Genomic DNA, 244,907 nt, shown 5'->3' with positions numbered 1-244,907 from the left:
ACAGAGGATGGACCTTTTTATGTGAGAAATGTATTGACTGCTAGTGCTAAGCCAAATGCCTGTCAGTAAAAATCCTTTATATGCTGGCTTCTCTTGCTACAGTGTGTGCGCCTCCTCCTCCACTTCTTTGTATTATCTGTGAGGTGTGTGCATGCTCGTGTGTGTGTGTGTGTCTACATGAATGTACCTCAATTTACTCCTCTTCACCCCCATAGTGCAGCTGTGCCTCAGAGGACTCTTGTGAAGTAATTGAATGAGCCGGGGCAGGGGAAAACCTGTGGCAGCGAATGTGGTGCCCGCTGGCCTTATTATCTGTAATACGGCAGCACTTTCTCATACGCTCATGAATACAGAAATGAATGCGGTGGACGTCAGAGGTGAGCGGCGGAGGGGAGAAGCAGGGGCCAGAGCCGTTTTAATCAGCTCCCAGATAGAACAATCACTTTATCCACCTCCACAGCTCAGAGGTGAATTAGTGTTTAACATTCCAGGGCATGCTTTCTGACAGGGGGGACTCCACCCCAAACAACCAATGGACTGCGGAGATTATTGAGAGACACTCTGGTGCTTTTGATGAGTAAATTAGAGCTAAACACGCCCCTGGGACTCCAGCTACTGATATGCCTGATATGCAGGAAGACCTCTTTTGAATAAGAGGCTCTTTATGAGAAAAGAAAATCTGGTGTTGTTGCCTTTGAAGCATTTGTTCACACGTCTGTGCGCACACAGCATTAGATATAACCAATTAAAGCATCTCATGGTTTTCCCTGAAGTCATTAGCAACCCTTTTTTGCAATTGTTGATATGGCATTTCATACTTATTTTACAGTTTGAAGATTTTATTAGCCAGCTCCACAGAACCTCTTCAGATATTACACAAAAAGCCCAAACAGAAACATTTGTCCTCACAGAGTCATCAGCATCATTGTCAAAAGTACAGATGACATCAGGGACGTTCCCAGTCAACACCGAGGTCCATTAGTCTTAAGCTCAGAGCTCTACCACTTTACGGGGCTTTTCACAGTAACCTGGTCTCGTGGGCATCCTTCTAAAGTACACTTTAAAGTCTAGACGGTGACCTCTGTGTTGCTCTCATGGCCAAACAACCAATTTCCCCATTGATCCTCTGGATGCTACAGTCTGACTTCTTTTTTAGAGGCAAACCTTTTTTTTTTTACTATTGTTGCTCTTTACAAGTGACATTACAGTGACATGTTGACTCCCCCTGAGACTGCCTACAAATGGTTTTCCAGGTCTTCCATGAGTCATTGGGAATCAAGAATGTGTGACCCAAACGGCGGCACATAGTTAACTTTGGTCGAACAAATACCGAATACATGGCAGAGAACTCAGAGTCTTTGTTTTTCCTCTGAAAACACAAGATAAAGCAGAACACCTCCTGACTCTGTGATTCAAGTTCCATAAACTTGTATTCTCTTTGGAAATGACAGGAAGGGCCAAGCAGTGAGTTGTTCCATAAAAACAGTAGAAACAAACAACAAATATATATAGTTAAAGTGGCAGTAGGCAGAATATTTTTGGCATCATTGGGAACAAATTCCGTAATAACCTTTCAGCATATTGTATTTCAAATGTTCTGAGAGAAAACTAGACTTCTGCACCTCCTCATGGCTCTGTTTCAGGCTTTTATAAAATCTAGCCTGTGATGGGAGACTTTGGCCAATCACAGATCATTTCAGAGAGAGAGAGGGCGTTCTTATTGACTGTTCATTCAACGGAGGCAGCTGTCAATCATTCGCGAACTGCAATCAACCGTTTTATAAAAATAACTTTTTTAAATCACATTTTCTTTAATTCTACCTACTTTAACCCACAATGAAAAAAAAAAGTGTGAATCAATCTGCAGATACTAACAAACAGGTGGATTAATAAACAAAACCGCAACTAAAAAGAACAGATAGGATAGAACAGAGTCTACTGAGCCATCATCTCTCTGTAGAAATAGTTTAATGTGTTTTGGACAAGCCCATATAGAGTTAAAAACCAATCACTTCATTAAACTCTGGCACTTTTGTTCTACTGTGTCATTGTTCTCTCGCTGGTTCCTGCCTGCTCTCAGCTTCGGGGACAAAGGCTCAAGCCGAGGCTGCGCTGTGTCCACAGCCGGCCTGATTAAATCTGGGTCCCTCGCTGGCTCTCTCCATGGTGCTGAAAGAGCCCTCTATCAGATTACAACCAGCCAGAATAGGACCTCAGCTAATCCATTACAATAATTGATTGACAATGCATTGGAGGTGGCCATGTAGTGAGCACCAATTACAGTCATGTCCTATTGCACTTTCAAATTGGCTTGAGGTTGGCGAAGCACGTGGAGCCAATCATTCATCTGGGAAATACCAGGGGGTTTCTGTACATGTATGGCGAGAATAAAGGTAATCTAATGTTTGTGAAATAACCAAACTGCTCTACAGCTCCCTGGGTAACTCGGTTAATGTTTGACAGAAACAGCATGGCGAGAAAGAGATCTGAGTGCAATGAGGGTTAACTTTTCTGTGTCTGCTCTCGGCATTAATTCTTCATCCTGTAGGTGGTGCAATGAAGTAGCTAAGGACTGCAGCTCTGAGGCCGGACATGATCAGTCTTCAACTCAAACTTCTGGTTATACAGTTGAAGCAGCAGTGAGTAGAAATAGAGCAAATATGATTTAAAAAACGGTCACTATATCCTGACAGTAGTGCATGAGAAAAGTAATCTGAAAAAAAAATCATGTGCCCCTGTGTCCTCCGGTGCACTTAATGGCATCTGCAAGATTTCAAAGACCGGAGGAAAACAACCAGCCACAGCCGAGCTGGAGCCTTGCAGTCTCTGAGCAGCTGACAGTCACTCACAAACTCAGACCAAACGGTCAAACTAGGCAGCCCTGATCAAATATGAATCAATATTCTGTTACTGTAACGCCTATTTCTCACCTCAAATGTTTTCAGGAACATCTTGTAGTGTACTGTTTAGCTGTAAAGGAGAAAGTTTGTGACGCTGCAGCCATGTTGAGATCAGTTGAGGAAATACCAAGCACCACCCACCAGCCGGAGCACAGCCAATAGGAACGCTCTCTCTCTCTGAAATGACCTGTGATTGGCCAAAGTCTCCCGTCACGGGCTTACATTTTTAAAGTCTGAAAACAGAGCCATGAGGAGGTGCAGAAATCTAGTTTTTATCAGAACATTTGAATTACAATATACTGAAAGGTTATTATGGAATTTTTTGCCCAATGATGCCAAAAATATACTGCCTACTGAAGCTTTAAACCATCAGGCCTACAGCTGCTTATAGGCATCTTTTTAAAGTGACTATTTGCAGAAAACTGGACGAATTTAGCACTGCTGTAGAGAAACATAATTTATTTACATCACAAAAAAGCATTTAAAACATTTATATTTTCAACTTGTATCATATAATATAAGCAGTTAGATTGACAGCATGGCCTACACACACACACACAGACAAGAGGAAATAGAGAAGAACATTTAAAAGCCTCCAGCATGCCATAAGGTTTAGGGAGGATGGAGTTGAGCCTGCATTAAAGCGCGTGCAGCAGCTGTATGCTAATGAGGCGCCTATGCTTCCCGTCCGCCAGGGCAGCACGCGCCACTGATCAAACACGCGCATGCGTCGCTATAGCCGGAGAGCACGCACCGGCCCACGCGCCCCCACAGAAATTATCACGGGGGAAAAAAGAGGAACTCGTTAAAATGCCATCAAAGCTTGTAGTCCCAAACAAACCACGACTAATAGATGTGTGCAGACTGAAAGAACAACAAGTACCAGAGCACAGGAAGGCAAACACTGAAGAAAAAAGTTTGGATGATATTTAGATTTTAGAGGAAATATATAAATTAGTAAAGGCAAGGAAAATAAAACATTTTTTTTCTTTTTAAAAAAAGACTACACTTTAAAACTCTACAGAAAAATAGGATTTTTTTTATGAATAATTCTAAAATATGTTCAAACTTAAAAAAAAAAGTTTCTCTCTAGTTTTATCTCTGTTTTTAGAACGATTTATTTTTTCTATAGTTTTAGCCAAATGTGTCATGTAAAACCACATGTAACCAAACTAACGGTGTGCTTTCAGGCAGGTGAGAAGACACCGGCACACACACACACACACACACACACACACACACACACACACACACACACACACACACACACACAGAGAAGCCCATTGAAAGGAAAAGGCGCAGGCCTGCGGCTCAGCTCCGATTGTGTAATTATTTGACTTGGTCATACTGCAGCTTTATGCAAATGAGGGGAACAATGTACGACGATGGAGATTAATTCCTCCCTGGGTCTGCCCCGACTGAAAGGAAAAAAGAATGCGCTCTCTGCCAAGTGGCGCACTGCACAGCCTACATTTAGCCATTATAACGAGAGAGAAAAAAAAAGAAAAGACAAATACACAATATGTGAGATATGCACAGAAAAACCATAGGGGAGAAAAGAAGAAAATAGGCCGCATGTTATGTGTCAGAAAAAAAGTTGTCTTTGTTATAGGCAGACAGGCGGAGGCTTTAGAATTAGTTTTATTTGTTTTAAGAAATGATTACAGCTAAAGAATCATCCTTTACTTCTTTAACTATTGGATTCAATGCAAACTTTAATCTTGAAAGTTTATAAGGAGGCAATTCAGAGTCCCGACATTTAACCTGCATCAGGCTAAAGAACGCTTTTGTCCATCAGTCCATCTTGTTGCTAAATAATAATAATTAATGTGCTGCTAAAGAACATGTAAATCAAGAGGACAGATGGTATTTTGTAATGGGTTATGTATGAATAATTTGTGATGTGTTTTGTTTTTTGTCTGATGGGTCTTACTTGACTGTCTGTTTATGGTAACAGTATGTCTATTGTATATGTACTTTTTTCTCAAACTGAGCTGCCTATGGATGCAAAATGAATTTCAGTGACAATAAAGTTGTATCGTATCGAGTATAAGCTTCTTTGCGCAAAATGAGCCAACTAATCAACAATTACCACCTTGAGAACTTCCCATATTTTGCACAAACACCAGTCCCACTCTGTATATCCATTGCAAGCAGCTTCATTCTAGTTTTGAATATCTGTGCAGCAGCATTTTTGCACCACCAGCTTCGGCCTTCTTTTGTCTGGATGGAGCTCTGATTCCGCCCAGCACGCGTCTAGCTGTGGGCCAGATTGGCCCGTGAGTCGCGTTTCACAGTTAAGAGGTCAATTTGCCTTTCAAACGAAAGAAAAAAAAGACAGGGATATCCAAGCACGCGGGCAGACGTGGCTATTGTGCACAAAGGCCAAGAGGGCCTTTCTTATTACTTATGTATGCAGCGAGATGTCCTGATTTATATGTCGAGTTAAACTACCGAGACAGACACGTGCCCCTAAAATAAAGAAGCACTCCCTCTCCATAGTGTTTATTTAAGACATAATAAAATAAAGGTCTATAAAATGTTGTTGGGGAGGTGTGCGTAATGCGCGCAAAGGTCGTGCGTAAAAGAAGAGAATGGGTATAGAGAAAATAAACTAAACCGTGTGGAGGTAAAAAAAAAAAATCTGAATTGAGAGATTTCACAGTTTGGTGAATTTTCCTCTTTGAACAAACATCACAACAGACATTGAAAAGAAACACAGCTTTTTGGTTTTGTATTTAACCAAGCTTGTCTCAAATTCTAAATGTAGTGAGTTTAGATGTAAAATGAGAAAGTGTGTGACCCTGCAGCCATGTTGAGATCAGTTGAGGAAATACCAAGCACCGCCCACCAGCCGGAGCAAACTTTCTCATTTTTACAGCTAAACAGTACACTACAAGATGTTTCTGAAAACATTTCAGGAGAGAAATAGGCATTAAAGTAACAGAATATTGATTCATATTTGATCAGCCTAGTTTGACCGTTTGATCGGAGTTCACAAGTGATTGACAGCTGCCTCCGTTGAATGAACAGCCAATAGGAACGCTCTCTCTCTCTGAAATGGCCTGTAATTGGCCAAAGTCTTTCATCATTGGCTAGAATTTTTAAAGCCTGAAAACAGAGCCATGAGGAGGTGCAGAAGTCTAGTTTTCTTTTATCAGAACACTTGAATTACAATATGCTGAAAGGTTATTATGGATTTTTTTACCTAATAATGCCAAAAATATACTGCCTACTGCAACTTTAAGCCATCAGGCCTATACAGCAGCTTATAGGCATCTTTTGAAAGTGACTATTTGCAGAAAGCTGGACGAATTTAGGAACACCCTCTGTCTCTCTCTCTGAAAAACAACCTGCATTGAGAGATTTTACAGTTTGGTGAATTTGCCTCTTTGAACAAACATCACAACAGACATGGAAAAGAAACACAGCTTTTTGGTTTGGTATTTAAACAACTGTAAAACCGTGTGGGGGTAAAAACACAACCTGAATTGAAAGAATCAGTTTTTTACAGTTTGGTGAATTGAACAAACATCACAACAGAAAAAGAAACACAGCTTTTTTTTTTTTTATTTAACCAAGCTTGTCTCATCCCTCGTCTTAATTCTAAATTGTGATGATTGTGGCAGTGACGGACATTTCCTTTTTGGCAGCTCGTGCCCCCCCCCCCCCCCCCCCCAGAGAGGAGAGCCACAAAGCCGTGGCACGTGTGCATTTGTATAGGGGCCCATCAGACCGTAAAAAGGAGGAGGATCCCGGCGTGTGCCTCTGGTCTGGGAGGGGCCACATTAATGTAATAAACCAGCCAGTACATCTGCTAAGCTATCTTGCACATCCTCCAACGAAATCCACCAAACCCAAACCTCAGAGCACCTCCCACAATCAAATCCACTGGGATCTTTGGTTTCATCCGATTGGTCGAGGATGCTGCAACAGGGGGGGGAGGAGGGCAGAACAATAGCATCATTCCGGCATAAAAAGAGTGGAGCTATGCCTTGGAGACGAAAACATTTCAGCAACAGAAGAAGAATCGATATATACTAGGGAGGAGATAAAGTAGCTTCTAAGTGTTGCCATATTTTTTAACAAACCTGGATACTCGAGACTTCTTCACCGACCTCCCAGAAGTGCCTTTTCCGCTGTTATACTCGCCAAGATGCCCAAAGGATTCCTGGTAAAAAGAAACAAGAAATCCGCACATGTTTCCTACAGGACTCGGTCAGATGAAGATGACCTCCACCACTTCCAGGAGATACCCACCCCAGCTGCCTTGCCGAGTTATGTGTACCCATCCCAGCCGATGTCCAGTCCAGCCCGCGGTGCAGCAGCAGCGTCGCCGGATTGCGCATCAGCAGCAGCTGCCGCGCCGGTGCCAAGGATGGAGAAGAAGCCGGTGCAGTTCGGCAACCCAGAGTCGGTGTGTCAAGCTCTCTACAGCCCCACCCGGCCCATCAGCAGGGAGCACGACAGAGGGGGATATTTCGAGCGAAGTTTCAATCTGGGCTCGCCTATTTCTGCCGAGTCATTCCCGACACCCGCCTCTCTCTCCGGCCTGGACCAGCTCCTGTACGCGCCGGTCGACCTGAAAATCGGCACCAGCAACAGCAGCCGCAGCGGCACCATCAGCACCATCACCACTAGCAACAGCATCAGCAGCCTCCCGGCGCCTAGCAACCGGGTCGGCGGCGGTACCAAAAGACCCGCATCTGACAAAGCTAAACCCGCCTCCAAGAAACCCAAAGCCATCCGAAAACTCAACTTTGAAGACGAAATGACGACTTCTCCAGTGCTCGGTCTCAAAATCAAAGAGGGCCCGGTGGATATGAAGCCCAGGGCGCCGTCCGGAGCAGGAGGAGACAACAACAAGCCTCTGGGGGAGTTTGTGTGCCAGCTGTGCAAGGAGGCGTACGCGGATCCATTCTCTCTAGCTCAGCACAAGTGCTCCCGCATCGTCCGGGTCGAGTACCGGTGCCCAGAGTGCGACAAGATGTTCAGCTGCCCGGCAAACCTTGCCTCTCACCGGCGCTGGCACAAACCACGAACCACCACCACCGGAGGCGCATCTGCGGTGCCAGGCAACGCGCAGCAGCAGGGCATCAAACCAGAAACGGCCAAAGTGCCACAGATAGGTGTCAAATCAGTCTCCGATGAAGCCAAAGACATGAGTGATAGAGACACCCCGAGTCCAGGTGTGTCCGAGTCCGGCTCTGAAGATGGCACATATGACTGCCAGTACTGCGGGAAGAGGTTTAAGAGACAGGCATACCTAAGAAAACACATCATGGCACACCAGGCCTTGCAAAAGAAAGTGCTGGAGGAGTTTCAACCCCAGGCAGAGCAGCCTCCGGTCCTATCATCCTCCTCCTCTGCATCCTCAGCATCCTCCTCATCATCATCCTCAGAGGAAGCCTCAAACCAAAGCCCTCTCAACCTGAGCCCGGCGGACTGCCTGCTGTGCCCGGTGTGCGGGGAGAGTTTCAGCAGCAGGTCCGGACAGGAGAGACACCTGCGCCTCATGCACTCCTCCCAGATCTACCCGTGCAAATACTGCCCCGCCACTCTCTACAGCTCTCCGGGACTCACCAGGCACATAAACAAGTGCCACCCCTCGGAGAACAGGCAGGTGATCCTGCTCCAAATGCCGGTGCGACCAGCCTGCTAAAAGAAAAACAACCACTAAACTCGTGCCTTTTGATGGATGGAGAGGGAGGGAAAAAAAAGGATAAAAAAAAGTGGCTTTGGGGGTTAAAAAAAAAAATATTGTGATGCTCACTGCCATAACTTTAGTTCCAATGAAAAGGCAGTTTGATGTTTTAAGTGGTGTCTTTTCCATGCCAATCAGTGATTGTTTGAATGCTTCTCTCTATATTTGAATATTTTGAGATTTTTCCTTCTCAAATTAGTTTATCAAGGAAAAAAAAAAGGAATACAAAGCGTTAGTTTGACTGTTAAAAGGGTATTTTTCTAGGACAGCACATGTGTTCAATGATATAGCTTCTAGACCTAAGAAATGTCTTAAAATTCTCAGAAACCCCTTTTTCCCCATTGAAAAGCCTTTTTGGATTCACAAAAGTGATTGCTCCATCACTGCAGCTTTACGCTTGTTTGTGAAACTTACAAACTGTGTGGGGAAAAAGAGAGTGACTGAAGCATTCCCTTGTTTAGTAGAGCCACAAATGCCTTTAGTATACAGATAAGCCTATAGTCCGACATATACACATCCAAATCCCGCTGTATAACTGCCTTAAAAAAAAAAGTCAACATAGACTGTTTTTAATTTTGAATGCTGGCACATATTTTATTATTATTATTATTATTATTATTGAAGATTGTTGCAATATTTTTCATCATATGTTTATTTATTTATTTATTCTAATTATTTTATGTAACTTATTGTTGTGTTTGTTGTGTGATTTCTTCTGTGAATCGTTCTGGCAGTTTACATGTCGTATAGCCAAAATGTTTTTTTTGTTTTTTTCTTTTCTTTTTTGGGTCAAATTCATGAGTTGTGATAATAATTGTCGTGGGTCGGGTTTTAATCTTTTCAATCTCCACAGCTCTTGTTAAAAAAAAAAAGAAAGAAAAAAAACGTAAAGCTCTTACCTTAGATGCAATCTTTTTTAAGGACAAGTTATTTTTCTTAAATGTTGGCTTTTATAGCGCTTTGATTGTATGTGTATATCGTTGTTGTCTATCGAAATAAAAAAAAATATTTTCAAAAGGACACGTGTCTCAAGGTGCTTCAACTTTTTCCAGATAGAGTGAATTAATTAACTTGATTTCTTAACGAAACAAAATCAGCATATTTCTTTAGGAAGTTTTATATTGCTGACATATTGGCGACCTTATTTAAGTTTTTTTTATTTGTTTGATCCTAGTTTTGATTGTCCATGATGTGTTTCTGGAATTGTTTCTCTTCAGGGAAAACTTTGGCAAATTATTTTCCAATAAATGACTGAATGAATACACGTTATAAATATTTACTTATAAATATGATATAGACAACTTGGAGATGTTGGAAAAAAGGCCTCTGATTGTGTAATCTTATTTTCGGGACCCAAATTGAAACAATTATCCCGTGCGTAAAACATCATTTAAAATGACCCTTAAACTAAAACAAATATTTGCAATTCATTTATGAGTTTAATTTTTAAGTATAGTATGAATTTAGTACCTTATTTAATATTTTTTTTTAAATACATTTGTTTTTGTCTATTCCACACATATTTTTCTAAAGAGATAAAATGCAGTTATAATCCATCTTTTATGGACAATCAGGGGGTTTTGAATTCTGGTTCCCAAAGTGCCACTCGAGGTTATCAAGCAAGATAAATAATAGTAAAATTTAACACCCTAAAAGTTTTAACAATGCAATAATTTCTCCACCATCTCCCTCACAAATTATGCGAATCTATTGAGTCTTCCTCCGGAACAGGAAAAAGAAACCTCAGGAGTCTCCTTTGGGCCAAAACCTTTGCCTTCGATTCTGCGTTTATCAGCCTGATGCGCACTAAATCAGAGCTGCTAGTGGCTCAATAGACGCCGCTTCGCTGCTGCTACAGAGAAGCACTTAAGGCCTAATCATAAATTCCCTCCTTAATACCATGTCAGGACATGACAGGAGGACAAAGAGGTGGTGGATAAAACTCACCTCTGGAGCAGTAAAACATCTGTCTACTTTGGGGAGGACTCAAGGCAGCTCGATTTGTGCTGATTTAGGACACATCTGGGTTCAGTTGGCTTCATATCTGACCTCCAGAAACCTGAAAAGCATTAAGTCAGTTGTAATTTAGCAGGCAGCCTTTAACTATAGACAAATACTGTCAGCATGGAGTTCACTTCAAGGCATAATGATGGGGAAATGCTGTTAAAAGGATAAAAAAATCACCCTTACACTGACTTTATCTCCTGTATAGAGTTGTTCCTGCTCATTAATACTCTGTCCAAAGCCCAAAAAAAAGAATAAACCAAACTTTTTAAATGAGTGTCACTCCCCCTTAAGGCATCAGTGACAATACATCAAGACAGAGAGATATTTGAAGTGTGATATTGGACTACAGGCAGCAGTGTAACACATGAAATAATACAATAATCACAGAGAATGGCAGCCTCTCGGAGGGGCTGGGACACCCAGACCCTGCCTGTTGTGTTGTACACTATCTCAGAGTCAACGACTAGAGGCAAACAACGCTGAGGTGGGTGAAAATGAGGCAACATTATAGCCTTCTTTCTCACCCTTTTCTCTCTCACATGCAGTTTATAGGGCTCCAATTACGGTCAAGTGCTTTTCTTGCGTCTCCGTGTGACCCAGGGGAAGGCAGGGGCACCCGTAGGTGCAACAACCATTGCACCTGTACCTCCTGGTGAGGTTCCATTATGTTTTGCCTCCCCTCTAAGCAGGGGCTGAGCAGCAGGGGAGACAGATGGGAGGAGGGTCAGGTTACCCCTGCTGCTGCTATGGCTGGGCCAGGGTCAGAAAGCCCATGGTAACAGCACCATCATGTCACCACACACACACACACACACACACACACACACACACACACACACACACACACACACACACACACACACACACACACACACACACACACACACACACACACACACACACACACACTCTACAAAATCTGAGGTTACACAATTAGCTGATGTGTTGTTGAGAGGAGGGTGGGGGGGAAAAAAGCACAAAGATGCGTAGAATTTCAAATTGATTTAATGAAATGTTTCAATTTTCACATTTCTAATAAAGATAGCAGGACTTCGGTCGTTTAAAAACAGTTTTTGATATGTTGACAAGTAATGATGAAATCTTCAAGCATTTTTTTCCTCTTTCTCTTATACAAAGATTATATTACAGGCATTCATATATTTATATTCAGAGGGCGCTCGAGCCCTCAAATTTGACACAAATGTACAAGGATTTCTAAAACAAGAAGAAAAAAAAAAACACACTAGGGCTAAACACTAGCTCGTTTTCTTCACGTATATAAAGACACACAATCCTTATCCTAACTTCTCCAGCGACTACGCCACCAAAGAGGGGGGGGGGAGCACAGAAGACCCCTTTTTCAACAGACAATCATCTATAACCTACAATCTTTAAGATCCTGGGCGGTTCCTTCAAGTGGATTTGGGAAGAGGAGGGGTGGGGGGAATAAAAACCATAGATGTGATCCAGGCCTATATATCTATACATTCTTCAATAAACAAAAGCACAACAAAAATGGATCTCCTGCTGTTTGGACTCCCCCATTTTCAGCTCGGGGGAATGAACAACGGAGGAACGACGTGTGAGGGAAAGGAAGAGAAAATGACAAGGAGAGCATGGTGGGGGAAAGTAAGGCATAGTAGTGCAACAGATGGGGATAGTGTTGCAACTTGGGTGGAGCCCTCAGAGGATGACAGTGTATAGTGTGTGTGTGTGTGTGTGTGTGTGTGGGGAACACCTGGCTACCATGACAACCCCCGAGCTGGGGCAGGTTGGAGAAGTGAGAGCGCCGGCCTGGCTGGTTGCTAGGAGGGCTGTTAGAGTTCAGCTCTGGCATGCCACCTAAACCCACAGCACCCCACCCCTCCTGTGGCCTCATGAGGTGACACAGGGGAGAGGATCATGGGAAAGGAGGAGGAGGAGTTGGTGCCACTTGATTCCATTCACAGATAAAGACGAAGCACCACCTGTAATAAAGACTAAACAGAGAACCCCGCAATTCCAAATCCATCTGCTGCTGTTTTTTTTCTTGTTGTGGGAAGCACAAGACACTGACCTTTAGAGACACAGGGGAGGACAAACACTTTGTTTTAACGGGGGGGATGTGACGCAGGGTGTCCATGGTTTGTCTCAAGACTATGAAGTAGAAGAAAATGTGATTATAGGGAGGAGAGGTGGTGTTGGACAGCATCTTAGAGGACAGACATTACACAGGCACTGTGAGAAGCGCCCTCCGAAACTCACACACTCATACATACATACATACATACATACATACATACGCACACACACACACCAGTGCATGGAGTTAAGATTCACCTGAGGCTCTGGCGGTATTTTTCCTCTAAACAAGCACATGATTACAACACAACAGCAAAAAATAATAATTCATCAAACAGTCCTTTTCTATATATACACATCTAGCAAACAGACAAATAAAATTTAAAGCAATTTACATCCAAGAACGAAGAGAAAAACATTCAATGCTAGTTAAATCAATGACAGCGAGTGCAAAAAAAACGGTCGGGGAACGTTGGAATGTCGATGTCTTAAGGGAAACTGATAGCAGAGGAAAGAGACAGGAGGAACTTATTCAATTACCGGACATGAGCCTATGTTAACGACATCAGAAGACGATTACAAACGCAGTCTTTCCTCATTCCAGCAGAGTTGCATAAATCAAATCATGACACAATCCATCGGAATTCATTTAAAAAGGAAAAATTAGAGTGATAGAAAAAAAAAAAGAAAAAAAGCCAAACAAATTTCAGCTCAAGTTAGAAAGACGTCATCGATTGTCCACTCTGGGTTCAAAACAATTTAAAAAAAAAAAAGCCTCTGACTGCAACGTACTGCAGGGACTCCGTGCCCAGGAAGTCTGTGTAGTAGTGCAGTGAGTACAAATCATCCTGGGGAGGTATTCCCCATCATGCATCAGTCTTTTTTCTCCTTTTCAGTGTAGGGGAGCTGGTCCACCAACATGGTCCAAAGTGGTGCTAACGAGCAGGACGTCATCCTGTCACCAACTGAAGTGGTTATCTTTGACACAGAAAGGTTGTGGCAGGTGCAGGAGGAGGTAAAAAGGCAGACATATTTAATAAACAGATACCAATCTCTTGTGCAGTTTTAGCATTTACAGCTGTGTCATTCAGTGCTTTGTCACATTAAGTGTTGAGACAGATGAGATTATAGAAACAAAGTGAAGCAGTCTCCCATTCCCTTACTATAGTAAGAACTTGTTTTCCTCTCTAGTGCATCCAGACTGCACTAGAAAATGAGAATAAAATTGACGTTTTTTAAATCACAGATTGCTTTAAGACTTCTCAGTTTAAGTCTTCCTATGCTGCTGATTCTTAAGCTGAAACCACCAGGGTGAACATAAATAGCTTAGTCCATCTCGATTAAGCAGTTAAACACCACAACATATGGAAATGTATCAACAAAATCAATGATTGCCACATAAATTAAAAAATTGCAATATGCTCCAGTTGCATGTTTATATATATGACACAAAATAAAGAAAAAAATACACGCCAAAAACAACTTGCAGTCACAGCTGGGTGTGTGAGGTTCCTCGAGAAAAGATTAAAGGCTGCACTCGGAAGAGGGGGGGAGAAAGTGGGGACGGGTTGAAGAGCTCAGTTGGAGGATTTGCTTATAGCGCTGGCTGATCGGCGGAGTTTTCCAGAAACTCGGTTCTTTGTGGCACGGGGCATTGTGGGAGAAACCTGGTCGACGGAGTCCGTCGTCGCTGTGGTGCTTCCGGCTTCGGTGCTCGCGCTGCCGGTGAATGAACCTGGGAGAGAGATGGAGGGAGAGTTGGTAGACAGAAAGACAACGATGGAGAGAGACAGGTTAGACATGGCAGTGGGGTTCATTGGTTGTTCATTTGTGTGATTGCTGTTTATCCCAGCATGCTTCGTCATGCATGTGGCTGCTCCCACAACCAAGATTACCCAGTTCATAGGCCTTTCACCAACAATCACAAAAAATTACAATGCAAACTGTAAAAAAAAAAAGTGTTAAGATTTGAGTTTGTTCTACCCCCTGAAGTCATTAGAATAAAGATGTGAGCAAGCGAATTTAAATATTTCAGAAATTTCATGCCTTTTTCACATGCTGTGGAAAAGCAAAGCTTGTTAAAAAGAGAAGCTGCCTTTCTTCCCAATGCAGTTTTTACCAGATGCTTATATGATATAAAAAAAATTAGAAGTAACCTTTGTAGCTACGGGCAAAAAAAAAGTATTCAGTTCGCAGTGTGACAGCAGAACGCTTTGAATGAAAACAAAATTGCACATTATGCTCTTGTTGTGAACATGTAGAGCCTTCCCATTGTCAAGTATTGTCCTTTTTCAACAAACTTCACATCCATGATTAGGGGATGGCAAAGAGTAATAAGCCGGGAGGTGGGCATGGAACGCTGGCGAGGACAATCAAGTATTGTGAACGTCGCCCTGACTTTCTCGGTGTACCCCTGACCAAACCCAGACCGCGGGTCCACCCCCCACCCGCCCGCCCGCCTCGGCCCCCATGCCTCGAGTTTAAACAACTTTTCTGCTTTGTCGAGATGGCATCTGGTTGCCTATTTTCTTTCCTATCCTTTTATTTCCTGCCATTTTTTCCGAGGCATCTCAAGTTGCAGCGGCTAAAAGGAACGGCAGATGGCTGGAGTAACAGACACTCAGCAGCACAGTGGACACCGGCAGCATCCAGGGCCGCGGCTCGCTGGGAGAGGAGGGCTGGGCTACGGATGAAACATTGGGTGTGTGTGTGCGTGTGCATTGTGAAGGGCTAAGAGGGGAGGTGAGGGGGTCCGAACATGAATTCTCAAATCTGCATATGAATATATAAAAAAAAAAAAGGGGGACGGGCTAAAAATGTGGGCTGGCCTGATGGACGGAACAAATCCTGCATTCTTCTACTCATTCCTACAGTAAATACTTTTTATAAACTAAACAGCATGTGCTGCAAAGACATATGACAGACAGGAGGAAGGCAACCACCTATTACAGCTAATACACACAGACAATAGTACGGTACAGTTCACCACCCACTCAGCAGACTTCCCTTTTCGTTTAGCGCCCATTAAAAACATGCTGCACTAAACAGTCATCACTCCCACTGTGGCGCTTAATGACTGTGGTTGCATCAGTTTCTAAATGCCATTCTTCACTGTATGGCCTTATGCGAGAATTAATTTTCATAGTACGTTACTGAGTGAAAGAATAACACAGATCCAGAGGAAGCTAATGCATCATTATCGTCATTATAACCCAGCATTTCCGCTCCGTGCTCGAACCCGATCTACCTTACGGGGAGGTTTTAATTTCACATGGAAAGAAGACGGGACAGACTGAGAGAGAAAGGAAAACAAAGAGGGTCTTTAAATGGCCCTGCTATCCTATTGGTCCCCCTCCGCAGCAGTTCAAACAAGGCTTTAGATGACAAAGACATCTTCCAGTGCGGCAGGTGTTAGTCTCAGAGTCTGCCCCAGGCAAACAGGCACACTCCAACAGGAGGAAATGAGGGAGGGTGGTGGAGGAGGGATTGGAGGGGGGGAGAAAAAAAAAGGAAAAGAAAGAAAAGTGTTTGCTGGGGGAAGAGATAAAGGCGCGCCACATGCAGAAGCGAGGGCCAGAAGTGTAGCCGTATTGTACATGCTGCTACTTAGTCAGGTGCTAATTGTCCCCACCGTGCATCACTTTCAATTACCAGCCTGGCCTAAACAGTAGGACACCCCCCCCCAAATAAACAGCCTGGTTTATCTGTCCCCCTTCCCTTTGTCAGAGCACTCAGTAAATAAAGCTTGGTTAGTGCTGAATGAAAAAAGGAGGGGTGTGTGTGTGGGGCGGGGAACAGCCAGGATGAGTGATCAAGCGAAGGGTATAGGTAGGCCGCTGGACGGGAATCAAGCTTCCGGTCTGACTCGGGGCTTACCTTCGCCATATACAGTATTTGGACCTTTAAGATATTTTTTTAATCTAAAAAAGGGAAAAACAGAGTAGAGCATCATGTGAGATGAGCAGTGGACACACAGCATATACCACACTGCAGCAGAACACAACGCTGCTGACAAGTCAGCGATCTGGAGGGATACTCAGACGGGCTTGTGTGGCATCGAGGTTAGTCGTCACTGGAAGGTTTGAAAAGTCAGACATGGTTAACTGATTGGGTTGATGAGTTAATCAACAAGTGTTTTTTTCTCTGCAGAACCATAATGTCTGATGGTACCTGATGAATCTGTCCAATTCACAGATTTCAAAATCAACACACAATTTTGAAATCCAAAGCATGAACGGTTTGGAGCAGTTCACATGGCAACAACAAAAAACATTCACCACCGGTGTTGCTGTTAGAGAGGGGTTAGGATGAGAGAGGAAAAAGATGCTGGGGGGCACCTAAAAGGGTCATGGGAGCTTTTAAGTTGTTTTATCCAAAAGAGAGTTTAGAGGATGGAGAACACACGACGTAACAAAACAGTAAGCAGTGCAGGTGTAAAACACAACAACAAGGGCAGAGCACTGTGGATCAAGTCTGCTTTACAGATGGACTAGCTCATGCAGGAAGCCATGAGGCTGGTTTGAAGTAGCGGGGTGAGAGTGAGGTTGCATTCAGGATCATGGGCGGACGAGGCTGTGGAGGATGCTGACAGTTAGAGGGCTGAGGTCAAATGCCTTATACAGGGGAGTGGTGCAACACTGCAAGGGACGCTTTATTTAGCAATAAGCATGCAGAATCTGTGCTTGAATTCGACTTTGCTTTTACAAAAAAAGGGTTAAATCAAGCCCAGTTATTTGATGATGGTGGGGTTCACAGTGATCTAAACGAATGAATGAATGGATGGATGTCGGTGGGGCTGTGGCTGGGCGTCATGCCTAGTGTGGAAGAAGCAGGCAGAGTCTTACAGTCCAGTTTGGCCCAGGGGTACTCCATGTCCCAAACCATCCCCGGCCAACGCCTGCACGCTGTCATGGAGCATGGATGACATGTTAGTGGCAGCAATGGCGGGATGGACGGACAGACAAATGGACACACACACACACACGCACACACGCGCACACAGAAAAGGCATGGGAGGGCAGTATAGCACATTTCAGAAGGGTGAGAATGAGGAGCAGTGTCAGCCAGCCATCACTGCTACAATGAAACTATAAGCTTGATGGGACAACAGATGATCAGGATGATAGACTACAACGGTAAATGATACTTAGATGCATTATTTATGTGGCCTTAAGCAATAAATACATCACGCCTATCGTTTAGAAAAGCTACAGATCAGCCTTCAGTTGGATACACTTGATAAGAATGCATGAAAACACACATAACTGTGGTAGCTGAGAGTAATTGTTAAAGTCAATTAAACATCAAATTGATCGATAGAAAATTAATCTGCAACAATTTTGACAATTTATTAGTTGTTTAAGTTACTTTTTGAAGCAAATACACCAAACATTCACTGGTTCTAGCTTATCAAATGGGCATTGTGCTGGTTTTCTTGCACCAAATTCACACCAGGCAGCGGCGAAGTGCTGCTCGACGGCAATAATTACATTTTTCTGTGGCTGGGAGGCGTATTCATGTGTTTCAGGTGAGAAGCAATTCTTTTGTAACAAAAGTCAACATGTCACAGCAGTCACAGGATCTGTTTACTGTTTATTAGCTCAGGAGCAGCCGCCGCAGCTTTTCATTGTCATTGCATGACAGCTCGCTGCAGATAGCACCTCGCCGCTGCTCTGGTGTGAATTCGGCGTACGTGTTCTATGATGGTAAAGTGAATACCTTGGGGTTTTGGTCAGATTAAGTTACCTATTAAGTTAACTATTGGTTGCAGGCCCAAGTAGTCACACCTGGTAATATGTGTGTTTTCTTATGAATTCTTTATTTTTCTGTTAAATGTTGTTGGGTTTCTTTAAAATTAGAGAAAAAAAAAAAAATTCTTTCACACTATATGACAGATTCACATACACAGTATATTCTGCTTATAGTCTGGTTGTCTCAGCACCTCAGTGAAGCTACTGTATATGATGCTTATACCGAACAGTGAAATAGTCAAACCCTATACGCCCCGTTTCCATGGCTGCACCGTAAAATAAAATAGATGTATTCTAGATCAGAGTCCGCAACCTTTTTTATATATGAAGTGCTATTTTAAAATGTTTTGTTATCAGTGTGCTATCTCAACATTAAAGTTAACATTAAGTTTAATTAGGACACCACATGAAAATTTAAATCTCCAACGGATCTGTGATTTTATGCCATCCATAAAGGCAAATGCATGCCAACATTAAAAAAAACAACTCCCATAATTAGGACATTGATATGAGAGCACTATATAAGAAGGTTGCCATCCTTATGAAATCATCCACATCTAAGTTGGAATCATTAAACTTAACAATCTTCCACCAATCTTGTTCATCAGCAATAAACTTCAATTCTGCAAAGAAGGCAACGAGCACTAGCCAATCAGAGGCAGAGTAGGACGGGGTCTTCGCAGAATGCAAAAACAAATCAAACTACCGTAAATAACAGGCCACGGAACTGCCGATGGCTGTGAAAGAGGTAATTTGGCATGCAGATGTGAGAGCACTTTAACATTTCTAAAAAACTCTCTCGCACACTTATTGCTAGTGTTCCACTGGTTAAGCTGGTTCCAACCGGATCTAGATGCATCTATTTTGCTGATATTCATTGTTAGAAATGTGCTAACTTTGGGAAACGCCCCTTAAATTAATATACGTTTTTGTAGGTTTGAACAATTCTCATCCACGTTTTATTAGGATGGGTCCACCGATGAATCTGGCAGTATTTAAAAAAGGTCAAAATCAGCAGCGAAGGCGATCTGTGAAATTACTCAACAGCACTGTTATAATGTACAAGAAATGATTGTGTTAGAGTATCGTATGGAGCAAGTGAGTCCTGGATTAAATATCAACAGACAGACAGACACACACACACACACCCTCACATTAATCTACTAATCTATTTACGCGCGTAGATTCCGGAGAAATACAAATTGCCGTTCAGAACGAGTTTCCGCAGCAGCGAGGGTGACACAACAGCCTTACAGACTTCATTATGTTATGGCCTCTCACATTAGCCGCAGCATATGTCCCATGCTGTGAAACATTATTCTCAAGCCTGGCTAACCTCTCTAACCTCTGTCTGTCCGGCCACAAAGGAACCCATAGTTGAAATAGTTCCTCTCTCTGTTGCAGCTCCCCCCTCCTCTATATTCCTCTGTATATTTTCCGCCCCTCAGTCCTTCCCTTTAAGCTGTTTTGGTGCTGGGGATGAGAAGAGGTGACGAGAGGTCAGTCTGGGGAGATTTTACACCTCTGCAGGAGAGATGGGCAAACAGTATGGTAATGTAGCTGACTACCTCTTGCCTGCCTTCAACAGCCTGAATATCACACCTTCCGCCTGAGAATCTGAAGTCCTACACAGACAGACACTAGAAAATTCAGACATCTAATTCTCACATGCCAGCGTACAGGATAACAAATATTACAAACACGTTAAAACCACCCTTAAAACATAACAGCACTGAGAGATTTGAAAATGACAAGACATCTACGGTGTGGTATTGTGGAGCGCTTTCCTTGTCAAAACAGAACGCGTCTCGGTATCCAATCGAGTGGAAAAGTGCAATCCTGTATTGATTTCAGTGCTGTTGCAGATCGATCAGAGCTGGTACGAGTAGGAAGAACAAGATAAGACACGTTTTTCCATTCTATTCATCACGGACTGATAAGAGCGCTGTGCTGACATCCGCGAGCTGCTGTTTGTCGGTCGGCTCTCCTAAGTGTTGGTGAATGAGCTCAAGAAGACGCGCACACACACACACACACACACACACACACACACACACACACACACACACACACACACACACATATATATGAGCTCGGCGGCCGCCATTTAACAAGGCTGCTTATATTCATGGGAAAGTAATTGCACGGAAAGATGCAGTTTGAAACAAGAAGAGATGAACAAAGTAGCGTGAGTGGGGCTTGAGGAAGTGGAGAAAGCGGAGTGTTTGAAGTCGGTCGGATGGCGTGAAGAGCCGGGCCCCGTCGTTTGATATTCATCAGTGAGCGTAGGCGTGGAAGGAGAGTGGAGAGAATGAGGGGGGCGGAGGAGGTGACGGGGGGGCAAACAGGTGTGTTGTGGAGGAGGAGGAGAGACTGATACAGGAAAAGGGGCAAGAAAAGACAATGAAGAAGGGTGAAAGAGCAACACGTTCTCATCCCAACTCGTCACATACTTAGACACTTTGTCAGCCTCCTCGGCATCACTTTTTCGGTTGCATGTAAACACGTGCCTAATGTTGTTGATTAAGCAACAAAACCACTTGGTTAGGTTTAGGAAAAAAACAACATGGTAGGGCTTAAAACTACTATTGTTTTTATAGTGCAAATGTGACTTGACGTTGTGAACAGGGGACACGAACGAACAGCTGATTGTAAAGTGAAAATGAAACGTAACACACGGGACACGCAGCGCTTTCTCGGAGCGTTTCCTGTTGCCGGGGATGGGTTTACATTGTAGTTAACGGAAAGCACAGTGCATCTCATTACGCCACTCAAGGGTGCCTTGTGTGGCGGTATCGACTGCCGTGACAAAGCGTTGGTATTTGATGTCCTGGGAATGAGTACGGGTTGGAAAGACGGGAGAAAAATGCACAAAAGTGATGAAGCAACAGATGGAATGAGAGGGGCGAAAGACATAGAGTGGGGACATGGAGGAGGACAGAGGTGCAGTGGGGTTCATTTCTCACCTGTTCCACTCATTGGATAGCCAGGAGAGGGGGAGAAGACCTGTGATGCAAAGTCTTCGAAGGTCATGACCTCTCTGTGGTTCTGAACAATGGCCTCCAGGTAGAGCGCCCGCTCCTCATAGCTGGTTGGCTCTCATTAAGGAACAAAACACGTTGGCATGTTGGAGAAGAAAAACCTACAACTCAAAATAATCACATTTCATAATGTACATAGCACAACTTGTCAGTTCATAGCCACAGTTACAAATATTTTCAGTGCTGCGCTACATATACATGTACTGTGAGAGTGAGCTGGGAGAGCGGGAGGCAGGGGCAGGGCAGCTCCACCATCAGCAACCCAGCCAGAAGCAAAGATGGAGCAATCAGCCATGCCACACAGCCCCAAATGAGAAAGCAGTCTCCAAAATAATCATACAAAAAAAGAAAGAAAGAATACATCACTACTGGCGTGGTGCTCCAAACCTCTCCTCTATCCCCCCCTCTCGTCCCTCTCTTCTCTCTAATAGAACCCCTGCTGCAGGCAGCATGTCTAGGACCACCCTCCCCGATGTGCTGCCTGCCACTTCTCCGTGCCATCAGGGGGAAAATTGGAGCCATTTGAAATTCAGAGTGACAAGCAGCGACTGGAGCCTGGGCAGCCGGCATGCAGGATGGATGGCCGGATTTGAAATGGGGAAAAGCTCAAATTAATAAATACATAAATGAAGAGAGCCTGCAAAATGGCTGCCGGGCGAGGGGCGGAAAACATTCTGATGGCCATTATCATATCATTATCATAGATATATCGCGCTAAGTCTGTTGTGGAATGGATGCAAGTGCTGGGTAAAATATGGTGCGGGGAACTATTGGAGTGAAAAGGTCTGTCTGATGGCACTTTGGAGATTTAAACGGTGTGTGCGCATGTTTGACAATGAGTCCGATTATTCTCACGGCTGTCTGTTGTGGCCGCGTTTCTTTGATAGACGACACCTAACAAATTGCTTGACAAACACATGCATTCTCACTCTCTCTCTCAACCACACACACACAACTCTAGTCGCTCAACACAGAGGCCCGCCCTCCCCCTCGTCTCATTGTGACTGCCAGGGTGGAGTGGCACTGGGCTGTTGCTGACGCCAAGGCTGAACCAGGCTGAGCTGAGATAGGCTGGACTGGGCCGAGAGGCTCTGGGTCTGGGTTAGATAGATAGGACGAGACAGTGCTTGGGCAGGGGGCCTGCTGTGGGCACATGCCGCCACAGCAGGGGCCAAGGCAGCCATGACCAATGGCTTTGAGGGAACCGTGGCAAAGCGGGGGTGACGGGCACCTGAGCCGGGAGGCACCAGAGGGTACGATGGCCAAGCTGCTCAGGGGGACAGACAGAGCTGGACAGAGGGCAGGCTGAGACAAAGGATAGGGTAACAGAGGAATATAGGGAGCAGGATGGGTTTGTATACTAAATGGTAGTGATGCTCGGTTCCACACACCTTATGAACCTAATAATGACGGTTTTGTAAACATGAATAGCATTTTTTAACCATGGAAGGTAAAAGTTGGAGACAAATACTAGCGAGGGTAGATTAAAGGGGACCTATTATGCTTATTTTCAGGTGCATACTTGTAGTTTGGGTTTCTACCAGAACATATTTACGTGCTTTAATGTTCAGAAATCGCTTTATTTTTCTCAAACTGGCTGAGCTGCAGCACCTCTTTTCACTCCCGGTCTAAAACGCTCTGTTTGAGCTCCTGCCCCCCACTCTCGAAAAGCCCAGTCTGCTCTGATTGGTCAGCAGACCCACTGTTATGATTGGTCAACTGAACCAAACTCTTCGGACTCCGCTCCAGCTCCGCTCGAACTAGCTTAACTTGAGGCTGTGCCAAACTAGCCGGTAGGAAAAATGTGTCACTTGGTGACATCACCATGTTACATAAGAAAAGGCGGGACATCAAGCGAGGCGTTTCCCTGCAGTTCAGGAGCAGTGTTTCTGTGGGGGAGAGTAACTCCCTTTGGGCTTGGTAACTTTACAGACCTTTTACATGCACAAAAAAAACTATGTATCACACTAAATGAAAGTGAAATAGCACAAAAGCAAAATAAGTCCCCTTTAAAACAAACTGAAAAAATTGGGATGTCTTCTCCTCATTTTTTTAGGCATTTTGTAGCAAAATGAGATTCTAGGATAACCACACAACATTTGTACGCTTGTCTGGACAGACCACCAAGTAATCCCTTAAAATAAAAACCTCATATTTCCTGCCTTAAGTAGAAAAGAGGAATGGAAAGACAGGGCCAGGCTCTCTATTTAAGAGATGCAGAGCAGCATGACTTTAAGCATGTAAAAGCACTTCCCCTCTTGAGCTCTATATCCGTCTTCCAGTCATAGCCAGACATGCAACGTCACTGTTTTCTGTCACTTGCTGGAAACAGCACTGGACAAAGAGTGGGCATCCCAGTCTCTGCTGCCATGGCAACTTGGGTCACAGCTCTGTGTGGTGGGTCATATCCAGGCTTTTATGGATGACAGACACAGAGAACGGATGTTTGTAAAAGAACAAAATGTGCCCAGATAGGTGATAAGTGGTAGACAAAATATAGTAGAAGGGAGGACTTAATGAAAAGAAATGAGAGAAGTTAGAAAAGGAATGAAAGACAAGGAGAGGACGAGGGGAGAGAGAGAAGCTCGGCACAGCGTGGGTCAACAGAGCCATATGGCTGTCCATTATCAGAGATGCAGATGACTGGAGGCCTGTTATTGAGATTCCTAAAGCAAATATTGACTCCAGCTGGAGCAGACGCTCTCTCTGACTCTGACACACGCCTCTCCTCCACTACTTCCTTCCGCTGCCCTCTATCTAAGTTAGACAAATGGATTATAGTGGGTGAGAAAAAAAACAAAAAAACTTCAAAGAACAAAATGAAGGGAGATAGTGTAGAATTATCAAGAGGCGAGAGAAAATATATGACAGGCTGGCAGGGAGAAAAGACATGGGGTGAGGGAGGGAGACTAATAAAAGGTATTTTGGAGATGAGTGAAAGCGAGAGCCATAATCAGCTCACTTAAGTAAATGTACGATGCTATCTGTGGGTAAAAAAATTGCTGCACAGAAATCAGACCTGATGCACAGTGAGGGGTAATCTTTGCCTTCTCTCTTTCGCACTCCCTCTCCTTTCTGCTTGTCTCTAATTACTAAGCCACGGGCACAGCTTGTTCCCCTGCATATGCACAGATGCGGCAGCCTCCATGCAGTAACTTAATCAATGGACACGTCCAGAACAGTGACGCAAAGACTATGTCCATGTCATGGACACCAAACCCGCTGACACTGACCTACTTTTGGGGAAAAAATAAGCTGCCTGCAGCTACTGCTGACGAGTGCCTGGCGAAGCTTCATGTTTGTGGCAAACTTCTCCGCAAAGATGGTTCACAAAATGTATGCAAATGTAATGTATGTTATGAGAGTCTTTCTGATTGACAATATCACTGTTTCGCTCAAGACCCCACTATATTTTGTGCTTTAAAACATTCACATAAAGCTAGGGATGGAATATATGAAAAAGGAAAATGCAGACAGGTCTACATTCCCACAGATGGACTGCAACTCAAGTCACCCGTGACATAACTGTCATTTACAGCTGAGCCGGGCGGACAAGCAAGACAAGCCGGTGTGTGGGAGGAAAGTGTGTTGCGCCACTTTGGGAATTTCCAAGGAACCCCTACGTTCCGAGCCGTTGCATTCCTATTAGGGAGAAGAGAGGGAAACCAATGTAATGCCTATGGAGCGTGGCAACCATCGATGATAGTAACGAGGAAAAAAATACCTCCCAGCTCTGAGTTAATGTGAAACAACTTTAGTTAGTGGACAGATGTCTAGAGACATGGGGGTTGTGGTTATGGCGTTATGAGGGAGTATTAGGTATAAAGAGAAAAGGAAAATCCACTCTATTAACTACAACATTTTCACATTTGGGATGATGTGTTTTAGTGGATAACGGCCCTTTACGACCCTGTTTGCCCTCTTCTCCTTGGTGACAAAGCCAGTGCCTTGTGGTTGGGCATGTGGCAGTGGAGAAATGTAACTAAATACATTTACTCAAGTACAGTACTTCAGTACAATTTTGAGGTACTTTACTTGAGTATTTCTGTATTTCTTATGCTACTTTATACTTCTACTCCACTGCATTTCAGAGGGAAATATTATACTTTCTACTGCACTACATTTCTTTCATATGTATAGTTACTTTTTACATTATAAAACAAATGATATGATGCATTACTATACTACTAATCTACCCAAAGCATCTACAATTGGCTCCACGTGACGAACTACAACACTAAAATACTCTTACATGTATTTGTTAGTGATAACAACAGAATAATGTAATATTCTATAACAAAATTACAATTTGAAAGGAGCCATTCTGCATAATTTACTTTTGATATTTTAAATACATTTTGCTGATAATACTTCTATACTTTTATTGAAGTAACATTTTGAATTCAGGACTTTTTAGACTATGGTATTTCTACTTTTACTTAAGTAAAGGATCTGAGTACTTAGTCCACCACTGGTATTTGGGTGTAGGTTTGTATCGAAAAAACACTGGTGACACTAGTACACAAACGGACAGGTCAATTACGCACGAGCACCTAAAATGCAGCTTACATGCCAAACAATTGATGGTGTTATGTGGCTGAACAAACACCGCCGGAGACAGAATCCAACACCATGAAACCTGTGAACGCATTACGTGCATGTGTATACGAGTCTGCCTACGTGTACATGCATATGTATCTGTGGGTGTGTGCGTGTACGTATGTATACATATGCATGCATGCTGTCCAGATGGCAGGAGGGGGGTAGCACTTGGGGAATGGTGGGGGTCAAGCATCTTTGTGGATCAAAGCCAAGGTCAGGGCAGCTGCAGTGGCCCATGTTCAAGGTGAATGGAGGCCTCAGATGGCTCTTCATTAGCAGGCTGCTCCATCCCTGCTGGACCCCATCGGCCAACCGCCACCAAACCCTCATCATCATCTCTCTCTCCTCTTTTCTCTCTCTCTCCGTCCACAGGGACCCGTCCTGAAAACGCCTGTCCACCGGGATCAATTTTGTGCAGCCCCGCCCAGCGCATGCGGACACGTACACATGCTCACACATAGGCGCTGGTGCATAAGTAGGCACAACACACACACTCTCACCCTCCGCCCACACACACACTCACACACAGTGTTCCCCAAAAGAGCCTATGTTGACCTCTGAACTGGTGTCTCTCTGGAGAGCAGCATCCTGACTACCCAGCCTTGGTCTTTGTGTTCCTCAGTCCCCCTGCTGACAAAAGGCCTCACGCCACCACTGGCCTTTGACACACACTCAACAGCCTTTAAATACACACAGCCAGCAGGGATGTTCATGGCTTCAGAAAGTATGCCGTAGCTTAAATTTACTCTGAATGTTTATATTCAGTGTTTTCTCACCACCAGCACATTGTGTGTATCCTTGAGAAACAAACATGTTAATGTATTTTTCTCCTCATAAAACATAATGTGTTAGAATGAGTTGTTTATCGCTTCCTACGTGCGCTTGTGGTCATATGTGCGTCCTTGTGCTAGACACAAACAGAACAGCAAAACTTAATTTATATGGCAATAATGTTTTTGAAGAAATACCTCATTTATCTATGTTTGCTATAGGACTACATCATGATTCCTTTAAGCATAAGTGAGTCCACCTATGTCCAGTTACACACCTGTCAATAATGAGATTCAAAGAGCTTCAGGCAGATCTATGACAGAGCTGAGTTAAAACTCTAGAGGTCACCATGTGGCCAATCTCAGTAAATGTCATCGGGGTCTCGGTCAGGAGACAAACCCAATGACCACTGTGTGACAGCCCATCTGGACTTTGCCAAATGGAAGTTGTGGGATTCTGAGAGCATGATGGGGCAAAAAACTGATTTGGTCTGAATGCCAAGTGACCACCAGTGCTAAATCTGGTGAGGACAAGATAAGGAATACCATCCCCACAGTGAATTGCGCTGGTTGCAGCATCATGCTGTAGGGGATGGCTGTCAGCAGCAGGGATTGGGAGACTGGTCAAGACTAGAGTGGGTTCAGGCCAAGTGTCCTCAAGTAGCCCTGCCAAAATCACATACTGGAACCCTGTGTGGTGCTTTACTTATACAGAACAATGAAAGATTGTGTCGAGATTTTTGTTTATAGTCTTTTATCCTTATTTTTTAGTAACTGCACAACTGCATATAATGAAGACAGACAGATAGATAGAGATGCACACATTGGATCTGTTGATAAGGCAGGGCAGGGCAGGGGGTGAAGGTCCAGATTAGGCAAAGAAGGGGTCTTAAGACGCCCCATACTGACATTTCACTACTTAAGCTCCATTTCTATCAACTTCAGATGACGGGTGAAGGGAGGGTGCCTGGCCCTTTCTCTTTTGTCAAAGGCTGACTTTTATTTATATGTATTCAAGCTGTACAGCATATGACACCCTCTATCCTTAGACCTTTGGTTCGGATAAGGACAAGGCCCAAAGTAATCAAAGAAAAAACAACTAACTGAAAGTTAAGGCGAAAAGATCAGTTTTAAGTTGGGATTTAAAAGGCCTCAATGGAGTTGGACAGTCTGATGTCAGCAGGGAGGTTATTCCAGACGAAGGGGGTATGAGGGGAAAAGGACTTCTTTTTAACTCTGGGGACAGACAGGAGCCCTGTATTCTGAGAGCGGAGAACATGTGGTGGAATATAAGGTTTAACCAGATCAGATAGGTATGAAGGGGCTTGCCAGTTTACAATTGTGTAAGTCATCAGAAGCACAATAAAGTCTGACCTGACATGGATGGGGAGCCAATGAAGGGAAGCTAAAACTGGAGTATTATGGTCAAATTTCTAGTTCTACCTGTAGCATTCGGAACCATTTGAAGGCTTTTAGTACTAGCATGCAACATGCCTGACAACAAAACAGGTCAAACTGGTGTTTATGTCGAGCAGGACCGATGACCAGCATCTCAGTTTTATCTGAATTTAGAAGCAGGAGATTACGTGGCATTTTTCACAGCAGACAGAGACCACTAACTTAATGATGTGGGACTGATCACCCACATTTACAGGCACATACAGTTGAGTAGCATCAGCATAATCGTGGAAATGAATTCCATGACGGCGAATAAAAGGTGAAACATATATATATAAAAGCAAGGGGTCAAGGACAGAGCCCTGAGGTACTCCATATTTTACATCAGCACATTTTAATGTAGTCTTACTATAGGAAACGCACTGCGTTCTATCGCATAAGTAAGACTTTATCCATATGTGTGCCAGGCCAGAAATGCCAAATTGATTTTCCAGTCAGTCTAGGAGTATACAATGATCAATCGTGTCAAAAGCTGCACTGAGATCCAGTAATGAGGTGGTATCCCAGTACATAGTCAGAGGAAGATCATTCACCACTTTATTGGTGCCATTTCAGTGGAGTGACAGGCTCTGAAAGCAGACTGAAATGGTTCAAAAAGATTACTGTTAAATATGTGGGCCGAAGGTTGCTGATACTCAACTCTTTGTAGCACCTTTGAAAAGAACGGAAGGTTAGAGACTGGTCCACAATTATTCAGAGACCATGGATCATGGTGTGCGTTTTTTAAGTAGAGGTTGAGCCACGGCAGTCTTAAAGCTAGTGGGGGCAATGCCAGTCGTAAGAGATAAATATTATAGCATTTAACATCAAAATCATGAGAACTACAGAGCAGTTCAGATGTCCTTTTCTGAGAATTACGCCTTATTAGAAACTGTGCAGGCAATGTTGACAAAAATCTAACACAAAGATTTTGTGTAACACAAACTTTCATCAAGCTAAAATAAAAGAAACACCTCTACCCAACATAGACACAAACGTATAGAAGGTATGTTTCCATTATCCTCAGAGAGGACACATTACTGAACATCAGCCCTTATGATTCTAGGAGTTCAACTTCAACATTTAAAAACCTAAACGCCTATAAAAAAACAAAACCCTTTCCATTCATGGGGAGGAAACACTCCTACGTTTCTCGGGCTTCCACGGCAGCAGCCAAGGTTAATCCTGTTTGTAGAAGCGCTGGTGGTAAAAGGGGCTCTTGTAGTGAAGAGGGACAGTTTAGAGATGAGGTGGAGGGTGCCTCTAGGTGCTTGACCCCCTCCTCTTTTCGCCCCACATCTGCCCATTAACCTGGGCCAATCAGCTTGACCTTGGTGAGGAGAAGAGCTCAGGAGTAGCTCACAGCGCCATTGACTCCCAGCAGTCACATAATTGGCCTGTTAAGAGGAAGGGATGGGTGGGGGGGGGATTGGGTGCCAGTGTGTGCAGGGTAAAAAAGCAGATGTGGTCATTATGTTTTCGTTGAAAGGCATAGTGCCTCACATCCTTATACCACATGCACACTCAGAGCAGTATATCACACAAATACTGTCCGTTCATTTAGGGGGTTCGGTCTCGTGCTTAGGTGGTGAACTAAAAAGGAAAAAAAGTGTCAGATTTGAAAAATGGTTGGTGGCAAAAAACGGGCCAGACACACCTTTGAATGACTTGCATACAGGCTGCTGTTGCCAGTCATTACACTGGCTGCCACAGAAAGTAATGAGAGCAGACAAGTTTCACATGAACATGTTTAAATCAACAGGGGTTCACAGTGCCATCTCCAGGAGGCATTGGTATGGAGAAATGGATTGGACTTCATATGGATGAACTGTTACTCATTATGGAAAAGGAGATAAGAGGCAGAGAAATGTCAGAGTGGCTGGGAAATGTAAAGAGGGGATACACGGAGAAAGGGATTGGCAGAGACGCCAAAACAAGGGATAGAACTATGGAGGGAAGAAGGTGGAGATGGAGAGGAGTGAGCGTGGGGGGAGATGGAACAGAGGAAGGGAAGAAAAAAGGGATAAAGCCGAGCAGGTGTTGATTGGAGAGAGGCCAGGCGGTGAGTGCCAGCGGTACCTGTTGTCACAGCGAGGGCTGAGGTGTGAAGCTCGTCTCAGCAGAGGCCCTCGGAGGTGTGAGGTGATTATGGGAAAACGGGGAGGAAGACGGAGACATTTAGACGGAGAGCCGCGGACAGAAAGAAAGATAGGGACAGAGAGAGTGAATGTGGCAATAAAGCTGGCTGCTGGAATAATGGTGGAGTGGGAAGGAAAAACAGATTGAGATGGATAAAGTGAGAGCACAGAAACTAGCCTAGTAGGATGGTTGCGCGCGCGTCCCAATCACATTTTATACAGCAGCTACTCAAAACCTTGGTGTCTCATTAAACAGCTTTTTTGCTGTAGACACAGCAGCAGGACAGAAAAAACGTCCGAATGTGTCACAGATGCATTATGATGAGTGGAGGTGTTTGCGTGTCCATTTTCTGGGTGTGCATAGACATACACAAGATCAGATGCTCTAGAGGAATAGCTGGTTTTCAGAAGAGTTCTAACAAGTAGCCTAATTAGGAGCGGGTCCAGGAAGCTGGAGCTCAGGAGCCCCCAGAGGAGTCGGGTCAAAGAGTAAGCCCAGGTTAATGACACCTCCTGAGGGGTGAGTTTTCCCCACAGCGAGAGCTTTCTAAGCTCCAACCTCCACACCTCTCTACCGTCCATCTGGCATTCAGACAGCGGGATGGGAAGTTATGGCCGTGACATCACTCCTAACCTGTGACATCATCACTGCCCATCAGTGATTTCACACAGGTTTTGCCACAGCTGCAGACGAAATCTGATGTCTGCTAGCTGGCAGGACCAGGTTATTTATGAGCTGACTGGAGGAAGTAGTCACCCATTTTCTCAAGTCCCTGGCAGCCCACCGTTTCTCCGGGGGACACTAAAAATCGATTTCTGCTCCACAACAAATCACAAGAGACGCACCTACACCAAAGTCAATGTTGACCCCTAAACTATGTTAGGACAGGTTGTTGGGGGTTCACAGAATATAAATGATAAAGCAACAAGTCATCCTCACACCGCAGGATAGCTACAAGATACCTGGTGACATCATAATTTGTTGTAGCGCGGTTTGTTCCGACACAACATGACTGCCATCAAAGCCCACTGGGCTTGTGTATTCAGATGAGCTGAGTCTGTAACCAATCTCCTTTTCAAAGGACTCTGGTCTCCATTGATGAGTCCTAACGCAGCAGCCTTAGATGTGAAACACAATGGGTCGACATGATTAATCAAACACAGGCCCATTACAGCCAGACAGTCACACAGGCCTCCGCCGTGCATTAACAGAAAGTCATAATAAGATGAGCAAAGGCTCATAGGGATGAAGATGAACAGATACAGTTCTGTGACTGGCTGGGTGAGAGTTCTCTCTGAAGGTCTCCTTTGTCACTGACGATGGCCAGAGTGACATGAATGCCTCAGCCATCTGGAAACATTATTAGGTCAGGACAAAGGTGTGCATCTTATGAGTTATCTGAGGTGAATATGCGTCATCTTTTTTTTTTTTCACCGGTTCCTGATATTTGAATTGTTCAGATTTGAGACAGGGGACAACAGCATCTATCTGATCTCAATTTGAACTTTTAATAAAAAAGTAAAAGATGAAACAGGGAAGGGCAAACTGGAGCGAGACTTTCGATTAAAATCCATCTGATTACTTATGAGGCGTTTCATCTCTTCTTTCTTCCAACTTTCATGATGAAGCGTGATAATCATCATCAGGCTACAGACTCAAACTCCTGCCCACCTGTAAACACCTCAAAGTATGGCAGCAATCATGGCACCCTGATGTTCTATAATCTGTTTGAGACATCTAAAAAACCAGCGCGACACTTAAATTGCACGAAGAGCGTGCCAACTCTGGGTCATGCCAAATGGCTCTGATTTTAACCTTACGATAACGCTGCTCAGACGAGCGCTGATGAAATATTAAAACAAAATGAACAGAGGCTTTTGCAATTTTAATGATGCTTGTGGCATGTGCGGCAGAATAGCTGCGATGCCTTAACGCCGAGCACCTCTGTCTGCTTCCCCCGCCAAGACGTGCCGCGCACAAAGTCTCTTGTTCCTCCATTGCCCCCTCTATGAAAGGTTCAACGGGCCAATTAGGCTGCTTGGCCTTATGCAAAATGCCAGGCATTTAGTGGGAATGATAATGATTAGCGCTGGGTTGCATATGATCACAGCTGTGGTGAATGCACAGAGCAGAGAGGGTTAGTTACTGAGGGCAAGAGTGATTTCAGTTGCCCTCGTGTTTTCATTTTGGACATATTCCAATCAGTTCTATTGTTATTACAATGAGATATGAACTCCTATCTTAAAAATATGATATGGTCAGGCCAGGTTGTTCATATCATTTTGTCAAAATGATGTTGTTAATGATGCATTAATATGTCGTTATTGAGGAGCCATGAAGATGATGCAAATACTTTTGTTTTTTTCCATACAGTGAGGACTCAGCCCGAAAATAAGTCTATAAAAGTTACCGTCAGGTCCTTCCTAGGGCTGCTCAATTATGGCAAAAATCATAATCACAATTATTTTGGTCAATATTGAGATCACGATTATTTAACATGATTACTCATTGACTTTGGAAACATCATGCAATTAGAAGTTAAATGCATCAATCTGGTGCACTTTGAAAGCAAAATTAAGAGGCTAGATACGTATATGAAGACCTTTGTGCTCTAGTAAACAGTTTAATCATAAACACATTGGTATGAATGATGATGACACAGCAAAAAAAAGTCACACCCACACAGAATGGTAAACAAGAAGGGGTACCTGGTTCAAGACAGCGAAAGAGCACTGCTGTAAAGGAAAGGGGTGTGCTGCATTTCTAACACAAGACAAAACGAGAGCGTCATTGCAAACGGAATGCATAGTTGTTGGAAGCCAAAGTCGTTATAGAGTGCTCCAGGGATGACATATTTTTGTAGGCCAACCATGAAGTTAGAATCGCCCTGGTTCCCTCAACGAAAAAGACCCCATTGGGTTTTGGATTTATTGCAGAAAATAAGTTCTGTGGCAAACACACATTTATGAGACTTACACGTTTTGTTCAGCAACATAATCTTCACAAATGAATACCACTTAACGATTTTTAAAGTGTGAATGCAATCGCCAGACGTAAAAAGCTAACGTTAGGCTATAAACGAACTACACCACGGGCGTATGAACGCGAGTATACACAACGAGGCTGTGAAGACGGACGAGTCGGCGTGATGGCGTTTAGTAGTCTCATTTAGCCACTTGTTAGCAACCGCCTTTTTTGAGACACATAATTGCTTCAAAATTCACAAGTGGGGTATTAACTGACGTATTTTATATCGTAGAACAAAACGTTAAAATCTCTTAGACTTGTGTTAAACACAGACCTTATTTCAGGCATCTAACTAAAAAAAAACATTGACTTCCAGACGAGGGAACCAGAAGTGCTAAAATGCTAACTCATATCCGGGTTTTAGGACTCATTCTTGTAGCGTTCTATTGTAATTGAAATTTGATTAATTGCACCGCCCTAATCCTTCCCAATCTGAAAGCAAGTTTGTAGAGGTGTACGTCTGAAATTAATGTGCTGGGTGCGGGCCAGGGAAAAGGGGCCCAGCCTCCTACCTGCCGTAATTGTAATGTATAAGGAGTATGGCAAAGGGGAGACGTATATATGTATACACACATAAAGCATGCACGCAGACAGAAACCCACACAAAAAAACCTTGGGCAAAAAAGAAAATGGACTTCTGTGTTGGCAACAGCTTTTTCCTAATCCTCGCCCCTGGGCTATATTGTGCAGTCAAGCAGGCTATTACATGGCAACAATTAGGGGGACTGGAGCCCAACACCTGGTCGTCTCCTATTCTGGCCCTTCAGTGGCAGCTGACTGTACAGTCTCACAGCCAGGTGGCCCTCCTTCAATGACATTAGCTAGTCACTCCAGGGTTAATCAGGAGCCTGCCATCATCCAGCGGGCACGCATGGAGCCCCATTCAGAGTGGAAGCTTTTATAGAGGAGGAAAGGGATGATGGAGACAATGTTGTTATAAAAACTTGTTCAACTGAAGATCTCGGAGAGCCCAGATAATCAAAATTAACTCGGGGGTGGGAGGGGGGGGAGGGGTTAGGGCCTCTTGGATTCGCGGCCCAAGTCCAGTGCACTGCCTTGATTGGCTCAAGCGGAGCTCGCGGCACGTCAACTGTGCATCCTGCAGATTATAATGGACCTTTTCATGGGCGGACAAAAACAGATGGAGGAGCGGAAAGTGCTATACGTCCATGCAGACGGGTGATGATGTGGGGGGGCGGAGGGGGGGACTGGATTTCGTCAAAGTCGGCAGATACAAAAACAAGTGGGTGTAGCTAGGAGCGGCCCCGGCTATATCTGCCTGCACAAAGCCCCATTCCGGAGCCCCCTGGCTTGGAGATCTGAGGGTAAATAACGCTCATTAGAATAACAAAAGCTATAGATTTGTACCCAAATCAGCTAGAGTCTCATCAATAGTAATAAGGGGCTATACATAACTAATGAAGATGTGTACACTACATTAAACAAAGGTGCTGAGAGCTGTTGTGTATCTAAACATAGAGTGTTGGATAAGTGGATGTCTGCAGCACAAAGCTTTTTCTACATTTCATTACCATCATAATCATGTGTAGCATCAATCTAATGTTATACTGTACGACATGGATGCGTTTAGTTGTTAAGATAAGGGGATCCCACTATTAGAATGTTTTGTGCCTGCGTCTGCAAACCGACAATACTTTCCCCTTTGTTCGACATCAAACTCAATATTATATTACAGCCTGTTGCAGTGGAGAGACACAGGAAGATCTGGCCAATATTTCTCAGTGCTTCTCTTTTCAGCCACATCCACCACTTGACAATGAAACACAGACTATCAGTATTAACACATCAAAGGCTGCTTTCCCGTAAGAAGAGGCAGACAATGCACAGCGATGCATACTTAAATGTTTTGTTTTTGTTATTGCTTTGTTTTGCTGTGCCTTGTCTGTCAATGCAGAAAATTCCATTTAGTGCAAAAATGCAAATGCTGCGAGGCACAAGGACATCCTCTAAAAGAGAACAATGGCCACAGGCCAGCGGAGGAGCAGACACTGCCTTTGAACCATTTAAAGAGAGACATTAATGTGCAACTTATAAATAATCAACTAATTCCCTTCTTCAAAAAACAGCCAATTAAGTCTGTGACATTAAAAGCAAAGCAGCTTTATGTGAAAAGAAAAAAGAGCAATCCGAACAAAAAAAAAAGAAAAGAGAATTGAAAATGTAATGGCCATTTAGGGGACAAAGAAACCCAATAATGTCACAAGGTGTCCTCACAGGAGTCCCTAAAAATCCAAGGCCACATCAGAGACCGAGAGATTCCAGCGGAGAACGGTGAGTGACATTTCCCTGACATTTCCCAGCAGCATTCAACGCTGGGCTGTCTGGAGACGGGCGTCAGAAATATCTATGGATATGCTTGCATGTGACGGAGGCGTTAAGGGATGCGGGGTTCTTTCAGGGGACGCCTCAGCTCTGGGGCCGGTGATGAGGAGCCTGGATCCTGGGAGATTGAATGGTAATCACTGGAGCACAGATAATGGATGATTGAAGGCTCTTTCTACGCCGCTGTTGGATTTCAATATCAGAGAGGCCCTAGAATTGGGATTCTTATCAGGGGCGGTGTGTCAAACAAAGGAGAGCCGAGCGTGAAATATGGGGTCCAACTCAGGCACACGACCACGGCGATTAGCACAAGGATAAAAAAGGCCGCACAAACAAAGGAGGGCAGCTTTAGCCGGACAAAGGGCTGTCCACTGCCTTGCAACAAGAGACACGGAAGGAAGAGGGGACATAAAGGAAAGGAGCGAGTACTTGGTGGTAAAAGGAGGACAGGACAAGAGTTGTGCTGAGGCGGCTGAAAGATGAATAGTGACAGACCCAACTGTTAAAGAGTGTTCCAGATTCCCTGCTTCTGAAGAGGAATAATGGACCAGCAGGGATGAAATGCAATACACCCCGCCTCAAAGCCATTCATACACATCCAAACAAACACGCATTACCATTCACGTACACACACACGGTGGCACGAGGCTTCACATCTCTGCCAAGCCCATCACGAAAAAACAAAACAAAAAAAACACAACAAAATTATTCCCATTTATCCCCAGATTCCAAGCGCTACAGCTTGCCAGGAAAGCTCATTAACCCTCCCTTCAAGAACCCTGAGACAAAAGAGGGGAAAACAAAACATAACTAATCAATGAGAACGCACCCATTGAGGAGGGAGGTGGGGGGGGACGGGACAAGAACACGCATCCATTTGGATAACCTGAGAGGGCTAACAGCTTTTGCTTTAGTGTTGCGCTGGCTGGCAACGGGGCGGGGAAAGAAAGTTCATTAATTAAACAGGGCTAGGAGGAACAGATGGAATGGCTAGCTGGATGCTTATCACTTAAAGCAGACAGACAGGTTTTTTACACCCGCGCTAGAAGCAGCAACGCCACACATCAATCACCATGAACACGTCTTCTTAACGGCAATGCAGTCGGCACTAGTCCAGCGGTGACACTGGGGTCAGAGGACAGAGACCACTGACCTATTAGCAGGAAAGCTATTATAGCAATTTCTTTTTTTTTGTTGCTATCTAGCGACGAGTTTTGTAGTTGTTTTTTTTAGCAGTCTTTCCAAGAGTATGGTCTTGATGAGTGTAAAGTCATTCCTTTACATATTAGTAGCCAATCTGTGATGATTATTCACTGTTGGGCCTACATGTTCAAGTGTATGCAAAATATAATAAATGCAATGAAAGGCATGCTATCCTCTTTGTCTGTTCAATCTGTGGGAATTTACTCTATTGAGCCTTAAATCAGTAGAACTAGGAGACTTTTCTTTAGCGGCAGCAGTATGACAACACAGCATATAAAGAAACAGAGATCAGAGATGTATGACAGGTATCAGTTAGCTATTAAATATATCACATTTAAAATGAATTAAACCAATTATGTGTATTTTAGCATGGTATTTGTGTTGCAATGCTTTCTGCACTTTATTTTGAAATATAAGCTTGTGTCAGTAGAAAAAGACGCTCAACCACTTGTAATTTCTATAACTGATGACATGTTTTTCATTTGTGATTTCAATGCCTTTAGAAATGAGCATAAAGGTGCCTGAACTTGAATTTTCAATGCACTTTCAGGATGCATGCTTTTGTTTACATGTAAAAAATGAAACAAAACAGATCTGTATTGTGTGCAAAAATTCAAGAATCTGCATGAGTAAGAAATAAGTTATATATAATATATTCAAATATAGAAAATACTGATATGCCTTAGAATGGATAAAAGGTCAAAATACATAAAACCATTTACACTATTGTGACGCTCTTGTTTATGTTATTCTGCTTGATACCCAAAGCCTGAGTTGGGGATGGGACGGGGAAGACGACACCACACAAAACTGGCAGTGTTGCTGGCTTTCACTTTGCCGCTCGCAAACACACAGATGTCAGACATGAATGCATAACAGACGGCGAGAGAAGGGGAGGGGCGTGAAGGGTGGGGGTTCAAGTTTAAAAATACACAGAGCATGACAATTTTTTGGGGTTACACTATGCTTTGCAATTTTTCCACTAGTGCTGGTATAAAAGTACCTGTTTTGTCATTTTATGTAACATGTAAAAACTAGGTTATTTTGGCAGCTGAAAGCTCCCTGACACCATAACATTGTTCATTAATAGTATATAATCAAGTGAAGGAAAACAATGTGGAAAAAAGTTGAATTAACCCAGCTGGACTCAAATTACACTTTAAAAAGGACCACTTCTATTATTTTGGCAAATACAAAACAAGCCTTATTTCTCAGAAAGGTTGACACAAACAGGACACATTGTGCTCACAAATGCATCCCAAACACACAAAACATGATGGTTCAGTGATAACCAGAGGCACAACAAAATGAAAAAAAGCAGCTTCCGTATACATACAAACACGAAACGCACTAACAGGCACAACAGTTTGACACCAGCAGTGTGTGTACGCTACCCCAGGCGGGGCTCTGGGTCCCTGCTGTTGGCCGTCTGGTTCCACGCCTGCTCTACCTGTGTTTAAAAGGGGCGGCCCCCAATGCTCAGACCTCAGAGTGCAGGCTGGGATGGGCTGGGCCCCCAGGGCTTTCAGGGTGTGGGTGCCATGCAGCGGACGCCTTTTGTTACAGGCTGGGTGGCAAGGGGAGGAGGAACTAATGTGGGGGGGGGGGGAGAACGGAGAGGGAAAAAAAATGAGTAATGCTATGAGTCATTCTGCATTAGCAGCAGGGGAGGGAGACAGGGAAAGGGGGGAGTGGATGAGGGAGGGGAGAAGGGAGAGAATACTTTTGCATGTTGTATGAAGCTAGACGCCATATGCCATCCGAGCTGGGCTGCCTCCTGAGTCAGGGCTCTTGGTTTGACAGGCCTGTGCTTGCCCCCTCCTCACCTCCCCAAAGCTGCCCCCCCTTTCTCCCCTAACTAACACCCTCCTCCCTCTAGGCCTTCCTGGGCTCCAGCAATGGGCTGGGCAATTGCTTTGGTTGTGCATGGACTACGCTCTGTGTATTTGTGTGTGTGTATGTGTATGTGTGTGTGTGTGTGTGTGTGTGTGCGTTGGAGGGCGGGGGGGTACTCAGTGATCTGAACACATCGGACATTGTCGTGAGTCCCGGCAGGAACAGCTGGTCAGCTGGAGAGAAGGGTGGGAGGGGGGGTAGGGATAAGGAGGGGGGGGGGGAAAGAGATGGGAGGCAGTGCGCTACACTGATAATGGGATTAGGTTAAAACATTCAGTGGGGGAGAGACCCCCCCCCCCCTCCTCTTGGTGTAGCCCCCCAAATACTGCGTAAACTCTCAACCGCTCTATCAAAGCCAATGCCAGCCTCCGCCCAAACCACCTCGGCCAACTCCAAGCAGGGACACTTCAACTCAGAAATGGCCCCTAACCCAACCCCCCAACTACCTACCCACCAGACGACAGCCAACTGCCTTCAAGTAAAAGGCTTGTATCCAGTAATACGGAGGCACTAGTAGATTGTTAATATACAGTACATTGCACGACATGTCAAGGTGCTTTATTAAGCAGCCCTTTAAGAATTTTACTGTATATTACTTGGCGCATTTTTACAAGACCTTCTAGTTGGTCAGTCCTGTTTTTCCATAAACAGGAAGTTGGCTAGAATATACTCATATCAGCTCAGACCATTACATGAAACCAACACATAATGACTAGCTTGGCGTCTCACTGTGCCCAGTCAAGCACTGTGTTCCACAGCGATATAGACCGCTGAGTATTATCTATGAGACTGCCGACAGTTATGGCACAACAGCTGGCAAATTAGACCTATCAACGATGCTAAATAATTCATGTGAGACAACACTAACATGGCAGATCCTATTCATGACATCCCATCATGCATACGGGCGCACTTTCATCTCCGCTAGGTGAGGAATCTTACAGTATACAAAAGAAACGCGCCGCCGTCGGACAAAGACACAGTGAGAGTGGGACAATAACTTGCTCAGAAGGGGTGTGAGAATATGTCATTGCCAATGCAGTGACTGTAATAATTATGATGGCGTCTTGGGGTGGGCGGGGGGGGGTGCAACAGCACACAAAGGAGCGCATACAGGATATCATATCCATTATGTTTTCAGTATACACCCGTTGAAATTATGTACATCTCGTTTTGGCGTTCAGGAGAGCTGGGGGACTGTAGATATGCTCACATGAGCCTGTGAGGGAACATGACAGACTTTTCAGGGTTCCACTGAAAGGATCAAGCCTTCCTCTCTTCTTTCTGCTACTGCACACACACACACACACACACACACACACACCACCTAAAAGCCTGGCTCGCATGACTGGCGATGGGCAGAAACAGATTATGGTTATTGATCGCTGCCTGGAGATGGATCTGTGTGTGTGTGTGTGTGTGTATGTGTGTGTGTGTGTGTGTGTGTATGTGTGTGTCAGAGCAGAGGATGGGGACTGAGGGCAGTGTGCAAAAAAAACTATTGATTCCGTCCAGTAGGGAGGCTATGTCTCTGAATCAAGGTCAGTTCCGCACTGTCTCACCTATTAGAAACTTGCCGTTTCCCCAACACACACACACACACACACACACACACACACAGACGGTCTTCACCCTTAACAATACCCCCATCACAAAGAGTGATGGACGCCACATCAAACTCAAGTGCTTGTTGAAGAGAGAAATGAATCCCAGCTTCTGGATGAAGACATTATTCTACAGTGACAGTATGAAGGATCTTCACCGTACAGTAAATGGCAGCAGACGGCAAAGCCATTCGGTGACAGGCTGGGTTCAGGTGACACAAACAAACTCACTGTGTCTCCCAAGCCAATATGTCATACACCGTGTGTATGCAGAAAGTACCACCAATAGAGGAACAAAAATACATTTACTTACTCTACTCTGTTGGTGATTAAGAAAAAAAAGAAAAAAAAAGAATGGTGGTTTTATAAAAACTTAAAAGGGAAAATTTGCCATCTTTTGTGCGAATGTCCAATCAGTGTTGATTCAATGTAGTCAATTGAAGCAATAAATTCCTCAGTGCGTGCTATATTGACCAAGAAAGCGGAGTGGAGCCGTGACAGCAGTGCCTACAAGGGATGTCATGATACCAGAAATTTAGTAGTATTTAGTAGTACCAATACCGGTGAAATTCCATGATTCTTAAAACCAATTTGATAAAACACAGTATGTACTTCAACATACACTCCTTTATTACCGTTTGCATACTGGTTTTTGTTAGGAAGTTAAACAGATCATATTTCCCTCTATTATCTATTTTATATTGCTGTGAAAACATCTCCTTCAAACAACTGGATTTATTCAAGTTTCTCGCCAAAAAATAGAACTGATTCGTTGTTCACAATGTAGCATTATAAGGGAATTATAAGTGTGAGTTTACTGCATCCCAAACACATTTTCTATCGTCCACGGGACGCCGTTAGTCTCTAGCCCTGACTGGAACAAGGAGTACCGTGACGTTTCCAGAAATTTGGCATCGACTTGGTACATAAGTTATCGGTTCTCGTGGCATACCTAGTGCCTACATGTACCAGGATGCATTGCGCGTGAGCTTCTGACACCCAGTGTCCCCGTAGGCCGTATCCTCTTGCACGGTTGCATTTCTTTAGCAGTATACTGTGGCTCGAATAATTACGGCTGATTAAAAAACACACCAAAACACCGTAAAATGCATCCTCGTCGATAATGTCCCCTGCACTCATATTTTGGGATGCCATTTTTCGCTGTTGGAAACGTAGCTAGTTTGCAATACAAGTAAAGAGAACAAAGAAGTTCTGTTTTTGAGCAGCATCTATAGAAAACCCACTGACTATGCAGGGAAGTCCAAACTGAAATAACAGCCTGTTGTTCTTCGTCGCATCCAACTACTTCACTGTCACTACAGATTTTGATTTCTGTCAATATAGCACGCACTGAGGAATTCATTGCTTCAGTCGACTACATTTACCATCAACACTGATTGGACATCCACATAAAAAGGTGGCGAATTTTTCCTTTAAGTTGTTTTAGATTGAACATTTTGCGGTCTCAATTATTCAAAATGCCGCTGTGAAGGGCGGACTAGTTGCAGACAATACACTTAGAACACACAAAGCCAGACCAGCTGCATTTTCCATCAGCCATATAAATAATAGATGATACATTATGAGTTGTCTGCGAGACACTTGTGATATGATGGTCTATGAGGCTGTGGTTGTGTCTTCTCGACAGAAGAAATTGACACAGATTCTAACTGACAATGAGAGCCGGACCCTGTACAAGAAAACAACTACAGAGATTTGACAAATCCGCACAGTTCAGAGATGGAAGAAAATGAGAGAGGAGGAGACGGAGGATGTGGTGGACTGGGGGGGGGGAGTATCTATCTGAAAAACACTCTTATAGCCTATCTGTGTATTTTCTGAAAATGTTGCTGGTGGTCATTTTTCAATATCAAATCCTATTAGCCTGAGAGATCCTGTGAGCGTTGCGGCAGACTGCTGGAGTCCTCTCGAGCCTTGTGACAGATCGAGAGAGGGGGCCACAGCGCCATACTGGCCTTTTATCTGGACACACAGGGGTCATATAGCTTCTCTTTGAAGAAATATTCAACTAATTACCTCGGAGAGTGGCCTCACAGGCAGAGAGCAGACTGTGGATTGTTAAGGCATTGTGAAGGGGTAAACTAAGGATGAGGATTTTCCATCTTACACAAAAAAAAAAACCACACACATCCCAGAAAAAAAAAAGGTTGGGTCATTGTTCCAACCTGTGAAAGATAAAGAGCCGCATAACCGGAGAAGATGGAAGAATGACGACTGGAGAGGGAGAAGTGCAAAAGGCTGGTGTAATACAACAGCAAATCCAATACTGAAAGCATATAAAAGACTAACTCCACCTGCCACTCGAGACTTTCCTTTATGGTTTATGCCAGTGCTGGACATTGTGTCAGTCGGGACATTCCCTTAAAATCTAAAAAACTTGGTTATCACATGGCATACACCACACCAGTGTTGTAGTCTAGACCACCTAAACCGAAACCAAGTCATGACCAAGACCAAAGTGTATCGAGTTTGAGACAAGACCAGTGCGAGTCCCACACTGCATGACACACTTAAGATAAAGTGTGGAACATGCAAACCATTGGCAGTCCTCACACTGATCTGAAAGATCAACATTCCTATAAAACACCCACAGAAAACAAATGAAGATTCAGCGTCACTCACCTCTATTATTGCCTAATATACTGTATATTTGTGTATGTATAGTGTACCATGAGAAATGTCTAGGAAAAATAATCAAAAGGCCTTACAGAGGTGAATTTTATGTGTGGGAATTTTCCTGTATTTTCTATGAGCAATTATAGTAATGAGGTGAACAAATAAAACAGGCACAGGCATTTTAGTGACATCCCCGCAGTTGTGGTCTTGACCGGTTTTAAAATAAAATCCCAAGTCCTATTTGTCTGATACCGAGTGAAAATGCGGTTGATTCAGAGACGAGACCTTCAAAAAGCGGTCTTGAGACCAAGACCGCTTTTAAGTACTACAACACTGCACCACACGTAACATTCTCATTCATTAGTTTATACATCGCTTCTGTCCTCACAAGCTCTCAAGCTAGACAGAGAAACAGCAGAAAAAAAAACAGACATGCAGATACTCATGCTGGCAGTGTGCTTTGCCTGGCACATTCATTCATCTCCTCTCTTGGAGTGTGCGAGGCCTGGCAGCCTATCAGTGCCAGAACTCCAGAGGCAGCGCTTATCTCCTCTCATAGATCATGCTTTTGTGCGGTCTGCTCCTCTGCTAAGGAATGCCAGGTAAGGCTTTTGAGGCCCAGCACAGGCCTGGTACTGTCCCACCCATCCCCTGAGGCTCACAGAGGCAGGCAGGCAGGCCTGTGGCTGGCCCCCCTCCGGCACTGAGAGTCACACTGGGCTAATTCACTTGGCGTCGGGTAACAGACATCTGTCACTCAGGATTCCCCCGGGGACACACAGACAAGGCCTGATATAGGGGTGGGGGTGGAGGTGGGGGGGCCAGGGGATGTGATGCACTGTGCAGGCAGACACATACTTACACACACCAACTGTAAACAACACACACAGGGTGTGATGTAGCATAATTAAAGACCAAAAGTCAAAACAAGGACTTTATAATAATTAAAAAAACAACAACAACTTTGTCGAATATGTCAACGTCTTAAAAACAATAGAAACTAGCCTTCCACCCAAATGAAACCTCCTCGGGGGAGGTTTCTATAGCAACCGCCAGAGGGGCAGCGTGGTTCTGGTGAGGCGGTGCCGTACATGCTGTCCGAGGAGGAGCGGGGCGTTAAGGGAGATCAGGTTTCCCCCTCCAGGGGCCATCCAGACTCTGCCCCCCATCTCACCCCCCAACTCTGCGCTGCTGGCATTCACATGCTAATTCATCTCCATTGGTGATTACACTCCCTTTAAACCAACTGACAACTACAGCTGGAGTCAGGCTCTTAACGGCACACTGTCGGATGGATGGGCGGAGGGATGAGAGCGAGTATGTGTGTGTGCGTGCATGTGTCTGTATGCACTTGTATGCATTTCTTGTTGAGGGTGCTCTTATTTTGGCTCCATAAAACGGTAGGGATAGATGATGACACGTTATCTTCGCTCCTGCCCAAAACAGCCTCACGCAACCACCCATGCTGCTCCAGGCTGTGAAACAGCCCCGGCCCTAATAGCTGTATGTAAATCAGCCAGCCCATAAAGATCAGTGTCAGCGCTCAGCTGTGTACGTTGGCTGACGTGACAAGCACGCCACATGTCTCAATGAATTTACCCAAATGGGCCACTGGTGGTGCGGGAAATTTAAGCTCAGTGGTGTTATACATCTAATGAAATCATCATAAAATAAATGCGTGCTCATAACCTTAATGGTTTCGGCTTTATGGGTAATCAGCGGCTGACTTTTTAAGAAATTGTTACATTCCTCTGATGATCCATGCCCGTATGTGAACAGTAAATGAAGCAGAAGGCATGAGGAGTAAAGGATACAAGCTCTGGTAGAGAGTCAGCCGGGACTTGACAGCTCTGCTGGCGTTGATACAGGTGGCCCGCACCAAGCTTGGCAGCAGCGTGCCAGTGATGATGGCGCCATTAAACAGAGGCCCGAAGAAAGGAACCTGGGGAAGTTAAGAGAGAGAGAACAAAGATTAAGAACATGATGCATCAAAACGTCCACATTGATCTAAAGTTCATTTGTGTCCCGGCATTGTATATGTAAGCACCGAAAAATTAGAAAAAGGGTTGATTAAAAATCTTTTTGTTCCTTTTTTTCCGTTTCTCCATCTGTTTAGGGCAAGGGTTCAAGTTGAAATTGGATTTTTACCTAACTTTGCATGACAAGCACACATATCTAATGTGAATCAATGTTAGGCAAATGAAATTAAAATGACAATCAATACTAAACAAAGCCCTCATATTGAGCTACCGAGCAAATACAAAGGGGCAATATGCATTTTAGCGGCAGCGTGTGAGTGTGTGTGGGTACACGCGTCTGTTCATGCATATTGGAAGGGGGCCCTTAATCACTGGAGCTCAATGGTCGTTGACCTGGAAGTTGACGTGAATGTCAAAGTCTCCAAAAAGGTCCTGCTGTCTTCAACTTGGCAGTTCAGCTAGTATAATAACAAGTCAAATTATACAATAAACGGATTTTAATCAGAAATGATACAGACCAATTAACTTAATCACCTGCTATACAACGAGGATGACATTGTGTAAATGTATAACATCAGAAATCTGAGTAGATAGCTTTACAGGTTCTTGAATGTGGAGGCAGTTAAAGTTGTAGAATTTTGGAAAAAGTTGGAAAATATTGTGGCTATTTCTGAACATCTGAAGGCAGCCGAATTTCACTATCCTCTGGAAGGCCACACACATCGAGTGCAGTACTTCAGAGTAGCCAAGATGAAAGCTAGCCAGGAAAGGATAGTAACCATCTCTGAGAGCACATACCCACAGTGTGGGTAATAATGCACAGCTGGAGTAGGGGAAACTGAGATCCTTCAGAGAGAAACCATAACAGGAAGGACCTATAAAACTCACGGCAAAGTCTGAATAGGATGCAAGAAGAAGGGCCTGCTTGAAATCATGAGCAGAGACTGGAAATTAATGCAGTGCTGAAAATAGCCTGAGTGTTTTTTCTTGCTTATTGTGCGTGGAAACTAAGACATGTTAGTATAAAAGGAAAATAAGTGCATATGCAATAAAAGTAACTTCCCGTTTCCAATGAATTAATCCATCTTGTATGCGTATAGTCAACGATAGTCTTAACGAACTGACTGCAGCTGTTTACCTGTGTTTTCTTCATGATCTGGATGAAATACATGTGGTTCTTCATCGGGTAGATGATAATCAGCACGTCTCCGAAGTCGGTTGGGATGATGCCACGTCGGTAGTCCCGGGAGTGCTCCGACCACACTATGTGTACCTCGTCATTTCCCAGGTGACGCAGCTGCCAACAAACAAAATCAGTCTAATCAAGTGCCTGGCGAGTGCAGGTAATTTTCATCCCTATGGTGATGATGACAAGAACACATATTTAGTGAGATTAGGACATGTCGCTGAGTTTATCCAGTCAGTACCTTCGGCCCACACCCCCCTGAAGGCTGAGGAGTGAACTGAGGTATAAGAAGGGGATAATAAAACATTATTTACTGTATGCGTCCCAAAGATAATTGCAGCAGGTGCGAGAGCAAGGTGACTACTTACAACTAAATCACAAACTTTGTTTGAAAACAATGGTTTAAATAGGGGTCTGGGCTCGGGGTTTTGACTCTTTTTATAGCTTTTTTCATTACAAATTCAAATTGCGAACACAAAATGAACGAAATTGCGCATTTCAAAACCAAATAATTCAAATCCAATTGACTTTCCCTATCAGAGATTAAATTGCTTCCCATTTCCACTCTATTCACAAACCCAAATGAAACTGGGCAGGACAAGAACGTATACTTAAATGACGGGAAATTGACTGATGCTAGATTGAAATAGGTAAACAGCTTCCACCTTTCCCAAAGTAAAATAAAAGGGACACATTATATTCTCTAACAAGTGTAGATCACTTATGCCTCATTTCCATGGCGTGGTTCGGCTCAACTCGACTCACTTTTGGTAACAGGTCCTTTTTCTCTACTTGGTTTTCCATTGCGGGTAGTAGCTGGCAGCCCAGTGATGCTTTCTGGGGTATCATGGACACTGAAAAGTGAGCCTCTACTCAGAAGAAAACATCTGCCAATGTACTGTGGGCCTAATGAGCCATTAAGAAACATGCCCTCGCCACCAAAAAATGCAATTAGCACATTCTATTATAAGCCCTTAATTATGGTAATACGGTAATCTTAAACAAATCCACGGCATGCTGATTACTGGAGCTCGCCAGTTCAGTCTGTCTGTCCAAGGATCAGCAGGTACCAACCAGGTCAGTCACTGGGACGATTTCAGAGAAAATGTTGAATATGCATTCGCGGTAGACAATCAACACTGGGATGTTAATTTGGGTTAAGATATTAGCATTTGGATGAGCTTAATCACAAGTTTAATGAGGATGCTTATGCTCTAGTCAATCATCCTCTGCACCACTCTATTTACTCCCTTGTTAATCACATCCAAATGTTAGAGACTTCTTTTATAAAACGGGATTCAAGTCAAAGGCTCTTGTCCAATTAGCCCTCTTTGACCTCCCACCCAGCCAATGGGCTTCACACATATGGAGACAGTGGACCAGAGGACCCCAGAACACAAGAGGCTCCTTATAAAAACAACCTGCAGCAGCCCAGTTAAGCTTTCGGTGCCTGGGGGTGAATGTGATAGCTAAGGCACCCGTCTATCTTCCCTCCCTTTCACAGACACACACATATACGTGCACGCGGTCTACATGGCCTGACCCCAACCCTGCAGGTCGTTTCTATAACCGCATTACTGAAGCCAGCTGCTACTGCTGCAGCCTGCACTTGCCCTAAAACCCACAATTGGATTGAGGAATTCATGGTTTTCCCTCTTTTCTTTTTGGTTTAGCAGGGTTTTCTCCCCCCACCCCTCCGCCCTTCATCGTCTTCAAACAGGCAATCTGCCCAGCAAGAGCTCCCCCATCCGCCACTCCCCCACAGTATGCCTCTATGGTTACAGGCAGCAAAGTGAGTGACAAAGTGTTATTTTTAAATTGACAGGGAAACATCCTACTTGGACACAGACGAAGCCCGTTTCTCAATCCAATTCTTCATACCGCTTTCTCTTTCTCTCTCTGCCCTGCCATCTTTTTGTGACGCATCCATGCATGCATCCGGCATTGCCAATTTCTGTTTCAGCCTGTGGCTGGTGTGGAGATCCGTGCAAGGTGAGCTTGAGCAATTACAGAAGTTCCCGGTGAAATGGATGGAAGAGGAGTGGCAGCACACTCCACTCTGGGCATTGCAACCCCTCCAGCGCCTCACTCTGGCCAACCAAAGTCAAAATCTTTACTCGGGCTAACTAATTTTTGCGGCCACTAAGCACAGGTTCAGGATGGGTTTGGAATGAGTAGGGGGTTATTTGTGAAACGGAAAGGAGGGGAAGGTCTGTGGAGGACTGGAGGGGGGTTGGATATGAGGAGAGCCTGATGAATTTCCCTTCTCAGCAGGGCACTGCATGAGAAGATTGGCAGCACGGGCAGGGGCCTTGCGGCTCATTTCTTCGTGCTAACTGCTACTGGTGCACTACAGCTCAGAATCCCACTGCAGAACCCAATCGATCGCTCCTGTGGCGGCAGCAGGAATTGGATAAAAGGATCCTGCCGGCATCCGGCCGGCGCCTGCCCTAGCGGGGAGAGCTAATGGCTGAATCCAGGCCCTGGTCACAGCACACAGGGAGGGGGGCAGGGGCTAGCAGAATCATAGTCATTACCGCAGCGGCACATGCCCTCTCTTCACTCACGCGCCTGCGACTCTCTACTCCTCAGGCCTGCCTGGCCAGGGTCACTAATCAATGCCCGCACTTTGGAGTCACACCTCCTGATCACAGCTTAACACAGAGCTGAAGGCTACAACAACATACTGCTATGGGCAGGCAGGACTGTGTAGCCATTTCACCGCATCAAACAGGCAAAGCAGTATTTTCTACTTATTCCTGACATACTCTGGATTTGAGGTGTGAAATTAATAACATACATATTATAATAATCAGAACAGAATGCTACAGGAATGAGTCCTAAAACCCGGAAATGAGTTAGCATTTAAGCACTTCCGGTTCCCTCGTCTGGAAGTCAATGGGTTTTTAGTTAGATGTTACAAGCTTAAGAGATTTTAACATTTTGTTCTACGACATAAAATACATCAATAAATACACCGGTCGTGAATTTTGAAGCCTTTATGTGTCTTCAAAAAGGCGGTTGCTAACAAGTGGCTAAATGAGACGTCATCACCTCGACCTGTCCGCCTTTACAGCCTCGTTGTGTATACTCTCGCTCATGTGACCGTGGTGTAGTTTGTTGACGTTAGCTTTTTACTTCTGATGATTGCATTTACGCTTCAAAAGTCATAAAAGTGCTGTTATTTTGTGAAGATTATCTTGCTGAACAACACATGTAAGTATCATAAAGGTTTATTTGCCACAGAGCTCATTTTCTGCAATAACTTTCTAACTTTCTGGTTGGCCTTCGTCATCCCTGGAGCACTCGATGTCATAGACGGGCAGGAATTGTCAAAACTTATTATAACACAGTTAAAAACAGATCATAAACATTAACCAGATTTTTTACCTTTTTGGTGAGGCTGTCATCAGAATCAGATGGCATACGAGTGGAGACGTGGAAGATGGCTTCCACGGTGGAGGTAGCGTAGTAAGGAGCTGTTACACCTGTGCTGCCATTTCTCTGGAGGCCACCCATGAAGCCGCAGTGTGTGGCCAGGTCCACCTGAGGGATACATGTACAATTCAGTGTGTTCTGAGCATGAGTGTGTGCATATTTAGGCTGTATCTGTGAATATGGAGCGAGTGTTGATTTGAGGGTGTGGTTGTCTGCACCTCCCATCCCAGTCCAGACACAAAGTCTTCATAGGCCTGGCTGCCGGCGCTGTTTGACAAGATGGAGCACTTGTCCTCTTGGCCTTCTCCGATGTAGAACACAGCAATCTTGTGCGTCTCTCGACTACAGAACAAAACATACAGTAGTCAATATTAAAAGAGCAAGAACACAGCAGCCAATTTTACAAACACAACAGAACTTGAAAAACCTTCTCTCTACTCTGGCCACTTCAGATGAAAATGCTTTGAAATGCGAGTCCAGTGACTCAAAACACTACACCTTGCTTATCAAGGTAAATTGTGTGTGAGTGTAATTGAGTTGTTGAATAAAATCAGGAGAGCAGAATGTGTCTGTCTTTTTCCACTATCTCTCCGGCTCTAACGTGATTTAAAAAAGGGATGGCAGCAAAGGCCCCCGTCTACTTTCCCTGTTGCCATGGCAGCACATCATGCTGGGGTAGATTTAGGGCACTTTGCATGCTTGCGCACAGGTTGTTTTTTTCGCCCAACCGAGTCTGGCCATCTGGGAGAATGAAGTCCAGTCCTGAGGGAAATCTTTAATAAGCTCCTGTCATTAGCAATGTGTGGTGTACTTATTGATTGGACTAAGAGACGCAGTAAGAGAAGGACAGCAAGAGTGATAGTGGGAGACTTCCAGGGCTGTGATCAACAGGAGACGGTACAAATTAGAAAGATCATTGGGGAAGAAGGGAGGGAGGGGGCAATATAATCTGCTAGGAGCAACTGTATGATTAATAACCTGGGTTCATTTCACTTACGTAGAAACAGATTTACCATAGGGCTACAGTGACAGTTTGATGATTAGCAGATTGAATTTATAAAAGGTATTACCACTGCCTGGAATCCAAGTTCTTCAGTTCCCGTAAGAGTTTGGAGTTTTTCTTCAACAAATGGAAACTTTTTCTGTTTGACAAAAAACAGTTGTCAATTAAAGGTGATATTTTCAATTCTGTATATAAAAAACAATTCAGGAAACAGCCATTTGAAAAAGTGGTATAATCTACTAGCAAAGTTTTGTTTTACAGACAAGATTGACAAAGGCAAAAAAAAGGCACAGGTGCAAACAGCAATCTCCTACTAGCTGTGTACGTGTTGCACCATCACCATTAAGAGGTGTAAGCTTTTAATTTACGGGGAAGCGCGGCAAAGATGTTGCTCTGCGAGCTAGACCTTAGTGAAAACAGCTGGGCGCTTTTTACCCCACGGAGAGGAGATTAAGACACTGTACTCTAGACTCCACAGTGCTTTTAACTTTGCTCTTTCTCTCTTTGAGTAACGAGTCAACAGCTGAGTTACTTTGAGGATGAAGGAAGTAACTTGGGTCCAAAAATAGTATTAGACTGCAGAGGTTAAAGGTATAATATGCAACAATTTGCTAAAAAACAATGTATAGACGTAGACAAAAATAATCCCTCTCAATCACCACTTAAGCCCTACTAGAAGTGTGAGGCGGTGACTGTTTCTGCAGAGATCCTGACCTCTGTCTGTATTTTCTCTTTTCTTCTTATTTTGCTTTACTCGGGACACTTCTGGGCGTCTGCAAACAGCCTTTAGGCCCCATGCGGGGTTTTAACCCCAAGCTAATAACAGCGCGCAGGGTGTGCAGCCCGTTCAGGTGATCAAATATTGCCGCTTTGTCACGCCCCTTGGTTTCTGACACCGACTCACAAGTCCCCCCCTGTTAGATACAAAGCGGCCGTATTTCACGGATGAGAACGGGTTGTGTTTTGTGTTCCAGTGATCCCCATACTCTTCTCTGTGCTGTGAGTGCAGCTATGATCGTTGTGTGTCTGTAGTTTGACGAGAGCAGCGATAAGCCACAGCCAGCAGACAGGAAACCTGCATTTATTCAAAATCCAGCAACTCTGCACCTTCCCGCAGAGTTGAGTGGAGTTAGTTGTGTCTTTTAGAACGTAACTGCTAAGGAAACAATCAGAAAATAAAGTTTTATTTCTCCGATTTGCTGCTTTGTTCTCACTAACGCTGCTCTCTCTCTTCAGTCACTCTATAGCTCGTTCGACCATCGCTTCTCTCTCTCTCTCTCTCTCTTTCGGCTTGTTGACCTGTGGAGGTGTGGCCAACTTTGAATGCAGTGTGTTTACAAACAGGAACCGGCAACAGTTACATATTATACCTTTAAAACACAGTTTCTGTGTGTTATTCTTTCTGTCTTACTGGTAACATTTAAGATGTGGTTTGCAGACTGAACGATAAAGAAATACACTGAGAGACAAATAAGCAACAGACCCCTGTATGACTTCTTACAACCTCCGTTTGTCTCATTCTTCTTCTAGTACAGTGCACACCAGACCAGTGATTATAGCCAATTTCAGTTGCTAGTGTACCTGCGGTCCCAAGAGTTCATGCCAAGGTCATTAAGCAGCAGCCGGCAGAAGTAGAAAGGAGCTTTTGGTTCCTGGTGGGAGGGTTCCCTCTGGCAGGCGGCTCGAAAGCTTAAATCAGCGTCCCACCTCCTCACTTGCTCTTCCTCCTGCTGAGTCTGACGCAGAATGGCCTCCAGGATGGCGTGCTCTTGCTCTAGGTTCATGCCGTGGGGCGAGGAGGCCGGCTGGTTGAGCCTGAGTTGTGGCTGGGGCAGGCATTCTGGGCTGCTGTGGCCCAGGTCCTCCAGAAGCATATCCAGAATGTCTACCTCTTCCTCCTCGCAGCAGTCAGAGAGGGAGTCCGAGACGGAGCAGTGGTTTTTGTACGGCCCCTTTGTTGGAGAGTTGGGCTGGTTTCTGCTGTGAGCGACAGTAGTGGTGGCAGAAAGAGGGCGATCAACTGCTTTAAAAGCTCCTGCATCGACAGAGTCTTCCTGGGTGGTGCAGTAGAGGATCGCACCATCCCACGAGTATTTGCCCGAGATGTCCCGGACGATGACGCGCACTTGGGAGGAAGGTTGGGGGGGCTGTCCAACAGTGGGGGTCTCGGCGGGGATCTGCAGGTAGGACACCAGCGTGCTGTCGTTGAAGACGAACAGCTGCAGGTTGGGGCTTTTGAAGACCTCGGAGGACAGCTCGGACGACTCCACGTACGGGTTGTCGTGGTTCTCGCTCACGAGGCTGTGGAGGAGGGCCGGGCCGCCGCTCAGAGGATGATGGCCCAGATGGTTCACCAGGTGTGTCATGACCATCCGCGCCGTCAGGGGAATCAGCTCCATGTTCCGACGTCGCTTTTCTGGCGGAAGAATGAGGGCAGGGAGATAAAAAAAATACAATCTCTGAAGGAAAATACATGCGAGAAGGTGTAAAACGTGGTCAACGGTTGAAGTTACTGATGGGTTTAGGATAAAGCTGCACACGGGGCTGTCTTTTATAATACGCACACTTTGCTAACCATATTTCAAAAGCCCTGCATACATGCTATCATCTGTTAGCTCTTCTTCACACAAAGCCAAATCTCATTCATGATTACTAATAGGGGGTACTTTATTCATTTCTCACAATAGCTTGGCCAGCACACCTCTAAGTAGGTAGCATCTAATCATGAGAGACAACTTTGAAAAGCCCATTGAGTCTCCTTACAATGGACAAGCGTTGAGACTGGCTGAGTGCTAATGAGAACCACCGTCTTTACAGGCTGCTTAATAGGACTCTACTTAGTGAATTGCATTTATGTAAATGCACAGATTTCTACACCCAAGTGAAAGGCATGCCGTGCTTTATTCCGCAGTGATGTGGGGGAAAAACAAGAAGATGCACTCTTGCATTGTGACAGTGCTATCAATACCATCATCCCCCATCAAAGTGGAGAAAGCTCTTTAGAAAGCAGGCCAAGCTGCATTAGAGATGCACTGGCCCCTTTGATGTGACTTGATCAATATGAGGTGGGGACATGAATATAACTAGGCCGGCACTCTTTGGTTTGCCCTTTTGATAGTGTTTTGTTATTTCTACTAAGAATCTGTGCAGCTGTGCACCAGAAGAGCGGAGATGTGGTGAAATTTTCCAGGCAAAAGCTACTGTTTAAATTTCTTACATTGTTTCAGTAGACTGCACTTTGTATTCAGGCTCTGAGGACTTTTCAGAAGTTGAGGACACGAGGGAGACAGAGAGAGAGAGGAATACATTGCCTAATGGAATCACAAGGTCACAAAAAAGAAGGAAAAAAAAAAATCACATTTTTATCTAAACCCCATAATGGGACTTCTCTCTAGGGCTGAGTACTAATGCGAACATCAACCCTGTGATGTTTGATTTCCTTTTCATACTTTTAATCAGATTTTGACATTTAATGGAGAGGCTCCAAATGGATGGGCTACTCGGAGTTTGCTTTTCCCTGTAATCCTTTTTGGGATTTTTTTTTTTTGGGCGGGGGGGTTTGAATATGTCTCTCTGTGGTCTGTCAGAAGCACAGTAGGAGATGAAATGAAGTAGTGTGTCAAAAGAAGTAATCGGAGATAGACGTCTGGGGAGAAGCTATGATGTGACAGAAGACAGTTTTTATTCTCTCACACATCCATGCATACATACATACACATACTATCCACCCAATATGTCGTCACTTTATCTGCCAGCCCGGTGCAATCACACAGTAGGTGGTAAAAAGTAGGGCTGTTTCACAAAATGGAGAGGATAACAGCATATGTTAACCATAAACTGGAATTATTTGTGTCACGCTGGGACAACTGGGTCAACTATGTAACACCCCACAGGCCAGAGGATTTCATTTTTTACAACTCTATGATTGTATGATAATGAAAAGATCACTCCCTATTTGTTCATACTGTTGGTGATGTTTGTTTTTACGTGTATAACAAATCTTAAAATACGGCACTTTAGACAGACATGGTTGGGTGGTGTATGTATACAGGATCTGTAAATTATGCCATGTATGTTTGTTGCAAAGGGTCAATACAAATATAATAAAAAAAAAAAAGTAGGAATGCACGATTTAAAATATCTAATTGTGATTATTTTGAGTGATATTGCGATATGATTTGTGATAGTAGTGGGTTTGATAATTTTTTCCTCATTATTCTCATTTCATTGAAAAACTTAAAATGAGTATGGTGTGACTTTTGCAGGGATCTGTACCAAACAAAAATGTTTTCTTAAACCTGCAGTGGGCAGAATGTTTTTGGCATCATTGGGCAAAAAATCCATAATAACCTTTCAGCATATTGTAATTTAATTAAGTGCTCTGAGAGATAATCAGTTGCTGCACTTCCTCATGGCTCAAGGCTTTAAAAAAATCGAGCCTGTGACAGGAGACTTTGGCCATTCACAGGTCATTTCAGAGAGAGAGCGTTCCTATTGGCTGTTCATTCAACAGAAGCAGCTCTCAATCATTCGTGAACAGTCAAACTAGGCAGTGCTGATCAAATATGAATTAATATTCTCTTACTGTAATGCCTATTTCTCACCTCAGATACTTTCAGAAACATCTTGTAGTGTACCGTTAAGCTGTAAAATGAGAAAGTTTGCTCCGGCTGGTTGGCGGTGCTTGGTATTTCCTCAACTGATCTCAACATGGCTGCCGCGTCACAAACTTTCTCATTTTACAGCTAAACAGTACACTACAAGAGAGAAGTAGGCATTACAGTAACAGAATATTGATTCATATTTGATCAGCGCTGCCTTGTTTGACCGTTTGATTAGGGTTTGCGAGTGATTGACAGCTGCTCAGAGACGGCAAGGCTGCAGCTCGGCTCTGATTGGTCTGTGAAATCTTGCAGACACAGGAGGACACAGAGGCACATTATTTTTTCAGATTATCTGTCTCATGCACTACTGTCAGGATATAGTGACCATTTTATAAAAATAACTGTTTTTTAATCATATTTGCTCTAATTCTACCCACTGCTGCTTTAAGTCTGTGGAATATGATGTGTAGGCCAGGACATCTCTGCACCTTGTGAATATTGAATTTGAAAATGTTATTTTGACACACATTTCACCTTTAACAAATATTGTGATTTACTTCTCATCCTGCGATTTGAAAATTGCTGTGGGCCATATAGCGTTTTGGATAAAATTTGGATTAATTGTGCAGCCATAGTAAAAAAGGGGCATTAGGAAGGCTCCATGTCCTTACCCTCGGCTACGGTGAGCAGGTTGCCGAAGTCGGTGGTGGTTGTCTGGGAGGGTGGCGGCTCGAAGCTCTTAACCTGACCCAACATGAGGTCATAGTCAGTGGACAAGTCTGACAGGCTGAGGAGGTAGTGGCTCTGTTGGGTGTGCAGGGTGGAGCCGGACACACAGCAGTGCAGCACCTGAGGAACAGTAGAAAAAAAGGCGTCGGTGATTCAGATGAGCCTGGGTAGTTGTCTACAGAATGACAGTGATAGGCACTGAACTTGAACTTTGATGTGTAAAAGACATCGTCCTGTTATTAGATATCGTCTGGTGAGACAATGCACAGTGACACTCCTGCAGGCCTGCTCTACATTGACATGATCCAGGAGCATATGAAAGGGGAATATATGGTCCATTTACATCATAAGGCAATGGAGGGAGGGAGTGAGGGAGGGAGAGAAGGAGAGAAAAGAGGGGTCTTTATTGCCACTAATCCATTTCTCCTGTGATGTGTGAGTGTATCGATCTACATAACAGATGGCAGAGCATCCGTTGGCAGGGCTAGATAAGGCGCACTGGGGCGGTTGATTACAGCATTGGACAGGTTTACACTGTTTGATTTAATTAAGACTTTATCCCTGCGCTCAGCTCCCACCACAAACATGCACGCTCGGCCTCACACGCAAACACACCTGTACACCGTATAAGTTGCGCGGAGGTAAGGTGCTGCTGCGTACGAGTGGGTGAAACATATGCCTAATGTATGTAAATGAGAGGGGGGCCTCTCATTCAGAGGAGAGCAACTTGGGTAAAGCCATGCAAAGGCTAATCCCATTCAGTACACACATACGCTCAGAGTTGGCTGAGAGACGCTCTGAGAGGCAGGCTGGCCCTGCCATCTGAAACAGTATTGTGTGGGGCAATGTAGACAGTATGTGGATGACTCTACCGAGCAGACCTCTGGGTGCATTGGGGGGCTAGGGAGGAGGGATTGGAGGCTCCAAGCTGAAAAGACCTGAACCAAACAGCTGCTACACCAAAGCCCCAAAGAGCTTCCTCTGTGGAGAGGTGGAGAGACGGAGAGGGAGGGGGGAAAAACCCACAGCTGTGCTTGACAACTAAGTGACTGCACTTCGCATAGCAACAGTTCCTGGAAGGTAACACACACACACACACACAGTGCATACTGTAGTTAAAGGGACACATATCGTATGGATACATTAATACGCTTCTGTATGTACACACATATCTCAAATAATAAAAACGCAAACAGAGTGTGTACATGCACCTATCCTCACACACACACACACACACACACACACACACACACACACACACACACACACACACACACACACACACACACACACACACACACACACACACACACACACACACACACACACACACACACACACACACACACAGAGGGGTGGTGCAGCTGGCTGCCGAGGCAGGCTGAGAGAGCAGATGGAGAAGCTTGAGCAGAACTCCAGTGAACCAATGAGGTCTAATGCAATGCTGCTTTTTACATCGATCTGCATGCTGTTAGTCACCAAAAACAACTTTTTCCACTTTTCTCTTCATCTCAGGACAAACAGCATGACGACCTTTTCGTTAGCCGGGTCCGTGTTTAATGGTTTGGTATTTAATAAGCCTTTTGAAATATAAAACTGTAATTAAAAGAAGGTGAAGCATGACAAAATGAAATGGACACACCCTGCTACCTTGTCAGTGACACTGGCCAAGGATGGAATAAAAGGGAGATATTTTCCATCAGGGAAGCTATTCTCTGCTTTGCCATTGAGAATAATTAGCAGCCAAGGTGTCCGTGGAAATGTATAGATCGCGGTCTTGATATTGCGTTAATATTGTCACACCTCGTGACGCCTTGCTTAATATATTATTTCCAATGAAACCCGGTGGGGCTGTGTCTTTTGTGTGTTGATAGACAACCAATCACGCCTAATTGTCTTTGCTTTCATAGCAGCTGCAGTCGCTCTCATATTAAGACATATTCCATTCAAATCTCCAGGACAAGCGTTTATAGCCCGAGCTTATCAACTGGACAAAGGGTCCTGTTTGAATAATTGGACCATTTCTTATCAGGGGTGACATCCTTACAAAGATCTGCCGTTGACCGCATCTGCCCAGACAGGAGGGAATGAATAATACCTCATTCATTTGCGCCTGAAGCTTGGCCCTCATCCTCAGGGTCAGACCATAAAATAAAGGGTTAGAGGCACAAATACAGAGATTGAATACTGCATATTTTGCCTGTTTTAAAAACATGCAGTAAATGCTACTACAAAGCAAAGTTATAAGGGTTTCCTGCATATGATAAATGCCAACCGCATGCGTCAGCTACGGCGGGGCGCTTCTATGCTGTTTGGCCACTATAATGTTAAATGAAGCATAGTCATGAGGTCACGGTGGAGGTGAGTCTAATTAAAGTGGCATGTCCATTTGGTGGGGTGGGGGTGGAGGGGTCAAAGCTGAAGTTATTGTGTCTGTGGGCGAAGACTTTGCATGTTTCAGGAGATATTGGAAAGCAGTCAGTAATAAAAAGTGGCCAGGTTTGTTTGTTGTAACTGAAACTTTCAGCTTCTCCCAGTTGCTAGTGAGGCTACCCACCCTGTAGATGTAGTCTAGCAGCGGGGCCTTGTGGGATGTGTGGTCCTCCACCGAAGGCATGGTGATGGGTTCCAGCAGCAGACTCAGGGGAATGGCCATGCACCAGTCCAACAGGCAAAGCAGCAGTGATACCATCAACTAAGGAAGTGAGAAACAAGTTTGGTCGTCAAACAACAAAACAAAAATTATATTAATACAGCAAAAAAAAGAGCTGGACAGTTCCTGAGAAACAACAGGTAATAGATGAGAACTGCAAAGACGGAATATACAGAGATAGAAGGAGGTAAGGAGAACAAATCGCTTCAGTGGAAACATTCCTCTGCAAATGCACCATTCCAACATGATAGATCAAGGGCCTTTTAGATCTCAGCCTTGTCCCCTCCTTTCCAACATGTACCTTTTTGTCTGCTTCCACCGTTGAGTGCTCCGCGCTCGGCAACAAAAAGGCTATTGTGGCCACAAAGATCTGTGTTGGGGCAAAACAAGGAGAAAGATAATTGGATGACACACTCCCATTCATCAGCTGAGTCAGGGCCGTGTGCTAAAATGGATGTGATGCCGCGGGATGCGGAGTGTGCACATGCATGAGTAATGACTCATGTAAGAATTGCATTTAAAAGCTTAAGTGACTTGATAGGAATTTCGCACTCAATTTCTTACTTATAATATGTTCTCACAGGCCCCTAATGGCTACTGGCAATTTAACTGTGTGTGTGTGTGCGCGCATGTGTGTGTGTGTGTGTGTGTGTTACCTCAATGATTTTCTTAGGTAGAGTGGGCTCCAACCTCTGGAGATGTTCCCAGTGAGAGATGAGCAGCTGAAACACGTCACAGGCCACTTGAGCCACTGCTTTGTTCCCAAACTGGACAAACAAGCAGATAAGAGGACAGGATAACAAGTGGTCGACAATGCAAAGGATTCCTTTTATAATGAGCAGCGTATGTAGAGAACATGTTTTGTCATGTTGAACCAGTATTTTTCTGTTATACATGTACATTCTTGCTATAAACAGATACCGTATATGCATATGAATGCAGATAAATAAATTAAAAAAAGCTAATAAAGAGCTAAATCGTTGTCAGGTGATAGCCAATGGGTTCCGAGATTTTGGCCAATGTGTTCCTGCCTCTTTTGCTCTCCACATTGTCCTGCATGTAACCAAAACCAGCTCAAACGTGATTGTAGTCCGAGTAGTATTGACCAAATGGAAACCAGAACGTTTCCAATGCGAAAATCTTGTCCCGTTGCCTACAGACCTTGCATTCATATGCAGATGTCTGTTCATAGAGATCACAAATGACCTAAACAGAAACAGAAACTTTAAACTGCTCGAATGTCTTAAAGGTGGAGTGTGTAGGATCTGGTGGTATCTAGCGGGGAGGTTGCAGATTACAACCAACTGAAGCATCTCATGTGTGACAAGCGTGTAGCCGACGCAAATGGCCATATCAAAAAACAGTGTTTGTGTGTGTATGTGGGAGGTGAGTGGTGAAGCAAGAGAGAGAGAGCGGCGGCAACGGGAGCAAGTAATGTTATCGACTCCGGCCAAAAACAGTGTTTGGTTTGTCCTTTCTGGGCTCCTGTAGAAACATGGCGGACTCCGTGAAGAGGACCCGCTCCCTATGTAGATAAAAAGGGCTCATTCTAAGCTAACGAAAACAAAACGTATCTGTGGCTCTCGCAGGACTGTAATTAGCCCGTCCAATCATTTAATTCGGCCTGAATGTAATGATTGGACGACCAGCCTGCCTGCCTACCTGTGTGCACTCTGCCCGTGCACTCATTACGCGTGAGTCTTCCTGAGTCTTCCACAAGCTGCTAGCTTGACAGCTGTGAGTACTAACAATAGTCAATGTTCATTATGATATGTTTACACTCATAATGATCATTTTAAAGGAGTGGCTTTGGAGGGAGGCCTGAATGGACTGGCTGTCAATGTTGCCGACTTTCTCGAGATTTAGCGACTTTTGGCGCTAATGCTGCTAGCTCCTTTCATTGGAAAAAAGATGGCAACACTGGACTCTGTTTCTCGGTTGAATCATTTTTAAAATATAGCGTATACTTGCTAGTTCCTCAAGATTACCAACCCTAGCTTTAATGGTGACTGTTAGCTCATTAACTAGGATGCAAACGGAACAATACGTAGACACCTGATACGTACACTAAGCTATGCCTGTAATGCTGACTCCACACTGTAACTTCAATAAATAACTGTAAAACAAATTGCAGGTCAAAGATGGGGGAAAAAGTTGAGGCACGCACTGACTGTGACAAAATTCAGAGTAATTTCCCTTAAATTTAGTTTTTCACTTACTGCGCATGTAATCAGAATAATTTCATTTCCACTTCAAACCGCGGCTCATTTTCTCCAGACTCATCGCAGGAAAGAATTGAGCTGTTGACAATTTTCTTTCAAATGTGGATTTCTTTAGTGATTTGAAATTCTTTGTGGAGAAATAGAATTTCCCATTTCTTCCAGCTGAATGCCTCTCAACATGTAACAAGGGCAGACAATGTGGGGAGTGCAGAAATGGCCAAACACAAAAAGGGGCCCTGAGAGTTCAGCACCTGCTTTTAGAAAAGAGACTCTCAGTGCCACTCTTCCCCCTAGATCCCCCACCCAGCCTATACCCTCTATTTTGGGGCTGGCTGAGTCTGTGTGTCAAGTTGTACAGGGGAGTGATTACTGCTCCATTAGAGGAGGGGGGGTTGCTCGAGCAGGAAGCTGGGAGATGTAGCTGCTTAAATTGGCCCACATCTACTGAGAGCGAGCAGCCTGGAAATTACGCCACCGCCCCAAACCCTTTTCCATGAAAAAAACCCACAAAAAATACAAAAAAACGCCACCACTGGTTTTCTGCATCTCTTCACTCAGGGAGAAAAGAGGGCTCTTCCAAAAAATATGCCCATGAGTCACATCACTGGACATGATTTATTCTCATACTTTTTTGTCCACTCACTATGTTGAAATTGTCCTGCAGTCCTTTTATGTAATCAACTATCATTTCTGTCAGAGCTAAACACTGTAGGGCTTGTGGGGTAAAACTAAAAAAAAAGAGACTGTGATGAAATCCAGGCTTCCTGCATCAATTTGTTTAAAGACACTGATTTATTCTATTCAGAGCTTTTGCCACAGTTACGATGGTCAACACTGCCCATGATGTAATTGTTTTCAAAAAGTATGGTTGTATTCTTTAAATCATATTGTAATTTAGCGGATATCAAACTGCAAATGCATGAAGCTTCTTTGCCTTGAGGTTTCACTGACCTTTAGTGTTACTCCCAGTACGTTGATGGCCTCTTTCACTTGGTGGTGGATGTTCTGCTGCATCAGCTCCTCACACACCCACAGACCCAGACTGCACACAGCAATGCACCTGAATGACGGAAGCAGAGTGTGTGTAATCTAATATTAATTTGAATTGTACAAAATGTGTGCAGAAACTATTCTACAGTGAAACTTAAAGGTGCTAAATTACAAATTCAGAGCATATCTATGATTGAGGGATTGACTCCACACAGCTCTCAGCATGGAGACAGCTGAGGGGGGGGGGGACCGGGAAAGTAAATCAGCTTCCCAGTATGAACACATGAATAGTTTATTTAAATCACTAGGTCCTAAAAGCTGTAAAATACATTAATAGCCGAATCCAGAGTTATTTCCCTTCCTCTGTTCATGTGAATGAGACCCAGACCGAGGCTGTAACGATGGCTCGGAGGCGGAGTGAAAGGAAATGCTACTGCGCTTGCTCTACGGGCCCAATGGATGCGGAAGATCGCTGGATGATCTGGGAAATTTCATACTCGGAAGTCAAGTTTTTTTTGCTTCATGCGCAACTGAGCAACTTTCATAGAAATGAACGGGGCCCCATGTTGAACGCTGTATCCAGCTCTCTTTATACATCCATGCGGGAGAGCGACTTCATTCTCTGCTCAGGATGCCATTACTCCATTATATCTTCCATCCATCCATTATCTGTACCCGCTTATCCTATTCAGGGTCGTGGTGGGGCTGGAGCCGATCTCAGCTGACATTGGGCGAAGGCGGGGTACATCCTGGACAGGTCGCTAGACTATCACAGGGCTGGCACATAGCTATGGCGCAATTTAGAGTTTAACCTAACCTGAATGTCTTTGGACTGTGGGAGGAAGCCGGGGAACGCGGAGAAAACCGGTGGGTGAGTTTTCAACATGCAGAACATGCAATACAGTTGCTGTGAGGTGACAGTGCTAACCACTGCACCACCATGCAGCCTACTATATCTTTACATAGCAAATAGATGTTTGCTGCTATATTAATCCTCTAAATATTGAATTCAGTACCTTTAAGGGCAAAAATTATAATTTTGGTAAATGGGCTTTAAAAGCATTGCTCAGAATTCTTATATTAGTAAATGCTCTGTATCAATTTGCTTTTTAATTGTAATTACACTCGTATGTAAAAACACATTCATATCAAACTAATAAAATAAACAGACAATGTAACCTAAGAAAACACAAGCATCACCAATATTGCTGATCATACCTGGCCCCTTCACAGTGTTCCTTTCTTGCCGTATCTAGCAGGATGTTGATCAAATAACCCTGAACAGCAAAGACAACATGGTAAGTTTACTACAAGTTCTCAAATGACAATCTAGGCCATTCACTTGGCCATTCACATTCACTGATACCATTCAGTGTAACATAAGACTCGTCGAACGGAATTATTCTCAAGATCCTAATAAAAACTCTCTCGACTTTTCTTCATTCTGCAGGTTACTAATCCATTTACAACATTACAGTGAGCATGTATTTAAATGTCATTACCACATTTCAAATCCACACGTATCCAATTTGGCGTATGTGGACCATTTACCTTGATGTCCTCATTGCCTACAATGATGTCATCAGAGCCAGGCACATGCTGCAGTACAGGAATCTGGAGGTAAAGGTTGGGGAAACACACGAGGGAGCCCAGGATATGCTGAGCCTCCATCCTTGGAGCCTGGAAGAGATAAGGAGAAAAAAAAAGAAAAAAAAGGGCTATCATTCGTTCCCTGAAGCTACATGAAAACAACCCACTTCCAGGAAGCAGGAAAGTCGCTATCCGGGGAAAAAGGATTGGAGGGATCGCGCAGAATTAATTGCATCTTTATTCATGATTGTGATGCTCAACAGACTCTCCTGACACACGGTGGGCGTTGGACAACAAAAACAGCTGATTAAATGCTCAATGGATGCAACTCTAAAGCAGAATGTACATCTTGTTGAAATTATCTGGCAACCAAAACAGTAAGAAACAACACATATAAATGTCCCTGTAAACTGTTCTCAACTAACTGTATCATACAGCTCAGAGACGTAAGACACAGTCAACACTAACTTAACCATGATTCAATCTGTGCATGCTGGCAACCTGGTTATCTTAGTGGTCTGTCAACATAGTCTCTTCTAACTGATCCAAATCTGGCCACACAGTCATGCAAAATGTTTGCATCAGAAGCCTGGGTTCATGCCAATGTACATCAGCACACAATTCTAAAAAACTGTGTATAGAACTTCACCTATTAGCATTTGTTTTAGGGCAGAGGAGACGATGCTGACTGTGTTTAAAGACCATAACGACTGCGAACACATGTTGGTTTCCACAGTGAATCAAACATGACTGAGGGTCATATTAACACTTTAAACGTGATGATCTTATGCGTTTCATGAAAAATGTTCTGTTCAAACTGTCTGACTAATCATATACATTTGTTTTAGCTGTAATTAACTGCTTGTTGCCTGTTAAAAACAGCAGCTGTATGCTTTTGAGATAAAGATTTGTACAGTTAAATCAAGTTTTATTTAGAGCACAATATGAATTTGAAGATATGTCAATTATATATTGTATTATATGTCAATTTTGCAATAAACAAATTTAATTCCCAAAGATGGAGGAATAATCATAATGAATAATTAAATGACAATTATTGATTTCAGTCACAGTTGACCAGTCCTAATGAAGCAAGAAGGCGGGGTAAGTTTTTCCACACTTGAATATTGCATTCCTGATTTCCTTGCAAGCCAAACAAATGAAAGAAGTTTAAAATATTTGTGTTATTTTGTCCCTCCGAAAACTTTTCAAATGTCAAAAAGATGCAAAATTCAAGAAAATTATTACAGGGAGCACACTGTTATTCATAAAACTATCAGTTATGAGTGAGTGACAAACTATGTATAGTGGTCGCACACAACCACAACAGTTGAAGGCAGGAACTGGAACAATATTAGACAGCGATGAAAACATAAATAGAAGGCCTGCACACTTCAGCTCCCTTAAGTGCAATTTAATGGCAAATTCACGACCAATGTTTGGAGATTGAATGAATGAGACAGCTACTGAAGATCTTCAGCTATGAGGAGGAATTCTATTTTTGGATTTTCTTTATTCTTTGTTCCATAACAACTAGTACTTTGCATCTTTAAAACATGAGCACTGAAACGTTATCAGTGTCATTCCAGTTACCTGAAAAACATGTGTGATATCTAACAACTTTTTTTTCTTTCTTGAAAACATTTTTAGATTCCAATTTTGATTCACACAATAAATCTGAATGTTAAGTGTGTGTGTACCTCTGAGGAGTCGGAGCTGAGAACGCGGGCAGCAGCAGTGATGAAATCTCCAATAAGCATGGTGAAGCCTGGCAGGCCGAGGAAGAAGAAACGAGGGGAGCAGGAACGGATGATGGTGTTCAAAACATCCTGATGACAAGCACACACACACACAAATGTTAATAGGAGGCAAACTGTAATATCCATAATGATAAAAACAACTGAGTTGATACGGGAATAAACAGCTATCATCCATCAGAACAAAAACTGAGTATCTTAGCTCTTTCTCTAGAGTTAGATGGGACTTTTGCATTTGGTATGAGCACATGATCTTGTTAGGGTGCTTTCACACCTGTAGTTTGGTTCATTTGGTTCGGACCAAAGGAAGAAAAAAAATGATACATTGCTGCATTTTAGTTCTGGTCCGGTTTCTGTTCACACCAGGTGGCAACCTCCGGGGTCTGAAAAGTGAAGCCAATGCTGAAGTGCCTTAAACTTGCATTCTTTCTAATATCCAGCAGCGGGCGACTCCTCTGGTTGCAAAAAGAAGTCTGATTGTATAGAAGTCTATGAGAAAATGAGCCTACTTCTCTCTTGATTTATTACCTCAGTAAACATTGTAAACATGAGTTTATAATCTCAATTGCTAGTTTCAAGTCTTCTTCAATACAGCATGATGTTCATTTAGTAAATTATGATCCCATTTAGAGTCAAATAGACCATAAAGCAGGGGATACTTTCGGGCGTGGCTACCTTGTGATTGAACGGTTGCTACCACGGCATTGTCCTAGCTGGGAGTTGTCCGTGTTTTCGTTTGAACCCTTTCGCAGTGTGTTTTCAGTTCTTGAAAGTTAATTGAAACATTTTGGTAGCCTAAAAATGTCTTATTCAGCGTTTGGTTTGCAAAAAAACAAGATAGCGACGACCAAAATGGCATACTCGAGGCTTCAAAACAGCAGTCCACAAACCAATAGGTGACGTCACGGTGACTACATCCACTTCTGCACAGTCTATGGTTCACACTGACTTTTTACAAACGAACCAAGAGTGGTAAACATGAAATTACACAGACTGACAAGTAACTGAACTTGTCACTTGATTGGACAGTTTTGGCGATTGCCATCCTGCTTCATTAGGACCCATGTGGGGAAATCAAATTCCGGTGATTGAGAACTTTTCGCAACACACTTTAATGCTTCTGATGTGTATATTTATGTTCTTTGGTGTCACAAAGAGATCACGAAGAACTAACTGATTATCAGCATTATTAGTATCATTAGACTGCAAATTGACCGCATATTATGAATAATGACTAACAGGTAGAGATAGGACAAAAGGAGGCGTCTTGTAGAGTAATGATTCAGGGCTTATTACAGTGGAATCGCTGTCACAGTTTTTTATGGGCTTAATGAATTAGAAAAGAACAAGCAGTGCAGTTTTAACAGCTTTTGACCTATTAATCAGGGAAACTACCCGCGCTGACGTGCATACGTGTTGATTTGCATAAATAGGTTATATGCATGGCCTTACACAGATCAATTATAAGATCACTTCCTGAACAGATTTCACAATCAGATGATGGATTTATTAGTAGTTTAGCTTTTGAAATAATGCAAAAATCTGATTTTTGCTATCTTTAAATCGTGTGGTTGGTTCGTTTGCTTTCACACCACAAACGAACCGAACCAGAGACGAAAACCCACCTTTTCAAGCGGTCTCAGTTTGGTTGTTTGGTCCGCACCAGTGTTTGATTGACAGCTCTCACACCAGCCCAAAAGTACCGTACTAACCAGACAAACGGACCCAAGTTTGTTTTAACCGAACCAAACAGGTTAGATGTGAAAGCACCCTTAGTGTGGGGTGGGGGGGAAGCAGAAATATTCGGTAAATGGGCCACCATGTGACAGGCATGGCAAGTATGTAGAAAGCTTTTTCCTCCAACAGGTAGGCTAAGCATTTTAAATGTGTTCAGGAGAGTACGGCACTCAACAGTATGTGTCACTAAAGGACAGAAAAGAAAAAAAAACGGAGTGGGAAAGACGGACAGAGGAGAAAGAGAGAGAGAGGGGGGCAGCAGATGGATTGTTCACAGAGGAGACGAAGAACAAAAGACCTCAACTTTCGTGAGTCCCATGTACATACACACAAGCAGCAAACCTGTAATTAAAGCAAGAGACAAGGTATTGTTTTGCCGAGGTGCAGGCGGCTCAGTGGCAGATGGGTGCTCTTTCAACATTGACATATGCTGTACTGTGGAGGGCTCTGCACAAAGTGCTCAAGTATGTACAGTGTAATACCATCCTGGACGAGAGCACAGAAAGCTCTCAACAGGTGCTATATCTAGAAGGTTTCTATTTATTCTTCATTGACGGAAGAAATACTCTTATTGAAAAAATAAAAAAAACACAAAAACACATTGGTATGAGAATGCATCATATCACTAAGGCAGTAAAGATTGTTCTTTCTCTTATCTGAGACATGCGCGTGCGTATTTGTGTACAAAGGCAAGGTCCAGGCTAGAAGCACCTGCCGTCTCAGCCATAAACTTGTGTAAATCAGACAGTTCAAACATCAGCCTGCTTCTAGCTGAACCGAAGGGCACCTTAGCAAACACACATGCACACAATTTCCCTCTCTCTCTCTCTGTGTCTGTCTCAAACACATACACACTGTACCACCTTTCTATCTAGGACATTAATCACCTGAAGCTTTGGTAAACAGGGAATGCAGGTGAACAAAAGAGGAATAGAATAAACACGCAGAGGCAATCCAACGTGATGCACCGCATGTGGAAAATTGGTGGGAAGAGCTTTAGGATTGAGGTCCCATTTTACCCTCATTTCGCCGGTAATTGACCTCTGAAACATAATGTGCGGTGCAGACAGAGGTAATTAGCATACAACAAACTGTTGCTTGATTGCCTGAAATGAGCATTTTAGAGGAAGCCACAAACGCAGAATGCAAAGTGTTTTCTATTGTATGTGTAAGTAGAGGGAACCTGGTTCGAGGTGTGTGTGTGTGTGTATAGAAATGAGAATTGAGCCCCACATGTGGCTCTGTGCTGGCAGTAGGAATGGCTCCAGCGTCAACAAAAGGTGCATTAACGTTACTCTGAATAGAGCCACCTCAGAGCCTTTTCATTTGGCCTTCCATCTCGAGGAAATCACGCTCTGTCCACCTGCTGGCCTCCGGGGTGACGGAGTTCAGGTCGGTATTGCAACGCTCATCGGAAAGTTTTTTTTGTTTCCTTCAATAAACATGGATGTTTCCAGTTTTTTACGGGCCAGATTTCCTGTTGCAATTCAACACCACTATCATCACTATGAATATCTGGGGTTTTCCCTTCACGAGCTGTTAACCCAGCTGCATGACTATGAGGTGAGGGGTTTAATCAATAGCCACGTTTGTGGCTTAGGGGTCAACTGTCACATTTTAATCTGGCAGTATATAAATTATTCAATACCTCTATTTTTGCAGTAAGAAGATGCAGTTAAGGCGGAGCTAGTTTTGGTCTGAAAGCACAGGTGAAGTGTCCACCTGTACCTAGCATGTTATATGTTAGTCCATGCAAGATTAACTGGTGTTATAAATGCACATCTATGACTGATACATTTTCTTTAACCAGGTACAAAAAAGAGAAGCTTTATTTGTGTGCACCACTATACTTCACAAAATACGTGTTGCCTATTGCAGGCCAGACAGTAGACCTATTAGATGGATTACTGCTATTGTGTTATGGCCGTGCCTTTGTGAGCCCAGTGACCAGAGGATGACAACCAGGACAATAGCCCTGACCTTGGCACTCTGTCAGATGGAAGGAGAATCCCTCCAAGGAAACTGTCATTTTTCTCGAAGCTTAGTTGGATTTAATGTCGACGATTTACGCAGGGGTTCCCCCTTTTTTGTTTATAAAACGTGGCTTTTTAACGGCACATTTTATGACTTGAAAAAATTTTAAGATACAAATATACAGTACAGAATGTATGTAAAAACCAAAATAAATACATTTGTTTAGCTAACTAATTACACATGTACATAATTGATGATTGATGATCAGCTTGTGATCAGCTCGTGCTGATGGCTACTTTAATCATGTTAGCTGATTGAAAAAATGAGTGTATGGAAAACAGATAGAAAAAAATATACATGTATGATGGATTTGGAAAAGTATGTTTTTTTTCTTTTCCTTTTTTTTGTTGGGGTGGGGTGGGGGATGCGGCGGGTGAAGGCAAAGAGGAAGGAGGAGGAGGGAGTGTAAGAGCCACTTTCTTATGTTAAGCAGGCGTGCGGCTGTCCTCTATTGTGTGGCGTGAGGACTCTTTTCTCCGGCCAATTTGAGCATGCTTCAGTGGCCAGCCTGGCTCTGGCCCCCCCTACGCATTATACAGAGCCACAACAAAAGCTGGAGAATGTTGCCTCGTCCCTCAATGTGCCCCCCTCATTGCTCTACTCTACACTACGTTCCCCGGGCTCCCCTCCCGCTCCTTCACACACTTGCATACACACAGACAGGCAGGCAGGCAGGCAGGCAGGCAGGCCAGCCCACTCTGGGCCCCTGGCCGACGTGTCAGTCTAACGGAGCGCGACAGACGTCAATCCTTAATTAATCACGTATACGCGGCAGGGGCTCAAAACATTATTTAACGACATGGAAAACATTCTAATAAGCTTGTCGCGCTGCCAAGGCGCAATAGAAACCTGGCCAGGAGGGCATATACACACACACACACACACACACACACACACACACACACACACACACACGCACACACACACACACACACACACACGCTTGCATCCAAAACACCCCCCCACCCACACACTTTTATCCCTGTCCTTTGTTTTGGGGGGACTCCATTCATCTCCACTCAGCTTCATCTGGAAGGAATGGAGCCAGGCCAGATTTAAATACAAGGAAGGGTGTGGCTAAAGGGGGTGGAAGATGCCAAAACACAGAGGCATTCTTCATCACCACTGGTTGGCACGCCGTTTTCAAAATCACCATCTGAAACGAAGCCTCGATAATCTTAAATTGCAGTGCACCTACATGACCCCCCTGTCCTCATTCAGTTACAGTCCTCATGTTGATCCTAAATATCTGTAAATAGAACCGGCACTGGACACATTAGATGATAACCAAATATCTACCTGATTTACATCAAGAACTAACAGGTGAATGTAGGAATCACATCACCTAGGAAAAAGTAGATGGCAAATTGGCAACTCCAAACGATCATTTTCCAGTATTTAGACACGGCCAATGCAAGTACATCACAAGAGTTTGACTGGTGCACCATCTAGTGGTGAATAAAAGCACAACTGGCAACCATACAGTAGCAGTGCCACCTGCTGGCTGTACCTGGTCATCGCTGGTGATGCCCTTGTGCATGTTGTGGTAGAGGTGCACCAGGAAATCACTGTTGGGGAGCACATCTTGGTGCCTGGTCATCATCTCACAGATCAGCTTGTAGGCCTGCAGCTTGCCGGCCTTGTACTCGGCTGGCAGCATGGTGGCCTGTGGAGGGGCGAGAAAGATGCTGAGGTCAGTATTGACAGGCTGAAGACATTGACATGTTTAAAGTCCTGGGTGATTTTGAATTTCCGAGCGAAAACAATGGAATTATGCTTAGAGTTTAGCAGTCTCGAGTCCTTTAGTTGATACATGGGCTTGGGTCCAAAATCACATGTTATGCACTGCATACCCAATATGTGTACTATTGTCCAACTTTTGTGTGAATAAACAGTAGTACGTCTCTTTTTGGAGGCAGAGAGCAGTAATTTACGTCGACACTTCCTTGCCAATTGAAGACACCACAGACACCCAGTTTGTAATACTGCAAATATATAAATAATGCAATAGGCATAATGCAATGGGCATTTTTTTCTTTGGTGGAAACCTGTCACCTCCGGAATCAGTTTGACTTAATTTTATTTTATTTGTTATTATTACTGTTATTATTATTTATCTGTTTTTATGTTTTAGCGGAAACAGCATTGGTGGGAAAAAATATCGATTCACCTATGTATTGCGATTTTTTTTTACGATTTTGACATTGATTTTTTGATGCCAGTATCAATATAATTGCTTCATTTGAGTCTATGTGGAGGAAGAAGTTACCGTTTTTATTGTTGTAGTGTGAGTAACGTGATGTTATATCCGTTCTGTATCCGTCAAAAACCATAGACATGTATACATTGAATTGTCACCCAAGTATCTTGATATTATCGAATCAGGAGATCGTCCCAGCCCTAGGAAACAGTCCGATTAGAAACTGCTAATTTAATTGTGTGATTAGTCACAGCATCTGTAACTGCTAAAGCTAACCATTCAGTCCTGTTTGTTATTTGTAATGTAATGTAATGTAATCAGATTGCTTCTTGAGCATTAGAGGATTCTCCCAGGGAAACACCTACCACATACTGTTTACAACAGCTGATGTAAACATATTGGTGAACTTGGAACAAGTGAAATAATTATAGTGTCCAATGAAATTGCTTTGGATTATTATCTTTAGGACATAACAGTCTGGATGTTGAGATATTAAAACTTTGTGTAGATGCTGACAGAAATTCTTATTTTATTCTGTATGCTGTTTACCCACTAAACTATAACACACTTTCTATCCAACCCTCAGTTCCCTGGTTGCTCTCTTGCACATTTTTCATTATATGACATTATTTTGACTGTTGTTTTCTGAATGTTGTCTGCTGTGCGTATGTGTTGTTGATACCCTAAAGAGCCAGGAGGCCAGCATGCGAAGAGGAGGGATGAAGGCCGGCTGGGGAGGAGAAGACTGGTTGTCCACACTGATCCCGAGATTGTCCCGGATCTGTAAGCACATGTTCACTTTTGGTCAATAAACGTTACCATCAGGGATAATCTTTGTGTGAGAAAGTACAGGATAAAGTTTGTATAAAGGCTTCTGTTCTAAAATGCCATATCCATTTACTTAGATACACAGCTGTTTACTATGTAAAGAGCACTTACTGTAAATCTACCACTCATCATTTTATAGTAAGTCATTGCGTATTTACATTTCATGCCAACTATCTCTATGTAAGAGTGGGTATATTTTTTTTTTTCTCATTTGAGATGATGGTTTTTGCCTCTCCACCTTACCTTGGCCAGCTTGTGCCAGAGCTCATAAAGACAGGAGAAGACCTTGGCATGGATTTTTGGACATCGGATGCTGTTGACATCTCCCAGGATACCCAAAATCCTCCTCCACAGGACGAAGGCCGAATCAGCATGCCAACCAGTCAGGGTTCCACCCGCAATTATGCTGACATCATCAGCCAGACACTCACTACTGTCTGCATGGTCAGAGAGAGAGTTTGGGGTGGTTTGGGTTAGAGAATACATTATTTGGTATATGTAGCTGCCGGTACCTAATACAAAGTGAATCAAGTTTAATTTCATAGAGGGCATGGGATTCAGTCAACAAATGCAGAACACCTTTTATAAAAGCATTTTAAATTTAGAAACTTGAAATATAAATAAATCCTCAAAGCCATCCTGTCATTGTTTGAGCAGTTGTTCACCAAATCCTTAGTCTCTCTGTGTTTTTTCCCAAATGTATCGGAGCACTGAAACTGATCAAACACTTTTGGGAAACCGGCACAAGTATGGCACATGCATCACCCATGTGGAAGCAGGTTGAATTGTGGGAGGATAGTGCCATCTAGTGGGCAGCAGAAGAAAGATGGGGAGTGGAGGGGAGTTGAGGCCGGGAAAGGACACAAAAATGGATAGTGTGTGTGTGTAGACGATGATTATTAAAAGAAAGATTTTTCAGCTCTTTGAGCAAAACGCTGTGCACAATTAAATTAGATATAGAAGAATGCACATTTGGTTGCAAGGAGAACCGAAAAAAAAAGGAATTGCATGCAGTGCTTGACGTGGGCCGGTACTAACCGGTACGCAGTATCGGTACTTCTACATTTTACTCTTTGGCGCACTGTTACTTTTTCTTACGCACTGGCACTTCTCAAAAGCTGCCGGGACTCTTTTCTGTCCTCTCCTGATCAGATTCTCTAGGAGATTCATTATAGTGCCAGCGTTTTTGCAACGCGCCTAATAAGCTGTATGAACATAAAAACAATGTATAGAGCATCTGGACGCACGGCACAATATATCTTTTTGAAAAATGATTAGTACGTTGTTCGTCACTACTTTTTTTTAAATTTGTGTATAAATATAATTAATGAAACAAAATGTAAATGTTTTCTGAATCTGCTCTTTTGATTTAAAGAATATGATTTTACAGCGCAAACATTTCCAGAAGAGTTAAATGTTCAGATGAAGGCTGTGATATGAGTAAATAATAAAATAAAAAATATTAAACTATAGCAAGTTTTGTCTTTAAGGTTTTTGGGCATTATTTATAATAATAATAATAATAATGGTCCAAAATCATGTAAAATTGCCTAGTATTAAGTCAAAAACTTTAAAATGTTCTTTGGGGAGGACCCCCAAACCCAGTGTCCCCTACTATCTTTTACTCACTGTATAAATTCCGAATGTAGCCTAATAGAGATTGCTGATATGAGATATATATGATTGCTGAATGTATATTTAAAATGTATTTGGTATATTGTGATTGTGATTATTTCTTGTGAAATGTTATTATTCATTAATATGTAATTTAGCTTCGGCAATAATGTAACCTGAACATTCATGCCAATAAAGCTTATTTGAATTTGAATTTGATTGCTGATACCGGCCGATACACACGCCAACATGTGAATAAGGGGAGTACTGGCACATTATTTTCCACTTCAAGCACTGATTGCATGTATTTAATCGAGTAACTGAACGGGAACAAAACAAACAAACATGGATAAGTGTAATGTTAGCAAAGGAAGTCAAGGTAAGGCGGAAAAATATAGAGCATGGAGAGTCAATGGTAAATGAGGACTCTATGGTCTATATGATGAGTAGCAGCTAGGGAGCAGTACCCAAGTGGTGTGGCATGTGTAAGACAGACTGATGCATGGTGTCGTCCAGGGGGTAGTCCCGCGGGCACTCTGTGTGCACCAGCAGGGCTGGCGAGGAGGGCGGGTTCTGGGGGTAGTGGAAGTGGTTGTGGTAGGACGGGGGTGCAGAGTGGGGAGGGTGGGCACACTCGGGACCTAAAAACGACAAGGGGGAAGGGATAAAATTGGGTTTGAGGAAGGGAACACAGGGACAAAGGAAGAGTGACAACTTCATGATGATCACAATGTAGGACAACACAGACAGAAGTTCACGTGCAGGGGTAGGACGGGCAGAGGGGCAACCACGATCTGTCCATCAATACTGATGGAGGGGGGAAGGAGGGGGTAAACTAAAAGCTGAAGCGTTTAAAGCAGAGGGATCTGGATTATTTTCCTATGAAAATAAAAATAACTGGCACCAACACATATTCAAATTCTGACTAAATCACCGTAGAACACAGGCCACTTTCCCTTCACAAAATGTCACAATGCACAAACACACATACTGTCAGTGGCTTTAAAAGATTAAATGGCTTAGCCAGAGAGGTACTGTAGCAGATAATGACAAGCTGATCAAGTTACCTTACCGGGTCACTGTACCTCGCTTTAACTAATCCATCATGAGTGACTGACACCTCAGCTAGATGGGACACAGCTCAGATGAACCCGCAGAACTGCTGAACTCCTTCAACTCATCTCTGCTTATCAACCGAGCAAGGCTACGAGTTTATCTAGGGTTATTTTGTTTTAATTCACAACAGGGCTAAATACTAAAGGTCTATGTCTAACCCTGTATTAAACCGGATTCCTTATCACAACAAGCCCCCCCAAGGAAGTGCGCCGGGCTTTGAAGCAAATTTTACATAGTGGAACGGTGGAATTACAACTTCTGTGTCTGTCACGTGATGCCATTGGGCCATAAAAGACTTTTCCTCATAGACTTACATTGGGAATGAGACGTCTGTAAATCAGCGGATAACTTTTTTGAGCTAAATCAACTTCCCGGTATGAACACTTGAAAAGCCCTTATTTAAAACATTAGGTCCTAAAAGTTGTCAAAACAACTGATGGCCGATTCCAGAGTTATTTTCCTTCCTCCGTTCATATGAATGAGCAACAGACTGAAGCTGGAGCGAGGGCTGAAAGGCGGGGTTGAGGGAAATGCTCATAGAAATGAACAGGGGCCCGCCTCGAACACTGTATCCAGTTCTCTTTATACAGCCGTGATCAGAGCACAATAGAGTGGTGCAGGAATGAGTCCTAAAACCTGGAAATTAGTTTGCATTTTAGCACTTCCGGTTCCCTCGTCTGGAGGTCGATGTTTTTTTTTTTAAATGGGTTTTTAGTTAGATGTCTGAAATAAGGTCTGTGGTTAACACAAGCTTAAGCGACTTTAACGTTTTGTTCTACGACATAAAATACGTCAGTAAATATCCCACTCGTGAATTTTGAAGCTTACGTGTCTTAAAAAAGGCGGTGGCTAAATGAGACTACTAAACGTCATCACGCCGACTTGTCCGCCTTTACAGCCTCGTTGTGTATACTCTCGTTCATGTGACCGTGGTGTAGTTCGTTTATAGCCCAACATTAGCTTTTTACTTCTGGCAATTCCATTCACACTTCAAAAATCCTAAAAGTGGTGTTCATTTATGGAGATTATCTTACTGAACAAAATGTGTAAGTATCATAAATGTGTGTTTGCCACAGAGCTCATTTTCTGCAATAATCCAAAATCCAATAGAAAAATCCCATTGGCTTTTTGTCGAGGGAACCAGTGCGATAATAACATCCTGGTTGGCCTACAAAAATACGTCATCCCTGCAGCACTCTATAGTCCTATTTTAAACTCAGGGGCAACCTATGTATCCTGAAGGATGCCTGTATTTTTTAAGAGGGTCAAAGTCGGTTTTAGGTGCTCAGATTGAGTTCTTATCAATTCCAAATACCTGCTAGAGCCTCATTATGGCTGAGCAGCAGACTCCCCTGGCTCTGTGGGTCAGTAGTCACGTCCATGTGGGCTGACTGTGTGGACTGAGTGTCAGCTTCCTCATCAAAGGCCTGCCAGGTGACCTCAGCTTCATTGAGGTAGCCGTTGGACGTCTCGCTGCTTATACTCTCACCTAGGCAGGGCGGGTGAACAAGGTGGATAAAGGACATAAAAAGTGTAAGAAGTTAAATACAGAGAAGTATGAGATTGAAGGCGCTGGCTGTGTAAGGAAAACTATTAATCCAGGCACAGCGTGAACTTTGTTTGATACTTCAATGTTTGATTTAACTGATGAATCTTGAATTCAAAAACACGTGGAAGATATACATTAAAACACAGCTACACAGAGATGACAGTAGTTATCATTTTAAAGAAATAATTAGTGATGTAATCTCTAACTTTTCTCTCTGAGTTTGGGTCTTGAGTAGTTTGTGTGTCCCTCAGCATTGCACTCTGTCTCAGGTGGACTGCTACTCCGCCGGATGAGAATCTAGGAATATAGAAACAAACATTAAAGAAGAGATACTTGAATGATCAAATTCCTATTTCATCACTTTGACATTATACTACGGTAGAAGATGACTCTTCTCACCACCGGTGGCTCGCTGCTCTCTCTCGTCCCCTCAGACGTCCTGCCATCAGAGCCACAGGAAGTAGGGGAGTGCTCTCTCTTCTGGGCTGAAGAGCAACAAGGGATATTTTATGAATAGGCAGAAAAAACAAAATTAAGTTATCTTAAAATGTTACCTACCTTTATGTAATTGAGTTTAATTGGATAAGCAAAAATGTTTTCTTTTTTTAACATGCGGTCAAGGACAATAGATGAAAATTAGTCTTCATAGCCAACGCTGGCTCATTTACAATTCTTCTGTTTCTGTTGATTAATGAGCATAGTCCCTATCTAATAAACTAATACAAGATAAATAAAATAAACATGCATTAAATCCATATGAGAATACCCTAAATGCCTGGTTTCCCCTATGTCCTCTCTATAGGCATGGACGTCTAGTTGTAGTTAAAAGTGGGGGTGCAAGATTAGTGACAGGCAAGGGGAGGTAAGGCAGGAACATCTTCATTGAATTAACATCTGAAAGTGCCATTTCCTGCAATATGGAGTCTTCAATCGTGACCAATAAAACTGCTCTTTCACTATAAAGCTCAGTTTATATTGAACTATATATCAAAATATTCTTTTTTCATTGTGGTCTGTACTTTCAGCAGTGAATGACAGATAAAATGTTGTCTCAGAGTGTATAATGCATATATTTCATAGTTTGTCAAGACAAATTGCAAAGCTATGCAACCAGACAGACATTCAGAACGCAGTAACGTAGTTAGCGTATCTCTTTAAGAGACTATTTTTTGATAAAAGCCATTCTATTTCTAGTGAAAAGCTTAAAAAAGCCGAATTACAGCAGCATATGTACGAACCTGATTCTCACTTCTCATATAAACTCTGGACATTGTCCAGAGTTTATATGAGAAAATGGCTTAGTTCATTTACTACATGTGAAAGCTATGAAAATGGCCAGATATAACTATTTTTGATCCAAACTAGCTCAAATATTTAGCGGTAGCAAAGTTGTATGATCAAAAATTGGGGATGCAAAAACACACATTTGCACCCCAAGTCTAATAGCGGCAGTGCAGCTGCTCTGCTTGCTCCATTGCTCAGTAAACATGAATGAAAACTGTCAGACATCCATAATAGATGTCTAATTTCATATATTAAAAACAGCAGATGTCACATCACAACATATATTTCAAAATGCACAATATTGCAATATGTATCCATCAAACTATTCTAGACCCCAGTCTAATACTAATCCACCACTAACTATGGCCTACTGATATCTGACCAAATGCCAAGAAAAACTCATAAAGACTTAACTAATATCAATATAGGTTACTGGATTGGATTGCATTAAATTGTAAAGGATGCAATTAATAAAATGGAAATTTGGCATATGACATTTTCCCCTTTTTTAACAAGTTAAAGGTAGGGTTGGTAATATTGAAACTAGGAAGAGTACACTAGATTTTAGAAATGATCCAACTGAAAAACCGAGCCCAGTGATGCCAACTCTTCTCCAATGAAAGTAGCTCGCAGCATTAGCTCCAAAAGTCCCTATATCTAGCGAGAAAGTCGCCAAATTGGCAACACTGACATTTGGGCCGAATTAAATAATTGGAAATCACAGTCCAGCGACAGCCACAAAAAAACAGATTTTTTTGTCAGAGCATTTGATTTATTGATTACTGTCAACAAATATAACAAAAAATGTATTTGAACAAAACTACCAACCCTACCTTTAACTGATGGCTTGCATGTAGCTCACCTAAATCTCTTCTAATCCCAATGTGAGGCCAAGGGTGTCATTTCAGTCTAAATCAGAGTTGAAACATGTGGGGGATCAAAAATCAAGTTTGTGTTTGTATATACCTGGTAAAGTGTCAGACAGTTGTTGGGTGATGTCGGAGGTGCTGCTGCTACGTGGCAGGGGGCTATCCCCGCCTCCCAGCTCCTCCTCTCCCCCACATTCTGACAGCTGACACTCCTCCACATCTGACAGACGGGAGAGAAGAAGACACGTAATTAGGCAGAGCCACCGGAACCAAACAGAAACCATCACACAAACCTTCACATGTTATCCTTAGGGATTTGAAGACACAATATAGACGATTAGGACATGCACACATGCAGTAGTGATGCAGACATACTCTTGACTGTATTCCTAGATATTGTTTTTTTTTTATTACATTTTTCAATAAGTAAGCACAAGACAGTCTTAAGTTCCTGTTAAAACATAAACCTCTCTGCTCCAGTTACTGACTGTCACAACACAGAAACTGACAGCAAACAACGGATAGTGACGGATGGATGGAAAAGCAGGCGGCGGAGGTCACAAACACACAAACGCATGCAGCTCTCAGAAAACACTTTACCTGAGAGTCTGTGAGAGCAAGCAGAGTTACCAGAAGAGATACCAGGTAAGAAAGAGCTCACAGTGTGGAGCAGCATAGGAACGCTTTTAGCAGCGGGCAAAGCCTCGTATAGATGAACACAGTTGCTGATGGACTGGCTTCGCTTAGCTTCCATCAGGGAAGAAAGAAAGAAAGAAAGAAGAAGAGGAAGAAGAAGAAAGACAGTGGAAAAAGAAAAGAGGTAAAGGGAAGGTCAATTTGGTGTTCAATGAAATGAATGAGTGATAAATTCCAGAAATAATTACAACAATGGCTCGGAGAAAGAATTACCAGAAGAAATGAAAAGATAAAATCCAAACTCAGACAGAGGTCTGACGTCACTGAAACTATAAATATAAAACAGTGAGACAACAAGTTTGTTGCATTTAGTGATACAGAGTGTTTGTGTAGGATTGAGTTTGGACTAAAGCTTGACTGATACTGGATGCTGATATTGATATTTGAGAGTTTTAAAAATAACAATAATAAAAATCATTATAATAATAAACTTAAGCACCTTTTAAAATATAGTAACAAAATGCTCTACACAGGGAAAACAAAATGCAAACAAATGAGAAAAAACAATTAAATAAAATCTAGCAAATAAAATGACAGAGTAAAATTCCAAAATAAATTGTGTAAACTGTGTATTGCTTCTGTTTCTTAAACCCTATTCCCATGGGATTAGTATTACCTGGGGACCTTTAGTAATTTGTAATAATTGCGGCGGTCGTCTGTAATCTGCCATGTCTTTAATTTGTCAAGTAAAAATTCCATCGCACACAGAGGTAATGTGATAATATTAGTCCCGCACGAATCTGCATGTTGTGATTGGGAGTCATTTTTTTTTCCTGCCTCTTTCCCGGTCAAGAATTATTGAAGCTGTGTTGGCAATTATAAATGAAAATTTTGACAGCATTTTGGGTGCAATATTAATAATATTAAATATAAATATGATATAGTATAAGATTTTTTTTTATATACGCGGATGTTACACAGAGCCTTGCTTTTACACCCAGGGAATAATGTCAGATAATTCAAATAAAATACAGGCTTTGCTTTTCCCGTGCACATGGGCGATGTTTTCGCCTTCAATTAGTCTCCCTTTCGTTAATTTGATTGACAGATGGTTCATCCAATCACCTGCCAAGCATTTTTTTGAAAGTGCCTGCCCTTTTCCAAACAGTTTCCCATAACGGCTTCTCAGATGGTCCTGTGAAACAAACCATCTGACAGAGTCAGGTTAGGTGAGATACGGCCATAATCTTCAATCACGATACAGGTAATTTCATATCTCGATAACAATATGGATCACGATATAGCATGTTTTCTGGTAATTCAATAAATGGTCTGTATGACATAACCACATGTTAAAGCCTATTTTTGTACACTCCTGTGTGAATTAAATACTTCACAAATGAAAAGTACTGAGTGAGTATTTTCTTATTTTAAGAACTTGAGTGCAAAATTAAGTTTTAAGTGAAATTATAGAGAAAAAATTATAATAAAAAGTAGAAACAATTTAGAAAAATATGTATGATAGACATTTTTATAAATGACACACAGGTATACCTGTTAACCATCCCAGCAACGGCAGAGTGAGAACTGGTTCAACTGGGTCTCTGGCATTGTAGCAGCTTAATGAGCACCATAATGAATTATCCAGCCTTTTTCTCCATTATCAAGACGAGATCTCTGAGCAATATTAGCTTGTATTTTGCATGCAGAAGTACAGCCAAGTTTTGACAGTTGTTCAGAGCTGAGGCATTGCCATTGTGTCTGGATAGCACTTCAGGCTTAATCTCAAAGAGAGCAATGAAAGAGGACAGTCCTATTCTCTGCTTTTCAGCACACTTTAATTACGCCTTTCAGTAAGAGAGATACATCGTCTCTGCTGCAGCCCGCTGCTGCTTCCCATTTATGCATATTAATGAGCATTAATTACACTCTTAATGAAACTATCAAAAACTGCCGTGCAATTGATGTGTGGGGCCCTCTCTTGAGGAGTGGGGAGGAGGGCTGTCGGGCCTTTGAAGATCAATGTGGGAGAAATCCAATTAGGCCAAAGAAAGGGAAGGGAATTTGAAGCGGTAGTGTTTAATGTCCATCTTTGCTTGCACGTAGATACAAACAAACAGACTAACAGAAAAGGTGCATAAACATGCACATGAGACACATAATAGATGTGTCAGCACACACACACACACACACACACACACACACACACACACACACACACACACACACACACACACACACACACACACATACACACACCCCTTCTAAAGACTTCATCCTTCAACACAACAGCACACATACATCTGCTCCCAGCTCAACAAGCTCGTCATTTTAGGACGTCGGTGGTAATTGGGGAGGCGGAAGGCCAGGAAAGTAAAAGGCATCGTCTCCGTCTTTTATCCTCCACATTAAGATTCTGTCTAGACAAAATGAAGACGAGCAAGACAGGCACTGCAGCTAGTTACTTCCAGCTCAACTTATAATTAGCCTGCCACATTCCCATCAGATAAGGGGTGTTTGCTGTGTCTGAATTGAGGTAATGACAATGAGTGTCCAAAGCTGGCCTTTGACATGCCGTCAGAACGGGGATTGTGCGGTGTGCCTGCAATCGAGCTGACATGGAAACATGTTGACATTGGCCGGTGACATGTGGGGGGGAACAATGGGGGCCATCTGCTGGTCTCTTTGTCTTTGGTGCTGGGCCTTTCAACGACACCTGGGCTAGCGTACACACGGACCTGTCTGAAGGCTTTCACACACAGTCAATACGTCTGATAAACCCTGTGGTCTGACGCTGCTCTGCGGAAGCTTATCAGTACTGTGTTGTTGGCCCGCACAAAGCCAGAGGATTAATATAGAATCATACATACAGTACATATGAAGGGCCTTATGAAAACTTTGGATTATATTTGTGCTTGGTGTGATGGTATAGTAATACACAGCTAATACAACGATCACTAATATCACAAGTACTCACCGGAGGCCTTCTGTCGGACGTTGTTGCGGGCTTTCTCTACACCGGGAGCTCCTGACGTAGTGGCGGAGCGAATCCTCATGGGCTCCTGAACTCCTGGCCCGACCTGCTCCCCTTGGTTCCTCCAACTCAGCGAGAAGGAACGCGCCACTGCCGCTGCCTTCTGGGAGTCCTGGATCACACCTGACATGCAGAGAACAACACTTGCTGAGTACTGAGGTGTCACTACATTACATTTTTTGTTTTTATTAATAATCAGCTTTATAATTGGATTTAGCACCACCGACCTCTACTGACATACAAGACAGTTTATGGTGGATTTCAATACAGATGTTATAGAATACAATACAGTTATGGTATTTTAAACCTTAAAAAACATGTCCACACCCCACACACTGCTGTAGTGGCTGTCAACATCGATGTCTGATTGCCCATTTCCTTAAAACATGTTCCTCAACATTTATGACCTTGGAGACCACTAGTGGTAGTATCAAAAAAAGACACGCAGAATGAAGGGCACAATGATGGGTGGAAGTTGGGCAGTTAATAGAGTGCTACAGGGAAGACGTATTTTTGTAGGCCAACCAGGAAGTTAGCATTGCCCTGGGTTCCCTCGACAAAAACCCAATGGGTTTTTTCCATTGGGTTTTGGATTATTGCAGAAAATAAGCTCTGTGGCAAACACACGTTTATGATACTTGATACATGTTTTGTTCTGAAAGATAATCTCCACTAAGATTGCACTATTCCGTTGAGGAAAAGTGCCTTTAGCCAGTCTGCTTGGTCTGTCAGAGGTTCAAGAGCGTGGAATATGATTCCAAATCACATCAGCCAACTAACAAAAGTCTGAGCAAAATCTATACAAGTGAGGTCCAATGCAATTTATGTCAACTTAGACATTTAAAAGCTTTGCAAATGTTATTTTGACCCACTGCTTATGAAAAATATTATATATATATTAGTATTTGTTTTTAGAACATTGGGTCACTGATCAAAAGAAATGTCTTTTTCATGACAAAGTGACAGACACTGACACAACCGAACCATCATTAAGTCACATGTCGGAAAAGAATGAAGCTCAACTGTAAAGTAACCAGTATTATCTTCCTAAAAGTCAATTTCAAACCTTTTTTTTTCTCCACTCAAATTCTAGCCATCCCAATTCCCATTTTTTTCCCCCATTTCTCCCCCTCACCGCGTCCTCTCTGCTTCTTCTCCTTCTGTTCGCTGAGTTTGTCCAGAGGCAGGTTGGCCATGTCCAGGCCATAAACGGAGCGTGCCAGCACAGCCGTCAGCGAGTCCATGATGCTGGCCCACTCTGTCACCAGCTCCTCCCAGCAGGTAAGAGAGGACAGCACTGCCAGCAGCTCGTCCCATAGCTCCCGGGAGATAAATACGCACAGGTTGGCTCGCACCCACGCCACAATGATGGTCTGAATGTGAGACGAGGGGAGATGAATTAGCATTGACGGACAGGGTTGCGAATCTGAATTTCCAGCCCCTGATAAGATGTGACAGCTGAATGCTCACACTGATGCATCTAATTTGGTATAGTGTCTCTTTGGCTTTTTGTCAACAACCAAAACATCCAAGAAACCCAAACCCAGTACATATAGGTTCCTGAGCAACACGGTTATGGTTACTCATAAAAGGAAAATGCAGAGAATTATGTAAATTCAAAGTTCTGTAATTACCCTAAAAAGTATGGATGCTAAACTTTCCGCAAAGCTGTCTTTTCTTTGGTTTTCCTGTGGCCTCTTCATCACTGCCTCTGTGATCCTCAGCAGTACCTGCAGCATCTGCTCCCTGCAGAAACACAGACAGTAAATCAGAACAGTGTCAACCAAAAAAAAAAGTCGCCGTGATAAAAGAATCATCAAATAAAAACCAGATGACGTTCAAGAGTCACGAAGGAATAACTGTGAATCTGAATATTTCACTGACCATGTCTGTGTATTCATGGTGTGCTCCATGATCATGTGCCGGTAGATGCTGAGAACACCCTTGCACACCTCGACCTGGTTATCCAGGAGTTTAGCTACATCCTGGCATGGCTCCAGCAGGAAAACATTGGATGAGTTGGTCAGGAACACCTTTAGGGTGCGTGAAGACACAGTAAAGTTCAGCAAACAGCAAGACAAAAAGTTAAGTAAGACAAAGTCCATACAGTTATTTCTGATTCTAATCACCAGGTGCTGTGATGTCAGGATAAAAAACATACTGAACATAGAGACAGACCTGTAGTGTGGGCTGGATACCAGCATTGACATCCCTGTTCTGCCCCTCGGTGAGAAAGCCCCGATTGATGGCGCTGCTGAACGAGTAAGTCCTCCCCCAGCTGGACGTCCGTCTGTGGCCGTGACTCTCTACCGCCTGCGAGAAGAAAAGGCAGGCCAGTCAATTGGTCAGTAGACATCAGCTAAGATATTAAGACAGATATAGGACGGAGCTTGCATGTTTGGTAAGGATAAACATCTTATGCTCATAACTTGTTTATCTACGCTGTTTTGAGACCCTCATAATGTGGGTGTTGTACCTTCTGACATGTATAGGCAGGTGTGGGTACGTTTTCACATTCACTGTACTTTTACTTTTTACTAGTAATCTACTCTTAACTTTGCTAAATTTGCCATTTATACCTTTGTTACAACCAGTCTTACTAGCTATCTACTATGCCATTTGCTCCATTATTGAGCCGTCATCCAAGCTGTGTGCGCACAGTTATGCAGGAGAGCCCGGTACAACACCGGTACAAAGAGACAATGTGCTTGTGCCAGATATTAAAGCTGCAGTTGGTAACTTTGAGCAAATATTATACAGTTATTTCTATAAAACGGTCACTACATCCTGACAGTAGTGTATGATAGACAGATAATCTGTGAAAAACAATCATGTTCCTCTGTGTCCTCCTAGTGCTCCTAATGGCATTAGCAAGATTTCAGTGTGCCAGAAGAAAACAACAAATCAGAGCCGAGCTGTCCCTGGGCAGCTGTCAATCACTGCTTGTGAAATTCGGGAACTCCGATTCAAACTGTGAAACTAGGCAGCGCTGATCAAATATTAATCAAGATTCTGTTACTGTAATGCACATTTCTCAACTCGAATGTTTTCAGAAACATCTTGTAGTGTACTGTTTAGCTGTAAAATGAGAAAGTTTGCTCCGGCTGGTGGGCAGGGCTTGGTTTTGGCTCGACTGTTTTCAACATGGCGGGCCGGGTCACAAACTTTCTCATTTTACAGCAGACTAGACTGCTCGGCTCTGATTGGTTGTTTTCCTTTGGGTGTGGTGAAATCTTATAAATGCCATTAGGAGCACAGGAAAACATAGAGGAACATGATTTTTTTTCACGGATTATCTATCTCATGCACTACTTTTTTATTATTAAAATTACCATCTGTAGCTTTAATGAGCTGGGCAATGACAAAAAATGAGAAAATCAGGCAAATACCTTTTTTCAATTTAAGGTTTGTTAGTTCTACTATTGTAACTCAAATCCAGTAACTGCACACTATGCTACTGGTGGCCGTTGGAAAGCAGCCTGCATCGCTCTTTCACAAGCCGGCAGTAATACTTTCATTTTTCTATTAATGGCGTATTAAAAGCATATTTAGTCTGTGCAGAAAAAAATGTAGGCTACACACTGTATAAACATCTAAGTCAGATGATCGCTGGATAGATTCTGATGTATTGTAACAGAATCCTCTCGTTGTGCAGAAGTTGGCTTTCTTTTGATGAAAATTAGCCTATTTCTTTCCTTCTACTTGAGTATAGATTTTCAGTACTACAAATTGAAGTTACAATCACACACATTTTAAAAATCATGTACATTTAAAACATATTTCTAACTGCTGCAAAAGTAAAACTCAACAACGTACCCATTTTAGTTTAAATAGAAGCACCTAAAATGTGTTGTTTTGCAATCTGTAATAACAATCCCATGGCTTACAAGAAACTTCCTATTGTATATTGTATGTACTATGTATTATTTTTAACATCCAAACTACTTTTCTTTATCGGTGCACACATAACAGGTGTTCTTTAAAAAAATGTCTAAGCTACACTACCAATCCTTTTGGACCCTTTTACTTTATAATATAATATATAATCACATAAGTAGTATACATCTATGCTATGCTAAAATGAATATGAATTGTCTGTCTGTATGAGAGGTTTTACCTGTACGTGCATGCTGTTAGTCTCTGTGCTGAGTGTCTGCTCAGAGCGGTCATCCACTGCATCTTCCTGGGTAGTCGTCTCAGGCTCTGCCATGAAGCCGGGCTTGTCCTGCAGGATCCACTTCCTGTACACTTTGATCACCTTCCTGGTTGCTGATGCCTCGCAAGACGGCAGCAGGAAGGCCTTAGGAGGGAGAACATTGGCTTTTAATTTAAACTATTACACTATTATGAATGGCTTTTGAAAAGGTAGCCTGGTAATAGGTTATGTTAACAAACGGCCAGCAGAGGGCAGCATAGCACATCTTATCACTGTGTCACCATCCAGTCTGCATTCTAATCATGACCCAGAATGAAAACTATACAATACTTGCACTGTAATTCATTTTACAACAACATCAAATAAAAAGAAATACTGCTTGGTGACCCCACTGTACCTGGTGGAAGACCTCGTTGACAAAATTCACATTGTCTCTGGTGGACAGCAGGATGGCATGCACCATGTCGTAGACATAGCGGTGCTCCTCCTCAATGCTACACAAACTGGAATCGCTGTGCCGTCGATCTGACAGCGTGCTGCTGTTGGAGTGGCTCTTCTCAGGCTCCCCCGCTGGCCCGTTCGTATCCCCATCTGATGTCTTATCCTTCTCCTTCTCCTGGCTGCTACTGCCTGCAGTGACAGTCTGGCCACCACAGGGACACGGTGAAAAATGAGAGTCCCTTAGTATGCTGCAGGGCTGCTTCTGCACGCTTAAATAATTGGACGCTAGAGTCTCATTGACTGCAAATTCCTTAGTCGTGTTTTATGGTAATTTTCTGTGGGGAATGAGTTACTGTACTGGTCATTACTGTAAAAATGATTCTCACCTCCATGCAATCATAATTCATTTTGCATTTAATTCCCCTCTTTCTCTCCCCATGATTACTGTGACTCGATTTAATGACATGTAAACTGACATGTATTGCCCCAAAAGTCTTAAACTATAAATCTACACTACTGTTTATAAGTCCTACTATATTTTAATAATTATATACATAATGATAAATAATAAATATAAAACATTGAGGGACTTCCATGAGTTTTGTTGGTCATAACTTTTCAGGACTGCAAGGGATTGTGGGCAGTGAAACAGTAGAAGAAATGTAAGCAAGTCAATTCCACAGCTTATGATGTGTACTATAGTATTTAAAAGGGGTTGACATGAGAACACAATACAATCTTACACATTCTCTAATGACACGTGTGGGTTTTTTCCCCCTCAAAAACATAGTCTTTTGTGCACAGGTGTCTTCATACAGCTCAGGGGTTTTGCTGCAACAATACCTTCATAACAGCCTATCGCCTCCATCCTCTGACAGTATGGGAAATCAACAGAATGGTACCGTCACGCTCACCTGGATGAGTTTGGGAATGACCTCGGTGCCGTTCTTGGCGCTCTGCGCCGCAGCAGCACTGCTGACATACTTCTTCTCCAGGAAGAAGGTGACCAGCCAGGTGATGAAGGCCACACGGGGTGCCAGGTACTGGTCCCTGGTGCAGAAGGTGCTCTCGTTGTTCCGCGTCACTGGCACATACAAGGGTTTTGGTCTGTGGTGGGGGAGGTCTAATGGAGCAATATAGTGGGAGGAAGAGTGAACGGTGGTGACAGAGGGAGGGTAAAAAGAAAATAAAAGGACAATAGGAAAAGAGCGAGAGAGAGAAAGAGAGAGAGATTAAAACTCCAGATGTCTGGCTGTGAAGGTTTTTTGCAGTTTTCCAGCTGAATCTAAATTTGTTCAATCAACCATAAAGCCTCTGGAACAGAACATGCAGAGTGGTATTTATCATATTAATATAATGATATTAATATAATAAATGGCATACCTCTGGAACTGAACAAGCCGCATGTTATTTATTATATTAATATCATCGTATTGCTCATTTGTTATACCTTTTTCTGTTTTAGAATCTGCTGTTTTGGAGTCCCGCATCACAACAGCACACATCATACCTCATTCTCCCTTCTTTTTTTTGTGTAGTTTAATTAAATGGTTACTGCACACTGAAAACCCACAATTTAATTACTAACTGAAGCCTCCCCTCTGCACTTGAATTCAATGAGCAGAGGGTATACCATAAATTCAAATTATAGGGTTAGCAAAGTAACTAGAGGTTTAAATCAAGGTCAAAAATCAGAATGGTAACTTACTTCTAAAGCTCCTACCTGTAGAATATAAAGCTTACTAACTTTGTCCTCCCCCTTTTACAAAGACGACTCAGTCACTTATTTTGTACACGACCCAAGCTATATCAATCAAATTGAGGGAGAATATTGTAAAATATTGTTCCAGCAAAAACAATGTTAAAAATGTCTGACTCCAAATGTTAAAAAAGGTTTGTTACGCCAAATATATCTGAAATTTCAAGCTAAATGTTTCCATGTGCTACATGTACAGGTCGTCGTACCTCCTCTGCTAATTTTCGATGAACTTGTAATTTTCCTTCTGTGTGACCTAAAGGGCTATAGTGCTTGACGACATCAAAAGAGCCTGCAGTATGAATAGCATCATATATGGAGAATACAAGTATGCTATTATATGATATGATTTTTGAATACAAATGTAACATATAGTAAGCATGCATTACAAACTGTGACTGAGATGAAACTGAGATGTTACTGCCCAAATAGCAGCTCTTGAGTTTAAGTAGTGTGCACTTTTGCAGTAATAGAATATTCACTTTTAAGAGGCTTCAGCACAAAGGAAAATATAATATAATATATATATATAGTATGTCATCTTACCTAATAAAGGCTTGTAGAGGTTTGTAAGCTTGGTGAAGGAGGGGAATAGATGTGGAAGGTAGTACTTCTTGAACAGGCTGAAGAGAAACCTGAAGCCCGTGTCCTGGTTCTCTTTGTTCCTCCATTCTAAACTGGATGCCTGGCAGACGGAGCACAAAGGCAGACAAGGTCAGGCTACAGGGAGAGGAGATGTTTCCAGCATCACTCAGAAAAAGCAACAGCGTATTGTTTGCCACACAATACTTTGAAGGTTCCTCTAACAAACAAGGAAAACAGGTTTGGACTAGGTACACATAAGATTAACAGGTTAAAACTTCACACACATAACAACTGATATTGTATTTAGTTTTTCATCTAACTGTTGTACAAGACAGGGATTACAAACTACCGTAAACAGGTAGTACTGTCTGGAGAGTAATTTAAACTGTTAAAAAGGATGGATAAAAGAATTTAGCAAATTGTGCCAGCTGCCAATAAAGCCTTTAAAAAGTAATTCAAATAAAAAAAGATAAATCAGGGTCAATATGCATCGATTCGTGACCACTGATCAGTTAGAATCATGACCAACATGTATTTGTCCCTCCGTCTTACATGCAACAACCCTTCACTACATTATCACCCGTGCCACTGCAGTCACTCCAGACTGACAACGGATTCAGCTCAAACGTGATCTCTAAGTGATGATAATCATTATGTAGCCAATAATCCGGATAAAAAAATATATTTTCCTAGCATTATTAGTTATTACCTGGATGACCATGTACTTGAGCAGTGTTTCGAGGATGTAACAGGTCTGGTCATCTGCAACCTTTTCTCCTACCACGGCTGGAACCAGCGGGGTAATCTCCTCAGGCACCACCTTGGCTGCTCAGATCAACGGATACAAAAGTTAAGTGTTTGGAAAGCAAGAGTTCCCCACTAAAAATGGGAACCTACACAATCTGATATCAGTGTAGTATGTTTTAGATTTACCTTAAAGGGATAGTTCGGGTGTTTTGAAGTGGGGTTGTATAAGGTACATATCAATAGTATGAGGTACTTATCAATATCAATAGACAAAGCGTATTTTATTCACCTAAAAAAATCAATATCAGTTTATGTGTACGCTATATTTAGAATGTTTTCACTGCTTTATCTTGCTGTCAGACAGCCCTTTCTGACGGGGAACTGAAGCCGTTATCTATGCTCTCGCCAATGCCAGCAGACTCCATTGAAAAAGACTGTAATTTTACCTTGCGGATCATGGGGGTTGCTTGTCTACCGCTGCCTCAGAAATATTCTAAATATAGCGTACACTTAAACTGATATTGATTGTTTTAGGTGAGCCTTTCTTTTAGGTGGCTAAAATCCGCTGTGCTTCCAGCCGCGTCCACAGCAGTACATTGCTTTGCTTCCGTGCTGGTACTCCTGTCTGTTTCTGCAAAGTGGGAGTGTGCCGATTGTCATCTACTGTAGGTAATACACTGACTATGGATAAGTACCTCATACCACCTCGCTTCAAAACACCCAAACTACCCCTTTAATGACCACTCATCACAAAACAGGCTCTATAAATGTCTCAGAATCAATGTCATTACAAATTCATCACACATGTAGAACTATTCATATTCACCATCAGGGGGGTTGGAGAAGGGGTTGTAAATGATGGTGTCGAGGGTGCAGAGCCCTCTGGTGGAGGGCACAGCGGGGAATCCTGGCACCACACAGGCAAAGATAAGGAACTGCTCCTCAGCACAGTTGTCCCTCAAGGCCTGCAGCCACAGCAGGAAGAGACGGATCCCCTCACAGCGGATCTACACGGGACGAGATTAGGACAAAGAGTAGTGTTGTAGTACATCACGTGGCTGGAAGATGGTGATTTTTCACATCTTGTGGCGATGAAAACAGAACCTTACCTTGAATGAATTTCCAGTGTGTAGAAGCTTTTTCAGAATAGAACCTGGAAGAAAGAAAAATCCAAATATTAATCTACAGACATCTGCTACACGACGAGCATAGACACAACAAACAAAACAAAAGCCGACAGGGAGGGACCCGTTTGTCGTCTCCACTGAGGCAAATTGACCTTGATGGCTGATCCTGACAAACTAGCGGGGAGAGTGGCAAGGCTTCACTTTTCCCTGATGAAAATTAACATCAGTTGGCAGCGACATGCATTCATGAAGGCAATCTGGTTCCGCTGTAATCAAATGAGACATTGCTCTGATTGCTAAATACCTTGGGCGGAAGAGGTCTGTCTGTGTCTGTGTGTGTGTGTGTGTGTGTGTGTGTGTGTGTGTGTGTGTGTGTGTGTAAGGGCATGCTTTTGACATTTTGCAGACAAAACTGTTCTTATGAGGTCCCCGTAGACTGTGAAGAAATTTCGGCTAGTTCTTACAGGGATTTTAAAGGAACAGTGTAACATTTTGGGGGATGGAATACAATAGTCATAACTATGTTTTCATGAGTGTATAATCACCGGAAACTAAGAATCTTTGTGTTTTTGTTAGCTTAGAATGAGCCCTTCATATCTATATAGGGAGCGGGTCCTCTTCATGGAGTCCACCATGTTGCTCCGTCATGTTTCTACAGTAGCCTAGAATGGACAAACCAAAAACTGGCTCTAGAGAGTGTCTTTCGCGTTTTTATGTTACCTGAAGGCCACCGTAGTTCCCTGACACGTTTGTGAAACTGCGGTAATGTGAGCAACAGAGTGCAAAACCGTGGTACCGCCAGCCGCCGTCTGACTTCCGTTGCTCCTAAAGTAGTGTTATTATGGTAAGGATGGGCTCTGAGCGAGGCGAACGGCGTTACCACGGTTTTGCACTTGCCGGCTCACGCTTACCGCAGTCTTGGAAAGGGAGGAGTGAGCGGAGGGATTTTCAGTTGGTTGAGATCTGCAACCACACCACAAGATGCCAACAAACCCTACACACTGTACCTTTAACTTTAGGATTAAGGATCAAATATGGATTATATTAAGGAAAAGTTAGGCTACTCAAGAGGTGTGTTTAAGTCTTGATCATGAAGGTTATTAACTGAGCGATTTGACCAGGACATATTTAAGTGGTAGCCATGAAGAAGTTGCTGAGTCATTTTAAAAGTATAGCAAAGCTGATGTGTTTATGAGTGTTTTTGTCTGCTGCTTTTATTGTTCTCCTCTCATCAGGTTCAATCAATAACATTTCTACGTTGGACACAAAAAGGGATCCTTTCAAAAGCTCTGCTCTCGAGGCTAAGGACAGAGGGAGTTAAAAGTAAGCAGACAGAGGATGATAAAAGGTGTGAGAATTTTTTCTTCAGCTTCTAATGGTCTGTGTCAAACGTCTGTGACCTTGCAATCCTCAGCGAAAGAGGACAAAACCACTACAAGTCATTAATGTCATTCCTGAGCTTCCCGACCCACCACAAGGAATTTGTCCCAGGGGCACTGAAATGCTTTCAGCAATGCTACTGGAGGTAGAAAAAAATGAGAAAGAAAAAGTTCAATTCAATTAAAACTCCGGTATGGCGAGAAGCTATCCAGCCGACGCTGAGCGTTCTTCAAAGCAGAAGTACATTGAAAGCACCGCATCTTGACCAGTGACACGTGAACTGATGAGCGCCAAAGAATATTCTATGAGAGTTCAAGAAAAAGCCAAGAGGCAGCCTTGAGCCTGTGATGATTTGTTGTGTCCAATGACTGACAAAGTGGTGAATTTGTCTAGGGCATCCAACCCCAGATGAGTCTTGATATTTTGGAATTGCGAGCCTGAGGGGAAGGCCAATCTACAACAGCGATCTAGACCTGGACTGTTTGGCTGCCAACGGCTGACAAACAACAGTTATAATTGGGGTTATCGCTTCTTGCAAGGGGGTTTTCCTTTTTTTTTGTGTGGGACTGAAATCATGGCAGCATAATTCAATTACTTATTTGCATTTCAAATGAAGTGCTCATTTGCATTTCCCATTTACATTCTCTTCTAAGACTAATTATTTTCTCTTCATTATGAAAGGCTTAGGCTCGGCTGTGGTGACCATTTTTTGTCCTGAAGTGTATCTTAGAGGTTACAGAAGCATAAGGAGGGAAGACACATGCATACGCAGTATATAAACTACCCGTCAGGTGCAACAGAGGGACAAAGCTTAGCATTCAAGGCAGTGCTAAGTATTTCATATGGTGAACAAATACATACCTATACTGTGAAACTGCCATCGGTTGTAGATTTTCTCAGGCAGATGTTGTAGAATTTTCTGGTGAAAAAATAGAAAAAGGTTATGATTAGGTTTGGTAAGTGATTAGTTATTAGAGTTTATTACATGGCTTTGTTGAATACTTGATTCTGATTGGTCAATTACGGCATTCTGTGGTCTGTTATTTCTTTATAGCAGACTGATGCTATGTATAACAGACCGTTGCTATGGATACAGTTCTGATCTCTGACCCTTTTTGAGTCAAATTATTGATTTCTTAATTAAGTAGCCGTGTAATAAGCCTCGCGTCAGGGTCCTGCATTGCCCCGTCAGGGTTTATTTCACAACAATGACCGGCTCGCTGTACATTATCCCTTACTTGACACATTTCAGCAATAATGATAGCACGATGGCAAAATTAGGTTCTTTTTCATTCGCCATAAGTAAGTACCGACCAACTCTCGGCTTTATTCTGGAGAATACATTTTCTTTTGGAGCTGAAACGATTAGTGGCCAAAGAAATCATGACAATAGAAAGCACATCAAATACAATACTGCATTTAAATGACTATAACATACAATTAAGTATTGTATTTAAACTTTCTTTGAAAGAGTAAATTTAAAACTGGGGGTAAAGAATGTGATTAAAAAAATGTGAAAAATGTATTTACAGTAGTGTTTAAAATGTAAAACAGATACAGTAAATGTGGCTTGTGTAGCTTTCTTTCATTTAGGGCTGCAACTAACGATTATTTTCATTGTTTATTAAATCTGTTGATTATTTTCTAAATGAATGGGTTAGTTGTTTGGTCTATAACATGTCAGAAAATGTTGAAAAATGTTGATCAGTGTTTCTAAATGTCTTGTTTTGTCAACAACTGAACGATATTCAGTTTACTGTCATAGAGGAGTAAAGAAACCATAAAATATTCACATTTAAGAAGCTGGAATCAGAGAATTTTTATGTTTTTTTCTTGAATTACTCGAACCGATTAATCATTTTTCGAAATAGTTGGCGATTAATAGTTGACAATGGATTAATCATTGCAGCTTTAGATTAGTCGATCAACAGAAAATGAATTCATTTGGCGCAAAAATAGCAAACATCCACACAGTATGTGATGGTAAATTGAACATCTTTGGGTTTTGGACTGTTGGTCGGACAAAGCTAAACATTTGAAGGATGTCACCTTGGGATCTGGGAACTTGTGATGGACATCTTTTACTACTTTCTGACACGTCATAGACCAAACAATTAATCGTTTAATCAAAAACATAATCGGTAGATTAAGCAATAATGAAAACAACTGTTAGTTTGCCTCTTTATTTTCTTTATTTGATCCTAAAGAGGGAGGAAACAATAACTGACTTTGTTTTGGTAAGTGGCACTGTTTCGCCAGAGCAGTATACACTTAAGGAATGCAGCGTCCTTGCCCTTTCCCTCCACTTGGCCTAGCATGTCTACAGATCCCTGTGACACGGCACAGCACTGAGAAATGTCATCACCTCGCCAACAACCGCTTTACAACTCAATTAGAGCGCCCTAACCTTTCAGCAGCCTATCATTATTCTTGAATGCAGCGACAGGTTAACTGGGTGCCTCTGGAGAGAGGAAAAAAAAAAGGCTGGGGGGACGGCAGATGTGTGTGCGCGTGCACGCCTGGCTAGTTAATAGTCAGCGCACTGTGAGCAACTGATGCCCCCAGTGGCTCGCTTATCATCAAATCCTAATCACTGACCCAATAAGACTTCATGATTGCAATGTAGAGGTCAAGTCTGTCCTTTACTGCTTTACGTATGCAGCTCTGACCCACTCGACCACACAACCGACTCTGGTCGGCATGATAAAAATCTGCCCCGGAGAGTGAGAAACACAGGCAAGACAAGGATACAGAGCGTGACAAAAACTGTGCATAAAAGAGCTACAATGATTAAGTCCTCTCCAGCTACAGATGCAAAGTGCTACGGCAGCGTCTGAGTGAGGAATAAAAAAGACAAAAAGAAAGATGAGCGGAAATGAAACAAAGCTTCAGAGGGGAGACAAATGAAAACGTCAAGTGACAGCTTTTGTAATCTCAAGGATTTTTTTTTTTTTTTTTATCTTTGTTGATATAACAATGTAGATCAAATCATTTAATCAATGAATAACTTTGAGCGAATACAAATCCTTTGGCAGTTTCTGAAAAGGAATTTGTAATTTTGAAATTATATATCTACCAATATTTAATTTTTACGAGGACTGTCAATTGATTAAAAATATTTAATTAACTTTTTTTTTGTGTACCTTAAAAGGGAGATTTGTCAAGTATTTAATACTCTTATCAACATGGCGGTGGACAAATATGCTTGCTATATGCACATTTCTGTACATATTTAATATTGGAAATTAATTAACAACACAAAAAAATGTTAAATATTGTCCAGAAACCCTCACAGGTACTGCATTTAGCATAAAAGAAATATGCTCAAATCATAACATGTCAAACTGCAGCCCAACAGGCAACAACAGCTGTCAGTGTGTCAGTGTGCTGACTTGACTATGACTTGCCCCAAACTGCATGTGATCATCATAAAGTGGGCATGTATGCAAAGGGGAGACTCGTGGGTACCCATAGAACCCATTTTCATTCACATATCATGAGGTCAGAGGTCAAGGGACCCCTTTGAAAATGGCCAAAATTTAGTATAAGTTTGGAGCGTTATTTAGCCTAAAAAAACGCAAGTTGCGATTTTTAAAAAACAATTTGCATTAACGTGTGATCGTGTTAACTTTGATAGCCCTAATTTTTACATAATAAATTATAAGTTTGCTTGTTTCTATGGTTTATTTAGGCAACCAAATGATCAGTAGTTAAATCTTCATAATACCACAATGCAATTGCTCTGAAAGACGGCTGTTTTTTGCCCTGTGCTACGCTACATTATACTGAGAGATCTGTGGTGGTCCAGAAGTCATCTCATGTTTTGAGTGTCTCAGTTTGTCAACAACATCCTTCTTCCCTCGTCATCCCTCCATCTTTAACTTTCCCTTTTTGTCCTCTGAGACTAAATCCCTGTCATTATCAGTGACAGCGGAGATGTTGAAAGACATACATCACTTAGAGGGGGGCGCTGGATGTCTATCTGTGCTGTTCAATTTCTCCCTGATCCACAGACGTGATGGTATGCGCGTACAGGCGCGTGGCTGCACCTTGCTATTGATCCCGCATGGGATTACTACAGCTTCGTACAGGCCTCCTTCACTCTGTCTCCTTGGGGCAGCAGACACATTATGCTAGGCGGCAACTCAGTGGGGTAGCCTGCTTAAGCCTTTCCCAGTGTGTGTGTGTGTGTGTGTGGGTGTGCAAGCAGACACAATAACACCGTCTTTCTCTCTCCTCACAGAGCACCAGGATCGGAGAGTGGGAATGAGATGGAGAAGCTAGCTCAGAAAGACTCCCCGCGGAGCTGGAATGGTGGCGGCAACAATGAGGAATTTACTGGCTGATATGAGGCGAATGGAGAGACCGCCGGACTGAAGGTTGGTGGAGTTACTCTAATCTGCAGCCGTACTCCAGCATAAAGATGGGGGCATTACTGTGGTACAACTACAGCCTTAACACATTTACATGATCCGCACTTAGGTTTCCAGTCGCAGGGCCTGAACATGACATGGAATACACTTCTCCGAGAGGTGGTCTACAAGGGCTTTTTGACAGCAGACACAGACATGCAATACTCTGGAGAAGTGTAATCATTTACATGTTGTTTAGGTTTTTGATACAACTCAGAGATGATTATACCATCTAAAGTAGGGCTGGCAATCCATTCAAATATTTAATCGCGATTAATCGCATGATTGTCCATAGTTATTCTCGATTAATCACATTTTTTATTTGTTCAAAATGTACCTTAAAGAGAGATTTGTCAAGTATTTAATACTCTTATCAACATCAGAGTGGACAAATATGTTATGCAAATGTATTACTGGCAATTACCAACACAAAACAACAACAAATATTGTCCAGAAACCCTCACAGGTACTGCATTTAGCATAAAAGAAATATGCTCAAATCATAACAGGGCAAACTGCAGCCCAACAGGCAACAACAGCTGCCAGTGTGCCAGTGCGCTGACTTGACTATGACTTGCCCCAAACTGCATGTGATTATCACATGAGGTCAGAGGTCATGGAACTCCTTTGAAAATTTAGGAGGCTAAATGAGCGTAATTTAGCCTCCTTTGCGCCCGCTGCAACCTAAAAATCGCGTTAAAAACGCGTTATTATGGTGTTAACATTGACAGCCCTAATTGAAAAGCAATGTAATCCCCTGAGGCATACAAATCCTACTAACATACAGGAAACCCACTAAAACAATATGTACATCAGTAATCAGAAAATGACCAGTGTGTCAATCACATAACAAAACTAAGGCAAACTAAGATTGCAAAACACAGTAAAAAGTGTACTAGGGAATAAAGTGAAATACTGTTAACATGTATTATCTTTGCATTACAGCATAACATATTTTTGCCTACAAAGAAAATGAGACACCGACGCTAAAAATCACCTGTAGGGTTCATGTACGGTGTGAGAGAAGACATCAGTTACACACCTGCTTTGTTTAAAATGGTTCAAACTCTGCAGAACAAACCAGACTGCTTATTTACATGCTAACCAAATTTCTGAGCCTTGTCCCTCATTATTTCCTGGTAAAGCTCTGGGTAAAGTTAAGCAGACAATGCATATCTCAAATGACTCTAAAATGTAATGAAGTTTAAAGCCTGAAGCACTTTTTTTTTTCTTGTTTTATTTTAGAATCATTTACCAAAATGCACTGAACTATGACCAAAAGTGACAAAGGTGTTTTCATTCTCTTCTGTCGCCAGTGGGTGGCAGCAGCAGAGTGCAAACAAACTCCTCCCTCAGGCGTCCAATAGCTCAGCCATCAGGTTTTCCTCTTTGCTCTATGTGAAAGCCAAGCTGCAGCAGGCTTTTGAAACAGTTTACATGATTAGAACAGTTTTGGACAAAAGAAGAAAGCTAAATGGCATGACAACAAAGCCATACATTTATATTTAAAAAAAAAAAAAAATGCATCAAAAAATGTTCAGAAATTAGTGCTCTTGTACGCGACAAAAAAAGTTATCTATAAAAATGTGCGGCAGAAACTTTAAATAAGTTCTAGTTTGAAGGGTAAACACAAGCACAGGTTAAAGCATAGCCTTATTAAGATTCACTCACTCAGCCTGCACCAAGTGCAGACCTGAGCTACACTTAGTAAATTAGCATTCATGCATTAACCAATAACCCCCCGCTGCTGAACTGTCAGTCATAACTAGGACTGCATGAAGAGGAGACAAGGGGGGAAAAAGAAATCACTTAGCTAAATGGCCCTGGGTTTTCAGCAACATGTTTTTAGTCAACATGTAGAGGAGAGTTTCAGTCATTCATTCCAAGATGTGCATCAAGAGGGATACGATGCCATTACACCAGACAGAGAAGACGGTCAATTGGGTGTTCATGAAACAGAGTGACACTGTGTTATTAATTACCAACTTACTAATTACGGACTATTTACATAACACAGCGCTTAAATGGTGCATTTCAGTGTGGCATTTAAATGAACATGAGTCACAATTAATCGTTTGTTTGCCATGAGCTATGGCAGGTGGACAACAATACGCTTAATTTGTGAATGTTAAGTTTTTGACAAATGCAATTATTTGGAATGTGTAGTTTTTTTTGGAAACAGCAATTAAAAATCAGGATTTCTTCTCTCCCTTGTCTGTATTCCTCAGCTTACTGTGTATGCTGGTTCTGTTTTGGTTTCTGAAGATAGTTGTGCTGTCATATTGGTCAGGATACCCCTTTAGATTTCGATCTCAAGTGGACATCTTGGTTAAATAAAAAGGTAAATCAGTCAAAAGCCTCAGATTTTCTGCAGTTTCCTATAAGACAACAGCTTTTGCATTACCCCTGAGCTGAATTAAAAAGGTTAACTAGATATAATAATCAGAAATACCTATATAAGTCAACGAGCAAGTCAAGTCTTAAATCTAGATGAGGGGCTTTTACAGAGGATTACGAGGGGAATTCAGAATGCTGAGTCAGGTCCGGATGACGGACGACAGGTCACGGAGAGGTCATATCCTGGAGAGAAAGTGGACATGAACAGACTTCCCTCTGAGTTCTGCTGATCCCACAACTATCCCTTAACCTGTTCCACAACCTCAGTGGCACCAGGATCAAACTGCTTTCAGACAGCGAGAGGTCATTTACAGTCATACGGGAGCATAAACAAGCCCCGAAGAGCTCAATGTGGTCTTGTGACTAACTGTTTTTCTAATACAGAACTTGGTCTTGTCTGGTTTCAGTCCTGGAATTACTCATACGCACACACCTGCTGCGTAATTAGAGTCCATCTAAAACAGCTTTTCAGTACCTTTCTCACTACGTGCTTACATATGCTTGCACTTCATCTGTACGGCCGCAAGAGTAGGGCTGGGCGATATGGCCAAAATCTTCTATATCGATATACATCATTTCATATCTGAATAACGATATATATATCGCGATTTCTGGTACTTTAATAAATAAATAGTCTATATGGAATAACCACATGGTGAAGCCTATTTGTATACTCTTGGGTGATAAATACTTGACAAATGAAAAGTACTGCGTAGTTTTTCTTTAATTAAGAACTTTAGTGCAGTTTCAAGTGAAATTATAGAGAAAGAAATGAATGTATATTTCCAGCTATACAGTGACTATGTTTACATGCATGCACACAAATACAGAGTAGTCACATTAGGACAATAGTGTGATTTAACTACACTGGGGTATTCCCACAAGCACAATTCTTATCAATTGAGATTTTCTGAGAAATTTGAGAAGATGATAAATTATCATATTGAATTACCGCCCAACCCTAAGCGAGAGGCGACATAAGAGGCGATTAGAGAGAATGCATCTTGACTGCAATACAAACGGCTGCCAAAGGGAAACAGAGGTAATCCAACTGACAAGGACACACCTGCCTAGTATTGTTGCTCTAAAACTCTTAAACTGTGTAAACACATGAACACAAAGCTCTGACAACAAGCTGCATGGGGAGCACAAGCAAACAGTTGTTTTCATCAAGTCCTGACACAAGTTCTCAATCGGATTTAGGTCTGAACTCACTTTGCCAATTCAGGACACAACAAATTTGTTTAAAGGTCCTGACACACCAAGTCGACGGTTGGCCGTCGGACAGTTTGGGATCGTCGGTGAGCGTCCGTCGGTTTAGTTTTTTCGGTGTGTCCCGCACCGTCGGCTCTCATCTGCCTGTGCCAGAGTTTTTTCGGCCGCTTCAGCATGTTGAATCGGCGGCGGCGCATGTCGGTGAGAGAAATCACTCTGAACGGCGGTTCAGCTTTAACGAATCAGTGCAGGAGAAGAGAAAGGGAAGTGAGGAAAGCAAGCAAAGGAGTAAAGTCAAGAGGTAAAACACATAAGGCTCTTCTCATTTTCCATTTTCATCTTATCTGATCATTCCAATACACGGATATTTTCACAACGACACGGCGCTTTGTTTCATGTATGTATCATAACAACAGCTTGTATATCCGCGGTCTTCCGGTTTCCATTTTTGAATGACAAATACAGACTACTGCAACCTGCTGGTAGGGAGAGTTATTTCCTCTCACGCAGGCGCAGAACGTACGTGGTAGGTGGCCGTCGCCTGTAGTCTTTGCGGTGTGTTTGGCGACGTGAGGCGACCCAACTGGTGGCCTTTGTCGCCGTTAGTTCTTTGACGTTGGGTTGGTGCGTCTAGACCTTAAAGCTTTTCCCTCTCTACCTTCACAAGCCTTCCAGGCCCTGTTTCTCTTGGTGCCCCATCACTCACTGACATCATAGTTTGAGAGAAAAGCAGCGCCTTGAAAGTTTTTCGTATTCTTTCCACTGGCTTTGTTTGAATGTTCCCTTTGTCTCCATGAGGTAGTTATAGGCAGGGAATTGACAAACAAAGCCATTCAATGTAAGTGTATCTAACATACAATTACTTGTCACACCTTGATTACACACAAGGTTTCCACTGAACTTGTTATGCAACTTCTTAAAACAATTAGCAGCACCAATGATGATTTAGGTGTGTCATAATAGAGGGAGGAGAACAATGCTTTGTACCTACAGTACAGCAGTATTCAAATGTGATGTAATTGATCATAAGGGACTTTTCTGTCCAGCATCTTCAGCAATGTTGCATCATTCTCACAGAGATTAGGTCTCCAGTCTATGTCAGTTCTGGTGCAGCAACACAAGCTGCCATGGCGGATGCCTTCGTGGCAGCAGACACAAAGGGATCCTGGAAGGGAACGGCCGATGGCTGCCGATGGCTGCCGATGGCTGCCGATGGCTGCCGGTGGCGATGGGGGTGGGGTGTTCCAGCAGAGTTTAAGGGGGAGGGACAAAAAGATTACCCCCTCTAGATATCCATTACTCAAACGAGCTCAGCATGGGGGATCGTACACCCCCCACAGCAAACCCACAAAAAAGGGGGTCACATACCTCATCATGACAGCAAAGTAATCCCCGCATAGCCAGCTCAAAGCAAACACACACACACACACACACACACACACTGGGGACATGTACTGTATAGGTCAGCCAGATTTGAATGCAAGAAGGGACTCAGGTGATGGAGAGTCTGGGGGACTGTATTTCCCATGATGTGCCTGGAGAGATGAGGACATTAGCTGTGGCTTTCCAGGGAAATCCTTACACAGAAACAGAGGGACAGCGATGCTGAGCTGTTTTCCTATGAACCTATCATACAGCACTAGAGCTGCAAAATGGCTTTTGTCTCAGCAGTTATCCATTCATAGCCTACACTACACACACCGCTCTGAGGCTTTTTGGACAAAGGCTGCTAGGGGCTTATGTTTTGGTTGGTTGACCTCTGTGACTAACACAAATGATACAGATTTACAAAAAGAAAGAGCAGTTTGTGATAACAATGCCACACATTTAAATTCAGCTAACGCTGTCCCGAATATAATTTTTTGCGCTTTCAAGCTTCGCTGAAAAATATTCGAAGGTATTCGAAGCATTACAGAGCGGCAGGTTCTTCTGTCTGTCTGTCTCCATCTCCCCCGTTTCAGTGGCCGGGACAGTGTGGCTGCTGCACTGCTGCACACACACAGACCTCTAAACACAATAAACAGCGATATCTGTCTGAGATAACTAATAATAATGAATATTGAATATGAATAATGAATATTGTTGTCGGATTATTCCTTATTTCATGGGAAATTTTGGTATTTATACATTATTATTACATACTTATATATATATATATAAACAAAATAAAAATAATTTTAAAACAAAGCATTCGAATAGTGATTTGGAGGTCAAATACCATGGCAACGGTCGAAGCTTTGAGGCTTCGAAGCATTCAGGTCAGCCCTAAATTCACCATAGACTTTACATAGTGGGCTGCCTTCGGGTCTAAAAAGTGAAGCAAATGCGAAAGTGCCTTAAACCTGCATTCTTTCTAATAGCCAGCAGGAGGCGACTCCTCTGGTTGCAAAAAGAAGTCTGACTGTATAGAAGTCTATGAGAAAATGAGCCTACTTCTCACTTGATTTATTACCTCAGTAAACATTGTAAACATGAGTTTATGGTCTCAATCGCTAGTTTCAAGTCTTCTTCAATACAGCATGATGTTCATTTAGTAAATTATGGTCACGTTAAAGTAAAATAGACCATAAAGCAGGGGCGTGGCTACCTTATGATTGACAAGTCGCTACCACGGCATTGTTTGGTCTGGGAGTTGTCCGTGTTTCCGTCTTACAACTTTAACCCTTTCACAGTGTGTTTTCAGTTCATGCAAGTTAATTGCAACCTTTTGGTCGCCTAAAAATGTCTTGTCCAGCGTTCGGTTGTACTTAGCTCCTCCGTCTCTGTGTCACTTCTGGTTGCAAAAAAAAACAAGATTGCGACGGAGGCTTCTAAACGTCAGTCCACAAACCAATGGGTGATGTCACAGTGACTATGTCCACTTGTTACACACAGTCTAGGGCTCTACATAGCTGTTGTTGTTGCAGAAAAGAAAATTATTAGGATGCACAATCCACTTGCCTCAAAATACTGTATTAGTTAATCTGTTTCGGCCTTTGTCATGTCCCTGTGTTACATAATCTAACCTCTGGGAAAACACGACACACATTAGTAGTGCATGTCTGCAAGCACAAACGTATCCATTGATATCATATTCACGACCACATATGATCCAACATGTCTAATCTAATGTAGCGTAAAGAGAAAGTCCGCAGAGTGTAGCAGAGCTCAGGATCAAAGCGGCCCTGTATCTGTCCTGTACACACCACTCAAAGCAAGCTTATCTTCTCAGTGCACGGGTAAAAGCACACGTCGTCACAGGCAGGGGCTAAAAGGGGACAAATGAGGGTTAAGCTGCTTTCAATATTAGTTTTTTTTAAAAAAAAGATGACTCCATAAATATGTAGGAGGCATGAATCCAGGCTTTATTTACAGGTTGGATGACTGGATGTGTGCGGACAGGCAGTCAGTGGAGAAAACAGGGGGTGGGGGACATCTAGTGAGTTAGTTTTCTTTTATTTTAAACAGATGGGGAGCACCGATCTTAATGAAGATTTTCATTTTGATTAGGCCTGTCAAAGTTAACGCGATAACGCGTTAGCGGGCTCAGCTCTAAAGCTAGAGTGAAGATACTGGTATCATATGAAGCTAGAAAATCGAAGGAATTCATTGGCATCAACAATGTCATACTAGCTTGTCGCAAAGGAGGTTAAATAACGCTCCAAGCTCACTCTAAATTTTGGCGAAGAAAAACTGTCATGGCCATTTTCAAAGGGGTCCCTTGAACTCTAACCTCAAGATATGTGAATGAAAATGGGTTCTATGGGTACCCACGAGTCTCCCCTTTACAGACATGCCCACTTTATGATAATCACATGCAGTTTGGGGCAAGTCATAGTCAAGTCAGCACACTGACACACTGACAGCTGTTGTTGCCTGTTGGGCTGCAGTTTGTCATGTTATGATTTGAGCATATTTTTCATGCTAAATGTAGTACCTGTGAGGGTTTCTGGACAATATTTGTCATTGTTTTGTGTTGTTAATTGATTTCCAATAATAAATATAGACATACATTTGCATAAAGCAAGCACATTTGCCCACTCCCATGTTGATAAGAGTATTAAATACTTGATAAATCTCCCTTTAAGGTACATTTCAAACAAATAAAAAATATGTGATTAATTTAACTGTGGACAATCGTGCAATTAAATATTTTAATCGATTTACAGCCCTAATTATTAAAATATCTAAGATACAGCAAGCTAAGACGGCCATAAATTACACACCTGAACATTTGAGTCTAGCATCAGCAGACACACTAAAAAGCACATAATGCATCACCCAGACAGAACTGAAAAAAATGTAATGTGATAACATGAAAATAAGAGTCCAAGTTGTTCTAGATATGCCTGACTAGCAAATTAGGAATCCATAGCTAAAGACAGATAACAGCAGTGTCTGGACTGATGCTACTTTAACAAACAAATGAATTGGTCAGTGGGCCTGAATCCAAAGTTAAAGATCCTCTTCTGTGCTGGAATGACTTCCTCTATGCTAGACATAATGCAACGGACACTCCCGCACAGGGCTCCCAAGTGATTAGAAAAACTAGGACAAGACATACTGTACAAAGAGGGACAAACAGACTACCCTCCCATTATTTTTTGATCTGCTGCCATCCTTGCAGCCCTGCCCTGAGCAAATGTAACTGGAGAGCTGGCTGTTTGTATTGGAAACTCGAGCCGCCTCTGCAGTCAGGTGGGAAAACAAGGTAGGGGACTTTAACCTGCATGTGCAACATAGGAGTGTTCAGAAAAACAGAGGGGAGGTGCCATAGAACCAACAATGTGTTGCACACACAGACACCTGATTTGCATACACACCTAGGTTTTAAAAACAAGACATGAACAGAGAGCTATCCTGCAACCCGTCGAAGGCTGGAAAATGACTGAGCAAAGGCTTTTTTTCTCATCTGCACAATCTCCAAATGATTTCCAGGCTATTTGAGGCAAATTCAGGAAGTATAGCCGGAGTCGCATGCAGTACGGCACCATGGAAACTACGTTCCCGCCCCAGAGTTCAGCAGTAAACAGGTTGAAGCTGTAGCAGCTATCAGAGGAAATCAGAGATGGGAGACAGTAACACAGATGACTTACTTCAAAAATAAAGAGGATAGAGTCCAGCTCCTCCCTTTGAGATTTGTTCCCTGAAACACAAGGAAAGTACTTAGGTTTTTAAACACATAGCTGGGAGCTAGACTGCATTAGCTTCATCAATAATGCAACAATAATACTGGCCATTTGGTGAACAATTATTCAAAGGAACTTCTGTTACGCACATGAGAGCACACTCCCGGTGGGAATTAACCCCCTACCCCCGATAGTGTTGGAGTCAGCTCACCACACACAGAAATTGGGCTCTATGCTCATTTATCTGTAAATGTGGGGCAGAGGGAAATGAACCCTTGTCGTAATGCATACCATAGAGAACAGGGAGAGCGTTAATTATTAAACCAACATTTGGGGTGGTGGTCAACTAGTGAGTGTGCAGCTCACAAAAAAAGAAGAAAAAAAACACGTTTGCACTCACCTTTTAGTTTTAAGTTGCTTTCCAGTGTAATGAAATTTTCATAGAAGATAAAATAAATCTGAGAACAGTTGCTTTCAAAGAACGGCTTCAGTTCACTCTTGTCAATGATATCTGTGAAGACAAAAAAAGAAACACCGTCAATAACATCTTGAATGAAAACAAGTTTCCTACATGAAAATAGAGCAGTGGGTCTCAAACTTTTTCCAAAAATTGTACCCCCTTTGAAACATTTTTTTCAGCCAAGTACCCCAAGTACCCCCTGACCAGCACAAAACGTAATTTTGTGCTGGTCTTTGTGCATTTGTGCATTTTTTGCAGCAGTTGACACACTGCGTCAGTTAACGATTGCATTGAAAATAGAAATATTGAAAATAAAATGTAGTTTATGGAACTTACATGTATATTTTTATTTCACTTTATACAGTATAAATATTTTAGGAACTATGCATGACTGATATTTTTAAAATTAAATTATTTTAAAAAAAAAATCTCATGTACCCCCTATAGTACTCCAAAGTACACCTAGAGGTACTAGATCCAGATACTACAACTGTATCTCGATCTGGGCAATAACTTGATATAGCTATATCTTGATATATATCTATACTATAAGTGAGAATAGATTTTGTCTAGAATTCTGTTTATTATAATATTGTGGTATAGCTTCCATTTGTGTTTTCCTGGTCTTAAAGGCAGCATTGCAGTTAATGAGACAATACAATAATCCAAACTCATTTAAATAAACAATAAATGATGCTACTTGTTTGGTCATTATATACATTTTGCTGTTGACTTTCTTTCTCAGAATTTCTGTATACCTTCTCAACCAACAGTCATCCAAATATTTAGTCACGTTGAATTGATTTATATGCTAATACAGTATTTGATTTTGTCAGTATTTCTCAGCTGTAGTAAAGTCAAGCCAATTTTATTTATATAGCTCAAATTCACAAATTTGCCTAAGGGGCTTTTACAATCTGTACAGCATACGACGCCCTCTGTCCTTTATGAACTTCGCAGTTTATGAGGAAAAGCTTTACTAATTAAAAAACGATAACAGGGAAAAAATGAAAGATAGATGTTGTGTGTATAAAGTAACAACATAAGGAAAATACAACATAGACACTCCATATGACAAAATGTATACATGTAATGTGAACATAATATGAAAAGATAGATCCATGCAGCTGTATTAGGATCTATGGCATAGTTGTGTGTGCCAATGTGTCAAGGTTCGTCATTGTACAGAGAGTTGAACAAAACTGCCACTACAAATTTTTCACCAGACTATTTAGTGATACCTGAATGCTTCTGTAGCTGCTACGTGACTTGCTGCCTCTTTAATTCAAAAGTGACACTGTTTAACATCACTTTTGCACAGATGACGTTCCACTTGCTTCCCATTTTGCAGACTACATCTGTTTTACATCGAGGCAAATTGCTTGACTTCCTTATCCTGCGTGACTTCACCACCCCTCACCTGTTATCATTAGTGAAATGATGATGACGGGCTTTTTGGGAGGTGTTGAGAAACAACTTTTGCCTTCCAAACTGATCATTGCCCAATCCTTGAAAGAGTGCAGAGATTTCTAAAAACATCCCTTTTTTGGTTGATGGTGTACAGTATAAATGATTCCTCTTAATACTGTTTGAGGTGGACAGAGGAGAAGCACAATTTAATGTACAAAGACAAACAGTTTTGAACAGGAACTCAGGTATTCACATTTTCCTCAAAAGGTTTTTCGTCACCATTTAGGATGTTAGTTTCTCATCTCAGTTTGGATTAGTGTGAGGATTATTTCATGTGGTTGTGTGGTCTCGTGAAGGTGGAGAGAGGTGATCTGGATCAAAGCCAGGCTGAGGTACGTTGACGGCCACACGAGCTCAGGCTGCAACAGTTAATGAGGGAAATGGGTGGTACATGTGTATCAGTCATAAACAGACTGGCACTGACAAAATCAAAAATTCTCCGTGTAATGAACCCCTGTCATTTGCCACACTTATACAACTGTGGTAATGAGATAGGACTGGTCTGAATAATCAAATATAGGCCAGGAGGAGTCCTGGCACAATAACAGCAATTAAGGTTCACCTTCTGTTGCGATTCTCCCTCTACCACATGGCTAACTGGAAGACTCCCAGAAGCAGACCGGCTCATGGGGAGTGCTGGAATGATGTGGCGTGTGACAAAGACTCAGATGACTTATCTTTGCCCTGAGATTAAAGCAAAGATAATAAAGACGTATGATGAGAAGATCAAGTCGCAGACATGAACTGCTATTAGTTTTCTGCCTTGACGTAGGAAAAACCAGCAAGGCATCATCTGCAGATGCAGATTGGAAGTTTAGAAACTAATACGAAACTAGGAGGTTGGATCCAGGTGTGCGAAAAAGCAATTAATAATATCTTAAAATCTGTTCTCACAGGTAGCCAGAGAGCAATTTCCACTCTGTGTCTTGCACACTAAAGAACACGTCCAATGCTCGAACTCCCTCGAACAAGGCAACACTTCATTAAATGCTCCTTGCTCCTGGCATTAAGCTAATCACATCTGCTCAATTCACATTTAAGCACAAATACCGACACACACGAGTGCACACCCACACACACCCTGGGAACCTTAAGGAAAACTTTAATGGTGGGAGTAATGATTGTCCATCCAGCGACTTAGTCTTACAGCCAGTGAAAAGTACATAGAAGCAATTCTCCCCCTCTGGCATGAGCTGTAACAGCCAACATCAGAGGCTATGGCTGTGGCTAGTATTTTGACTGACTTGTACTTGCCAGACAAACATGCAATGCATACAGCATTTATATGGTGTCTTACAGAAACACTGGATATAGCTGGTTTCTTCCCACTGCTGTAAGCATTGGTTTCTTTGTGTTTATCTCTGAGCTGGCAGCGTCAGCTAACCTAGCTGGCTCGTGTTCAGTATCGGTAGCTGGAATGATAAACTGCTCCTGCTGTACCAAAAACAACACTCCTGCCTGAAAATCCCATGGGCCATTATACTGGAGATGTGCAGTTAACTGTGGAGAATGGACTGGAGCTTATACCCACACAAACACCTCTCAAAGACAAAAACAAAATAACACTTTCTTGCTAAATGTGGCTAAGAAGACTGCCCGAATGTGACTTTAAGGGTACAAATTGATTTTGTTTTTGTTTGTCTATTTAATTTTCCTACACATTATTTCACAGCTGTTGCAAACCCCAAAAATGCTTTTAAAGCTTCGGTTATGCTTTCCGCAAGGACGGCCGCACGGACTTGAGCTGACGTAGAATCGTGACAAGGAAACGCTTGGATCTTTTATACTCTATGCGGGTTCCTCCTCGCAGCAAACAGACATTCTCGAAGTTCTTCATTTTGTTGTTAGAAAAATGTGGATGTGCACTGACAGGCGAAAGCCAGACGCATGGACACTTGTGGCCCTTGCAGATGTGGCAAGCATAAATCAAGCTTAAGTCATGCATCTGAATCCGCAATAAAGCTATTCTAGTAATTATGGACCAAGAATGTGACCCAGGGCAATACCCGAGGGTCGGGGGGTCTGAAGGTCTTGTCCCATCATGTGGTTCAGTTTTTAACACTGAATTCCTGTTACAGTTTCCTGAATGCATGGTTAGCCTGCAAGCTCTGGAAAACAGTGGAGGAGAGGAGCGGAAAAGAGAGGAAATGAGAGGACGGGAAACTAAATTTGGAGGTTGCAAGGGTCAGTATATGTGTGTTGATGTTGAGACAGCGTGGGCATGTTTATCATGCATGTCAGTGAATGGGCTAAAACAGGTTCAAGCCAAAATTACAGCTGACTTGCTTAATATTTTCACATTCAGCAAAATCCCTCAGACAACATAAGAGTTGCTTTGGCCTCCCTGTGTTCTATAATTAGACCAGTCTGTCTCTTTAAGATCCGCTCCAAGGAAAATAATGTAACGCCTTAAGCAATCACGATCTGAACATGTCTAAATAAACAATCACTAAATGGAATTCCTTAATATCAAACAGGTCTGATTAGTGTAAACGGCGTACCTGTGTGCATAAGAGAGATAGAGAAAGAACAGAGAGGAAGTCTGAATAATAATCATGCAGCTCTAATTTGAATATTGTTGCATGCATGAGGAGGTGATGGGGGAGGTGAGGGGGGCTGGTCAATTTCATATGTCATGCTGCATGTCACAGGGCCATCATCTTATGCTCTCCAGCCTTCAGACTCACTGTTCTCCATCTGCTCAAATACCCCTAACCAGCCACTGGAGCATGACGGATGGAGGGAGAGGCCTTAAAGCGAGAAGAGAAGAAGAGATCACATGCCTTCTGACAGCAGGCAAGAATCTCAGGTGGACGCTAACCATCTTGGAAAAGGCTGACAAGACCCTGACTGATCAGCCTCCCGGTGTGGTAGAATTCAGACAAAGACTGAAAATTCAAAGTGTATCTGTACTAACAGGTCGGTGTTTGTCCAGGCTGCATAAAGTATGTCAAGGGTTAAATGTGAGCATTAATCCTCTTGCATGAGGAAAGCCATCTGTTCACTAAATGTTTATAAAGACAATGTATTTAAAAAAAATGACAACATAAACAGCAATCTTTAAATTATTAACCAAAATGTACCAAAACTACAAATATTTCAGAATTCTTGTTTGTCTTGTGTATGCTCAAATATTGGATCAAACATAATAGAATACATCATCCTTGCCGTCATAATACAATTGTTAATGTGAGCTCAACAGCAGAATATGATCATTACACTCCAACACTGTCAGGCTGAACAAGTTGGTCCCTTTGGTTATAACCTCTGATTCACCTGAGGAAGGTGCATCAACTATATTACAACTATAACAAAGAACTATAACAGAAGAATGACATAACTCTGCATGTACTGTCTGTTAGTAATGACATGCTGTGCCATTAATTATCTGCAGGTTGAGTACAAGTTTTTGCTGTCTGGCTTAAAGGCCCAGACACACCAAGCCAACATTGACGAACTAGCAGCGATGAAGGCCGACTGTTGAGTCAACTCACGTTGCCTTTGTATTGGCCGACAAGTTGCATTTGAACACACTGCAAAGATTACAGCCGACTGCCAGTTAGCACGTACGTTCTGCGCTTTGCAGGAGAGGAAATAGGCTCGTTCGAGATGAATCGCGCCTCGTCTGGAAAGTAAGCGAGATCAGGGACGAAAAGCGGCGGTCAAGTCAGGTCGGAAAGTTTCCAGCCGTTTCCAGCAGCCTTCAAAGAATTTACAGGAAGTCACAGGAAAAGTTAGATCGGATCTGTAGGCTACTTGTAGTTTTCAGACCACGTTTGGATTTATTTATATTTGTTTGCAAATATATGTGGAAATGTAAGTGTATCTGGCATTGGATTTAGTTTTATATCTGCCTTGCAAAGCACATTGTAATCGTTTTGATAAGTGCTATATAAATAACCACATTTTATCAACCACACAAGATATGTTTGTTGACCAGGCGACAGCCAGGCGTTTCCCATAATGCCCTGGGTCTTGCAGTCGGTGGAGAGCAACTGTGGCGCCTGGCTCTAAAAAACTGCGGCCGCTTTGATCTCTGAACTGCCATGCATTGTGAGCCGAGCGCCGGTGATCGATTCTGCGCAGGCCTGGCTCATCTCCAATGAGCCTAATTACTCTCCATACCAGCAGGTAGTGGTAGTCTGTATTCGTCATTCAAAGGGAAACCACACCGGAAGACCGAGGTCTGCGGATATACAAGCCGTTGTTATGAGATGTACATGAAACAAAAGCGGCGTTTGCCGACACTCACCACTTAGCTTCATTCAAGATTCAACATGCTGAATCGGCCAAAAAGCCTCCGACAGCCTAGAGCCGACGGTGTTGGACACACAACAAAAACTAGGCCGACAGACGCTCACTGACGCCCCCAAACTGTCCGAGGGCCGACCGCCGGCTTGGTGTGTCAGGGTCTCAAGTCTTACATTTTGTAAAGGAAATGTTTGTCTGAAAGGATGAATTTGTACAATGGTTGTCAGTGTTGTGAACTGCAATATCCAGCGAGGCCCTTCACTCAATGGGCTTCGCTGACTTCTCGGGTAACAGCACGCGGACAGAAAGAGACAGAACCTGTTCTACGGCCCCTGGAAATGCAGGGGGATGACACTGTATCCTCTGCGCCCAACAAGATAACTGCTGTGGCCTTCAATTGACACCCCTCCATCCGCAAGACTCTCATGTCAAAGGCAGGAACAGAGTGCTGGATGAACAGCAGCTGTAGAGAGCTGTGATCACACAGGGCTGTTATGGTGGGAGGAAACCATGTGTCTTAACACTGTCGACTGCAGCTGAATGAGCCGATAGCTTGGCTCCCTTGATTTTCAGAACCCCTCTGTTTGAGGAAACAACGTTAATGCCAACACTCAGTGATGTGATTCACACATAATAGCACTTCTTGTAGAAGGGAGAGTGCTGAAGAACTAATAAAAGGGAAAAAGAGAAGGGATAGATGGGTGTTAAGAAAACCCCGCCAAGTTCAGGAACAAAACAAAGGAAGGGTCAATTGTTGCTCTAAATGTTATCCTAGTAATTCTATGTCTTATTGACCAAAGCTAAATACTCAGCTATTGCCCATCAGCTGCCTAAATTACAGCAAACTGACTATTTTAGAAGGGGATCATTAAGTCCTCCTTACTGTTAATGACCTAAAACTGTATGAACAATGGTCTGCTGACAGTGATAATGTAATGATGCAGAGACCTGCAATCTTCTCTAGTGGAATTAATAAACGCATGCCAAACAGAGCAGCCATGGCAGGTTTGGCGTTGGATGACACTGTTCTCCATTGTGATATGTTTCCTGTTAGCTGTCAGGGAAAGGGCAGATGTTCCAACCCCATGTGAGAGGACCAGCTGGAAAATGATAGCGTGCAACCAGAGCTGAGGGCCAAAATGTGATATTTTGAAGGGCAGAAAAACACAGCATCTTCTCAAAATGTTCTATGGAAGCAGATATCATAAATTCGCTGACATTTCTACAAAAAACTCGATGGAAAAATAGCCCACCCAAATGTCAGTGCAAAGATTATGGCATTATTTTCCAACCTCTGGCTGGATAAACAGAATTCAGACATGTCATCACGTCAGTAAATGTCAAACTGTGACTTCTGGGGGTCAATGGTGAAAGGGTCGCCTGAACTGCTGAGTCCCACATTATATAACCCCATGGCAACCATGGTAAGAAGGACGCCATCCATTTGGTGAGCAAAGCAGCATGATTTTAAGCTTCAACTGAATAATTAGTGTCTCTTTCTGTTGCTTGCTATTCTAATGAACTGATGTTAAACTGAGTTTGCCCAGCGAGCACTAAAAGAGCGCACACAGCAGTGCACACATAGCAGAGCTTGTTAACCAAACGGGGTGAAGGTCATCTAGTCAGCTGAAGCCTATGGTATATTTACACAATCCAAACTAAACTGGCTACTGTTCCCACAGCTCACTGTTCAAACTTAATCAGCACACAACACATGCACTAATAATAAGTACTCACAGCTAATGTTCAAAAGGTGGTGTCAAACCATATTTAACCCTCTGGGCTACTTACAATGTATGCCATTTATACCACCTGTAAGGAGAATCATTAATATGCCGCGTCATACTCTAAAAAGCAGTCTAATCGGGCCTTTGATCAGACTTACACTCATTTGCATTAGCTCTGGGCTAGCTAAAACTGCAGGTGCACTACATTCTTGCCAGAAAGGAGATGAGGAGAGAGAAAAGACTGATATGTTTCTTTGGCAGTAAGCTCAGATCAGACACAGAGGACTCTTTAAGAGCGCCGGCAGAGGGATGCCTGGAGGGTGCCAACACATAGTAGAAGAGATACGGGGGTGGTAGCTAATGTGGAAGCTGATGGATGCAACCATAGATGGCGCTTCCCTCACTAAATGGTTTTCTACAAACAAAGAAGGACCAACTTAAAGAGGCTTTATGAGATTGATCATTTCAAAGATTAGAGAGATGTTTTCATTTCGGATTTCCATCATCTGGGGATATGCATGAGGGAGACCACAGAAGGCTCACTGACAGACGCAGTAACCGGTTCCAAAATGATACTTTTCATCAATTACAGTTTTTATATTTTAATCTCACCCTTTTAAAATGGAATAATTATGATTAGTGGTGATTGGAATGATGCAATGATTAATTGATGAGTTGGCAACTATTAAAAAAATCATCAACTATTTTGATAATTGATTAAAGCTAGCCCAAACTAAAAGATTTTTCAAAACTTAACAGATTTTGAAAATGTGAGAGACCACACACACACACATAACGACATGTTATGTTAAATTTAACAGTTTTGCTTCTAAAATGTGTGGTGAGCAACAATTTGGCCAAAACAGCACACCACAAACTAACAGATTCATGAACAACAAGAGTCCCGACTAAAAAAAAACGTAAATCTCACAATATCTCTTGCGATGAAATGTGAATTTAATGTAAACAAACATGGCGGACAACAGGCAAGAAGAATTAGCAATGTTAGTTTTTCCATGCATTAGCCCATGCATTAGCCACGGCCGTCATGACGGCGGTGGTTGTCCTTCAGTCAGCTTGGTTCTCATTAACTAACCTACTTTCCCACGTGACTGCGTCATCATCTGTCCTCGGGGTTCCCCACACACAACAGGAGATCCGATCGCAAATATTGTACATGTTTAATATTTACGATTTGAAATCGGTGCGGCCAGGATGGACTTCCGAGCCGATCAGGGGATGTAAAAAACACTCTTAGCATACCTCACACCACAAGAATATCTGGAAAGATAATCTTTACAAGTTTACGTTTGAGCCATTTTTTACAAGAAAAAAATAAAAATTCTCTGATTCCAGCTTGTTAAATGTTTATATTTTTTGTTTTCTTTACTCCTCTATGACCGTAAACTGAATATCTTTGAGTTGTGAACAAAACACGACATTTGAGAACGCCATCTTGGGCTTTGGGAAACACTGATTGACATTTTTCACCATTCTTTGACATTTTATAGACCAAACAACTAATTGATTAATCGAGAATAATTGACGGATTAATCGATAATGAAAATAATCGTTAGTTGCAGCCCTAAATGAAAGAAAGCTACACAAGTACTACACTATTGTAAACACATTTTTCACATTTTTTAAATCACATTCTTAACCTCCAGTTTTAAATTTACTCAAATGTATTTAAAAAAAGTTCAATTACAACTGTATGTTATAGAAATTTAGATGCTATATTGTATTTTACGTACTTTTACGTACATGTTTCATGTTTTCCTTGGCCACAGAGAACACAAAAACAAGACAGTTCAGCTGCAGAAAGTGCTTCGTGAGCAATAGCTGGGTGAGGAGGTTGATATTTGACCACAGTAAAACCAGTTTAATCATAAATCTGTTGCTGAGAGGGCAAGTCTGTCACATGATGCAATTTAAAGTGTTGCAATAGGTAACAGGCTGTGTGAGCCTCATTTGAGGCCTTGATAACACACAGCTGCTTCTAATACTGTTGAATGTGCTCCAAGCTGTGCCAGTCTGGAGATGTCAATCATAATTCAGCACTCGCTGGGCCAAATTGATGTTCCTTATGGGGGGGTCGATTGGAGCCAATTCACTTAGTTTTCTCTATCAGTATTGCCAAGAGCCTCATCTTCCACGGTTCGGTTTAGCTCATAAAGCTTTCAGTTTGCAGCATGGCGCAATTGTGAACTCTGACTAACAGCCATGTAGTGGACTCACCACTTTCGAGGTGCCATAGCTAGTCAGGAGAGAATATTAATAACTGGCTTGGCCATGCAATGCATCATCCACTCTGAGCAATGAGAATGATTAACAGACTGCCAGGCTAAAGCAATGGAGCAAAACATGCTGCTCTCTCTGAGCTGACAAAGACACAGCATGGGCTACAATTCATATAAGGTATGCCAGACTGGAATAACTCAACCTTATTTAAAATGTCAACAGGCGTTTAATGGCTCTGAAGAAGAAATGTGAAGCTCAAGATAAATGCTACAGCAGATCGTCATATCGTTTATGATTCAGTACAAACTACAGCTGCATTTAAAGAAATCCAAGAAATTAAATCATTATGAAAAGGGTCTTTCCTGCAATCACTTCTTCATGCATGATATAATTTCATTATGATGCCACTGTGCCAAACTTGGGGGAAGGAGCCGGAGCTTGTGCGGGAGGTGGAGCGCTATCAGTTGGATCTGGTAGGGCTTACCTCTACACACAGCCTCGGTTCTGGAACCGTACTCTTGGATAGGGGTTGGACCCTATTCTTCTCTGGAGTTGCCCATGGTGCGAGGCGCCGGGCGGGTGTGGGGATACTCACAAATCCCCGGCTGAGTGCCGCTACGTTGGAGTTTACCCCGGTGGACGAGAGGGTCGCCTCCCTACGCCTTCGGGTTATGGGGGGGAAAACTCTGACTGTTGTTTGTGCGTATGCACCAAACAGCAGTTCGGAGTATTCGGCCTTCTTGGAGACCCTGAATGGAGTCCTGTATGGGGCTCCAGTAGGGGACTCCATAGTTCTCCTGGGAGACTTCAACGCGCACGTGGGCAACGATGGAGAAACCTGGAGTGGCGTGATTGGGAGGAACGGCCTCCCTGATCTAAACCCGAGTGGTCGTTTGTTGTTGGACTTCTGTGCTAGTCATGGATTGTCCATAACGAACACCATGTTCGAACATAAGGATGCTCATAAGTGTACGTGGTACCAGAGCACCCTAGGCCGAAGGTCGATGATCGATTTTGTAATCGTATCATCTGATCTGAGGCCGCATGTTTTGGACACTCGGGTGAAGAGAGGGGCGGAGCTGTCAACTGATCACCATCTGGTGGTGAGTTGGGTCAGAGGGTGGGGGAAGACTCTGGACAGACCTGGTAAGCCCAAACGCGTAGTGAGGGTGAACTGGGAACGTCTGGAGGAGGCCCCTGTCCGAGAGATCTTCAACTCACACCTCCGGCGGAGCTTTTCTGGCATCCCTGTGGAGGTTGGGGGCATTGAACCCGAGTGGACGATGTTCAAAGCTTCCATTGCTGAAGCTGCGGCGGTGAGCTGTGGTTTTAAGGTCTTAGGTGCCTCAAGGGGCGGCAACCCTCGAACACCGTGGTGGACACCGGTGGTCAGGGAAGCCGTCCGACTGAAGAAGGAGGCCTTCCGGGATATGTTATCTCGGAGGTCTCCGGAGGCAGTTGCAGGGTACCGACGGGCCCGAAGAGCAGCAGCCACTGCCGTGACGGAGGCAAAGCAGCGGGTGTGGGAGGAGTTCGGAGCAGCCATGGAGAAGGACTTTCGGTCGGCACCAAAGTGCTTCTGGAAAACCATCCGGCACCTTAGGAGGGGGAAACGGGGAACCATCCAAGCTGTGTACAGTAAGGATGGGACACTGTTGACCTCAACTGAGGAGGTAATCGGGCGGTGGAAGGAGCACTTTGAGGAACTTCTGAATCCGACCAATACGCCCTCTATGGTAGAGGCAGAGCTGGAAGCTGATGGGGGACCATCATCAATTACCCTGGTGGAAGTCACTGAGGTAGTCAAACAACTCCACAGTGGCAAAGCCCCGGGGGTTGATGAGATCCGCCCTGAAATGCTGAAGGCTCTGGGTGGGGAGGGGCTGTCTTGGATGACACGTCTCTTCAACACCGCGTGGAAGTCGGTGACAGTGCCTAAGGAGTGGCAGACCGGGGTGGTGGTTCCCCTTTTCAAAAAGGGGGACCAGAGAGTGTGTGCCAATTACAGGGGTATCACACTGCTCAGCCTCCCTGGTAAAGTCTACTCCAGGGTGCTGGAAAGGAGGGTTCGGCCGATAGTCGAACCTCGGATCGAAGAGGAACAATGCGGATTCCGTCCTGGCCGTGGAACAACGGACCAGCTCTTCACTCTCGCAAGGATCCTGGAGGGGGCCTGGGAGTATGCCCATCCAGTCTACATGTGCTTTGTGGACTTGGAGAAGGCATATGACCGGGTCCCCCGGGAGATACTGTGGGGGGTGCTGCGGGAGTATGGGGTGAGGGGGGCACTTCTCAGGGCCATCCAATCCCTGTACGCCCAAAGCGAAAGCTGTGTTCGGATCCTCGGCAGTAAGTCGGACTCGTTTCCGGTGGGGGTTGGCCTCCGCCAGGGCTGCGCTTTGTCACCAATCCTGTTCGTGATATTCATGGACAGGATATCGAGGCGTAGTCGGGTGGAGGAGGGTTTGCAGATCGGTGTGCTGAGGATCTCATCGCTGCTTTTTGCAGATGATGTGGTCCTGTTGGCATCATCGGTCTGCGACCTCCAGCACTCACTGGATCGGTTCGCAGCCGAGTGTGACACAGTCGGGATGAGAATCAGCACCTCTAAATCTGAGGCCATGGTTCTCAGCAGGAAACCGGTGGATTGCCTACTCCGGGTAGGGAATGAGTCCTTACCCCAAGTGAAGGAGTTTAAGTATCTCGGGGTCTTGTTCGCGAGTGAGGGGACGATGGAACGTGAGATTGGTCGGAGAATCGGAGCAGCAGGGGCGGTATTGCATTCACTTTACCGCACCGTTGTGACGAAAAGAGAGCTGAGCCGGAAGGCAAAGCTCTCGATCTACCGTTCAATCTTCGTTCCTACTCTCACCTATGGTCATGAGTGTTGGGTCATGACCGAAAAAACGAGGTCGCGGGTGCAAGCGGCCGAAATGGGTTTCCTCAGGAGGGTGGCTGGCGTCTCCCTTAGAGATAGGGTAAGAAGCTCAGTCATCCGTGAGGAACTCGGAGTAGAGTCCTTGCTCCTTTGCGTCGAAAGGAGCCAGTTGAGGTGGTTCGGGCATCTAGCACGGATGCCTCCTGGGCGCCTCCCTTGGGAGGTGTTCCAGGCACGACCAGCTGGGAGGAGACCACGGGGAAGACCCAGGACTAGGTGGAGAGATTATATCTCTACTCTGGCCTGGGAACGCCTCGGGATCCCCCAGTCAGAGCTGGTTAATGTGGCCCGGGAAAGGGAAGTTTGGGGTCCCCTGCTGGAGCTGTTGCCCCCGCGACCCGATCCCGGATAAGCGGTTGAAGATGGATGGATGGGATGTGCCAAACACTCCATGGATGCCTCTCGACTTGCAGTCTGTCTCGCTGTGTAACAGATTGGGGACTATGGGTCTGCACAGAGCACAGTGTGAAAGAGTCATGGTAGAACTGGCAAAGCCTGACCTTACCCCAGTCTGAGCTCACACATTAGAGAGTGGCTTATCTCGGCAGCTTAGCACTGAAGAGCTGCTAAACTGGCGACTTTCGCTCTTCCTCTTCAGGTAGCGCAAGAATCAGATCTTTATCAACACAGAGGTTACATTTGTTTTCCTATCAAATGAGGACATCGCCTTTCCTCAAAGAGAGTGCAGAACATTTTTTTTAAATGGACACCAAACAATTTAGTTTCAACTTTAAATGTACACAATATAGTAATATCTTCCTTGTTCCCTAATTTGTCTTCCCTTCCAGGAAAGGTATAAATGCCACAATTTGCAATGCAAAGTAACATGGACAATGTAGGTGTGCAAGAAACTCTACCTACAGTACAAGTTATTCTCATGTTTAATTCTAAAATGAGAAGTTATACTATACAGCAGTTCAATCTTGCGTTTGATGTTTGTTCATTTATAATACAAAAATATGCAAACAGGTCAAAAGAAAGGGAGACCTGAAGCATTTTATTTTTATTAAAGAAGGAAGACAAAACATCAGCCCTAATTAATGTAATAGTAATAACAAAATAGCCAATGTTTTACCAACGTTATTGACTCTCCATTCTTGGTGGAGAAAAAATTTAAAACATGTAAGTCCATGTTTTTCATCCATTTAAAATTAAAACTAAATGTTATAGCAACACTTTTATTGGTTGTGAGAACAAATTAAAGTGTCAGTAGGCAGAATATTTTTGGCATAATTGAGTAAAAAGTCCATAATAACCTTTCAGCATATTGTAATTCAAGTGCTCTGAGAGACAAGTAGACTTCTCACACACTGTGTGACGTCCGCTGAGGCTCCCCGCCCCCGTCGCAAACTCCAATCAAACGGTCAAACTAGGCAGCGCTGATCAAATATGAATCAATATTCTGTTACTGGAATGCCTATTTCTCACATAAAATGTTTTCAGAAACATCTGGTAGTGTACTGTTTAGCTGTAAAATGGAGAAAGTTTGCTCCGGCTGGTGGGCGGTGCTTGGTATTTCTTCAACTGATCTCAACATGGCTGCCGTGTCACAAACTTTCTCGTTTTACAGCTAAACAGTTCACTACAAGATGTTTCTGAAAACATTTGAGGCGAGAAATAGTCATTACAGTAACAGAATATTGATTCATATCAGCGCTGTCTAGCTTGACCGTTTGATCGGAGCTTGCGAGTGATTGACAGCTGCTCAGAGACGGCAAGGCTCCAGCTCGGCTCTGATTGGTTGTTTTCCTCCAGTCTGTGAAATCTTGCAGATGCCATTAGAAGCACCGGAGGACACAGAGGCACATGATTTTTTTTCAGATTACCTGCCTCATGCACTACTGTCAGGATATAGTGACCGTTTATAAAAATAAGTTGTTTTTTTTAAATCATATTTGCTCCAATTCTACCTAATTCAGCTTTAAGGAAAGTGTATATATAGATTTTTTTTCACCCCCCAGTATTTCACTAGGGTTGCCCACCTAAAATTTGCTCTTTAACAACTCAGTGTAGCAATCTGCTTGGACTTTAAGCCAGAGTGTTTATTTTCTTTTGGCTTTAAACCCAGAAATCCATAGCAGATTAGCGGGAGCTTGGACATTCAGAAAGGCAACATAAAATATAAATCCACTTTGAGATAAAATCTTGATAACAAGTGGTGTCACAGTAAACTGCAGGTCTTGGGCTAGGTCTGACTATTACAAAAGCAGGACAGGTAAACAGTGGAACTAGACAAACTGGTTTTTCGCGTGCCGTGTATAATCAGACATCAACCACCGCAGAACACAGAGCGCTGATGTTTTCATATCTCTAGCTCTCCGGCAGACCAGTGGATAAAAGAAAAAAGCCTTTCATTCAACACCATGTGATATGATATCTGAAAAGTATGTTTTAAGGAAGCTCTGGAACACATAACAGTAATACCACAGACTGTAAACAGAAACCTTTCAAAAGCTTGAAGTACAGTTTAGAAATATAAAAGACATCCTAGAGGTTAACAAAATGTTTTTCGAAGTCATGTGTTACAACATGTACCCAAATAAAAATAAATATATAACCAGTTTGCTCTGAGCCCCTTCTAGAAAGAGGCTAGTGGTTCACTAGAAAGAAAGAAAATACTAGGTAATAAGTGTTTAACAATTAGTAAAAGTCTAACAATAGGCTAGTTAATGATTACGTTATATACTGGACTTTTAATTCCTGTTTAAGTTTTGACCAATTTCTTGCTGCATTACAAAAGGTTTACACTTGAATTGTAATTCCTGTTAATTTTGAAGATTGTTTACCAAGTTGCTGGTGGTGCACAATTTATTATTTCAATAATAAACAATTTAGTAAATGTATATCTATGTAAATGTTAAAGTTAGAATAGCAATGTTTAAGTCAAGCCTGATGCTGCCTTACACATAAAACAATGAACCCAGTCACTTCCACACAGTGAGGCATACAGCTTATTAATTAAACACTAGCATCTAGTATATGTATATGTATATGTATGTATACACACACAGATATATTTATACTGTATATATATAGACACACACACAAGTACACATGAGGAAGGACACAAGACATTGAAATAGATCACGTATTTATGTCATGCAAGCTCCAGACCATTACAGTGTCTGCTCTTTGATGGAGACCGATAATAAATGATTCAGCTGGCCCTCTCCCATAACCCAAACCCACAATGACATCCCTGCAAAATGTGTTAACTAACAAGACCTGTTACTGATTTGACAAATAGCTATTATCACAGTGCAGCATCCACACAACACCAGTAAGATCCAGACACCAGACACTATAAGGTGTAGTGAGCCAGCACCAGTGATAAATATAATGTGCAATTGCTAACTGCTGTTTTTTATCATGGCATAGTTTGCAATTATAATGGCCCAGGACTTATTTATCTTGTCACTGGTACTAGTTTAGAGGAAGCCTTTGCATATGCTACCTTAATAACAGGAATAAGAGAGGAGAGGAGAGGAATTGAATTTAGAGTTTCCTTTTTATTCTTAACACTGTGCCTAACCAGTTCACTAAACAGGTTTATTAATCTGATTGGAGAAAAAAAAAAAGTGTAAAAAGTGTAAAAAATGTCCAAATGAAAATGTACAGCATACCAATTTCTAAACTCCAACTTCTAAAAATCCTACTCTAACCAAAAAAGCTATGTTACCAATGAATTACCCCCAGTGACTATATCTCAGCACTCTCAACTATAGCTGCTTCACAACATACTAGTCTCTGCCCGCACCTGTCTGGTTTTACACAGCAGAGGTGCCTGGCTCCTTACCAAGTTAGCTTCTGTTTCACTATCTTATCTGATAGTAACAGGTAGGACACAGGACGGAACTCAGGCTCTCTATTTAGCAGCACTGTCTCTAATGTAATGTGTTCAGTTTTCTCCTTCCAACTAATTTTAGGTGATGAAAAAAACAAAAACGATTAGCAGCCTTGTCTTTAATTTTGAGATGCAGGCAATCCCAGATTCCCTATCTCAAGTAAAGCTTGATTGATATTGGCAGTGATATCACCAGTTTATCCCAGCTTGGGACAGGGTGGTGGATTTTGTCAGGGAAAGTTAATTACACTGAAGTCTATCTACAGTACCTACAATCTAAGTTAAAACCATACAAGCTGCTAAATGCCAGGACCATAATGACAGAAGCTGTTATCATAATAGGCATCACCAGACAAAGATCTGATAATGGCCGTCTAGTGTCGCCTAACCTCAACAGCAAACAATCATGCTTTGTGTCATAGTGTCATACCGCTTCAAATGCTGTATGTTTATCTTATAATCAGGGTTGTCTCATATCTCGGCTGATGGTACAATTGAAAACAATTTGTAAAGATTTATTTTCACTTTAACATAAGAGTGTATTTGTGCTAATCAGTGTCAAAAAGCTTCATTAATCCACTATGATTTATAGGGAACACAATACGGCAACTTCAACTTCAGTGTGTGACAGCCTGTGAGAAAATAAGCGAAAAACATTCGAGACCATAAAAAGTTAATACGACATGTTTGTGATTGCTTACTCTGGTGGTTTAAAAAACCCTTAAGTGTCGACATCATGCCTACATGGTGTGGGATAAAAGATGATAAGAGGCTGAAGTTATTCACAAGTCTAACCTGAGTGTTTCACAAAAGGGAGAGAATCAGAAGTCGAGTGATCTCAGCCTTTACTTCAGCTACACAGAGGACCTTGTTGAGAGCCCTTCCAGTGTTGTGCTCATTGTTTCCTCCGGTGCTTCACCTTGTGATTTCCTCTTATACCAGCAGCGCTTTCAGTTGACCCTGACCCCAGCAACACTTGCGGCACGCACATGGAGAGAAAAGTAAGGTGTAATGACACTACAGGTGTATTCTATTTCTTCTAAAGATGAGTGCAGAGCTTCCTTTAAAAAAAAAAAAAAAAAAAAAGCCATTAGCTTTGGCTACAAACGCACACACCTACACTCACAAACAAACACACCTGACTGTTGTCACTGACAACACTTGCACATATTCACTGTTGCTCCCATGCAGTTCACCAACAGGTTCAAGCTGGGCTTGTTTACAGCAGTTGAAGAGGACGAAGGGAAACAAACAACACCTACTTAGGATACGGCTTGTTCTGTTCAGTTGATTAAGTGGTGTGGTTATTTGTCCTTCAACCATACAGCACAGCTCAAGCCCTCATGAAAGCAAAACATACTGAATCACACTCCAGCAGCACTGACTGGTCTACAGCTGACCCAGGGTGTCTTCTCCTTATCTGGCTTAACTAACCCCAACAACTGCGATCACGCTAAGCGGTCCTACGATGGTGGTTATCAACTCGGTAAATCAACCCAGGATTTCTCAATCTGGCTATGAGTGCATTCACATAAAAGGGGCGGTGTTTGCAGCATATGATCAATCACAAACATAGAAAAGTCTACGGTCAGCAGAGCAGCATATTTTACAAACCAAGAGCAAACAATGATATCAGAAAAATACAAATAAATTAAACACAATCATAATTAAAAAATTGCAGATGAGTGAATGTGTAAATTAACACACATAATATCACTGCCTCATCTATAGAATGAATTGATCTATAATTAATCTTTGTGTATTCTGTTAAATTTATATGTTGCTTTTGGAATAGAACAGAGGACTAGAAGATTTAGATGTTTAGAACAGCTGGTTCTGTGGCTCATTTCTTCTTTCAAATCTTCTTCTCAAGCAGCTCTGCAGATCTCATGCTAAGGGCAAGAGCTAAGATGCTAAATGCCAGGACTTTAAACTGTGTTGCTTTTAGCCAGGATGATATGATCTAACTTCTTGGTCTTTGTGTAATATTATCATACGATCCGCACACTAAGCTTTGATTGGTCAGTAGGCAGTGCTTTTGTACGAGTTGATCTCTTATCTCGAACTTATCTGCTCCGGAGCAGGTTAGGTGTTCAGCATAAGTTACCATGGCGATTTACCCTCGGTAAGAAGTGAACCACCGTTGTAGGACTGAAAACCCAGGGTTAAACCTGAAGTTACCTCGCTAACTCAGATCCTGCTTCATATAATACAGGCCTCTGGCACTCTCTGACCTCCCTGTGGAGAGAGCAAGTGAAAAACCTCCTTCAGGAATCAATGGCTATTCCCCCAGACAAACACTCCAGTAGTGTGTACAATCAAATTAGTGAGAGATTTTCTACAGTTTTCTACCACTTCAGGCTTATGTTTGGAAGAATTGGGGCAGTTGCATGCAACGACGAATGCAGAATGAGTTGGGGTCAAGCCTGAGAGTGACTTTGAGCAGGAAAGAGTCGTTTTGTGCCTCCATTGAGAGGAGCAGTGAATGATCAGGTGGTTTGCTGGGCTCCTGTAATTAACAACCTCAGCCAAATCCGGCCAGGCATGACCTGCAAATTAACATGCAGCAGCTTTCACACCCTATCCCACAGATCTGCTCAGTGAGCAGAAAACCAATACAGGGCCACTCTGAAAATAGCCCGCAGACCACAGATTGTCCTTTAAACTCCAATACCACTGATACTATGACTTTCAACAAGCTGGTTTAAAATTGGTTACAATTTTGTATAGGCCTAATGGATAATGAATTTGGAGGGGATCTACCACAAGGTTAACAAGCTTAACATTTGTACAAACAATGGTGGGACACTTTGAATTTCAGAGCCACCTAGAAATTTAGGTTGACATATGAAGCTAATTCTCTGTCATCAAAGGTTAGGATAGTCTTGTTTAATGAAATACACTACAGCTGTTCCAGCTAGTTTCCAATCATCATATGAGGGAATTAAGCTCGACAGCCTTATTTTTCATCTAGTGTAAATGATACTGTTGCAAATATAATGAATATATAATATATAATGTATTAGTTGTCTAACTATTAAATTAATCACCAACTAATTTGATAATTGATTAATCGGTTTGAGGCATTTTTTAAGGGAAAAAAGTAAAAATTCTCTGATTCCAGCCTCTTAAATGTGAATATTTTCTGGTTTCTTTCCACATTTTTCACCATTTTCTAACATTTTATAGACCAAACAACTAAATGATTAATTGAGAAAATAATCGACAATGAAAATGATCATTAGCAGCAGCCCTAGATTTACAAAAATACAAAACACTGTCAGCAATTAAATGAGGCCAGCTACAATCCCTCAAGTCCCTGTCCTGTCCTCCACAGCACCCCGTCTCTCATCAATGCTTCCTGTCCACACAGGAAGCAGCAGCACCAGGAGGAAGTCCTTCCTCAGCTGAAAGCACGGTGAAATCAGGGAGGTGGGGGTGCGGGGGAGACATCAACATGCAGGCCCTTCTATCAGCTACTGGACAAACAGACCAGCCTTATCTTTAACTGCACATGAGGGAAAGAAAAACACAGAGGACATGCAGAGCTCTGCATTGACCTCCACACTTGGGTTGTACTAGTCTTGACATTGAAGGTGTGCTAGAATAAATCTAACCATGTTAACATCCAACCGTTGTGTTCGAAGCTTCTGGGAACTATTAAGCTGATACTGGCTGTCGCAGTTTGTGCCACTGTGCAAGAAAATCAATAAAGCAGCAAACATACCACTATGACTGATGCATGCTTGCCAACCATTTGTTTTGACTGATGCATATTTGCATCGGACAAGCATGCATCAGTCAAAACAAATGGTTCACACCCTAAACATCTACAAGGTTACCTTGTTTCAAAAGTGATTCTTCCTCTCCACTGACCTCCACCGCGAGTGCAGACATGCATTCACTGTCAAGCTTTGCCTAAAAGTGTCTAACTGTCCATCAAGAAAGGATGGGCGATGAATGTGGTTCACAGTTCTCATGTCTGGAGGAATTGAAGTTAAGTAAAGGATAATGTACAGCGAGCCTGAAGGGGTTTCTTTCACAACAATGACATTATCCCGCTTGTTACACGGCTACATACTTAAGAAATCAATAATTTGACACAAAACAGTCTGACATCAGAGCTGCACCCATAGCCACGGTCTGCTATACATATCAACAGTCTGCTATAAAGAAATAACAGACCGCAGAACGCTGTGACTAACCAATCACAATCGAGTATTCAACAACGGCGTGCAATAAATCTTTAAACTGTGTAAACCATGTTATTTGGAATATTTTAGTAAATATCAATAGAGATAAAGCTGTAATAATGATCAGCATATCAATGTTGCCTTTACTGCATTATTGTGTAAGTACAAATATATGACAAGTTGATTAGACTAGAGCTGATTGATTAACTATAAAATTAATTGGCAACTATTTTGATAATCGATTTATCGGTTTGAGTATACTTTTAAGAAAAAAAAAAGACAATTATCTGATTCCAACTTCAAAAATTTGAATATTTTCTGGTTTCTTTCTTCATCTATGACAGTAAATTGAATATCTTTGAGTCGTGGGCAAATTAAGACATTTGAGGATCAACGTTTTTCACAATTATGACATTTTATAGACCAAACAACGAATCGATTAATCAAGAAAATAATCGATTATTTCATTGGTTGCAGCCCTAGATTAGACAACATATTCAACTGCATTACCTGGACGCTCATCTTTACGAGATACAAACTCTATGAGTACAGAGCAAGACCTGAGAATAAGTGACCTACTTTGACTGACATTCTGGAGAGAAAGCACACCATACAGTATGTTGCACCCTTAATGAATCCATTGCAGTTTTCATCCATAGCTCACAATTCCCTCCTGACAACTTTCTTCCTCTCCACACTTTCCCAAAGCACCCACTGACCCCATTTTATCTGTGATACAATGAACAGCAGGAGTGCATACGTACGCATGCTACAGTCCCCACTCCCCCAGTACTACAGTATGAAGGTCATCTTGGCTGTAACAGAATAAGTCTACTCAGATAGGATGCATGAAAAATGTATATCTGCATATCTAAAATGTAAGTTATACTATAGAGAGCCAAATACCTGTCTGTATTGCTTAGATTGTTTCTGAGTCATGTGGACTTAGTTGAGCAAAAACAGAATGGACATAAACTATTCAACTTGCGTGTCATCATGCCTTCTACTTTCATTTTGCAAAGTGGATTGGGCATTGACTCATAAGGGCAAAGTAATCCACTATAGGACTCTTTAGAGCATCATGAACGTTGATCAATGAATGAAACCATTAAAAGTGGATTGGAAATAGCCAAGTGCCATTATGTGTAATACAAAACTCTGATGTGCAGCTCAAGTCAGGCTGCTACTGGTGATGTGTTGGTCGCGAACGAGCCGACTCAAAGAGCCGGCTCTTTTAAGTGAACGATAAGAGCCGGCTCCCGTCCGAGAGACATTTTTTTTTTCTTTCTTTACTTAATTCAATGCAGAATGATAGGACGATCTTCTCCGCGCCACGGGCACTCCATGCATTGACTGTGACTGAATGTTGTGTTAATGATGTCCGTGCAACCAATCAGGTGATGACAGACAAGGATCATACCATCAAGCAGGGAGGGGCGGGACGCTGACGGTCTACAGGTACAGAGCAGGAGGAAGAGGAGGAGAGAAAGAGAGAGGAGTGTGGTGCGCGAATAACAGAAAAGATGAGTGACAGTCGGAAACGAAGCAGCATGTAAAATTAAGGTATTCTGGAAATGATATGGTTTAGTATAATTATATTGAATAATTTAAGTGATATATGTGCACACATACTAATCATAGGTTAAAACAGCGCTAAATTTGTCAGAAGTGGTAAAACGAAGAGTCGTTTGAGGAGCCGAAAGAGCCGGCTCTTCTTTGGTGAGCTGAGCCAAATGATCTGGCTCACTAAAAAGAGCCTGAATTCCCATCACTAGCTGCTACAGAGCATATTCATGTCTCTTTCAGGTTATCATATAGTGAGGGAAGACAGGGTTGAAACAGCAGCCACACAACAGCTTTATGACTGTCATAAAAACTGCACTTCCTTGTCTGATGACAGAAAAAAATGGCTTTCCTTCAATGTTTACTACCAGGTCACTTTCTTAAGGTTTTCATAATTTCTAATCAAACATCCCTAATAGGGTATAATTAGAGTAACTTGATAGCAGCTCAACCAGACAAACAGCTTGAGAGGGAAGCTATATGCTCACTTTAGTCCAGCAGTAAAGTACATACACTTATGTTTATGTGTCGAACCACAGTTGCAAATATCACGTTTTTATAAAAAAAAAACAATGACACAGGACTACTAAATGACAACAAAAGGCTGTTGGTGCATCTGCTGCTCTGTGACAAGGAGGCAGCATCAGCAGCTAGCATTGACTGGCTAGTTAGCTTCTGTTAGCTCTTGCATGCATGCTTTTATCACACTGTCTTGATATTATTAAAAAAAACAAATGAAAACGTGTTGTGCGTGGCAAACACTTCATATTGCGATGGTGTGATATAACCTGTCAGCTATAGCTTGCATTGCAGTGACAGCACCAGCCAAGCTAAACCTGACGCCTTGTTTGACGTTAGCTTGTCGGCTAGCTCTCTGGCTAGCTCGACTAGCTCAGCCTGCAGCATCAACATCCACTCACCTAGCAGCGACCGGAGGTGTTTGAGCCGGGTCAGTACATCCTTCTTTGGGTCCAGAACTTTCTGTGTAGATTTCTTGACGTCTCCATGACCCCTGCGAGTGAACATCCCGCTGTCAAAATGCAACCGTGGAAGCTGAAATCACCTGTGTTTTCACCATGCATACACCCAAAGGCTCTCCAGTGTGTGACTGTCACTTTCCTCACCACCACCACCACTCCACTCTGTGTGTCTGTCTACTGCTGCTCTGCTCGGTAAACACTCAGCCGACGGCCGCTAGTGTGTCCTGTTTCTTTATTGTGGGTGTGTAAACACGGAAGCGCAGCCTGACAGAGAGGGGTGGTCACATTATAGGAATACGCCTCCTTGTTTATTCCACCTTGCACTTTACCAGTGGTTTGTTTTCTATATACTTTATTTATATATAAGTATATAAAACCAGCTCAGCTAATTTTAGCCATCATTCTTTTACTTCTATCTAACTATTTATATTTATTTTATCTTATTCTTTTTAATCTTGCCTTATCTTGAATTTGCACCCTGACTGACAGCCAGCCACCCCTCTCAAGTGCACACACTGTACACAGTCACATGATATTGATCTTGCCCAGTTATGTTGGCTTTTGTTTTTTAAAGTTTTCTTTCCTTATTTATTTATATATTTATTTATTTATATATTTATTTGTTTATTTATTTGTTTTTTTTCTTTCTTTCTTTTTTCTTTCTTTCTTTAATTTATTTTTCTCTCCATTTTGTTTTATCCATATTTCATTTTATTTTATTTTGCTATGAGGAAAAGGAAGAAAATAATAAAAAAATAAATAATAATAGCTTCACCTTTCTATATACTTTACTTATATATAAGTATATAAAACCAGCTCAGCTAATGGACTAAAACTCTTTGTGTTTCGGTAGTGACAACATTTTTTTGAATAAAGTTTTTTAATTTAAAAATGAAATCCCAAAATAAATCTATATCTTTCAACTTCTGTTTAAAAGAAATCAAAAAATAGCTTTTAAACAACACCATTGAAAAAAACATATATTTAAGGTGTTATTGTCCCATCTAAAACATTTTAGCTCCATGAACAAAGCAGATACCTGTACATCCAACAAAGTCCAAGACCCATGAATTATGCACAATATATGAACACATTAAAATGCATGATCGAGGACAAGAGATACAACTAAACTGATTACATTTGTTCCCAAATGTTTAAAGAAAAGCATCTTGCTTCTCCCATGAAGTAGACTAAAGCTCAACTAAACCGGTTAGTAAGTACAAAAAAACAAATGGAAATTTAGGGGTTAGGGTTTGGGACAGCCACTCACCAATAGAAAGCACCCTATAAATGATGATTTTGTTTATATTTAGCTTATTACCATCTCATTCAATGCATTGGGTTAAATAGATCATAACATAATCTTACTAAATATCTAAGGTTTGAACATTTAATTGTTTTGTTTATTATATTTTTTATTGTGGGTGTGTAAACACGGAAGCGCAGCCTGACAGAGAGGGGTGGTCACATTATAGGAATACGCCTCCTTGTTTATAACCCTTCCACCTTGCACTTTACCAGTAGTTTGTTTTTTTAGTGCAACTAAAAGAATCATTTCACCTTTCTATTTCTATAATCTCCCTTCTGAAATAAGAAATGCTTCATCCCTGGACATTTTCAAAAAACACCTCAAGCACCACCTGTTCATCAAGGCCTATGATCTCAGCTGACTCTTCCTACACATCACTCTTTTAATTACTGAGCTATAGTTTCTCCTCTGTGTTATTTATTAGTATGATTTTGTGTGCCCCCTTTGTAAAGCGTCTTTTGGTTTCTGAAAGGCGCTATATAAGTCCAATTTATTATTATTATTATTATATACTTTACTTATATATAAATATATAAAACCAGCTCAGCTAATGGACTAAAACTCTTTGTGTTTCGGGTAGTGACATGAAAATGGGGGACAACATTTTTTTGAATAAAGTTTTTTCATTTAAAAATAAATCTATATCCTTCAACTTCTTTCATCAAAAAGACCTTTTAAACAACACCATTGAAAAAATATATATATATAATTAAAGTGTTATTTACATAAATGGAAATTTAGGGGTTATGGTTTGGGACAGCCATATCCCAATAGATATCTATAAATGATGATTTTGTTTATATTTAGCTTATTACTATCTCATTCAATGCATTGGGTTTAAAAAAGATCATAACATCATCTTACTAAATATCTAAGGTTTGAACACTTAATTGTTTTCTTTATTATATTTTTTACTGTGGGACTGCAGTTTGCACCAATTCGGTAGAATGGCCCATATATTGTTTTAGTTTAAGGCCAAGCTATTGTATTGTGAAGAGAGGGGTTTTGTCTCGTTCGAGTCTTGCATTATTACCTCTGAAAAAATGAGAAAGACAAAGCTTGAGTGCATTGTCCTGCAGTGAACTTTAGGTTGAAGCCCATCTTATTTATTATATAGACTTCTGATAAAAGCAGGTTGGAGTCTGGTTGTTATAATAGCTCCCAAGGCGCCCTCTGGTGTTTGAAATAGTTAAACACCATTCACCAGGAACAACAATATACTTTATACATGCATGGAAAGGAAAAGAGGAAGAGATGGGGACTTGTAAAGGTGACTCTCCTAAATAGAAATAGCCAACATGTAGTTGTAGTTTACAATAATATTTATAGATTTGTTCTGAGGCGTCCTTGTCCGCACACATCATTGTTTCATGTATGATACAATTTTCAGTTTCAGGTATTTCATTCATTCATTCATTTATTCATTTTCACTGTGCAATATCATTTTCCACTTGTGCAATTTTGTTAATAGTCTGTTTATTGTCAATACTGTATATACTGCTCCTATTTTTATACTTCCTTCTGTTTAAATGGTTCATATTTGTTACACTTTGTTTAGCTCTTTTTTTTACTGTGTTAGCTGATGCATCTTGTTTTTTGCACTATCCCCTTTGCTGTTGTACACTGCACATTTCCCCACTGCGGGACTAATAAAGGAATATCTTATCTTATCTTATACACTTAACTGGCTACCACTTCACTCTATAGGAGACATTTTCATTGGTTGCTCTTTGTTTTTCAAATGCATTTACTTCAATTATCCTTTATACTTAAAAAAAAAGCTTTTAGTCCCATTCAGATCATCACATTCACTTAGACATATTCAACAACCTTTTATTTGATCGTTCCTAGAATTCTTAAAAGAAGTTGGGAGAGGTGCTTTTAAGTTCAAAGCACCATCAGACTGGAATAATTTGCCCATTTTACTCAGATTGATTACTTCTTTCCATGACTTCTTTACTTGTTTATCTTAAATCTACTATTTGCCTTTGTTTTCAGTTTATGAGTAGACTCAGTATTTTTGACATAATGTAATTTTATTATTATTATTATGTTCATGATTAATTTTATGTTCATTATTTTCATGTTATGTTGGTGTGGTTTGGGATGGGATGGATGGAGAGCCTTTGTGTATGTCCTTGTTGATGTTACTATGTTGTTGTTTTGTTGTTGATTTTATGTTTTTGTTTAATTTATTATCATTATTTATGTGTTTAAATGTTTGTTAACTTCCATGTTTTGTGCCCGAGGACCCCTTTGAAAACGAGATGGTGCATCTCAAGGGATTTATCCTCTCATCAATTTTGAAATAAAATGAAGATGTTTTAGATTAGATGGCTTACTGTATATGTTTGGTATAACTCTGCAACTAAAGATTATTTTCATTATTGATTAATCTGCAGTTTATTTTCTCGATTATTTTTTGATATATAAAATATCAGAAATAAATATACCAAAGCTAATCAGAATTTTCCCAAAGCCCAAGTTGTCATATCCAAACTGCTTGTTTTGTCAAAAAACCCAAAATAATATTTATTTTTTCAAAGTAGTTTAATTAGTAGTAGCTTTTTTTCCATTTAAACTCAAAATTTGACTTTAAAAAAAAAAAAAATGATAATGCATGTTTTAGAACACTTCAAGAGTATAACAATGTTCTGTATGTCAATGTATACAGTGCAGCAAGTACATATTTGGCATGCTTTTCTGATATTAGGAAGAAACTGGATAACCACAGTGTAGTGGTTTCAATGTTTGCAATTCATATGCTATCATTACAAATAAAATGTGTGCACTATTATTTGTAGACTAGACAGTTTTAACTGCAGACATTTGGACTTGTCATTGTGTGATAAGCACAGGTGTAATTAATAACATTTAGCAATGACTACATTCCATTTGAGTGTTTCAGCTACAGGGCTTTGGTATTGTTCATGTTGGTACATGTTGGCTCTAAATGCAACAGAGTCACCATTAATGTTATTGATACACCTGTGCTTTTCCTGCCATGAGAAGTGTAAATGCATGGGGCAAATGTGTCTGTTATCAAAAAAGAAGGGTCCCAATAAATGTAGGTGTTCTATCTGCTGAAGTATGAGTGAGAAATGGTCACTTTGTTCATGCTGTTTCTCATGCTGTATAATTCAATGCTTATATCTTCATCACACCTTACTGTACAGTGGTGGACTCAGGCTGTCTGAGGGGCAGAGGTGAAAAAAATGAAAAGGGCACCAGCACCATGCGGTGGGGCACCAGCGCGCAGAAAGTTTTCTAGCATGTAAGGCAGCATATTTGGCACTGCATCATGTTTTCTCCTTTTTAAGGCCACCCCAGGGGGCACTTTATCATGTTTTCTCCATTTAAGGGCACCCATTAGTGCACTGCAATCACGTTTTCTCCACTGGAAGGGCACCCTAGAGGGCACTTTATCATGTTTTATTTACCATAGGGGCATCCAAGAGGGCACTATATACCGTTTTCTCCAGTGGAAGGGCACCCTAGAGGGCACTGTATCATGTTTTCTCCACTGGAAGGGCACTTTATCTTGTTTTCTCCACTGGGAGGGCACCCTAGAGGGCACTGTATCATGTTTTCTCCACTGCAAGGGCACTTTATCTTGTTTTCTCCACTGGGAGGGCACCCTATCTTGTTTTCTCCACTGGGAGGGCACCCTAGAGGGCACTCTATCTTGTTTTCTCCACTGGAAGGGCACCCTAGAGGGCACTTTATCATGTTTTCTCCACTGGAAGGGCACCCTCGAGGATACTTTATCATGTTTTCTCCACTGGAAGGGCACCCTCGAGGATACTTTATCATGTTTTCTCCACTGGAAGGGCACCCTCGAGGGTACTTTATCATGTTTTCTCCACTGGAAAGGCACCCTATAAGGCACTTTATCTTGTTCTCTCCACTGGAAGGGCACCCTAGGGGGCACTCTATCTTGTTTTCTCCACTGGAAGGGCACCCTAGAGGGCACTTTATCTTGTTTTCTCCACTGGAAGGGCACCCTAGAGGGCACTTTATCATGTTTTCTCCACTGGAAAGGCACCCTAGAGGGCACTGTATCATGTTTTCTCCACTGGAAGGGCACCCTAGAGGGCACTTTATCTTGTTTTCTCCACTGGAAGGGCACCCTAGAGGGCACTTTATCTTGTTTTCTCCACTGGAAGGGCACCCTAGACGGCACTGTATCAGGTTTTCTCCACTGGAAGGGCACCCTAGAGGGCACTTTATCATGTTTCATCTATCATAGGGGCACCCAATATGGCACTTTTGTTATGTTTCTTTCCAACATCCCCAGAGTCCACCAGAGTTACTGTAGTTAATTCCAGCTCAGAACCCTGGTCACATTATAGTCAAAGCCTGTATTAAAAATACTGTGTGTTACTCTAATGTCCATAGTTAAATGCGCCAATTGTTACAATGCAGTTATGAATGAACCAAGGAACCTAACTTCCAGATGAAAGAGACCTGTAGTTTTTTGATATTCACACCCCGCTATGGTGACACTTACAAAGAGAGAAAAGGTACAACAGCTTCACTGCTCACTCAAGCCTCTGCCACTTGACACTTTAAACCAGAGTTTTTGATGAATTAATAGGAATACAAGGGATTTTTTTTAAATAGCAGAGCTCTGCCGCGGTTAAAGTAAACTTAGGGGGTTATGCTAAATTGAACAGAGTTCAGCGTGCTCATGTCTTTAATGGATTTTCAAAAAATAATTTGTTCTACATGGTTGTGCAGACAGCAAACTCCATCTTGGAAAAAAAGTGTTTATGTTCTGAGATGAATGTTAAGTTTGAAGAAATTGGATGCATCCGTTAATCAACCCCAACAAACTGACACTCCGCGCAATCTCACACTTTCGCTTGTCTGAACCTATCTGTCTTATTTTGGAGGCAATTAATTTGGAGGCTAAGCTGGCAAAATTATTTTATTCACACATTTTAGACAGCGACAGAGCTTTGACAGCGGAGTTCAACTCTGTGACTGAGAAATCTTTTCAGACTTAGTATTACGTAAAGTCAACTAATAAAAAAGAAACAGATATATATTCATAACTGTGGCATTGTGCCCCCTATCACAAATCACATTACTACATTTTAGACTTAGTATTATAAGATAAAGCCTATTCATATAGAAGAACAGATATATTTTCTATTTATTGTACTCATGACATGTCAAGTGAGACTCACTGTGAGATTCTGGTATGACCAAATTTACCAGGAGATGGCGCCTAAACCACTGGTGATTTGAGGCAAACAAACATACCAATACAAGCTACACATATCATTGAGTTTCGGTTTATTTTCATGAATAAAAAATGAATTTGCATGGCCTGCAAATATAGGGGTATAATTGCAAAATATATGAATGAATTCATATTGCAATAGGGGGAGAAAAAATCAAAGAAAACGTAAGAAAAGTCTCATAAAGGAGTAGGTTTTGTTTCAATAACTCAACTCTGAGAGTAAAATGAAAGCATTGGAGTCGACTGTGAAGGATCTCATACTCTCAATAAAGACGGACCGTATTTTATTTCATCCGCCACCCCCACATATTGAGCACTGACAATGTTGTGAGAGCGTTTGTCTCTCTTTTTTTCCAAGGTTCTGCACAATGGCTGTCTTGAATGATAGGAGAGAGAACAGAGGGTGGTGAGAGCGGAGGCCAAAGAGGAGGAGGAGTAAAAAAAGAGGAGTAAAATCAGCCTTTGCCCTGCAGTTTGGTATGACACTCATTATCTGAAGTGGGCCATTCTGAGAAAGGAGGAGGTTGCCTGTCACAACAGATGTTGATTACACAAAACGGGGTAGTTTGGGAAGGATGCGTGAATAAAACACAAGCTCACACACACACACACACACACACACACACACACACACACACACACACACACACACAGGGTTATTGTTGGTGCTTTGTCACCAGTCTTAATTGATTGTAATCACCGTTCCTTCTTGGCAAACCTCCCCCTGTTCTTGAAGTGCAGGTTATTGCTCATTATCTAAGATGGCATGGACCTACCATAATCTATCAACAATAACAATAGGGCTGGGTGTTTTTTTCCCTCTCTAATCCTGCACCTGGAAGTATTTTGTGGGTCCAGCTCGTTCCTGAAATGATATAGGCTGAGGCAATTCAACTTTATAGTCCGCCGTAGAGCCCTACGCTGCTTTCCCAAAGATAGTTCTGCGCCGAATTAGACAATTATGGTGCCAACTGTGACATTATTTTTGAATGAGATCATTTATTTTAAAATGGGATTTCCAGAGTATAAACCAGCATAATTTATTCTTTTTCACACAGGCCTAGAATTGCAAATTGCAAGGGCCTGGCAGAGAAATGAAAGCTTCATCATGACCAAATGGTGGCACTGTAGCCTCACAAATGCAGCGCCGGCTTCTCATGGCCAGGCTGTGTCGGACTGATTCCAATCCAAGGTTTGAAAAGCACTTGTCTGCTCTAAATTGTTCTTATAAAGAGCTTGGAAATACTTGACTTTTCTCCTTATGTGGTTATGGATTTCCTTTTTGTACAATTAAGTGCCATTAAAAGCTAATATATCCTGTTAAACCACATTAAGGTGTTGGGGTGGACAGTGGCACCGTTATCCATCCGCGCATTGTGAATAGGAGCCCACTCTCGGAGCATTTTTTGAAATCTATATTGGACCATTCAGAAACTTCAGGATGAAAAGGATCAAAAGGGAAATGTCCACAGGGCTGCTGATTTTTTTTTTGGGCTGGGAGACCACCCACAGCTGCTTGACATAGATGAGCTACGGAGCAACGAAATGATGAAACAAAACCAATCTGTGTTTGACTCAACCAGACGTATAGTATCTCATACAAAAACATTTGGGATTTATTTTTTTAAAATATTTTATTTATATTATTTTTTGTTAAAATATATTGATCAAATTATATTAAATACATTTCATTAATTAAATATATTTTAATATATACATATTTATTTGTATTTTATAGTATTATATTGGAAACCTTGATGCCATTTGTCAACGGCAGGTTCTACAAATAAGACACAAACAAGAGCCTGTAATTTGAGATTACGGCTCCCACCAGGGGTCGTCATGGCGCCCCCAACCACCAAGGTTATCTCCCAATTAGCAAGTTCAAAGCACAACATTTCTAATTGTAGAGCCTCTCTTTTATTTTGAAATGCTGAAAATTTGCACTAAACAGCAAAATGAGAAAATATCTTGCGTTCCTGCATTGAATTCTTCTCGTCTTATTTTTCAAAAACACTACAAATATGAAGCTCTGTATATATATGGATATAAGCAATTTCCGAATCTAGTGTTTGTAATGCACACTGTAGTTTGGAGCACATCTCCATAAAGGTTAATGAGGGGGCACTCTGAAGTAATTAAAACAAGAGCATTATAAGGCAGCAGTTTCACATAAGGCACTCATAGCAGCATAACCCATACTTAATTAAAACTCTTTGCTGACAGCATTCTGTATCTTCTCAGGTAATCTGCTGTGAAATTAATAAGGAGGGAGAATTAAATGACTAATGTTGGCAAAGAAAGGCTATTTTTTTCTCCCCCCTGCAGTATGCATGACAGGGGTCTTCTATCTGGAACGCGTGATCCTTATTGTGCCGAAAAATACTTCTTCAGGTTCTCACCGTAATCTGATTCCAATTTCACTTGTGGTGTGACACCGTAGCGGCGAGCCGGGGGGACGTTTAATTGAAACGCCCGTGCTTTTTAATTGGATTCTGTTTAAGATGTGAAATTACCTCCTGAGTTACAGTCTTGTACCTTTAAATGCTGATACAGAACGGTTTCCAGCGATGATCAGTTAAGGAGCTGAAATAATGCCTCCATTCAGCGAGACGCGTCACCGCACGGAGGCAAAAGAACATTCTTGAATTTAGTCGACAAAACTGTTCAACCTGGAGCCTCGCATTTCAAAGACGGAAATTTATCTGGTGAAATGAATTGTTGTTTTTTTAAACAGGGGTAGTGCTTGAGAGACAATGCAATACTTAAGCATTCTCCTGTAGTTGGTTTAAGGCATCTACTTTTATTGGATTTCTTTATCAAACTCCAATATAAACACTGCTCTTTGTCGTGATACTGTATTTAGACTCGGTTACCAATCACACAGCGGCTGCCAGATATCCATTGCAAGGCAAGTGAACCAGGCATTCATGATATCATAGTTAAGCTGAAGGTGTTAGCATCTGACTCTGACATGTTCAGGTGATGCGTGGGCGGTAGGCAGCGAAGCTTCCTTCACCTCCTCGAGGGTTGTGCTCTTCCAACCTCTTACATTGAGATGTGTGAAATTTCCCATTCTGGGACCCGTGTCAATCCCGCCGTGGCTGCGCAAAACATCCCTGCCTCCTCCACCTACATCCATGACCCCCCCCTCCTCTGATAAGCTTGGAGTTCATCCCTTTCACTGATTAGTTTGCTGGCACATTGAATGCCCATGTCTGCAGCTCCGCGTCACCCCAGCTGGCTCTAACCTGTGTGTGGTTGGATCAGCAGGTGGCTGGCACACTGTCCGGCGTGATACTGAAACCATTATTTATACATAACAGTTCTCTGTGTGCTCAGCAAAGCCATGTTTCCTGCCTTGGGGAAGCAACCACTTTGGTTATTTCATAATTCCAGATTCAATTATGCCTTGATTTATGCTAGAGATGCACCATTTTTGGAATAACTTGCAAAAAATAAAAATGTGCGATTTCAGGATTTCATATTCTGTGTGAGTGAGGATCCTGAAAAATGTGAGGTCATTAGTAACTTGTCCGTCCAAATCCCTCTCTCTTCAGTATATTGTGTGTGTGTGTGTTTGCGTGTATTCACATGTTTGTTTTCCACGGCTGGCCCAAGTTGGAGCCACAGGAGTGTGAAATAACAAGCACAAGAGGGATTTCACGCCTTTACAGAGCTGAAAAGGTATGTTTTTGTCAGACAACTCAGTCCATTTCCATCCCCGACAAACTTTGTTTACTTCCCCACTAGTCGCTGCCTACCTATTTCCTTAAAAAATAAAAATAAAAAATACAATTAAAGGGCAACATTATATATGGGTTCCCACGGGTATGGTGTGTCCAGGTTTGCTTATGCTACACCTTTGGCCTGTTTTATCGCCGTTATCAGTGGCACAAGGTGCATCATTAGAAAAAGACAAACAGCCCAGTTTCTTTTTTGGGGGGGGGGGTGCAGAGACACTGACAGAAAATCAATGGCTGGTTTCCCATGAGCACCTAATTAGCCGGACACTTGTGCACCGTTGGAACACGGGCCGGATCTCTTTGTCTGCCGAGTCGATCAGGTGAAATGCATGAGAGACACCTTCAGAGCTGATAAAGTGTCAGAGAGGTGAGGAGTAAACACATAAGTGACACTTATGGTCCAGCACGCCTCACACCCACTATATGCTTTGGCAGATTTGAACTTTATCGTCCACGCCACCGAGGGCAATATATGTTTATCAAGTAAGCGTTCTTAACTCCGATGATATTTGTAAAAGTCGGGTTGGCTACGACGCAGAAAAGGGTCAGGAAAACAAGTGCCGAGCGTAGAAGTAAAAATAGAAAGATGAGTGCCGTGCAGAAGGCCGTTTTTCTGCATAGCTCCGACTCAATTGGTCTCTCACTGGAAATTCTAAACATTCAATAAAAAAGGGAAGAGGTGGGCTAAAATATCCAATCCTATTCTATAACCTGTTAGAGTGACACTTGCGAATTTCCACTGTGGACAAGGTGGCAGTACAAACGCAGATAGACGAAGGGGAATAAAAGGGCCTTCTCATGACAAACTTTCTGGAAATGTCAGCCTTTCATGCTTTTGAGAAGACCCATTTCATATCTATTACAGCAGGCATTCTGTGTCCGATATTTCAGATTTCCGTCCTCCCCGCGCTGCAAATCCTCTGCCAATCTTCCGCCCTTAAGAATCTCTGCCAGCCCCCGATGCATTATTCCCCCCTGCCTCCTCTCTCTCCCCCCCCTTTTGATGTGACAGAACAAACCGCGACCTATTAGGATTAAGGCTTTGAAAAGATCTTTGAAGCCGCTCAAGGTTCCTTTAAACTGGGGAATGACAATATGAGCTGTGTGGCAGCAGATGCTGAATGGAGTGATTGCTAGTCCTCCTCAGCGAGGTCTGCTGTCACACACAAACACACACACACACACACATGCGCGTGCATGCGTCCATGAGTGCATGCACACACAAACAACCTGCAGCATCCACCCCTTCACCCAAAGCACCGCAGTTGTTTTTTGCAGTACATGTATTGTGCTCACAAATGCAGATTTGGTTCAGCACTTCTTTTTTTTTTCGCAGTGTTTTGCTGTGAATTGTCAGAGTTTTGGCTCCGAGCCTTTTGCTGTATCTGAACTGCTGCCCGGGATGAAAACAAACAAACATGATAATACCTTGCATGTTCTCCTTTAATGATGTGTTTTTCTGTTTAGGACACAGTCGTGTCAAAAGCATCATCGGAGGCAGGATGCTGAAATATGAAGGACGTGGGGGTAAACAGGGAAGGATGTGGGCTGCTGGATGCAGACATGAAAGAGAGAAGTCGTAACCCACTTGTGTGTGCTATAACGGCGTCTGTACGAGTGCGAGTTTCGTGTCTACTTAAAAACATAATGGCATGCTGCGAGAGCAGTTTATCTGGCTGGAAATTAAAGGAGTTCAAGGTGTCCCACTTTGCAGCGGCGAAGATTTCTCAAAAGCACAGAAGAATTTTCATTTTATCTTTTTTTTATTTATTTTTTTTTAAACGATGCCTCAACACTGACAGTGCATCTGATGATGCTGGAATGATGGAATGCCGCGCTGATGCAAAAGGAGAGCAAATTAAGTAAAAATGACATCCTGAATGCTACCTATACACTTTGCTTCAGTCACACATGGCACGGCAGAGTGCGAATACCATTGCTATGCATCTCCCGCAATCAAAAAGAGAATTTAGCTTTCTTTTTATCTAATCACTCCTCTGAATATCCCTTATCATACCTGCCTCGCCCCCTGAGGTAGCCAAGGACAGATGCGATAAATATTCAAACTGGGGTGATTCCCGGAGAGATTTATCGTGGCAAATTTTCACAGGCGATCCTATTTAGATATTCAGCGTCTGTTTTGCGTGGCGTCTGGGGTTAAACATGCCCCGGTGTGAGATGTCAACGCAAGAGACAGTCGCCGCACAGATAGCCGGTCTGTGGAGAAATGAAGCCATGGGACGCAGAGGGTAAAGGCTTCTCGGTGCACAGTCAGAGAGACAAGTTCTCAGGGAGCTGCCACCATGGAGCACATATTGATCTGCCATTGCATCTTATCTTTGAGACTCTAGATTAAAATGCTCAACACTGGCTCTCTCCCTCTTCCTCTCTCTCTCTGCCAGGCTGAAGGCCTTTCTATATCCCTGAGTGGAGGAGCTCTAATCTCCCCATGAAGTAGCGGGAGCCTATCACTGGCAGAAAAAAAATGCACAGTTCTCACTGCAGAAAAAAGGGGGAGCTCAGAAATTAACCGGCTTAAAAAATGCTCCCCATCTAAAGACTAACTTAATCGGGTTTGATCCGCGTCTTTTGATGCTGCTGGTTGTTTTTTCCTTTTACACAATGTTTTGCTCTGTGAGATTCTGACTTTCCTCCCCTCTCCTCCCCCCTTTTCCACTCTTTCTTCTTCTTCAGGGCGCTGTTATCATAATCCAAACAATTGGCTGTTGTAACTGTATGTATTCCTCTTGTGGGAAATGGCTGGGAATCAGATCCTCTCGGGTCTTGTTTAATGTCCTGTCCAAATGAGCACGGGCAGGAATAAAGGGGAGAAAGCCTGGGCAGACAGACGGATGAGCCCCAGGCTCCAGAGCTTTGACTTTGGCCAAACAAACGTTTGTTTTTCAAAGTGGCTTTTTTTTTTATACTAGGATGGATTAAGGCGGATGTGGACCAAAGCCCCCTCCCACACCACCACCCCCTGCCCCATCCGTGGTCTTGTCAAACGGTGCATTGAGAAGAGGGGTCGCACCTGTTAGGGGCAGCCCAGAGGAGCAGGACCAGGATGATATTGAGCAGGGCTTTGTGGGTATCAGAGTCAAAACAAAGCTGTCAGCCAGGGCTCATTCATCTTTGATGTTCATTGATGAGGAAACTGGTGGGGCCTCAACAGGGCATTGTTTCCTCTAAGTGGTGCCCATTGATAGCCAGAAAGCCACGTTTGTTTTTAGTCTCTGACGGGTGGAGCTCATTTTAAAAGGCTTAATGGTGCATTTAACCAGTCCAAAAACACTGCGCTTTGGAGCCCTCCTTGTACCATTGGCTCGGGGGGCTGTCTTCCTGCTTCCTAAATGGCCTATAAACAATAATAAAATGCTAATCACGTGTGAATGGCCAAAACCGGTGGGCATGCATGTATCGTCAAGCGCCCCGGGCTCTTCTAAATGCCTGCTGTGACAAATCAAGATCCAGAAACGAGGGCATTTGACTGCCACCGTGTCCGCTTCCTTCCTGGCCCCGTTCTACACCTCTCCACTCTCTTTTGTCATAAAAACCTGGATAGCCTTCATAAAGTGCATTTCTCATGCTATTGTTCAGCTAATCATATCCTCTCCAACAATTCCAGGATGTGACAAGATAAGATAGGGAATATTAACGCCGTATCGCCTCATCTCAAATTATGAAAACGTGTGGATGGGCGGAGGGGGGGGAGGGCATCTAGGAAGGAAGTAGAAATCAATTTGTAGCGCTTCCATTTTGTATATCGCCTTGAAAAGAAAACAGTAATTTTCCATGTTATCTATACCTCAAATCCTATTAGAACCAGGTTAATTTAGTGCCACCGATTTCAAAACGTTATCACGCCGTCCTATTGGCTGATGCCTTTGAGTGCTCTCTGTTTGTTACGGTGTAACTGTTCAAATTTAATATCATGTCAGATAGCGTATCTGACTGATGCATGATCTTGGTTATCACTCGCTGAATGGGGAATGCAGGAACGCCGCATTAATTAAATTCTCAATTGTAATACGTCTACTATGCGGTCCACCTTTGAATGAAATGAATGTAACTGTGCTGCAGATGAAAACCATTCATTCCGCCATGAGAAAAAATGCCAAGTTGTTTATCATTCATCTCTTAGCTTGACCTTACATGCCTTATTTTTTATCTTTCTTGGTATTCACATTCCTCTATTCTACATTTTTCTATAAGGGCATTGCGTTGAACCAAACTTAATTAATTAGAAAATCCACCTTGTCTATAGTGTTCACCCTAGAAATGTACATTATATTTTTTTATATTAACTAGCGTGAATACTCTATGGTTTGCAAGTTTCAAACATTCCACATGGAGCTCGCATGCTCACAATTTACCACTATAGATTCATGAATATGAATGTCTTTCTCAAGAGCTGGCCTCTATTGTTGTGGGAAAAAAAATAAAAAATCAAGGACTCTTGCCTTGTTTCAGCCCAGAGGTGTATCAGGGATGCACAGCCACATCTTACCTTAAATAAGGGTCTCTGTTTACACCTTCAAAGCACTGGAAGAAGAAGCTCTCACAGAGTTTCTTTTCCTCTCTACCCCCCTGATTGTTTGCAAGCTTGATTCCCTCGGATTCTTAAATGATAGGCTCATATAGAGCCCCGGACTTTATTTATGTGGTATTGGTTGGCTGCCTCCTTAAGCGTGAGGAGATATGCAAGAGCAATCAAATATTTCTATGGCTCGTATAAATGATGGTGGATGGGGAGGGGGGAGGGGAGGGAGAGGAAGTTTTGAATTTTTCACTCCTCATTTGTGGTTCAATTGCCAGAGTGTGTATTGCCTATTTTTCCGGAAAGAAAATAGATGGCTTTGTCACTCAGTATGCATAAACTGTTGGGTCTTGTTTGTTGTACGCTGTCAACGGAAATGATAGCAATTCTATTTGTCTTATGAGAAAGACATTGTTACAAAGTCTGAATAGCTAGTTTTCATGAAAGGGATTGTTTGTCCATTCTGAAGTTATTTTCGTCAGACATTATATGACATATCTCCGCGGACCCTTTCAAACGCTGTCACGATGTGATATGTTAAGAGGAAAAGCAGAAACTTGACACTTTTTTTGTGCATACAGTTTTGACACGCCGTCCTCCATGTAGAACTCAGAGGTAGTAGCGAGCAAAAACTTGATAAAAGTGTCAGTAATTATGAGCTACTCGTCCAACACTAATAATACATCACGGAGATTACAATTTGTCTCTTTATCTAAAATGACAGACTGTCATACATGCAGCCTCGTCCACATCTACCTCGCGGTCTCATATCATCCAGCACTTGAACCAAACATATATTTCTATCAAGGCGCGGGAGAATAGCATCCTCCGTTTGGCGCAGAGGAGGTGTGTCCCCTTCTAGCTTCACGAGAGAGAAAGACGAGTTGGGGTGGTGGTGGTGGTGGTGGGAGGTGGGGGGGATAGAGCGGGTACCTCTCTTTTGTTCACTCCCCTCTCTAACTGGTAGTGTTTGACTTCCCCCAGCCAGGAGTGGGTAATTCTGGAGCCCTGTGTGAGGTTGTTAGATCACTGAGGCCCAAGACAGCACCATTCTTTGCAGACCCTTGACAGCAAATATGTGGTAATGATATTGTCTCCTGCTGGGTAATAACACACAATTCAGACTGCCACATACTGCAGTCGCCGGGGAAAAAATGGAGGGGAGAGAGGGAGAAAAAAAAAGAATTACACTGAAGTACTGGAGGAAAATGACAGGAGAAATGTCTTCAACCTGAAGTGCTATATTGAAAAGAATTCACTCCTGCAGGACACTGCAGTGGAAACAACTGTGTTATTCCCCTCTACTTCTCAGAGTGATGTGGCCGCTTCTATCTGTAATATAGGAACACGGATGCAAATGCCCGTTTCGGAGCAGTTTGGTTGTCTTTTAAAACGGGACTCTTTAATGATCATTATGTTTTCACTTTAAGCAGTCCAGACCCTGAATGCTAAATACCGTGGTTAGCACATCTGGCTTTAAATGACTAAAGCCCTTTGTGCCCATATAACACACTGCATAGCAAGTGTTTGGTATAAACAGCATTTCCCTACTATGGAGACCTTCCATTGTTAACCAGACCACACTGGCAGCTTCAACCTTGACCTTTGTGTTGCTCCACTTGGTACTCGGCTTGTAATTGTCAACACCATCCATCACCGGCCAATCAGGGGGCCGGGACGGGGGCCGGTCCCCCTGCTGTACTGTGAAATTGTGGCATGTGATCCTTAATGTGCGTGAAGTAGACAAGGCCTTGACACAATGCATCAAGCTTCAGGGGGGCTCCTCTGGGCGAGTCTATTAGCCTCCCGCTGTGCCCCTGGCTGCCTGGACTTACTCCTCGGGATAAGTTGGAATAATGGTGTTACGTCTGCATGCCTCCGAGACACCGGCCTCAGCCTTCCTCAGGCACGGGGCTGGCTGTCAATCAAAGCGCTGACCAGTTAGACGGGGCCAGAATATCTGCCAAGAACAAGCACACCTCTTATATATGAAAGAGTTAAATACAGATTTCCCATTCTTTTTTTCGCACCAAGCACAGATTTTCGTCTAAAAAATCACCACAAATATTTATTAAAACAGATTTTGTGGGTGGAAATATTTGGACGGACCTTGATTTCAGCGTATTTCTGCCTGTGGAAATATACGCTTGACCAATGAAATCCTTTCTTCCAACTGATGTCATCAAAATACGGCCATCATTCTGCATAATAATTAGCCATGTGCTTCTGTTTTGTTGCACGGAGAGTGTGTCATTTCTGACTAATGGGCCTTGGGCGTTTGTTTTTTGAGGTAACGGACTGTTAGACAAATGGTATTCTTTCATTCCAACGGGACATTTTTCGGACTATTGGTGTTTCGGAATAATAATGGGCCGTACCCTTCTCAACACCCAATAATGGACAATATATGGCTTGAGATCACCCAGCAACTGGGATATAGATAAAGATGGCAATGTAGCTGATATGCAATTGCTATATATGTTGGTCATAGAACGGGGCTAGCCACAACAGCTAGCCTTAGCATCACATTTGGGGTCCGATTAGTTCCTGTATTGTGTAGTCAACGTTAGCCTCTGAGGCAGTCTCTGTCTGGATAGGTTTTTCTTGTGTGGAGTGGATTAGGGCACTTTTTAGGAGGAAAATCATTGGACCTCATTGAGGAAAATGGAACACGGATAATTTGCACCGGACCTGGTGTGCATAGCTGTCAATGCGGAAAGTCAAACGCATATCTTCTGCATTCCCACAGCACATTTTTGTATTGCACTGGTCAGAAACAGCTTTTACTAGGAAAAAAATGCCAGTGACAGATATGGAGGATATTTGGGCAATCCTCAGCTCCACATGAACCTCCTCCTTCTCATGTTTTTCAAAAAATTATCTTTCTGGTCTCCTCTGCTAGTGTCCATGATCTTAGATACAGACCTCGCCTCTCTGCAGAGACAGAGAGAGACAGAGAGAGACAGAGAGAGAGAGAGAGAGAGAGAGAGAGAGGGAGGGAGAGAGAGAGAGAGAGAGAGGGTGACTCCCTCTCCTTATTCATATATTTGACTGCCAGAGCAGCATTGTGCAATGGGCTAAAATAAATGAGAGCACCGTGTAAAAAGGTAGCCTTGATACAGCGCGACTGGGTGAAAAAGGGAGACACATTGAAACGGAAGAATTCATCTTTTCTATCAGCCCCCTCCGCTCGCGAGTTGAACCAGGTATTCAAATGGGTTCAATCTCAGCCGCTCAGATTTGCATAACACAGACAGATGAACTCAAGTGATTGAATTGGGCTGGGTGGAGTGAAAAAAAAGGAAGAAAAAAAAAGAAAAGAAAATGAATTTCCAAGCGAATTAGGAAATGATGGAAAACGGCAAAGGGTACATTATTTATTTTTCACACTGAAATAATTACGGAATTAACCTTTCCTTCCAATGTGACAGCCCTCTAAACCCTCTTTATCATTGTGAATGTGATGCACTGGTCTCTCTTGGGAAAAAACTTGACTCTTTTGACGAATAAAAAACAGCATTATCTCACCACACCTGTATCTATTTTACTACGAGTCCGAGCCGGTCAGCTGATCTGCATTGGTTTCGGTTATAAACTCCACCTGGATGTCATGTTTTGTTGTCTATAAGTGATGTAACACTAATGCCCGTGCACCTTCCCCGTGACTGGCAGTGACCACCAGTCACAACACTGCAGGAGGGGAAAAAGCAATTTCATGGTTCACTCTGTGGTTAATGTGCTGCTGTAATCTTTAGAGAGGCCTGTCCTTTTTGTTTAAGTTTCACAGAATAAAGGGTTGGACTATCGTAAGCTCAGGCCAATTAATCACTGGGCTAAAAGGTGGTGGGGAGCCATCCACTGGGAATGGGCCATGGTGAAAGTGTGTGTGTGTGTTTGGTTGAGCGAATAAGTTCTTTCAAAAGGATCAGCTGGTGTGTATGTATTTACCTGAGTGTGCAGTATGTGCTTTTTGGAGAGGGAGGGGGTGTACTTTACGGAGTGTACCTTGTGTGTGTGTTTGCGTGCTGTGCTCACGCAGTCAGGTAAGCCTCTCTAATTGCTGTGAGGTGCATTAGCACTCAGCCACCTCTCTCTCTCTCCTTCTCTCTCTCTCTCTCTCTCTCCCCGTGTCTTTGTTTTTCCTCTCAGTGCCAGTCTGCAGGCCAGAAGACAATCAGACCAGAAGGGTCATTTTCTGCAAGAGCTCACCTCCCTCCTCCAAGCCTCGCCGCTGACAGGCTCACGCTCGGCAGGAACCCTAAATTAACACTTGACGTCTGCGAGGCTCAGCCCTGATGAGGCCGCAGAGAGACAAAATGTCAGAAAACAAACACTCGATCATTTTTGCTTCATTTCCTTCCACCGCCGGAGAGACACACTCACCTGGAGGGCTGGAGAGGGTTGCGGTGACATTCACTCCATATCTGTTGCCGTGGATCGGCCCTGGTTGGTACCTATGGGCCGAGGTGAGAGGTTGAGATTAAATAAGAATGGAGGGATGCTGAGTAGGAACTGGTAATTAAGCAGGCTATTCTCATGTACCGTTCGTAGCTATACCTACGAAAAGTAATGCACTGTAATTTGTATACATCCCACAACATCAATTTGTTTGTAATCCACATAATGGTGAATCAAGAAGTATGAAGAGCGACAAACGGCACGCAGGGAGGAGGTCGGGGTGGATGGGTGGGTCAAAAAACACAGGACTTTCACCCAGGAGACCGGTAACTTTCGCAGTTAAGTTACACCACTTCCGGTGTTATTTTAACCCAAACCACAATCTTTTCCTAAACTTTAGTTTTTTTTCCTAAACCTAACCGAGTCGATCTTTTGTTTAACCTAACTAAGTAGTTGTGTTGCCTAAACCTAACTAAGTCGTTTCCCCCACCCCCCCTAAACCTAACTAAGTAGATCTTTTCCTAAACCTAACTAAGTAGTTTTGTCACCTAAACCTAACCAAGCCGATCTTTTCCTTAACCTTAGTAGTTTTATTGCCTAAACCTAACCAAGTCGATCTTTTCCTAAACCTAACTATGTAGTTTTATTGCCTAAACCTAACTAAGTCCTTTTCCCCCCTAATCCTAACCAAGTTGATCTTTTCCTAAACCTAACTAAGTAGTTTTGTTGCTTAAACTTAACCAACTCAATATTTTCCTAAACCTAAATAAATAATTGTGTTGCCTAAACCTAACTAAGTAGTTTTTTCCCCCTAAACCTAACAAAGTTGATATTTTCCTAAATCTAACAACGTAGTTTTGTTGCCTAAACCTACCCAAGTTGATTTCTGTGAAGACGGAAGATTACTTTGAAAAGACTGTGCGCATTTAACGAGCAGAAATTGACACGTGTGTCATGTGTTGCTGAACATTCGTAGGAAAACACACTAAAAATGAGGAATAACTTTTCGTAAGATATCATAGGAAACCGTTATCAAGAAGCAATAGAAGGGAGAACTAAATGGTTTGACACCTGTTAGGTTTAGATCAATTAGCTGAACTTCATCCTCTTTATTTCAGAAATTGGATTATGACCTAAGAATACGGTGTGTTCAAAACGTATTCGTCAAGTCAACGTGTACAAAATACAAACATATTATAGTTGTTTTTTTCCAAAAAAAAGAAAAATTAATTTCTTTATTTCCCTGCACTGGGATTGCATTCATCTCCGTTCTTCCATTACAAAGCAAACGATTTGTTTTCCTGAGCGCATCAACAACAACCCTTGTAATTATTCCTCACTGGGGATGTGCACAACACTAGGACTCAACGCCGCAGAGTAGCATGATACTATTTGAAGCCTACTTCAAACACAGTGCCCCCAGCGAGTTCCGATAGCGCCAGTGTCTATTTTATTATTTGCTTTATCTCTTTGTTGCGTGAGAGTTTATTTGTTTACATGAGAGGGATTGGAGGTTTGGTGATCTGAGCAAATTGCAGCAGAAAGTACTTCAGATGGGAATGACTGTAATTAGCATGCTCTTAAATGTGGAACGCTCTCCTAATGTTTTTGTTTACGCGGGGCAGCTGATCTGTGACTCGGTGCGGGGGCGGCCCACAGGCAGGTTAAAATCACTTGTCGTGCCAGAGATCATCATTATGAGCTTACAATTGGTCAGTGTTGAGGAACAATCAATGCAGCGCCAGGTAGACACTCTACCACCAGCCTATGCACTGAGATTTTGTGTGCAATTTTGTAGTTATAGTTGTGTTTTCCAGAGTGGATGATTTGAAAATACAAGTGCGTTTATGTGTGTATGTTTGTATGTGGTCATGCTCATGTTTTGGCTCGTATTTTTTTTTTTTTCGCGAACTTCCTTTCCCTAATCTCTGCATCTACACTGAAGAATATGTTCCATGACACTCATTAAGAGTCAATTAAGAATTTGCTGGTGTGCCCAGTTATTCAGTCAGTGATTATATTTCACTGGAGGATAATATCCAGGTAAATTAAGATTTCGATTTAATTCAGCCCCGGTTGTCGCCGCATCTCCATTTCACATCATGGAACAATTGAGATCTTATCATGGATTAAAGTGGGGGGATATTACACCTAATTTAAAATATGCACATCTACAACTGCACGCACAGCTTAAGCATCCGCCATGATATTGTAGAGAAAAAAAAAGGGAAACAATTAAGCGCCAAGCGCAAAACTCAAAAGGCTGTGAGATACAATTCATCAAATTGGCGGAGGAATTCAGGGCGGAAACACACCGCCTTAAAGAGTTCTTGAGAGAGATGAAGGGAGGCAGCTAAAGAGAAGGAGACACCAAAGGAGCAAAGAGGGGGACAGGAAGTTGGGGAACATTGAAAAGGGGCGGTCAGGTGACAGTGTGACAAAGTTGTGTTTGTTTAAAATGGAAATGTTCCCAGACTTCCTCCTTGTTGCTGTGTCTCCCTCCCTCAACCCCCCTAGAGCCCATTGCGAAACGCTAAGCTCCGGCATCTGAAGTGGCAACACTTGAGATGGTGAAAGTGACAACATCTTAACATAAGCTGAGGGGCTAAAGTGAAAGTCAGTGCGAACTCCCAAACCAACCTCTCTTTCCACCCACATCCTTCACCCCTGCTCTGTCATCCCTCTTAACCCCCTTCCAGCCTCCACCCCCACGCATGGGCCACACAGTAGCCTTGCTGTGGCTGCTTGGACATCCAACCTGCCTTCAACAACGCGGAAGTTGAAGGTAGAGAGCGTGGATGAGTTCTACTCCATGATTCAAAAAGTGGAAATAAAAGGTGAAAGGTTGAGAAGAAGAGAGGGATCCCTCTCCATCTCCTCTCTTTCTACGTTTCACTGTCATCATCGTTGGTCCTTCCTTCCACTTCCAGTCACAGGTGCCTCCAAACAGAAACTGGAAGCATGTAATCCGCCCAAATCCAGCCTCTTCCGAGGAGTGTAAAACCAGGAATGTTCTGTGGGGGTCACTGGATTAGACAGAATTCATGGTGGTAGCTTGGCTTGAGAGGCGGAATTAGCGGAGTAGGGGAGAAAAAAAGGGAGAGGAGACCAAACTGGTTTTGTATTAAAATGAGCTTACCAGGTGGTCTCCCTCCCAAAAGTGGACACAGTGTGTCAAGTAATCTGAAAAGCCCCCGGGTGTTTGTTGCTCATTGGCCAGAGGCCTGGTAAAAAGAGAGAGCGAGGGACTGAGAGAAAGCGAGAGAAAGAAAAGGGGGGGTGGCGGGGGGGTTGGCTAGGGAGGTGGCACTGATGTGGCCATTGAGGCCTCAGTGAAATGTCTGTCAGGCTTGGTTTACCACAACCACAGCAGTGATTAGGCCCCTTTTGATGACAGGTTTAGTTTTCTGTCCATTGGCAAGAAAGTGAGAATGGACAAGAGGGAGGGGTAGGGGAGCGGGGTTGGGTTGCATTGGGAGACTTTGGGGGTGGGCGTTTACGCACTGTTGCAGGAAAACGGGAGGGGTGGAGATGGGGGGTGGAGGTGTGGGGGGGTGTATATTAATGTCTTGCACCAGGGAGCTCCTACGTAATTTCCCAGCGGGTCGTGGGGTCAGGTTTGTATTTAGTTAGTGGTAATGATCTCGTTAGGGATCTGAATGGACCACCGTCTAAGCCCATTGAGAACAGCGAGTGTGCCTCCCCATCCCCCACCTCTGCCTGCCTTGTGTGGGCTTACACAGCCCGTGAACTGTGATTAATGGACTTCCAGGGCTTAATAACTTGCAAAACAGTATTAAACAAGGGAGGCCCCGGGACAATCGGAGAGGCTACCCAGGCGGAGTAGGAGGTGGCTGTAAACAGTGCTCCGGCAACAATTGCAATGCATGGAATTAATTGAGATGGGCCACTCACAATGCTACAGCTGGCTAGTGGCAGGGAGCCAGGCCTGGGAGAAAGCTCCACTGGTGCTTCCAGGTGGCCCAGACCAGGCCGGGCCTTTTCAGTTTTGTAAGTGTTAAAAAATAGAAGGGGAGAAAGGCTACATTTGTGATGGGGAGACAGTGAGAGGAAGCCATTGAGTAGAGACAAGAAAGAGATTAAAGAGCACAGAGAGTGATAAGCAGATAATAGGGGGCGGACCGCATTCAATGGAACAAGTAATCCTTGACATGCAAGTGCAAATATGAAGCCTTTTGTCTCTTGTGTCTAATTCAAGGCAGAATGCGTAAAAGTGGCAAAGCAAGAATAGTGATCCACATTAACACAGTACACACAGACAGATAAAACACACTCATCTGTCCAAGTGCACACACACACATACACATACACAAACATTTCATCACCAGTTCCCACCCCCCTCTCAACCCTTCCCACATCTCCCGGACGTCTTATATTCTTTTTTTTCCCACCCTTGTGCCCTCTTGTCTGGAAACAAATGATCCCAGCATGGAGTCATGAGTACTGATGTGTTCAGACCACCCTCCACTCTGTCATAGAGCCTGTCTTTTCTCCCAAGCATTGGTGTGCATTTTATGCCGGTATAATGCATCTCAAATTTGTTAATATAAGCAATGGGGACCACTCGTGACGAGGGAAAAGCACTTTTTAATGGACATGGGAACTACATTGGTCTATTTTGCAGAAGACGAAGGCTTCTGTTGAATGGATGGAATTTTAATTGACTGGTTCACTGTCAGTGTCAGTTATATTTTTGAAATACATATTTTTTTTTGTAAATACATTTCAAAGGTTATGTTTCAGTGGTGATATTGTCCAGAAAATATTTTTTTGTTTGAAAACGAATACCAGAGATTATCATTATTGTAACTAAACATATTGCCAGCATGATTTTAGCATCCACGGAAAATAGATACTGGCATGAAACAGCAAAATTGCACAGCGCGGGTTCTATTATAGGTAATTATGAAACAATTTGGAAAGCATTTGATTAAAATATGAACAGGTAGTTTCTCCCATCATGAGGCATGTGAGATAAATGTTGTTGTTGAACAAAATGTAAGCATTGTTTTTATCTCTTAATCTCCTATTAAATGACAATATTATATTGGAAATACATGTATAATTCAAACATATAAGGAGCCGCTTCCTATATTTTGTCTTGCTTCAATAAGAAAAATACAAATGATCCTCATCAAGAATAAAAAATGTAGTTTTAACACACTTATCTTTGGATATATAAGAGGGGAAAAAAGGGAATAATTGTGTGTAGCAGCAAATAGAGGAGGCTTAGCTGTTACTGCTGTTTGACATTCTCTCCAGTGTGTTTGGTTTTTCTCGACAGTGACTCATCTCCAAATGAGTGACACTGGGGTCATCCTAATCTGCTTTTCTTGCAGATCAGAGACGAGTTGGACAAAAGCTCACTTTTCCATTCACTCCAGTGTAGAAGTCCAATATGTCTATGTATTTGCCCAAACCCTTTACTTAATCAGCGGCTGAGAGGTTATTTAGAACCACAGTCGGATGCTCCTTCCAAGTTCCTAATATATATATGTGTGTGTGTGTGTGTGCATGAGAGTTAAAAACACTTATGAGCAAGAAACTGATCAGATTTGACATATTAATAAAGAAATTAATTTTAGATCATGTCATAAAGTATCTTTATAATTGCTACAAATCTGTATTATAAGCAGTTGTTACAGGTTTATTTACAATTGCGTGAAAACATGACGTGTGTGTGTGTGGGAATACATACTGTTGCATTATCTCTCTATCTCTTTCTCTCACCTCACAGCTGTCGCCAGCCACCCCCCCCACCCCACCCCACTCACCCTCTCCTGCATCAGGGTGTGGGTGCGGCGGGTGCAGTGGGGGCCTTGGCCCCGACGAGGCCGAGAAGGGATCCACTGCTGTGCTAAGCCTCTGGCTCCCTGCTCCCTCCCCACCTCCTCACATCATGAATAATGGAACAGAGAAATACATTTATCTTTTAATAGCCCCGGCCCCCTGGCTGAGACCGTTCAGTCTGGCCCGAACCGCCACAGCACAGGGCTGAGGTTTCTGAACTCCACCCTCCTCCTCCTCCTCCTCCTCCTCCTCACCCTCTATGCCACACCACACCACCCCACCCGTGATTGTCTCTGCTCCTTTTGAAGTTGGGTGCTTCTTAGTGTCCTAGAGATGGGTAATCAGGCTTGATTTTGGAAGGGTCAGGCCATCTTTTGAAGGGGGCGGTCATCCCCAAGTTCGACCAAGAAGAGCTACGATCGTGTGTAAGAATCACTGTAATTTCATCAGACGTATTCACGGCCCAGTTCTGAATTTAATAGACTCCAAAAAAAAGTAGATGTAGAGAGCATCTTGGTCGTGCTACGAATATAGTAGTAGGATTGTGTAAGAGAATGCAAATGGCCAGCTGTGAGATAATTGTAAGGTAGAAATATTGTGTTTGCTTGTGTTCAACTTTGATACTGGAAGAAGGGTTCTGTTATTGATTTTAAAAGACAAAAATAAATCAAATTAAAAAAATCTGGATTATTGAGATTATTTGAGAAATGAATGTGGGCTGGGTAGCTCATCCAGTTTTTCATGATGCATTAAATATTTTTCATTTGAATCTCGTGCCTCTTGAAGAAATTAAAAACACATCCTTTTGTATATATTTTTTATGTATTTTTTATTATGTTTTTTACAATGAGAAAACACACACTAACAGATTAATGCACTACAAACAGACCTGATAGTTTATATAATCGCTATTAATATTAAAACTAGATGTGTATATCAAATAAAGGCACTTTGTCCATCTCTGCTGCCACACTTTTTTCTAATAAGATACCGTGATTCCAAATCAGCCAGGCTCTTAATGCGCTACGTATCGGTGCACCATAATGTGGGAATAACACCGTCTTTCTCTATTTAACTAGGATCAGGAGGATTTCAGTCCAGCCTCCTCGTCCTCATTGCTTACACATCTGTATGTGTGGGCTCTGGGGGGAAGGCAAGTGTAGCTGGATACGTTAACCCTCTGTTTGTCTACGCTGATTTAAGGCTCAAACAGCCCTCGCTGTGACACCTGCAGCAACAGAAGCAGGAGAGGGACTGAATCAGCCTGCAGTGGCTCCGATAATCACCCGAGTAGTTCATTTATAAAACAATTATTCACACAATAATTAGTTATTTTTGCTTTTGTGCATGAGTGTTAAACAGTGTTTTGTTTTTTTGTTCACCCCAGCAAGCACTTTCTGTAGGATTTCTTTAATATAATAACATTTTTTATGATTTTTTTATTTTTATTTAAATACTTTTGTGTAGGATTCTTGTATTTAAAAAATGTCTTTAAAAAAAATATTGAATAAAATAATATTAATTAAAATAAGTATTGAGTGTTTCTGTGTATTCAGTGTCAAACAAAACATGATTTCCACTTATTAAGATATGTTTTTATTGTGACATGTTTCTAATGAAATTTTAGAGGTTACTAATGCTAATGTATGTTAGTGTCATGTGTAAATTAAAGGCATCATTTTAATACAAAAACAGATTTAACTATTTCCCCATAGCTTAGTAGGCAATAATTACTTTCACCATGTTATTTGTTTTTAAATTTACTTTAAGGTTTGTGGGTGCAATATACATATATAGGAGTCAACAATACCAATTTATTATAATTTTTACAATTTAAGTCAGATATTTTATGTCACTAACTTGTGATCAGATTATCACATAACTGAAAAATACAGGGAACAAAACACACTCGAGAAACACTGAAGCTGACATCACTTTTTTCAGCCAACAATAACAAGTTCAAGCACACACTTCTTCCCAACATGCCCCCTCCTCCCCCTCTCCCAACACACACACACACGCACACACACACACACAGCGTAACCTAAATCTCTTTTCTCCATATCCGCGCACACACAACCCATCCGGCACCAAACCCCTCTTACCCACCACTCCCCTGCACCCAAAGCCTTGAAGCAGCCCCGGGGCTTGTGTAGTCATGCGTCGGTTGCCCGGCGTTGGGGATGAGGCCTTGCTAGCCGCGGCTGTAGCTGGGTCCTAGCCAGCAACTCCTCAGCTCCCTGCTCTGCTCTATGGAAGGCAGAGAAGCTGAAAGCACCATTTATCATCACTTGTGTGGGCAGCATCACCACGGCAACGCTCAGGCTGGCAAATGCCACTGCTGTGAATACTAATGAGGCTCTTGGCAGGCCTGCGTTGGCGTCAATGGGGCCAGGGTTGTACTCTACGTGTGTGTGTGTGTGTGTGTGTGTGTTTGCATGCGTGCGAGCCAGTGCTGGGCTCTAGGAGGGCTACAGTAGAGGTAAACAGTCCAAAGGAAATCAATTAAGTGTTTCCACAGTGTTTGGCAAGCGCTCTAATCTTCGGCAGCACATTTTAAAATAAGGGCAGAATCTGCCTTTAATACCTCCTCTGCTTCCTGCATGACAATAAACAAGCAGGCAACAATAAACAGCCGAGCACAGCCGAGCTTGACTAAGTCCTCCAGTCTGTACTTTGAGAAAAACACAAGTGAAGTCATTATTCCAGAGTTCTTTAGCTTTCTTCCCCCATGCAGTACGTCTTTTCTTGAAACTAAACAAACGCAATTATTTCCTCAAGGTTTCATATTGTAGGAACATAATGTTTATTAGTGAAACAATCTCAGGTGATTTAAAAGTTGTGTTGTGCATCCCTGAATGGAATCTAAGAAAGGCATTTGCAGCTAACGTAATGAGCAGTGAATTGGGGCACACCTGCCTTTCTGCTATTGACACTAGCTTTTAGTTTCGGCGGGGCCTTTACATCGTCACCTGTCAGAGACGCTCCCTCTCTCTCTGCTTCTCTGTGACTCTTGTGTGTGAGCGATGCTGCGAATAAATTGGACTGGAGCATGCCTGCACCGCTCTTTATTGATTCAGGCACTTTGATTGAGCAGGGATCTAATCAATTCTTCAGTGGTAGTGAGACGCCAGAGTAAAATTATTCTTAGGCAAACCCTTCAAACGACTCGTCATTAATTTGCCTCTTTACCGGCACTTGTTTGCTGGGAACGAGATGCGTTTTGGGCTTCCTCTGTCTATTAGCGGGGTTGTGCTCCTGGGATTTTCATGGGCTGCTAAGCTTAGGGGGTGTGGGGTGGGGGAGGAGGAAGAGAGATAATGTGTGTGTTTGTGTACAAATGTGTTTATGTGAACTGGGGGGTGATTGGGCACACTATGCTTGCTCATCCTTACAGAGTGACTTATTAGTGCTAATTGGGAAGGACAGTTCAAACAAGCACAGAGGAGTGGTTGTCACACAAGCGTGACATGAGTGTAGAGAGGCAGGCAGTGCCGGGTGCTCTTCCCGGCTTCGGCCCTCCCTTTTTTCCCCCAAACCCAGCCCTCCCCGTGTCTCCTCCTCCCTGGCCCCCCGGCCTGGCCCCACAGAGTGGCCACAGAGTGGGCTCTTTGTCTGGACACGGCCATTAGCAGTCAGCGGACTTCAGAAATGTGAGCGGGACAAGGCAGTGGACAGAGGCGCAGACAGAAACACGGCTGTCTGAGACACTTAGGAAGTCAACAGCTGACGGAAGGGCCAACACAAAGGAGGAGCTGCTGAAGCACGGGGAGCGTGATCTGCATAGAATATAGACCTCCCTCCCTCTCCTCGCTTGTGCACTTCGTGGCGAGCGCGCGCAAACAAGCTATGTGAAACCCACGCATTATGCACATAAACATGCCTGATATGCTACTGGAGAAGGCAAACACACACACAAGACTGCACACAGATGTGAATGTGCCACATCAGCGCCTCCATTAGCTGGTGCAGAAGATGCACTGACACCACAGTATGATTGGAAAGGCATTCCTCCTGCCCTGAACCCTCTAGTTAATGATGAATCAACCGGTGGTGCATCGACACCAAGACCCCTTTCTGGAAAATGCTCCATACTTCTATTTAGCACGTTTTTTTTTTTTTTGCTAAAAGATGCTAATTCCAATGATTATTTAGTGCCATAATAGCTGCAATTATATTCTGCACAAACTGATATAAGGTGTAAGCACCAATTAGTAACTGGTCATTATCTTAAGCATTCGGTGCAGGGAGAGTGAAGTAATAGGCAACCATTCAGTAACCCTTGCTCGGGAAAAATGACTGCATAGTGCCTCAGTAATTAGCGGAGCCTGTTTTGCCTTTAGTCTTGAAAGTGGGTTGTATATTCACTAACCTGCATTACAGCGTGCAGTCACATCTCGCTATTATAGAGACAGCCTTGCCATTAATGGGCAGCATGAGGACTGTGTCATCTTTTAATTATTCTCTATTTGGTTATGACAAGAGGACACTTTCAATGAAGTGGCCTTTTCTCTCTGGAAATACATTTTCATGTACCTGTATGGCTGCTGTGTAATATGGTTATTTTCAGAAATGGACACAAGAGATGAAACCAAATATTGGTGTGAAGATGGGCGACAAAAGGGGCGGCAAATAAGCCAAATTTCCATACAAACATGGTGTTTAATGCCCTGCTGAAAGAGGGGTGGTTTCGCGACAATAATAATGGAAAATTCTGGAATATATAAAAAGCGCTGTGTTCAAATGGTATGTAATGGCGATGGCCTGGGCTCTGTGCCGCGTGTGTGTTTGCTTTCTCAAAGCCACGCCAGCGAGGATCACAAGAGCTGTATCAAAGCGTTCGGCCACCATGCGAAATGTCTTCTCGCAGCAGGGGGTTGTGGGATTGTTGTCGCCGTCCCAACTCTCTTTGAATGTCAGCCTCACTAACAGGGCAGTTGGCCTACACGGCACTGCTGACAACACAGCTACTTTCAACTTTTATTCTTTAATTTTTTTCCTCTTTTTTTTTGCCCGGCACAGCGCCTCTCAACGGCAAAGAACATGACAGACATGTGAATTATTCTGTGTTCACTCTGCAGGAAGACGCATCGTATGTGTATAGGTGAACATGTGTTGGGGGTGAACGTCGGGTCAGTGCGTATTATTTAAGGCGACGTATGCCGTGGGATTTTTTTTTTTTGTTGGCGCTGACACATACACGACGAAAACGTACAGCCCAATACGCCGCAAAGTATCCGGGACAGCTGAGCACAACAGCTTTGCACATAAATCAAGCGCACCCCAAACACACTGGGCCTGCCTAATAGATGTTTAACTAAACCCCCTCATTTCAAACAGTTTGACCCCGCTTCGCTAAAACACAATGTGAGAACTCCCCAAGGATTAGGCCCTGACCTCGCGGGGAATGGAGGGAATGGCCCGCACCGGCTATAAAGGAGCCTGCCATTGTGCTGTCCAGGCATGGGGGAGGACAGTGCGAGGGAGATACATGCCAGTGGGTGGAGATAGCCTTGTTGTAACGACATCTTGATGGAGCATCTTTCCCACCCACCGGAGCAGCACCGGCTCTGTATGTATTTTAATGAGGCTTTGTGTCTGCCCACATATAGCCCCTCTACTGACAGGGAACGTGTTAGCAACATGCTCACCCTTTGTCAGAGCACCCAATCACATAATCGACTGGTCGGCTAGATTTATTCCCTTGACTCTACTTTTGTGTGTGTGTGTGTGTGTGTCCATAAGTGCAGGGATGTAAATAGTAAGAGTGACCTTTTACAGACTGCATAGTTGGCATGGGTTGTAAAGCTGCTGGGGTGAACTACAAAACCCCCTGGAGCTTTTGTGAGTGCTTTTACAGACCCCTGCATGTGTGTGTGTGTGTGTGTGTGTGTGTGTGTGTGTGTGCACACAGGCATGGGGGAGCCTAAATAGAAAACTTTAACAAATTCACCATTTACAAGGGGCACTGCGATGACAGAAGTACTTTGCAGATGCTTGTCCTGAAGAGGAATTTGCCTTTCATATTGTGAGATCAAAATAATAATTTTTACTTTTGAAGCACAGTCTTTTCATTCCAAAGCGCCCATATTGAGAACACGGTGAATACGTTCGTCATGTTGGATGTGGGGGGAGGGGGGGAGATGTGGGAGGGGTAATTTTATTTTCTTAAGCGGGGGATATGGCAGGTTTGGAGGATCCAATTGTGTGCCGGGATGCAATTCAGATTTTATTTTCTTAGTTACTGACCTTGATCGAGGAACTGCAGGGTCAGAGCCTCTCCAGTCTCTATTGTGGGCTCCAATAGAATGTTAATGAATTGGTGCGGTGAATATGAATATTAAAACGCAGACCCCCTTTCAGCACCCAGTCAGACTTGCTGCTGCATGTTGAGTGTTTTGGTGGCTGGACATGCAGTGTCTGCCTCACAGAGACCGCTGCTGACTGGAGAAAGGGTGGGTGGGGATACCGAAGCCATTCTATCCATTCGTAGCAGTCTTTTCTTCCATCCCTGAAGAATACGACCAAGTCTCACCGACCGGGAGAGGGAGGGAGTGAATGAATGAATGGTGAAGGTAACTGTATGATTTGTAGGTGTGGGTAGTCGGGTGTGTGTGGAGGAGTGTCACTTGGCCCACATTCGGGTGCTGTGTGATCCTGAAGGTTTTTCTGGGAGAGCACAATGGTCCATTTAGGGTGCACCCAGCGCCCCGGTCCTCCTCGCTGGCCCCCGGAAGTGCTTCATTTTGTTTCAGAGGACAGCTGCACGGCTCCGTTTGTCTTCCCCGTGCCTTTTGATTGGCCTGGCATGCTCGAGAGGAGCATGAGTACTGATTGTTTCAAACAGAACCTGGCATGCTATCAGCTGGGAGGATTGTTTATTGGGGGGGGGGAGAGGCAGGACAAAGTCAACAAAGAGAGCCAGGAGCCAACAGTGGCTCTGGAAACGTCCAGAGACAAAATCTTCAAAGGACACAAGCATCTATACATCACCTCCAAGCCACCGTGAAATATTACAAATAGCGACACAATGCTCATCTCTCTAGCGCCACCTCAATCAATGGCTTTTGTAGTCGAGTATAAACCCCACTGAGCCAGAATGGGCTCCATAACATCAGCAGCCATCGGAAGATGGATCACATGTAGAGAAGTATGAATATGAATTATTACATAAGCAGAGGCAGTCAATCAGTGATGATGGAAGGCTGCATGACTGCAGTCATGACTAGTGGTCACCATGTTCTCAACACACTCTTTACGTGAATGTAAAATAGAATACGGTTGATTGCCGGCTGTTCTCATACACCATTCGTAGCTATACCTACGAAAAAGCAATGCACTGTAATTTGTATATATCCCACAAAATCAATTTGTATGTAATCCACGTAATCATGAACCAGGAAGTATAAAGAGCAACAAACGCTGCGTAGGGAGGAGGTATGGGTGGATGGTTGGGTCAAAAAGCACCAGACTTCTGTCCAGGAAACCGGTTTGAAGCCAGAAGCCAACGTTGATTTATTTGTTACGTAACTTAAGTTACGCCACTTTCGGAGTTATTTTTCCCCAAGCCACTATCTTTTCCTAAACCTAACTAAGTAGTTTTGTCACATAACTTCCGTACTTAAAGTTACGCCACCTTCAGAGTTATTTTAACTGAAACAGCAATCTTTTCCTAAACCTAACCAAGTTGTTTTTGTCACGTAACTTCCATACTTAAGTTATGGCACTTTTGCAGTTATTGTAACCCAAACCGCGATCTTTTCCTAAACCTAACCAAGTTGTTTTTTGTCACGTCATTTCTGTACTTAAGTTACGCCACTTCCGGTGATATTTTAAGCCTAGCTGTGATCTTTTCATAAACCTAACTAAGTTGTTTTTGTCAAGTAACTTCCATACTTAAAGCTGAAATAGGCGAGATTGGAGCAAGTATAATTAAAAAAAGTTATTTCTATAAAACGGTCGCTATATCCTGACAGTAGTACATGAAACAGGTAACCTGAAAAAAATCATGTGCCTTTGTGTCCTCCGGTGTTCCTAACGGCATCTGCAAGATTTCACAGACCAGAGGAAAACAAGCAGTCAGAGATGATCAGAGGTCTGCTGTCCATGAGCAGCTGTCAATCACTCGTGAACTCCTACCAAACGGTCAAACTAGGCAGCGCTGATCAAATACGAATCAATATTATGTTACGTTAATGCCTATTTCTCGACTCAAATGTTTTCAGAATCCTCTTGTAGTGCACGGTTTAGTTGTAAAATGAGAAAGTTTGTGATGTGGCAGCCATGTTGAAATCTCTTGAAGGAACGCCAATTACAGGTCACATGACCGGAGCAAAGCCAATAGGAACGCACTCGCTCTGAAATGACCTGTGATTGGTCAAAGTCTTCCGTCACAGGATTTTTTAAAGCCTGAAAACAGAGCCATGAGGAGGCGCAGAAGTCTAGTTTTTTCTCAGAACACTTGAATTACAATATGCTGAAAGGTTATTATGGAGTTTTTGCCGAATGATGCCAAAAATATACTGCCTACTGCCACTTTAAGTTATCCCAGTTCCGGTGTTATTTTAACCCAACCCACGATCTTTTCCTAAACCTAACTAAGTCGTTTTGTTGCTTAAACCTAAACAAGTCGATCTTTTCCTAAACCTAACTTTAATATTGACACGTGCATCATGTGTTGCTGGGCATTTGTAGGAAACCACATGAAAAATGAGAAATAACTTTTCGTAAGAAATCATCCGAATCGTTGTATGAGGATAAGTTGTTGAATGACAGAAAGTAACAATAAAAATGGATGTTTTCTAATGCATTATTCATCAAGGACATTTATCAGATGGAAGATGGAAAGACAAATTCTACAAAAGCAAACCAAGAGTAAGAAAGAACGAAAAAAGTATATTAAGAATGATGAACTTCAAAACTAGGGTCACACAAACAAACACAACTGACTGAACACTAGCCATGATTTGAATAAATCTAATTACTAGTTAGGTGCTACAGTTGCTATTGTATCTATTTACCTATAAAAAGAAGAAGCGTATTTAATGTCACCAAACTGAAAGGTTGAGCCGAGCTTCACCTTGCATTTGGTATCTAAATGGGAAAAAAGGGGTTATCCTTTTTGAGTTCGGCTGAATAGAACAGATCCCAGAATTAATTTAGCCACGTTTATTTCTCTTTCATGGCCCTGCGCCGAGTCCCTCTATACAAGGATGAGTGAGTTGTGGCCTTGTGCTAACCTCCATCTCCCTGAAAGAGGAAAGGGAGAAAAGGCAGCAAATAAACAAAAAAACGCGTTTTGGAGTTGCTTTTCGGTGCCTCTCCATCCTCCTCGTTTTGAAGCAGCTGTGCAAAAAATGTCAAAAATTCAGAGTGTCCTCTTTTTATATACCTTTCTGTCAAGTATTTCTTTTTTCCCTCAGGTTCAGATGGAAACCAATGTCTGATGACACATCTGAGGTACTCTAAAACGACCCGGAGAGAAAGGGAGAGCGAGAGAAGTAAAAAAAAAAAAAAAAAAAAGAGGAAAGAAATAAATGGGTGTCTGTGTGTTTCCTTCCGTGCATGTGCCTCACTGTGCATCTCTGCGTGTGTGTGCATTTGTGTGTTTGCTAACACACCATCTGAGGATGGTGCAGATGTCCATGCTGTGGCTGGTCTCGCACGCTGTTCAACATGCCTCAAAAAGAAGGGATTTTCCCTCTTTGTTTCAAATTTCACAGGCCGTCCAAATGGGCACAGACATGCTTCCAAAATAAATAAATAAACGGATGTATCAGTGGCCAACATCTGCAGATTATGATTAGCATTTGGAAATTGCGTCCTTGAATGAGATTTGGATGTCAGTCTTCTTTTATGCGCGCGACTCCTATTCTGGGGAACTAGAGGGTACCGCTTTGTCCTTAAATTGGCTACAATTTGGAGGGAGAAAGAAATCCTCTTCTCTCTCTTCCCCTCTGCCCGTTATGATGTGCCGTCTGAACAAGAAAGAGACACTATTAATTGTGTTGAATATGAATGGCTGTATTTGGTTAACCAGTTTCAAAGGAAATTGGCCCAAAGGAACTTCTTTCCCTCTTCTTCCCCCTACTGTCTGTCCCCGCTTTTTCTTCTCTCTTTATCAAGATTTTTTTCTTCCCCTCTCTAATTTTACACTGAGCGAGCTGGCTGCTTTAGTGCGGCTGCATTATCTTATGTATTCAGCTTTCAGCTCCTCTCCCTCTCCCGATGAGGCGAGGCTTAATTGGGCTCCGGCTTTAAAGTCTGTAGAGCTCTCCACTTGCTCATAGAAACACATTCAGGGGCTGCTCATTCACTTCGAGTATGTGTTAGATGTACAAATATTATTTACTTTTATACTCCAAATCAAAAGGCGCACACTTCCTGCCTCTCTACACACAGTCCGTGCAGGAGAATTCACAGTTCAATTCACTTCAGGGTATTTTTTTTTTCTCCCTCTCTCTCTCTCTCTCTCTCTCTCTCTCCCTCTCTCCTTCGTCAACCGCATTACAAGAATGTGCTGCCGCTTCACAACAAAAGTATTATTTAAAAGGCCTGTTTCATTACAATGCAGTGGTATTGTTGATAAGAAAATATTAACAACCCTTTTAAAAGGACAGTAATTATTACACTGCCTTGCGACGGCACAGAAAGAAGCTACCACATATTAATTCTAATAAGAAAAAGAAACTATTTTTACCTCGACTGCAATTGAAACGATGGGGGGAAATTCAGATTTTAATTCCATTTGTAAGGCATAATTCAATGTGTGACATCGCCTAATTTAAATTTCAAAAACATACTATTTTAAACAGACTGTGTATCATGCATGAATCCTTAAAACAAGTGAAATATATTATAGAGCAGAGCATATTCTGCTGCTGCTGGGAGGATTAATAAATGAAATAAAAAACAGACACAGATGGCAGAAGTGGAAAATTAAGGTTTCACCTCTTGGAGATGAGGCAAAGGGAGCAGCTTTGTGCACAACACTCCTCCATCCCTCGCAGCCAAACAACCTCAGCAATTAGCTGCACCATTAGAGCCTGGAGAAGGGGGAAAGGAGCTGATAAGAGAAAAATATGCTGGAGAGAGGAGGAGAGAGAGCAAGTCTGCCAGACACAGAGGAACTTGGTGGCTCTTGTTCTACGGCGAGCCGCGCCGCTGTTATGTGGAGTGTCTCGGCGCCGCACGCCGTCGACGCCGAGGCCATTTCGGGCGGCAGAGGCTGATGAACTGCGGATGAACAATCTTGCACCTCCCTTATAGACCTGAGCTTACATACAAACTCCTCCTCATTAGTTATTTTGTCACTCGTGCCAGGCACAGGAATAAATGAGACCACTATCAGCTGCCGCCTTGATAAGCTGCCTTATCTCATTAGGTTCCACATCAAAGTTAATCAGAGATGGGAATGGTAATTGGCCGACTAGACAATGCCACAGATCATGGGGCTTTTGTAGTGTATGTCATCTCCAAAACATCAGCAGGCTGGGGCTGGAAGATAGGGTGCATCTGTTGGAGAGAGAAGGAGAAGAGGAGTGTGTGTGTAAGGGGGGAGAGTGGGAGTGAGAGCTGGGAGTGAGTGTGCATGATGAAGAGCAGGGGGTGAGAGAGACCGAGAGAGAGAGAGAGAGAGGGGATGAGAGGGGAAAGGAGTAATGGCAGAGGCATAACAAGCAAGCTGCTCAGAATTAATGAGCTTACTCAATAAGAAAAGAATAACCAATCAGTGTGTGTTGGGCAAATATAATTTGGGAATAATTGCTTGATTGCTTTTCTATAGTAGGGCTGATTTGACCACACACAAGAACTGAGAATTAAGATGTCAAGACAAGAATTAATTTGGCAAGCGAGGGCACACAAATGTTCCTCTCGCTCCCCACTCAGGCGGCTTGGGAGGCAGCGGAGCTGCGAGTTGGAGCGCGCTAATGATGAAAACACAGTGGTAGATTGCGTATTCATTTCCCTGTCTCTATTTTACATAAAGAGAGCCACGGCTAATGCCACAGATGTTGGGATATCATACAAAAAAAAAAAACTGTGCGTATGCTAACACATTTAATTGCCATTTTTGCATATTCCACTCCATTGTTGATAGCTAGTTGCAGCTGATTGTTCAGTTTGTGTCCTCATTGATTTCAGTGTGCTTTTTTTTTTTTTTTTTTTTTTTTTTGGAGGGGGTAACTGTCTGGGGACGGTAATTGGTGCGTTTTGACGCTTCCCACCCCCAAACAGTGCTTATTCCTGAAGTCTTCTCTCCTCTCTCGGTCGCCAATTCGCGAAGGCTTAGAGTGTGCCTTTCATTACTCGCTACCTGCTTTGAGAAATCAGTCTCGACCTCACTCACACACACTTGTGTGGAAATGTTTTTGTCCTCTAACAAAGTGCCGGTGGTCGGAGTAACACATTAGAGAATAAGCGACAGGAATACAGTGAGGAGAAGAGCAAAACAACACCCACCCCTAGGACCCTAATGGCCAGCTGCACCCTGCTAATGATACACACACATACACGCATGTGCACACGCATACATACACGCACAACCCCGCTGCTCCATTCCCATTACAGGGCACTGTATAGGGTCTCCCGATGTACACATGGCAGGAGCTTATTAATAGTAATCACGGGGCATGATGCAGGATAGAATCCGACATTAACGCTACATTTGGAATGGATTCAGACCAACCCCCATTCAATTTAGATTTGAATAAGAAATATATCCCGACCTGACCACATGCATATGAATCACCACATATATTTGCTCCCACATGTGTCTGGTACTTAGTTCCAATTAGGCTGAAAACACTGCTGCTGTGACGGAGGCTGCTCACACCGTCTCAGTTATCACCTCTCTGCAGGTTTCCGCGGCTGAGGCTATTCATTTTCAAATGTGTGTGTGTGTGTGTGTCAGGGTGTGTACGCCCGTGTGCATGTGTGCATTGACATTATTTGAGCGCTGAGGTAAGTAAAGGGAATAAATAAGCAGGCAGAGGTCCTGTCATGATGATGTTATTGCCACCCTGGGTTTGCCTGTGGCATTATGAGGACAGGCACACTGCCATATCCCTCACTGTCACATGCACACACACACACACATACACACATACACAAACACACACATGCCTGCGTGCTGGGGATCTAGGGCACATGCTCTAGGTAAATTTGCTTTGATCCGCATTGCACCTAATTGAGTCACAGGCAATGTCTCTATTCCCACATCAAGGAATTTGAAAATGTTAGATTATTTCGCTTGGGGATTAAACCTAATTTTCGTGTGTTACGCATTAACCTATTAGGCTGGTTCATCTGCATTGCTAATGCCCCCGGTGCAGACAGCTGTCACTGCCCTGGAAAGAAAAAAAAAAAACATGATCATGCAATCCTTGAATGAGTGATCCCTGCGCCGATTAGTGGCAGTGAACTTCGCTGAGCCCAAGTGATAAGGCTGCAAAATTCCCAAGTTGCCAATAGCTCCGAAAATTATCAGACTGTAGGCAAAGGAGAAATTGTGCCTTCCGGCTCAGGGGCTTCAATCCAGGGTTTGCCCAGATTGACATTATTTAAAGCTATGGAAATGGGCTCTGGCTATCTGGAGGATTGCTAGAATAAGAAATTTCCCAGCAACATTTATGAATACGCTGACAGGAGGGGATAGGGGCAAACTATATATATATAAATATACTGTGTGCATTCTCGAAAAAGCAATTTTAGGGTAATTTCGTGATTTTATGATCTAATCTAGGTAAATAAATAAACAGATATGTGTGGAGGGAAAACCCATATGGCTGTAATATTCTTAAAGGACCTCGGCAATCTTTACTGAGAAGCTACTTTAACAGGAATCACTGTGTGCTCTGTGTGTGGACCAAGAAGTGCATTGTTTTTCTAACCTGATGCAGCAGAAATGGAAACAAAATCCCTTCAATCGCTTCCTGCTGTTTAGCCAGGACATATTGGCAATGCAACATCTGTGCAACGGGCCTGAACGTGGGGGGTGCACGGAGATTGTATTATATTTGCTGGTCAGTAAAATGATGTTCTTAGTAGATTCGGCTCGGGTGCATATTTTTTGTAACGTCGCCGCAGCGATGCCTCCGTAGTGGACACACACTGCTGGCACATCAGCCCTTTTTAGCATGCACAAGCACTAGTGAAGTGTGAACGTGGCCATTTTGCATAGCTTAACACGAGTGTGCACACCGGTCGTGCGCGGTAGAAGATGTGTGTGCATGAACACAACGCGATTATTTATCCGTCTTCAAGTGTGTATGTGCCCGTGAATGGATGAGTGCGTTATCGTCACCTATGAAAACGCTCGACGTAGGGTGGAGCGCTGCCCCTGAGTGCCTATTCAAATGAACACAAACATCAATCGCCGGCCGACCCCTCACGTTCCCAGCCTTGGAGGGTGACACTGTAGTAGTCACGCACACGCTCCACCCAGGATGCTTCTGTGGCGCTTTAATGAGAATATTAATCCTGTCGGTTGCTGTTTATTGTGTTTTATTTTTTTAATTATGTTTTTTTTTTTTTTGTTTAAGCGCCATGCAAATGAGGCGCATGTGTGTGTACGTGTGAGTCTCAGGGCTGTGCGAATGCGGTACTGGACACTTCAGCGTGCATAATGGATACAACTTCATTGGATGTGGTCATTATCATGGGTGTTCAAGAGCAATGTGACCTCACATTATCACAATAGATCCCCTACTATTCTCATCCGCTGTCTAATTATGTATGGGTGCTGGGCACGGTGCACTATATCCACTTCGCCAAGGTTTGATTTTTATCATAGCTGGCTGACTGTTTTTTTGTCTGCTTGGTAAAAAATCGGTGACTGAAATACCAGGCTAAATACTGCTCGTGGTAACTGGTGAACTTTATTTAGTAATTCCAAACTGAAATGTAAAACTCAGCCTCAAAAATTGAGATTCTATTGTCGTGCCAACTTTAGACATTTTGCCTATCGGTAACCCAGCGGCTGTAGCCTGAACGTGGGGAGTCCCGGAGCACAAAGGCTAATCAATGTCAGGGTGGAAGCGGAGAATCCCCTGGCCCACCCTATTTGACTTAACTGCTCCGTTTGTGCTCCTACTGATCCTGTGGTCTTTGTGTACATTGTAATGAGTGCTGACATAATCCTGCGGATTTTCCTGGAGGCCAAACCCTTGCCACCCCCATCAGGCCTGGGGTCTCTCCTCCGATCAGGAGGGCTGCCAGAGGGGGGGAAAGGCAGAACCACAATGCCCCACGACCCCCATGAGACACTTACATTTAGGGATGGTTTGAAGCTCTCTGTGATTGAGCTAGTAACCCATTTTAATCCTATTAACACTAGCCAACAAAAGCTAAATCTGCTGCAGGACAGGCAGGGCTGGGGCACGGAGGCTGGGCTGCGGATAGTAAACTGGGGGCTGAGACTATAGTGCGAGATATTGTGGAAATATAAAAAAAAATTGTGTAGCAAAGGGAATAAAATGATGCTGAATGGATGCCTGCCCTTGAGGTTACTTTTTTTTTTTTTTTTAGGGAAAAGAGATAGGGAAACAAAGGACAACAAGAAGAACACAAGGACGAGACACAGAAAAATCGTGAACAAAAAGCCCCTTTGTGCCAAGACCGCCTCAAAGAGGTGGACCACCAATAGTCGCCGTTCGATATACACAAGGTTAACTCATTCAGCAAACATCCATCTTGGTGTTTGAAGGACATGTTATTGGCGGAACAGGGTAATAAATGTACAGCAAAGAGCAGCACAGGAAGCGAGTCCAGTGCCTTGTGGGTGTTGGTACCTCGAGGTCGACGAACAAAAACCGGGGGAGACTCTCAATGCACTTTTGTTTTGTGTGCATCGCGGGGCAGAGGGGCCAAGTATGCTGGTGGTCCTTGCCCTAGCCCCATCAGAAAAGGGAAGGGTTTTACACATCTAGTGTGGCAGCTTAAAACCCCCCCATTGTACCAAACAAGAGGGGAGTGACAGGGCCCATACAGACAGAAAGTGTTCTTTAGCCAAACAGGGCAGGATATGACTCTTTAAGGGGCAAGGGGGTGAATGAACAATAACGAGCGTGAAGAATGAAACCCTGTGTAGGGAACACTGATACTGCAATTCCTCACTAGGTGTCTTCAGTCATCCCTCATCGCTGTGTGCTCTGTGCTCGGACATATTCCCCCCGCTCTTGCCGTCCGTCTCCGTTCCACTCTCCGACCGCCTGGTCTCTCATCACCATATCAATTCGTCATACTAGTGGCCTGATCTGGCAGCAAAAGCTATATATATATATATGATTATAATTGTCAGTGTGGGGTCTAAGTGATGAGGTATGATATGTCATTACGGCGGTGCGGGCTAGTCTTTGACATGGGTCATTAGAGACAGGAGCTTTAACCAGAGAGGCGACAGGCCACGAACCCAAAACTCCAAGGGGAATAGCGGACACCCCTGTTCGTGGCTCCAACATCATTATTTAGACACAACATCAACGTATCAAATGCTGCTTCTTCTTCTTCTTCGCAACCCTTTCCCTGTGGAGTATCTCCAATGCGGTCCGGGGAAGTGTGCATAATCAGCGAAGTGAGACACGGGATTGGCTGAACCGGTTGAGACAGACAGCGAGCTCCTGTGAACCTCCTGTGAGGTCTGCCCTTCTCTCTTCCCAGGGCGAGGGCCTTTAAGCATCCTGAGATCCTTCTCTGAGACGGGCCACGCTCGCGGTAGCCCGGTATACATTTATGTATGGCTCTGACCTTTCCTATAATGAGTTCACATCATAACCATTGACCTAAAACAAATTCACAAATGTTCTCCAGTGCTGAGGTGCAGTAGGGGGAAAAAAGAAAGAGTGTGAGAAAGCAAGCAGGAGGGGAAGGAGAATATGATCAGTGAGTGTGACTAATATTGTTCTTGTGTAAAGTCCCGTTTTACAGGCGTGTTAGCTGAAGGGCTAATTAGATAACAGCTCATCTCTGCTCCGTGTTGATGACATTGATGCGTGATAAAGATGCTACTTGTAATGTTTACTGTGCACAAAGTGAACACGCAGAGGACAAAAGCACACGATCGTTTGAAATATTCAGCTTTTGTTTGTGTAGAGTAACTCGTTTTTATTTTGATATTTGTATTATTTAAAGGAATCAGAATTTTTGATGACAAAGCACCACATTATCAGCCAGGTGTTATTTCATAAGGTTACTTTTGTTCAGTTTTTTTGTTCTTTTAGTGGCTATTGTTAGTAGTAGTGCGATTGTTCAACAAGCCCACGGTTTCGGATTGTATTGCAGTTTTTGGGTCACGGTATCTGTTTTGTTTTGCAAATTATAGGGAGAAGAATAATCATTTTCAATGTGTTTGAACTCCAAAATATATACATTGATTAATTGATTTATTGATCAATAGTAATTAATGCTATTTCTATGCTACATGATGCCATAACACTGATTTTATACAGGAAATAAGGCTACTTAATGGTCAAGTAGGCCTATGTTCAGATAGTTGCCTCTTCTATACGTCTCTCACCTCATCAAATAATTAGCAGGTCTGTATTTAACAGTGGTGCAACAATTCAACAAGCCCACGTTTCGGTTTGTACGTCAATACACGGTACGGTTTTCTACGGCTCGGTTTTGCATCCCTAATTGTTAGGCAGTTGCAGTTAATGCAAATTTGTTTTAACGCCACTAATTTCTTCAACGCATTAACGCAACTTGTGATTTTTAGGTTGCAAGGGGGTGGAGTGAAGATACTGGCATCATATGAAACTAGAAAAATCTAAGGAATCCATTGGTACCAACCATGTCATACTAGCTTCTCGCGAAATAAAAGTAACGCTCCAAACATGCACAAAATTTTGGCAAGGAAAAACTGGCATGGCCATTTTCTTAGGCCTCCCTTGACCTCTGACCTCAAGATATGAGAATGAAAATGGGTTCTATGGGTACCCACGAGTCTCCCCTTTACAGACATGCCCACTTTATGATAATCACAAGCAGTTTGGGGCAAGTCATAGTCAAGTCAGCACACTGACACACTGACAGCTGTTGTTGCCTGTTGGGCTGCAGTTTGCCATGTTATGATTTGAGCAAATTTTTTGTGAGGGTTTCTGGACAATATTTGTCAATGTTTTGTGTTGTTAATTAATTTCCAATAATAAATATAGACATAAATTTGCATAAGGCAGCATATTTGCCCATTTCCATGTTGATTAGAGTATTAAATACTTGACAAATCTCCGTTTAAGGTACATTTTGAACAGATAAACAATGTGTGACTAATTTCGATTAATCCCGATTAACTATGGACAATCGTGCCATTAATCGCAATTACATATTTTAATTGATTGATATTTTAATCGATTGACAGCCCTAATAAATATATATATTTAAAATTGTTTTAATCAGTACTAAAAAAAACTGAGAACAATTAAGGTGGAATAAAGTAACAGTAAAAGTTTTCGGACAGGTTGAATTTGTCATATCTAATAGAGCTAGTAATACTAATAGTAGTTATAAAGGTCAGATATAAAAACAAAAAATAAAACCCGAAATAATTTGCATATCAAAATATATAAATTACTTCAGTAGTAGAGTCCTAGTTTGAAAACAAAAATGCTTTAATAATTGTGATTTTACTCATTTTGGAAATTGTGCATCACTTCTCCAAGTTAATGTTCCTTTAACCAACTGTCATACATTACAAGCTTGAGCTTTTTAAAACAGATGTCACATAGCCCACTAGGGAAAATAATATTATTACATCTTGGGGGGGACACACAAGCTGCATGATATCAAATTGTAATATCTGAAATGAGTTCAGTAAATAAAAAAAAATGTGTCTAAAATAATACATGTGTGTGTGAGTGAGTAAGAGAGAGAGAGAGGGAGAATAAATCTCTGTGTGGGACAGAGTGAATGTGGGCCTCTGAGAGAATACCTTGACAACCCAGTGTGTGCCCTGCTCACAATGGAAGGGGCCACCCGACCAGTTAAGATTGCAAATTCAACCAGGGGAAGTGAGCTCGGAGGAATTGCTTGGCTATATTGGATATGACCTCCTGGCTACAGGTATATGATAAGCACTTATCTGTTTGCACTAACGGAGCACATGCATTCAGAGGCTTCCTTCCTTCCTGCTGGAGTATTTCTTCCATGTACCGTATGCACCCTCCAATGGTGTGCGCACACACACATTCACATACACGCGCAGGCAAACACACACACACACAACTGAATGTTTACATCCCAGAAATAATATCTCCATACAATGGAAAGAAAGGCAGCAAAATAAGTAGCTGCCCACCCTGCTCCTCACCCCGGCTCATCCTTCTCATAATTAGCTCTCTTGTGCCGTTGTGCGCCGCACACAGCCGCCACAAAACAAGTGCTTCATGGGAGGAGGTATTTATCAACATTTCCATTTACTGTGTACAAAAAGGACATAAGCTGCACATTCTCCTCAGTTCATGGACAAACTCTTTTAATTCAGCGAGGAAGCGAGCAGGTTTTCCTGCACACGGCGGCTAGACAAGCGTATCACGAATAGTGCCAGGCAGGCAGATAGGGGGCTCATAACAAGAGATCATCAGTAATTTTCAAAAGTACTGAGTTCCGCCGCGAACGGCGTTCAGCGGGTCAGAAAGTGTACTTGACAGGAAATATGCATACTGAGTGGATCCTACTCCCCTGCTTTTCATTTGCATTGTGTATTGATTTTTTTGGTCCCATTTAATACAATATTATGTGTGGGTCTACGGCGGCTTTTAGGTGTCTCTGGAGTGGACCGGTTCCATTGGAGGCTTAATGATAATTGCAGCTGGTAGAGGCAAGCTCAGGCAGATTTCATTGCAGGGCCATCAGGGCCCTCTCGCCCACCTCTACTTCCATTCCCATACCCCCTCCTTATGTTACACACACACACACAGATACAGACACACACAATCACACTGGAAAACGGTGGAAAAAGAAGGAATGTATCAAGAGAGGAAAACAATGCTGATGATTTTTAAAGCAATCACCAGCCCTTTGGCGAGAGATGCACCGATACGACTCTTTCAGTCCCGATACCGATAGTGATACCTGGGCTTTGGGTATCGGCTGATACCGAGTACCGATCCGATACAAGTGTTTAATTAATAAGCTGTATATGCCTCACTGTGAGAGTAAAAGCATGTTGCCACAAACAAAATGTGATGGAGAGACCTCATTGCAGCCTGATTAATTAACCAAAGAGGATGAAGAGGAGTAAGTCAATTCAACATTAGTAACATGATTTGAGCTGTTGCAGAGTTTTGACTCCTCATTAACGTAACGTTATCGTCAGTTGCTCAGCTCACTCAATGTAAATTCAAACGTCGGCTGCTGACTCGTTAGCAAGCGTTAACTGTAACGTTACTGTTAACATCAAACAGTCTAACATTAGTGAACTGGAAATGTTAATACTAGAAAGCTTTCCTCATTTACTTGGGTTGAATTCCCAACATTCCTGCCACAAAACTTGCAGTCATTTTCATCGCGGTTCATTTTAACGAGTATTTTTCTTTCTCTCTCCCAAATTCGTCCCGTAATTAATTTTCATCCTCCCCGATTTAGTTTATTTGTCGGTGAATAAAAGCTACAACTCCCCCAGACCAAAGCCAAGCTCCCGTATCCTGTAACACCGGATCTGACTCACTTAAGGTGGGCTGTTAAGGTGGACCAGCTATTCTCCTTTAAGTGACAAGCCGCTCCTGAGTTTTGCTCAGCTTTTTAGTTATTTTTTTAATATTTCTTTTCACCGTTTAACCGATAGCGTCGCTTAAAAATCTTAAGGTCGGTTAACGGTTAATTATGAACATCCCTAGTAAGGCCACATCAGGCTTGACTTAAACATTGCTTTCTTAACTTTGTAAAACAAAATGTAACAAATAAATACATAGATATAAATTTACTGAATTATATTAAAATAATAAATCGTAGTTCAGCAACTTGGTAAGAAATCTTCAAAATTATCAAGAATTACAATTCAAGTGGAAACCTTTCAATGCAGCAACAAATCAAACTTAAACAGGAATTAAAATGCCAGTAATGTATATGTATAAAAACATAAAATTGTATAGAATAGATTGGCCCCGTTGTCATCGATACCCGATCCAGCTATTTGGGTCAGTATCGGCCTCATATCCGATCCGGTATCGGTGCATCCTTACCTTTGACTATTCGTCATCATGTGCGACTACAATGCCATTTTATAGTCTCGAGGAAGGCGCTCAAAATCCTTTAGGTTGCTTCCATTCTTCCACCAATAACCTTTTCTAGAGCGTACACTGGGAGTGCATATTAACAGAGAGCTGTCAGCTGCTGCAATGCAAATCACCTTTCCCCCCTCCTCCCAGGAGACGCTGATTAATGCCATTATTGTAATACAATTGGTCACAATGTGGCTTCCTTTGAGGAAAATAAAGTCAAATATGTAACTCCCTAATAACATGATACTTATCACCAGGGCTGGCTTATAAAACTGTTAAACCATGACACCAAAACACACAAATCATATTAAAGGTCCCGGTCACGCTCCCCCGGCTCTCTCTTACACACACACACACACACACACACACACACACACACACACACACACACACCCACACACTGAGGTTGGAGATTATTAAGCTGTCACAGACAGTAGGGGTGATAAGCGGCTATTTGGTCTACAAATTAGGCATAATTAAGGAGACATGTTGCCAAACAGAGGCAGATATCTTCATCTAGCCCCAAATACTGTATGACAGCATCCCCATCCCCATTCCCCATCCTATGCCTGCGTGGATTTACAGAGACAAATCAAACTGGGGATGAACTCAGGTGTTGGGGAGCAGATAGTAATGCCTGTGTGCTTTAAGTCTTCCAGTCGCTCCGTGTCTCGCTGGCTTAAAGGAAGCCGAACAAAGTTGTATATCTAGGGAGGAGGCCGGTGGCGTCGATGACGTTTTTTTTAAGGGCTTAATGCTCATCCCTTGTTTATATCTACAGCCACCCAACAGACATGCACAAACATTAATGAGATTAAGAGGAAGCGCCGTGCAATATTTATTAGGCTAGACAAACACTTCTGGGCTTTAGTGTGCTGGAAACGGGGCTCTCTCCAGAGGCCGGCGTTGGCACCGGCTGCCCAGGCAGGAGAGGCAGATGTCTCGAATTGCCAAGAGGATCTGCCTGCCTGCCTGCCACCCTCAAGATTGCCGCTCCACTTCTCCACACAACTTTAAAATACACTTGATGTGTCCGTGTGTGCGCTCGCATCTCTATATGCGCGCCCAATAAATCCCCCCCCCCTCCCTCCTTCCTTTTCTTTCCTCTTCATTCCCCGCAAGCTACCGCCTCCCTAATTTTTTTATTTTCTCTGTGACCGCTCTTATAACTTAAAAATGCAAATGTGTGGATTGTTGTGATCGTTGATGAGGACCTCTTTGTGTTGTGTGTTAACCTCCATTAGGCAGGATTACAGGGACAGAGGCACACTGGCATTTGGTCAGTGTCACAGTGACAGCACTTGCTGCTGGAATGCCCGGCTGTCACAGTGGGCTCTATCGCTGGGCTCTCTCTCCTCCGAGTGTGAACTAATAAGCCTAGAAATTACAATTGCCTCCCTGCTAAATCCCTGATAGGCAGAAATAATGATATCAGTGCCCTGCTAATCTTCTTGGCTTGCCGCTTGGCATCAGCCTATTGAGGCACCAGTCATACTTACGTCTGATGAGATGAATTTAATCTCACTATCCGTAATGACAATAGGGGCCATTTTAATGTTATGGATGATATTTGTCAAGGTTCTGTCTTAGTCCCATTTTTTTTTTCTCCAAACCCTCCTCCTCCTCTAGCACGTACCCAATTTGACACATTCTGTCAAGGTATCAGGACACTTGGACATTAGCTAAAGCAGACGCAGATAGCGAGTCTCTCTTAATTTCCTCATTTCATATAGAGAAAACGAAACAAGTTGCAACAGCAGTGCAGTTTTTTTATTTAAATGGATGCGGCGCTGAATGTTCCTCAGAGTAATAGGATGTTAAAAGTACTGACAGAGCTAAGCAGATGCAACCAGACTTCTGCCAAGAAAATATTTTAATTTCTCTGCTGCTAGCTATTACCCAATGCTGCCGGGTCATTCAGTGCTCCACAATGTCCTTCAATTCATTATAATCCAAAATGCATTCGACGACATTCAGCCTTCTCACAATACTAATGCATTTCATTATGCGGGATGTATATCATCATAAAGGCATGTGTGCTTCCTCTAGCTGTCATTAGTTTTCTCTGGGGACGAGCAATAAGGCTCGAAGGAAAAAGACAAACTTGTATCAAATGCGATTCTTTGATAACAGAAGCAATCCAAGGACACCTTTTCCAAGAATACTCCAATCTATTCTCTGCCAGTTCCCCCCAACTGCCTAAAACCACGCAAGCCATTGTTACGATGCATCAAGGTCACACGGCAGTCATAGCAGTGACCTACCTGTTTGGCGCAACAAGAATGTAACAGCGAGAATTTAGCTAAGTGTTTTGGAGAGTCCAAGAGTGGAGATCTTTCTGACTCCATTTACAGATGAGTGCTAAAATATAATATGAGCTGCTTAAATATTCCTGCTAAATATTCTCTCTCCGGCAGCACACAACACCCAACCTGCCTCAACTGCAAAAATGTCACCATTTAAAATTGCTTTCTTTTTTTGTCACTTATTCACAGGAGAGAAATTTGTACAGTGACCTCAGTCGTGACTGAAAAAGTGAAAAGAGAAGGACTCGAAAAAAGAAACAGATCTAACACAGTTTGAGAAAAACAAAACGATTTCACATCGGAGGTGCAAAAAAATGTAGGGGTGCACAACATACTATTGTGGAATTAGGCAATAATTCCTTTGCATATGTTTACATATTACTGGGAACAATATCAGAATGATTCCATGTATCACATTAATAGATTAGCCATCATTTTATTAATCTAATTATTCTAAATGTATCAATTACTTATTTAATTAATGATAGTTACTTTCTGTGCATCACTAAACATAGACCCATAAACTTAGACGCCCTATTTATAATAATAATAATATTAATATATATATATGATCTTGATGCTTGTTGCAGGGAAACATTAAAAGATCCACCTGCTTTAAAAACAAATGCAAGAACTAAGATGTTTGAAAAGGTTATGCTAAAATATATGTTACATTTTCTATACTTGAATTAAAGTAAGCAGTGTTCATTTCCCTCTGTGCTAGTCAATAAATGACATCTCAGAATATCAGGTCAAATTCACTGGTGGACACTATGCTGTGGTACTGCAACCCTGTCTCCTACAAAATTACGTTCCCATACAACTAGGCTGCATTCTCAATTACGTTTCAAGGGAAACTTATTTTCTCACGGATTATGGTTGCAGTTTTAAACCGTTTTAAACATGTGGTTAACGTTGTGAATTGAAACAAAACCAACAAAAACTAAAAAATACAACAAAACTTCTTCTTTAGGTTTAGGCAACAAAAGTACTCGGTTATGTTTAGTAAAAAAAACTTCATGGTTTGGCTTAAAATGACTGCGTTTGTTACATTATTTAAGCTATGGACATAAATATAAATAAAAATAAGTGAACGTTGACATTAAGAGCGTTTTCACATTAGATACGATTGATCCTCCCCTCTGGTCAGCTTTCACATTAGTAAAGTTGTTCCGTACCCGAGTACACTTGCGTCATCATCCACGTGTATTTGTTTATGTTGAGATCAGCTGTACGTAGCGGAGCATCGTAAAACACTTCATTCAAACTGGACAGAAATAAAATAAAACTCACCAATATTGTCGTCGTTAGTCTTTCCAACAATCACCAACTCTGGTTTGGCAGAAATAAACTCTTATTTCATAGAGTTTGATGTGAAAATAGGCCGACTCTACACGTTGTCTCCCCCCCGACCCGTCTCTCTCTCTGCCCGCTGAGCACCTGAGCGGCTCTCGTTCTTCGCAGACAGACCATTAAATCAGCTAAATAAAATAACAAACATCACTCAACCTCATCGCCTATTGTCTATATTTTAAGGAACCTCTCGCCGGCCTTCCTGCTGTGTCATCCACGGCCATGCAGTTCTGAGGATGAGATCTGAGGATGAGATCTGCGCATGCTGCGCGCAGATAGAGACATACTGTAGATATGAAACAGTTTTATTTATACAGATTTTGGACGACACCGGTGGTGTTGAAAAAAGCCTGCCCTTTCAAAACTACTCGCTAACTGCTAACATTACTCGCGTTAAATAGCAGTCCACTTCCGTGTTTTGGTACGGTTGGCTTTCACACCTGATGCGAACCGTACCCGAGTACACATGATCCGTACTCCAGACCACCTTTTCAAGTGGACTCGGGTACGGATCGACGAACCGTGGCCGAGTACGGTACGGAGCGCTCACACTAATCAATCGAACTGGACTTTGGGGACAAGTGTACTCGGATCCGGGCCCGGGTCCCTGATGTTAAAGCACCCTAAGTTTCACATGGAACACGAACAACAGTTGCTATACGTACGTCAGTACATGGACTTCCGCGGACTATGATCACAAACTCATTTGTGATACGTCAAAAACAAATGTAATCTGCGACAAAATACATTTCCCTCGAAGCGTAATTCATAATGCATTTTCATTGTATGGGAACGTACTTTTTAGGAGACAGAGCTGGGTATTATGATGAAATAATAAAAAAAAGAAAACCAGTGGTATTGTTATTAATAGGAATATATTAAGGTAATACCTTTAAGGACAATCACCACAAAGCATCTCTGTCCCTCAATGTGTTTTACTGTGTTCAAGTAGCAGCCAATTGAAAATGTTTTACAACACACACACCCACACTCACACACTCACACACACACACACACACACACACACACAGGCTCGGGGAGGATCGATTGTCGTCATAGAAACTCTGTCATTAGATAAATGACTGCTTCCCCGAGCTGTCAGATTAACTTTGACAGAACAATCAACACTATGTTATTTATGCCTGGCTGACAAAGAATCGTTTTGGCTTGGCGAGAGCTGAACAATCCCACTGTGTCCCTAGTTGTCCTATTCAGGAAAGCACGCCATTACAAGGGTTGAGTTATGGAACATTGGACTTCCTTTACTGTCTGTTTATAGGCCAACAATTTGAATCGTTCTCCTATGTAATGGAAATTAGGCTTTAGTTATTCATTGGCAACTCGTTGAAACGGACTTCCTGTCAAGCTGTGAGCTCTAAACTTACTGTTTTAAATTAGACAAATAAAAAAAAATTCGGTGTATCCTGTATACACTTTTTCGGTTCTTACCGTATGGCGGCAATTATTTCAGCAGGGAAAACTTAGCATATGTTTATTAATATACAGTATACAGAGGATGTTTGAAGTGAAGAACAGTGGGGGAAGAATAATTATTATGATATGATGTGTTTGGCATCAACGATATGCGTGTCATGCAGATAGTAGGTGGTCGACATTTGTTGCAGCAAAGTTACTATACAGGATTATATTTTCAGTGGATGCCTTTCATGTGTTAGTTGTGATTAAAACATACAAAAAATGCAGAGTTTACACCAATAACCGTGGCCAAATGTTCAGCCACTTTAAACCACCGCTAGCGTACACAAATCCTCGCGCGTGGGAACAGAATATCACCACACCGTCTGCTTTGTTTCCATCCTCAGTGTTTTGTTTTTTTTCCGAACTGATTGCCTCTCTGCTTCATGCTCTAATTTGAAATCTGTTTGGCTTTCCTGGAGGAGAGTATTGTTCTTTCACTGCACTGTGCTGTTAATGAGTATGGTTAAGAACATCATTATTTTTTAAGTATCATTTGGGTGTTCACAGTGGGTGATCTCGACAATAATCTGTTTTCTTGTTTCATATCCAGAGTGACAGCAGTGGGTGCCTCTTTAATACCCAGAAAATCATTAGCGCTGAGAATCTTTGGTATGCTGGGGAGAGAGAGAGAGAGAGAGAGAGAGAGAGAGAGAGAGAGAGAGAGAGAGAGAGAGAGAGAGAGAGAGAGAGAGAGATAGAGAGACAGAGAGAGAGAAATTGTAATGAAGACGTATTAACTACGGGTAATTTGGTTGTTCTTCAGCTTGAGTTTCCCTCCGCTCTGCTAGTTGGTTTTATTTGCATTGATGTCTCCTCAGAAGTAGTTTGCTTCTTGAACAAAGGGGCTGGCGTATGTTAAGTGCTTTTGAAATCACAAGCATTCCAGCCACGAGGGCTGGGCCTGATGAAAGGGTGTGAAATACAATGTGGAAATCGATTTCACTATCTTCTCATTTGGCCCCGCCAAAGCACAGTCTTATGTCAAAAGCGGCAGACATGGGGGCTGCTGTGTACTTGTGCGTACATTTAACACACTTCACGCCATGAAGGGCTAAGAACAGGCAGCCTGGCTTTAAGCCTGATACATTCATGCAAATTCCAGCTATGCTATGGACAGAATACATTAAAGCTGTTTAGTCTTGATATGAAGGCTTAACAATTATGAAAAAATAAAGAGAGAGAGTATTGGCATGAAGGGATGCTACTGCACCATCAGTGTGAAGGCCACCACAGGGTAACACTAAACCACTTGTAAGATACTGTAGGGCCTCAACACTCAAAATAGCAGCTGAGCCATTGTCAGTTTCCCAGAGTGTGAAAACCCACCATTGGTCGAGCGTGGCCTATGACCCATGACGTCAGCGTAGAAATACCGCCTCGCGGTGGTATGCCATCCGTCAAGTTGCAGTTTACATCCATGTCTGTTTAAAATGTCGCCACTTCATCATTTTTTTGTCCTATTTGACCTTTTGACCACCAAATTCTAATCAGTTCATCCTTGAGTCCAAGTGGCGTTTGTGCCAAATTGGAAGAAATTTGAGATATCACAAGAATGGAACGGACGTGACGTCATAATGAACTTGACCTTTGACCCCCAAAATCTAATAACTAACTAACTTTGTGCCAAATTTCAAGAAATTCCCTGAGATATCACGTTCATAAGAATAGTACAGACGTATGGACGGACAGACAACCCGACCTCCGGCCACGGCTTTCGCCAGCGCGGAGGAAAAAACAAAACTCCGGTTTTTCGTTCTCCTCTATTCTCCTCTATTCTCCTCTCCACACATGATGGCTCTCTGACCACCGTGCAGTCGACTCGGAGCAGACACACCGGTCTTCTTTTCTAATGGCAGCGACGCGAGAGCCTGCCTGAAGAATTCCTGGTTGGCTCAGTATTCATTGCTAGCCCACACTAAACAAGGTTAGGACCAGCGGCTGTGACACAGCTGCCAGCTGACTTTACAAGCAACAAGGGCAAAACGAAACAAGTTAGCGCCACGCTGCTAACTCTGCCAATGAACCAAGAGCGACTGGTTTCCTCCGACATGCACTCTCGGAGCACAGCAAAGAAACTTGACATCGGAGCCTGGCTCATCCACAACCGACGGAATCGCCAGCTAACAAAGCAGCGCGCCAAATAACCTCTCTTCACTGCTTAACTTTTGGCATTGTACATTTATCGATTTGGTTTAATGTTATTCACTGAACTTTATTGTTGTGATCTTTTGGTAGTCCGGTTATTGGGTCACCGCACCGCTAAGTTGATGTTAGTTATGTTTCACACAGACACAAGGTCTTGCATGCAAACTAACCTCTTTGTTAACCGAAATGATCCGACACGGATCACGTAACGTAACATGCTGTGAATCGTCCTTAAACTCAGGTAGACAAAGAAACACTCACACACAGATTCCCTTTTTAGTTTAGATGTTTAGTTGGATTAATATTGTGTGTATATTTAGTTTACCATTATTAATGTTTAATAAAATGTTTTTTGAATCTGCCAGTCTATCTAATGTTGTTCAAGAGTGAATGTTGCCAACCTCCACTATTCAGAACTCCATCATCCTTCAACCTCTACTAGCTATTGATATGATATTTTTGGGTTGTAGGTATTAATTTAATCATGAATCACAGTTACAAACTGATCATTTAGCATCTTTTATGAGACTAAATGAATCAATTGGCTATCATTTACCCCTTTTTGAAGGGCGGTGCCTCGAAGAACTTTAATACTAATTCAAGTTATTATTTAATATAAGTTGGGTTTAAATACTAAGCCGTTGCACCTACAATACAAAGGTCAAATACTTTATTTTCATTTCCTCAACAGCACAGACAATCATAAGCAGTTACACTAATCTGAATGCGTTCATTCAAAAAGAACGATGGATGGAAAAAGGGGGCAAGCCACAGGAAGTCCAGGGGCTCTTGGTGTATGCACGTCATTATACTCATCGCAATCTGTCAGCGCTGCACCGAGCAAGCATCATCAATTTCTTTCCATTTCCAGAAAAACTGCTTTTTGTTTTTCCAAATAGCTACGCTGTTGCCATGACTCGGGTCATCCATCCCCAGTGTATGTGTCCATTGAATGTAAATGACAGCTCTGTGTCTATACTGTCACAAAAGGGCCACAGAAAGCGGGGGCGATGGAACAACAGTGTGAGAGCTCCACTGTGGAGCGCTGGTAGTACCATCTGTGGGGATGGGTAAACAGGAAACGTACACAATGAAATTATAAGGCTTTCTCTCTCCTCGCTTTTGTGATTAATGGCAGTGATATCCGTCAAGCCGTTTCACCATATTTAACACTGCTACAGCAGTTTGCAGCTGCTGTATTTTTTCCAGTATGGAGGGGAGGGAGAGAGGACAAGACAGAAAGTAAAGAGAAAGAGCAGCCTGATCAAAATACAGAATCATGACTTTTTCTTCTAGCACCTTAACTCAAAGGATTATGCATAAACACAAATAAGTGCACCCAATAACAACACCAGCCAAAACAACAAAAACCACCGCAGCGCTCTAAGCTCTGCCCTGTGAGACGAGGCCTCTTATTGGTTGGGTGGGATCAGTGAGACTCCAGGTCAGGCAATGAGCTAGGGGAGTCAATTAAAGGAGCTCCATCTTAATAGGGCTGTGATGTGCAGCCATAACGGCGTTATCTTGGCTCTCGCTCGAGGTGGCCAGATCTCTTTTGTGACACAAGCCAAGTAAATAAATAGCCAAATGAGGGCACACAAAAGCGTCGGCAATATCCCAGGGCACCTATTATGCAAGGGGCCGGGGAAAATTATGCCCTCAACAAATTGCTAATGATGAGCCAGTGATGTCTTGTTAAGCGACATTGTTTTCCCTCAGATCCCTTTGTGTCTGTGCCGTGTTCTCCGTTTAACGAGACACACACACAAAAAAGAAGCAGCCGAGCGGCTCGGCGATATTTTCCCTTTCTTCTCCCTCCCTCTTCCTCCGGTTCCCTTTTCCTTCTTCCTCCTCCTCCTCCTCTTCGTCGTCTCTCCTTTGCAGTTAACTTGTGTATGCGCCTCTGTTTTTCCATCCCCTCACATCCGCTGCCACTCAGAGGGCCTGATTTGGCGCATGAGAACATGCTAGAGTGGGCCTGCTCAGCGGGGAAGGGCCTTTTGATGCAGACCCCCCTGGGATCCATCCACTGAACCAGCAGTACGTATCACAGATGTGACAGCTTTCATCTAACAGTTAACTTTGCCTAATTAAAGTCCCAAGTCTAATTACCCGCCAGCCTATCTGATATTTTTCTGAGATGGTCGTAGCCGTTCTGGGGGCAGAGCCCATCAAAGATCCAAGCATCGGTGATTGGGAGGGTGGGTGTTTTTTGGAAGGAAACGGGGAGCGTTGCTTGTGCCCTGTGTGGGCTGTGGGCTCACCTGGGTGTGAGGGGGGGAGCCGTGAGTGCCAAATGGCAAGGCCTCATCTCATTTGCAAAGATGCTGCCCCTGAATGTGGATGCGCAATTATGAATCAGGGAGAAAAAAAAATGGTTAAAAGAAAAAAACATTCCATAATTAGCAAGGCAACTCCAAGCACAAGCAATGGAAATTAGTCCTGGTGTAATAAATTAGCCTGTGCATATATTACATGAGATGAACACCCTTGGGGCCTCGTATTAGCAGTTTTGGCTGTACACTCCTGTGTATTTAAATAAACCAGTCACTCTTTCGTACTGGGCCCAATGACACACATTTCTCTTCAAAACCCCAATTTTTTTTTTACACAGTGTCAGCTGGGTGTGGTTCTCTTTGTCTCCATAATACCACATGGGCTATTGCATCCTACAAGCCTCAATTCTCTGCACAGCCTGCCAGCCTTCGTGGAGTCGTAATCATTGGATATTTTGTGTTCTATTTTACATTGATTAGAGTTACCCATTTCTCCCTAGCTATTTTCTCTAGCCCTGATAAACAAATGTGAAATTAGAACCAGTTGAGATGAGCTGGGAGGAAATTTGCATCAAAATAATACAGTGTGCTGCTAACGGACCAAAATCAGATAGCAGCAACAAAAGCTGGCAAATTGCAAATTAAAAGGCATGATGTAAATGGTATTTTGTCATTAAGCTTCAGCAGCCATTTTTGGGGGTGGGGAGTGGGGAAGTGGGGGTTGGCGGTGGGGGCTCATGCCGCTGGTTGTGATGAGTCTTATCCAGAGCGATTATTCATACTTGTCCTTCTGCTTGAATTAAAGCAAGAGTGCTGGAGCCAGTTAAAGCCAAATACTTGAATGGCTAGTGAACTCTCACCTTCACGCGCATCCATTTAGCTCACAAATGAAAGCCAAGTACAGTCAGTGGAAAGCCGTAATGGGTCTTTCTTCTCGCAGAGTGTGGCCATTACATACTAATTTCTTCTGGAGGCTCTTCAGGAATTTAAACACTTGGCTGGAGCCGCCGAGTCTTGTGCTGAGACGAGCAGACCCGACAATGCCAGCACACAAGGTGTTTGTGCCGGTCACACTCGTGTCGACTGACCACAATTGTGCTAAATTGGAGGGCTACGGCGTGTTGTTGTGTTTGGATGAGGGGCTGTATCTTTTGTGCAGTGGAATGTTTTTTTTAATGATTTTGATTGTTTTTTTTTTCATGTGCAGTTTTGAATCTGTGTTTATGCAAAGTTGTTCTCTTTAGAGACTCTTTTAAACTCCGTTTTTATTGAAAAAACACACTGTGAAATTGTGCAATCATGTAAGAAATTCTTGAAATAGTATCGTTTATACTACACTCAGTAGTACTTGAAATAATGCATTCACTATGTTTAAAGTACAGTGTGGAGAACATATAGAGAAAAGGTAAACATTGATGGTCAAACATGTTGTATTTGCATAATTATTAGGGCTGTCTAAGTTAACACGATAATAACGCGTTAACACAAATTTGTTTTAACGGCACTAATTTCTTTAACACATTAATGCAATTTTTAGGTTGTAGCTAGTAAAGATACTGGCATCATATGGAACTAGAAAACCTAAGGAATAAATTGGTACCAACCATGTCATACTAGCTTGTCACAAAGGAGGCTAAATTATACTCCAAACGTATGCTAAATTTTGGTGTGGAAAAACTGTCATGGCCATTTTCCAAAGTGCTCCCTTGACCTTTGACCTCAAGATATGTGAATAAAAATGGGTTCTATGAGTACCCACGAGTCTCCCCTTTACAGACATGCCCACTTTATGATAATCACATGCAGTTTGGGGCAAGTCATAGTCAAGTCAGCACACTGACACACTGACAGCTGTTGTTGCCTGTTGGGCTGCAGTTTGCCCTGTTATGATTTGAGCATATTTTTTATGCTAAATGCAGTACCTGTGAGGGTTTCTGGACAATATTTGTTATTGTTTTGTGTTTCTAATTGACATCCAGTAATAAATATATACATACATTTGCATAAAGCAAGCATATTTGCCCACTCCCATGTTGATAAGAGTATTAAATACTCTTATCAACATAAATCTCCCTATAAGATACATTTTGAACAGATAAAAATGTGATTAATTTGCGATTAATCACGATTAACTATGGACAATCACATGATTAATTGTGATTAAATATTTTAATCAATTGACAGCCCTAATAATTATTAAACACAAAATATGGTATTTACCATGATTCACAGTTTTAATTGTATATCAGTCTGGATAGCGTCTTTAACATGAATAGTAGCACAAATAAATAAAGCATTAGTAATACAATATCATTCTCTACTCTGACAATAAAAAAAAAAAACTCTTCCCCATTATTTGCTCTAATGTCATATCACAATGGTGTAAAAACTGACCACAACCTTTTGTGTATTTATGAAGCAAGTTGTCCTCGGTGAGTTGCCGTGGTCCTAGCCATCCATTACCATTATCAACCAGCCCACATTGTTGATGAGTGGTATTTTTTGCGCCAGATTACCCGCTGCACATCAGTAACACCCAGGAGGCAGTGATTTAATTATGCAATTAGTGTGGTGGATGATTAAATGGCTTAATTAATAGAGGAAGATTGGGAATTTGGCTGGAGTTGACAATATTTAGCTAGCTCGCACTAGTTTGTGTGGATCTTTCAATAATTGGACTTTAGCTCTTTTGTTCAGTGTAATGCACTGGTATGATGAGTGTGACGATGGCGAGGAGGCTACTGAAAGACTTCAATACTCAACAATAGTTGCATTTATTTGGCAATTTCAAGTGACGTTCTTTTGAAGCACAACAATGGCTAATATTTCTGGTTGTTAACTAGCTAATGATTCCACTCAATGAATCAATAAATACGATTATCTATCACTGCGAATGTTACTAGCTTCGTCCCACATGCAGGCTCAGCTGTTCCTTGGAAAGAGTAGGATTTCACACTTCATGCCTGCTTTGGAGTCATTAGATTTCTGTGTTCCCAGCTTTCCCCCTGTGGTTTGAGACTGGATCTTCAGACAGGATTTTTCTCAGGTTGGGGCTTTTGTTGTATTTACTGGATTAGTTCAGCTCTGAGCTCTCTAACACAGCATAGTGTACACTTGTCCATTTGATTGACGGCCCGCGGGGACCCGAGCGAGCGAGTTATTTACCGCCCGTTTGTTTGCTCTCTCACGCTGAGATATACGGAGATAGCAGATTGTGAGGTAAAGTCAATGGCGAGTTACACGGGCCTTTGTCTGTCACAAATAGTTGTGGCAAAGGCACAATCATCGGAGCATGTCGTCTCCTGAGTCGAATAGTGCTTTGCTGTGAGTGTATATTGTTTGCAGCACTTGACACTAGAACGTGAGGCTGAGAGAAGCCTCACGTTGCAGTGTCAAGTTCGCCGGTCCACAGCAGCGTGACGTTGTCTCGCGTGCGGAGAAAGACGACCCTGTCGACCCAAAGATGCTACTCAACATAATTGCCACCAGTGTAAAGCAATTTCTGTTATTTCTTCTTTGACATTGTAAGGAAGAGTTTCACTAAAGAGAGTGTTTTTTTTACTGCCGTCTGTCTAGAGTGGTGCTTTAATGCTCCGTATTTGCACAATCTGAAAAGAAACATTTAGGTAGAAGTCAATAGTTGTCTTTTTGATAGTTTAACCGCTGTTGCATTGTGAGAGCTACGTGCAGTTTAACTTTCAGCTCCTCTGGGTAAATCCTTTTCACGGATCAATTTAGCAAATGGAATATTCTATTAATTTTCTGCAGTATATGGTATTGTGTCCAGTCAATCAAACCGTCACTAACGTTGTCCGACATTTCAGTGTCACGTTCGGGGCAGGAATGCAATACAGTAGATATAATTACACTATTTTAATCACACATACTCGACAGTCATAATCAAATGGACAATGACTAAGTGTGCAATTTTAAATTTTTTTCATACGGAATTACACTAATAGAGGCTTTAAAGCTGGATATAATTATTTGCTTTTCATTTTGCATGGTTACATTATCTCTCTTTATTTTGAGCCTCGACTGAGTTGAATTGCAGCCAGGCAGACCCATCCATATCAATAAAAACACAACATCTCACTTCATAAATATCCGCTTCTTTACTGATGCTCAGTAGGGTCATGCTGTGGTCACTGCTGTAAATCTAAAAGTCACTGTCTGTTAATTAAAGCTACGGTTAGCACTGTGTTTATTGTATAAAGGATTTATTTGGGAGGCACAATCAAACAGATTTGCCTCACCCATAAAAAAAAAAAAAAATCGTTCCAAAGACATATTATTTATATTTGAGTATTTAATATTTCTTTCATTCAAAGGTCTGTGTGGAAATGCCGTTGAAAGTGCAGAGTATAGTAATTGAAAGGTCTGCTACAACGGTGCGTTTATGTGCAATCTTGTGGATCCTGTATTTATGTGAAATCAGTGCTGTTTTCACCTCCCACCCCGCTCAGGTTCATCCACAACAAATACATTCTCCACCTGTGGGAAACGGGGAAATGAAACGGCAGCCGAATGTATGCAAGGCACTTGCATATATATACTCCAAGTACTACAATAATCCAAGTCATCCAACTGTACAGTAAAAATACATGATCTACGTTAACCCATTTGTGCCCGCAACTGAAATTTTTGATTTCCGTTGGGGGAAGTGTTCTCTGGGCTTGCCTCAGCACAAATTTTCTAAATCGGTCTAACCGTTGACTGAAACATGAGTTTTTCTTATGGTACTATATCTAGTCTTTGGACACATGGGACTACAGTTTTTGCAATAGACTCCATTATATTTTAGGAAAAAACAGTAATGCCCAAATACTAGTGATAAGAAAATGGCTATATCTCAGAAACTACAAGGAGCACAGTCAAGTATTTTGTATTTATGAACTCATAACAAGTTGAATATCAAAGATATGCACACATATGCAGTGTAAAAAAAAAAAAAAAAATCGATATTTATGGAAAACATTTAATAAATACAATGGTTTTTCCTCATTTTTCAAAAATCCTGACTTTGACTATTAATAAAAGTGTGATTTTTCATGTGATTTAAATTTTGCCCTGTTAGACATTTGCCCAAAATATGTCCGTACCAAATTTCAAGGCTTTTGACCAATCAGAACTAACGTTGTTGCATATTTCCTTATCATACTGAATATAGTCTTTGGGCACAAATAAGTGTTGCTTTGAATTTCGTAAAGCTAAAAGCAAAAAATATTTATTTCTCAATCAAATGATGAACTCTGGGAACTAAAATGGAGCGTGGGACCCACAATAACTGTAACAGACTTTTAAGAAAACTCATATTTAGATGCAGTATTCAATCTTTTTCAGAAGACTACTGATGTCAAATGAAGAGGTATAGTAATAAGATTTTTCCAAATGATTATTGTTTCTCACAGTAGAAAATAAAGGGAAATACAACTTAAGGCAAAGAGAAGATGATGTCGTGTTTCGATCGGGGACAGTATATGTACTATGAACCGCTGCAGCTTCCCTGTGTTGCCGCCACTGTCAGCAGCCTGTCTGTCAGTCTGCCATGCTGTGATTGAGACATCAACCTAATCCATGTTTACACTGTCCTGCACGTGTCACGCCTAGCCGTTAACCACACAGAATTAGGCCGTGTTTGACACCTCCTGCAACCCGCCACTTGAACCCATCATCGACTTCAGGCTCAAAGAGCAGTTCCAGTGCTCCGTAAGCAGTTACTGCATTGTCAAGGGCCGAGGAAGCAAAAATAAAGCAGGAGGCTAAAAGGGGGATCGGGGTTGGCGTGGGGGGGGAGGGGGTGTAAGGAGAAACGATGGATGGCTGTGGGTAAGTGCCACTCCTTGAATATCCTCTCCGGCTCCCTTCCCACTCTGGCTCTCTCTCTCTCTCCCTCTGTCCTTCATTCTCCTCATGTCTCTCCTCCTCCCATCTCTCTCCCTCATTCTCTCTATCTTCCTCTGCTTCCCTCTTTCTGTTGCTTACTCAGAGAAGCTGCCAGTGTTTGCTTCTCCTTATCCAGGTTTCTAATCCGCCGCCAGTGAAAGAGGGGGAGAGGGACAGGCAGAACCATTAGAGGAGAGTTTATCAGAGTCGCTCAATCTGTTATCACTCCTGTCCCTCTGTCCCTCCCGCCAGCCACCACCTCCCTCCCTTGTCACAGAGCTACTGATTGTAGCCCCTACCAGTCCGCACACACACAGCCCACCTCGGAGTATGTTTGCGCATGTCCGCTCAACAGCTTTGTGTGCCTCGCCATAAGTGAGCGCATATGTTATTGTGTATACTGCGTGCCCGTCAATTTCTGCACCACCTGAAAATGACCGCAGCCAAAGAATATATAAAAAACCCAACTCTTTTCTTCAACGGTGTGCCGGTTAACTTCCTCTACGTGATCACAAAGGGCCCGAGAAATAATATCAAATGTGGAGTATTTCACTAGAAACGGCAAGAGGCGACACCGAGTGTTCCTGAGGGCACTTTGAGGTGTGAAGCGGCTGCTCTAAAATATGCCTGCGCCGTTTTGTTGGCACGGGTGCCACTGGGACTGAGAAGGGGAGGGCGAGAGTTTACCTAAAGGATAAATGTCAGAGGATCAGCTAAATTAGATCCTGCCTGTATTAAGACATCAACGGCTGCTGAAGTGTATGTGTGTGCTCCGTGTGTGTGTGTGTGTGTGTGTGTCTGTTCTGCCGTGTGGACCCCTGCTCTCAGCTAGACGGCAGTCCAGGCTAAAATGGAGCTCAAAATGGAAGTGGCAGAATAAGCCGTTTCCTAGAGTTCTGTCTAGTGCAGAACAAACCGGTGAAGAGGGATGCTCCTTCTCTCTTATGTCACACTGTGCTGCTCGTGGTCTATGTAATAACACTGTTTTTAGATAAGGGATAATGACCATTAGAATAAGCAGGTAGTTTTTAATAATGGACAATGACCACTCTGTTTATGTATCTATATTAGGGCTGTCAAAGTTAACGCGTTAATGACGCCACTAATTTCTTTAACGCATTATCGATCTTTCGGAGGTTGTAGCGGCAGTTAGTTTTAAAGCTACAGTGAAGATACTGGCATCATGTGAAACTAGAAAACCTAAAGAATTGGTACCAACCATGTCATACTAGCTTGTCACGAAGGAGGCTAAATAACGCTCCAAATTTATGCTACATTTTGGCGAGGAAAACCTGGCATGGCCATTTTCAAAGGGGTCCCTTGACCTCTGACCTCAAGATATGTGAATGAAAATGGGTTCTATGGGTACCCACGAGTCTCCCCTTTACAGACATGCCCACTTTATGATAATCACATGCAGTTTGGGGCAAGTCATAGTCAAGTCAGCACACTGACACACTGACAGCTGTTGTTGCCTGTTGGGCTGCAGTTTGCCATGTTATGATTTGAGCATTTTTTTTATGCTAAATGCAGTACCTGTGAGGGTTTCTGGACAATATTTGTCATTGTTTTGTGTTATTAATTGATTTCCAATAGTAAATATATACATATATTTGCATAAAGCAAGCATATTTTCCCACTCACTATTGATAAGAGTATTAAATACTTGACAAATCTCCCTTTCCTGTACAATTTGAACAGATAAAAAATGTGCGATTAATCGTGATTGATCATAAACAATCATGCGATTAAATATTCTAGTTGATTGACAGCCCTAATCTGTATACAACCTAAAGCTAATGGTAAAAAAAAAAACATGTAATACTTCAAGGCGGTTAGCTATAAGACTCTTCAGCCCAGTGATACAAAGTGCATCAGAGCTCCTTGACCACCATAGCTGCAGGCTTCTTGAGCATATCTTTATTTACCATTAAGGTTATACAGGTGGACACGGTGTAAGTACTGCTGTGGCCCTAATGCGTGAGACAGGGAATAGGTTGTCTTTTCTACCCCAGGCCCAAGTGTGGTATGTTGGTTATAGTCACTGCTGCAGGGCTTTGGGAAGCTTTCAACACTTCATCACACCTACAACTACCGCATTTGTTCCCATATCCGAAACTACCCACAGCACAGCCTGAGAAACATGCTGGCTATCAATTTTATGTGAAAATACAGACGGAAAATGACTGCATTTGGATACAGTTTCTGTGGGTAATTTGCTGTGAAAACATTGCCGCTGGCTTTATTAGAATTTGTGTTTTTCAAATTCTGATGCTTCCATCTTGGTTTTATGGCGTGGGGGGGGGAGAAGCACGGTAAGGCAACAACAGGAAAATAGCTGGTGCGGAGTGACATTTCTGCCACTTCGTTCATGTTCCGTCATTTAGAAGTAATGGCCGTGACCACTGGCTCCGTGTTTACATAGCAGTGGGCTCCCAGCACCCGGCGCTGTGACAAATTATAAAAGCCGGGCCTCTGTAGCCGGGCTGCATTTCATTAAACTTTAACTTCCCTTATCTGCGGCGACAGAGGACGGAATAATAAAGGCTGACAGGTATCTAAAGATGTATGTTTGGACTAGGGGACAGGAACAGCATGAGAGCCTTAGCCAGCTTTGTCACCAAAGAAGGGACATATGTTGTGGGCTATAAAAACTGAAGGCAGATGTTGCTGTTTTACTGAAGCTGGGAGAGGTTGTAGACGCTGATGGTGCGTCGCACATATGTCCACCATGAATAGCTGTCTGTTTCACTAACAATGCTTCCTGCTGCACACGGCAAAATAAAGAAAGAGGTGTTATTTGTAATCGGATCAAATAAGGTTAAAAACATAAAACAGATTTTTGCAGCCCATTGCTGTAGATATTACAATTTCTTACTAAAAATATGTATTTGGTGATGATCTTGATGTATTAGTGGTTATATATTGAAAATATTACTTTAAATGTGAAGTAAAAGATCAAATTGGTGAACTGTAGTGAAACCCCAAATACATAGTGAAATGCATGAATTTTATATAATAGCCATGAACTCATGTTGTTTGTGTAAAAAGTTGAATATAAATTAAAGAGGACAGATTTAAAGATGTTTCTTTGACTGTGGTGAATGAGTCACAAAAAATACTTGAGGTATGCTGTCATTCTTTATTAGTGAGAACAATATGCCTCAGCCTTGCTTGTCTCTCTCTGGTTGTGTCCCCCCCCCCCCTCGCGCACTGAGGCCGCTCTGAAATATCCACTCTACACAAAAAGACCCCTCAGAAAAGAAACTTGGATCTCAGGCGTAAGTTAGATGAGGTTTATATCTCAAAAGGACAATGTGGCAAGGCCAACATTAAACCATGTTAAGATCTTCTAAGAGAAGCAGTTGATTGATTCCATAGAACCTTGTTCATCAAGGCCACCAGGTTTGAACCAAAGATATTTGAAATGTGAGGAAGAAAGAGGTAGTTACGGCAACAAAAAGCTGCTGAAGCGGCCTTTGTAAGTATCTGAAAGGACCTATCTACAGCTTGCTAGGCTCTCCCGTTGAGCAGACGAAAGACTACCATGTAAATAAAAGCCAAGGGTGAGCTCACAACTTTGCCTGCGTGAATAAAAATGGCCACAATAACATTACAGATGCGTACACAAATAAAGCCAGCCATTCATTTCCTTGACACTCAGCGAGCACTTTCTCTTTAATCAGTGCTCCGAAAGTATATGAATTTTCTTGTGCGGCTTAATTCAAAAGAACAAAAATAAATCCATATTCTAACAATTTTCATCTTGTTCAATATTAGCACTTAGCACTGATTGTGCTATATCATTCCTGTAATATCTATTTTAAAGACACATTTTAAGCGCTGCCAAAATTTTGTGATTTTTGCAACACTCTCTTGTGAAAGGTTGTTTTCTGTGGTTTCACCGGTATGTGTTGCTAGACAGCATGCGCACATGCCGAGATAAGGTCAGATATGGCCTTCCCCGTGGGTGTCGGTGGTGTCGGTGGAGGGTATCGGCCAGCCTGAGGAGTGGACTATGTGGCCGAGATAGCCTCCTCCTGCAGGCGAGTAGGTCTGGAGTGCTGCTGCTGCTCTCTCCCCCCCAGCAGCCATGTCCTGTTGGAGTGAGCCCCTTCACCAAAGCTTTGTCTGAGAAGAGAGTAGCCGAAAGGGCCCTCTGACACACTGGACAAGACCCTTCAATGCACAAGCGCCACCTCCACAGCCTCGTAACCACCAACCTCAACTACACACACATACATTCTGCATATGCTCATGTGTGGCGCCGCACGAGTGCTGATGTTGTTTTATCTACCAGTTTTTTTTTCTTGTGTGTGTGTGTGTGTGATTTTAGAGTTTGAACAGAGTGCTAAGCTCAAACACAAACATTGGGAGCCTGGAGGCGAGAGCGGAGCGCCATCTGCCCCTGTTCACGGCCTATCAGGCTTTCACTGTCCATTTCCAACGAGGAAAACCTCTGCATTCATTGCCAACCAGGGGGAGAGGAAAAAAGAAGCAAGATAGAGTTGTAGACTGCCTGAGTAAGTTTTAAATAGGTCTTTATCTGCTCTGTTTTTTGGACTGTGTCTCTGTGAGGAGAAATAGAGATGTAATCAATAATGAACCTTGAAAATGGCTGTAAACAGATGGCCTATTGAAAAGAGGCACGCTTTCACCTTCCGTACTTCCCCTCCCTCATATTTGTGTTTTCTAATTTACAATAAAAAAGGAACTTTTTTCTCCATTGCCGAGCCCGACTGCATCTATTCCTGAGAAAAGATTGCAAATCTCCCCGGCACACAATTGTCTTTCGTGTTATCATAAATAATAACCCACCTTTGCTTGTCTCTCAGGAGACATTTCCTAAGTCTGCACAGATAACTCACACCATGTGTCACTAGGCGTGACAAAGCCCACAGTGTGACATATCTAGACCAACGGAGAGAGGACTCGGAGACGGTGGAGGGAAGAAAGATGACGAGAGCAGTGGGGGGGGGAGGAGGAGGGAAGGAGTGTTAAAGAGGAATGAAGTATAATGTATAGTGGTTTTGTCCAGGTAACGGTTGGCTCAAATGCGCCTGTGACACATTTGAAATTGGCCCTGGCCTGCCTACAAAGACAGGACAGAGGCGCTGCGAGCACTAGCCAATCCATACTCTCCAGACACCTGCTCGGCTTGGAGAATCCTCAGATATTGACCTTCAATTCAGCCGGCATTCAGAGTTGATGAAAAGAGATAAGCACTCTAATCTGTCCGTCGTCTCCGCGCTCCCATTTATTGACTAACTGACACAGACTTATTTTAGCTCGGGCTGCATGCTGTCGCCGCACGCCGATGTGATACATAAACCTAATAGATGTTTATTTGAAAGGGGCTAATATGAAAATTGCCGCTAAAGACACATGAATCAATTTTCAAAAGCAAACATAATTGGATATTCCGGGACACTTATTAAATGTGAATTGGCCCGGGTCTTCTTGTCTGTCAGAGAAGTCTGCTTCTCTCTCTCCCCCCCCCACCCCTCTTTGCTATGTTTCCTCGCGTGACATGTTATTATGCTCCGTTTCCCTCTGTCAGTCGTAGCCATTTAACAGATTGCCTGCCATGGAGAAACTGCTTTAAAATCTCAATGGAGAATGTGCCTGTAAAACGAATGTGTGTATATCCAACCACATGCTTTATTTTGTTGTGTATAGATACATTTTATACTCGGGTAGGTCCTTTTCTTACTCCTCCCACCGTGGTCCTACATTTTCACATGACAGTTGTAGGCTGGACGTTAGAGCCACTTGACAATGAGTAGGGGAGTAGGAGGAAGTGCTTGCTGAGAGCCTCCGTAGAGGATAGTGATGCCCACATACTGTCTGTGTCACAGACCTGCCATGAGGGTGACCATGTGGACGGATAGACACACACACATATAATGAAACATGTGCAGATTATTGAAAAGATTCACACACACACATACCCACAACCACACACACCACCGTATCAGAGAGCCATCCGGTCATTTTCATATTCATATTTACATGTATATGAGAGCCGGCGCATCCCAGGAATACAGATCTATTTAAATTCAGACAGAATCCGTAAATACCCACCTCCGGAGAGCCAGGAGAGAGAGGAGGGGAGAGACGGAGAAAGAGGCCAGTATATTTATTTGAGTGACATTGTCTAAATTGAAGTTTGACACTCTTCACCACTCTAACCTTTATGCAAATGTGAAAACATCTATATGTGATGGACAGAATTCAATTAACTGAGATGACAGAAAATAATCTAGTGAACTGAATACATCATGCAGTTGAAAGTAACATAATCATCCTGGTAGGGAAAAGGGGGAGGTGGTGGTGGTGGGGTCAGTGGGAGAGAGACAGGGAGAGAAAAGAGAAGGAGAGAGAGAAGAGAGAGGGGGGTGGAGGAATGGGAGGGAGGGCACAAAGGAAGTAGAAGATAGAGCCCATTTCTCCGCCGCCTTATCGAATGGCACAAGCTCTATTTCTCCAAAGCGGAGTCTTCAGTCCACTAAACTCTTGATCTCAAATGAGAGACCCTGGAACACTGTTGCTAAGCAATTAGGGGGGCTTATTGAGCAGCTGATTCCCGCCGCTCAGTGTCCATCATTACAATTTTTTCCCTCAACCTCATAGACTTCCATACTGATGAACAGCAGCCAGCGCCCAGTGGCCACGCACACGAAAATGGGCTTCCTACACGGGAAGGCTGCAAATTGCACCGCTGCACACCGCCACCGCCACCCTTATTTCACCCAATATAGCAAGACTCCCCCCCAACCCCAACAACTGTTGCTGCATGAACCCTGAGGGTGTGTGAGACAGAACAGAAAGAGATAGTAATACATCCTTAAAATTCTGGTGCACAAAAAAACTCCTTTTTCTGTTCTGTTAAAATTGTAAACACTCAGGATCATATGTCCGAAATGATCAAAATCACCTCATGTCAATGCAAAAAATCAGCATAGGTAGTTTACATACACCATCTAACAATTAGCCTTCATAATAGGAATCAGTGCAAAGAGCGAACGGCGGGGTAGGAGGGAACCAAAGGAGCAACCAAACCTGCCTCACACACAATCTGTGCACACACTGGTGAGCTGTTGGCCAGATGGGGGCACCCTTAACCAAGATATGAGAAACCATGGTGGAGCAGCTTTCCCACAATGGAGGTGTGTGTATAGGGCTGGGAATGTTTGTTGTTATGCTCAAAACTATATAAAAGTTGACATGCTATACTCAGCAGTAGAAACCAACAACACTGTAACCCAAAAATACATGTTTGAATTATACCAGCCTGCATGTGATAAGATATGTTGTGAGATCAACTTAGAATGGATTTTCTTGAAAGTGATCATACAAAGTAAAGCCTATATGTGCTCTAACACATGTGTCAGTGTGTTTTCTGGCCACTCAGTGACAACAGTGTATGACCCCGAGGCTGCTGTAGAGGAGTGTGTTGAGTGCTAACACTAGGTGGCTCTGTGCTCTGCTAGTGGTCCTGCATGGGAGCCACTCAGTCTTACTGGAATGGTCTTGTGTTTACATACTGTAGCTTTTACAAAAGCTTCTCACATTGAATTGGAAATTAAATGAAAAAAATTGTACTCTAAAATAAAAAAAAAATCCTTGTTATATCATAGATCATTGCCAATCACATAATGTATTTTTTAGAAAGCATAGAATGCAATGTAGTGAAGAAAAACAATGGTATCGATCGATGAAATCGACCTCACTAGTTTGCAAAACTCCCCTCAATTCACGTCTAAATTGCATTAAAATGCTGATTCAATCCTCATCATTTTACACGTGGCTAGAAAACGGTGCCGCAGAACTGAAACCGCAGTCGTAATGGATGGTTAAGTGACTCCTCACCAGATCTCTTACATATAATATAAGTTCCATTAGCCCCGAAATGGCTACTGTATGGCATTTAATTAAATATAGCCTTTCAAAGAAAACCCACGGCAAGCAATTTAGAGTGTGGTTACGTTTGAAGCTCGTGTGAGGTTACTAGTGCTTTTAACTATACTGCACCCACCGCATAAACTGTTAATTAACATATTTAGAATGAAGTAGATTTGCCATGCACTAATCATCCTCTAATTCACTAAGAACTGCAGCCTTTCAAACAAACACCGGACAGTAATCAACATGCCAGGCCTAAAACATTACATAATCTGTAATTATGTTTCACTGAAGAAATAAATAAATAAATATACATAAATTAACAAAAGCCTATTGATGTGATTGGTTAATGGACGCCTTTATGTGTTGTGAAGGCTAGGTCTGTTTGCCATGTATACGCTGAAATACACTTTGTGACCTATAATAGACACATTCACAAGAATGCTAGAGAGGCAGAGTCAGAAGGGAGAGTGTGTTCTCAAGTGCTCTTAATAAGTTGCACCAATTTCAAATGTTTCCTCGATTTCCTCTTTGGAATTATTCCTCAACGGAATGCAAACGTCTAATAATGACCATATAAAGAAATATATCTATTCCCAGACCGTCGCTGTTATGGAGATGAGTCCACCCCACCCTGTATGGTGCAAGGGGTGGGCCTGTCCCAGAGGCCCCAGTGCACCATGGGTAATGTTTTGACTCCTCAGGTATAATGAGGGAGCTGTGGCTCGGCTGCTGAGAGGGAGAGTGGCAGCACTCCAGCCCTGACCCCCCTCCTAATCCTGGGAAACCCATCCTGGACCGACTCCCGCCTCACTCGCAGCTTTATAGGCTTGAGGAGAGAAACGGACCGACTGCTGCTGCTCAGTCTCAGAGAGGACCAGGAGACTCAATGTACCCATCAACAGGTTAAACATTGGACTTGCTCTTCACTGCACTCCTTCTGCTGTCATTCCCCTTGGCTCTCACGGCTCTTACAGGATCACCTGTATCTACATTAGACTACTGAGATATAAGTACCGGAGAATAAGGGAGATCTTTGCTAATGCATTTCATTTTATGGCATTACTCATTTAGGAGCCCGGAATATACAGCTGCACAAAAATGTAACGGTGGGAAATAGGGATGCACCGATCTGACTTTTTCAGTCCTGATACCGATGGCGATATCTGGGCTTTGGGTATCTGCCGATACCGAGAACCGATCCGATACCAGTGTTTAATTAATGAGCTGTATGCTTCAGTGTGTGGAAGTGACTTGGATCATACTTTTATGTGTAAGATTGACTTAAACATCACTTTCCTAACTTTGTAAAACACAATATAACAAATAAATGCATAGATATACATTTACTGAATTGTTATTTATTATTATTAAATCCTGCACCAGCAATTTGGTAAAAAATCCAAGAGGAATTACAGTTCAAGTGTAAACCTTGTTAATGCAGCAACAAATTGGTCAACACTTAAACAGGACTTCAAATTCCAGTACATAATATATGTATTATGTAAACAGAATTGAATTGAATAGATCGGCCCCATTGTCACCGATATTCAATCCAGCTATTTGAGTCAGAGTCGGTATTGGTAGTGGGAAAAAAAAAAAAACCTTTCCGAATTTTTTGAGCGAACCATGCAAATTAGGACTGCTGATTCAGCGTCATGGTAGGAAGGTAATCATTGGATGTTTCACTCATGACCTATGGGCAAACACAGAGGGTATAAAGCATTGAGCAAACCTGCTGGGGTTCAACAGTTCTGTATTATTAATTACTTGTGCAAAAGTAGTTACTTTTTAATCTTAAGTTTGGTTGCGTCACACTTAGTGATGATCAAACACGCACATTACTCTGATTGAAAGTGGGCTAATAAACAGGAAACTCGCCAGGGGGGGTTCAGATATGTGGGTTTTTTTTAACGTTGCATTACTTCCATCCCAGAGGCCTGCGGTTTCGGTCGCACACACACACATCAGGAGAAGATCACACAGCGGGCAGGCGAGCCTCTGCTGCACTGGCTGTTGTCAGGTGACTCTCTCTACGGCTTCGACGGCGGCAGATCCCAGCAGGGGACGTTGCTGATTGCTGACCACGCACACAACAATGTCGCCTGTGAACCCACCGCTTTATGGCTGCCCCGGCTTTGATGCAACATCTAATTGGCCGAGATGAACTGTTGCTGTGGCAGCTTGGGGCCCAGCTCCACTGTACGCACAGTCCACACAGTCACTGTCTGCATTTAATTAGGTCCCCTCTGCCTCTCCTGTGTGTGTGTGTGTACTGTATGTGTGTGTGTGTACACGCAGTATATCAATATGTACATCTACTACTATGTTTGCAACCACTTCTGTGTATCTGCGTGCATTGGCCTGTATTAAAAATGACAATGTATTCTATTGTTGCAATGTAGGATAATCAGAAATGATTTCACATCCAGAAAGGAAGGTGGTTACACTTAACAGGTAATCTGTGACATGATGAGGTGCATGGTAGAATTAAGATGGAGAGGTTTGGGGCTTTATTGCCCAGTGGTTTTGTTTTCTCAGTTCTTAACGTAGCTCGAGGTGTAGCGGTGATTGGCTCGGGCGGTGACAGGGTGCGGTCGAGTAGAAGAAAGAGTGAAGGGTGTCGTAGTGGTTTGTTTTCGCAGGCCCTTCACTTCTCAGCGTTTGGCGATGGGTCTGGAGCCTGTTGTCGCCGCGGAGGGGCTGCGCGTGAGTGGCGCTTTGTTTAACTTCCTCTCAGTGCTGGAGAAACCAGCAGGGCCTGGTAATGAGTCTGCAAACAGGACTCGCGAGGAAGAGCACAGCGTTTCTCATTACTAATTGCAGTGAGTGATGGCGACGTGTTGCTCGGTATTTTTAGCGAGAGGTTCTGTTTTAAAAGGATATGGCGTTAATCATAATCATTTGTCATAAAAGATCACTGCACTTCATGACGAATGCTAAACACACGACTCATACAAAAGAGCAGTTAATACATAAATCGCTCCTAACGGCTACATGAAAGTTGGCAGTTACATGCCAAACAGACGTTAGAAATGAAGGGCAATTTTAGAAGCTGTGCTGCTTTGTTTATTTGCATAAAATTGAAGAAACACCACAAAGTATCATGTGTCTCAGCTTGTGCTGAACTCACCAGTGCACAATGACTGATTATGGCAAATTACTATCCCCTGTACGAGCTGCCGAGAAATCCGCTCTCTGTGCTGTGCGCGGCCCTGAAGCAGGGGAAGAGAAATTGTTCCGCCCAAGTACCATAAAAACAGATTGGAAGCTCGGCACTGTGAATTAGCTGCACAGGAAGCCCCCTAAACCCCCTGTTTTATTCATGAGCATGAAGGCTATCGGAGTCTAAGAAACCCCTGTGGTCTCGCCCGCTACATCAAGGTTGCATGCCGCGTCCATGGAAGGTTGCATTTTTTTTTTTTTTTTTTTTTACATGCCACATTAAAAAGCTGCTGCTACCATTTGAAAGCATACAAACAAATGATTTACCCTAATGCAGCAAGAGAGATCAACCCAGCAGCCATGTTGAAAAGATTTTAATGAGCAAACCATCATTCAACTCATGATAAGTCCACAAGTTACATTTTGGGGGTTTCGGGGGCTTTGTTTGGCCAACCAGGGGAAGAGCTTGGTGTAGGAGGGGAGTGGAGGAACTTTGCACAACTGTTGAGGGAAATGCATTGTTGTTGGTAATCCTTTGGAAATTGAAATAGGGAGAGGCATTGGCTCCTAAGGGAGAGCGACGCAGTGGACACACACATGGCGGCGCTACGCTGGAGCATTGCAGAGCCTAAGAAGTTGGTGGTAGCCACGGGGGGTACAGTGGATTGGGGCCAAGTGGGAGGAAGGTGAAGAGGCCACATCTGCCAAAATTGCAGAGGAGTGTACAGAAGAAAATGAGCTTTCAAGTCACCAATGTCTCCAGTGGGTTACTGCTGTTACACTGCTTACTGCCACTGCTGTTCCTACAACAACTTCTTCACAGTTTTTAGCATCTGTTATTATGACAATACATATGGACAATGCTCAGCTCTCAAAACCACACAACCAAACAAATTGTGAATTTAATGGAGATTGGGAGCAATGGGAATTTCCAGTACAATATGTATTCTTTCATTGTATACATCCAGATGCTTTATTAAATCCAAGTCTGAATACAAACTGTAAACACAGGCTTTTAATATGTGGCATAAGCATGAAATCAAACATGAACTTACTTTACCAATGAGAGGGGGATTATTTGCCATTGTGCTAATAAACAAGTAATATTAACAAGGTTGCTACAGCGACAACAATTACCTAGTAGGAGGCTATTTATTGCTTTTCCTTATTTAACTCCCCTTAAAAGCTATGAGATACATCTCACAATGTCGAGACACAGTATATGTCGAATTCAGAGCCATGTGTCCTTGTTTACTTGGTTTGTCAGGGCGCCAACATTTCCTAATTGTCCTCTCTGAATTTAGCAATTTGGTCTCTCGTCATTACGGTGGCACTGAAGTCCTAATGAGTGGAATTGTTGTCTGAAAGATGGCCCCCTTTTTTTTCCCTGCTGCGAAAGCACATTAGATCCAGACAGCTCATTTCCATTCCCCCTGTCATCTCTCTAGAAATGACGTGCAGTGCTTGAAACTGTTTATTTCCAAATTCAGACCTCCTCCGCGGCAGCCATCGGCTTCAATTACCAGTTTTTCCTGAGCGGAGCCATCAGGCAGCCTGACACTGAGGTCCAACCTAATTCCCACCTTCTCCAAAGTCAAGAGCATAATGTGCAGATAAAAAAGGTGGAAAATAGCCTGCCACTCATTAGCATGCAGCGCCTGCCTGTTCATTTGCTTGCTGCGAATGAAAGTTCTGACACTCAGCGCCTTGTGCAATACGAGAATAGTCCTCTTCAGACTGCCTCGTGTCCTTACTGCCGTGGAAAGGTCATCGGCAGAGGTTTGCGCTCACCAACCTGGCTCTCTGCTCTTCACTGGCCCACCTGGGAGAGGGGTTAGCTGGGGGTATTGATTCAGGGAGAACCTCATTACCTGCTGAATCAACATATTATTGCCATGTTTCACCCAGCCGAATTGTTTACAAGTGTCTTTAGCGCGGGCAAAAGCCTGCTCTGGTGGGCCACGACCGCATTCATTAGTCCCTGACCCCGGTGATTATGTGTTATCTGATACGCTGCTATCTGGCTTGGCCGCAATGAGCAGGGCCACTGGCCTGCATCGGCCTGGGCCCATTACAAGCCCCTCTCTTTCTCTCTCTCCGTTTTTCTCTCCCTCTCCCCCTTGATCCCTCTTTCCCTCTGTCTCTGCTCCCTATGAATGTATCCATTAGCCTGCCGATGTGTAAATTGTTTTCACCTGCACTGCGGGCAGATGGGGAGCAGTGTCTCTGTCGTGATTTCCTATGCATGAGCTTTCTAATCAGTCGGAGAGTAACACGATTCCCTTGCTCCTTGCGAGAAAAAGGTGAGCTCGCGCGAGCGTGCACACATACATTACACACACACACACACACACACACACACACACACACACACACACACACACACACACACACACACACACACACACACACACACACACACACAAATGCACACATGTTCTCGCACTCACAATCTGCAATCAATATGCACGCTGTGTTGTGGGGATATTGGTGCAGTGGTGGCGGTGACAGGGTTCATTATATGAGCTCGCCTTACAACACCGGGATGGCTTAATACAGAGGAGAGGGGCCTGAGCTGATCCTTGCCTCTGCCATTGCCAATTTCAGTTCAAATCGAAGGATAATTTGACCTGGAAGACTAAACCCACATAAGCGCAATGATATCCAGTGGCGGTGTCAACCGAGTGTGACCCGCGGAAAGAGACAGGAGAGGATGCCCCTCACGCAAACAAATAAAGCATTCCCTAATGCCCTAATGTGGATGTGACATGTGCCCTGTGGGCCTCTCCTGGAGAACGGGGTCAAATGGGCCATCCAGGACTGGATTGGCTCTTTGGGTGTAGGAAGAGGTGCTCATATAATGAGCTGTCTATTCCTGGCTGTTTGTCCATTCTGGTTGCTCAGACAGGAAGTTACAGATCATGGCACTGTATGTAGGATGCCGTATCGGAATTGCTGATTATTATCTACCATTATTGCAGTTTTATATTAGGGGTGTAAGAAAATATCGATACACTTGAGTATCACAATATTATGTTTTGTGATACTATATTGATTCTTAAAAACACTGTATACATTTTTAATTAATAGTTTATATTAGGGCTGTCAAAGTTAACGCGATTATAATGCGTTAACGCAAATTTGTTTTAACGCCACTAATTTCTTTAACACATTAACGCAGCTTGTGATTTTTAGGTTGTAGCGGGCTCAGTTTTAAAGCTAGTGAAGATACTGGTATCATATGAAACTAGAAAAACTAAGGAATCCATCGGTACCAACCATGTCATACTAGCTTGTAGCGAAGGAGGTTCAATAACGCTCCAAACTTATGCTAAAAATTGCAGAGGAAAAACTGGCATGGCCGTTGACCTCTGACCTCAAGATATATAAATGAAAATTGGATCTATAGACTCCACTAGTATCTATCTCTCCTTTACAGACATGCCCACTTTATGATAACCGCATGCAGTTTTGGGCAAGTCATAGTGGCTTGAGTTTGCCATGTTATGATTTGAGCATATTTTTTATGCTAAATACAGTACCTGTGAGGGTTTCTGGACAATATTTGTCATTGTTTTGTGTTAAATAAATATATATATACACATTTGCATAAAGCAAGCATATTTGCCCACTCCCAGGTTTATAAGAGTATTAAATACTTGATAAATCCCCCTTTAAGGTACGTTTTGAACAGATAAAAAAATTTGCAATTAATTTGAGAATAATCACGATTAACTATCGACAATCATGCGATTAATCGCATATCGCAATCGCATAAATATTTGAATCAATTTACAGCCTTAGTTTACATGCAAAGATTGGTGGCAGACAGAGGCTCAGATTGCAAAAAAAGTAGTGCTATGATATTAGATGTTACAGGGACTGTGATAAATGCAAATGCAGATACCATTGTTCTGATTGCATAAGAAAAGTAAACTTTAGTTTATTCAGATTTTATGCAAACGTTCTTTATACTATGGCAGTTTTCCTAAAATTAGATTTAAAAAACTCTTTAAAACTTTAAAAAATATCGTCTTGTTTACAGTATCGCAATATATCGCAATATATTGAAACATTATCCCTGTATCATGATACGTATAGTATCGCCAGATTCTTGCCAATACACAGCCTTACTGCTTATAAAATGTTTTTTAAATTATGCTGCAAGGTACAGGTAAAACAGACCCACAACCTCTACATTATATAGGTGTAACATTGCTTTAGCGTATTAAAAACCTGGGTTTACATGACTTGAACACACAGGACGCTGATGCACAGTGAGACAACAAGACCAAAAATAACACAAGCTACCCTCTAGGTTCACTTCAGTGTAAGCCACCCGCTGTCTGACAGCCGGTTCACTACCACCAAGCCTGAGCTTGTAAACACGGAGGTGGAAGGGCACAGTCTTAACAAGGCCAGGGATCAGTGTAACCAACCAGGCCCACTACAGGAGCAAACATTAAGCCCTGGCTGTCAACACGCCTGACCCAAACAGCCCAGCCCACACGGATCTCATCATCTGACAACCACACACGCTGCCCTTATTCGCCGCCGTGTACCACGCCGCCCCTGCTATCAGCTGTCAGTCAAACTCCAGGCTCACAGACTCTTGTCAAACTGAGAGATGATCCTCTCCTTCCTGTCTCTCTCGCCCACTGACAGGATCAGCATGTGAAAATGATTGGAAAACATCTGGATGAGACTATAGTGGCAGATGTCCAAACTGGAAAGAATAACAACATTTTAAAAGAATGGTGAATGAATCCACTCTGCAAACCACGACATCACAAGACGTGCGTGCACTAACAACAGGCCACTGTCATTAGACCTGGGGGTCTTTGTTCAAAACCACACTGAAGCATTGTGCTCTCAGACAGCACTCGAGACTGCCCTGATGTTTATTCAAATAACCAACAAGTGCAGCATCATGGTGAGTCTGATCTCCTTGCTCATCCTTAGTGATAGAAGAGACAACATCTACAGAAAAGAAATGAAATAAACAACACTACATTTGAAAAAAAAAATGTAATAAATGTATCTTGATACAGCTTAGCACAGCCTCTTGTTGTTCAATTTCTTCTTAAGTCGCCAATGAAAAGGCAAGCATTGGAAACTAGTTCCCCCTCCGCCCTATTCTATTTCGTCAGCTTTCTTTTCCATGAAATTATAAAGGGGATTTGTTGCAGCTTTTCATCCACTTGATAGCACTTAACTAATTGCCATCCTCTCATAGACAGAAATGCACTCACAAAACATAGACATACAAATAATAAACCATATGCAGGCACGTGTGTGCATGCACACTGTGATATTTTGTATCCTTTTTAAAGAATTTTAATCAGACCTGGTGCTGAACAGATACTACTAATATCATCACCTGCACACATTTAATCTTTTTAATATGATTTTGTGAAAATACCTATACCTGTGCCAACTACAAGTGCCTACTTTTTGAAACGATTATAAAAGCCCGGTCAAATCTCTTTCGCTAGTGGTATCAGCCAATTATAGAAACAAGTGACCATTGAATTAACACATGGAACTTGAAAGCTTTTGCACTCTGATGTAGAATGCTCTCTGGAAAAAAATATGTCAGACCTTAATTTGCAATTTCACAGGGAGTCACCCGAGTTCTGGGCAAACAATAGGCTTTAACTCAATGGGAACACAATGGCATTGTAAATGTTAAAATGTGTTGATAAATGTCACAGTTCTTCTTCAACGTTGTTGTTTTTTTTGTAAATGCTATCCAGACGGAACTATGAATGAATAACAAATGTTCAGTCTAAGTTCATTTTAAACTTGCCACAATAGGCGACGCCTACGCCTCCTTTCTTCACAGATGAGAATTGAGGATTTGCATTAACCCCAAACACTGCGTCAGTATCTAAGTGATAGTGAAAGGAGTGAAGGGAGAGCCATGAAAACCAGAGCTGTGGAAGAACAGCCACAAAAGACAGATAAATCCCAACACCACAGAGAGGTGAGCCAACTGTTCCAAGTCTCGCACAAGGGGAGGAAGAAAAAAGGGGAGGGGGGGCAGAGAAGATAATTTAGCATTTTGTGTAAGCTGTTTATCAAATTATTAACTGCACAGATGTTTCTGACTAGCTAGGGGCTGAACATGGGCTCTGCCAGGCAGGGGAACAAAGGTCTGAAGGATTCAACGGAGATGTGCACTGAATATCAATTTAATTTACTAGCTGTTAATTCTCATGCAAATTGTGACCTCTGTTGGGGCATATCAATGGCCGTACACATTGTATGTCTTCAGAGGAGCAGCAGGCGGAAACACTGTATAAAAATATAAAATAGGGAGAATAATATTTTCAGTGCAGCCTTTCATGTGAGATTTGAAAAATGTATGCACAATGGCACTTTTTGTGTTTTTACAGATAAACACTTGTAAAGGCTATACCTACTCTATCATCAAAACTGTTTTTGTTTTGCAGTATTTGGGCTGTATACGTTTTTTTCTAACCAGGAAGGAACTATACTGTAGATAACTCACTGTAGAGTTAAAATGAATGCTGTTCAAGAATCATATAGATAAGTACAGTGTGGAAGAAGAGTTATGAACATTTCTATATGCAAAGTGGCTGAAATCGTACTCACCAATATGTATTCACCTTAACTGGAGTGTCTTTACTTGTGATGCAATCTCGCTCGCGGTACCAGTCCAATCTTGATGATTTTTCTACCTGATAAACAAAGTAGGGGAGAGCATCATCATCATATGTAAACAGTGGTTGTGAATGTTGTAGGGCTGTCAAAGTTAATGTGATAATAACATGTTAACACAAATACCTTTTAAGGCCACTAATTTCTTTAACGCATTAACACAATTTGTAATTTTTAGGCTGTAGGGGCTCTTTTAAAGCTAACTATTGAAGATACTGACATCTTATAAAACTAGAAAATCCATGTCATACTAGCTTGTTGAGAAAGAGGCTAAATAACGCTACAAACTTACGCTACATTTTGGCAAGGAAAAACTGGCATGGTCATTTTCAAAGAGGTGCCGTGACCTTTGACTTCAAGATATGTGAATGAAATTGGGTTCTATGGGTACCCACCAGTCTCCCCTTTACAGACATGCCCACTTTATGATAATCACATGCAGTTTGGGGCAAGTCATAGTCAAGTCATCACACTGACACACTGACAGCTGTTGTTGCCTGTTGGGCTGCAGTTTGCCATGTTACGATTTGGGCATATTTTGTTATGCTAAATGCAGTACCTGTGAGGGTTTCTGGACAATATTTGTCATTGTTTTGTGTTTGATTGATTTCCAATAATAAACACATACATACATTTGCATAAAGAAAGCATATTTGCCCACTCCCATGTTGATAAGAGTATTAAATATTTGACAAATCTCCCTTTAAGATACATTTTGAACAGATAAAAAAAATGTGTGATTAATTTGCAATTAATCACGATTAACTATGGACAACGCGATTAATCGCAATTATATATTTTAATCGATTGACAGCCCTAGAATGTTGTCCATATTGTAAACCATAATCTGTTCAAAAATAATCATAAATGCATGGTATGACATTCAACAAAGGTTGATCACTGGCATCAGCCTCAGCTGAGCTCAGCTGGAACGGCGATGCTGCAAGTCCCATTTTCTTCATCACCTCCAAAGTACCGCCTTTCAGCTCTCCACAGCACAAACAAAAAGCCTGGCAACAATATCAATTATACATGCAGGAGGCAAACAAGGGGATTTATTACACAACAAATAGCCTCATACAGAGATGCTGAATAGGACAGATTAGCATTAGAAAAGGACAACAAAACTCCCCAGTTCAACAGCTAAAGAGCAATTTGATGGGACTGGAATTGGGGGAAATTGCTTGATTAGGGTGTGCATTTGGATGGGGCTGTCAATTTCAGAATCCCTGCAAGGATGTGTGTAGTGTTGCTGTCTGCTTTGACAAAATGACACGCTGCTGCAGTCAAAACATGACATTATGAGAACTGTCAGTGGTGAACTTTGATAATGCAAGACAAGATCAGGGGATGATACAGCATCCATCTGGGTAAATGAGACATCAATCGGTATCTGATAGAGAGGAGGAAGCTTATCATGTGAAGACAAAGAAAGCCTTTTAATGGCTGGTATTTAGCCCAGGCAGGTTACAGACATTTTCGTCAGCAAATGGTGGGGTTTTCTGAAATATGAGGTCCCATTTAATCCCGGAAGCATCATTTATAGGCCTACTTAAAGGTCCCATATTATAAAAAAGTGAGATTTTCATGTTTTTTTTATTATAAAGCAGGCTTAAGTCCTATATATATACTGTGAAAGTATCGAAACACTCAATCCACAGGGAAATACATACAGCCCGTGTTCAGAAACTCTGCATTTGAAACAAGCTGTCAGGATTTTTTGCTCATTCGTGATGTCACAAATATACAATATTTAGACCCTTTACACAATTTTAAACGTGAACATTCTAAATGTGTCCCAGTTTATTCCTGGTTGCAGTGGATGTGAATGTCATCAGCTGACAGGAAGTACACACAGACCCAAGCTGTTGCCTAGCAACGCAATTGTGTTGCAATTCCATCAAAATGCGCTAAAACGGAGCGTTTCAGACAAGAGGGTAAATACAGGCATATTCAGGCTGACAGTATGAGGAAAATAAAGTTTTTTTTTAACATTACAGCATGTAAACATGTTCTAGTAGAAACACAAAATACAAGTATGAACCTGAAAATGAGCATGATATGGGACCTTTAATTTGAATTTACCCTGGTAAACAAAAAACACATTTAAACATGGTCTATTGAAACTTATATAGGCTATAACGTTAGGCTATAGTTTTACACTTTCTAAAAAGGGGATAGTGTTTCTGTAAATATTATCATATCATTTCAGTAAATACGACAGTTTTTCTTACCCGAGACTTTTGTCTTGACACTTTATCAATTTTTGGTGACAGCAGGACCACGTTTTTGTCGTAAACAGCACACATCTAACGTGTACGTCTTTTTCTTCTTCTTTGGTGTTTATTGGCGGTTGGCAAACCAGCTTATAGGTGCATTACCGCCAGCTACTGGAGTGGACTTAGGAGCAGTAGATTGGCAGGAAAAAAATAAAAATAAGTAAAATTATAAAAAATATATAATAATAATAATATAACAATAAAATAAAAATTAATCGTTATTAATAATAATAATAAATAATAATAATAATAATAAAATTCTCTCCATTATTATTATTATTGTTTTTATTATTTCAAAATGACAGTATACATAGTAACAGCAGAAACATTAAAAACATTTACATACAAAAGAAGCATAGCGAAAACATAAACAAAGAGCTGTGCTAAACATAAAAGGACAACAGAAATTAATAAAAATAAAAATAAATAAATGAATAGATAATAATAATAAAAGACCACGCGAGAGTATGACAACAATTTCACTTACAAACTTATTGCAGATATTGCATACATTCATTGTTTTCATTGCTTTTTTGTTTCATAAGGAAGAAATTGTTGACAGATATAGATCCATTTCTTTCATAAATACAAAGAAATTAGGCTTTTTTTGGGGTAAATTTACACTTGTGAATGTGGAACTTTGTGAGAATTCAAATTAAATTAATAAGCAACCAACTGTAATCATAGCAACCAAATATAATATTTCTATAGTACAGTGCAAAATCTATAATAAATGAGAACAAGTTTCAAATTCTCTCCATTATTCCTGTTGCCCTTAAGTAATTATCTAATGTATACAAGTTAGTTTTATAGTTTAACCCTCCTGTTGTCCTCGGGTCAAATTTGACCCATTTTCTAACTTCATTATATCATAAATATGAATTTATTTAAGCTAATTGCCCCAAAATAACATGGATGGTTGCCTACTGTGGTCTTTGCAAAAATATTGACAACTACTTTCGTTGAATTGTGGGTGTTTTATTCAAATCTATAGCATCTGTGGTCTTCCACAAGTGTCATTATGTGCTGCTATTAAAAAAAATGTAAATGCTTTCAAAACAGTATTCTGACTAAACGTTTACATATACCAGTATGTGATAATCCATCAACATTATGTTCCTCTGATAATAACTATAATCAAAATAATTCATATCTGCTTTTTTTTTTACTATAAAAAATTTACTTTTATTTAGGTTTATTAACCTAATTCCCCCCCCCATAAAGTGTAAAACTTAATAATTAGGAATGAAGTTGGCCAAAAAGGTGTCACACAGAATTGGGTGATAGTTTATACTGTATGCTTTATAAACAGTCAAACCGGACCGGGTTCATTTTGACTAGGGAAGACCAAAGTTGCATGGTCGAAAGGAAGACAATAGGAGGGTTAAAAAGAGCAATATCAATATACTCACACCACGTGTTCTCTGTTTATCCGCAGGGGTTTCTGGGTAGCGGTGGTCATGGTAACCACTGTCAACATCGGCCATCCTCCATCCTCCTCCTCCTCCAGCTCCTCTTCTTCTTCTTCCTGTCGGTTCTGCAGTAGCGCCGAAAATAACAAGCATGGCTCGCAGAGAGGAGCAGTATTACTATGAGAAGATAACATCGATACAACAGAGCCTGCATAAAAGGTGAGAGTTCCCTCTTTGTTTTTGTTTTGGCCTGGTGAGGACCGCGGACTCGAGTAGTGATCTCTGCCGCTCCGGCAGCCTCCTCCTGCCGCCTGACACAGGGGAGGTAACCGGCTAGCTCCTGAGCTAACCAGCTAAGCTATGTCACTGCAGACCATAGGAGGAGATGCTAGCTTGTTCAGTAGCCTCTTTACTTCGGATGCTACCTTTAGGTAACAGCAGTAATTTGTTGTTCTTGCATGTAGATGAATGGAAAGCTGGCATTAACTGTGATATAGTATATCAACATTACCATATACACACGTAACGTTAAGCATATATCATGTAGCAGCTAATATACACTCAGTGGCCACTTTATTAGGTACACCTGTAAAAATGAATGCAATCCAATACAACAGCTCTGCCATCATTTCTACCTTTACAAAGACACTGATGTTCAGTTTTGATGTGTTGATTCAACTGTATGTTTATATTGACTTTGTAGTTTGCAGTGGTGTTGAATTGGACTACATTATATTGAGAGGAGGTTCTAATATTTTGCCCTTTTACATGAGAGGTGAAGAATAATATTTCAAGTCCATTTCAAACACTAACTCCAACCTCAGTAAAAAACACCTCTTGGAAAGTTTAACAAAAATGGCCCATTTCAAGCTTAAAGGTAGAATATGTGGCAGAGCTGTGGTACTGGATTACATTACATTGTAAAGGTATACTTAATAAAGTGGCCAGGGAGTGTATATGTATGTGTATTTCAGTCTGTGGGGTGGATTTGTGGAATGGGTTAGGTGATGGGTTGAAGCAGAGCACAAATATAAATCACTTTAAAAAGCTATACAACAAAATATATTTTTGGGAGGTATATGGTTAAGGAAGAGTTGTGTTAAGGGTTGTGTTAAGATAAGATAAGATAAGATAAGATGAACCTTTATTAATCCCTGAAGGGAAATTCAGGTGTCAAAGCAGCAACATCAGCAAACAGAGTGAAACACAGGAGAGGTAAAGGTATACAAAAATGATAAAAACAATAATAGAGATATAAAAGATACAGAGTGAATGGGTGAACATAGTGTATGCAGTCCGTCGATAAATACATGTAGTATGTGCAATAAATAAATGTAATATGTACATATATGTGCAGTCTATAAAGTGGCATATAGGATGTATAGTGTAAAGTAAGTGTAAAGTGCGCCAGTGGCTAGAGTCCAAGATGGTTGCAGATAGTGCATGTTTAAAGGTAGATAGTGCATGTTTAAACTTCTTAAAGTCCTAATAGTTCTCATATGGGGGTCAGGGGGTTATATCTACTTTTTAACTCCGGATGGACATCTGGGTTGTAAATAAACTTGGGATGCTGTTCATATATTTAATTTGGGATGTAAATAAATCTGGGATAGTTTATATATGATATTATATTATCATTCTATGATATATGAGTTATAAGAGGAGAAGTGAGAAAGGGGGAGGGAAATATAAGTTTTACTTCTCCCTACTCCTTTTCGGACACTATTACTCTTGTTTTGTTTGTTATTATTTTGTATCTGTTTTTATTTATTTTTATGTTCGAAATAAAGTCTTTCATTCATTCATTCATTCATTCATATCAACATTAGCATACGCATTATAGTTCACGTGAAAATGCTTAAGTACCGTTATTAATGATAATTAGATGATGCTGTGGTCAGTGTGTGGGTGACAGGTCCTCTGGCTTGTGTGTGTTTGCAGGGAGAAACGGAGGCTGGAGCTGGAGAGGGAACTGTTTGCTTACTCCAGATCTGATCATAGAATGTAAGTTGTATAAATTAGTATATATATCTAAAAAGAGATTGCCTTACTTTGTTCTTATACCTTGACTTACCTTATCTTGTTCTCAACTTGACTTTCATATTAAGCTGTAACTTTGATATATGAGACATTTAAGTAGAGAGCCCTATACTGTATATATAAGTTGGTATTTTATATCAAATTAGTTTAGCAAATTTACCATGTATAGGTATATTATATATACATATATATAGGTCTCTTCTGCACTATATTAACTTTTTTAATAGTCCTGTATCACAGGTGTTACCCTGCACTATATTCAGTTTTAACCGTTTTCTTCATCTCCTTGTATTTTTATATCTGGTATATTTTTTTGTATTTTGTACTTTGTACTACTAACTTTCTTACTGCCTTTTTACTAACATGTTTTGCACTATGGAACTGTGATGCTGGAAACTTGAATTTCCCTCGGGATCAATAAAGTTACTATCTATCTATCTATCTATCTATCTATCTATCTATCTATCTATCTATCTATCTATCTATATTTAATCAGTATGCACACTGTATACACTGTATAAATGCATAGTTATGTTAGTAATTTCATTTGGAAAAATGAAAAAAAAGGCCCCAGCATTTGTGTTCATCTGATTTTTTTTTTTTGTTGAACAAAAAAACATCCACACAGTTGTGTGTTACAAGCACAGTGCACCTTTTGTGATGTAAGCTGAACAGCCTGTTTCCATTGTAAATTGATTCTTATAAATATTAACACGCCAGGTCAAAACAGCTGATACGAGAGTTGAGAACAAGATTTAAATTTAAAACATATTGTGCTTAACCTTTTCTTTGTGAAAAGTCTAGCTCTTATATTTTTTGACAATGTTCCTAGATAATATTTCTTTGGAATAATAGTTCTCCACTGCCTTCAGCTCACAGATAAAGCATTCCAAACTGCGCAGTTATCTCAAGGAAATCTGTGACAGGGAAGCTCGAGCAAAAATGAGAAACCTTGAGCTTCTGAAAGATGTGGAGTGCATAGAAATTAGCATGAAGGAATATAGTCCTGATCGTGGCCCCCTGCAACAACAAAAGGTATAACACACACACACAAAACCCGCACACACACACATTATTTCATTTGTTCAGAGTTTTTCTCATTATGGAGTTTTATTAAGAGAAATCTGAACAAACACTCTGCCCACTGAGGTTTATTCAGGTTTAGACAATTGTGCTTTTTTCTAAAATATTTTATTACATTTAATCATTTTTTTTAATACTGTGTGTTTTGAAAAACACTTGTCCTAACGGGTTACAATATATGCTGTGACTTTAGAATAAGAACAACACAGACCTATAATATGATATAATATTTCGAGGAATGTATATTTATTATTACAGCATGTTCATTTGCCTCAATGCCGTGCTGTCATTTTAACACAGAGTAGAAACATTCGCTTGCAATTGCTTGATGTGACAATAGTAAACACTCAAACTGTGCAATTTATCACGACAAGCAAATGGACGAGGGAGAAAACAATGAGCCAGTCAGATTATCACTTAAAACTCAACGACAGTGCTTGACAGCTTAATATCAAATTAACAAAATTGGCTAATTATGACTCGCTGAGTTAATTGCCCAATATAGAGAGACTCTGAAGTGCTCCAGAGGTTTAGTCATTCTCTCCCCTCAAGCAGTTGGTTTATTTCCTCTTGATGCTTTATGAGTCCTACATGTTTGTTGTTATTTTGGTCGTCCTGTTGCTCTTTGTTTCCATTGTGTAAAATCACCCTGATTTTTCCTGGTTTATCTCTGATGTTTTTGTTGCAACAAAAAACGTACATTTTCGAATGGACAAGTTACATGCTGAGGTGTGCACATTTATGACAATTCTAGTGTAAATTTTGTTAGTATTGGTTGTGCAAACCGTTGAAATACAAGAGTGGCTAAATGAGAAAATTCTGAAAGCTGTCTTTTTAAATGCTCTGCTTCCGTAAACTGCCATTGCTTTTGGTGAAAAGGTCTGGCATGTTTGAGCTAATCCAAGTGCCCTTAAAATGGCCATTAGGCTTTTTTAATTGAAGTTGGGATTAAGGCAGCAAGTTGGTCTGTGGCCGGTCAGATAAAAGGGTTAAAGGGTGTCAGCAGCCACACAGGAGGAGGACACTCACTTGGGAAATCCCACTGTGATTGACTGATGCTTGACGTTGTCACTTTTGCTCTTATACCTTCTGCTTTTACGTCACATGCAGATAATATTCAACAACACTATCGCAGCGTTATAACAGACAATTCCTAGTGTTTGCTTGAAGTGTCAGTTTGCCTGTCAGTTGAATATTATGACTGTCATCTTTCTGCTCTTATCGTACTCTCATCTTTGTGTATCATTCTGTCTTTACATCTCTTTACAGGCTGACTTTTTCAAGAAGATTTCCAGATTTAAGGAAGCAACGAAAAATAATACGGAGAAAGAGCTCGATGCAACAAAGGTAATGCTAATACGTGCAACATGAACTAAGAATAGCATTCGTGTTTGGAAGTAACATATTTGTGCATCGTGTCACATCGACTACGTATTGTGTGACCCCTGTTGTGTGTGTTTGTGTGTTTTTACACATATTTCTTTATGGTTGAAAAATGCCATTTTTATGTTGGATCCTTCTTTTTTGAAATGTTTACACGGTTTATGCAAATCTCAGTTCTATCAAGCTGTGTTTTCAGATTTAGAGTAACAAAGGCAAGTAGACATTACGCCTGGTAAATCTGTAGAGGAGTCTACATTTAAACTGTGTATCTGTAATAGCACAGGTGTCTAATCCTAGCCGGTGCATCTGCACAAGCGATGTAGTTCAAGTCCGTAGCTGCTTTCTCCCTTCACTTAAAGCAGTTAAAGCTCTTTTAGATGAAATGTCTAAGACATCTCATAATAACTTGGAGCATGCTGTCTAGAGCAGTCACTTGTAACTGTGTGCAAAACCCCCGTCAGCCTGTCGATATTGTAATGAGCAAAATGGTACCGTCACTCCATTATGCATACAAGCCATTGGCTGGCAGTGTGCATGTCCCTCAGGCTGCAGCATTCATTAAGGGAAGCTTACCGGGCTGAAAGCTGGAGACAGATGATAACGGGATATGATTTTCATATTTAATACATTCCTTGGAAGAGCACACGCGTGCCGCAGATTGATAGAAGAATCAATTGCTACTTTAGTGAAACACTTTCTACTTTGCCCTGCAGCTACCGATGGAATCACTCAGCCAAGAAATTAACTTTTCCTCTTTTTTTTTTTACCTACTTTGTGGATCTGCTGGGCAGGCTGCATGGTTTACAGTGAATGTTATTAAGCAGCTAACTGTTTGGTATTTAAGACGCTTATCAGAAAAGAAACAGAAGCCGTGCTTTTTGTTATTATGTTTGGAGGGAGGCTTTTTTTTCGCTTCACTCTCTTCCCCCCCTTGGTGACATTGCAGACATGAATCAAAACTTGTCTAAAGGATTTCTAATAAGATGAAAAGTTAAAACATTGATCCTGAGACATTCTTCTGAAAGATGTTGTGAAAAGCATTCTGACCTTGGCCCAAATAAGCTACACTTATTCAAATTTGTAAAGTGGATAGTTAACATACTTGAGTTGAATTTCTTTCAGAATATGCTTATTCAACCCAAGCAAGAAATTTAACGTCTTTGAAGGATTGTATTTATTTGTAAATAACATTTTTATGAGATAATGGGAAGTTTTTGTTGCCAAAAATGAATACATTTAATTGATTTTTTCACATATTTGCAGGTTGAAGTCGTGCATAGACAGCACCAGAACAGCTCCAACAGCTCTCACCCAGCTACACAACCACCAGCGGTAATTTTTATGGGCCGCCAGACCTCCAGAGGGTCTGACGCTGAAGCTGGCACCACAAGTGTACACTCACACCAAGCATTGCATCGTTCACCCAATCGCAGCGTGCACTCCCGCGAACGTCTACCAAGTGGCCTTTTGAAGGACTTCAGAGTTGGCGGAGAGGACGGCGCCGGCAACCGAGCACATTTATCAGATGACATTTCAGGCTCAAACGATTCCCCCGACGGCTGTAATTTGAGTGACAAACATGAAAGGACGACGGCGGCGCTCCCGTCGGTTCGTGCCTTAACAGGCGCAGCTGGCAGTGTGCCTTTTGGAAGTGATGATGAACAAGAACCTTCACCTCTGGTGACCTTGACGGGGCCTGAGAGGAATCCGTCTCTCGGCAGCAGTAGACTCATGAAGGTTGAGAATTCCTCTGAAGAACACGCTGACTCCCGAGAGGTGGCTCATCAGCCACCCATAATGGAAGATGGAGAGAGAGGTCTCAGCCATTTCATGCCTCAAACCACTTTTGGAGAAGAAGCTCAAGATATACCAGGTTTGCAGTGCTACTCCTTGCTTATCACCTTGTGACATATTTGCATTGTCTTTACTGAAATCTTTATTCATATCCAGGTAGACGTGAGAGCGTCAGGACGCCAAGCTCTGATGTGTCGGAGAGCAGTATTAGCGACCTGTCCATATCGCTCACACAATCTGAGCTGGATGAGGATCTACCAGAGGGTGTGGCACCTGAGAGGAAGGCCACTTCTGGAGGGAGTGATGATCACAATCAGCACAGTCCTGAATCATCCCTCCACTCTGATGGATCCAAGGACACACCACGGTTAAACCGTGAATCCTCAGCTCCAGTGTTGACCTTGGAAAGGTACAGTATGTATCACTTCTGTGCTTTGTTGTCTGGGAGAGCGTCAATGGAGGAAAACACTAACACTTTGATTGTTTCATGACAACACGCTTCTTGAAGCTCGCACAATGCAGTCTGTGTTGTTTTCCTTCAGACCTTTACACACCGGGGGCGTGACGAATAAACGACACGGAAATGTGAAACACTCGCCTGCGAGTATTATATGTCTAGGGCTTTTATTGTGAAAGGTAAGAACAGAAGGAGTGGATCCGGTTTGCACTGCCTCTGTCAAGGTTGAAAGGAGTAATAGAGAGGCGAAGTCCCGCCCCCTTTCGGTGGACCACCATGGGACCTTATTTTGGAAAAAATATGTACGTTAGTCACCGGCGGGAGACAAATAATGTTTTAATACATATGATGTTTGTCATTTTAAAAGATAATTTTGCGAGTTAAGAAAGTCACAGTTTGTCTTAGTATAATTTGGTTCTGTTTGAAACCGCTCAGTGAACTACTTCTTCTAGCTAGCTACCTTAGCTATGTTCCATGCACAAATGAAACATTATCTTACCTGATGTGTTTTATCCAGCGATTCCTGGTCTTTTTATCAGCTGGGAAGAGAAACAACGAGCGAGACCCGTTGCTCGTGTGAGTACATCCCGGTGCAAAACACACAGCCATCGTAGCTTCAGCGAGAGAGACGTCACTTATGCGACATTTATGGTGTGTAGTCTTTCTAATAACGTATTTTCACAGTCAAACTGCCACTTTCTCGACTCGCAAAATTATCTTTTAAATTGACAAACATCATATGTGTCATTGATGGCGCAAGGATAAAAAAATATTTGTCTCGCCGTTGACTACCATTCGTATTTTTTCCAAAATAAGGTCCCATGGTGGTCCACCGGAAGGGGCGGGACTTCGCCTCTCTATACTGTTTGCTGGTTCAGACTACAGAACCTCCGTGTTGTTGTTTCATAGGCGCAACTCAATCCGTTCCACACAACTTGATTGTTTGTTGCCTTAATTTGCGGTGCGAAAACTCTGAAAATAAACCTCATTACGAAAAAAAAATGACACGCCCTTTTGTTTGTAATATTCGCGTTGTGTGTGAAAGTACTCATAACAAAAACAACAGTTCGAAAAAGTATATTGACGTGCAAATGAATCGCCCCGGTGTGTAAAGGCCTTAAGCCAGCTGAGAAAGGAGAATGTTGTGCATAGCCACGCTGAGCCACAGAGGGCTGTTAGTGATAGGAGCGGGTGAAGACACCGTACAGTCCTTGCCACCATCACATCAGAAGCTGACAGAGAGGATTGTGAGAGTCACGGTTCCATGCCACCGTGCTCTCTGCAGCTCAGCGGCAAGCTGCGGCAGTGGTGGCAGTGATGCATCTTATAGGGTAGAGCTCAGGACCTGTCACCAACAATATTGCCCTAATCCAAGATAATGCTGTAACAGAGCAATTTTCTGCTCGAGAGACCTCAGGGAAGTCCCCAGTGGAGGAGGAAATTTGTGGCACCATAGAGTGTTCTGGAGGGTGGGCATGTGGACAGCACTTACAGCCACAAATCCTTAGCGTGATGATGGCCTCTGAGTTGAAGGATCATTTTGGATGGGGGTTAGAGCCACAGAAAATCCCATGTGAATGTTTGTGCCCAGAGCCTCTGCTGCATTTCCCCTCCAATATACAGTATTTTATGAACATGGCCTCTTTTGCTCTCAAAAAAGCAAAAGCATACATTTTTTACTATTAAATGCTTTATTTTTTAGATTAAAGGCCTTTACACACCGAGGGCGTGGTGAATATACGACACGAAAATACAAAATACTGGCCTGCGAATATGATATGTTTAGGGCTTTTATTGTGAAACGAAACGTGATTGGTTGACGCTAGGGCTGTCAATCGATTAAAATATTTAATTGCGATTAATCGCATGATTGTCCATAGTTAATCGCAAATTAATCGCACATTTTTTATCTGTTCAAAATGTACCTTAAAGGGAGATTTGTCAAGTATTTAATACTCTTATCAACATGTCCAGAAACCCTCACAGGTACTCAAATATGCTCAAATCATAACATGGGAAACTGAAGCCCAACAGGCAACAACAGCTGTCAGTGTGTCAGTGCGTTGACTTGACTATGACTTGACCCAAACTCTATGTGATTATCATAAAGTGGGCATGTCTGTAAAGGGGAGACTCGTGGGTACCCATAGAACCCATTTTCATTCACAGATCTTGAGGTCAGAGGTCAAAGGACCCCTTTGAAAATGGCCATGACAGTTTTTCCTTGCCAAAATTTAGTGTAAGTTTGCAGCGTTATTTAGCCTCCTTCCTGACGAGCTAGTATGACATGGTTGGTACAAATGGATTCCTTAGGTTTTTCTAGTTTCAGGTGGTGACAGTATCTTCAATCTAGCTTTAAAACTGAGCCCGCTACAACCTTAACCTCGCAAGTAACGTTAATGCGTTAAAGAAATTAGTTGCATTAATACAAATTTGCGTTAACGTGTTATTATCACGTTAAGTTTAACAGCCCTGGTTGATGCCTTCATTTGCGGTGTGAAAACTCAGAAAATCGGAAAACAGATTTTTTTTTCGCGCATTTTCGCATGTAATATTTACATTCTGTGTGAAAGTACTCCGGACAAAGACAACAGTTCGAAAAAATATATTGACGTGCGAATTAAACATACGAAAAAACGCCTTCGATGTATAATGGTACCCAGTTGCACATATGCTCACAATAATGTTATTCAAATCAAACCCATTATTTCTGAGCATTATCCAGTGTACTTAATAAAAAAAAATTCAAAAAATTTATGAAATGTAGTCTGAAGGATTTTATTTTTTGAGAGTTTAGCATGTTCATGGCTGCGTCCCTGTGTGGTCTACCATACTGTTTATAGTGTGACCTCAAGAGGAGCTGCAGTTAGCCCGTACCGGGGAGACGGCAGTGGGGGCTGCAGCTTTTATTGTTAACATGGAGGGCTTCTGTGTATGAGGAGAAAACCAGAGGCTTTGATGTAAAGCTCAGAGAGCATCCAGTCTCTATCCTCTCCCTCTCTTTCTCTCTCTCTCTCTCTTAAGGTTAGAGTTTATATCGCTCCCTCCATTCAGCTCACAGTCAGGAAAAACAAGCCCGGGCAATTCATTAGATTATCCCATTATATTTCTCCTCCAGCATAGCTGGGGTGAGTAAGGGTACACGACTGAAATATCCTCCAGGTTTTTCTTCTTTTTTTTTCTTCGAGGCTCATCATAATGGCCTCACTGTGTCCTGCTCTCAAATATATCGTCCCTGAACTGCAGGATGGTTCAGTGACAGCATAACATACAATTTAAGTTTTAAAAAAAATCCAATACAAGTGTAGAGGTAGAATGTAAAATGCAAAGAAAGTAATGTGATTGTTTTGCATTTTTTACAAAGATTCTTCATTTGGCTGGTTATCTAGTCTCGGTGAAGTTATTGTCACACAACACTTTGTAAACCGTGTGCTCACAGTGTGGTGGGACACATCCTAAATTTAGCCAGGCAATGCCAGCGCTCAATGTGTTGTTATTACTTGTGGTATATTTTTCCCCATTCCTTTGTGTCATATTTGCCGTCTGTGGCAGCAAGGTGAGATTCCTCCGACACCAATCACTCAACAATGCGACCATTCCGTGTGGTAAACCACACCAGAGCCAGTACTGTACACTGTAGAGCAATATCGCCGCGGAGAGGCTGACCCCTTCTTCCTAGCTAACAATGCGCCCCTGATGATGTCGACGCGCGGACAACAGCAGCATCTAAAGTGAGGTTGGGGACCTTGACATGAAAGCTGGCAACAATACAATGAGAGAGAGAGGTTTGCAGGAAAAACACAAACTAATTCACTTTCTCCCTCTCTAAAGGTCTCTTTTTGAAGAGCGTTGACAAATAAAGTGGAAAGAGAAAGATGACTATTTCAAGGCCCACGCTGACGATAAGGGAGAGGGAGAGAAAAAAAAGATAGAGCTTTTGCCTATGCTACTTCAGCCACACTGAAGAGGACTTAGCACAGACGGATTGCACACTACAGAATGTCATGGATATAATTCAAGCTGCCAGCTTAATCAGGATGTTACCAGGAAACAACCTGCAAAAAAAGAGGGAGCAATTGTTTGCTGACCCCTAACCCAGGAGCCCATTACAGATTGTCATAAATTCTTTTTTGGCCCCTTTTATGTAGGGGGGCTCAGGATCCCTCGGCTCGGGGTTTCATGGGAGAATTCAATGAGGGCCACCCAGAGCTTAATGCTCCAGAAAGAGATGGATTCCCAATATCCACATGCATTAGGCATCCATTTCTCATTTTGCAGCCGCACACAGGACCAGATTAAAGTGTAAATCTCTCACCAAAAGAAATCATCCCGAGGCCCCCTTTTTTTTGGGGGGGGCACCTTTTTTCCTTTTAATGTGAGATGGTGGTAGTGATACAGAGTTGTTAATATTTTCATTGTTTATTTTTTATAATGAAATTACATATTTATGATAGGGCTGTCAAAGTTAACATGATAACGCGTTAGCGCAAATTTGTTTTAACGCCACTAATTTCTTTAACGCATAAACGCAACTTAAGATTTTTAGGTTGTAGCGGGCTCGGTTTTAAAGCTAGAGTGAAGATACTGGCATCATATGATATTAGAAAACCAAAGTTCATTGATACCAACCATGTCATACTAGCTTGTTGCAAAGGAGGCTAAATGACGCTCCAAACTTATGCTAAATATAGTCGAGAAAAAAACTGGCATGTCCATTTTCAAAGGGGTCCTCTGACCAAAAAATGGGTTCTATGGGTACCCACGAGTCTCCCCTTTACAGACATGCCCACTTTATGATAATCACATGCAGTTTGGGGCAAGTCATAGTCAAGTCAGCACACTGACACACTGACAGCTGTTGTTGCCTGTTGGGCTGCAGTTTGCCCTGTTATGATTTGAGCATATTTTTTATGCTAGATGCAGTACCTGTGAGGGTTTCTGGACAATATTTGTCATTGTTTTGTGTTGCTAATTGATTTCCAATTATAAATATTTACATACAGTATATTTGCATAAAGCAAACATATTTGTCCACTCCCATGTTGATGATAAATCTCCCTTTAAGGTATATTTTGAACAGATAAAGAATGTGCGATTAATCCTGATTAACTATGGACAATCATGCGATTAATCGTGATTAAATATTTTAATCGATTGACAGCCCTAATTTGTAATAATGTTTATTTAGCCATTTAACTGTTTACAGCTCATTGAAAGTTTTACCTAACTGCAGGCAGGCAATTCTACAAGAGCAGCAACAATGAATCAATTAGTTGTCAACTATTAAATTAATCCCCAAATATTTTGATAATTGATTAATCGGTTTGAGTATTTTTCTGAAGAACAAAAGTCTAAATTCTCTGATTCCAGCTTCTTAAATGTGAATATTTTCTAAATATCATTGACTTGTGGACATAACAAGACATTTGAGGTCGTCATCTTGGGCTGTGGGAAACACTGATCGACATTTTTCACCATTTTCTGACATTTTATATACCAAACAACTAATCGATTAATCGAGAAAATAATCGACAGATTCATCGACGATGAACATAATTGTTAGTTGCAGCCCTAGATTCTACAAATTCTACTTTTGAATGCCAGGTTTCACGTTCAGGTCATTACATGTGGCACCATCAACACAAGTGTTATGTGGCGGTACCATTCTAATGATCAGATTCCTCCAGCAGTCCTTGAGTACCTCAAGGAAATTGCCCAGAAAAATTTGGATCAAATTGCATCCTCTTTTTTTTTTTTTTTTACAAATAACAGGCCTGATCGATCATATGACCTCCTCCATTTTTATTTCCTTTCACCGTGTTAATGGGTAATGTGTATTTTAGTCTCTCACAGGAAGGACTCTTTAATCTGCTAGACGGCATCGAAGGACGACTCCGCGGCGAAGGGACCAGCGTGTACGGGGACTCTTCGATTGATGGAAGACAACTCAACAGAATTATCAGGTATGCCCTTCCTGTCTTTCCTCAGACTTTAAAATCTTATCTCTCCGCCGTCTAAATGAAACACTGTCCATATTTATTTATTTAACGGCCATGGAGCGCTTTGTGCGGATGAGGAAAACATATTATCCAGTTCTGCTAAGGGCTCTCACTTTAGATGAAGTGTCATCACCAACATGCACGTCTTTATTTCTGAGGGGGTTTTCAAACACATGGGATTGTTATAGTAACCGCCCTGTTGAATTGTTATTGGGAGTCGGGGAGATGGAGGATGGAGAATGTGTTTCATTAGACTGGGCTTATTTTTCATAAGCCTTTTTATATTTCATAGCGTGATTAATTTACCATAATTGGAGTTCTTGTTGTAAAGTATGGATAAATGTCTGGAAAAATGAAAGCTTTCTCGCTCTTTTTTGTAAACCCAGTTTATACTTATCCCCCCCCTTCTATGCAGTGTTGTAAATGATGTCAACAACATCCTCAATAGTAAAGAGAGTGGCCATCTTGTGTCGTGACCCTCAGCGTAATGTTGGGTCTCGCTGTGATGTTATGTGAGTGTGCATGTGCGTTGATGTGTATGATCATACTTGTGTGCATGTGAAGTGTTAGCAGCTGCTGGATGTACTCCATGTGCTCCTGACCCGCGGGCCGAGCCCAGGGCTCCATGGCAATAGCTGACTGCTCTCTATATATTGGACAGCCTTTGTAACGGTGGAGCGGGCTTGAATGACGAGGACCTGGAAGCATGTGGAGCAGTCATCCTTCATGGGCTTCAGAGGTTGTCATGGAGCACGGCGAAGGGCTGCCTGCTACCACGGGATCTAGTGAGGGCTCACCAGTCCAGCACTGAGCCTAATGAAATAAGGTAAGGCCTTCCTGGTTTCTCTGTGGCACACCAAAGACTGATGGCAATGTTTTTTTTTTCCCATTCTATAGTAGTGCCGGGCAATATTTCGATATCATATCGATATTGTGATATGAGACTAGATACCGTCTTAGATTTTGGATATCGTAATATGGCACAAGTGTTGTCTTTTCCTGATTTTAAAGGCTGCATTACAGTAAAGTGATGTATTTTTCTGAGCTTACCAGACTGTTCAAGCTGTTTTATTATTTGCCTCTACCCACTTAGGCATTATATCCACATTACTGATGATTATTTATTTATTAATTAATTAATTTTTATTTTATTTATGTTTATGTATGTTTTTTTATTTAGCTTAATGAAATTTGTGATTGTGGGATTGTAAAATCAATCACAATGGCAGGTTTGTTTTTTTGTGTGTAAAGCTGTACTAGTCATTTAGGGTTTTTTCACTTTGCACAACATCATTTTGCAAACTGCAACTTCTGAGATACCAGGAAAAAAAATAGTTATATGATAAATCAGTAGTGGATGAAGTAACTGAAAGCCACACTTGAGTAAAAGTAGATATCTAACCAGGAAATGACTTTAGTAGATGTTAAAATCACCTGTTAGAACATTACTAGAGTAAAAGTCTTTAAGTGTTTGATATTTACTTAAGTATCAAAAGTAATTTTCTGATATTAAATGTACAGTATTGAAAGTAGGGCTGTCAATCGATTAAAATATGTAATCACGATTAAAGGCATTATTGTCCTAGTTAATCACAAATTAATCACACATTTTTTATCTGTTCAAAATGTACTTTAAAGGGATATTCGTCAAGTATTTAATACTCTTATCAACATGGGAGAGGGCAAATATACTTGCTTTATGCAAATTATGTATATATTTATTAATGGAAATAAATTAACAACACAAAACAATGACAGCTGTCAGTGTGTCAGTGTGCTGACTCGACTATGACTTGCTCAAAACTGCATGTGATTATCATAAAGTGGGCATGTCTGTAAAGGGGAGACTCGTGGGTACCCATAGAACCCATTTTCATTCACACATCTTGAGGTCAGAGGTCAAGGGACCCCTTTGAAAATGGCTTTGACCTTGCCAAAATTTAGCGTACATTTGGAGCGTTATTTAGCCTCCTTCATGACAAGCCAGTATGACATGGTTGGTACCAATGGATTCTTTAGGTTTTTCTAGTTTCATATGATGCCAGTATCTTCACTCCAGCTCTAAAACTGAACCTGCTACAAATTGTGATAAAGCCTGAAAGAAATTAGGGGTATTAAAATGAATTTGCGTTTACTTTGACATGATAAAATATAGTTTCTGATCTAGTGCAATATAGTGTGTGTTTTGTGAAGACATCTCCCCTGATAAGTACTTCTATAACGGAGTAATTCAGAGCACAAATATCAACACTTTGAAAGCTACAGAGTTCAACAGACCTTTCTTTTCTTTTAATAGAGACAGAGAACAGACCTACAGTAAAAAAATAATTCCACCTTTCAGACAAAGACTGGATGGCTGCCTGTGCATTTTTTCTTTTTTTTCTGGACCAGAAAGTGGGGGAGAGCGAGGGGCACGCACTTACAGAGATATTGCACGCTACCATCCGATGCGGTCTCCCTTGTCCACGAATGTAAAGGTCATCTCTGGTGTCACCTTGTGCGGTAACACTGCACGGGTGAATGTCATGAGTAAATTAAAATGCCCTATCTGTGACTTCCAGTCCTTTGGATAATGACTAGTTATACTCTGAGCCAAATCCATGCTCTGCTTCACTACTCTATTGATTTCACCTTTCTCGCTATATACTCAATCCAAAGACACACATCTATAGCAGTCTCCCTTTCTGTTTTTCTCTTGAGATGCCTATTGGCTCTTTGACCTTTTATCTAGTTTTCAACCAGGCGCTATACCGCTGTCTGTGTCTATTCTGTGTTAAATGGAAAAATAGTGTGCAAATGTATTATATTCTAAATTTCTTCATGGTCAAGCTATCTCAATTTTCTTCAAATTCAAAGCTTCAATTCACTCTTTCACTGTAAGGAGGTATAACTTATTTACAGATGTCCCACTGTGCATTCAATAAGACAGCCTCTCTTTCTCTCCCCCCCCACCCCCACCTCCGCCACAGCACCAGCCTCCCTCCCGATGCCGCTCGGCTGTGGGATCGCTGGTTCAAGCACGCCCTTCTGCTGAAGGAGCGCCGTGTCCTCAGCACTGAGCGCCTGGTCCAGCTGTTCACGCCACTGCTGCTGGAGCGCCATGCCACCTACGGCCACCAGGTAGCGTTGGAGGCACATAACACTGTCGCCACCACCACCACCACCACCACACAAACTGGAGGTCACACACTTGCATTCACTCCCAAAAGCAAGCAGGCATTAACACACACACACACACACACACACACACACACACGTATGACTGCAGTAAAACGCCTTCTTTTTTTTTCTCCTCTCCAGAAAGGCTAGTGTTTTTGTTTCTTTGCGTGTTTTTCTTAGAAGAGAGCTTGTAGTTGGTACTGAGTGCCCTCTTTGTGTCTGGCGTTTGAAACCAAGCCCCGGCTGCCGACTCATCAGATTGCTCCACACGTTGACCCAGACAGAAGGGAAACCCTGACCCGTGCGCTAATCGCAAATTACAGCCCCTGCTTGGCTTCTTTCATCTCACGTGGCGTATTCATCTGAGAAACACTTGCTTTTAATTTGGCATTAGCCAAAAGTATACCCATCAGCTGGGTCCGATTGAATGAGGGCACCTTCTCCACAAGATTATTTAAAATTTCCCTCTCATTGACCTTGTGCAGATCATGCTCAATTAAACAAAAAAAAGAAATTCATATTCACACTTAAAAAAACCAAAGATAGTGTCGAGAGACTTGTCAGGAATTTATTAGAAAACTTACCATTCTATCTGCAGGAATGATCATATATATATGCAGGTTTTTATATTATTAATTTTTTGCGGACTCATCTTGTTTGGGGTTCTTGTGGCTCGGAGATCTCGTTCCAGTGTCCCCGACGCAATGAGAGAGAGGCAAAGAGGGAGACTGTAGAGCCTCTTGAAAATATGAACTGACAAAAGGAAGAGAGGCACTGCCATCTACATCATCGTGTCCAAGTGCATCAGGAAAAGCCTGAGTGAAAATCTTTCTCCCCCCCTTTATCTCTCTCACTCCATCTACTCCATCTATTTCTCTGTCCCTCCCTCTATTTCTCCTTCTCTCTCTCCTCTCACACAACAGCTTACTCTCCTCACACACAAGAGCAAACAGAAATTTCCATTCACGTAATGCCACACAGCCCGGCTACTCCGGCAAATGGGAGCATGCAGCTCGCATGCACACACTCAAAGAGGCCCTTTGAATATTCAAGTGCTAACAGTTGCATTCATTGATATTTAAAATGCAGTGGGTCCGCGAGAGCCCTCAACCCACGGTACATTTGACTAAATCTAAAAAAAGAACAAAGAGGGATATCGGGGACAAGGATCAAGACAGTTTTTTTTTTGTATTGTGCAGCAACATCAAATACCAAGCTCAGATTGGCATGTGTTTGCCTCCCTTCTCCTCGAGTGAAAATGAAAGCATGCGCATTGTCAATCTTCACTGCGACCTACTGATAACAACTTACAATGCACTTAAAGTTTGTCACTGTCAAAATCCTCCTGATCATCCCCTCCCTATTAGTGCTCATTAAAAGTTGCAAATGGCCATCTGAGGCTGAGAGGCAGTCTTTGATCACGAAAGAGAGATGATGATGGCAGGATTTGATACGGGGGAGGGAAAGAGGAGAGAAAGGGAAATCGGTGTGTGGCATCTCCCTGCTCCTCATCTCCCGGAACAGCTCCTCTTAATTGTGTATCCTCATCTCCCCAAAGATAAAAAAAAAAAATTAGCTGGAGAGGGAGGAAGAGAGCAGTTTGTCTCAATTCTCTCAGCCAAGAGGGGGAGATATCTGGAACGTGTTGCACATTAACGCCAGGGTGATTGCATTCTTTAGGCGCTTCTCTAATCTCATGGATGAGAAGAGAGGGAAAGAGAGAGAGAGAGGGGGTTAAAAAAAAAAGTGTGATTGAGAGCGGGAGCGAAAGTGTGCGAAATAATCTTTTTTTAGTTAAACGAGTGAGAGAATTTGAAGTTATTTTCTCTTGGCGTTTGAACACGCCGCAGCTTGCACCTCTGTGCGAGCAGCCGTGGCCAAAGTAAATGACTTTGCCTAATCGGCGAGAGTTCAATTTGACACTTCCTTCGCAAAATGGGAACAATTAAGAGTGTGGTTTTAATTTGTGCCGCTCACAGGCCAAAGTGCTGCTGAGGACACTCGTGTCCCGGTCCAGTGAGGAGTGCCCCTCAGCGGAGGACGAGAGCGACTTGTCTTCTTCGTGTGGTCCTGCTTCTTTCCTGGCTGACGGTGATGTGAAGCCTGCCAGACCGGTACAGGAGCAACAGATCCAAGGTTACTGACGATTATTAGTATTAAAATAGGCATGGAGTGTTCTAATTAGACTACAGTATTTGGTTTTATTTGTTATGGAGGAATGGCTGCATTCAAAAACTCTCCCCTCAGCAAGTGTTTCCCACAAATGTCCAAAACATTCCACACTGAGATAAGTCTGTCTTTGCACTGTAATATAAAACAAGACCATTACCAGGAACTGATGTAGACTGCTGCTATTTTTTTTTTGCAAACCACCTCTGCAGAGAACTAAAACGTTGCTTTTATGAAAGAAATCAATTTCACCACAGAGCTTTTTTATTAATCCCTCACAGCCCAGTTTTCCTACAGGCTTCTATTCAGAGCTAAAGAAAGACCCCCCATTCCCATTTCTACCCCGAGACTCCCTTCCTCCCTGCCACTGCTTCTCACTATGCGCTTCCCTTTCTTACAGAACTACAAAGTGCTGAAGAGGACAGCCAGGACGAAAGCCCTGCGGAAAGTGTTCCTATTAGAGGTAAAAAGGCATCGCCGGTGCCCCAGCATTCACACTGTCCTTATGTTGTGGTTTGTTTTCTTCCCACTGCAGTGAATAATGGGCTCTTTTTACACAACGGCTGAGGCAGGATGATCAAGGTGAATCCAGGGTCAAAGTACCACCTGAAGAGCCGCGCTAGTTCTCTCTAATTATCTCCGAGAAAACACTAGCTACGTTTTCAGCCCCGGTCTGAGGCTTTCTGGCAAAATTGATAATTCTCCGGCCCGGCATAATGCGGCCGCTTTAATTGTCAGGACGCCAGGGTGGGAAGCGCGAGAGATCTGTCGTGGGTTCTCATTATCTTCTAAACAATGCTCTGGAAAGGCCGGACTTGAAAAATACTAGATGTGAAGGCATCCTGGAAGCAGTTGGTGTGCCCATCCCTGAGCTGCACCTCTGAAATGTAAAGCAATCCTATATTACCCTCGGCTGTCCGATTTCCTACAGGGCGTTTCATGTGTCTGCATCCCTAAGGTGCACAGCCAGCAAAATGAGTCCAGTTTGCCAATCGCTACACTTAATCAAAAGAGCAAAAAAAAAAAACATGACAAAGGATTTTGCAAGGAAAGGGGTTTGCTGTGGCGAGCAACATCAATGTCACAATCAAATACCATGACCTTGGAACTGATAGTAATTGCCAAGACATGCACGTCTGTATACCTAATGGTGTTTTTGTAGACAACATGTAAAAGCAATGCCTGTATAGCGAGCTGTGGGTGGAATAGAATTGTAAATATCATATGGTTTTAGAACATGATTGAAAATGGTGCTTTTATTATGAAAAATGTTGACTTTGTCATACAAGATCACAACTTTACACTCCTTTCATGTGTGTTTGAGACAACAGCCCATTTATTATTATTTACCTCTGCTCTGTTGTTGTTGTTTTGTTTTTTTTACCAGCTCAGTCTCTATGCTTCCCTCAAATATGATACCTACTTTTAGTGTGCCCGGAAAGTAATTATGAGTGTTTTTAAAACAGAAAATCAATCATTGCCTTCCTGGTAGGAGGATGCTGAGATAATGCGAGATGCTGATTGCTGTCTCATGGAAACTGTTGCTGCATACTGTAGGCTAGAATCAACAGCTTAGCTGATTGAGCACCCACTCTGTTCAGCAGTGAGACCAAAAGACTCACCCACTGGAGCGTGTTGTCTCATCAAACACGGAAACCTCTGAAAGTTGGAAACCTGGGTTTTAAGCAAATATTTGACATTGACTTTGTGTGTGTGTGTGTCCCTGAACAGAGACCAAAGCATATCAGTTACTTAAACAATCAGCCATGCAGGAAAGGCTGCAGAGTTCTGAAGAGGAGGAAGAGGACGACGGCCTCTCAGGTAAGAGATGCGGTCCACTCTGCCGGGCAAGTAGCGAGCGACGGGAGGCTAACCGTCGGTCAACACCGGCCATGTTCTCACAACACATAAGGACATCACAGAAAGACCATATTTGTTGGTTACATAGATGTAAGCTAAATGACAATCCAGGTTTTCTCAACCATTTTGGGCTCATAATCTCAATCATAGACTTCTACTTATATGATAAATAGGGCTGTCAATCGATTACAATATTTATTTGTGATTAATCACACATTTTTTATCTGTTAAAAATGTACCTTAAAGGGAGACTTGTCAAGTACTGCATTTTATACTCTATACTTTTTGATACTCTTATTAACATGGGAGGGGGCAAATATGCTGCTTTATGCAAATGTATGTATGTATTTATTACAGGAAATTAATTAACAACACAAAACAATGACAAATATCATCCAGAAACCCTCACAGGTACTGCATTTAGCATAAAAAAATTGCTCAAATCATAACATGGCAAACTGCAGCCCAACAGTCAACAACAGCTGTCAGTGTGTCAGTGTGCTGACTTGACTATGACTTGCCCCAAACTGCATGTGATTATCATAAAGTGGGCATGTCTGTAAAGGGGAGACTTGTGGGTACCCATAGAACCCATTTTCATTCATATATGTTGAAGTCAAAGGTCAAGGGAGCCCTTTGAAAATGGCCATGACAGTTTTACCTCGCAAAACTTTTGCGTAAGTTTGGAGCGTTATTTAGCCTCCTTCGCAACAAGCCATTTGGTACTAATGTATTCCTTAGGTTTTTTCTAGTTTCATGTGATGCCAGTATTTCCACTCTAGCTTTAAAACTAAAGTTGCATTAATGCATAAAAGAAATTAGTGGGATTGAAACAAATTTGCGTTAATTTTGACAGCCCTAAATATAAATATTAGTATTCTCATGTGTGCATACCAAGAGACCCCAATGTCAAGGTTGAGATCGCCCCTCATAAGCCTCACCATAAGTTTCTATATTAAATATGCATTGTAGATTAGCTTGATGTCCAAATCAAATGGTTTTATGTCGCCCTGTTTGCTCTTTTAAGGAACAAATCACAGCCATGAAGAGGACCTGGGGAGGGCCAAACGCTCCTCACATCAAGACCCTTACCCTCGGTAAGAACATTGTTATTATTCAACGGGCCACAGGAAATGGGCCACCAGACACCAAAGTGGTTGATGTACATTTGCATGGCCGCTCTCATAATTCCCTGTTCATTTCCATAAGATCAAGGGGGCGCCACCCATTAACTCGCTTACAAAGACAAAAGGCCCCCAAAGCCCCTCTCGCTCGCCGTTCGCCGGGTTCAGCCAGGTTTTAGAAATCAAAAACAAAAATAAATTGGAGTCATAATAATCTCACTGTTGTCAGAAGGCAAACAGATCACGTCGAGAAGAGAATCAGGGACAACTGTTTATGAAGAAGGAGACTCAAGTGTTGACAAGGACAAATGTCCTTTCATTTTTCACCCTCGAAAGGCATTTAGGCTGCTCAAATCAGAGCCCTGAGTGGCTCGGAAAAGAAGATCTAATGATAAATAGCTCGGCGGAAGCCAACGCCATCGCGGTTGCATTTGAATATCAACACGACTTCATCAAATCTGCAATTGCGCGTCGGGCCCTCAGAGCACCTCTTCACCGCGAACCCATTTGGGCTGTCGTAATGGCTGGGTAAACGTTATGAGGAATAATCTTCTCTGATTTCATGTGATTACTGGGCACCACGCTGACACAAGGGCTGAAGTCTGTATCTCCCTGGCCTGGCAAGCAGGCGCTGCTCCCAGTCTGCCTATTAGCCCGGGGAAGGGCCTAATGGGCTGGCTCTATTGTGGTCCTCATAGCCGCTGATGTCTGCCTATACTGCCAGCTCCAGTGACCACCCTCTTTAATAAACATGAGCCAATTTTCGGGGCCCAGACCCCTCTCAGATGGTGCCCGTCCTCCTGTCGGTAATGTGCATGGGATGCCCGCAATATGTGTGATTAAACAAAATTTGCAGAACGAAAAAAAAGAATGTACAGAAACCGAGAAAAGCGGCAATGAGAGACACAAGTTGTGTACATGAGCGAAATTGGACAAATGGGTAGTTCTGCATGCCTGACACTGTAATTTCACTAGGGTTAGGAAGGAAGCAGCGCCCACAGCAACCAGTCACCACGACCATAATGCTTTTCTTTGGTCATGCAACGATTTCCCCCCGTCTTTTCTTTTGCTTCTCCTGGACGCTTAGATTTAAGCATTCCACTTACCACAGTCACTTCTTGCGCTTTATTGCTTCCACAAGTGGTCTGGAAGCCCTGCACTTAAGCAGAAGCATAACACTGCAGCATGCTCTTGCCCTGCTTCTCTCTCTCTCTCTCTTTCTCTCTTGCCCTTTCTCCATCTATTTGCCCCTCTTCCTCTCTGTCTTCCTGTATTTCCCTCTCCTCCCCTCCTCCTCCTCCTCCTCCTCTCCATCCTACTTGTTAATTATTTGCTTTATTTTGTCAGCGAGCTGATGAGTGACATCAAAAGGAGGATGGAGCCGGACTCGAAATACAAAAATGGCTTCCTCTCTGTTGTCTTAGACAATAATTATGATTTGCCAGTTAAGCCTGGACCACAGCAGAGGGATTGTAGTTTAAAGCAGAGGCTTTGGTGCAAAAAATGCATTTATAGCCCTTTGTGAGGCTCCTCATTATGTGTGGGCCCGATTCATTAAGTAATTGGTTTGCAGTTGTTTACATGAGTATTAAGGCCTTCTATTCAGGGCCTTTGAGAGATACATTGTGCAAATGTTGCATGTTATGAATGCAGAATGAGAGGCGGGGGGCCAGTCCTATTGGCCAAACACTGCACTCGGCTGAAAAGCGAGAGAAAAGCGCTGGGTGCTGCTTTGCATAGCAATGACTAGGGCCTTAATAAGCTTTACAGATTAAATACATGCAGTCTATACAAGATGCAAAGAGATACTCTTAACACATTTATATGTGCTCATTTCACTATTATGGCGTCGGAGAGAATTGAGGTCTTTCATATTCTTTTTTCGCCCCTCTCTTCCTCGCTCTCTCCCACACAGTGTTTTTCAGTCAGATACTTTTATAGAATGTGCTGTTTATTGTATTATAACTCGCGGGGAAGCGACTGATTTGTCCATTAGAAATCTTTTGCTGTCTTTGTGAGTGGCAAAGTAAAATCACTTTGTGGTTGAGTGGGGATGAAAGGAATAATGCACGAAGGAGTGAGTCTTAATAAGCAGCTGCACTCCATGTAAAGACCACTTGTTCCCCTTTGTGCACGAGTGCATGCCACTGCTTCCTCTCGTGCAAAGAAGCATTGTGCTCCTTTCTACTGTAGGCATTTCAGATGCCACTCCTTTCTTATTTTTATTTTGCTTTTTTTTAATACCTCCCCCCCTCCCCTCCCGGTTTTAGATCCTAGAAAATGCTTGAACACATGTGCACAGACACACACACACACACACACACACACATACACACACACAAAACAAAATCCTCCAGCCATCAGCCGGTGTGGTGATTGTTGTGCCTAGTGCCTGCTTGACAAAAAACCTTGACTCAACAATTAGTGGTTTACAGCTTTGCCTTGGACAACAGGATGTGCTCAAGCATTCGACCTCAAATCACTCAGAATGTCAAAATCAGACTCTCTCTCTCTCTCTCTCTCTCTCTCTCTCTCTCTCTCTCTCTCTCTCTCTCTCTCTCTCTCTTTCTCTCTCTCTCTCTCATGGGGAGGCGATGATGTGTGGATCTCTGACGGCTCACTGGGAGGAGGGATGGAGGGGCGAGAGGGACATGAGCTTAGAGAAAGGACCGGAGGGGACGGGGGGAGGGACGTAGAAAGAGAGAGCGGGAGATAGAGGGAGACAGAGAGACGGTAACGGACAAAAGAGGTAGTGAAAAGATGTATTCCTGCTCTAAAATCCGACAGTGGATGAAGGGAAACACGTGTAAACATTGTAACAGACAGTATCATAATGAGCAGTAGAGGCACAATCGGGCATGTGGCAGCATTGAGTTTGTTTTGGAGAATATATCTTCTCGAAAACAGCCAACAAATTTGGTACTGACTATTTTTTTTCTTCTTTTTTTTTACATTTGACAATATAATAGTTGATCTCCTTCAGTTTAGACCAAATAATAAGATTAAAACCAGGACAAACAAGACAGTGACTATGGAGAAAAGCAGCATTTAGAGGCTCTAACCAGAGGAGGTCACTGTACTACATAAGCTAACTCAAACCGGTAAAGAATGCCCTATAAAAAAATGAAGTTGGCTTTCAAACACTTCCTGTGCTTTGTTTATTTTAATGTTGTGAATTTAATAGATTTATTTACTGGTAAGCTTTTTGTAGGCTGGTGGAGGCAAAAAAGGACAAAAGATGGACATAATGTTCAGTTTTGAAATCTGTGGTCATTTATTAGGGGTGCACCGATGCGATTTTTTTTCAGTCCCGATACCGATAGCAATACCTGGGCTTTAATTAACAAGATGTATGCCTCACTGTGTGGAAGTGACTGGGATCATTCTTTTATGTGTAAGGCAACATCAGGCTCGACTTAAACATTGCTTTCCTAACTTTGTAAAATAAAAATGTAACAAATAAATACATAGATAAACATTTTTATTATTTTTATTATTATTATTTATTATAATTAAAATAATGAATCGTACACAAGCAACTTGGTAAGAAAATCTTCAAAATTAACAAGAATTACAATTCAAGTGTAAACCTTTTTAATGCAGCCACAAATTGGTCAAAACTTAAAAAGGAAGAATTGATTTGATTAGATCGACCCCGATACCCGATCCAGCTATTTGAGTCAGCATCTGACCGATATACGATCCGGTATCGGTGCAACCCTGATGATTTATTATCATTTCTGATGCTCTATGTTGTAACTTGGTTATATCATTTTCTCCACATTCTTTAGACACTAACATTAAGTGGCTTGTCCAACACACACATATCAGTCTACCCTCACACAAACAAACATGAGCTGAGTGATCCGTCCTTCAGCCACCCCCCTTGCACACTGGCCGTCTCCACTAGACTGCCACCAGTCAGGAGGAGAGCTTGCCCCTGTTGAAATCATTGGCCCCCAGTACCTCTTCTTCTGAGCTGCAGTACTAACGCGTCGCCAGCAGAGAGCACTCACACGTTAGAGAGTGCCCACTCACCATGCACTCACAGTTGCCTCTCACTGTTTGCCCCCATCCTGCTGCCATTCAGGCCTGGTAGAGTACATCTAAACGGAGCCTAAACAATGTTTCTGTGGGGTCACAGCTGGGATGGGAGTAGGAGTTGATGGGAATGATGAGGTGATGGGTCTCCCTTTACCTTTAGACAAGCACCGCTGCGCAAAAGTGCTATTGTGCTATTAGCATTTTGTGTGTGGGTGGCAGGAGCTTAAAAAAAAAAAGCCAGGGTAAATAAAAGCAGTTTTTTTTCTGTGTGTGTGCCATGCAGTATTAAATGCTGGGTAAGCATTATTTCCTCTGACGGTCCCCGCAGTATTTAATGTGACTGTAGGATTACAAGTCAAATCTGCCTTCAGGGACTCCACGGAAACTCATCCTAGTGTTTAGACTGCAGTTTGAAAGGACAGTATACGAGGATGTCTTTCTCCGTTTGCTATTTTTGTCAATGTATACCTACAACACTGGACACATTCTTATAAAATAGACATTAGAGTAGTTCAGATGTGTGATTGCAGCCTTTTATGTGTCTAAATGTATCTGCTGCTATAACTGTAGAACATGAAAATGTTTTATACAGCATGTTGTTTCAGCTGAACAGGTCTGTATTGACACAATTTTAAAACGGTATGACCACACAAACAAGAAATTTGCAGTAGTAGTTTTTGTTCATTTGTTCCACAGTAGACATTTGTCAAGATATCACAAAATATTTGGTAAAGCAGAATCAGGATGCTGCTCTCAAAGCAAAATGTCCCAAACAACAAAAATGGAGTGTGCTATACCGGATCTAAAAATGTAGAGAATAGTCTCGTGGATTTCAGCGGTAACCATTGCTTTATTCTTAAAGAAACGCATCACGTTTTCACTATTCCTGACCAATGGTACCATCCTTATGTGCATACAATGTGCCTGAGATATTTGGTAACATGATTGTCCTAGTTTTAATTAATCTATTTGGTATTTGTGCATTGTATACCGCTGCATTACCAGCCTGCATAACTTTTCAAAATTTCAAAATATGTAAATTCAGGAGCTTTAACTCAGCTCATAGAAAACCATTTTGGTGTAAATTGAGAAAAACAAGACCGAGGTTTGATTAAGGGAATACACCGACAACAAACTCCAATTGTGTAAACTCATCATACAATTTTAAAGGTCGTTGTGGACTCAGCTATGCATAGCAGACACAAAAAATTGTTAAAACGCGAGATAAACAACAATATGAACTGTAAAGGCCAGAGAGACGGAATGAGCGATGCATTGGGGGGAAAAAAAGAGGACATTACAATAGCTGTAATTTGCATCATTTTACACATTACATCCACCTCTGTCTAGCAGAGCTTGTGAAACACTGGCCGGCCCAGTCTTACATATTCAGATCATTTGCCTCAATTAAGGGGAAACTCAGCAGAAGATGAACTGGCATAAATGTTTATGGAAACGGAATATTAGATTGGCGGGGTCAGATCCAGACTGGGCTCTCTATGGTAATAGCCCTGTCTTGAAATCAGTCCTGTCCCTCACTGAAGTGGAACAGCTGATAGACCATTCCCATCCCCGGAGGGGGGGAGTTCAAGAAAAGAAAAGCCCAATTTACTCTCCATAACAGCTATTATTGTGGCAAAGTAGAGGAAGTAATCGTATAGATTATTGCTGTATTTTTGCTGCTGCAGGGTCTGGTGTTGCCTAACAGTTGTAAATGGATGCAATAGTCCTTGTGGTTTAGTTGGGCTGCAGCATCTCTACTTTATCTCTTATTCAGTTTAAAAAGCTGAATATGGATAGCAGGTGGATCTTTTTTTTTTAAATGTATATTACATATACATAGGACTGGGCGATATGGCCAAGGTCATTTCATATCTCGATAACGATATATATCCCGATATAGCATGTTTTCTGGTATTTCAATAAATAGATGAAATAACCACATGGTAAAACCTATTGTTGCATACTTTACAAATTAAAAGTATTTTCTCATTTAATTAAGAACTTTTGTGCAAAATGAACATTACAGTTTCAATAGAAATTATGAAGAAAAAAATAAATGAATATTTCCATATACACACATTTGTTGCATTGAACCGAGTGGTAATGTAAAGTGTGACGTAAAAACAAAACTGCAATCTTCAAATATATTCCCTCAAAATATTTGACATCCGATTTTCTGAGAAATTTGATGTGCTTGTTATTATCAATTTAGACGATGTAATCGTGTATCGCGATATCTCGGTACATGAATTTTCATCACGATACGCTTCCATTGAAAGACGATAAATTATCATATTGAATTATCAGCCCAGCCCTATGTACGCAGTATATTTATGTCTTTACTATCCACCCTTGGCCTGTTAACTGTCAACATATCATGACTTTTGTGTTATTGTTTTGACAAAAACTATACAATTTTATAGTCACCTTCCAAAAACTTGCATGTTAAGTGTATACTGGAACCCTTCAGGAGTCATATCCAGTTTTGCCTCCAGTGGTACAGTCACAAAAACGAATACATGACTGATATTATCTTCTTTCATTGAAATAATTTTGTGCATGGCCATCTGTCAGTCTAGTAGGAAATAATTCTGCCGAGTAAAAAAAGTCTAGTACTCCAGGGAGATATTTCAAACCAAAAAATGGTACCTACCATAATTTTGGACTCAAAAAAGGCTACACAGAAAAATATTTACAATCTTAACTACTCCGTTCAGCAAAACGTGCGTATTTCAAAAGATTCACACATATTTTGGCAAACAAAATCCTCTATTCCAACAAAACACAACACTGTCAGAAGCAGTGCACCTTCAGTTTTCAAGCACAGAGGCTGATTATCTGTCAGTGTGTCTTTTCTTTCTTTTCTTCTTCGTTTTGGCACTGCTTTTCTTACTCAGCCTTTGGTTTTGATTTGCTAGCTTTTTAAGCACCTGAGGTTCAACATGCTGCCTGAACAGATGCAAGAATCATCCCAAATGTCCTGCAGGAAGTCCTATCCGCGTATGAATATAAAGGTTATATTCTAATGATTATACGGGCTGTATGGTATATTGCTTTTAGCACCAAGCAATCTGTTCACAGTTAGGAATGGGAGTTGCATCTTTCGCATTCTGCCTTGAGTGGTGCAAAGCGGCGATATATAGTTTAGAAGATGGCAATTGGAACGCAGCCAGAGTAATTTGGTCCTTATACTCAATGTACAGTCACATGTGCCAAGACTTAGCGGAGGGAGAGATGAGGAGATGAGGGTGATTGAGAGTATGACAATCAAAGCGGTCATGGGTTTGAATTGATGCAGATGGAGGAACACGCCACACAACAGGTTTTTGTTTTTTTTCTCCACCGGAGCTCATCTGCTTAAAACTCTGCATCTTTTTTTTTCCTTCCCATTTCCAAGAAAAAGCGTCAACACAGCTCCGATATAGAAAGTCCCAAACAAATAAGCCGTATGGATATGTATGCTAACCTGGGAGATGATGAGGCTATATTGTGGGGTTTTGAATAGGCTCTGTGATGATGTAAATTAAAGAGGAGGCCTTTAAAAGTGGATTGGGGGGGGGCCTTATTGCATATGCATTGAGGTAGATCAAAGCCTTTTCGGAGGTCACACATTTACATAGCGATATCACCAGAGCTATGGGAACCTGGCAACCCTGTCTTTGGGCTGTTTTTTTTTTTAATAAAGCGGGCCTTGTGGAAGTCCTTTTGGCACAATTACAACAGGAGTCAAGAAAGTTCCCTCTGCTGCTCTGCTCTGCTGTCTGCCTGCCTTTTTTTCCTTTTTATTTTTTTTAGCTATGTTGTAAAATATCGTCTCTTTTTCAAAAGAAAGCCATAAGGTAATAACTTTACAAGGCTAATAACTGTCTTTGTGTTTCCAGGAAAGAGAAGACTGACTCAAAGGCTCATTCTACTCTACAGTCCAAAGGTGAGTATTGATAAAGTCATTTCAATTGCACGTGTCAAAAAAAGGTTAATTACAGGTTCATGTGTTCACAGGCATGACATTTTTATACATTTTGAGACCCAACTGTTTAATTAAATTTCTCTGTAAATGCAGCTATGCCTTTTTTTTGAGGATTTGTAAATGAAAACAAAATGACCTTGAACACAAATGCAGGTTACTGAAAGCTTAGATGTATGTTGTCAGCAAGCAGCGCTACCTAAATCCTCTAATAAATATCTTAAGCAGTGCTACTTTAGGACTACTGTGTGTTCTTACATCACCGGTAAAACGTTAACCCTTTGAACTCTGCATTAGAAATGGTCCGCCAGTGCGCACATTGGTATTTTTGCTTATTGTGACGTCATTTATCTTCAAATGCTTCATATCCCTAAAATCTATACAACCCAAGCTAAAAGGTTATGTCAGTCAATAAACTATAATAATTCAGAAAAGTACTGAAATTGTCATAAATTAAAAACAATAAACACACAAAACAAAGAAAATATTTCTAAATGTAGAAACATGAACAAAATATTTCTCAACACTCCTTAAGTTATTTGAACTATGCACATTTTTTGTGTGAGTGCGAAGGCGTTTTGATAGTTTCTTTACTTTCCGTGAGTAACGTAATGACGTCATTACAAGCGTACAACGTGATGATGCGAAAGACAAAAGCCTTAGCTTTCTGCTGCAAAAAGAATGAATGCTCAAGCTATTATGGTTTTTATTTTATTTTATTTTTTAGATTTTTTTTTAAGCCCAAACATTCCAAATCCTCAAAGAAAAATCCTCAATTTAAATAAGTTGACTCAGTGTATTAAATTAATTAGTCTTTTTTTTTTTTTATTAAATCAACTTTCTTTAACGAATAAAACTCGTTAGTTTCGTCAACATAAATAAAGTGATGACGTCTTGACGGATTCGCCAAGTGAATTCAGATACATAATATGATAGATTTCTTTTGTAACAACTTTATTAATTTACTTTACATTTTTTGTTATTGTGGTTAAATAAATGTAATTTATGGTGTTGTTTAGATTGCCAATAGAACGCCCAGCTAATCCAGGTGCATCAAGCAGGAGAGCAGTGCAGTGAAAATGTTGTTCTTGAAAGGCTAAACGGCAACAAATATGGATTGAAACTGAATATTTCATTAGATTTTGCTACTAAGTAGCAAAAAAAAGTATCTTTTTAAATAGTTTTATATCCAGACGTTTGTATAAATTATCCAGTAAGTGTGATTTTAGTTATACGTCAAATTCAATCAAATTTTGACAACCTCAGAGCAGGCAAATCCTAGTGCACCCTCTGTGATCTTTGGCGCAGTTGAGTTCAGTTGAACACCATTGTCGGATTGCAGCTCATTTTCTTTAGTATTAACTCCACTGCTCTATAGACTAAATAGACACAGACATCACAACAAACTTCGTTAGACCCAAACTGCTAAATAAATACACCTCACGCACCTCTGAATACGGCTCAAGCAGCTGCATCACAATGTATGTGCTTTAGAGTGCTACACTCACATCTGCATGCAGAGAACAAGGCATTGATTTAACACACATTATACTGTGTAAAAGGTAGGCTGTTAACATTTTTCATTGTGCGATCCAACTCAAGGTAAGCTGTAGCTCCAGTGCTTTCAGATCCTGGAATGCTTATAAAGAGACCGTATAATTGACTGGGTAAAGAAAGTATGTAGACGATGCAAAAGGTTACATCTCATTAGAAGCCTGGAAGCGTAAACATTCTGCTCTAATAATGTGTAATCTTGTTTCTTTCTCTTTACCGTTTTGTATAGCTTTCTGGGGGGAATCGGATGACAGCAACTCTGAGATTGAAGCAGCCTTACGTCCTCAACCTTTCCACACAAACAACGTTGACGTCGATGACTCCTGTGACTGATATTTCCGCGCACATATTTTTTTTAATGCACTACATTATATCGCTGCAAAATTTTCAGGCAGTTTGGCTCGCAGTAATTCACCCCCGTGACCGTTATTTTTAGTGGTCTGCATTGTAAATCACATGCATGCTGTATCGTAAAAACAAATAATAAAGTTGACAGCTCTCACGCTGGGTAAAGTACGTGAAGAGTTGTCCAACACTCTGATGTTAACCCTGCTTCAGTCTCTTTATCTGAACAACTCTCCCGGCTCATAATAACAGCTCGAAATAGATTAAACTGATCTTTTAAAGCGATTTGTTTGCACTAGGCTGAAAAATCATGCATTTTGAATGCCGCGAGCATCTCCGAGTGCTCTACCTCCGGCATGCTCGAGTGTAGTGATGTGAGTCACCTGTGAAATGACAAAGCACAATGGCCACTCTGCACGCTGCTGCGCGACCTGTGAACCTCCTGAAGAGGCCCATCTCCCGGGGGCACAAAGTGTTGCAGAAACGCTAACAAACTCAGAATATTTAGAACCTCCCAACAAACGCTCTACACACATTTTCACTGCTGCATCTTTAATAATTGCATTCATGCTACAGAAACACAAAGATGCATGAAAATTCCTCTTTATTATTGTGTAAATGAGTGGCAGGATTGTTGCTGAAACCACACAATAGTCTTCTGCAATTTATCATTTTGCAGCCCATTGAATGCTCTGTGTCTATTAATAACTCTGTGTGGGAGGCTACATTCCCAAGTTTACATTTATAGTTCATTATGTCTGTAGTGTAAATTTCCAAAACTGCCATTCTGGGATGTGGTAAAAGCCCCTGGCATTCAGTGTCAGCAGGATTCCATTAGTCAGCTTTAGGTGACTTTACATGCCTGAACCTTTTTAAAGTAGGACTCCACATTCATTACCAATAATGGCTCCAGACAGCCCTGACCCACCACAGAAAAGGGACTGTGGCAGAATAATTTGGAGTTTGCTAAAAGGCTCCCTAACATAATACCCATGTTAAGGAGCATGTCAACAGATACTTGTGTGCGACAGATAGCTCGCGGTGGAAAGCGGGAGTTATATTGTACTAACGTGTACTAACACAATAACATTTAAAAAAAAAAAACTTTTCTGGTTTTGTGCCAGGGAGACGATGAGGATGATATCCGGCTCATTCTTTTTAGAGCGTGTTGCTGTCACGGGGGGACGTGGAAGGTTTTTATCTTGCAGTTAAGGGGTGTTATCAACTCAATTACAGTATCGGCTTTGCCGCGTTACTTCATCTATCGTGTTCAGGTTGACGTTAGACGGAGCCCACAGTGGTTTTGTGGAGTACATCGATGTTTATTTTGACTGAATAGATATAGAGTGAGGGAGGATGGAAAACAGGTGTATTTTCTCATGATAGCCCTACTTGTGATTTCAGTGCAGAAAAGAATTCTCTCTTTTAATGTTGAACACATCTAATTATCCTTAAAATAACTAATAGGAGCGTTTTCCTTTAATAATAGCAGCTTCAGCTTCACTTCAACGTGGGAATCTAAGAGAAGCCTTGCCTTTTAAAATGTGCCATACATACACCTTTTGGAGGATTCAGTCACTTCACAGAACCAGTAAGAGTGTCACAACC

General features: G+C 42.2%; 3 protein-coding genes across 10 annotated transcripts; 2 read left to right on the top strand and 1 right to left on the bottom strand.

Annotated features, from left to right (window-relative positions):
• The first annotated feature begins 6,837 nt into the window (after nucleotides 1-6,837).
• insm1b (insulinoma-associated 1b) lies at nucleotides 6,838-9,621 on the top strand. The gene has a single exon (XM_074661060.1). It carries the CDS (start codon nucleotides 7,057-7,059, stop codon nucleotides 8,560-8,562), a length of 1,506 nt encoding a protein of 501 aa, XP_074517161.1. The 5' UTR covers nucleotides 6,838-7,056; the 3' UTR covers nucleotides 8,563-9,621.
• A 1,977-nt stretch (nucleotides 9,622-11,598) lies between these two features.
• ralgapa2 (Ral GTPase activating protein catalytic subunit alpha 2) lies at nucleotides 11,599-129,411 on the bottom strand. Of its 5 annotated transcripts, XM_074661144.1 has the most exons (42): nucleotides 129,105-129,411; nucleotides 105,898-106,008; nucleotides 105,465-105,514; nucleotides 93,227-93,284; nucleotides 90,968-91,011; nucleotides 90,685-90,865; nucleotides 89,821-89,936; nucleotides 89,073-89,211; nucleotides 87,685-87,893; nucleotides 86,727-86,972; nucleotides 86,291-86,473; nucleotides 84,352-84,486; nucleotides 84,058-84,206; nucleotides 83,808-83,919; nucleotides 83,309-83,546; nucleotides 82,117-82,296; nucleotides 79,104-79,250; nucleotides 78,601-78,723; nucleotides 76,750-76,835; nucleotides 76,557-76,647; nucleotides 76,117-76,290; nucleotides 74,153-74,326; nucleotides 72,315-72,508; nucleotides 71,926-72,024; nucleotides 70,554-70,709; nucleotides 65,216-65,344; nucleotides 63,477-63,605; nucleotides 63,144-63,202; nucleotides 61,887-61,995; nucleotides 59,370-59,480; nucleotides 59,015-59,083; nucleotides 58,618-58,755; nucleotides 56,003-56,180; nucleotides 52,309-53,143; nucleotides 50,795-50,866; nucleotides 49,943-50,066; nucleotides 49,677-49,832; nucleotides 46,239-46,397; nucleotides 44,936-45,063; nucleotides 21,389-21,510; nucleotides 17,517-17,576; nucleotides 12,318-14,407 (listed from the first exon to the last, which is right to left on the bottom strand). In XM_074661144.1, exons 1-42 carry the CDS (start codon nucleotides 129,208-129,210, stop codon nucleotides 14,250-14,252), a joined length of 6,237 nt encoding a protein of 2,078 aa, XP_074517245.1. In that variant the 5' UTR covers nucleotides 129,211-129,411; the 3' UTR covers nucleotides 12,318-14,249. The 5 variants fall into 5 exon arrangements, with proteins under 5 accessions (XP_074517246.1, XP_074517249.1, XP_074517245.1 ...); XM_074661145.1 differs by lacking the exon at nucleotides 17,517-17,576 and having other exon boundaries at nucleotides 11,599-14,407; XM_074661147.1 differs by lacking the exon at nucleotides 74,153-74,326.
• An 82,957-nt stretch (nucleotides 129,412-212,368) lies between these two features.
• On the top strand, nucleotides 212,369-243,501 carry kiz (kizuna centrosomal protein). Of its 4 annotated transcripts, none has more exons than XM_074660593.1 (15): nucleotides 212,369-212,540; nucleotides 214,263-214,325; nucleotides 215,234-215,396; nucleotides 216,714-216,791; nucleotides 218,091-218,700; nucleotides 218,778-219,030; nucleotides 224,922-225,041; nucleotides 225,739-225,903; nucleotides 228,047-228,197; nucleotides 230,216-230,350; nucleotides 230,806-230,868; nucleotides 232,137-232,226; nucleotides 233,293-233,362; nucleotides 241,318-241,364; nucleotides 243,184-243,501. In XM_074660593.1, the coding sequence occupies exons 1-15, from the start codon at nucleotides 212,473-212,475 to the stop codon at nucleotides 243,388-243,390; spliced, it is 2,283 nt and encodes a 760-aa protein (XP_074516694.1). In that variant the 5' UTR covers nucleotides 212,369-212,472; the 3' UTR covers nucleotides 243,391-243,501. The 4 variants fall into 4 exon arrangements, with proteins under 4 accessions (XP_074516694.1, XP_074516696.1, XP_074516695.1 ...); XM_074660595.1 differs by having other exon boundaries at nucleotides 230,216-230,372; XM_074660594.1 differs by lacking the exon at nucleotides 233,293-233,362 and having other exon boundaries at nucleotides 230,216-230,372.
• Nucleotides 243,502-244,907: the final 1,406 nt, after the last annotated feature.

This window comes from Sebastes fasciatus, chromosome 15, assembly GCF_043250625.1.
Source record: "Sebastes fasciatus isolate fSebFas1 chromosome 15, fSebFas1.pri, whole genome shotgun sequence".
Taxonomy (NCBI): domain Eukaryota; kingdom Metazoa; phylum Chordata; class Actinopteri; order Perciformes; family Sebastidae; genus Sebastes; species Sebastes fasciatus.
This window is presented reverse-complemented; position numbering and strand designations above follow the sequence as displayed.

Excerpts from the sequence above, each read along its gene's own strand:
- insm1b (XM_074661060.1), top strand. The coding sequence starts at position 7,057 with ATGCCCAAAGGATTCCTGGTAAAAAGAAACAAGAAATCCGCACATGTT.
- ralgapa2 (XM_074661144.1), bottom strand. The coding sequence starts at position 129,210 with ATGTTCACTCGCAGGGGTCATGGAGACGTCAAGAAATCTACACAGAAA. Across the intron at positions 86,474-86,726 it reads TCAACGAGGTCTTCCACCAG|GCCTTCCTGCTGCCGTCTTG; the intron begins GTACAGTGGGGT and ends CTCCCTCCTAAG. Across the intron at positions 84,207-84,351 it reads GTATCCAGCCCACACTACAG|GTGTTCCTGACCAACTCATC; the intron begins GTCTGTCTCTAT and ends CGCACCCTAAAG.
- kiz (XM_074660593.1), top strand. The coding sequence starts at position 212,473 with ATGGCTCGCAGAGAGGAGCAGTATTACTATGAGAAGATAACATCGATA. Across the intron at positions 225,904-228,046 it reads ACTGAGCCTAATGAAATAAG|CACCAGCCTCCCTCCCGATG; the intron begins GTAAGGCCTTCC and ends CCTCCGCCACAG. Across the intron at positions 233,363-241,317 it reads CATCAAGACCCTTACCCTCG|GAAAGAGAAGACTGACTCAA; the intron begins GTAAGAACATTG and ends TTGTGTTTCCAG.